The sequence below is a fragment of the Melozone crissalis genome, unplaced genomic scaffold (assembly GCF_028551555.1).
Source record: "Melozone crissalis strain CALT ecotype California unplaced genomic scaffold, PUWL_Pcris_2 ptg000042l_1, whole genome shotgun sequence".
NCBI lineage: Eukaryota > Metazoa > Chordata > Aves > Passeriformes > Passerellidae > Melozone > Melozone crissalis.
In genome coordinates, this window is record NW_026535820.1 from 34908797 (window position 1) to 35140000 (window position 231204).

Here is a 231204-nt window from a genome sequence, read left to right on the forward strand (position 1 = left end):
AGTAAATTTCTTTAGAAGTGATAGGATTTGTTTCCTGGAAGAGGACGAAGAGTAAGCATCAGCTAACCTTGTATTATGTACTATACTACTTAAATGTTGCAGCATTGTGCTGAAAGTATTTGACATCTGTTCAATGGGACCACTTTCTAAATCTTTTTGTAATCCCCAGCATCTGTCCAGGTGTGTGAGACATTTCTAATTTGATGACAGATACTAATTCATCTTTTTTTGGAAAAATAGAATTGAGTAATCAGCAAGCTGAGAAATAACTCAGAAAAAAAAAATTTTGATCGCTGTTGTTGAACTTGCATTGAGGATATCATTTTTATACTTTGGGAGGAAAAACAAAAAGATTGCTATGATTTTGAACACACTTGAGACTTTAAATGCACAACCGAAAAAGTTAACACTGAAATTATCACATTTTGGCATTTTCTTGTACTTCTACTGAATCCAAGTTAGGCACTGCCATGAAAAGGATGCTTTTAGCTAGAAACCTGTGTTGACAGAGCAGGAAGCTGTTTTGTAGGGACTCACTTGTGAGGTATCACATGGTTGATCCATCAGTGGTACAACTTCTCTTGCTGACTTCAAGGCTGCTCAAACAGGGCTGGTGTGTTTAAAGAAAAAAGGTTTTTATTGTAAGAGCCCTTGGATGTGCAGTGTAAATCTATAACAATATATAGTGCTACTGGATAATAATGATCTAAATGCATATTTTCTGTTGTAAATTTCCCTCATGTGGCTCCAATGATATGTGTATATAGACTATTACCTTTGCACTGAACTGACTATACTTCATAAAATGAAGAGCAAAAACAAGTATTGTACTAAAGATGACCATACCTTGTGGCTCCAATTGTGGAAATACTTTTGCAGAACAAAAGGTATAGCTTCAGTGTTATAAATTTGATTTTTATATTTTTTATTAACATGCATGGAAGACTACGGATAATATTTTTTAAAAATGAACTTGGTTTTTGTACATTTTTTCAATGTTTAAAACTATATGATTTAACATTACCTCTGAATGCCAGTGATCAGTAAATTTTTAAAGGAAATACCTCAATTTGAGCATTCTTCTCTTGTTGCTTGTCTGATAGGTTAAAATGGACTATAGAGTGTGATGAAGTGAGCATATGATATAGGTGCTTAAACTGCCATAGAAGGCATGTGATGATTTACTGAAAGGGACCTAAATGATACACTACAAGTGTTGAGTGCAGTTACACAATCATGGCTCATTCTGCCCAACTGGACATTTTCCTCGTGAATGGCTTGTAAATTAAATTTTCAGCGTGAAGCCAAATTAAAAAATGAAACAAAAAATACTTGGTTTCCTCTGGATTTTTTTTTCAATTTTCTTTTTTTAACCACAGGGCTTACAATAAGGGAAAGGATACAAACCATAGTTGTGAGTAAGACTGAGTCTGTATATGTTTAGGCATGCTTTGTGGATGGGTGTTCTCTGTGTCAGTGAGTGTAGGAAAAGAGTGTTTGTTTACCTGACAACTGGGAGGATGAAATGCAGGGATTCAAAGGGGGAGGGAGGGGAGAAAAAAAAAAAAAGAGAAAAAACAATGTCCCTCTGTGACAGCAATATTGTCTCCAGTTCTATTTTGTGTGCTTAAAGAAAAACACTGAAAGATCAAAAAGTATTCAGAAAAGGCACTCCAGAATTCTGGGAGAGTAAGTCTGTCTAAATTAGACTGAATTAGCTCTGGCTACATTTTTTTATTCAGGAAGCAGACAAGAAGGGATCCAACACTCCAGACACCTAAATACCTGAAAAATTGATAATGGAGGGTGGAAAAAAGGCATCCTCTGAGGTCTAGTGAGTGTAAGCTGAACCAGTTATATGAACCGTATCAAGAATAAAAGTGAACCACTGGGGAAGCTCACCAGAGAAATAACAGACATTCAGGATGATCTGAAGATTTCAAGGGAAGACTTGTTAGTGTTTTACTTAATGTTATTCTCTAATTTCAAGTGATGGAGTTGTTGTGGTTAACCTCAGCTGACAACTAAGTACCACGTATCCACTTACTCACTCCTCCTCCACCTCTGGGGAAGAGGAGGAGAACTGGGGAAAAAAAAGGAAAAACCTGGAGATTGAGATGAGAACAGTTTAATAGTTGAAATAAAATAATGAAAAAGGTGACAACAAAGAGAGGGATAGAACCCCAAAGAAACAAGTTATGTACAACATAATGACTTACCAGCCTCTGACCAATGCCCAGCCCCTCACTGAACAGTGATCAGCCCCTCCCAGCAATTCCCCTCAATTTATATACTGGGCATGATGTTCTATGATAAAGAATATCCCTTTGGGCAGTTCTGGGCAGCTGCCCTGGACATGCCCCCTTCCAGCTTATTGTGCAGAGCATGGAATTCATCCCACAAATGGGTTTGCCTTTGCCCGAGGCAGCAGTAACCCAGATTGCTTTCCCCAGCATATTTTTTACATGCCTTACAGGAACTTTATCACCTTCCACATGAAAGTACATAGAAGTTTTGATTGGGCATGGCCAGCCAAAGTAGCAGATCCTCTGGTCTTGATTAACCACATGTCTTTGCTAAGTGTGTATCCCAGTGTTGGAAGATCCCACTTTGTTCTGCCTCTTCCTCACGTTCTTGTGGTGACCTCACTTTGTTCCTTTACTGAACAAGGTGACTTTTGCATCTGTGTTTTCTCCTGCACAGGAGCAGCTGAGAGCAGCATGGGTTGGTTCTCAGGGCCAGGTGCTGTGCCTGTCACTGGGGTCAGAGTAGCTGCAGGGCCTGTTCTCTTGTCATCAAATCCAGAGACTTCTTCTCCCCTTGAGGGTAATGAATAAGGTTGAAGAGGACCCAGCAGGCCTGGGCCAGACCCCAGCACATTGCAATCATCTGTGTCTCTCTGGAGCAGCCAGGGCACCAGCATACTTTTTCCAGATGTTTTACTAGTTTTTCCACCACCTGCACTTGTTCAAGGGTGAAGTTGCAATGCACTGGAGGTTCCCATTGTCCTGGGCACCTGCCCATGCTGGCCCACTGTAGTGGGTTGGCCTGGATAGATTCCAGGCTCCCACCAAAGCCTTTCTCTCACTCCTCTCTGCAACTGGACAGTAACAAAAGGTTCATGAGTTGAGATAAAAATGGGAGCGATCACTCATGGAATACTGTCACAGACAAAACAGGTCAGAATTAGAGATATTAATTAAAATGATGACTATCAAAGAGCAGTATGGTAAGAGGTAAAATAAAACCTTAAAAACACCTTTCCCCCATCCCTCCCTCCCAGCTCTAGCTCCTCCCCCAGTGGTGCAGGGAAACAAGGAATGGGTGGAATGGTCAGTTCATCACCCAACATTGTCCCGCTGCTCAGAGAGAGGAGCCCTTCCTTTGCTCTGCCATGGGGTCCCTCCCATGGGAGACAATTCTCCACAAACTTCTCCAGCATGAATCCATCTCATGAGCAACAATCATCCCAAAACTGCTGCAATGTGGGTCACTCTTGTGCAGGGTGCAGTCCTTCCAGGACAGGCTGCTCCAGCACAGGCTCCTTTCTCCATGGGCCTCCCATAGAGTAACAGCTTCCTCTCAGGCATCCATCTGCTCCAGCATTGGACTTCTCCATGGGCTGCAGGTGGAGATCTGCCTCCCTGTGGATGCAGATCTCCATGGGCTGCAAGGGCACAGCTGCCTCACCATGGGCTGCAGACGAATCTCAGCTCTGGTGCCTGGAGCACCTCCTCCCTTTCCTTCTCCACTGACCTTGGTGTCTGCAAGGCTGATCCTCTCACACGTTCTCACCCCATCACCCCACTATCCTCTGGCTGCAATTACAACTGGCCAAAACCTCCCTTTTGTTGTTATTTCTCTTAAATATGTTATCATTGAGGTGCTGCCATTTCTACTTGGCCCTGCCTTGACCAGCAGCATGTCCAGCTTTGGGACCACCAGGGAGTGGCTCTGCTGGACATGGAGGAAGTTTTTGGCAGCTTCTCACAGAAGCCACCCCTGCAGCCCCCTCCTGCTACCAAAGCTTGGCCATGCAAATCCAATAAACCCCCACACCCTGCCACTTGGGAAGTATCCAATCCCAGGGCAAATGTCTGGGATTTAAGTAGGATCCCTAAATAGCTGTTTGACTTTAGGCCTGACCTGGAACACATGCAGGAGACCTAGCAATAGGAACTAGTTCGAACAACCAATTGAAAGTTTTCAAAAGGTGTCTCCTTCATGGATTGATTGTCCAAGGAGAAAAGGTAAAAGCTATAATTATTAATAGCTGTCCACAGATGGCTCCCAAAGTCCAGAGCTGACAGCAGTGCTGAGTACAAACACCAGGTTAGTTCCACGGCCAGCCATTCCATCATATCATAAGCCAAAGCTGGAAAATTATAACCTTGGCTCTGTCGCCATCGATGATAAACAGCACAACAGGGATTATTTGGAATGGGAAATCCTGCAAATAAGGTAACACATAATGCAACTTTAAGAAAAAGCACACTAACTCTGATAGCAAACAAATCAACATTGTGACCAGCAACTATGAAATTAATATAATGAATACTTGTATTTGTTCTAATGCATTCTAGTCAGATTTATCTTTATTGCTGGGCCCCGTATCAGATGCTAAAAAGAAGTGCTGTAGATTAACCCTGGCCAGTAACTGAGTACCACACAGCCCTTTCTTCTCCCCCAGTAGGATGGGGAGGAGAGTCAGAAAAAGGGAGAACCTGTTGATTGGGATATGTTGTCATCTTATTGCAGGGGTTCCATACTGTTGTCCCTTATCACAAAAGTTTCATACTTCCTTGGTGTTTCTCATGAGCAGCCCCTCAGAGCACTGACTCTTTCTTCTTCACAAAGCACCAACTAACTCCAGTTCCCTTCTCACCCAGCCACCCCACTCTTTTATAGCATCTTCTTCTCATTGGTCACAGCTGTGGCCTGTTAAAGTCAGGCCTGCTCCTAATCTTTGATCATTGGCCCAACTGCAACTCCTTAGGGGTAAGATTACTTTCTACACTTTCTTTATTTTCTTATATTCTATCCCACTACAGAGATAAACTGTTGTTGTTATTGTTGTTATTGTTATAACTGATACAAGTAAAAGAGAAAGAGGAATAAAACCCAAGAAACACAACTGATGCATGATACAGCTGCTTATCATGTGCTGACTGATGCCAGACCCTGTTCCTGAGCAGTGATCAGCCCCTCTCAGGAACCCCCCAGTTTATATACTGGGCATGACATTCTGTGCTATGGAATGTCCCTTTGGAAATTTGGGTCAGCTGTCCAGGCTATGCTCCTTCCCAGCACCTCCTCACTGGCAGACAATGGAATGCTGAAAGTCCTTGACTTTGGGTAAACACTGCTGAGCAACAACCAAATCATCAGTGTGCTACCAACTTATTCTCCTGTTAAACCCAAAACACAGCTCTGTACCGGCTGCTAGGAAGAAAATTAACTCTATCCCAGCTGAAACCAGGACAGGCCTGAATGCCCTTCACCTACCCAGGTGTGTGTTTTCTCCCATCTGTGTTGCAAGGAAACTCCTTGCAGCTGAGCTGCTGGGCAGTTGGCTGTAACTCGTGCTTGTGCCTCTTCTGACCAAGCCTCTCAGCTGAGCGTACTTGAGGTAAGTGCTTGCATCATCACTTTCTCCTGGTTTACCCACACACAAGCAGACAAGGAAGAACCATGAGAAATGCTCCTTTTTCAACCCAAGCACAGGGCTGGGAAGAGCCCTCCCAGCTCCCTTAAGGGATAATGTTTGGCAGCTCAAGCCTAGGAGAGGAGAGTGTGACTGATGGTAATAATGGTGATAATGATAATAATGATGGTTATTGTTAAAAATAGGTTAGAAACTTGTGTAAAATAGTGGATAGATTGTTAAGCATGTACTGTTGGTTTGGTTATTATATTGTAAAAGGGGTTAAAAGGGTAATTATAAGAAATGCAGTACTCAAGGTACCATAACACACCTCAGTAAAGTGCACCACCCACCAAGCAAAACAAACCAGCCAGGACAGAACTGTAATGGGCCAATCAAGGACCTTAAACCTTCATGCAAACAAAGGATCCAAAAAGAAACCAATCCAAAGGGACAAAAAAACAGGATAAAAAGGGGTTTCTGACCCACTGAATCTGTGCTGCTCCATCTGGGACATCGCTACATGGCTGCTCCAGGAGACCCAGTGCTGGCAGTGCAGCATCCTCGATGGGAGCACTGCTGCTGCTCCACCCGTGGGCCCCCGTGCTTTAGGCCTTTCTTTTTTTATAATAAAAGCTGAAATCACTTTACTACCGGGAGCCTGCTCTCGTTTTTATCAGTTACCATAGAGTCACACACAATCCATTCCGATCATCCAACCCATGGCATCAGCTAGACCATGGCACAAAGCGCCAGGTCCTGGCTTTCCTTAAACACTTCACAGGGATCCATCATACAACTCCATCTCGCTTCGCAGCCCATTCCAACATCGAGTCCCCCTTTCTGTGAGGAAACTCCTCCTGAAGTACAACCTAATGTGCAGTTGTCACAGGATTTTATGAAAAATCCTTTCCTTAGGATTTTTTCTCCTGAGAAGCTGAGAGGCCTCAGGAACAAGATGTAAACAACGATTACCTGCCGCTGTGGAATGCAACAGGTGCATCTGTGATTGGTCTCGTGTGGTTGTTTCTAATTAATGGCCAATCACAGTCAGCTGGCTCGGATTCTCTGTCCGAGCCACAAGCCTTTGTTACCATTCTTTCTTTTTCTATTCTTAGCTAGCCTTCTGATGAAATCCTTGCTTCTATTCTTTTAGTATAGTTTTAGTAATATATATATCATAAGATAATAAATCAAGCCCTCTGAAACATGGAGTCAACATTCTCGTCTCTTCCCTCATCCTAAGAGCCCTGCGAACACCGTCACATGCAGTTTAAGACTTTGTCCTCTCATCCTGTTACCTGGGAGAAGAGGCCAGCCCTCACCGGTCCGCAGCCTCCTTTCAGGGAGCTGTAGAGAGCGATAAAGCCCTCCCAAGACCCCATTTCTCAGGATGAACACCCTCTGGGTGCTGCTCCACATGGGATTTGCTCTCCTGACCCTTCACCAGCCCCAGTGCCCCTCTGCGGACTCGCTCCGGCAGCTCCGGCCCCGAGCGCGGCTCCCCCGCTCCCAGCCCGGAGCGCTCCCGGCGCACAGCGCCCCCTAGCGGCTCCCGGTGCCCGCTGCCGGGCGGGGCGGGGCGGGAGGGGATGAGGGGGCGGTGCCTCCCGCGGCAGCCGGAAGTGACGGACGGGCCGCCGGGGCGGGCGGCGCGTGGGGGATGCGCGAGCGGCGGCGGCGGCGGCGGATCCCGAGCGGGGCTGCGGCGGGGGGCGGGGGCGGCCGCCGCCATCGCCATCGGCACTGTCACCATGCTGAGCCGCAGCTCCTTCACCAGCCTGGTGGTGGGCGTGTTCGCCGTGTACGTGGCGCACACCTGCTGGGTCATGTACGGCATCGTCTACACGCGGCCCTGCCCGGCGGCGGCGGCGGCGGGGGACGGCGCGGCCGGGGGATGCGTGTGGCCCTACTTGGCTCGGAGGCCCAAGCTTCAGGTGAGCGGGGCGGGCACGGCCCGAGGCCCTGGGCACACCGCCCGAGGCACCGCCCCTGCCCTCGGTCCCTGCCCTCTGTCCCTGTCGGTGCCCTCTGACCCCGCTTCCCTCCAGTCCCTGCTCCCTTCCGGGCAGCGCTGGGCCTTGCGGAGAGCTCCCTTGGCTGCTGCGCGGGCAGGACTTGGCTTCCTGTGGTTTTATTGATTTCCTATCTCTGCTGTCACACGCGTACTGCTTAGAGCAGCGTTGCGGAAGAAATGCTGGGCCTGTTTTGTCTAGAGAAGTCTTCATTAATTCATATGAATGTGTCAGAGAATGGATGCCAAGGGGATGGTGCCAGGCTGCTAAGTGGTGCCTGGCGACAGGATGAGGAGTAATGTCCGCAAACTAAACCACAAGAACTCCCACTTCAGTGTGAGAAAGAGCTTCATTGTATTGAGGGTTGCAGAGCACCTGTCTGGGGACATTCCAAACCCATCTAAATGTGTTCCTGTGTTACCTGCTCTAGGTCACCCTGCCTTGCCAGGGGCATTGGACAGGGTGATCTCCAGAGGTCCTTTCCAGTCCTGACAGAGACCCTTTCCTTTATTGACAGGATCTCTGGTTCTCTGAAATGGATCCACTTCCTTCAACTTCCAGAACAGGCCATCCCATTAAAATGTATTTAATGGCTTTGTTTTTACCCCCAAAAGGAGCTGAAAGACTTTTTTTGAGTACACAATTTTCTTTCCCTGTGTGTACAACCTTCCTGCAACTGGGAGAATTAGTGAAGCTGAAAGACAGACCCGTACTGTAAACGTAGAGTTGCATGAATTTATTTCCATGCTCTTAATTTCTCTGTGCTGTGTTTTGCTTTCAGTTAAGCGTGTACACTACCACCCGGTCAAGCATTGGTGCGGAGAGTAATATAGATCTTGTGCTGAATGTGGAGGATTTTGATATTGAGTCCAAATTTGAAAGGTAAGGATCTGGACTTGTAGTATCCAAGGTATCAGAGTTCTTTGTTGAATTCTGAAGTGTGCATCCTACCTAGGAGTTACATGGATGGAAGTGTGCATGAAGCCAAGGTGGATTTCACTGTTGGTTAGCTTGGATCTGCATGCTGTTCTCAGCCATGTAGGCAGATGTTTTGTAGAGGTGCGCCTTGCTCATAATAATAAAATTTACTTTCCATTGAGAAAATCTAAAGATAAATGTACCTGGGAGTGCTTGAGACTTGCCTCTAATCACATAGGTAGGACAGGGGCTACATGTTTTGTTTTGTTCTTAATTGTTGTGGCTTCAGACCTGGAACAGGACTTCGACATCAAACCATGTTCTCCTTTCATGTATTTTAGCAACGTGCTCTTCCATAACTATTTCTCTGCTAAAAATCACATAGGAAAAACTTATTTTCTGATAGTCTAGGGATTGGGGATCTTCTGAAGCAATATTGGTGCCAAGACTGTGCCCTCAGAAAAATTTTTTTGTAGAACACTGCACTCTGCATATGCCTCTGAACAATAAAAATGACTGGAACTGTTTGTTTCGTTCTTCAGATTTGCTGTCTCACTTTTGGTTTCTTTGTTTGTTTAAAATAATTGCCCAATTCTTGACTCTCTTATTGTAGTCTCCAAGGTTACTTCACTCTCTTCATTTTCTATGACTAAAGAACTTGTTGGTTAGAGTTTAGGTCATATTGAACTACTTCTCTGACAGACCTTACAGGAATTGTTTTACTGACAGGGTCTGCTAAGCTATTGAAAGTATTCAGAGCAGAATAAGCTGAGCAAGACTACAGGAATAGAGGAGGCATTATGCAAGGGTGCAAGTAGGATGATTTCTTGGCTAGTACAAGGGGAGTGACTTCATAGTTTGGGGCTCCAGTTTAGAGTTCTCTACTTGGCATGCCTTAGCTGAGAAGATATTTTCTTAATGCAAAGTGCATGGCAAAACTTTGTGATTTTGTTTTTAAACTTTGTATCGTGTATACGATCTGTGATGCATGTTCAGCACATAAAGGCTGGTTTTTTACAAGTGCTGTCATCATTTTGGCCCTGTGACCTATCAGTAGAGGAAAGCAACAAAAGAATTTAAGATGCAGTCCTATGTTATCTAGGGCAATAAAGTAGGGAGTGGACAAAAGTTAAATTATCTTAATATAACAGTAAATCTTTGGAAATGCATATATTGTGATAAGTACAAAAAATTACCCCATCCAGCCGTGGAACAGGTTAGCCAGAAGTAATTGTGTCTAGTAATAGCTAAATATTTCAGCATGTGCCATGTCATCTCATAATATATTTATTTTGTATTTTAGGACAGTGAATGTCTCTGTACCAAAGAAAACCCGAAATAATGGCACGTTATATGCATTCATATTTCTTCACCATGCTGGCATTTTGCCTTGGCATGATGGTAAGCAGGTGCATATAGTAAGCCCTCTGACCACGTACATGATCCCCAAACCAGAAGAGATTAATTTGCTCACTGGTGAATCAGCCACACAGGTAGGTGTGTGTCCCATCTATGGAAGAGCATCTGCAAAATAAGGAATTTATTTTATAGACATTTCTGGTGTATCTGCTGTACTTTCATCTTTAAACTAAGGATGATAAAACAGAAAAAAAATCAAAATCCTCTTCTTAATTATCTTGCTAGTGGCAGACCACTCAGCAGAGCAGAGGCAGAGCTCTTTAAAATGCTGGCTAGTTATTTAAACACCATCCTAGTTAACAGTAATTGTTTCAGGGATTCATTGCTTTTGGTGGAAATACTGTATTGCTCTGGAACAGCATGGCGCTGCTTTCTGTAGTGAATTGAATTCATTTGAAATAATATTTTACAACAGCTTTGCTGTTGTAAAATAGCAGCATAAGATATGAGGACAGATAATGTTTGGTTGATCATCCTTTTGACTGTTTTGAAGTAACATCTGATTATTGTATAGTCATGATTTCAAAGTGATTTCTTCTCACTAGTATCCACAATCCTAAGTTATGAAGGTTGATTAGATGAATATTCCTTCTCGATGAACAAGGCTGTGAATAGACACTGAAGTTTGTCAGTAACAGATTGTGGTGGGCCTTTAAAATCCATTCTGTTGTATTTGAGCAAGAGACTTGATCTGGTCAAAATTAAGGTAAATTGTTTTTTAGCAGGCTTCTGGTTTATGATATAGTTAATGACCCCCTGGATTCTGTGAGTTGATTATTACCTTGTTCAAAATTGTGCTGGTTAGCAGTATGCATCTGTATTGTGTTTTTTTTAAGCAAATTGAAGCAGAAAAGCAGCCCAATGCCCTGGATGAACCGGTCTCTCACTGGAGGTCAAGACTCACCTTAAATGTCATGGTGGAAAATTTTGTGTTTGATGGATCATCGCTCCCTGCTGATGTTCACCGCTACATGAAAATGCAAGTCAATGACTTTGTTTTGTCAGACATGTTATTTATAAACTTATGTCACATTTCTTCAAAAACCCTTAACCTTCTGTAGTATTTTGTGTTTAAATGGCACCTAGAGACAAGAGCAGATGCTCTTAATGCATGCATTTGGTAGTGACAAATTGCTGCTAAGATACTATGTACTAGAAAGCCTTATTGCAGACACCTGGTTCCTGGACAGCTCAGAGCTTACAATACTTTTTCTGTGTGAAGTTACTATAGTAAGGCAAAGCAGGACTACAAAGACACAGGTAAAATGCTATAGCAGACCTCAAACCTATTTGTTGTCCTATTGTCCTTCTGGCCTTCAGAGCATTTGTCATCCCATGACCCTTTCCAGTTTTCCTTCATGTGCAAGTTACTTGTACAAACTGGAAGTGCTGAAGTGGTACAGCTGATCTCCTAGGATGCCTGTTTTCCTCCCTTTATGATTCCGTTTATTTTACTATGACAGTGTGTGTTCCTGTGTTATGCCATTTTCCTCAAGAAAATGCTAACACACAGGGCTGGGATTTTGGGCCTCTAGGTGCAGGCAGTAGCTTCTGCTCACAGCTTGCTTCAATCACTTCCAGTATCAAGCATATAAATAATGCTCTGTAGGCTTGTGCTGCTGTATGTTGATGCCTTTCTCTACCAGTACCCTCTTAAATCCAGAACTAGTTGGTTAACCAGCAGACCCCAGGGGATAGCTTTCCAGCCAGAATAGGTAGAACCATAACAAGAAGGGGTTGTTGGACTGGGGTTGATGGATGAGGAAATTTTTTCTGGTTGATTTGCATCAGTGCTGTCTAGTTATGGCATTACACAGGAAAAGAGTTTTGGTATGAAATAACCTGCTGCAATTTCAGTAACAATAGCTTTAATCATAGTTACTACATAGAAATCAAATCACTTCAGTTGAATAACCAAGCACTATTTCTGAGCCTCAATTTAGTACTTTTCTGTGCTACTGTTGCACATGGTGTGTTTAGTATGTCTCTCTTAGCATGCATAGAGACTCTTTTCTTTTGTCAGCAGCTCAAGTTCAACTTTCAGGCTTTGAGAATCTCCATGATGCTACTCCATAGATTTTTACCAAGAACAGCACAGTGTAGATACCTAACTGCCTTTCTAGTGAAGACTTGAAGAATTTGTCTCTGTTAGGGTATTGGGCTAAATAATTTTCCAAGATGCTGACATAGCAACTGCATGTAGGTCATAATTTACTGAATAACTTTACAGTAAGCAATTTGATAGAGGGCTTGAAGGCTAGGAAGTGTTTGTTGGATTCATGCAGGTTGGTCAGGTGGTATAGCAATCCAAATGAGAGCTTCTGTAGATGACAGAGAAGATTTCTGCTCCTTGTACAGTCCCTGCATTAGTGGCTGACCTTCTGATTTGTGCATCAGCCAGCATCACATTCATGGTCCCTTGTGGGCGAGAGCATGAGACTGATGTCCTGCCAGGCACCAGTGAGGGGGGGAGATGGGGGAGGGGTGTCATGGTCACAGTAGTAGGGGGATATTTGAAACAAAGGACACAAATATATGGCAGTAAACTTCAGCATGTTTCTCTTCTGCAGACTTTTAAATATCCCTTGGTCATTCAAAAGCTTCAGCATCATCACAACCAATTTCATTTGTATTTTTATTTGCTTATTCTCTCTTTCTACAGAAGGGTGAAAACAAACAAAATTTTTCAATACCTGTATCTTTCAATGAAAAATTGATTCTGGACTAGTGGCTAATTTCTTGCTGTGTGTTAAAAGAAAATGTGCTTGAAAAGATGGTGGGACATTTCTACATGGGTAGATTTGAAAGTGATGAATGAGTGCTAATTTGAATAAAAGTAGTTTTCTTTTTCGATCACTGCAGTTATAAAATCCATGTTTAAACATCCTAGGGTTCAGTTGGGGAAGACAGTGCATTACCTTCCAATATTATTTATTGATCAGCTAAGCAACAGAGTGAAAGATTTGATGGTGAGTAATAGAATACCTTTAATTACATTTAACAGTTTTAACAGTAATCTTCAACGTTGTTTTAAGATTTTCTCGTAAGTTGTTTGCTGTAATGAAGAAGTATAAATGCACAAAAGGACTCAATGACCATTTAACTTAATGTGACCTAATGTAGTAATTGCAGAAGCTGGATCTGGGTTTTGAGACTTCTCTGGCAGAAGTATCTGTCAGTCACTGTCTTCTATTCCACCAAAGATGTTTGGATTCCATTGCTTCTGCCTTTTGGGTGGATATGGAGGACATCACTGTAGCAGCAGTAGTGGCAGGACCAGTCTCTTCACTAGTTTGACTCCCTAATATGAAGGAGTTGTGTTTGCATCCCAGAGTAGATTCTCATACCTTCTAGGCATATTGACAATATCCACAGCTGATAGTGGAGCTACACTTGAGATAAGTCAGTAGCTATTCTCTTATCTCCTCAAAATTAAGATGTGAGTAAATTTCTTGGTACTGCTGTCTATCATGTTAGACTAACTTGAGCACCTGAAAGTTTGGTGTCACAATATATCCAATGATTTTGTACACTTAAATAAATCAGTACTTTGAAACTTAAGTAAAAGTTGGATGAGATTTCTGGAGATTACTAGTCCAGTGCCTCTTCTTAGAGTAGGATCACATGGAGTGAGTTTTTCAAGACCTTTTCCAGTTGAGGTTTGGTTATATCCAAGGATGGAGAGGCCACAGCCTGTATGGGCAACCTGCTTTAGTATTCAGTCACTCCAGCAGTAAAAAAAAAAAAAAAAAAAATGGCAGTCCCATGTAGCTAAATCATGTTATCTTAGCCATTCTTAGTTAAGCCTTGTAGTTCTTTTCAGTTGCATTGACTGAAATTTGGTACTTGGAGTTACTGAGAACAGCAGTCTTGGGGAATGCCACAAAACTTAAATTAGCACATCTGAATTAAGCATCTTCTAGTTGGAAGCCTTTGTATTTGTAAACTTCCCATAAACCTTTAAAATTGTCTCTCCAATTCATTACTTCAGCTCAGAGAAAGGGTTTTGTTACTTAGTGTTCAAGACAATCTTTACAAATTTGTGTCCCTTCCACCCCAGATTTGTACAGCAAAATAAACTCCTGAGCATTTCTTACAAGTCTTGACAGCAGATTGTTTTGTCCAGTATTTTTTTAGATACGTATTTGTGATTTCTGTATTAGTGGCCATTGTCCTTTGTTTAGAGTTTTATCACAGCTCATCCAGTCCAGTTCAGTACATTCATGTGAACTTTTAACTGGTCAAGTCATGTACCCTGTTTACAAATAAATTCAGCATTCCCATGTTACTAATGACATTCCTGCAGTTGTCATGCATGCCACAGTTTATACTGGTGTAACTCACTGCCTTAGAAAGTCATTAAAGATCCTGGGAAGTGCTGCAAAGATTGTTCCACTAAAACCTGCAAACTTCCCTGTCAGTACTGGCTTATGTGGTGTCTCAGTAGTGTTTGGCCACTGCTCTCAAAGCCCTGCAGAAAGAGTGGTCTTGTAGTAAACATTCTGTGAGAGACTAAGTGGTAAGTGAAGAGCAGGCATGAATAAGGAGAGAAGGTGGTACAGCTTTTGTGGAGCCAGGTTAATATTTGACTGTAAACAGGGACACAGACAGTATCTGTTTTCTATGCCTGACCTTAAATCATGGAGCTGAAGTTGTGTTTTTCCTGCTTGTGCTGGGCTGTGTAGATTGTTAACTGACTCTCATTTTCATCAAGTTGGAGGTCTTCTGTGGTGAGTACTGCAGTCTAGAGATTATGTGTTCCTCACGTTCTTAACGTGCTTGACTACTGTGGGTTTGGGATTCCACAGAGTTTATTAAAGAGATAATTTTAAAATTCATACCACTGAATTTATTTGCAGTGTTTGCACACTGTTTTGTAGTATTGATTAAGAAGAGTGCTAGAAGTAATGATGCTCTGATGCCATACTGCAGAGAGTAGGTGTATTGCAGGGATTTGGTCATTCCTAGCTGTCAAAGGCTTAGCAACCATCACACTCACATTGAGGTTGTGAGGCACCACTTGTGGGTTTTAAGTTGTTTGTTAAGAAAGAATTCATTCTTCTAATCTTACCTTTATTTTAGTTTGCTTTTGTGGTTGGACAATTCCAATCTCTGTCTTCTGTTGCAATCCAATTTCCTCCCTACAGTCCCCCTAATTCCTCCATAGTAATTCTTTGTCTGTGGAGAGTGCCACATTTGCCACATGCTGCTTACTCAGGCATTTACAAAATTTTTGTTTCTTGTCCGTCCTCCACAGATAAAATTTCTTTTCCCTTTCTGCTGTAAATGTTAACACTGTCTTTGATAGACTGAGAAATTGAAATTAGACTCACTGAATTATGGGAATCCTTTGAAAGGAGAAGCAGTGTGGAAGATGTTCATATGGTTGTTGGTAAATGGCTGTAGAATCTTGCCAGTGTTCTCTACAGTCAGCTGTAACCACACTTGATTTTTTTGTTCCATTTAGTTCAGAGATCCCTGACACTGTTCTAGTTTCTCAAGCTTTTCTCTCTGCTGTATTCATAAAACTTTCTCAGCTTCCCTGCTTGTCCTTCATGTGCCTGCATGTTCTGCCCCTGTCTGAAAAGCTTAGAGAGTCTTGGGAGGGTGGTGAAATTGAGATTTGTTTGTACTCACTGGAGGAAAGAGTGAATGGGAGAATGAAAGTAGCCCTCAGTTCTCATGTAAGTGATAGCTGGGGAGCCTAAAACCATGTTCTGTGTCAGAGGAATCAGAAGCCCATTCACCTCAGTTAGGTGTCAGCTAACTAATTACTGTAGAAACAGATGCAGAGTAGAGCAGCAGGTCTGAGATGGGAATTATGATTGGGAGTAATTAGGAGCCTGGAGCAGCAGATCTTGAAATCTTGCAAAGAGTGCCTGCCAATCTGTCATCCTGGGCTGTCTTTGGAAATGTAAAACAGACTGCTTGAACATGTTCTGAGATAGCTGCTGAGTATTCTAACATCTTAGAGGACAAGGGGGTTTTAGCATTTTTTTTAAACCTGTTTGAGAGGTGGGCAAGGATAGCTGTCATGCAGAAGGAGCTGAGGCAATTTAAGACTTTTGTTTTTTCAGCTTAAGTAATATGTAGATGGTACAGTAGGATTAGCAGAGATTTAATTTTTGGTGTGCAGAAGAAAAATTTTTGTGACACTCCAGATCTCAAAGTTATCTTACTTAGCTTTAGCTGTGGTGTTTCCATTAGTCTGAGCTAGTGGTATCATCTTGCTTCCCCACCCTTTCAATTTCTCTCAAAATCAGCCTCAATGAAGTAAATTTCTGACTGTGGCCTTTTAGATACAATTTGCTTGTTGGGTTTTTTGGGGTTTTTGTATAATATTCTAGTTTAGGTAATCTTAGCATGTACATTCAGAGAAGAACTGTCAAAAGACTTATCTTAAGCACATGTTTCCCACTTTATGCTGCCATCTCAGAGGCATTTGTATACAGGAACGGTGAGGTTGCTATAGGAACTGGAACAGAACAAACTGCTAATTTAACATTTCTTGGAAAAAACACAAAGACTTCAAGCATGATATAGAAGTCTGAGATCTTATTCCCTTTTAAAGACAAACTGAGTTCATAAAATTGTGTGATTAAATTATAGTGTGATACAATCACTTTCTTTATTTTAAAAAATATTAATGGAAGTAATTGTTGCCATTTTTCTGCTGTTAAAGATGAAACGTCTTTTTGAAATGCAGGTTATAAATCGTTCAACAACAGAGCTACCTCTTACAGTGTCGTATGACAAAATATCTCTTGGAAAACTCCGATTTTGGATCCACATGCAGGATGCTGTGTACTCCCTCCAGCAATTTGGTATGCTTACCTTTAATGACTTTAGGCTAAGAAACCACACCTAACCCCTTAATTTGTTTCTTTTATGTACTGTACATAGATGATACTTTTTTTTTGATAGCTGGTGAAGATGCTACAAATCTTGTGTTGATTCACCTTAAGTTAAAGATAAAAATATATGTTGACATGTGATAGGGAACAGGAATACAGAGGTGAATTAACCATGTTTAAAATGAATTTTATTTGGATAGTACTCTGTAAAAGCATTGTAGGACATAGTCAAGAAGAGCATTTTCACCATGGGTTATCCCTATCCATGGAACAGAAAAGCTGGATCAGTGGTACATAGGCTTTGATATAAGGTATACACAGCTGCTCACTGTAGCCATATATCTGAAGTGAAATACAGGCAGGCCACACTAAGTAAAATCTAACTGCTTCTCCTTAGTTCAGGCCAATCTATATTAAAGACAGTTATGTCTGCTAAACAATGTCTGCTAAACGTAACTGTCGTGAAAGAGTCAAGTAATTGCTTGCTCAGAGTTTGTGGAGGGCAGTTGTCCACCATCACCTCTTCATAATTTTTTGTGAGCCTCCTCAGAATCAAAATTTTCATATTCCATGCCTTGGTTGTTGTGTGATAGACACAGATATCAAGACCTCTCATCCCGAGTGTACCTCCTGTGCCTGGAAAAAAGGCCTGTGTAAGGTGCTGCTTGTTCCCCCTAAGTATGTCGATAGTGAAACATAAGGTTTGAAATTTTCCTATTGGAGTAATTTCTGGAGCAGTCAGATTAGTAGAAAAACTCCAGAATCACTTGGGAATGGCCATGTACTTGCTGTGATGGCAAAGTAAGTTGATGCTGCACTCAAGGACCATTGCCATAAACGCAAAATTGTGTATTTTCTGAGAACTGTGGACTTCAATCATGTTGCATCTATGGCCATGTTTCTCACTGACTTTCAATGTCCATTACTGTGTAGTCCTTTTCTTATTGTTCAGCTTTTGATGTGAAGCTCACTCTTCCTGTGTATCAATCTAAAATTCAGAGGCCAATTTGTAAAACCTTTTTTTTTTTACTCCCTGCTCAGGCCAAAATGGTTTAATGTGTCTTCCCATTTGTCTGTCAGGTGGTCAGCTTAGGTTGTAAATGTTAAAGGCACATTACAAAACACCTTGTAATTACATAAGTCAAAGGCTTGTAACTGGTGGGGTTTGGGTTTGGGCAAGACAAATTACTTGCCAAAATACAGGTAAATTAGGATTTTACCTATAAAGCTTCCATCACGTTTTGGATTTATGATTCCTTAACAACACTTGTGCAGGTGACATGAGATTCCTTTCACACTGGACTTGAGCATAACAGCAGTGAACTGTCAGGTACTTCTTGCACAATGACTTGTTCTTTTTTGTAGGGTTTTCAGAAAAGGATGCAGATGAAGTAAAAGGAATTTTTGTTGATACTAACTTGTACTTTCTGGCTTTGACATTCTTCGTAGCAGCGTTCCATGTAAGTGGTTTTAGTTTTTAGGCAGTACATAATATGGGGGGAAGAAAAACAGGGGAGGTGTGTCTGACTTTCAGGTGTTCCATTTATTAAGAATTATTCTTGAAAATAGTAATTTCAGTAGAGCAGTGGAAGCATTATCTGGTACAAAAGTCAGCTATCTTTCCAATACAGAATTAATATAAAAACCTTAAATAAGGCAGAAATTTGAGATAATTATACAGAAATTAACAGTCTTGACTGAAATATAAAACATTACCTTCATTATCACTTTTTTTTCATTGTAGTTGAACCAAAGCCCCTAGAATTAATATGCCTGTCAACATTGGTTTAAATTTTGTTGACTTCTCACAAGGTTTATCACTGCAGTAGCATAGCTGGGGCACCTGTATTAGGGTTTGAGTCTCTGACTTCTAATCCCTGCAGAAATTTAGATCAGCTGATATTTTCTGAAATTGCTTCCAGAAATGTTCCTGTAAAGTGTGGAGTGCTCGTGATTATTTTTTTGTTTTTGTTTGTCCCTTTTTTAGCACTGCCTTAAATCTGAACCTTGATTTTAATGAACAACTTATTTTGGACACTGGGAGCATTTTTGTAATCTACAGTTATACTCAGCACAGTTCCCATGCTCTGGGAGAGATAAGAACTTGCCTGGAATGTTACATTTCTTTATACTTACATTGCACACAGTTAACTTGTTTGGAAAGCCTTAGACTTCCATGGCATATTAATTTAACTTTTCAACTCTGATCATCAGATTGCAAGGTGTCTGTAGACTAGGACAAGCTTTTCTGATACTTCTTTCTTTTGAAACCAGAAAAAACCCAAACAACAACCCCCTTCCATAAACAAACAAACCCCAGAAAAACAACTGAAAATTTCCTCATTAAAATCTACTGACCCAAGAATTTCTGGAATCTGTGTTTGATTTTTTTTTAGACACTGAAGGCTTAAAGGTAATACCAAAAACTGTATTGAATGAAAATACTGAAGAAAATATAAAAGCTTCCTACAAATAAATTGAATTCTAAAATGTCCTGGAAGTTTAGGTCAAGTTAGTGACAAAATACAGAGGAAACTTGGCTTGCTGTATTGTAGGATTTTTTTCCTAAGCTTTTCATATTAACCAAATGTAAATTGACTGTCAATCCAATACTGAGCATTTTTAGTTTAATTTGCTATGCTTTTCCCTGTGGTGTGTGGTTCCTCAAGGTCCTTGTTCTTCACCCTCAATGATGAATTACCCTGTATTGGGTCTCTGGCTTGCTTTACAGGACACTAATCTGGGCAGCATTGCAATGGTAGTGTTTGAAATTCATCCTGTCATTTTGCATTGCTTTTAGAGCCTGGGCTTCTGCAACTTTTCTTTTTAGGTTTTATTTGTGAGTCTTAATTTTCATTTCTGAAGCTTCTAAAATGGGGGTTTTTTAATACCATGTTGAATGCATTGTTAGCATTTTCAGTCTCTCATTAGTGTGTGTTTCAAATGAGCAAATGAGTATGTTTCTTCCTATTTGCAGCTTCTCTTTGATTTCCTTGCATTTAAAAATGACATCAGTTTTTGGAAGAAAAAGAGGAGCATGATTGGGATGTCTACAAAAGCAGGTAGGGACTAGAACGCAAAGTGTTGTCTATGTGCTGTCTATTTTATGGTGTGTGTTTTCAGTCTTGCTCTAAGTTAACACTTTGTAGGTTTATAGAGATAGCCAAATGAGATGGTTTGTGTGCAAAAAGATGGCTAACAGGCTACACAGATGGTTCTAACTTTGTTAGTTCTGTGCCCAGGTATGACTTGAGTTTAAGCACTTGTGTCACTACTGAGATTTGACTGTCTTGGAGTTGGGAATTAGATTAATAGTGAGTCAGTTACCATGTTTTCCTTGCTGAAGGAACAGAGAAGTACTTTGAGACAAGAATGAAGAGCAGAAAAAGTTCTGTGGGTGGAGAGAATGTGCTTTCATGAGTAATGCTGTTCTGCAAGTCCCTTGTGTTCCTTGTAGATAACTACAGGTTCCAAAATATTTGTGGGTGGAAAGTGCTGTATTGTAATGCTCTTGCTTGATTTGGGCTTTGATGTAAACAGGAGCAATAGAGGCTCCTGGAGTGGGGGGAGGGGGAGGGCATGGGAGGGTTGACTTGATTTGTTTATAGGAAAGATGAGAGAAACAGAGTGATCTGACATCCTGCCAAGCCTTCCTAGAAACAGATGAATAGCTTTTTTTCCAATCTTGGTCATGAAGCAAAATTGTAAACCTGGAGTCACTTGACCTCTGAGACTATCCCTAATTATATCATATTTATAGATAGATTAAAACATGTAAGGAATATCAATATTGGGGGGGGGGGGGGAAGGGCATTCTAATTTATGATGAACAACATGCTTTATCATGTGGAGAATCCATCTATCATTTTTATGAGTGCATTTGTTTTTTTAAAGCAGTTGTACTGCTGTTGGCATGTGTATGCCAAAATGTTTATAAAAATTCAAAACCATCCATGGAATTTCAGAAGTAAGAGTCAGTTGCCAGATTTGAGTCTCAGTAAAGTCAAATTCAAAAGACTTTAACATTTACAAACAATAAATGAGTCTCAAATACTGACATTATGTTCTCTCACAGCCTTTCAGCTTCCAGGAGACAAGCATCATGAATGTAGCTCCTAATTGTACTCACATATTGCTGAATTGCTTCAGTACAGAAATCTTCATTAAATGTTCCAATTCTCTTTCATCTCCTGTGATATGGATTGCATAAAATGTTCTTGTTCCCTATTTGCCCAGAGATCATTGGCTGTTTCTAGGACTACTAGATATATCAAGATGTACACAGAAGAAATTTATACCTAAATTGTGTAAGACAGAATTGTACCAAATAGACCATCAGTCTTCTGTCACCTCAGCTGTTCATGTAAATATTAATAAGCCTTCCGTTTTCTTGTTTTCTGTCTAGTGCTTTGGCGGTGCTTTAGTACTGTGGTAATATTTCTTTTCCTTTTGGATGAACAAACAAGTTTATTGGTACTGATCCCAGCAGGCATTGGTGCAGTGATTGAGGTGAGTTCTTAAAGCTGTAGCACCAGATACCAGTATTTGCAGCAACATCCATAGTTTACAGTAGAAAAATAATGCTAAACTAGTTACTGGAAAATTCTGCTGTAGCTTGCGTGTCCTTGGCTTTCAGTGACAGAGGAGATGGTGTCCCTTGATCAAATAACTAAACTGGAAGTATCTGTTTTTTCTGGGATGGGCCAGCTGGTATTGCAGAAACCAAACACAGTGATGCTGAGGTTCCACTTATCACCCAATAGCCCTCACTCCTGGCCAAGCAAGTTTAACCATGTCAACAAGCCTGCATGGAAGCACTGTCACAGAGCAGGCTGTGTGCCCACAGACAGTGCCAGGACTGAGGTGACTGGGGAAGGAGGACAAGGAGGAGAGTGCTGCCTGTGTGCATGATTCCAAAAGTCTGCATCTTGTCAGTGGGTTGCAGGTAGCACAGCTGTCTCAAAGTGACAGCAGTCTCAGTGACAGTACATCTCAGAGGAATTTGTCTGCTAGGAAGAGCTTTTTCACAACTTGGATTTAACTCCTGTTTCTCATGCAGTGCTGATAGTGACATTGATTCTGTAAGAAATTATTTTCTCACTTGTACCAAAGATAACAGTAAAGGATTGTCATTACACTATTCCCTTTTTTCTTTTTTGTCTGGAATATATGGTGGGTGAGAAGAGAATATTGGTGTTTCTAAAGTTAAGCAAATTAACCTTGTCCACAAAAATCTTCAGGGAGTGCAGCTCTCCTGGGGACCTGCATTGCCTAAGTTGTCAAATCTGTATAGCAGTGTGGGTACATGAGTAAATTTTCAGGTGAACTGAAACTTTTGGTTTACATTAGGATCAAGCTGTTACAGCTGTACAGTAAGTAACCAAATAATTCAGCAGATTCACTGATTTTTGCTTGTAGTTCACTACTGAAATGTAATGACTATATAAGTGCCAACTTAATCCCTGTTAGGAGTTCTGAGGCACTTTCATCAAAGGCACGTAAAAACTTGCTTGGTAAATGACTACTGGAATTTTCTAAATGCCAGACCTGGGGTTCATCTTGGTGCTAACCCCACTTAGGCACTACCATTCAGATGTCCTGGAATGACTACATTACTTCACTTAAATTACATCATCTGATAAAGAGACTTAATAGTGCAGGCTCACAACGTTGTGCTTGTTTGATTACATGGCATTTGATTTGTGTAGACACAGGCAGTGTGTGCTGCAATCAGGATACTACTGCTTTATGCAATGGGTGATTAAAAGAGGTAATCTGGAATCCTTCATAAGATGTTCCTTTGTATAATAATCTTTTATGTGCATTTTTTGGTTTTGCTAATCACAGCTCTGGAAGGTGAAGAAGGCCTTGAAAATGACGATCAGGTGGCAAGGTTTGAGACCCAAATTTCAGGTATAGTAGACATTGCTCTGTTAATGATTACACTCTTGAGTCATCCATCTGTTTCCAGGTTACCGTCCAACTTGACTTCTAGTGAAATGAAGAATTTTTTTTAATTATAAAATTTTCCTGTGTACATCTCTCTATGAATGGCTTAATCCAATAGCAGGATGAGCATTTGCAAACCTGTTTCTTTCTTTGAGTTCTTTAGAAGAAGTAGCTATTTGTATGTATTTATGGTGCAAGAAACTTCAGAGCTTTTCCGTCAGTTCTGCTTAATCTTTATAGGTGGGCTGTGCTGCTGCCACTGTGTTGGAAAGGCACTCTTAAGTGACATCATGTTTTGAAATAAGAAACTGGCTTTTTCATGAACCTGTAGCATAGCTTTTCCATTGTGGAGCTAACAGAAGATGTGGCATGTTCTGGGGACAGTACACTCTTAGATGATTCTTCTGGGTGAAATGAAGTGCTGAGATTGCAGAACATGCAGTGGCAAAGTGCAGTCTGCACTGAAAGTTTATCTTGCTGTTAGAAGAAACAGTTGACTGATATTCAGTGTTTCTGCACAAGAAGTGCTGGGGTTTTGTGCTGCTTAAAGTCTGTGTCTGGAGTGACTGGTGGCTCTGCTTGTTCCTACGTCAGGGAACTGTGTTGAAGCAGGCAGAATTTCTGGACATGTGGAGGTAATCCATAACAATGATAATCCATGACCTCTTTGTAGTTATGGCTTTTCATAAGTGCTTCCTGTATCTGACAAATTTCTAGCTACTTGACTTTGCTCTTGCCTTGTGAATTCTGCTGTTTCAATGGCATTTCTCTAAGCAAAGAAGTCCTGGAAGTTTGGTATAAAACATGAGGCTAAAAGTTAATCTTTTTGCCTACGCTATATTTAGTAGGCTGCACAGGACTAGGATATGACTGTCCTGTATGGAAGCCTTTAAAAGCTTTGTTACCTGCTTAATGTAGAGAGTTGGAGAGCAAATGCTTTCCCCTATGTTGTGATGTGATTATGATTTTCGTATGTGTTGCAGTTTGGTGCATACAATGACTCTGAAAAGAAAACCGAGGAATATGATGCCCAGGTAAGAGGGAATCCTATGACTTGTGATCTACAAAGTCTGTATATGTCACCTGTTGATTGACTTGTTTTGCTTCTTTATTCTAAAAGTGTATTTTCCACGTCTTCACAGTTGTCAAGTGGATCATCACTGTGTAGATGATCAGGTAGTGAAGATTCATTCTGATAATTTATGAAAGGAAACTATGAAATAGTTCTTTTGGTTGTTGAATCTGGTTGAGGCATTGCTCTGAGAAGCATTACCACTCAAAAATTTGAAAGCTGATATTTGTACTTGTTATTTTTACTGAAAGTTCACATGGTTCCCATTTTTTGAAAGGAATTGAGCATAAGTGACAACATTGGTGTTAAGTAGGAAGCTACTTGTAGAGACTGATCTTTGCACTGTCTCTTGGTGCCAGCGCTCTGAGGTGATTGTTTGTCTGAATTGGGCTTTGGAATTTTCACCACCACCACTAGAAATGGAAGCATAGTAGAAACTATAGCAGGCATTTGGGAATAGGAAAATATTTTCAGGAAAAAATTATGTGGCTGTCTTCTTTTCATGGCTATCTAATGCCATGAAAAAATTGTCCATATAGAATGTGAACTAACAAACTATTTTTCTTATCCATTAGGCTATGAAATACTTGTCATATTTGCTCTATCCACTGTGTATTGGAGGTGCAGGTTACTCCTTGCTGAATGTCAAATACAAAAGGTACTGTAACTCTTAAATGATCTTACAAGGAATTGAAACATTCCTCATTTTTTCTATATGGTTATTGAAATCGATTGTTAGTTTGGTGCATAGGCCAGGAACTAGAAACTTCCTTGTCCTATCTAAAGTTGAAGAATAAAGATGTTTTTTTAACATCCTGTAAGCAACAGGCTGTTGTATTTCACAGGTTACCTGATAATTACTTTAGCACAGAATTCAATAGCTTGCATAGATGTCAATCAGAAGAGGAGGAAAAAAGCTGCCATTCATGTTCAGAGGGCCAGTTGGTGATAGGAGAGATGAAAGGAATTCAGTGGTTGAACCTGTCCAATAGCAAAAAGAATCAAAAACCTTCACAAAATTAGTTGGTTTGAACAAAAGGCTTCTTTGTTCCTAGATATGATAGCTATGATGGCAAGCCGGCAAAAGCATTTTTTAGAAAGGGCTCTTTATTCCTTTAGAGCCATGAACTTCCTGCAGCATAGTAATACTTCAGCAAGAGCTGGACACTCAGTATTTCATGAACAAATTAAACCCTTGTCACCCTGTCACTCAAAATAGCTGGTTGATTTTTTGTTGGAGAGATGCAAGCGTGTAGCAGTGAGACTTTGTTGTAGGAAAATCCTGCAGACACAAGCATGGTGAGGCCAGATAGGCATTTTTTAATAGTCCTTAGGCCCAGATGGGATGGGAGAAAACAAGCAGGAGTAGTTTTTCCTAATGTTATTTTAAGCTGTTGCTGCATACATGAGCTGTAACACTCATACTAGAAACTGGGACAGTTTCTGGGCTCTTAGAAAAGAATATTTTTCAAAAGATTCTTGTCTTAGTAAGCAGCTAACAAATATGCAGCATTTTAAAATTCTGCTTTTCTGACAAAGTTCTTGAATTTGTTTAGTATTTCAAAATACTGTATTTCAGGTATTTTATGAGCTGCAGCTTAAGGAAGTGAAGGCAATTCATATAGAATTCTTGCCATTGTTAAATCAGTAAGGAAATGTGCCAGAAAAAATAATTTTAGCAGTGGATTATCCTTTAATCTTGGAGGCATTTTCTGATTCATTCTTTAAATACTTGTGGATTACTGAAATGCTGCTACAACTGTAATGTTGCCATTAACGTGACAGAAACACAGCAGTGCAAGTTTAATTTTAAATTATGTAACCAGAGTGTGACAGTTATTAGCTGTTCTCAGAATTGCAAGCAGGAGTATGGGATTCTGTCATTGTCTGCAGCCCTACCATTATTTTGTTAGAATTGTGCTCCATTGAACATCTGGGAAGGTTATTAGATGTAAGGAGGGAAAAATCTAGATTCCTTGTGTTTACTTTTTTTTTTAATACCTACTGTTGTGGTTTGCACCGAATGGTACTTGTTAAGGCCTTACTGTGCCATATTAAGTGACTCTTTAATATTTAGAACACAGTGTTATCTTGGCAGGCCTTAATACAGTCAGGTTTCAGTGAACAGTATTACACACACAGTGCACATATCTCATGTCAGTTATCTGATTATCAACATAGATGTCTTGAAATGGTGTGTAAAAGTGTAAAACCAGTTGATAAATCTGTCAAAACTTCTTGTATGGACTGATAAGTATCATTTGCTTAAACTGCATTCTCTGGAGCTCCTCCAGGGAAGGAAGATGTGAGGAATTTAGTTTTTGTGATGGAGAAATTTATAACACAGCTATCTCTTGGAGTAGTCATGTGGTGTACAATGATGTGTAGGATGTGGCTGAAGAGAAATATAACTCTACTCTCTTTATTTGTAGCTGGTACTCCTGGTTGATTAACAGTTTTGTCAATGGTGAGTCCCTTCTGTTCTCTTTTCTATACATATCTTTTTAGATGAAGGCCAGGACTCAAAAGTAGAATATTAACTGCTGTCATTTGGATCAGTGTAATACAGATAAACAACTTATTACTAAATTATCACAGTGAGTGAAAAAGGGAGAAGAATCAACCCAAAGTGAACAAAAGAATTAGATGCATCTTCGTTCTTCAGGGGAAAAAAATGAGTAAAATTACTAGTTATGGAAGTACAGTCATGTGATTAACATCTGTGCATTTGTTTGTTTTCCATATTTCATCTTCAGGAGTGTATGCTTTTGGATTCCTGTTTATGCTGCCCCAACTATTTGTAAACTACAAGGTAAGATTGAAAAGTGATGAAAGTCTACTTTTCTAGTCTCTTCTTCCAGACTTGATTACAATTTGATACTTTTTATTTCTAGATGAAATCTGTTGCACACTTACCATGGAAGGCTTTCACATACAAAGTAAGTAAAGCTCTAATTTAAAGTTATGTGCAGTCATTTTGAAAATTATTTTCTGTAAGAAAAAGCCTAATAATAAATAGCTTAATGATGGCAGTACTTTTTTTTGTTTTAAGAACTAAAGTTGTTTGCAACCGTCCTTAAAATAAAAAACCACACTGATTTTCGTTTTTCATAATGACTTCCATATGATGAGAATACTTGCATCCTAATTTTTATGATAATACTGCTTTTTGTACTGTCACCTGTCTTGCATGAGTGCAGATGTTGCTCCTGCAGATAAATGTATCAATCTGAGTTAAATGCATTATTTTAAGAAGGTGTCAATGCATCACTGACAAGGAATAGTTGCCAAGAAACAGTTAGGAATGCTAAAAGACCTTATTTTGGCAGGTTCCAGGAGCTACCAGAGGCTGAAGTAATGTACACACTGTTCTGTGCCAGGGTGGTAATTGTGAGCTTCTGGGCAGATATGAGGGAGGATTGTTCCATGGGGGAGGAGTGGCTGCACTGTGCTGTCCCCACTGCCTAGACTGCCCTGGTAAGGCAGGGCAGTGCTGCAGCCAAGCTCAGTAGCAGACCTTGGAGGGGAAGGTGAGCTTATTTAAAACCAAAATCAGCTCACTAACCCTTTGATAGCTGCATACACACAAGCAGCCACTCGTGGTTTGTATAGTACTCAGACACCAAGATGATGGACCCAAGTATCCCAGTCAGCTCTCATATGCACAGATATGGATAACAAGGGACACCCACTGCTGAGTTCCCACATCCCCTATGTTCTCCTTCATTTAGCAACTCCATGCTAGTTTTGTTCTTGTACCCCTAAAGAGGTGATAGTGTTTTGACTATCATTTCCCACCAATCCCGGTCATTAGAGGTTTTGTACTGTGCTTTGTTTTGCTGATCTTTGTGTCCTGAGAAACCCTGGCTGGATGTGCGGGGAACATCAAGGCCCTGATGCCATCACCATGTACCCTTTTTAGTTGTGCATCCACTCATAAATGCTTTCATTTTTCCTGTGCTGATATATTACAATTGTCCAGAACATCTGTACTTTAAAAGGAGCAGTATTAAAAACTGCTCAAGAAATGGTGTCCAATTCTTGGGAGATATGGGACAAAAGAACTAAAACATACATACCTAAAGAGACTACAAAGGCTTTTCCATTTCTATGAGCCTATAGCAATTGTCCAGCTTTCTAGTGCCTTCTGTTTTTAAGGAAACAGGGTGTATCTAGGAAAACAGATTGAAATGTAGCTGGTAGCAGAATAGCAACTAAGCAGTGTTTGATGTGGAAATAGAGACAAAAATAACAATAAACACAGGATTTCAGGCAGATACTAGGCAAATCAGTGTGTTTCTTAAGAGGAGGGAGCAAAAGGTATATTACTGAAATAATTTCACACTTTTACTTCACCAAAGAAAATAACTGAGCAGAGACATCAGCAGTTAAATAAACAACAGAGGGAGGTTATTCAAGCAAATAACCTTTAAATCAGTACAACCTTGCCTTTTCTTACAGAGCATTTATAGTTCGTGTTTAGATGCCATAGGCTATCCACAACAAAGGCTTGTGTGTGTGGAGAAAGAAGTCTATTTTTGTTTTCAGTTATGTTTCATTTAGACATTTGCTTGCTCTCTTCTTCACTTCAAGTGGAAAGAAGAGTCTGAGGGTTCACCTGTGACCATTGTTTTAGAGAGCTTTGTTGTCTTTTTTCCTTAATTTGAACTCTGACTTTCCAGTTTCTGTGGGTTTTCTGTTTCATTGTTAATAAAGAGTACCTTCAAGTAAGGTAATCTCAAAAGAAAATTATCCTGTCCAAACACTATCAAATGGACTGCCTTGGTGCATTCACTTGCAGTGCCTTATGAAGACTGCCTGTGTGCCTGAAGGATGGAGCATTTAGCTTTTTCTTCCCATTGTTATTGTAGGATCACTCACTTGGGTGTTGACTTGGAAAGGCTGTCTTTTCCAGCTTGCCAAGGTTTTTATTTTTGTTCCATGACAAACCTTTGCACAGACTTGAGAAATGCCAGCCATAGTCCTCATTCACTTCAGACTGATGGATTTGTTTTGACCTGACAGAAAGAGCTCTCCTGTTGTAACTAATCTCTAACTGGAGAGAGAACTCTCTCCTGTCCAACATTTTCTGCTGGTATTTTCTTCCATCATATAAACATTGGTTCATTTTGTAGAGTGAGTTTTGTGCTTACATCACTTGCACCCTTCTTATGGTATGGATTAGCATACAGCTTGCTGAACTGAAAGGAGCCATGTTACTGACTCAGTTTGTTAACCTAACAGTGAATATTCTTTGCTGGGTTTGTTTCCCAATGTTTTCAGTGAGTTGAAACAGTTTATTGTAACATGAGTACTAGAGCTGGTGCACTGTAAGAGTTGTACACCCTTCCTGTAGCCAAGAGCCAGATCCAGAGGAGTTGCTTTTTGGTTAAATTACTTTTCATTATTGCTGCAGAAATAGAGCCTGTAGTACACCTAGTTGACTGGAATTGGTGTAGAAAATTACCCATCCGTTATTCAAGACATGGTTACTTCCAGGAAAGCACTGAAAATATTTTAAAGTCTTTCCAAGGCTATTAAGTTAATCTTCATAAAAGCAATATATTAACAAATTTTTACACAAATTTCTACAGAAAACGAAAGTGAAGTGACATTTTGTACATCTTGTCATTTGAGTAATGGATGAACCAAAGTCTGAGGGTTTTTCCAGTTCCTTTTGAAGTTTTCTCTGAAATTGAGTATGTGTTTTTTCCCCTCCCATGACAATACTCTCACTTACCTGAAACAGTCCTACTTCCTTTTTGCTTGTAACTTCTGGTCTGTAGTAGACAGTATGTCTTCATTAAAAGAAGGCATTTTAAAGTTTGCATTAATTAGTTTTGCAGCATAACTTGTAAGTGTTGTTATAAAGTCTGTGTTCCCACAGAAAAATATAGGAAGCTTCTAACTTTGTATGACTGATGACTTCCTTTCTTCACAGCCAACTGAAGTACACTTTTCTTTTATTTGTAGGCATTCAACACCTTTATCGATGATATATTTGCTTTTATCATCACTATGCCAACATCTCATAGGCTGGCATGCTTTAGAGATGATGTTGTGTTCCTGGTCTATCTCTACCAAAGATGGTATGACTTCCTTTAATATTTGTTACAGTTTTTACAGTGCAATAGATGGTTGCATTAAGAGGGTTGCTTTTGTTGCTATAAAGAGCTGTAGATTGGGATAGACTTGGAGCAGAAGCTTTACACTATAATAATGTCTAGTATAGTATGGGCTGAATAATGTTAGTTATGTATATGCCTAGTAAAGGGAATGGTGAGCAGGGCACCCTGTAAAGGAGATCTCAATACAAATAAGAGGGACTAAACCATTTTCCCATAACTGACAATAATCCTGGACATGACACAGAGTAGTAAAAAGATTCCTCTTCTCACAGTGCTCAGAATTTTTGTCAGTTACCCCTTTTCCCTCCCCATAACATCCTTCTTTTCGCCGGATTTGGAAGTCGGAAATCCTCCCACCCCCGAAAAAAAAACAAAACAAAAGAAAAACCAAGCAAAACCTACAAAAAAAAACCCCACAAAAACAAAACAGAAAAAAACCCCACAAATCAAATGTGAGACATAAATACCTAAAGTTAGGGAAAGGAGAGAAATTTCTAAGCTTGTATTCACCTTAGCAGTTTTGGGCTTCTAACCCTTGCTGAGGGCCACATCTCCATATGCTCAGTGTCTGAGGCATGTTCTCCAAGGTGCTCTGCAGGGCAGGAGTGAAGGGTGTTGTGTGATGGGGGACTGCCCTGCTCTGCCTTTCTCAGAGCAAAAAGAAAGGTTTGCAAAAACAAGTTATGAGGTTCTCTTGGAAGTTGAGTACCTGCTGAGTTTGACATTCTTTGAGTAACTAAAATCAGGTAGGGAAGAAAGCTATATGCACTACTTATGAAATACTGTTCATAGTGAAGTTACAGAAAGTGTATTTTTGTTTCCAAGAATAAGCATTTTTGTTTAATGTTATTTTTGTAGAAATTAAGTGGTCAGCAGCTTCTGATAGGGGCTGGGCACTGGTTTCAAGCTTGAGAGGTGTCCTGGATTGCTTGAGAAAATACTCCAGCCAAGCTTTAAGGGAGCTAGTACATCTCTTAAGAGGTTCTGTTATGAGACAGCTGGTTGAGTCATATTGTGAAAATGCTGATATGTCTGTACAAATCTTTAAAGATGTTGGGGTTTGCCACAAATGGGAATAGAGAATATGATGACAAAGAAATTAACTTTTAAAATTAAGCATCATAGAACTACTTAATTCCTTCAGATAGGAGGCTGTAATGTAACTAAAAATTTGGGTTTTTTCTGCCAGGCTTTATCCTGTGGATAAGAGCAGAGTAAATGAGTATGGAGAATCTTATGAAGAAAAGTTAAAAAAAAAAAGCTCATAGAGAATAACTAAGAACTGAAGAAAATTCTGACCCCTGGACTCCTCCTCGCTTTGTGTATTACCTGGTCTTAAGGAAGGAAAAACTTATTTAATAAGAGTATTTTTAAAGCTTAAGACAGAGCTACATGGACAATACATCTTCTATATTGCCAAAATCTAGTTTTGATACCCTCCTCTTTCAAGACCCTCTTCATCCTCACAAGGTCTACAGTCTGCCAGATGACATGATATAAACTTCCTGCATTTCAGCTTCTCTTCAGTGAAAACCTAAGCATCCTGACCATTGTAATTAAGATCCAAATCTGTGTTTTTAAGACAACTCATGAACTGAAACTGTGGTGCCTGTGCCACTAGGCTATGAAAACTGAAAAAACAAGACACTGTGCTACAGCAGAATCAAGGATTATTGCCAAACTGAGGGCTGTCAAAAATAAAAGGTATAATATTGGATTATATTCTACTTACAAATCATTCTCATTTGATAATGGAGATAATGGAAATTGTAGAAATTGTGAATTCCTAGCTAAAAAGATGTATTGTTGGAAAAATAGGATAAGGTAAATGGCATTGTTAAACTTCAAATTCTGCCACATTCTTGGCCTGCAATATGGCAGAGGGTTTCAGTTTTCTTAAAGTGAATGAAGGTGTGAAAAAATTGTAACATGATTTCTTTTAATATGTATGTGAGTTTATAGAAATCTTTCTGCATTGTTGACAAACCTGATTTCTTGGCATAGTAGGTATTCATGTAATGCAAATCATTGTTATGTGCTGGGAAGGTCTCTTAATGCTTCTTAAATTCTTCATCATTTGGCACCACAGTGACCTACTAGACCAATTCTGTCATGTTTCAAAGGGAATAATTCCTCAGTCTTTTCCTCTCTCCCTCCCTGCCCCATCCTATTTTTTAGATGAAACACACATCATTCACATAGAATTATTTTGCTCAAGTACGGGTTCAACAAACTACATGATGCAGAGAAAAAAAATAACCTGGTAAAGAACAATTCATACCTTCCAATTTAAAATCTGTATTCCATGGGAATGAAATTCATTAAGAGTGGTATTTTGATCTGTTTCTTTCAAATTTGTAAAAAATAATCAGGTTGAATTATTATACCAAAATACAAACTCCACAGCTATATCAAGAAACCACTTCCAAAAATGGTTAGAAAAATTTTTTAAATCTTCAAAGGTTTTTAAAAGCAAGTTTCTCAGTAACAGTAAAGAAAATACAGAGTGCATTCCTTTCAACAGCAAAAAAAATAAACTTTAAAAAATCCAAAAGGCAGAATTCTCGTTTCGAATTCTAGTTTTGCTTTGGTCAGTAAGTTTACAAATAAACCATAATGATTCTTAAGTTTATTAAATTGCATGCTGTTTGTGCAAGGCTGTTTAACTTCAATTTGTCATGAATTGAAAATATTCATACAGGTCGGCTCCTGTGGTATTTAACTACTTGGTGAAGTGGATTTTATCCAGTTCTGGTACTGCAAAAGTCTGAATGTATAAATATTTGGGTCCAAAAAGATAAAGAAGTTTGCCTGACTATTGTGTTTTGCTACAGACTACAGCGTTTCCTGTACTGAAATCCTCCTTACACACTGTTGGCAATGGAAAGGACTCTTGAAGTGAATATTTATCTCCTGTTAATGTTAAAGTCTCTTTATGCTGTTAATTGTAACTACAGATTATTGACTTTAGCATTAAACACACCTAAGTAAGTCTATGCAAAACTGGGACTGCATTTCCTGTATCTTGTACCTGTTTTGAATTTATTTGGAGTGAGCTCTTTACTGTTAAGCAAACTAATATTTCACATTAAGATAAATGTGTGTGAAAAGTTTTCTTGATGTAAAGAATGCATATAGCACATTCCCTTTTTGTGCCATTTCAAAACAACCAAGTCACTGGTTCTTCTAGAGTAGCTTCTCAAAGTCCAGAATAGTGTATTTGGGTATTTCTGATGTTTCCTGGCTCGTTTTTGTCACAGAAAGATTTCTCTTGCACCTTTACATACTGTGAGTTTGCTGGTCTTCTGTCTTGCATTTCTTGACACTGACCTCATGATATTCTATACAATAGTCATAAAGCATATAAAATTAGAACATATTAAGTCTTTAAGATGAGCAAGACTTTCCTGTTCAAGTTATTGTTTTATGCATTCCATTTCCAAATAAAAGACTTGGCACACAGGACAAAGAGTTACCTTTTGTTACTGAAAAGAAAGGTGGTAAAAAAACTGTACGTAGTAGCTTTGGAGATACGAAATTATATATTAACTAATTATTTATAAACTTTCTAGTTGTGGTAATGACATCAGCTGAAAATGTGGTTCTGTATTTTAACCAGCTCATGCTGGATAATCAGTATTTTAGAATCTGTTTAAGTGTCCAATGTCATGGCGTTCACAGGGGTCTTAGAATGAGGGAAGAGATGAGAACGTTGATTCCATGTTTCAGAAGGCTTGATTTATTATTTTATGATATATATTATATCAAAACTATACTAAAAGAATAGAAGCAAGGATTTCATCAAAAGGCTAGCTAAGAATAGAAAAAGAAATGATAACAAAGGCTTGTGACTGACCGAGACAGTCCGAGCCAGCTGACTGTGATTGGCCGTTAATTAGAAACAACCACATGAGACCAATCACAGATGCACCTGTTGCATTCCACAGCAGCAGATAACCATTGTTTACATTTTGTTCCTGAGGCCTCTCAGCTTCTCAGGAGAAAAAATCCTAAGGAAAGGATTTTTCAGAAAATATCATGGCTACAGTCCAAGAGTAACTTAAAAACTTCCTCTCTTCTAATGGGATTTACTGTTGTAAGCAACTAGGTGACCATCTCACATTCTCATCTTCATTAGGCTTGTAATGGGTTTGAAAATTATAAGATTACTGTGATTTGGGATTGGGGCTGTTTTAGAATTAATTCAGAAAACCATCATATGCTTCTGGAAGCTGCTCTGGCCCAGGATTTAGCACTGCAGTCCTGATTCTCTAAGGACATAAGGACATAAGTGACAAAAGGCAGCTGGCTGGACTCTGTGGGTGCAGATGGCCCGTGGTGCAGTGCCTCCAAGCTCCATTCCTGCACAGCTCTTCACTTCCATACCCTGCTACTTCCTGCTCATCATTTCCTGCTGCTCTTCTCCAGGAGGTGACCTTCCACCATTTGGACTTTTTCTCCAGGAGCCACAGGACAAATGGATTTACAAAACAGCAGCAGCACAGGCAGGTTTTTCTTACCAGTAGAGCTCAAGGAGTCTGCTCTGCTGTGCTTCTGTCCCTCTGGAGCTGCAGCCTCAGCACCAGTCCATGTTCCCTTTAACATGACACTCCAGTAACTCAGCTACAGCACACACAGCTCAGCAACGGAAACACTATGTCACAGAATTCTGTAGTTTGTCTGCAAACACCACACTTTCAAGTTTTTTTCCATCAGAAGATAAATCTCATCTTGAAGAAGTAAAATGTGGCAATTTATTGGTAATACCCTGTATGTTACAGCTTTTCCTTATAATACAATCTAAATGGGGATGAGATGGGATTTCAGGAGGCTGCCCGCTACCAGTACAGCCTCTTACCCCTCTCATAACACTAATTGTGCTTTCCTGATAGTCCCTTGTAAAGCCCTCTGAGTGAATAAATCTAACAGTAGGTATTGAGAAATGGAGCCAGAGAGAGCTCAGCCTTCCCAGGTGCCCAGTGATAGTCTCTGACTGTTCCCCATCTCCCACTAAGAGAAGTTTGGCCCTGTGTGAGGATTGATGCATTTTTCCAGTGGTTACAGAAGGATAGAAAAAAGACATTAAGCTGTTAAAGAGCATCAAAGGAGAGGAATGAGGATGGTGAAGGGACTGTAGGGGAAGCTTTATGGTGAGCAGCTTGAGGTCACTTGGTCTGTTCAGGCTGGAGAAAAGGAGACTGAGGGGAGACTTCATTGCAGTCCAAAACTTCCTTGTGAAGGGGAAGCAAAGGAGAGGGTTCTGATCACTCTTAAGGCCACTGACAAGACTTGAGTAAACAGCATGAAGCTGAGTTTAGATTGGGATTTTATTAGGAAAAAGTGTTTCACCCAAAGGGTGGCTGGGCAAGGGAACAGGCTCCCCAGGGAAGTGGTCACAGCACCAGCCTAACAGAGTTAAAGAAGTGTTTGGACAATGTTCTAGGGCACATAGTGTCAGTCTTAGGAATGGTGCTGGATAGGGCCAGGAGTTGGATTTGATCATCCAGCTGGGTCCCTTCCAACTCAACATATTCTATTTAAGAATTTTCTCTTAGTATAAAGGAAGAACTGTGATGTCTGCTTTTTAAGAATATCTGGAGCTAATCAGTTTGCTTCAGCTATTTCTTTAAGCTATTCTATTTCTTACCACTCCTTTTCATGGGTCCCTAAAAATCCTGGTTTGATTTGGATTTTTTAATTATTCCTTTTAGAACCTCCCCCCCTCCTTCATCAGAAGGAACAAAATAGATTCAAAAGGCACTTTTAACGCTGGGGCATTGTGGCTCACGCCTGCCAATGTTTGGTCAAAAGAGTAGGATAGCTTCTCCTCTGGTGCTTCCAGGTTTCTGTTTAGTGGTACTCTGTCCTTTTAGTCCTTGCCATATGGTACCCATAAAATGTCTTGCATGCTGATTTGAGTCTATGTATGTATTTGGGTATAGTTGCCTCTCAGTTTCTGTCCCCTAAGGTTCTTTTTTTTTTCATCTCCAGCTCCACAATTCATATTAAGAGAGAGCTCTGATGGTTTCTTTTATGATGATTTGTCCTCCTCCTGTTTCTTGCACACCTGCAAAGACTTGTGGACTATCTTTCTCTTATTTTGGACTTTGAAAAGTTGATTCTGAACATTTTTAGCAGGCATTATTTGCCTGTAGCAGTCTCTAGCCCAAGGTTAGTCTGTGTCAAGCAGCCTAAAGCCAGGTAGGTGTTTCATTGGTGTGGTTCATCTGCGTGCTTTGGTCCTGTTAATCACAAGCCAAATGTGACCAGGGAGCAACTGGGAATGAAAAATGCCAGTTTCCCCACTCATGAGATATTAAAGAGGGGATTAGAACAGGTTGCAGGTCAGTGAAGAAAATAAATTTTTTTTTAAAAATTAAAAAAATTAAATAAAATGAGGAAAATAATACCAAAAAAAAAGAAAAATTATGCAAATTTAAGCAATTACACCACCAACCAACTGCTGCCCAGCCTCTCCCTGAGCACCTTCTCCCCTCACCCCCAAATCTCCCCTCAGCTTTTTATGCTGAGCGTGACACCATACAGTATGGAATACCCCTGGGTCAGTTGGGGTCAGCTTTCCCAGCTGTATCATCTCCCAGATTCCTGTGCACCTCCAGCCTCCTCACTGGTGGAGTGTTGAAGGGAGCAGAAAGGGCTCTGACACTCTGTAAACATTGCTCAGCAGTAAAAAAAAAACATCTCTGTATTATCAAGACTCTAGCACAAGTTCAAAACTGTAACTGTAATAGCTCTGTAATAACTAGTGCGAAGATATTTAACTCTACCCCAGCCAAAACCAGCACATGGAAAATTAATTTCCCCTCAAACTCACTAATACTGAAAGGCAGCCTGAAATCTGAGGAAGAGCGAAGTGTGATGAACTTGGGTGTGGCTGGCCGCCAGCCAAGAGTCTGAGATAAGGGTCAAAGAGCTTGGGGAGGAAATACTGGGACTGATGTATGAAAAGCAGCACTGAGCATTTATTAAACAGAATAGAAAAGCTCAGTGTTTGATGGGCACAAAGTATGTCTGATGCAATTAAGACCTGACTTCAAGGAGGCAAATGTGGGAGGAAAAGAAGGGCTAAACATCTGTTTTAAGAAGTAATAGCCAAGTACGGAGAAGCTGAATCAAACAGTAAGTCTGGGGCTAGTGAGTAGAGTGATGCCATTCAGGGACCATCACACAGTGTGAGAAACACACAGTGGCCTGGAAAAAACATTTAAGAGGTGAAGGGACCACTGAAGGAGAGTCCCAATCCAGAGGATTGTAGTGGACAGCCATGGGAAGAGCCAGATCCATATAAGTCTGGTAATTGTGATAATAGCACTAAAAAGGACTTGTTTCCCCACACCACATGCCCTCCTGCACAGGGCAAGCCAGAGAACCAAATCACATCTCCATTTACCAAGACCACTGTAAAGAAAACAAAGACTGCAAGGCAACAGAGAAGAGAGCAAGTCACTATCACAACAGGCTTCATTCCACAGCAGATAGAAGCCATGACATGTGCCAGATGCTCTCAAAAGGGATTACACTGAGCAGCTGGTTAGGCTGAAGGGATGGCCTTGATTAAAGACACATCGCTGTATGATCTGTCTCAAGCAGTAGCCTCAGGTGAGATTGGAACCAAGGCCAGCCACATTGGCTGAAGGTCCCTCATCAGTGATGACTGATGGATGTGATGGCCCAAAAAGGGGTCTTACTGTGATAAACTGTACTGGGTCTGGCAAGGACAGAGTTACCTATCTTCAAAGCAGCCTGTTTGTGCTCTTCTTCAGGCCTGTGACTAACAGACAACATGCCCACATGTAGATATTGCTAAGCAGCGCTTGGAACAGCATCGGGATTTCTTTTTTCCCACTCTGCCCCCAACAGGAGCAGACTGGGGTAGGCAAGAAACGGAGAGTGGATACAGCTGGGACAACTGACCTGAACTGACCAAAAGGATGTCCCCTTTTATCATATAATGTCATCCTCAGCAAATGTAATGTTGACTGCTCCAATGTGCTATAGTTATCCACGTGTCCACTAAATCCATTCTCTACTACAGAGTTAGTCAACTTTCACAGCTGAGCTTTCAGATTTACTGCTAGGTAGTCCCATGATATCCTTCGGGATTCTTGATGTCAGGTTACATATTTTCATAGCCTGTGATACAGAAACTTTCTGTCTTCACATGGGTAATCCCCGAGTTCCTTTAAACTCACTGGTAATTACCATCTAATTATAGAGACTCGCTGATTTATGTATTTTTTCCCTCTTTCTTGAACACCATAATTCACAGTACTTTGACCTTGAGACTGTTCATGCTGTGTGCAAAGATTTGACACAGGAGCCTCCCTGAAATTCCTCAGTATTGCCACAGTTCTCCTAAGTGTTCCTTCTCTATTTTTGCATGATAAACTTCCTGGCAAGCTGTTCCACTTCTCATGTTTCATGTTTCTTTCAAATTTGAGAAGTTATTAATCAAACTAATCTGATATTGTTTGATTTATTTTTCACTTTACTATTTGAACACAGCTTCAGGTTTTTGAAAGATGCCTTACTTCTTCATCTTGTGACATTTCTTCTAAGAGTTTCCTTTAGCTTTCTCAAATGCAGCTTTGAAAATAGAGGCACATTTGCAGAAAGCTTGCCTCTTTAAATGGCCATTACTGAAGCTGGACCCAAACATAACATCTAATTTCCTTTAACTTTGTTGCTTGACCATAAAAACAGTGCTTTATTTTTATCATTCTACTATCATCATCCATTCCCAGGGTAACCCCCTTTCACAGAACTTGGTTTAAAGCAGGGTGTGGATAAGGTTAAGTATGCCTTGAAGCAAATTTTGTTGAGAACTGTGACCCCATTATTTGTCCAGATCAGGGGTCCCAGTAAAACAGTGATATTGTAGTAAGCACAGAACTTTCCACTGAGGGTCACTAAAGTAATTAGGGAATGGGACAGTCTGACATATGAGGAGATTGTGAGGCAGCTGGAGGAAAGGCTCAGTGGGGAGCATATCAAAGGAATTGTTTAGCCCAAGGAGGAAAGGCTCAGTGGGAATCATATCAAAGTGAATAAATACAAGATGGGTCCAAATTCTTCTCAATGGTATCCAATATCAGTATAAGAGGCAGTGGGCACAAATTAAAATAGAAGAAATCTCATTTAAACATGATTTTTTGTTTTTTAAGTGTGATAAAGCACTGGAGCAGGTTGCCCAGTGAGGTTGTAGAGTCTCCATCCTTGAGGGTATTAAAGCCTGATTTGACATGGCACTTGGCAATCTGCTCTAAGTGACCCTGCTTTGAGCAGCAGAGTGGACTAGATACCTCTATAGAGCTCTTTCAGCCTCAGCTATTCTATGTCTCTGTGATCCTATTTTCCTTATTCATCCTGCCCCCTCTCCAAAAAAAACCCCAAAAGCCGAAAAATCAACCGTACTCTTTTTCCATGTTACTTCATTCCCCCTCCTGAATTCTCTCCCCAGCCCAATGGCAGGCACACAGAAAAACATGGGGTACCTGTGAAAAGAAAGAGGAAAGAGCCCCCCTTAACTTGGCTGCAGAAGCCCTCTCCCCCTCCACCACTGCTGTGGTTATTGCCACCAAACAGGCATCAGGAAGAGGCACAGGCTGGGACCTGCCAGCAGCTGCTGGAGATTAATGAATCCCTGTTTCTTCCTTTTCCTCTTACTTTCTTTCTGAACATGCTTCTCACAGGAAATGGTGAACCTTATGTTTGCCACAGGCAACATTCTACTTTAAGGGTGCTGTCACCTTTGGAGCAACAGAGACACGGGGGGAAATACATGTTAAATACATCCTTCAGAGGTCAGACCAAGGGAATCAGCTTTATCACTACCCTAGGTGCAGATGCTGATGGACTCAGACTGTCTGCAAATGTCCTGCCCCTCAGTATGCAGTGGCAGTGCAGTATTTCAGGTACAGCCTCGCTGAGGCGCCATGAAGCCTGGTGCTATTGCTCTGCCTCCCTTGGGAATGCCAGCTGGTGCCTTCTCTGTTAAGGGCTAAAAGAGTCTGGCAAGCCTCAGCTTGTGGGTCACAAGGTGCCAGGGATTTGACTCCTCAGCCATGCTGATGTTAGGAGATGAGCTGCTTTGGTCCCAGGAAGAAATTAATTGTTTTAGTAGGAAAGGAGGCCAGTCCTCCATGAGCAGTGGGATGCTGACCTCACTCCCTAGTCTGGAAAGGCCTCACTAGAGGAAGGGAAGGTACACATTGCTCTGTCTCAGCAGACCCACAACTTCTGCACGTCTGTCCCTGCCACTGGTGAGAATTACTCACTGCATGGCACCACCTCTGCCAGGGACAAGACTGTCCATGACCACGGGGACACTAACATCTCCCTTAACCTAGTGACACACCTGAAAAAATAGCCTTCTCTACAATGGGATCTGTTGGATGATTCCTCTTAAAGATAAGGCACTCTCTAATCTTTGGGAAGGAGAGAACTCTGTTATATTTCTGCAGTATACTCACAGCAACCTAACTATGAAGCCTGGGGAAAAGACAGTCAGTCACCCTCTGTGGTAGAGTGCTAACTCCATGTTGCCCAAACATTTATGCAAAAGTCCTGGGTTTGTTGAATTTATGTGATGTGTCATGCCACATTTTCTTGCAAAGGTTTTTGGAAATTCAAGTAGCATATATCAGCCAGTTGACCGGATAATTCTCATAGCTTTCCAACACTTGACAGAACTCAAGGGCAGGATTCCTTACGGGAGAAATGGGCTGAGCAATTTGTATTTCTCCCAGCACCACCTAATTCTGCTATTGCACAGATATTTCACGTATATTGTCCTTGCCCATGCCAAGGGGTTTGGAACTAGATGACCTTTGAAGTCCCAACTCAAACCATGCTGTAATTCTAGGATTTCTACTCATTCACCCGGATGACACATGGGGCCTAGAGACCTGCACTTCCCCAGGACTCTACTGCAATCTCTTTCACAGTCTGGCATCAAGTATTCTATCCTGAAGCCTTCAGATACCAAGGCAAATTTGGAATAGGAGGTTACACACTACGGCGAGATATTTGGCTTCTTCATTCATGAGTTTGATGAAAAAGTACGAGGTGAACCACTTCGGTATTTGTAGGGTTTAGTGTGTTAGTGTGTTCATCTCCACCATAATCTCTCCTACAGTTGCTCTTATCTCAGATAGATCCTCAATGGAGGGAAAAAAGGGTTCTTCTCAGAGGCGCCTTGCGGCCGTGCCCCGCGGCGGAGCTGGACAGCGGCCTCCGGCCCCGCCCCGGCCGCCCCGGCCCCGCCCGCCGCTGCTCCGGGCCACGCGGGGGGCACCGGTCCGCCGCTCCAGCGCCGCGCTTTAAAAGGATGCTGTGGCCCCTTCCTTTTTCTCCTGCCTCGCCAATGCGTTTATTTATTTATTAATTCATCGCTGAGCAGCCGCTCCGCGATGCCCGGCGGGCGAGCGGCGGGGTCGGAGGGGCGCCGCGGCCGCGCCAGGTAGACCCGTGCCCCCTTTGGCCGCAACATGGCGGGCAGGGAGCCCTTCACGGCCGTGCTGTCCGCGCTGCGCCGCTGCTACGCGGAGGCCTTCCCGCTGGAGACCTTCGTCCGGCGGCTGGGGGACGGCGGCGCCGGGGACGCCCAGGTGCTGCGGGCCGACGACGCGCCCGGTTACCGCAACTTCGTGGGGCAGTGCCTCGTGTGCGTGCCCCGCGGCGCCCGCGCCATCCCGCGGCCCTTCACCTTCCAGCAGGTAGGAAGGGGCCGGGGGCGAGAGCCCTGTCGGGGCTTCCTGGGACGGCTCTTCCCGCGCTCCGTGCGTGCGCGGGGGTGGCGCGGCGACCCTTGGCCCCGGGTGGCTGCCCCGGGCGGGCCTGGCCGGCTCCCACAGCCGTCCGCCCTCCATCCTGGCCCCGGAGCCGGCGGGGAGCGGTGGGAGTCACTCCCTGCCGCTTGTCGGGGTTGGGAGAGCGAGGCCCAGGTGTGGGCGCAGGGCGGGTGGATAGCGCTGCGGTCTGCGTGCCTGCGGCTCCCTGACCCCCTGCCTGCCCATGTGGGTGGGGATGAACGAGCCGAAGATGGCCGGGGAGCGACTGGCGATGAAGAGTGCCCCAGTCTTGAGAGACTAAAGAAGAAGCGGGTAGAACGGGCTGCAAGTCGGTGTTTAAGCGGAGGAAAAGCTTTTCAGAGAGGGAAGACCGCTTTTTTTCTAGCGCCATAGGAACTAAACTGTGCTGTGGTAGGAAGCAGAGTTTGCGAACCCAGGACAACTTGTTAAATGGGTTTTGGAGTTGTGTGCCGAGTCGTTCCGTTGAATTTTCCTTTACATAAAAGGAAATGGAGGCCTCAAGAAAATTAGCGCTAGTTCCCTGGAGGTTGGAGCCTGCGCGAGCACGTATGCGTGCCTGCAAATGTGGATCTGCGAACACGGATTCACTGGAGCCAGTGGAGTCTGAGCTGCTGAGGGACTCAACGGGAATAATGCAGGGCGTATCCTGGGCATACAAGCCAGGATCAAAAGGGCAGATGTTAAAAAGACTTCCTTCAAGTCGTCCGCTTACGTTGCTACATATGAACATCTTGCATTACGCTTGGAAAATCTTAGTTTTTGAGTATGATGCTTGTGAATAATTAATCCTCCTTTGAAAACTGGTGTTTAAGGCTGCGTATCTTTGCATGTGTTTTTATGTAAAGGGTATATTGTGGTTTATGGAGGAGTGAGCGAAAAAAGCTAATTTTCTTTTTTCTTTGTTTCTTCAGTTATCTAGTCAGAGTGAAGTCACTGCGAGAGTCGTTCAGAGACTGTGTGAAAAAAAGAAGAAGAATGTCCTTGCATATGGATACTCCTTACCGGATGAGAACAGTTCTCAATTCCCAGTCATGCCACTTTCCAAGATACACAGCTACCTACCCAATACTGCCACAGAAACTCTTTGCATCAGCGGCTTCTGGGAGACACTGTTGAGCCGCATAGGGGATGATGTGATGATGTATTTATTGGAACACTGTGCAGTCTTTATGCTGGTTCCCCCTAGTAATTGTTACCAAGTTTGTGGGCAACCCATTTATGAACTTATTTCACATAGTGTAGACTCATCCCTGGTATTTGTTAGACAAAGGTTCTCAAAGTATAAACGTACTAGCTTGCTTAAATATATGCGAAAAAGGCTTATGTTTCATAGAAATTATCTTTTAAAGTCATACAGACAAAGATGTGAAGTTAGTGTCTCCAGAATGAGAAATGAAAGAAAGAACAAGAGACGAAGCTTAGTGCCCACTGACCAGTGTTCTGCAAAAGCTGTTTCTAAAGCAAGTAAAGAGATCAGAATGGTTACTGAAGACCAGGAAAAACAGTGTAGCTCCACTTCATGTGTTTCAGCCACAGCTCCATCTCTAAAAAGGAAGATTCATAGAGAGCAATGTGAAATTCCAGCCAAGAGGGCAAAAATAGGGGAGAAAGTGAGAGAGGAAAAGGCTTGTAGTCTTGTTCCTGATGTAAACCAAAGTAGTTCTGAGAGATCTGAAACTGAGTATGTAGCACCACGTTCTGAAAGTGTCATTAAAACCCCCCGCATTTCTGAAAGAAGTAACAGTGCTGTGTCTGGTCCTTCTTTAGTTCACACATCTCGTGGCAGGAGGAAGTTTGTGGCAGGCTCTCTTCTGCAGAGATTTCAGAGTAACAAACCTTTAGAGTCCAACACTGAACTGCAAGCAGAATCCCGTAGGAAAAGAGTAGAGATTCGTATGTATGAATCTCAGTTGGCTTCAGGACAAAGCAAACCTGTGGAGGGTGCTTCAAAATGCAGAGAGCAGGAAAGTCCCCAACCTCATTTATCAAAGAAGTCACCAAATAGACTCCTGAGTTCTGCAGCATACATTGGGAGGAAGTCTCTTCTCTATTCTTGCAGGGGTTTCCAAGAATGTTTTCCTAAATCATTTGTATTGAATCGCTTGCAGGGCTCTGAGGCAGGTGGAAGACGGCTTATAGAAGCTATATTCTTAAACCAAAATCAGGTGGAGCAAAGGCATAACCAAAGTCTGCCAAAGTGCAAGCGGAGAAAGAAGACGTTGCCCAAACGCTACCGGCAGATGAGGGATGCATTTCAGGAACTGCTAAACAACCATGGGAAATGTGCTTACTTAGCTCTCTTGAGAAAAAATTGCCCCGTTTGGATATCTGAAATCAGTATGAAAAATATCAAGCTGTTTTGTCAGGCAGCTTTGCCTGGGGAAGCAGAGGTCCAGAAGCAAGCAGAGCAGTTTGGGAAAGAGCCTGCTAAGTGTGTGACAAGCAGCCAGTGTGAATCTGGTCGCACTGATGTGCCAGACAACTTGAGTGCTCCCCTCTCAGAATCTGTGCGTGGGGAGCTGCCACCAAGTGAGGAGCAAAACCCGCGGGAGGCACGTGATTCAGCCCTCATGGAGCTCCTCAAGCAGCACAGCAGCCACTGGCAGGTGTACATGTTTGTGAGGGATTGCCTGGAGAAGGTCATTCCTAAAGAGCTTTGGGGTTCAAACCACAACAAGTGCCGGTTTCTAAAAAATGTCAAAGTGTTCATTTCCAGGGGGAGGTTTGCTAAGGTTTCGTTGCAGGAGTTGATGTGGAGGATGAGAGTGAATGACTGCATGTGGCTTCGTCTAGGCAAAGGTACTTCTTATATTAAGGAACTAGGTGGTGGGGCTGTCTGATGATTGGTGTTTATGGTTAAGGTGGGAAGGGGAGGATATTGAATCTGGACTCAGAATTGCTGAGTTCATTGGTAATAACCGTAGGTGAGAGAGCAAACCTGGTGGTGTTTGTAACTGGTGGTGGAAGGACACTTGAGCTTGTTGTCCTTTCAAAACTTGTTTGCATTCGTGCTGTTTGTGTTTTAATAGAATGATGTTTTCATAAACATGAATTCAGAACCTGGGCTAAACAAAAACCAAAACTCTTTCTGTCCACTCCTACTATCCAAATTGCAGTAACTCAGAAAATTCGTTGAAGTGTGACCTAAGGAGAGGAATAAACACTATCTGTTTGTTACTGTAGGAGTTCAGAAAGAGTTAAAAGCAAGTCTAGACACTTGCAGTGGCATGGGTTCCTCTGCTATGGGAGTGAAAAAAACCCAGGGTTTTTTACTCCCTCACATCAACCCTGTGAGAAAGATATGAGACCCATTCAGTCCAGGGATTGCCTACTATAGAGTCACAAAATGGTTTGAATTTGAAGTGACTTTAAAGATCTAGTTCCAAGCTCCCTGCCACGCTCAGGAACACCTTCCACTAGACCAGGTTGTTCAGAACCCCATTCAGCTTCTCTTTGAATCTTCCAGGGCTGGAAAACCTGGGCAATCTGTTCCAGTGCTGTTTCACTGCTAGAACCTCTCTGGGGAATCTGTTCCAGTGCCTTACCACCCTCACAGTAAAGGATTTCTTCCTAACATGTAATCTAAACCTGCTTTTTTTCGGTTTAAAACCTTTCCACCATGTCGTATCGTTACATGTCCATGTGAAAAGGGCTGTCATCATCTATCACCTTTTCTAGATCCCTTCTGTAGGATCAAGAGAGTCTTACTGAGCACAGTTTCAGCCTGGCTAATTGGTGGTGCAGAAGTCCCCAGGCTAAGCAGTCTCTAGCTAAAAAGCTCTCATGAGGGCAACAGCTGATTGCTCCAGATTGTGTATGAATCCATTTCTCTTTAATCCTCTTCTCAAATGACAGGTGACTCTTCCTTTCCTTGAGCTTGTTCTTCAGAATCTATCCCAGGACTTAAATCTAGGCTGAAGCCATTGTTCTGGGGTTGATTGCTGTAGGATCTAGATATTTTAATTTTTCTGTGCTTCTGTTCTTCATCTATTGCAATATGGATTGCACTCCCTTAACTGGTATGCTTACAGTGTTTATTCTTACCTGGTATTGTACTTGGATCCTACAGTAATATGAGCTGAAAATGGTATTCTTTTGTTAAAAAGTGCAGTAAGTTTTGAGGCTGTTACAGGTTCTTTCAAGTGTTGGAGGAAGATCAAAAGTCTCATGTTTGAGAACTGATGTCAAAATTAAGGCAGGTTGCACTACATAAGAAACTCTTAATTCTAGGAAAAAGTATTTCTTTATTCAGATACTGTGGTTCAAAAGCACACTTTCCAAAATGCTGAGGAGTTAAATATTTTAAAAGGCTTTATTGTGAAATATTTATGTGATTCATGGTAATTTGGAATATCCGATCTTTGAAAAATTATTTAGACATAATTACAGATATATGTGACCTTAAATTCAGCATTAGTTAGGAGTGCTATAGGTTCATAATTGTCTCATCTAAATGTTGGAAGTACTGATAGACTTCAGGTGATTTGTATTTTTTCCTTGTTTTTCTTTGACTGTGACAGTAAGTTTTATATAGGATGTCTGAAATAAAGCCTAACCCTATAAAACCCTATAATTAGTTAATTTTCATGTAATTGGGAAATCTGAATATCATTCTTATCCCCAAATCACCCCAGTTTACTTTTGTTAATTTTTATAGTGTGCTTATGTTAGTTTCAGTCTTTTGTTTCCTTTTTTTTAAGTTTTATATTGTAGTAGACTTGTTTCTTTTCATTTTACCTCTCCTTTCACAATAATCTTGCCTTTATGCATTAAAGATCTTGCACAATTGATGTTGGGGTAAGAAAGTCTTTGGGCTACAGTGAGATGTATTTGTATCCTCTATGTCAGTTTGTCACTGCAGATTAGTTCCTGTGTTTATCCTTTAAGCTTGGGTCAGTTGCATTATTTAATGCCCTGAAAATTGGGAGTGTCACCCCTGTAATTGTTTGTACTTACCTTTTTTCTTTCTCATGACCTCAAGCTAGGGCAAGAATGTTATCCAAGTTGTTTGTGTGTTCTGTTTCTTTGCTCATGCTAAGAGTTGATAGTTACTATAACTACCTTTGAATTATTTATTGAAGGTGATCACTTTGTTCCTGCCGATGAACATTGTTTCCGTGAAGAACTTTTGGCCAAATTCCTGTACTGGCTGATGGGTACCTATGTTGTTGAGTTGCTCAGATCATTTTTCTATATCACCGAGACCATGTTCCAGAAAAACATGCTCTTCTACTACCGAAAGTTTGTCTGGGGCAAGTTACAGAGCATTGGAATTAGGTAACACTAGAAAACTAATTAACCTTTAATGGATATGGATAGAAATCATGGGTTTTCTTGTGTAAAGGTATATTTCTGCTTTAACTTATTGTCTATTTATCTTCATTTTATTTGCTTCATTTCCCAGAGAAAAATTCAACCTGTGATTGTGGCATGCACAGTTGGTAATTTCAGAAATATTTTGTGTGAGAAAACTAATGCAAATTGAGACTTCTTTATTAGAAATCTTTGCAATACTAAAATCCAGTAGGAAGAGGATTTTATAATAAATTCAGTTTTTATACCTTTTAACAATGAGTAAATCTTAGTGATAGAATTCCAAAGTGACCTTTTAAATGAGAGTTCATTTAAAAAATACTCAATTTCCTTCAGCTACTTTAATTTAGAAAAAGAAAAAACAAGGCTCTGCTGAAATGCTGTAATACTCTATTCATAAAAATCAGAGAGTAGCCTAGTGGGTTTAGGTTTTTTTTTTCCCAAAGTTTAAGGGTTTCAGAAGCTCCAGCTCATTTTTTAGTATGGCTGGGATTCCATGGTGGTTTTTTTTTTGGTCTTAAAAATGCATGCATTTAAGTTACAGCATTATTTAAGACAACATTTTAAACAATTTAAGTGAGAAAATAGGAAAGGCAATTTTAATTAACAGCGTTGTGCACCCATCTCCTTAGTTCACCTCTTTCAGGTTTTCATTATAAATTGCTGGTATCTGAGAGAGCTCTGGAGCTGTGAAAAATTAGCATAATGTCTTGTGTTTTAGTGGCTGTTTTGTAATGGTGAACCTTTTGCTTTTGCTCTGATCTTTTCGTCCACAGTGTTATATGTGTGATTTTTCCCCTCCTGCCCCATCACTCCCTGATTTCAGCATTGATATCTCAGTGCCACTCTTTGCATTTGTGTTTGCACTTAATGGGGTCTCAGTCTTGTTTGCAGTTGTAGCACAGAAAATGCACTTTGAAAGTAGTAGAATGTAATTTTCAGTCCCCCACATTCTGTCATGTCTTCCAACTAACAGCTGTAGTGTTGCAATTAGTGTTTTATGGAGTTTCACTGTACTTAAAGACTATTTTTTGACACAAAACATGATCAAGGACTGACTTTCACATAGTACAGATACAATGAAAAATAACAGAAGTAGTAAATAATGGATTTTTTGTGAGGTTTGTGGTTAAAAGCAAACAACTCGGGATTTAGCTCTTTTGTTTGTGTTCCCAGTTTCCTAGAAAAACTCAATGTGGAAGGTGCTTTGAACTCAAAAGACTTTAATCTAGGGTCTTGTTTCTTCTGATTTCCTCCCCACATATTTCCTTACCATGCAGGAAGCCCCTTCTCACCATTTCCTTGGAAGGTCTCTAAAGTGCAGCTGGAAGCTGGAGAAAAATCCAAGGAAATGCTGCTGCGTGCTTGCCAAAGGCGTGTCCTAAGAACAGGATGTTTGCTTCTGGCTCCAGGAATCATAGTTTATGAGGACTTTACTCTCATTCCAACAGCTGCAGTTAAGCTTCATTGACAGGGCTTTCAGCACTGCTCTTTCATGTGTGATTGTTACATGAGGTCTGCCACGAGTCCGGCTTCCTGCATTCATAGCGGTGGCCAGCTGCCAATTTCACATAGGAGGAAAGAAATTGGAATAGGTCTTTGGAGATACTGGGATACAAGGTGTTTAGGACAGCCTTGGCCATTTTGAGGCTGTTCAGACACTGCCTGCTCTTAACCAGCTAGGCACTGCTGGTGAAGTCGTGCCAAAGGCTGTTGAGCTGCTTCCATCTTCTCAGGAGGAGGATTGTCTGGTGACTTCATTTGCTGCCCTAATGGATGTTCTGTGGTCGTTCTGGTTCTCCTCAGCTGGAGCTGCTCAAATCAGTTGCTCTGAGCTGGTTTGCAGGAAGGCATTGGTAGCCACTGATTCCTGTAGAGTTCTTCTGCATCCTCCTTTGGAGGAAGAGAATGGAACAGGCTGGACTGGGTGGGCCTGGACCTTACATGTGAGCTTACCTTTGCATTGACTGCATTGTCATTAGGGAGTAAATCCTCATCTTGAAGGACTGTCCTTTTGAGTAGATCATCCTGGACAGAATCCCACTCAAGGATATGGAGCAGGGCTCTGAGAGGGGCCCTGGGTCTGTATATTAGCCTTGCTGCATGGTGGAGATCAGCATGTGCTGTCATTGTGAATGGACAGCTTTCTATTAATTTTTGAAGCTATACCAAACTTATGTCCCCAAACGAAAAGCGGGATTTGCCAAGAAAAAACTCTGTATTTTGTGATACAGTTGCTTCAAGTTAAATAGCCTGCAGAATGTAAAGTTTTGTGTTAAAATAATGAGCACAGTGTTGTGGTGAGAACATCTGTTTTTCTAAAGCTCATGCTGTCCCTGCCCTTGCCACACACAGTGGCTGCTGAGGATTAAAACCTGCAGAAATTCTGAATTTTCCCTATCAGATTGAGGTGAGATCTCAAAAGACAACAGGACTATCTAATCAAGTTCCTTCAAGTTTCAGTGCTAACAGCGTTGTGAGTGCCAGTGAGAGCAGCATGCTGCAGTGGCTGCTACATGAGCAAAATCATCAGCACTGCTATAAGTGCCACGAAATAAACAATGAATGTTGCTGCAGGCAAAAAGACATCTCCAGCTGGCCAGAGGGAGTAATGAAGATCTGCCAATATCTGGTCTTTGTCTTCACTTTCAAAGGAAGCCATATTTTTTAATAAGTGGTAGATCCCCTAACTCTGAGGAGTAGAATAGCCATTACAGTTTGTATGTTCTTCCCAGGAGCTGTCTTAGAGTAGTTTTCAGAAAGTTCTGTTCTACTTTGTTAATGCCTTTCAAACCTCTGAAACCATGAGCAATATCCAACTTCCCATTTCTTGCATAAAACATCTTTCAAAATGTTCATATGTATGCCACGAATCTGTGCCTAAATTTTAATGTGTGTTAATAAGGGTTTTTATTTGCATTAAGCAGAAATATATAGTTTCTTTTTGTATTACATTGTCATTAAGATGCTGTGATATTGTTTTGAAATTCAGAATTTCATGTCACTTTCTGTAGAGGTTGATATTTGTATTATCTTAGAAAAATATTTGGCTTTAGTTATCCTAAAGACATTAAATGTTTTAGTTTTCTGCCTTTCCTATCGCTTACACTAAGTGTATATTTGTATTCTAGAAACCATTTTGTCAAAGTCCAGCTACGGCCTCTGTCTTCAGAGGAGATTGAAACTATCCGTCAAAAAAAATTCATTCCTATGGCATCAAAGCTCCGGTTTATTCCAAAACCAAATGGGTTGAGACCCATAGTGAAAGTGAGCGGTGTTGTCAAACCACAAGCACTCAGCAAGGAAAGCAGAGAAAAGAAGGTTTTTATTTACTTCATTGTTTTATATGCATTTGATGTAGGTAACTGATAAATGGAGTAAGGATTTTTGTTACATAAAACTAGGTTTAACATGGTGGACTGTAGCATTCTGATCAAAATGGCTGAATGGGTCTGTGGCAGCCTAGCTTCTCCCTTTCCAGTGCTTAATTACCACAAGCCTCCGGTTCCAGGATCACAAACTTCTGTTTCCAAAGCTGCCTTAAGCAAATGAGCCCAATAGAATAACATGGCTTGTAAAGTAATCCTGGTTTTTTGATATGGGTGAGTCTGGCCTGTTAGGATTTGCCTTAATACTGATGGTGCATGTTGATTTGTGAAGTTGCCTGTGGTGCCAGTGAACAGTGGTGAGCTGGGTGCGTTCCAGAAGAGGGTCAAAGGAAGGGCAAGGAAGCTGGAATGGGCACAGTAGAGAGCTGGGAAGGAAGCTGAGAGTAAATGCAGTGTGGGAACAGACAGAACACAGAGTAATCTCAGTGCACAGAATAATATATTTGACAGGGTAGTTAGCCAGAAGGAATAGTGACAGCCCAGTTTCACTATCTTGCCCAGCTGAATTAATTGCTTTTCCTTAAGGCTGAGTCTCGTTCCCAAGATTGAATGTTCCCCAAATGGGTGTGGTGTCAACAGCTTCTTAGCACTAACTGTTCAGACCATGTGATCCCAAACCAGGTGAAAAGAGCATCAGCTAAAAGCTGTTCTGAGCTGTGGAGTGTTATTTCACATTATATTGCACATTATGGTGTTTACAGAGCTAATCAAACTGCATGGCTTCAGTGCTGCTCTGATGTACTTGACTATCCCCACAACTGAGTTAAGTCTTTGCTCAATTACTTGAATAAAGTACCTTGAGAGGCCCAGCTGATGGTGCAGCTAGAGTTAGCATAAAATCTCAGAGCACAACTTCTCTTTGCTGTTCTTGTTGCTGTCATTATCTCCAGCAGAGAGAATTAATGATATTTAAGAAGTTATTTTCAGATCAGTAGTGGATTTGTTTGCTGGCATTAATCTATTTATGACTGTATCTATTACACTTTGATTTCCAAGAGCCAAGTATAGGAGCAAAAACATTTTCCATAGGATTTAACTGTACCAAAAGAAAAATCTCTGAGACTGTTTTGTCACTTTGAAGTAGTTACTGCAGTGATAGTCAGGCTTTCTGAAAAAAGTTGAACAAAATAATATAGTAAATACATCAATTTAATCTCAAACTTCATTTAAATTTGTAATCTTTGTATTGCAAAGAATTTCATGTGTTTCAGCATAATTTAAGGTGATTCTCTTTGATCTCTCTAGATGAATCACTACAACACTCAACTAAAAAATCTGTTTAGTGTGTTGAATTATGAACGGACAATAAACACCGGTTTTATAGGCTCTTCAGTGTTTGGGAAAGATGATATCTACAAGATATGGAAGCAATTTGTTACAAAGATTCTTGAATCTGGTGGTGAAATTCCTCATTTCTACTGTGTAAAGGTATGTATTTTTAGTTACATATTCAAACTAGCTTTTCAAAGCTACCTTGTGCGGATACTTTTATAGCTATATTAGCTGTAATACGACTGCATAATTACTTTTTTTCTAAATAAAATTTTGTGCATACTTTCCAGACTCTGGTTAGTTTTTCAATGGGGGTGGTTGATTGCTTTTTGTGGGTGGGTGACCCTGCAGTAGAGCTTCCTTTGCTTGGGTGTTTTTCTGTCCATCTTCCTGTCATGCAGGAGCTCCCGCTTCTATGCATGCACTGAATTTTTTGCAGTTACATTTAGCTGGGTATAAAAGTGAGAGACAGATAGCAGCTCAGATAGCCTTTTGAGCCATATGAAAACCAGAAAAAATGTTCTATGTACCTTTGAATAAATTCAGTGTCTCTTAAAAATTTTGTTTCTTCTATCTCACTATCATTAGTTTCTGTTGAAAATGAACACATGACTTCTGGTTGGTGTCTTTCCAAGAAGTTTCCTCTCCCACTTTGAAAAAAATCAGCGCTTGTGGTAGCCCATTTTTTAAAGGAGTTTGTTCTTCATCTTCACACTTCTGTCAGTTCTGTCTAGCAGGCAACATTTTGTGTTTGATTTCAATTCATAGCTTTGAATTGGGGCAATGTATACAGAAATATGTAAATTAGACAGGTTTGTATGTGTTGTAGGGGGGCTGTGTTCTCATCTCTCATATGTCGCTTGTCCTCCTGCCCTGAAATAACTTTCATAATTTCGCTTTGTTGTCAAGTCAAGGACTTGACCCTTTCTAGCCAAAGGGTCAAGTCCTTGACATAATCTGTTTTATAATAATCCTAAGATTGTTGCTTCTACAGAAAGTTTTCTCAGTTTACTCCTGAAACTTCTACAGAAAGTTTCTCCTAGTTTACTAGGACAAGTAAAAGCTGACCTAGATTTCCAATATGAAAAGGAAAGGAAGGGAAGGGTAAAATATGTAGGTTTGTAGCTTTCCAGAAGTCTAAAATGCCATCTCCATGGCCTTATGGTGAGGCAAGTTTCTTAAAATATTGAAACATAAAAATACTAGTTGTTAACTTAAATGATTGGAGGTTAGTGTTAGAATTAAGTTTGCATGTGGTATAATCTTGTGTTAATAGTAAGAATTATGTTAAAACTGAGCATTTGGATATTCCTTTCTAAGGTAGTGCTTAATGAATGGGGAAAGGTCTTTCAGATAAGCAGTGAGTTTTTGTTTTGTCAGGAATTTGGCCTGAATGGTGCAATAATTTTACTCCCATGTGATCTATCCTTCAGCCTTTCTTACATACTACACAATACTTCCTCTATACTACCAGAATCTTTACAGCAATATTGCTGAATATGTAGTGGAAGATATTTCTTGTGTTTCAGGCTGATGTGTCCAGGGCTTATGATAGCATTCCTCACAACAAGCTGGTGGAAGTGATTTCGCGGGTCCTGAGGCCTGAGAAGAGAACCGTGTACTGCATACGGCGCTACGCTGTCATTATGATTACCCCAAGTGGAAGAGCCAAGAGGCTCTATAAGAGACATGTATGACTTCCTGATTTCTTCTCTTTGCTGTTATAAGAATATTTTGGTCCAAGGAAAGTTTTGCCTTCATAGCTTTCTTTAGCCACCCTTTGAAGTGGTTAAGTACTTAAAAAACATTTTTTAATGCTGTCAGATATTTTCCAGGGGTAGAAAAGCTTGTTTTTATTCCATACCTGTTAAAGTTTTTACTCACTCTTAGTAAAAATAAAGATAAATGTGTTGTGGAAATAGAGATTTGTGGGTGAGACATTTCATTTAGAAGAATTGTTGGATTAAAATAATGCAGTAAGGCTCGTTCTTTGATCTTCACTGAACAGTAAAGTCAGTTACTGAATGTTTTATTGCTTTTATCATTTGTTTCTTTACAATTTAAACAATTACACAGGTTTCTACTTTCAAGGACTTTATGCCAGACATGAAGCAGTTTGTGTCCCAGCTTCAGGAGAATGCCTCATTGCGAAATGCAATAGTAGTTGAACAGGTAAGTATTGTGAGGCTTCTTTTCAACTGAAAAAGAAAGCTGCAGAAGAATTAGAGGAAGATTGGGATTTTTACTTGTATGTACATATTATGTGGTGCCATTACATCTCATCTAGTTAACCAGCACCTTCATTCTTTTGTCATCTCTTCTCTGACGTTTGTAACAGGCTCTGAGTGTTCAGCGGGAGGAGTGCACCAGAAATCTGACTAAAAGTCCTTCTCGACTTTTCTCAGATTTTCTCGTTATTTTATCAAACTTTTGTTTTAACCAGTGTTTTCTTTTTCCTTTCCTAATTTCATTGTTTCTTGCAACAGTCCTCAAGTGAGAAATTAACTATTTATAAAAGCAGGTGTCAACGCTTCCTATCTCCAAAACATAGGGAAGTAAGAATGAGTGAAAATAATTATAAGCCAGATAGCTAAGGATGTGACATCTTGACTTGCAAACTGTACAGCTTTTTGTCTGTTGTTTGTTTTAAGATCTTATTTTGTGCCTAATTAAAAATTTAAAAAACTGATTTTAAGGATTACCTGTCAAGGTGGATGAGAATGAACTCTTCTTTGAGGGGAGTTAAGTACAAAGCAAACAAGATCAACTCTTTAAGTTTTTGTTTAAAGAGATTTCTTGCTTTTCGTGAATAAACATATGGTTAAAAATTACATGTATTTTAACTTTACTCCAAGTGATGCTTTGTTGCAAGAAGCAGGCATCCTTCAGTTTTCATTCTTGATACAAGTGTTTGTTCTCAAGACTTCTTTCTGGGTAAGGAGCATGACAAAGACATAGAAGTAGGTGATAGGCTCAGACAGTTTCATCATGCATTTCCTTGCTTGGAATCATGGTGTTCCATAATAACAGCCTGCAAGATTTCCTGAGCATCCAATGAGCAGACAGGTATGTTCTTTCAGGCTAGTAATTCCTCTTCAAATTTTTCTTCTCTAAACCTGGCAGTGGAAAATGACAAGATTGGCAAAAGGTGATTTCTAACATACATGTGAAATGATCTTGTGCATCTGTGGACATAGGAGTAGAATATATGGTGTGGCTGGTGTACAATTCCAGGATCCTACAAAAGTAAGAAAGTCTAATGAGTACCTGGATGAAAATGGAAACTAGCTGGATTGCTGATGTATAAGTACATTTTATCTTTTTCAAACTGATTTAGAGAATTAGACTAGATATTGCATGAGCAGCAGTGTTCTATTTAAAAATATTTTCTGTTTGAAAACAATTTGTGTGTCATTATCTTAAAAGAACAAAGTATCTTGAGAAAAGTGTCATGTCAGGCTGGGTGTCTGTACCACTGGTACATCACATTATCTTTTCAATGCAAGTAACCATGATCTTGCATGGTCTATCAAAGGCTGGGTGCATTTGTCTGCTGTCTGATCTATACAAGTAGTCAGTAATTAGTAATTTAATTTTAATTAAGTCATTGTTAAGGGTATTTAAATTGTTGTAAATGAATTTTTTATCTAAAATTTTTAACAAAATGTTCCATAAATATTGGGTGGACAGCAATGCGTGGAAGTGTTTTTAATACATGAAGAGGTGTGTGTTTTGCAGCAGAATGGGCAAGTGAGTGTGTCAAGACTTTGGGAATCATAAAGATTGTGACATACAGAATTGTCCTACAGGATAGAAAGTGGCCAAAAGAGCAGGGTGTTGTACCTTGTAATAATACAATATATTATGCCAGCACTTTAAAAAGTGAGTTTAGTTGTTATATTTGATTTCTGCTAACACAAAACAAAAAAAAAACCCAACATCCAACAAAAATTAACTTGTTGGATGTGAGCAACTTTTTAGTATGTATATTCAGATCTTGGGTTTCGGGTTTGTCTTTTCATTTACATAGGGGTTTGAGCTGCTACAGTCTACTTTTTTAAAGCTTTCTGTGTATCTTCAAAGTTACAGTGTATTTTTCATTTCAAATCTTGTTTTGTTTTGTCATATTTCTAGAGCTTAACTTTCTATGAGACAAGTTCCAGCCTGTTTAATTTTTTCCTTCAAATGATACATAACAGCATTCTGGAGATAAGGAACAGGTAAAAAAGAGATTGGTTATTCTTGTCTATTTGATTGTTATATTGTTTATATGATTGTTATATTATTATAGTATGCTTTGTTTGTTTGTTTATTTCTTGTTAAGAGGATATGTTTAATTGACTTTGGGGACTTTTGAATAGCTGTTTTTCAAAGATTTTTTAATTTCATGTTGGTGAGAAATTTGTGTATCAGTTTAACCTCCAAAAAAGCATGAAGAGTTTGGAGTCAGCTTTATATTTAGTAAAATTTCTCTTCCCTGCCTGGGTGATGTTAATTATTTACAATGCATTATTCCATAGAATGGGGAATAACCTTCATAACTTATATTATTCAATAGCATATGCAATAACCTTCATTTAAAACTGCAAGGGTAATTCAAAAGGAATATACTTTAAAATAGTGGGATCCATAGTGGTGAGCAAAAGCAAGAGTAACATCCAAGCAATCATGCAAAAGCCTTGTTAGTCATTTCCCTGAAGTGCAATGGTTTTGCTCTTTGACAAGTTGCAATAAAAATAAAAGGTAGTAGCAATAGGAATTTAAATTATTAGCAACTCCAAAGTTAAGAATCACATGTTTCAGAAAGTAGTAATGCAGATTTCTTCTTGTGTTGGTAGAGATACTGTCTTGGTACTTATATTTTGCCTCCAGGTGGCAAATGTGTACCATGTCTAAAAAAAGAAGTACTTACATGATCATTATTTGTAAATTCAGGGTGATTTATGTTAGAGTGAATAGCTTCTAACTCTGGAAAAAATACCTTTGTTTTAGCACACTTATTTTAGAATCTCACAGGATTGAGGGAGAGTGAGAAATGCTCTCAAAGAGTCACATAGAAGCATGTTTATATTTTTTTCTAGCATTGATGCTTACACTCCCTTTGGCAGGATTGTAAGAATGCTCTTGTGGCATACTTTAATAATGACTAACCAACGTGAGTATGCTTCATGGAATTTTAATGGTTTCAGAAAAAGCACACCCTGACAAAACCACCTTCACACTTTCAATTTCTGTCACAACTTGACTGAAAAAATACTGTTTGTCCTGAAATGAACTTAGTCCTTTTAAGCAGCTTGTTCTTGTTTGTCAAAAAACCCCCCATATCTTCAGTAAATAAATAGAAATGTCTCTTTTCCTCATGAAAAAATCACAGTCAACACTAACTTGATGTTTTGAGAAAAATGCTGATTATTGAGCTGATTATCTAAGCAATCTTTTAATACCATTTGATACATTTAACAAAAGTCTGTAAGAAAATAAAATCACTGCCAGGAGTGTTTTCAGATGACTGAAAATACAGGTAGGATCAGTGCTCAAAAGTAGTATGTGGTCTAAATTTATTCTCTTCAGCTTCACCAAGCTGTGGGGTGTAATACTGGGGACATGGACATTATAGTATCTCATTGCTTCAAAGAAGTGTTGTGAAAATAATTCCCTTGGGTTTTGTGAGCCATACCTATTTGGTTGATGCCAGCATAGAAAATTCTTCCAGTGCACTTTGTTTTGTGTACAAGAAGACTTCTCTTGAAGCTGTCACAGTAACATGTAACATAAAGAATTAAAAAACTTCAATGAAGGATGTGTCTGCAGCAGAAGAAGGCATCGTGGTTTGAGATCAGTTATGCAATTTCTTTTTTTAATGGCAGTTGTCTCCTGGAGTTTGTTGATATGAAGGAAATATGTGAATTAGTGAGGTTTTTTTCACTGTTAAAATTAAAACTTCTAGATCTCTATGCAGATTCTTAGAAGAAAGAACAAAAAAAATTAAGGCTAACTGGCAAACATATAGCATATTTCTTATGTTATACTTGGAAGAAATATTTAACAGCTATTGTGGTCTTGTTACATGATTTGACTTTTTTGTTTTCTTTTATTCTTTGGTAGGTACTACTTACAGTGCTGTGGAATTCCACAGGGTTCCATTTTGTCAACCTTACTTTGCAGCTTATTCTATGGAGATATGGAAAACAAATGGCTCTCTGGAATAAAGCAGGATGGGTAGGGATGCTTGGTTCTGTGCTCTGTTACAGTAATTCATAATATGTAGTACATATTGTTGGAAATGTTCTCTGACATTTAGTTTTGAATTTCAAGGATTTCCAGCTTCATTAGGAGTATGCTGCACATCTCTGCAGCTTCAGTGAAACTGTGGTTGTTTTTTGGGGAGAATTTCCCCATTGCAAGACTGAGAAGAAAATGCAGAGAAGCTTTTTTCTATTTTTGGTAGGAGATTTATTCTTAGAAAGGACACTGTAAGGAGTCTTACAAGTTGCTCTTGTACTTCTGAGAAGTTTATGTCTCATTCCTTCCCACATCATCTGTGGTCTTTCCACCTCAGACAAGATGAGATGTTTTTTACATACTTTCTGATACTGATACTCCAGGCTTCTGCCTGAGGGCTTTCCAATCCACTGTCAGTAAATCTTAACATTTTATCAAGGTCAGAGCTTTATAGCAGATTTTTATGGGGTATGTTGGTTCTTGTTTGAAGCCCTGTGTGATTTTTGGTAAATCTTCTCAGTCTTTGTGCCCTGCATGTGCTTGCTCCTTAGGAAGTTGACAGAAAGCTAGTCTGACAAAAACTTTACCAATTTATTAGCTGTAAAATTTTTGAAGTTCCTTTTACCTTTGTATGAACAGATCCCCAACTGAATCCTGGATTAGGGCATATAGTCATGAGCTGGACCCTGAACCTTATGTTCAGACATCTCCCTTCATTGCTGTGAATTCTTCCCCTCCCCCAAAAAATAAAAAAGAACTGTGGGAATATTCCAGATAAGTACATGTGTCTGGTGTCTCTTCTTGGGAGGCTTGCTGGGTGTCAGAATTTTAAACATTTCCCTATAAAAGTAGTACTTCCTAAAGACTTGAGGATGTTCTGATGCGAGTGTGAAAAGCTGTCTGTTGATTTCAAAGGGTTTTTAGAAAGGGGAAATTATGAAACTGATTCAGAAGAATGCACTCTTTAATGTAGCAGCTGTCGTTATGTAGAGCAGATTTTAGAATGTTGTTTAAGTGTCTGTTGAATGATCTTGATGATTTAATTTGTCCTTTAAGTCAGAAGAATGAGGTGATTAATTATTGACGTGGCTGGGCCAAGGTGCAGCTGATCTGGTCATAGTGATGGCAGTACTCTGGCTTTGAAGATGAGACTACATCAACATCTCCAGAGCTACCTCTCTGTGATCTGCTAGGCAGGATTTACCAGAAAAAAATGGGCATGCTTGGGGTCTGAATTCTGTTGGAAAATTTCACCCTTTGCAGTGCTTGGTGGTACTCTGGTTTACAGTCAAGCTATAGCTTCATAAACAAGTTATTACTTGGTAAACAAAGAGAGTTGGAGCCCATCAAGAATCTACTTGTGTACCTGGTCTGGCACCTCTTGTCTTGTCAAGAAAAATACTGCAAATTCTCCCTTAGAAAAGTATAAAGCCCTGTATCCAGGGAAGCCATTGTTAAATAGTTTGTATGTTGTAAATTCCTTCATGTTTCATCTAGCCAGTCTCATTGCTTTTTTTGTTTATTTATTTATTTTCATTCATGTTTAGGAAAGATGCAAAACAGAGAATTTCTTAATGAGCCTCAATTTGGAGTTCATATTGGCCTCTACCATCTTGTGAATTAAAATAGGCAGGCACATCGTTGTTCTGAAATGTATGAGAAAACTCTGAAAAGATTATGTATTAAAAAATCTGAGGTTGGTTTCTTCTTGATTACAGAGTCCTAATACGTCTCATTGATGATTTTTTGCTGCTTACACCACATTTAATGAAGGCAAGAACTTTTCTAAGGTATGCTGTTAGAAACATAGTCTGCAAATTAGTAAGTGTTATTATCTTTTATGTAAATGTTTTTCATCTTTAAGCACATAGGTGTATTTGTTTTATGAGTTAACAATCAAGGGCTATTTTGGAGTCCTTGGTAGTAGCCTGTGCTTGGGAAGAATCCTAAAACTGCATTCTTGGTAGCCAGTTAACAAACTGTTGCAGTTCACATAGTGGGCAATTCCTGCTAAAGTTTAAATTAGGGACCTACCTACCAACCTTGGTGGAGCTTCAAGCAAAAATTAGTATTGCAGCCTAACCAAAGCAGATGACAGTTGTCTTTGAAAACCATTTCCCCTCAATTTTTTAAAGATGCCTTATTTACATTCTCAAAATATTTTTATTGGGAACTCATGCTGCTGTTTTCTGTTTCCCAGGAAAGAATGCAGCTCTGGTCCAATCCAATATTGCTAAGAATTTTAAGGTCATTAACAATCCATGATGAGTATCTGAAGATACCAATAGCATGGTAGTATGCAGTTCACACTGAAGTTTTAAAACAGTAATTCTTTGTTGTGGTTCAGAACTACCTTTTCTTTAAAAATTGAATCCCAGAAGCTCCTGGTTACTGCAGATAGGAGTGTACAGTCAGTCCTAGGGGAGTTCTGCTGATGCCAAAATTAATTTAAAGGATCCACAGGACAGGTCTTGAAGAAAAGCTTAGCATCTGCAGTGTTGTCAGTTGCATCATGCTTTTCAGTAGTCACAAAGATGCAGCTCTGTTGTGAGCTTGAAAGGTAATGGAGCAATCAGTTAAGTACAGTATGAATTGTATGAAATAGTGGTAGTGTGTTTTGAAGACTTCATTTATCCTCATTTCCTTATCAGAACAGAAAGCAATTTCTAGGGATCTGTGGGTTTACAGATAAATCAAACTAACAGTGAGGGCTTCAAGCTATTAATCTCTTATAACATCTTTTCAGCACAATGTCACTTGAGTAGCAGTACAGATATTGTCCTTCTTGCCCTTTGAAGTTGTCTGCATCTTTGTTCTATATCAGCTTCTCTACCAGCTATGTTGATTTTCTGTAGAGAAGTAGCTTTTTCTGTGAGAGATTTTCAGAACTGTTTACAGATCAGATCCTATGAGCTCTCTCCCACAAATGGATTCAAACCAGGTTTTCCTAATGCAGTATTAGATCTGGGGGACTCAGTAAATTAATTTTGAGGAGACAGCATTAAGACTATGACTCTCCAAGAAAAAGAGCCTAGCTCTTCCTCTCTTTAAAGCCTGCACATAAGTACTTTACCTAGTAAGACAAACTGCGTCTTGTCCATGACACTGCTGGTCCAGTATGTAGCAGCTAATCTGGCAGTGAAAACATTCTTAGGGAAAATGTTCCCCTTCAAGACTTTTCATCAGATAAGTGAGGTTCCTGTTATATGGATTCTCCTTCATTTTGTTAACTTCCAAAACCAGGAACTTGTCATCTTTTTCCAGTGATTTTTATTTCAGAGGTTTCTGTGAGTGTGGTTCATACAGCTTGTCTCAAGTGTTGCATGGCTGATGTGCTTAATTTGCATTAATCTGTAAAATTTTTTCTCCATTATACTCAAGTTTGTTTATTTTATATATTTATTTGCCTGTAATGTCTTCTCTTTCTTTATTTCTAGCTGTGTTCCTTAACCTGAAGAGTTGGCTGTGGTTCCCTTCATTCTTTGATTTCTGCCCTTTTGTTCAAGATTTTCTGTCTTGCAGCATGGTGCCAATTTTTGTCTGCTTTGCTGGGGGGGCTTAGCCTAACTGTTGATATCTGTTTTAGGACTCTAGCAACAGGCATTCCTGAGTACGGCCTTTTAATAAACCCAAATAAGACAGTGGTGAATTTTCCTGTTGATGATATCCCAGGATGTTCCAAATTTAAACAGCTGCCAGATTGTCGTTTGATCCCATGGTGTGGTTTGTTATTAGATATAAAAACACTTGAGGTTTACTGCGATTACTCCAGGTAAATAGAGTTGTGCACTCCAGTGGGAGAAGCACAAGGGTGTGTTGGGAATGGTGTAGTTGAATTAATTGCAAAATAGATTGGGATTAATTTGGTATAGACTACAGGGGCTAGCAATCCTTTTAACATCAGAAGTGTTCCCTGTGATACACTTCAGATGGGCAAGAATGTGTGGGATGGGGAACTTTTCTTTAAACTAGCAACCTTGACCATTTAGACAAAACAATCTGAAGTGGCATAGAACTCCAGACAGGATAATAATGTATCCTACTGAAAAGTTCTGTAGACCCTGCGCTACTAGATATTTTCTAAAGAACAAAAAGAAATACTGGTTTAAACTCAAGGATAATGTTGCTCCGTTAGCTTCATTATTGACCATTTTTAGTATAAACAGCCCTTAAGCATTTCAATGGAAAATTAGGAGGAAATTTTCCACCAATAGGGTGGTAAAGTTCCTCCGTAGTCTTCCTAAACAGAAAAGCTTGGTCACTTTAGGAAATGAATTTATATGACATGGTTTCCCATAGCAAAGGACCAAACTCAGCAGCCAAAGAGACTTATTCACTAGCTGAGTTCTTGAAAGAAAAAGTTTATGTTGAAAAGGATACTGATGCTACTGGTCTAGAAGGCACTAATCAGAATCATAAAATCATGGAATTGTTTGTGTTGGAAAAAACCTTTAAGATCAAGTCTAACCATTAACCTGGCGCTGCCAAGCCCACCAGTGTTTGTTTCAAGACTTTGCTTTTGATAAGTGTGACTTAAGTAGCTGGAACATTAGGGTTGTTCCAGTAGCTAAGGTGGCTTCAAGCCTAAGCTCCTACATTGCATGGATCATAGATATAGACAAGATGATTGTCACTGGAGTAATTAATAATGTTCTGGCTAGACAATGTGTTTAAGAAATACATTTTAGTTTGTTTTTAAGGTTATCGATTAAGCTTTTCTTAGCAGGCTGAATTTTTCAGCCCTGAGATATTGAAGTCAGCCCTTAGCTAAATACCCTTAATGCCACAGGGCCTAGTCTCTTTCAACATTTAATTTAATTATGGTCATCTTTTAGCTACTGGTTCATTGATTAGCAGGAAATCTCTGTAACATGGGAAGTTAAATGAAGCTTACTTTACAGAATTTAATTTAGTCTGTTAGCCCATAAAGTTTAACTACTTTTTTTACTTTTTTTTCTAGTTACAGCTGTACTTCTATCAGATCAAGTCTTTCCTTCAATTCAAGTGTAACAGCTGGGAAAAACATGAAATACAAACTGAGTGCAGTCCTCAAACTGAAATGTCATAGTTTATTTCTTGATTTACAGGTGGGAATATGAAAATGGATGTTTGGCAATATAGTGATTAGTGATGAAGAGCATTAAAACTGCTTTGAGTTCTAACATAAAAGTTTATTTTGAGAGGAAATCCATATAATCTGGGAGTGTTGACATCAGATAAAGTGTAGGGTTTCAGAACTAATCCTTCACAACATTGTTAACTTAGTTGCATAAAAGAAATCTTTTAAGTTTAACATAAAATGTTTTTTGTCTAGATCTTCAACAAATTCTATTATGCCACTAAAATATTCTTATAGCTCTGTTTCTGTTCTGTTCTAGATCAACAGCCTTAGAACAGTTCTCATTAACATCTACAAGATATTTTTACTCCAGGCTTACAGGTGAGTGACTGTCTTCTGAAGTGTCAGTATTTCATTACTCTTTCTTGCCACATGGAGGAGCTATGAATCAGAAAACAAGTGTGCTATGAAGGTGTGCAGTGTGTGTGTGTGTATATATATATATATATATATATGTATAATGTGTGCAGTAGTAAATGTCAGTAGTGGGTCAAGTTATTCTTGTTTCAACACTGTTCTTAAGTAATACTGTTAGGTTTAGGATACAGGAATATATTTGATTTGTGTGTTCAAGTGATACTTTGCCAAATGGATTTTCAGTGTCTTGGTTTTGGCAGCTGACCTCAAGATAACCTGTCTGTTTTGATTCAGGAGTATGATAAGAAGCCTTATTAACCATTTTATATTTAGATTAGTTAAATATTAGGCAGTTTATATTTAGAACTTTGTATCTGTTAAAGTCATACAGAACTTTGACCAGTATTACTCCAGGTAAAGAGAGGTTTCATTATACAAAGTTAATTGTAGTTTCTTATTGCTGATAACATTTTAGTTGCTCCTTAGCTGGTAGTATCTTGGCATTTGTGACCGTGGGTTGATCAGTAGAGGAAGTGAATGTTTTAAACAAAGATAAGGGAAAGAAATCAAAACTGATAAGCAAGTTGGAAGAAAATGCTAAATTATGTAAATTGAAAACTTGGAATGATTGGCAGCAGCAAGTAATTGGGTTTTTATTGTTTTAAAACAAAAATGTGCAAGGAGTTCTTCACTGTTCACAGAAATCACATGTTGTTCTTTTGCTATGCTCACACTTGTTATGAAGGGACATTTTGGTTTTGTTCTTAAGTTCATCTTGGTCCACATTCAAGCTGTATTCCTTGTCCAAGAAGTGTAATTGGGTTTGTCTAGTACAGCACTGATGTGTCCAGCTCTTAAACTTTTGGCTTGAGTTGGCTTCCAGATAGTCAAAGGAGTGAGTGTCCTGGTCTGTGAAATAATTTGGAAGTCTATTTTCTTGCATACCTCAACAGAATTTATTGTGGGGTTTTGCTTTGCTGCTGCTTCTCACTCTCTCTCATGTGAGTGCTCTCTGGTGGCACAGTCTGTGATATGGAATTGGTGACAATGGGTAGTTTAGTTTTCCCTGCACATAACACAGTTATGCAATCCTCAGAGGAGAAGTCTGCTGTCAAGGCAGATGGCTTGAAGATCTTTTCAGCATAAAATTTAGAAACAAGCATCATTTATGTGTGACATTCCAGGAATGTGTATATATGGGAGAGGTGTCATGCAGTGACAGTATTGAGCTAAAGACTGTTGTGTGCATTTACATGTTGTATAGTGTCTAAGCTATGTAGTCATCATTTCACTTGAAATTGCAAATGACTTTTTATTAAAGAGGCTGTTTTTGTGAACAGGTTCCATGCCTGTGTTCTCCAGTTTCCATTCAGCCAGCAAGTTAGAAAAAATCCTGATTTCTTCCTAAGGATTATCTCTCAGACTGCATCATGCTGCTATGCTATCCTGAAAACAGTAAATGCAGGTATAGGATGTTAATGGCAATGAAGCAGTGGGTTTGGATTTGTTTGGGGTTTTTTTAGACAAATAGACCGTCTTGAATGTGCAGTCCAATGGTGTAATTTTGGGATAAAAATCAGGAATTAATATTGGGAAATGCATAATAAGAATCACAGTGCATTTTTCTTCTAAAACTCAGTTTTCTGAAGATTGTGTTTCAAGCACTAGTTTCATAGTTTTCTGCTGATGCACAAGACTTCACTGTCTGCACAGGTTTCTAGTAAAAAAATCCTGGGGTGATTTTATAGAAGGAGGAGACCAGATATACTTGTTAATGCTCATCATTTTCAGTTACATTATTTTCCTTTTCTATCTCTAGGGATTGCTAAAGATAACAAAGGTGTATCTGGCATATTCCCTATTCAGGTAGCAGAATGGCTCTGCTACCATGCCTTCACTGTCAAGTTGTTAAATCACGAAGCTGTTTACAAATGTCTGCTTACATCCTTACAAGTCTGTAAGTATTCAGCTGTTTTTACAGTTTTGTCTATGGTTCATTGTAATTAAACTTAGAAACTAAAGAATTTTTAAAGTTTTCTAATCCTAAAATGTTGTTCTCAGATGTACATTAATGATCTTTCTGATTTTATTCAAATTTACTAAAGATTTAAAATGTTTTCCAGCACTGCATTTTCTAGAGCCTTATTCTCACAGGACAGCTGATGCTTGGCACTCAGTAAGCTTGTACATTTCAGAAGGCTTAATAAGACTGTGTTAATCATGTATGTATTGTCAGCAGGTTTAACTAAATGAAATACAAACACTCAAGCTTCTGTTGTAAAAAATGTAGATTAGCTGGCAACTAAAGCTCCTCCCACAATTTAAACTTTTACCCAAAAAACTGCCACCAGAGTCATTTGGAAACAGAAGCACTGGCTCCGCTGCATGTGTATTCTTGCAGAGTTTTATTCTTGCAGAGTTGTGATGTTGGTGTTTCTCTGACACTTCCATTTGGTGAAAGATGCTGTCTGTATCCCTGGGCCCTGAGGAGCTCTTTCCTTTAATAGTTGTTCAGTCTGCCTGCAGGCCAGCTCCAGAAATAATAGAATTTTCAGTTTTAAGATAGTAAAAGTGGACAGCAAGAGGTTTTCCTGAAGCAACCAGTGCTGGTGATGAATTTAGCTGTGGTCATGGCCAGACTCTCGATGCTGTCTCTGTAATTTGCACTCTGAATGAGTCATTGCTTGGGCAGTTTTGTTATACAAGAGCAAGAAATTCCTGGGTCTCATTCCAGAGTAACACCTATTTGATTTGAAAGATATCATAGGCTTCCTTTGATAGCTGCACTGAGGTCCAGTGCCCCAAAAAGAAAGTAGCTCTTTTTAAGGAAGCATTTCCTTCCCATATCAAAGGCTTGCAACAACGCCTGAGTGCAGAGTCTGAGTTTTGGTGGTGCAGTGGGAATGTATCAAGATGATACTTTCACAGGAAACAAACCAATGGTTGGGATCTTGCTAGCCACATTCTTGACAGCTATGGACTTGGTGAGTGGAGCAGAATTCCAACAGCCTTTCCCAGAGGAACTCCTTCTCTGAGTTACACACTGACACCAAAACCAGAGGCCCCGAGTCTGCTGAGAAGCCAGGGCAGGGCTGCTTGCTTCACTTGGAGGGGACAGGGACTGAAGAGCTAAGCAGAGAATGCAGTAGATAGAACCAGTAGGACAGTGCCCTCTCTGGGAGCTGCCTCACTTCTCTAAGATCCATATAGGGCTCATTTGAGTTTTCATCTCTGATGCTGAAAGTTTTGCTTTTGGGATCTTGAACTGGCAGACCACAATCTAAGCCAAAGTTCCTCCATCCTTCTCTGTGCATGCTTTGCTGTGTAATCTGACAGTACTTCCAGGGTGGAGGCACAGCCCCAGGCAGCTTTACCGCTCAGTGGAATTTCACCTTCCATGGCTGTGTGCATCAGTAAGAGCGGTCTCTGCTGTTCACAAAGTCACACCACCACAGATGCCAGGAAAATGGGCTGGGAAGTAGAGATGAAGTTTTCCTAGTTTGAATAGCAATTGTCTCTAGGTTCCTTCTGCTGTACCCCTAGAAGTGCCTAACTTGCCTGACTGCACTACTGACCTGAAACTTGCACGTGGTCAAGGCCTAACTCTGTGAACAGTTTCTTACCCAGGAAGAGAAAGCTGGCCACCTGTCAGTTGGCTTCTCTGGCAGTGAGAATTGCCCTTTAGAAAGGTTATTCCCTTTCTTCCTAAATTCCTGGGGAAGCCTATTAATGTTGTACTTCCTGAGTATTGTGGAGGTGGAGCAGGAAAAGTCCAAAGGTCTGTAGAAAGTCAATGGTGGCGTTCTCTTGAAAAGAGTAATTTTCAGCTATTCTTTCATAAATCTTACCTTCTCTGAGGCAGAATCTGTTCTTCACATCCATAGTGTTAAGACAATACACTTTTCTTATCTACGGAGTCCAGTTTCTTTTGGAAATATCTGAGACTTCAAGTACTCTACTGAGAGATCAAGGCTTCAGAAATCTTTGCTTAACAGCTGCCTGAACAATTAGCGGGCTGTGACTTGTGTCATTACTATGATACTTTTAAGATGGAGTCTTTCACTGTGATTGGTTGACAGATCACTGGGGTCCAAGTAATTCAAATGCTATCTCTCCATTTGCTGATAGCCAGCTTAAAATCTAACCTGTACTTGCATTAGCCCTGTTCCACCAGTGCAACAAGGGTTGATAGAATAATTGGTGGTGCTGTACAAAGACATCTTGTGGTGACAAGTCACATGCATACCCTTGGTGTGAATGGGCATCATTATCTCTGTATCCCCAAGGTCTCTGGTCATAGGTGAAGACTGTTGCTCAGTCCCTGATTGTACATGGTGTTTGCATTTGTGTTTTCTTCTGAATTTGGTACTATACTATGTGTCCCGATCCTTTGGGCATGCACTGAAATCCATTTACAGAGATGTTGATAGTTTTCTATGCAGTTACAAATCAGTTTTGTTTGCCCTGCACCAGACCTAGTCCTGGGCAATGTTATTGTAATCAGAACATCATCTTGTAGAAAAGGTTACTAGAGAGCTAAGCATTATGTAGAGATGTCAGAGCTAATTTTAAACATGGTATTTTAAGTTTTGTCTTCTGGAAATCAGGTAGCGTGTGTGGATGTCAGTAGTTATGACAGGGATGGGACCTGGAAGTTTGCTCAGTATCTCTACATGCTGCAGTAATCTTTAGCACAGAGATAAACAAGGCCAGTGAAAGCCCCTATGTCAACTTAACAGCTGCAATTTCTGTTGTCATTTTGGAGTTTGTATTGGCTGTATAAAACCTATTACCTCTGTAAGATTATGTTGTTGACAGGACTTGATATAAATGTGGTTTTCCCTTGTGTCCCTGCATATGCCTTTCCATTGCTCTCCCTGGGAATCTAAATCAAGCTCATAGGTTTTGGGGAGGAGGTTCTCCCCACTATTTCCAAACCTATTAAATGTCAACATCAGGGGCTTGTCATGAGTTGTCATCATTCTTCAGAGTTAAGTATTTAAAACAGAGTTATTGTTTAACATCCCTCCTGTTATATTACCAGTGGGGAAAGGAGCAAGTCTTTCGTTATCATGATAAGATATAAATACATCATCTGTCTCCTTTTCAGATACAGGGCAAATGTTTATTGAGTACTTCTGGCTTTCTGCATCATTGACAATTTTGCTGACACTGTTTAGTGACAGACTTAAACTGTTGCTAGGATTTTACATGTTCTTCCTAATCTGTAAAAAGTCCTTTTTTGCTGTCTATTGTATTTCCATTGAGGGGACATTCAGTCTTTCACAGTAACTGTGGTTTAACAGAAGGCCTTATTTGGTGGGTAAAGTTGTTGAACAAATGGGCTTATACTTTTCAAAATGTAATGAAATTTTCAAATCTGAAAAAAAAAGTCACAAAAACAGAAAGTAGGAGGAATTTTCTCCTTGATTGTCTTTGTTAATATTTTCACATACAGTTTTGAACCTTTTTGTTAGCCTAATTTAAGTGTGGAAGAGCAGTAGCATATTTTATTATAGCTTTTTTCTCCTCATAATTCAGGTGTTTCAGCTTTTTAGGTGGTTTTAGCTAGTATTGATTTCATTGCTTCATTAGCATTTTCCCTAAACCAGAATGAATAGTTATTTGCAGTTGTAATGAATTGTTTTTGATATTTTGGTAGGTAAGAGGAGGCTAATCAGGAGGATCCCAGAGGATACTGTGGCACTACTGCAGGCAGTGACAGAACCATCTCTTTGTCAAGATTTCAAAACTATCCTGGACTAACTCATTGAGGTTTATTTCATAATTTTCTCAGGTTTGAAAATAAATGCTGTGTCTTTAGGTGACTTCTCTGTAGTTTAGTTTGATAGAGTGGGCCAAAAGCAAGTTCACCCAGAAGTTTTATGTGTCTGTTTCTCAGGTACCCTATGATGACATAAAAAGAGCAGATAGTTTTGTTAATACCTTCCTGTTTGCGTTTTTTTGTTTGTGGGGTGTTTTTTTTGTAAATTCACAGGCTGTTTGAAGTAATTTATGTTCCATGATTCTTATCTTTGTGATGAAGGAATAATTAAACTATGTTTTGTACAAAACTATTAACTTTCTTGTTTCAATGAGTTGTCTTGAAGGGCTGTTTTTTTACTTCTCTGTGTTCCAGCCAATTTTGTAATAAATTGGCTGGTTAATTGCAATAACACATATTTGTTTCCAGGTCCTTTATTTTATAGTAATCTTTAATATGCTGGTTTATGTCACAAAAAGCAGTTACCTGCACAGGGCAAAATGCATTTCATGGCAAGATGTAGAGGCTAGAAATTTTATGCTTTGCAGATCACAAATAATATATGTCAAAATTTCACTGTCCAAGCTGATTGTTTGGTGTATGTTTTATTTATTTTGAATACTTAGTGATATTTTTAATACAGTGTTGTACAGAATGATGCTGGTGCATTTTATATACCTACAAAACAAAAGTTCTTGATTAGATAATATACCAAGTATATTGCTTTTCTGTTTGCATATCTTTGGCTCTCCAAAACCAAATTTTTCACAAGGACATATAGTGGTAGAAAAGGGAGAATGGCTTTAAACTGAGAGTTGGTTTGCATTCAATATAAGGAAGAAATTCTTTACTGTGATGGTGTTGAGTTGCTGAAAGAGGTTACCCAGAGAAGTCACGGTTGCCTCATCCCTGGCAAATCCCCACTACACAGGGACTGGTGGTTGTATTGCAGTATTGCAGTCTGTCCTTTAACATCATAACTCAGTTCAAAATGTACAGTCAGTCATACAGGTTTGGGTTTTTTCTGTCTGCAAAGTGGCACTCTTAAAATACATTTTTAAAAAGCCAAAAAGAGCAATTGTTCCTACTAGAGACGAAGAACAACACTCTTGCTCTCCAGCCAGCAGCTCAAACATTTAAATACCCCCATGCCCCTCAGTGGTCTGAGTGATAGTGGATGAGGGAGCACTATCAGGAACAACATTGCATAAGAGAGGCTTGGCAGTGCAGAAAGCTTTATTTCACGGGATCGTGTGGCAGGAAGAGACAGCAAGATGCACCAACATGAAGAAAGGAGGGAATGTAAACTTCACCAATGGCTTGGATTAGACCATCTTTCTCTGTGAGAATATAAACTTAGGATGTGGTCTCAGCTGAAGGTGTTATTTTATAAAAATGAAAACAGGGTAATGCTTGCAATTCTCCGAGCTGATGTTTAAGCCTTTCCCAACAATTACTGGCTGAGTCATCAGTTTTAAAGAGTAGCTGTTTGTAAACAGATACAACTACAGTGTAGAAATCACAAGAGAAGATTATTTCATTAAAAATGTCCTTCCCCCAAAAAGGCAAGGGAAAGTAAAGTGAAACTGGTATGTGTTTTCATAAGTGGAGAATTTGGAGATTTGAAGAAGAGCCGGCAGTCTGTACTGGAAACTTGAAGTTGCTGCTGTGGCTTATGTTAATTGGAAATAAAATACTATGGAATAGCTTAACCATGGCAGAGGCATACAGTTTTTTGCTCTAAAAATACATGTTTATAATGTTGGGGAGGTAGAAATTTTCCATAAAGCTATTCTGGCACAGAACTGTTCTAGAAGAAAGAGTGTGATCCATTGTGGTGGTAAAATATATTCTACTTAATTGGTAGCAAGGCAGTGCGTTAAACAGCAACTGCTGACAGGAAACGTTTGGGTAGAGTGAATAACTTGAATCTAGAAATATTAAATGAATTACCTTAGGAGCGTTCTGAATCTGTAATGTGGATTTTCAACAATCATTGTACAGCTGGGAAAATTTCAAAATCTTTGAGAGTTGCGGTGAGGGTTAAGGTCTCAGTATTTGAGAAGGTAAGTAGAGGGATTGAGAGCTAAACCACTGAAGGTAACTCCCTCGCTGCAGCATTGCAAACCACTCAGGAAGTTGAGCTTGCTGGAGGCTTTAAATGGAGTGGGGGAGAAATAGGGCTGAACATTGTTTTTAGTGTGTTTACAGAGCTGTAAGGAAGGAATTTGACAGAAGCCCCTCTAGGGGAGATCAGAGTATCTGGGATGCTTCCGTCAAGCAAGTCCTTCTCTCCACTATTGCCTTTTGGGAAGGAAATATGGACTGGGAATCTCAGGTTGAGGTAGGTGTCAAATTTCACAATGTAGGAAACTCCTCTCTGTTCCAGAAGGATTGTGCTTTTCTTTCTGCAGCTGTTTATTGTATTATGATAATTTGGATGTGTCCTCATTTATAGGGCTGTTCCAATGCTCCTTCTGAGGCTTTTTCCTTTAATAGGCAATTTATCTCCTTGCTTTAGGGCTGTGGATTCTGGCTAAGGCTGAACATCACCATAGCTGTGTTTGTGTCTTTTGCTGATTTACCCCCAAAGAACCCAGGTGGTTCTTGCAGCCTAGACAATTCTAGGAAAGTCTTGTCTGTTGGAACATTATGAATTCACAGCAGGGTATTAAAGCAATGAAGATTTGATGGAATATGGAGATAAAAGATTGGGAAAAGAGTGAGTGGAAGGTGTTTGCATACGCGTGCTCCCTCAAGTAACACTGTGGAGCTATTCAGGAGAAAAATGTACCTATAGGATATCATCTTATTGTTCATGAATAAGAAGGGGAACCTGTAGCACTAACTTTTTTGGAAAAGGCTACAGTTTTGGAATTTTGGTAGAGGTAACATCAGAAGTGCCCTGACAACAGAAAAGCAGTGTTCATGCAAGAGTTGCTCAACACATTTTTCTACATGCTTACTTGAGCTAAACAGTAACTTCAGCTTGTGTTTCCCAGCCATCATTTGTAGTTAGTGGAGCTGAAAATTGTCCTCCTCCAGAGTCCTGTCCTGGGTTGAACTGCATGTCTGGTGATCCATAAAGCCTTCCTTCTGCTGAATGGAAGGGACAGCTCAAAAGTCAAGTCTGGATACCGTGACAGTGACTCAAGATGGGTTTATAGATTTGAAAGTCTTTTAGATCTAGTTTAATTATTTTCTCAGCTTCTCTCTACATTAGTTGGATGTGTTTTTGTTTAAGAACAGAACTCTGACTACTTAAACCTGCTGCATATAGTTGCCTGTACGATTTTAATGAACATTTAGTGATGTGTAGTCAGAAACATGAATATAAAACATATGCTTTGGTTAGTTAAAAATTCTTATTTATGTATTTACAGCTTTATAACCTTCGTCCTTCCTCTTCCTTGACTCGGTTACTCAGCCTGAAGGCAATGTCATACTTTATTCTCACTTACTTTCTCCATATTTTTTCAGAGGCTGCGGATTCCTTAGGTATTGTGACTAGAGGAATCCTCATCTCCCAGCACTACAGAGTGGCAAGGATCTGCAGCCAAGTACAGGATATCCTGTTTTTCAGTAAACATTGATTTTGTTGTCATGTCCTGTAAGGTTGCAGCTCACTGAAAGGCTGCTATACATCTGCATTTTTGTTATGCTATTCAGCTATTGTGTTTAGTATGAGAAATAAAAGGGGGAAAAATGAGGATTTTTTTTTACAATATTTTCCACTACAATAAATTTTGGAATCTGCTAAGATATTTGTGCAGAATTAATTGCTCAAATTTACTTAACATTCTTTTATCTGCTGATACTTTATCTTTGCTCCTTGCAATGCTTGAGAATATGAAATAATCACAAAATGACTGCTGTTTAAGTGTGCATAGGGATTTACAAAAATTAGAGTGTATTGGTAAGGAGCAGTCCTTATTCTTAGAGGGGTCCCATTCTCCATCTCCTGGAGCAGCGGGGCAGGGCAGTGAATAAAGCTGTAGGTGCTTGTGTTCCAATTTATGTTGCTGATCCTTGGGAATAGACCAGTGTTTTAAAGGTGAAGAAAGACAGAAGCCAGCAACAATACTTAACAGGCTTTCTAAGTTCAAATTCTGGCTGGAGAGATACATGAAACTGTGAAATTGGTTGAAATTGGAGGAAACACAACAGCGCTGTGATTGCTGCAAGCATATGAACTATGTATCCCAGGTTGGTTGAATGATACTAAATGACAGCTAATAATGTGTAACAAAGGCTGTCTTATTTTTGCTTACAGACAGGTACAATGCATGTTTATTCTTTTGGATGAGAAAAGTTGCTGTTAGCCCCCTGACAGGAGGAGACTTCTGGTGGTACAAGGCTTGGCTCCTTGCTCCTGCGCTTTTGTTTGGCCAGGTGGAAGAGCGCTACCAGAGGTATACACACACAAGGAAGGGCAGCCAGCAGCACACAAATGGCCTGTACCCAACGTGGATAAACTTTCTCCTCTTTCATGGGGAAGCCTTCCTGTGGAGATAAAAAAGCAAGCGAAAGAAATAATTTGTAGGTACACTTAGATTTTGCTATGATTTCTATTTTTATTTTCTTACGCTGTTGTAGTAAGGATAGCAAGTTTTACCCTGTCTACAGTAGCAATCAGTGGCCATGTCCTCTGCAAACCCTTCTTGTGGGTCTGGAGTTATCTGTAAATGTTTTACACTTTCAAAGATGTATAGCTGGAATTGCAACACATTCCTAAGGATGCGGGGATTGCCCAAGGGTTATCAAATCTTCACCCTTTCTTGGTTAAACTATGTTCATTCCTGTTGTACTCAAAGCTTAACTGGTTTCAGCAATTACTGAGTATGTTCTTTGTCAAATAGGAAGTTGTATATCAGAGATTTTGAGGGAATGATGATAGAGCAATTCCTGCAAGTCTGTGGCTATGAGTTTTATTTGGGAAGATGGATACTTGATGGCATTTGGGGGAGACACTGCTGCTGTGTAATCCTCATATAGCTTAGGAACAGAATCAGTCTTCAAACCTCCACACAAGGATGTATTTGAGAGGGGTCAAAGAAGCTGCAGTTGATGTGAGACAGGGACATCCAGATGAAATGTTCTCAGTGTGGACATGTCTTTGTTGCTAAATTAACCAACACTGTACTCAGACCACTGCCTCCCTGTCTGCCTGTCTAAAATACACGCTCCTATATCCACCAGGGCCCCAGCGATACTGGTAGGTCTCACTGAGAAATGCCTTCATCCCTGACATCTGTTATGCAGCTCTAAAGCTCTGCTCAGGCATTTGTTCTACCTCTGAACCCCCTGTGGGTATGGAATGCCTGTGACATGTTCACTTCAACACTTCTGAGCATTACACACATCCATAAGAAATATGGAACATGGGATAAGCAGGACACCTCAAGAGGTGACAGGTTTTAGTATGTGTAACCTCTTTGCACACTTAAACCTCCTCATTCTGGGCACTACATGACTTCAAGCTATTTTCAATGGGTAAGCAGTAGAAAACAATAATATTAAAGGATCTTGTAAAGGAGGAAAATAGATAATTCTTCCTTTAAGTGCTGAAAATATTTGAGCACGTACATATTTAGGGTTCCAGGCTGTGTAGCTTGGTGACTTCTGCATCTGAAGAGTAACAAAGGCCATGAAGACAATTAGCAGGAGCAGAGGGCTAATAAACCTCCATGTGATCTGCCAGAAGAGACTGAGTTTTCTTCCGGTCATCCATTCCACATCTTCACTGAACCTTGTAAAAGAGGGCATGTTTATGATGATGTCAGAGCTAGAGTGGTAACAGTTTCCCTGTTTTATAGCTTCCTGTAAGTTGGAAACACAGAGCACAGCACTGTAAATCTTTTCTATTCCACACCATTCTTTAATAACACACTGCTTGCTTGAGTAAATAATAATATCATCCAAGTAGGTCTTTACTGAGCCATACCAGAGATGGATGACCAATTTACATTGTCAGTTAATTACCTGAGCACCTAGTGTAAGGTTTCTAAGCTTAAATAAATGATGATAATATTGCAGCAGTTCTGTAAACTATTCAGATATTTAACATAAAAAGACAAAATTGCCAAGGGAACAAACAGCATGCTAGGAAAATGTCTCGGTTACCAGCACCAAATCAAATCGTGTCAGGGTCAAGGTTACTGCAGCCTGAGCTACATTTATTTCTTAGAAGAAAAAATTACGTCTCTTTCCAACATACCTTTTAATTTTATAGATGTACACAACTCCAATCACTTCAAAAAAAGCGATGACTAAAAGAGGCACTGAAGCTGCATATCTGTCAAAAATGTCAATCCAGTAACTCCCTGAACCCAGTGTAAAACACAGAGCAATGAGGAAGCTAATTAGACATATTATGCCTGAAGAAAAAAAGATATCTTTGTTACTGGAGTACTGAACTTGGTAGGTTTATTTTTGTTCTTAATTGCTTTGTTCTTTTTCTAATAATTTTTATTCTCTCCCTCTCTGTGGAGTTACAACAAGCTCTTTTCTCCTTAGGGGAGCTAATATCACTTCCCAAACTCAATTTTCCTCTGTGTGTTGGCCAAGGGCACCACTGTTGAAGGAGGAATGCATTCTGTGACTCAGAGCATCCTTCAGTTGTTCATATTTCCTTCCATCAGACAGCCTGGGCTGTGCTGTGAGCCAGTGTTAATTTTTGACTGCTGTGGTGAGTTTCAGGTGCCACCTTGGAAGTGTAAGGACTCCCTGGATTTATGTCCCCTTTTCCTCAAAGAGCCCAGAGCTACAAATGTGTGTGTCCCTTATGTTCCAGCATGTGTCATTTGTGTTTCAGCACACTTCTGTACAGCCAGTTCCCCTTTAGTCAAGATTTAGATTTGAGGTAATTGAGAGAAAAAGTGAGAAGGAAAGGAGGGAATAAAGGTATTGCTGGGCATAGACATTGGCTGCAACTCTGTACCTCTTTCTAATGTGTTGCTAATTGCTTCTAACTCTGAGATGGCCTTTGGTTCAATTCTGTAAAATGTTGGCTCCAGACTTTTTAAAAATGTTTTAAAGTTCACAATTGGAAAATCAGTTTTACAATAATATTTTTAACTCATCAAGTTGGGAATGAATTTGTTTTTACATGAAAAATTTTAAAATTAGGGATACAATTTAGATACCATAGGAAGACTCTACAAAAGGCATAGCAGCAATATTTCCCATAAGAATTTAAAAGGGCACATTGCAGTAATATTAGTCTATTAGTTGCAATTGTCATAGATTTTTCTGGACCAATTTCATAGCAGGATCTCTCAGACTCATTGAGTCTGGTTCTTAAGGAGCAGGTTTTGTTCAATAACTATGGCTGGTTGAAAAGATTCCAATTTTGATGCCAGAACAGGATCACACACCTTCATTCCTCATTTTTCAAGTGGTAATTTTCTACTCTGACATGTTCACAGTAAATGTGAATCTGTAGCAGCATAAACCTGGGTGAAATAGGTGTGAATGACCTCTCTTACAGTGGTAAGTTCAAGTGCAGGTGGTTATGGCAAACTAGCTGATGTCACTGGGTGCCTTAAAGTGATTTGTATCAGTGCCAAAGGCTTAAGGGAGAAGGCAAGGCTCTTCCTGATGACAGTAACAGCTCAGAGTGGACTGGACTCCAGGAATAGCAATTTTACAAGCTTTCTCAGACTGGAACAGCTTAATTTGCAAACTAATTAAAAACCGGCCAAGGCACTATAATATTGTCACCTGACAGCTTCTGCCATAACTGCCACCTCATCTTTCTGCTTATCTTCTGCAAACACAATCCACTGCCCTTACTTACATTGTGACATTCAGCTAAATTAATGCTAAAAATTATTAATTCCTCTGTGATATTAATTAAGCAGTTAATAGTTTGTGCATCTGTAAGAAGTCACCTTCTTTGAACAAAGCAAATACCTTACCAGATAATAGCTCTTTAGGTGCTGATTTAGGTAGAATTTGAAGCTCTAGAAGAGGAGTGAAGACACCCTCAATGTTTCCAAACATGGAAGAAAGGCCCAAGCTGAACAACATGATGAAAAACAGGATGGCCCAGGCTTGGGAGCCTGGCATGAGGATGATAGCTTGAGTGAAAACAATGAAAGCCAAGCCAGTTCCTGAGACGCTCTGCAGCATTCACAAACAGATACAAATACACGTTACAATGTCATTTCTCATGCATAAAGTAATTGTAACACAGTGCTGTCCTTTTCTGGAGTCAAGGTTGCTGGTCACCCTGTGCCCTCTGTGGCAGCCAGCAGTTGAGAAAATGGGCAGTAGGGAGTTTAATTTTAAGTATTCTAAGGATATCTAGGCAATCACAGAGCAGAATTTTAGCTTACACAGAGAGATGGGTTCAGAGTAAAGTAAACTGGAGAGCTGTAATTGTAATAGAAATTGTTTTGCTAATACCATCCTAAATGTGCTTTTAAAAAATCTATGATGTAGTAGCTTCTGGAAAAAAAGAGGTGTAAATAAGAATATGATTATCTCTCTTAACACCAAGAGAATTTGTGAATCATTGGTCACAAAATCCCCTATACTGACCAAGGCAGAAAAGACTAATAGGGAAAAAGCCAATTTCAACCAAATTTCTTTTGGTGTAGTCTCCCAAGGACAAGGATATTGAAATCTAAACATTGTAAAATGCTAATGTTGCTTAATTTGGAAGTAAAATATTTCAAAATGTAAATCAGAAATGGATGCCATCAGAAGAAGTGAGACAAAAGAAGCTGACTTGTACCAGGGCTGGAATGTTGTCCTGGAATTTCTCCATCATGTGAGTAAAATAGCCTACTTTAGCATTACTGTATGTTAGGCCTGTTGTGCATTAGCGCACACTGACTGTGCCAAACAGCATCCCTGGAGCAAGTGCCATGAGGTAGGACAAGAAAACAGACAAGAAACATCTGTGTGTAGTGGTCGGGGAAATGTTACAGGAAGTTTGGAAAATAAGGAGAGGCTCATGATGTACTTTGGTGGTGAACAGTGTACATTGTAATGGATTTTTTGATACTTTCCTAAATACAGATCTAGGAAATTCCCATTCAGCATCCTTTTTCTATAATCTTTTGTCTAGATGTGTTCCCCCATTATGCTTATTTCTGCAAACTGAACAAGGACTGAATCTACTGTCCATGGTAGGCTTCTGGTAGGAGCACACTGGAAGATCAGTTTTGTGGTAATAATGTGTAGTTTTGTTTTCCATAACAGACAGGCATACATTCAGACTATCCTACAGCAGTATTGTTATTTCAAATGTTGAAAGATTGATTTGTTGCATGATTATGTGTAATATATCATTGCAGGTAGAACAGAGTACATGTACTTATAAGAAAAAGGAAGATACCAATCCTGCTACATAACTTTGTTTAAGGATTACCTGTTGTAAGCAGTTATGGTACCTGATCAAGAAATTCTTGAAGATCACAGCTTTTCAGTTTGAGTCCAGCAATTTTTCCTGGATATGATGAATTCAAAAAACTAATCCAGGATGTATAGTTCTGTCGCATGATGCTTTCTTCTGGAAGATCAAATTCATTGATGATATTGATAATGTTCCTGCCAGAGAAGCCAACATATTTAAACTTTAGTTTAAAAGTTTGCAGATGATGTGGCTGGAAATGCTATGCTGTCTATTCAGATGCTACTCCAAAGTCGTGTTTACTTTCTGTGCTGCTATTTACAATATAAAGGAAAATATTAATTGACAGCTTATATATAAAATAGTAGAAAATACTCAGACTATTTAACATTGTCTCAGACAGAAACTCTGAGTATTTTATGCAGATTCAGTCTCTAAAAGATTTTTATCAGGTCTCCAGACCATTTCTACTACTTGTGTTTAATAAGTTAATGAAATAAATTTCTAGTGAAATAGAAAAAGGAGGGGATTTTTACTACTTCTAATGCTATCCTGAGAGTAAGGTGCAAACCTTGATGCAGTACTTGAAATGGGTTGTTTTGCAATTTGTCTTTATTCTTACAAATTATCATCCTTGACTCAGTCCCATAGTACTTTATATTTTTACATTAAACTTCTCCATACAGATGTTCTTCTTTTCTAATGAAAATAAATTTTCTAAATACGTGTCTTTCAAATAACACATTATCACATTATATATTTAGGCACTGAAACCACAGTACAACTTTGGGAACACAGCTTTCTCACCTGTCCAAGCAGTCCCAGTAGGCTGTGGTTGCTTTAAACCCCAAAACAGAAAAGACTGGGATGGAAGCATAGAGGGATGTCATGCTGTTCACAATTGCTACTGTCACAGCATCCTTTTCACAGTCATTTCTAGAGATAGCATTCAAATAAGTTAAATGATTAGGCAGGTTTTCTTATCTGTGATGCAGTTATTTCTGCAAACTTTTTTTTAAAATTTCTTCTCTCCCTCCCTCCCCTTCCCCCTTCTGTTAGAAATTCTAGTGGAGAAAAAAAAATCTAGATTAGAAAGAAAATCTTTCTAATCTAGTTAGAAAATCTGTCTTATAGAATGACAGATACTTCTAAAGATCCATTAGAAAAATTAAGAAAAATATTTTTAAAATTTAAGAAATTGCACAAAATGCAGCAAGAATTCAGCCAGATAATAAAGGTGTGGTTCTACTCACTTTGCTGGATTGTAGCTCGCAAATGCAATAAGCCCTCCAAAAGCCAAAGAGAGAGAGAAGAAAATCTGTGTAGCTGCATCAAGCCACACACTGGGATTTTTCAAAGTGTTCAGCTGAAATAATTGGAAGAAATGCATGTATTAGGCTTAAATTGAAATTTCTTTTTCTCTTGCAGTTCTCATAGTTTACCTGTTCTTTCAATTCCGGAATTTTGAGCTGTGTTGCCATCTAAATACTATGAAAATGGGAATAGGTACTAAACAGGTCAGTAAAACAAGTGTTTTCAAGAGTATCATGGAGGCTATTTAAATGTGTGCAAGAATTGTAGAATCTTTTTTATTGTGCACTTTGTCTATCTGATGATAATGTGGTTCTAAGTGATAAACACTAGGAACACAATAGAGAAAATACATTTTTCCTCAATTAGTCTCTTTTTTTTTTTAATTCACGTACTTAAACTGCAGTTAAAGAATATTGTCTTCCTAAAACTCTATATACAAATACTAAACCTTCACTGTTTTAAGACAAAGTGATTCTGTAGCATCCCACATTTGCTTAAAAACTAATTTAATAGAAGTGACTAAAAGCACAAGCAGGCAAGAAGAGAACAGTTATTAAGAGTAGCATCTGCTGTTCAAAGTGCTGTGAAAACAGCAATAAAGATAGAAGGTCAGCATAGGTAATACAAGAAAAAAGGAGAAACCGACGATGAAATTTGTATTTTTTTGTAAGGGCAGTATGATACAGGAAGGTAAATGGAAAAGCAATGATTGGTGGATTACAGAGAACATTAAGCAGTTTTAAATAGCTTCACTAAGGAGTTTTGATGTTGAAATCGTTATAAAAGAAAGAGGTAGAACATGAGTAATGCACAAAATGTAAATGTGATCCAGGAATATTACTTTCTTGCAGAAACTACAAAGTGGTGTGTTATACCCTACTATGTGAATTGCTTTCTGATCCTTGATCATTATCAAGGACAGGGAATAGAAGAATGTTTTGCTGAGAATGTTTTAAAAGCCAGATAGCTCAAAAGTAATGCTGGGGCTGTAGACTATTTCACTTTGTTTTACAACAGTCTGAGTTAAATCTTCATCCCAGTAATGCAGGACAACTTGTGTGTTTTGTGTCTGTGTGCCTGTGCTTGTGATCCGAGCCCATGACTGGGAACATATGTAGGAGTGAGAGGTAAGTATGCCAAAAGACCCTTCCATAGCATTTTGGATTTCTCTGAAGCTGGCCTGAGCTTGAGGAGCAAGAACAATGGGTCCACCTTGGTGTGGATGGATCCAGGCAATGCCATTACTGCAGGTGCTCTCTCCTCAGGGAGCCCAGTGCTTTGACCACAGTAGAACTGTGTCACCTCTTGTACAACACAACACAGCCAGCAGATTCATGGAACCATTGCTGGCTGAAGTGATTCAGCAAAGGCAAACCCTTCTGGAGGTTTATTTTGAAAGACCACAGTCAAGCCCTCAAAGGCCAGAGTGCTCACTGCAGTGCAGAAACTTGGCACTCACGTGGCTCTGTGGCCTTCACACTTTGATTAAGTGCTGCCAAGTCAGTTGATGCTGACAAATGCGACTCCTAAAAGTCTGACTTTCTCACTGGGAACTTCGGCAAATGAGTCTGGAGGTAGTTTAGACTGGTACTAGGTGCAGTGCATTTATTGACTCCAAAAGATACTGATCAACCCCAAACTTGAAAAGATAATGGGCAGGCATGCGTGCCATGGCAATGTCATTATCTGGTCTTCAGCAAATTGTTGAAAGTTTTATTTTATATTTATATGGCATACAGGTTTTATAAGCATATGTTCAGAAGAAAAAAATGTGCTGATGCCAGAAACGTGGATGAAGATGTACGATAAGTGTTAATGAATAGTCCCCTGTTCATTCCCTGTAAGGAGGAAAGTAAATATAATTGCTCTCTCAAGAGTGGTAACATGTTTGGATTTTTGAATATATGAAGCACAGACAGAAACAGAATTAAAAATTACTGGGGTCCTTGTGATGTGTAATTTTGTGTAATTTTGTTGTAGAAACAGCTATTGGTTTTGTGAATAGCGGATTTGGGGGCCTTTGGGGGCCTGTGCTGCCTTTTTTTTTTTTTCTTTTTCTTTTTTTTTTTCTTTTTTTCTTTTTTTCTTTTTTTTTTTTTTTTTTTCTTTTTTTTGTAAAATAGCTGCTGAGTTCTAGGCACAGGCAATAGTTGCCCAACCAAGTTCTTGGAATTGTTCATTGCCAGAGAACCTCCAAATATTTACAATCTCTGAAGTTCTTTCAAATGTGAAAGAGACTGGAGAAGGAGACATTTGTATTCCTTAGGTGACACGGGTGTCCCCTGAAGCCGAACCATGCAGACTCTTGCTGATGCATGATGGAATCTTGTTTCATTGTTTCTGCTGCCTCTGGTTATTTATTTTGCAAAATCCTTTTCAAAAGTCTGTTCCAGCTCCTATGTGGCTTCATTGTTGTACATTTTCTGCTTTCCCCTCAGGTGTCACTTCAGGATACTTTTTTGTTTTCTTGGCAGCTTCATTTTCCAAGTAACCAAGAATTTTGAGAAGGTGAGTGAATCATCAGACTTCTCTATGTCTGAAAGTGAATGAAAAGAAGTATTCATTATTTATTCTGAAATTTAAGGTGCAAAGTGTGTCAGATGACAAAAGCTGATTATGAATTTTTGCATGAAAATAAAAACACAGCCTCACATAATTAAAATCCATATGCATGCTTTTATTATTTGTGGTACTTATTAACAAGAGCTAAAATACAAACTTGGAAAGTGAATAAACTTTAAAAAATTGTGGTTTAGAAAATAAATTAAGTTCAGTTATGTGGTTTTGATGTTGAAACTGGGTAAGATGGGACTTTTTGTGCTAGGTGTTACTTTCACAGGCTTTCACAAACAACAGTGAGGTGTCACAGTTATGAGATAATGGATGTAGCAGCTGTTACAGAGAAACTACAATTTCTGCTGCTCTGCAGAGTTGGAAAGAAGTTGGAAAATATTGCCTGCAATCAGGGAAGAATGTCAAGAAGGTTAGTTTTATGTATTTTAAAAGCAAGCTGAAACAGACAGTAGGTGATTTACTTCTTTAATTTGCTAAAACTTTTTCTGCAAAACGATGGGAAAAGAGGAAGAAAAAAGCACACATTTGAGAAATATGCTTTACAGTTTTGTAAACTGATGGGGTCTGGGTGGGCCAAGTAAATCTCTGCCTAACAGCCCTCCTGTACAACTCACTTTGAGGCATCCCCTGTGGAGAAGTGTAAAAGAAAAACCAGTGTTTGCTCATGGAGAGGGTGAGAATAGCCTAGCAGCAAAGGCAGTACTGGTACTGCAGTTGTGGGGTAAGGGGATGAAGAGAGAAGGGCAGTGTTGAAGCTGTGTGCTTACTGTGCTTTTGAAGACCTCAAAGTGCCACAACCCTGTGTAGTAATTGGAAGGTTGGTTTAACAAAGCCATCTGTCTTACACTAACTTTCTGTGCAATGGCAACACCGATAGCAGGTATCACTTACCAGCCTGTTCCACCAGCTTTTCCATATTTGTAGGTAAACACATCACTAAAACCATCTTCAGATGATTTTTCAAGGATGTCCCCAGGATCTGCTTCCTCAAACCAGCAAACCATCCAGGCTCTCTGCAGGTGAATTTTCATTCTGACTTCTGTTGCCAGTGTACAAATCCATCCGGCTCTTTTATGATGATCTGCTCCTCCTCAGCACTGCAATACCTCCAGGCTTTGTGAGCACACACAAATCTAGTTTCCTGCATTCAGTTCAGGATCATTGCAAACTAAATTCCAAAAATGCCTGAGCTGTTCCAGAGAAACCTGACAGCCTAGCTGAGACCAACTGATGACAGGCTGAGGCGTGTTTTGTTTGTGTTGTCAAAGCTGCTTTCTTCCCTAAGACATTGCACCAACCTCTTATAATCCTGTCTGGCCCTTCAAAAATGTAAGTGAATATCCTAATCTGTAAAAACCAAGCTTGTCCTTGAGCTCTGGCGGCATTTAGATGGGTGTCTGTGCCACTGGGCTTGTAGAAAGAGGGATAAAACAGTCTCATCTGAGCTTTCTCTTGCTCTTGTCCCTTTCCAGCCTGGCATGTAAAGTATCTCTGAACTTCTTGGCTTATGTTTTCTCTAATATCTGTGTTCTTGTTGTAGGAAAGGAAAGGAAAAATCCAGTGCTCCAGTGTTTGAAGCACTTCTGTGGCTGTGGAGGCAGCAGACGCTCGAGAAGGTGTCTGTGAGTGCTGCTGTTCCTACTCTACACCCACCACTTCAGGGAGCTTTTTAGCCATGAAGGCAGAGTTGTGAGGAGCCTCTAGTGGGTAGCAACCACTTAGTGGGACAGTTTGACTTTGCATTTGGGAATGCTGCCAAGGACAGTGTAGGAAAGGTGCTTCTGAAATGGGCAGCATGTGGAGGGATCTGGAACTCCTGTCCATATGAGAAGTTAAGAAAAATGGGAGAGGGGCTGTTCTCCAGCAATTCTGTCTTTTAGGAAGAGATATGGGGGAAGGGAGAAATACTGTGAAGAAGCAGGGGCAGGGGAAAATTACTTTAAACCTTCCAAAAAACCATCACTTTACAGTGTAAATTCTCAGTTGTTGTCTTTGTGAATTCTTAAAAGATTAAAGCTGTGTAAATTCTGTAGCAGTGGCAGGGAAACTCCATCTTTCTCATGCACTTGTGAAGTACATCAGTTTCACTTACACAGTAAAGACTGAGGCACCCATTACATTCTTAAACTTAATTTCCAGTATTTTCTGATAGGCTTACTACTGAACTGTTAAATTCTTTGCTGCTTATTTTCTTGTGAAAATATATTAAAATAATTAAGTCACTTCATCTCAGAAAAAGAGCTTAGCTGAGCTCTTGGATAGACATCTAAACCAGGAGTTGTTGGAAAATGGTATGAAATCTGAGGAGGAGTAAAAGGAAAATTAATAATAATACTTACATTAGGGGTGAAGAGGTAAATCAGACCTTCGGTGGCTCCTGGTAGAGTGAGTCCTTGAATAAGGAATATAGTCAGGACCAGATATGGAAATATTGCTGTGACATAAATTGCCTAAAGTAAGGAGGTCAGAAGACAGAGAGTTACTGGCAGTAAATTCAGTCAATTCTATTTAAATTATTGCAACATTTAATAATAATAATATTAGATCAGACAGCTACAGATGAATACAGCCATCTTTCAAATAAGCAGGGTGTACTTTTGTAGAATATATTTGTAACAAAATGGCTCTTAAAACTGTGTGCGGGAAGGCTGGTAGGGCAGAAGTGTTTGCAATGGAAAAAGAGAGAAGCATCATTTTAAGCCAGTTGTACTGCTGTTCTCAATTTGTTGGACAGGGAGCATACTGAATGGTGCCAGTGTGGTAAATGGGGTAAATGGGATTTTCCTTGTGGTAAAAACTGAGTGTCTGGAGGGCAGGATTTCAAACTGCAGCATAATCACTTCTCTACCCTTTCCATACCTTCCCTGTGGTTTCAATTCCTCGGATGGTGCAGAGATAGACAATTGCCCAGCAAGCTGCTAAGCACAAAATGAGCCACCACTGGAACGTGCCACTCTCAGCAATATCAGGTGTTATGTTCAAAGTTTTCCTGTACCAGAAATAATTTACTGCAGTGCTTTCATAACATTCTTCATTAAACCCTGAAAAAAAAAAAGTGGCTAGTGTCAGAATAAATTGTGGGCTGCAAAATCTGATACAGAGATGGACTTTCTGCACTTCTGTAATGTGCAGCAAGACAAACTCTCACAGCAGGCTGAGACTGACACTTATGTGAGACCCTTACCAGAACACCACCAGCATTTCACACAGGGGATAGCTTCCTGATTAGAAGCAATTTTGTACTCAGTGCAAGGTCAAATCTAAACTAATTGTAGTGAAAACAATGAATTTTTCTAGCTGTATAGCTACAAACTGGTGGAGCCAAAACAAACTTCAGGCACCTGAGAACACATCTAAGTCCAGGCTCCCCTGGCTGTCATGGCCCTGTGGTGGGGAAAGACCCAGGCATTGACCTCTTTGGTTTGAGTTTCCAGGCCTTCTGTGACCAGGAACTTCAGGCATCTGCATGCAGGGGAGTGGACATTCCCCAGCCAGGCTCTGTGCCTGAAGAAAAGGGAACTGGCAGCGTGGTGTATACCACAACCTTTGATGTCTATTTGTCTTCCTACTCTAGAACAGCCCTAAGGCCTCAAAAAAAAAGTTTAATTCCACTATGTTTTGTCTTTTTTCTTAGCCTTTTACTCAGGTGGTATTTTTTGCCGTGCCCTGGAACTTCTCTCTCATGCTCTGAGAAAAAACAGAAGCTGAAAAATAGTTTTAAAAACCTAAGAGCATTCTTCCTTGTCCTGCTTATGTACACTATCTGTCTTAATCTTAGTAAAGATTTTTGTAATGGATAACAGGACTTGTTCTTTATTTTGTTTCCCATTTTAAAGTCAAGCAAAAGGACTCATGGACTTTCTGGCTTTTCCTGTGAGGATGTTGAATTTGAGCAAGCCAGCATGACTCTTGTACCTTTTTAATAGCAATTCAAACCAGGACTTGTTCACAATTCAGGGCAAAATAAAGTGTGGTTTCTTGATTAGCCCAGAGTCTGATGTTTTTCTAGCAGTGCTCATGGAGGTGTACTTACCTGTTCTGTTTTCATTTAGAGGACAAACACTCCAAGGAAGAGGTTCTTGGAAGGAGTTTATGAAATACCACATCACCCAAGTTAAAACAGTGTTGTAGAATAAGCTCACCAGAATCGACACCATCCATGAACCAACTCCTACAGAAAGCACAAGATCTCACTTCAGAAAAGTTTTGGAAAAAGTTATCAGTCAGTCACTGCACTAGCTGTTTGAAGCTCTCATTTCCTAGTTTTTCAAGATTTTCTTCTCCATCCCCCTGACCTCATCCTGAGATTTTCCAATGAAAGATGGACATTGTGTGTCCTCAGTAGCCAAACACTGGTGCACAATCCCCCAGATCACCAGCCCTGCTCCAGGAATTCTGAGACTCTCTACTTACATAGAAGGTTAGGGTTGAAATCTTTGCTCTAGTATGTAGTCCATTGTTTTCTACAATACTGGACAACTGTAATTGCAGAGAACAAAAGAGACCAAAGTTCTATAGTGTCCTGTAGCTGCATGAGACTCTTGTCCCAAATCATGCACAGGTGCCCTAAATTGGGCACTTTTTTACTCCTGTGATGAGGAGGGGAGAATATCAACACCACTGTTTCTGCTTGCTTGCATTTTTGCAAGGGAGTATGAACATGACTGGTTGTAGGAGATGGGTTTAGCTGGAAGCACCACCTGCAGCTTGGTATTTCTTTCTTGTTGCCCTCTGGCCTTTAGATGACTCCTCTTATGCTCCCCTTTTCCTCCCACACAGCCCCACAGGCAGGGCCATCAGTGCCAAGCCCATTTCAGGCATCTGCTTAAAGCAGGTCATGATCCAGCAGAGCTGGCTGAAGCATGCAGGAGTTTCCCCTTGCCCTGCAGGCGCAAGAGTGTTATCTCAATTACCCAGGAGAGTCAATGCCTTAACCTCCTTCTGGTGGCCATTCTGGATCACTTTTTGCAGCCTAACAGTGGTGGACACAGGGCACCAGATGTGTTTTTTCAGATATTAAATAAGTAGAAAAGAGCTGGCAGTAGAGGACTGCGCACCAGTCTGATGCGCTATGCTGTGTGGATTGTCCCTCATGCCCAGCTGTGTTGATAAAGTTCTTTCAGCAACCCCACCCTCTTGTGGAGGGAAGCCTTCCCATGTGCTTTGGACTCATTAGGAGGTACCAGGATCCTTGATTTCCCATCTTTCTGTCCTTCCTCAAGTCTTCTATTTATGGACAGAGAAGACTGGGTCCTTGAGGGACTGTGAGGGAGCAGCAAGAAGCACTGTGGGCAGGCAGCTCTTGTTGAGCACCAGGGTATGGTTGGAATGGGGCAGTGTTGAGGAGCAGGGCCCATTTCATTATGCCCCCCCAAGAAAAGGTTTTTAGGTTTGCATTTGAGGCTCTTCAAATGATCCTGAAATGTGCCTGGAGTAATGTCTGGTGAGAGCAATACACAATTACAGAATCACAGAAGGGTTTGGGTTGGAAGGGACATTAAAGATTATTTAGTGCCACCCCCATGCCATGGATGGGGACATTTCAACTAGACCAGGTTGCTCAGAACCCCATCCAACATGACCGTGAATGTTTCTAGAGAAACCATCCCTAAATATCTCACCACCCTCATTACAAAATATTCCTTTTTAATCCTAACACTCATTTCTTTTTCTATCCTAAAACACATCAGGCACAGGTCTGTGGGAAGTGAGTGCTGGGTGGGAGCTGTCTGCAGTTCCTTGAGCTGGGACTGAAGGGACGTACCAATGCCTCCAAGGTAAGGAGAGATGGTGTTCCAGGCTCCAATGCTGCCTTTCCTCAGGCTCTGCCCAAGGGCCAGCTCGAGGTGTAGCAGTGGGATTCCTTCAAAGACAAGAGCGATGAAGTATGGGATCAGGAAAGCCCCTGAAAAGACATTTAAGTGTGATTAAGCCACATGATTTTTCTGCATCTCACTGAAATTACTGGTTTATAATTAATCTGCTTTATCAGCCTAACAAAGTCCTTGTAGGATGTGTTGAGAGAGGGATCATTGCTAGGGACACCTACAAGTAACATCTGTTGCTGGTAACTTTGGTAGTGAAGATGGAGGAGGAGGGACTGGGATGCTTAGTGCTGCAGGACACTTCCCTCAGGCATTGCTGCAGCCCATTATAGGTAATCTCACTATTTCATCCATTTCCCTTTCTTTTAAGCATCTTTTGTCCTCCTCATAAAGCACAGGGGTTTGCCTGTCCCCTGTTCCATCTGTTTTTCCTTCAGTGCATTACCTTGTTTCATTTCTAAGGGTTCTCAGGCCTGTGCTCCTCCATCCTGCTCTGGAAAAGCAGGATTATGTGCTGTATACCCCCCAGAGACCATGGTATTTTATTGCATGAAGCTCTGCTCAGACATCAGAGCCTCCAGCTCATGAAAAACTGGAAGCAAGGCTGAAGTTGTTGTCTGAGACATGTGAGCCATGAAACATCATTTCTTCCCAGTTTGTGTCCTTTACATTTGTCTGTTTTCCTCCAAACATCTCCCTTGGGCCAGAAGCAGCGTGTCCTGTTGGTTGCCTGTGGGCAGGGACCAGTCCTACCAACAGCCTGGCTGATTCCTGCTAGACTGTGTGCAATGCCTCTCTTCCCCCACCTTCCCCCACAAAGAACACACATTTGGGTCTCCCTTCTTTTGCACAGATGCTGTTTTCATGAGACAAGAAGTTTCTTCAGTGTGTTTGTACCACCTGCCCAAATGTCCAGTTAAATTTAAATGGTGGAATAGATTGAAGTTTATTGCCATGACCAACAGCCACTGTGACCACAAAGTCTCTTTTCTCCAGGGAGACAAAGACAGAAATTCTGCCTCAGCCACCTCCCCATCCTCCTACAAATGTGAACAGATTCTCTGTTCCTCACAGCTTTGTCAATAAACCTGTGCCTTGTTCTATAATTTCTGATTTGCCTCCAGACCTCATATCTAGGTCTGCTCAGCTCTGCCCTTCCAGCTCAGGAAACTTTCTTTATGCTCTGTCTTCGGCCCTGAGAGAGAGGTGGGGGAATGCACAAGGATTTCTGGTCTCCACCTGGAATGGCGCCTGGGTTCTGCAATCAGTGGCTATTTAGAAAGGCTGGGCAGATAAAATCTAATCTCTTGAGTTAGTGTTGTATTGCAATAACTTTGCTACCTCTTGTTACATGCTGCAATAAATCCCTACAGCACCCAGAGAAGGTGTGTTGTTGGATGGTTTAGCCTTTTATCAAGTTATGCGTAGAAACAAAAATCACAAAGCTCTTCTCAGCAAAGAACTGTTCATAAACTGCCAAACTTGGAAATAAATGTCTCACCTTAAGGTCTCTATTCTTGAAATGCTTTTAACTGGGAAGCAAATTTGAAAAACGAATCTCACAGTTAATTCCCAGTATGTTGAATCCTCAGTTTGAGGTCCCTTCAAGAAGAACCCAGTAACCTCTTGCCATACTTGGTCCTGTGGTCTGTTTCAAACCTGCTGCAGTATCCCTATCCACAGCACATCTGAGGATGCCTGCCCAGCCCTTCTGGCAGTCTCATGCCTTGGACTGTCTCCTGAGAAGAGCAAACTATTGAGGCAAGTGACCAGAGCAGTGCAGTATGGAGTGCTCTACTTCTTCATCCATCTGCCTGGTTCTCCACCAGCTCTGGGAGCAGCTGCAATCCATGCTGCAATCCCTGCTGAGCCCTCGCTAGCAGAGCACTCCATAAGAGACCAGCCTATCTCCCATATCATATCTCCTGGGAAATAACTGGGTAATAATTAGTGCAAATTGTTATCTCTCTCCCCTTTTCTGTTTGCTAGTTGAACCACTGGCAGCAGAGCGTGTTTAGACATTCTGCTGATAAAAGCATGTTTACTTTGTGCTGGCTTGTGTGTGTCTTCAGGCATATTTACAGAATGGCAAAACATCATGTCACATTTGGAAAAAAATACTGGTTTTCCATGAGAATTTTATGAAATAATCTGCTATCTGCAAATATGAAAATATGGCAAAGGAATGGTTTAAAAATAAATAGTTTATGAATCTAATCTTTCTCAAACCTAATTCAAGTAAATGGCTTCTAGTGTAAAGTAAGTTTTTAGTTATTCATTCCTTTGCATTACAATATTTTTAGTCAAAAAGAAAAGAGAAAAAGAACAGTCTGCTGAAGCACTTGAAGCTTACTCTTCCACAATAAAATCCCCCACCTATAGAAAAACATGGAGAAACATTAAGAGTAAGCTATCAGATACAGAATAGTAAGAACCCTCAAGCAATCTATAGTTGAGGGCTCTGATTAATAGATAGAGGACGATGTGCCAGAAGGTAAAAAATAACTACCCATTTTAAAAAATGCCACAAGAAATCTCATCATGAAGAAAGCAAGCAGAAAATCCAAGAAGCAGAGAACCTAAGACACAGCAGGTACCACAAACCAGAGCATTCAAACATAAGCACAGCAAAACCTCAGCAGAACCCATGTGATGTTAAGCCCAAGCACAGCAGAACTCTGTAGATTTCCATGTAGGCTTCCATGGAGGATGGGAAAAGGAAACTATAGCAGAAAAAATCATAAAGCACAAGCAACAAATTATCTTGTATCTGTACATTGTACCTACAAAAAAAAAAAAAGAGTTTAGGTTTTTTTTTTCTTCTGGAAAAGTGACAAAAGAAAATTATATAGCGGTGAAGCATTTTTAAATACTTTAAAAGCCTGGAGAAATGCCCATAAAAATAAAAAGTATTGCCAAAGCATGATTTAGTTGCATCCCTGGGGTGTGACTTAGGAAAATTTTAGTTTACAACATTCCTTCTGTCAGAAAGACCCTGAAGATTCATAAAGCATCGATCCTGCAAGTAGAAACACGTGGTGCTAAAGGAAGGTCAAGGGAAAAAAACCCCAAAACTCTTCAAAACTTGCAAGAGTCAAAAGTTATTTTGGAAGGAATCCTGCACAAGGATATCACAAAGCCATAGAACAATCCCCTGCACATGAGAAGGCACAGAAGGCTACAAAAGCTTTTTCAAATCAGGCTATCAAAAACTGCAACTACTGCACTACTGGTAAGCTGGGGTCATTTACAAGAGAGTCCCAAGTGTTGGGGTGCACCAGTGTGTAACAAGATTGCTGAAGGACCATTGGGGTGGGGACAGCTCCACAGCCACAGCAGTAGGAAAGGAAGGAGCAGGTACACTCAGATCCACAGAGGGTTTTAAAACCTGACCCCTCGATTGCAGTGCACAGGCAAGTCAGGTCAGGACAGCAACTGCCTGACCATATCCAGCAAAATTCACTCGAAGGGCACAACCTTTGTTGTATCACCTGCACGTGACAGTCTGGGGGAAAGCGCACGAGCCTCTAGGCAAGGCAGCCTGGGGAGAGCGGCCAGTGCTCCACGGGACAGAGAGACCAGGAGGCTCCGGAAGGAGTGCAGTCTAAAGCTGGCTCTCAGCAACCAGCAAAGCAGAGTGAAACAACCAAATTGGGGTTATCGCTTGGAAACAGAGACCAGCAGAATGGGCTAGTGGAAATGTAAAGCAGTTTGAAGCTTCAGCTGGGCAACCTCCAAATCTCCATGTACTAAGACCTGCAGAAATTGATGTGCCTCAGTGAGAAGCAGAGAAAAAGATCCAGTAGGTGTGCTTGATATTGGGTTACTAAGACTTCCTAAATGGAGAAATACTGATCAAAAATCAGGAAGGACTGATCCATGATTCAGTCTTTCATCTTGCACAGTGCCTGTGAATCAGCTAGCAGAAGAAAAGCAAGTGACTTCAAATGATGATTCAAAGACACAACAGCATTTGAAGTACCAGAACATGAGTAATACTTTTCCTTCAGATAGAGATTTGGGAGTAGAAAAAATAATTATAATAAAGACTCAAATGACCTGGGAAGTGGCAAAATAGTAGTTTTGAAGGAAATGCATCTGTAGGGTCTGAAAAATTCAGAAAGCACATCTCAATGTGATAAAATGCAGCAAGCATTCGGAGATCCACTTCATTAGTTCTGTTGGTACATAGGAGGAACGGGGATGGGTGCACTGTTCCAAAAGACTAAGAACTTAATGGCAAGATAGCTGAGATAATTTATGCAATTTTATGCAATAGGTGGGAGCTACTTGTTCAGATACAGAGAAAAAGATATTAGCTATTCAAAGGGGATTTTCAGACCTGTCCCATTCTCTCCATGGCAGTTCAGTGGCTAAGCAGTGTGGTATAGTCAACACAGCAAGGAATTTACATCAGATAGGAAAAAAAGCAACTTAATCACACTCAGCCCTCTCTCTAGAAAATAGCACTCCATGACCTCTTTTATGTCTTCTCACATGCCTCAATCCAGATGAAAAATATGAGCTACTCTAAGCATTGTATTTGTGCAGCATACTTATGATGGCACTGATAGAGCCTTGCAGGCCCCATTACACACCTTACTGACTGAAACTTGGCAGACTTGAATTTCCCACAAAAATGACAATATCTCCTTGAGAGACAGTGAAGGAGCCAAGGCCATATCCAGAAAACCAAAGGGGCAGTCAATGGCCATTTCAAATGAAGATGGGTAACACTCACAGAAAACTCTTAAAATAAGCTTGGCTAACTCCCCTGTGAAATGTGAAGGATGCAAGCAGGCAGCTTTCAAATACAAGCATGCACCAACCTGAGATATAAAGGGCAATCAAATATAATAAATTATGAAAGAATTGACTCCACATGTCACACACAGCTTTTCACCAAGGGTTTAGGCAGGATATGGCAATAAACCGGAAAATGAAGTTTGTTACTAGCTGTAATCCAATTTTTCTGTCAGACAGTGAATAGTTCTGCTCTTGCCAACATACTGTGTTTGTTTGGGCTGGTTTTGGGTTTTGCTTTTTTTTTTTCCTCCCCAGTATTTTTCAGTTATACAATTTGTTCCTCCTAGGTTTTGTTTTCTTTTTGAGGACACAGTGAACCAGGCATATCACAGCACGTTGTAGTTCAAATTTGAGCAAAAGGTCAAGTAGGCCACGGGTTAGGAAAGTCTGTAAATGGTTGTCCCAGAAGCAAACAGTTCTCCCTGTGTAGCATGACTGTAGTGTGTAGCAGTGTGGGGTTTAGATGGTGGTTGCTGCTACCTAGAGTAGTGTTTATGTGTATTTCATTTCCTAGAAAATAAATTTTAATTTGTATTTTATATGACAGATATTTTTCAGTAATTTTATAGGCTCAGGCACTATACACATTTTTAGTACCCATGGGTTAAGCAAGCATGTATATATATTATATATATATATATATATATATATATATATAAATATAAATATACACTACCTATAATCCAGAATAAACCACTGCAGTCAGTTCTAGCTAGAACTGAGTTGATTTCATTAAGTATGCTCAGATGGCTCCCTGTGTAAACATATGGATGTATGACTTGTTAGTGTCTCAGTTTTAAGTGACAAACTCTGTACTGGGCTGTTTAGAGAATTCTTTCCAATCCCAGTTGCCTGGGAACGTTTGTGTTTGTCTCTACCAACTGTGGCAAACAACCTTCATACCCATTAGTCATGGAAAGTAAATAGCTAACTTAACTCAGGCAATAAACCCAAATAATCAGTAACGGCAGCAGGTGATAAATGTCAGCAGAACTGATATTATATTAGATCTGAGTTATTGAGTAACACTAATGTGCAATGAATCGGGGCCAGAGGTCTGATGGGAACAGCTGACATGAGACAAACGTACAAGCACTTGTTTTCATCTCTTGTTTTTGAAAAGATGCAGAAACAATGATATCACCTGAAACGGCTGTAAAACTACCCCAGAAGCCATCCAGCCTTCAAGCATGTCTGTGCCATATCCATACCTGGCTTCTCCATGCTTGTGATTATGACTGCATGCAGAAAGCCATGGCACCTCTCAGGGCTCCCAGTTAAACACCGTGCTGCTGGTCTCTCCCATGTGCTCATCTTCACATGCACACACGCAGGATTCATGCTCCAGTACCCCTGAAAATCTGTTGGGCTTTTGCACCTGAGTTGTTTGCTTTCAAAAATGCAAACCCAAGCCATGTCACTGCTTTAAATCAACAGAAGAAAAATGCAGCTACCTTACACACAGATGTAAATGCAAGAGCTCTGTCTTCTCAGTGATCTTCATAACTCACTCAGCTTTTCCAATGCCAGCTTTCTATGCCAAATTATTCACAAACCTCACAGCATTCTGTTACAGAGTCCATCCTGCTATTGAGCTCTTTGAGCCCTTTGTTGAAGGGGCCAATAATGACCAAACACTGGCTGTCCATCCATACATTGACCTTAATTCAGCACTGTCTTGTGCCACTGTTGGTGGTGATGCAAAGTGGCTGTTTGCCATTAGTGAGTCTGGTGGCTCTTTTAAGCTGGTTTCTCACTGGCAGCATTACTACTCAGGAAGCAAAGGAGCAACTCAGCCCTTGCCCCTTCAGCTTTTCCCTGTTTTTACTCTCTTTAAACCTGCTCTACCCCCTGTCTTTTTTGTCCCTGCAAGTTCCTGTGGGAAATAATGGAGTTCTGGAGCTGGATGCACAAGCAAGCAGACTTTCTGAGCACTGCTAAGTCCATTAGACAGGTGACCTCCTTGCAGTCAGACTCATGCTTCTCCTGGGGCAGTGAGGACAGGGATGCAGGGGAGCCCAGAGGGGAGGATGGAGGGGAGAGATCAAACCTCAGGGGCAGCTGAGCTCTGCTGTCTTCTAAAGTGAGGCTGGGATCTGAAACACCACTGGCCACAGCTGGCCACAGGTAAACAACAGTTGGTGCTTCATAGGAAAGTGTGAGAGCCCTTTTATGGGCAGTAGAACAATATTTCATCTTAATCCCAACTTTGTACAAATTTTGTGCAGCGTCTTGCAGCTGGTGGCTCCAGAAGCTGCTCTGTGCAATGAAATGTGTGGAGGAGCTGCATCTTGCTATCATCCTGCCTGGGATTTTCAAACTTTCCACTGAGCACTTTGTGTTAATCATTCACTACATTATAAAAACATCACATTATGTTTGCTTTATTATGTTGTTTGTTAATCCTGAATGCTTTTCCCCTTGCTTTCCAAAATAGAAAGATCACCTGAGATGCTGTAGAGGATTTGACCTACGGCTCCTGCTCCATAAGAATATTTTCCTTGCAGGTCTCATGCCATATCTGCTGTGGGGATGTCTCTCTAAAGACGTTAATCATGTCTCATAAATGCCAGTATCATTAACTGAATTGACAGGTTTTTCCCCCAATAATTTCCATGGACAAATACAGAGAAAGAGTGTGTACTCCTGGCTTTCTGGCCACCCAGTGGTGGTACTTTCCTGCAGGAGTTTCACATTTTTAAAATAAATCATAGAAACCATCTAGTGTCCGGGGAGGAATCTTACCTACTGCTTCTTGTCTTATCTCCATTTTGTGTAACTCCCAGCTGTTGCATTTTCAGCCTTAAAAAGCTCCTTGCCACCAAAATAATTTCCATTTTCTTGTTTATAGGCTATGATAAACATACTCTTTAATTTTCAGTTTAATGACCTAAATAGATTGAATTCTGAAGCTGTTTATGTCACAGAAGTTTTCTAACCCTTGAATAATTGCTGGGACCTTTCTCTATTTTGTCTTTAAAAATTCTGTCTAATTTTTTAAGTTGACTTTAAAAAGTGGACTTTTAGAAAAAGCCAGAGACTCAGAAGTTGTCTTACCATAGGCAGCCATATCTCTGCCTACTTCCAAGTGTTCTGCTTACATGTGCCAAAGTTCTTTCTCTTGATACAACCTGCTATAGCTCATTCATTGAGCTACTTACCACAGTCCCTATCTAAGTGGCTACTTCTGTCTGAAACACCTTCCTTTACAGGCTACATCCATTCTTGGTTCCTTGGTTGATTGAAATAGAAGTAGTTCATCAATACAGACACCTCAGTAAAACAAACTTAGATGTGATAAAATTTTCTTTTACTTGACATTTTCTCCAGGTGTGAATTTTTGGTTTCTCCAATTAATTGAAAGATTCATTAACAATTAATACCGGGCTGAAACAATTTGCTCACTCTTCTTTAGACAGCTTACTGTGGCAGATTTCAAAATCTTCTGTGAAAGGTGAGTTACCAAGCGCTCTTTTCAGATCCATTTATATTTACCAAATTGTCTGCTTCCAAAGCAATTCTTTGTGGAACTGGTGCCCAGACACAGGCTTAGGCAGCTGTCCATGACACCTGGCAGGCTCCTGTTGCTGTTCCATCAGCTGAGCATTTTAAACAGCCTCACAGACAGCAAAAAGCACAATTTAGTTTCGTGCAGGGACAATTCCAGAGGATGACGTAGCTCCAAAGAGCACGGGTGGGGAATGGCTCCCTCACCATCCCAAAGGGAAGTCCAGTGGCCATTTGTCTGGGGGCCAGTTCCCTCAGGCCTCCCAAGGGCTTCTCATTTCTCCTTAAGGTAGCTAGCTGCAGGTTCAGTTTCCTGCTTCCATTGGGACCTCAATAGCAGTATAAAAACTTACTCGTAGATTTGTTCTATCATCAGTCAGGTCAGCATCAATCTGGTCTTCCTAATCAAACGTATAATTTTATAATTAAATATATTTCTATGGAAAAAGCTAATTAACAAGTGCAAGACATTAATGATAATCAGTATTTTTAAAAAAGGGATATAACTGATATAAATTATGTAATTTCCATGCCCATCAGAGGATTAGTATAGCTGCATGAGAACTGCAGTTCAGTATTTTGGCAAAGTCCCGTTCCCCTCTTACCGCCTCCGTGTATCTGACACAAGTATGGAAAGCGCCACACGTTCCCCAGGCCAACGGCAAATCCGATACAGCTCAAAATGTACTGGAACTTATTGTCCCACTTGGGTCTGCCATCTTCTTTGGGGGTTTCAGGTGTTGCTGATAAATCTTGTGGCATTATAATGAAATATCTGTGGCTTCTCAGCCCCTTTCCCTAAAAATGGGAAGATGCTTCAAAACCTGTCTCTCCTACAGGTTTTATGCAGGGTGACAGAAGGATCTTGGAAGGAAGGTGGAGCTTTCTTTTTTTCTGATGCAAAGGGCTGTGTCATTGCCAAGGATGCAGTTTAAAGACAAAACCAGGAATTATTGTTATATAGAGAGTTACCACTCTTGCCTTTTTTGCAGCTGCTTCTATAGTTAGACAGCTTGGGAATATGTTGTTAATGGGTAACTCAGGATCAAACAGGTTTTTATTTTCTGTTCTCCTTATTTTCTGTTCTCTGTCAGAGAAGTGTGACACTGAATATAATTACAAAGAAACCTTTGCAGTGGACTAATTAAAATTGCAAAATACCTGCAAAAATCTGTGAATAAAACATTGGCATTTCCTGTCTTAGTTTATTAATAGAAGTAAATAAATTAAGTCATCTTTTCAAATAAAAAAATTCAATTAGAAAAAAGAAAAAACAAGAAAAATTAGACATTGTGTGTTCAGACATTAGAATTTGGTAATTTGGTCCATTTTCACAATAGTTGCTAGAAGTTAATCACTTCCCACCTGTCAATGAATCCCCAGTGACTATTTTTATTATTCATTAAATAGTTACTGATGAATGCAAGAGCCGAATGCTTTCCTTCAATTGAAAATATGTGAGAATATTTTTCTGTTTTCGTTCAGTCATACCAGGGTTTTGCTGGTGTGCATGCCAAATCAGTTCACACTAAACAGAGCAGCCAGTCAGCTTGCTTGCCTCAGTAAATCAACAAACAGTTTATGCCTGGATTCCCCTCTCCAAATGGGAAGAGTTTCTAAGTGAAGGTGAATTGTTTTTCCCAAAATAAAAGGCGAATTGTTTTCCCCAGAAATTCCCCTGCTCTGCTGCTAAGCACACAAATGGGGTCAGGTTGCAGATCATCCAGCCAGAAGCCAGTTTGAGATCAAGGCTGCATGATTCTCCCTGGGCTGTTACAGCTCATCTGCTTACACCCCTGCAAATATCCAGGCTCACAGATAGAGCAACTCAACTTCCCAGTGTCTTGTCCAGGATTGTCTCAGAGCTTCAGGTTCAGTTTCCTGCTTCCATTGGGACCTCAGTAGCAGTAAAAACTTCTGGAAACACAGGGTGGTTTGGCAGCCCTTGCACAATGTCAATGGCCCCAGGGCACACACCACTATCACTCCTTTCCCTGCTGCTCTTCTGATCAGGAGATGCCTTGGGCTGGGCTTGGGCCCTTCCACCAACACCCCAAATTCCACACCTGGCACCACAGCCAGCCACCTCACACATAGTGTTGCTCGTTCCTGGTTGTTGAGCTGTTTATCAGCAGAAAAATCAGACAAAAAATGTTCTTCCTATTAAAGAATAACATCTTCAAATAGTTTAAAGAGTTACTTACATTAATGTAATTTTTTAAAAAATGAAAATTAAATGTAAATTAATTTAATCATTCAGATTCTGTGGCATGGGTTGCCCAGAGAAGCTGTGGATGCCCTGTCCCTGCACATCCAGGCTGGATAGGCTTGGAGAAACCTGGCCAAGTGGAAAGTGTCCCTGCCCATGGCAGGGGGGTTGGAATTGGATAATCTTCAAGGAATTTTCCAACCCAAACCATTGATTCTATGATTCCATGAAGTACACATGCAATGTGTACTTTACTCTTAATTTTCAATGCAATGCACTTTACTCTCAATTTAGAGGAGATAGACTACCCTAAAGATACATTCTTGAGTAAATATACCCTAAGTGTACCTATTCCTTTTAATAGAGTACATTGATTACAACCAGTATGAGGATCTAAACTGGATCCATTCTGGTTTCAAAAGGTGGGTATAGGAACTGCTGCAATGTTACACAAGTGTATGACTGTCCATGTACACAGACAGTTGGATGGAGAGGATCACCCATCCAGAGGGGACATGGACACTGCTCCAGGCACTCTGCCTGTGTGCTCTAACAGTGCCCCTTTCCTCTCTGGTGGCCACATGAGGAATGCGATCCCTCACTGAGCTCCACTGGGTCACATGGAAGGAAGTTAAAAAATTCAAATAGTTGTCAGGTGTGTGTGTTTGTGTATGCACATGAACCAGAGCCACTTACCTTGATGGCAACAGGGAGCAAGATTTGCACCTTGGTGTGCCTTGGATCTGCCATCAGCACGGATCCCCCAGGCAAGTGGTGCACCCCTTGCTCACAGGTGCCACAGAAGGCAGATTTTGCTCTGTCCTGAGCTGCTGCTGCCCCATTGCAAGATTACCTCTCCTGTCATCAGCAAAAGCAGCACTATCTGCTAGGAACTTGGAAGTTATAGACAATTTATAAAATATATAGAATTCTGAATTAATCAAGTTGTCATTCTCATACTTAGAAATGTTTTTATTAAATATTTAAACTTCTCTATGAAACAAATAATATTAGTGGCTTTGTGCAACACAGTGGTATGTAAAGTAAAAACAATTTAATTTGCAAGAGAGGACAGCATTAAGTTACCCTTCATATTGGCCACCCAACCAGAATGATTACACATGGAAGAGTCACTTCATGCACAGTGCATTCCCAAGCACAGGGGCTAGAAGCCAGTTTCAAACAAGCTGGCTTCAGAACCAGAAAGGGACAAATTATTTGGCCTGGTGCCCCAATCACTTGCAAATGTCACTTTTTTTGCTTCCAGAAGCCAGGCCATCAACTCTTCACAGTTCATTGCCTTGTTATGCAAATGTTTACCTGGAAACAACACATGGTTACCCTTCAATGAAAATAAAATTAACTCCAGATTCATAAAAATATATTTTTTTTACTTTCCTCACTGACAGGGCATCCTTCCACATTTGAAAAAATGAAAGGTTTATGATGTATACTTTAAGTTTCCATTAATGGAAGTCTCAGATGTAGCGATGAGGCCAGCACGATCATTTTTTTTCTGACAGTGGCTCCTGATGGCTTTGTAGATGGCAAAGGTAGGGATGGTCAAACTGGGCACTCCAGCAAGGATTACAATGATAGCATACACCCAGGGGGGATATTCAACCTTCTCTGTTTTGGGGAACTCCTCCTGAAAGAGCAAACAACCAAGTTGTAGAAAGTCATGAGGAGCAAATATCTGGGACCATGCACACATTCAGTAATTCAACAGATCAAAAATGTGATGAGGACATTGGCCAGCCATAATGGCACAACAGTCTGCCAATTCCACAGCAGCTTTCAGCTCAAGGGTTTCCAGCCTCAGCTGTTTTGGGCTTATTTTTACTTCAAAGTGATATAAAGAAAATGGGATGAAAGCAGTAAGAGCCAGGAAGGGAGAGTGGGGGACTGGAAATCTTCCTTGGCACAAAGGAATGTGGGCATGGGGGGCCTGAGAGGCCACCAGGGCCTTTTTGTGGGAAGGCTGAAATCAAAGGGTGAGGGAGGGCCGAAACATTAATAAGAGGGAAGTGAGGTTGCAAAAGAGGAGAAAAGAAAGCAGTCCCATTTCCATATCTTGTGGCAAGTTTGCCAGAAAACTGTTTCAGATGGAAGATGAATATAACTGACAATGACTATTACATTAAAGAAGAATACTTAAAATAATTCTAAATAAATATTTTGGTTTACACACTTACATAGTTAGGGTCCCAAACACTGTAGAGCAGTTCTTGGTTGACTTTCACCACAAAATAAAAGAAAAAGATAACTAACATAATGAGAGGACTGACGAGTCTCCAAGTAACCTGCCAGAAAATGTTGGGCTTGTGTCCAGTCATGAACTCAATATCCTTGTTAAACCTAGGAACAAAAAGCAGGAAGTTCAGACTAAAAAGCTGGCCAGGATAAGAGAATGCGTGCTCAGAAACAGGGAAATCCAAACTACCGCTTACTGTGGTTCCCAGGAATTTGCTAATGTCAGTTTGAGAGCAGAATTTACAAGATCAGGAGTTAGACCTCACTAGTTCAAATTAAGGCACATATCATTGCAAGTTTGGAAAATTATTTTTGGAGATGTATTATCTTGAAGATGTCTGTGAGGATATGTGAAATAGCTTCAACAGAAAAGAGTCAGTGCAGATGGATTTTCGCCAGAACATATTGCAGTATTGCTTCACAATTTTTTGATAAGTATCTCAGAACTGCATAAATTAAAGGGAGTGATACAATATTTAAAAAGAACAAAAGCAAATAAAATAATTTAATAATTAGATTATAATACGATGTTTGTCTAATTTGGATATCTACCAGTTTTCTCAGGCTGAATAATGAAACATTTCTTAACTTTACACATTATTAAAAACACCTACATTGTGTTATTTGGATAATTCATGGAACATGCAGTGGTCAGTGGGGCAAAAATATTTCCACAAGAAGAAACAAGCCCTGCATTGAGAGTGGTAATGTCTGCATCATTCCCGAACCAATTTATGTCTTCTACATATAATGCAACACCTTGTGCACACACCTTAAAAAACAGTTTGGAAGTTTCAGGTTTCTGCTTTTGTCCTTTTGTCTGGATTTCCTGCATGTCCTATGGGAATAAGCCTGAGGGGACTTTTGAGTTGGTCCTTCAACTATGAACAACACACTGAATCCACTAGAATCTCAATTACTATGGAAATTTATTTTATCTTTTCATCCCTAACTTCTGAGATCTGAGTGTCTTAAAAGCCATGGAGCCCCATGTCCTGACTGCAGTGCGTGTTCAGGTGTAGTTACGAGTGTCACGGATAACCACATGTTCTCCTTCAAGCAACAGAGCCATCTTTCTAACAATGACCCTTTCTCAGAAAAAGGTCACAGAAACTCATCTGGAGCAGATAACACCACACTTGGGCAGCCCTGAAAAGCTCTGCTCTCAAAGAGGGCTACAGTGGTGTGTACTGGCCAGGAATATTAAAGTTTGGTATGAGGCTTTTTTCTCAATCAAACACAAACACACACCTTGCCCCCACTTTATGGACTCAACCTATGCTTGTGTCCTGGGAATTATTTTAATTTACTTTATAAGGAGTTCAGAGATTTTAAAGGGAAAGAAAAGTGATCTACATCGCTTTTTCTGGCCTTAACAAATTAAAATAAGCCTTCTTTCTCAAGAGTACACCATCTAATTTACCTAACCTGATTCATGCTTCCTTAAGTAACATAAAAGTATGGGAAAATGGGTCACAAGGGCATTCATCCCACTGCCAGGAGCAGTAGCTGAATCTGGCACAAGTTCAAGTAAAACGTGTGGGTGATTGAATTCCCTGTACTTTATTTCACATTTCTTGTGTTTTTATTACAAACATGAAGATGTTGAAACTTGATTTATTACACCTGTAGAAAGTTGAGAGGATAATTTCTCACTGCTCCAACTGATAAAGTCCTGGATTTATCAGCTAAGAACGTATCTCAGTAGCCTGGATTTGCAAGCTGCTGTAAACTAATGTCTGCAGCCTGCCTGGAGATCCCTGTACTGGAGAGCATCATTTAGCACTCCCTGTAAACACCCCTGGGATATAACTCTGGGTTAAACTTTCAGCTCGGTGCCAGTGTGTGTGTACTTTGCTTCTGCTAATTAAATGTTTAATGCCATTATCCTGAAGAAGAGTTATTATAAATGTCACCATATTTAAAAGGCAAATGATCTATAGTGGCTCTTACGTAACTGTTGCAAATATCTACATTCTGATGCCTACTTTAAAAATAAACTATTTGCTTTCATATTAATGCACTCCATTGATGCTTATATTCTCTTGCAATATCTTAGGGATATCTTTATTTGAACTAGTTGTTAAAGAGCATTATTTATTATAATGTATTAATAAAGTGGAAAGCTTTCACATACAAACACTTGGCAAGCATTATTTCTTTTCACTGAGAACTCTTTAAAAAACCTGAAACATATAAGAACCCTAAATTATAGCTGCATAATTTCATTGATTTCTATAACAGAAATTCTGTGCACAGAGATGCAGTGAGATTGTAGCTATGCAACAATAATCACTTTATGCATTGATATCAAGTAATGGTTAAGCTGTATTTCATACCTGTCTATTCCATAAATGTAGACGACTGAAAACATCTCACAAAATGCAATTATCAGCAGGGGAATAGAGCCAGCATAACCATCAAATAGACTCAGCCAGTAATTACCAGAATTCAGCACAAAAATGAAAGCTATCAAATAACACACCAAACAAACGAGACCTGTGGGGAAAAAAAAAAACCAAAAACAACAGCACACTTAGGTGTGAAAGTGAAAGCAAAATGGGAAAGAAAAGTATTTCCCCAGTAGCTATAAAGCTTAAAGAGTAACTCTTGCAGCCTGAGGGCCACCACTTTATTTTTTAATGGCACTCTGGGGAGGCTGGCTTCTGTTTGGGCAAAACTCTCCTAACATTACACAGGTGGCAGATGTGGCAGACAAAAATGGTGAAGGCTGAGGAGAGAAAAGAGGTCCTCTTCCCCATAGATGATGGGATAATGTTGCTCTGAGAGAAATCCTGCCCGGATGAAGGACTCAGGTCCTTCAGCTTCCCAATGGAGGAGTCAGTGGTCATCAGGAGCAGGCTGATGGGCAGCCCTAAGGGTTAACAGCTGCCTGCAGGCCCAGAAGGAACCTCACACGAGCTGCCCCATTGGGGAACATGGAAAATCTTCAGTAGGCTATCTGGGAGTCTTATACCATTCCAGATCAGAAGGTAGCAGTGAGGTGGGCTGCTTTTTCAGCACACAGGATGCTCTCTGAGCAGGGTGGGGAGGTCACTAGTGTCTAAAAATGCACTTACCAGTAATAAGTTCCTTAGGCACTCTGGGGGATATAATCTTGAGATCTTGTAAAGGCACAAGCACACCTTCCATATTCCCAAACATAGATGACAAACCCAAGCAGAAGAGCATGATGAAGAAGAGGATGGACCACAAAGGTGAGACAGGCATTTTGGTGATTGCTTCAGTGAAGACAATAAAGGCTAGGCCAGTTCCTTCAGCTCCCTGGGGAAGATTTAGGATCATTAACATCACAGAGCACTTAAATTTACATTGGTAGTCACTAGACTTGGCAATTAAATAGTTCTATGCATTCCCACCATATTTAAGGTATCAATATCTGTTACGTTGTTAAACTTACATCATTCAGGAAAGTTTCCAGATCACAGGTTTCAAACTTGAGGGTTGCAAAAGTATCTGGATCAGTCAAGTTGCACAGCTGCTGCATTTGTTCAAAGTTATCTTGGGTTACGTTACCTTCTGGCAAATCGAATGCATTCATCAGAGTAAGAATATTCCTGAAAAAGTGAAATGTAAGGAATTTGAAATTATTAATTTGTAAGCATCATCAGGATTCATTTACATCATCAAACAAGTTATTAAGTTTAAAATATTAAGATCAGATTTGGCATTGGAAAGTCCATCAGAAGTGCATGTGTGATTTTCTTTCTTCCAAGGTGAATATAACACTGTCTCTCATGGCACAGATGATTCGAAATGGATGGGCACTCTAGAAACCCATGCAGGATTTGGGTGCTTGTGTTAGCGTTGCAAACTGAACACCAGTCCCCAGACTGGGTGGTTTATGGGAATGTCTAAGTTGTCTGCAGCTGTGAATCATGCAGTTTCACAGTTGAATGTGGAGGAACTAGACTGGAAACCACAGAGTCTGACTGCCTGGGTAAAATGAGGCACCTCTGATGAGACCTGAGCTTTTGAGCTCTCCAGGAGGAAACCTAAACACAGAGCTAACACAGGAACAAGGAATATTACACTCATACCCTATGTCAGCATGGAGAATAATGAAAAACATAATTATGTAGGAAATAAGGTGACTTAAGCAATTATCACTTTCTATGGGGTTTGTTCCACAAGATTCTGTATTTTTATGAGTAATGAGTGGTTCTGATGCTATGTGAGTCAAGAGCTGCAATTATTCACAAATGATAAATCCACTGTCAGCAGGCTAACAGAGCTGCCTCAGACAAACAAACACCTGCATATTCTGTGGGGTTTTTTTCCCCCCAGTAACTCACTTGTCAAAGCAGTCGTCATATCTTGCTGTGGCTCTGAACCCAATGATGGAGTATATGACAGTGGCAGCATAGATGGATGTGAAACCATTGATCACTGAAACGATCACAGCATCTTTCTCACAGTTGTTGCTGCAATTCAAAGAGAAGAAACAATGGATGTCAATCACATTCCTAAAATAAATTATAAAACTGGCTACCAAGACTAAGAAAAAATAGTCTAGGATGCATAAGTACATTAATGTACCCTCTAAAAGCACACAAGTAGTGCTGTTAGATTTAGTTAATTAAAACTTGGTGCCTTAAGCAATTTAATAGCTATGGGTTTGGTTTCTTTTGGCGTTTTTTTCCCTCTTCAAATAACCTGTTCATAAGGAACAATTGCCTGAGCTGTTTTCATGTTTGATTCTTGTGAAGTAAAGTAAAAAAAAAAAACAGGAGCAAAAGAGCCTCCTCCTTTTCAAGCTTGTCATGGATGTGTGCAGAAACACATTGCCACAGGCTGTGTCTTCACTGCTGGTGTATTGTGCTGCAAGGTGAAAGGTTTGGGCTTGAATCCAAATATCAGACATGAAAAGTGAGCACAAGTTCACTTTTCATAGCACTCGGGTATGGTGAAATTGCAGCAGCCAAGAGCACTTGGGAACAGTTTTGTTTGACTGTTGAACAAAAGATGGTTCAAAATGTTCCCAAGTTTTGGAAGAACAATGTAACGTTATGCTGAAAAGATGGGACAGAAAAACTCTTTGTAGAAATGCCTCTGCTGCAGGCACTTCTTGCTAGTGTGTCTGTGCTAATGCAAAGAATTTGCAGAGCCAGAAACAGACTTTCATCTGAGGGACAAGATAAAATATCAATATTAAATTAGTTAATCATTGTGAGAGAAGGCTGTAAAACTGCAGATAACTCATTTGTCCTAGGCAAGAAAGGGGTATTGAGATAAACTTGATGTTGTCATTAATTTTCTGAGCATGTTCAAGAGGAGAGACAAACTTGTCCAACCAAGATCTATCACACTGTGTCCTTTCCCCATTTACAGCATTGGAAATAGGCATCTCCTGGATGCAGGACATTGAATGGAAATTCCTTGCTGTAGTCTTGTGTCAGTTTTTGCAATGTAACATGAGATTCTCAATGACAGGCTTGAAAAACATTTCTTCCTTTTAGAGAAAGCAAGATGCTCAAGCTCCTTCTCATTGTGAATTACTGAATCCTTGACAGCATTGAAACCTTATTGTATTTTCTGATGTTTTTGTACTCCCAAACCATCCAGGGGCAGACTCAGTGACCCCTGGTCGAGCTGGTGCTGGATTGCAGGTGGCCCAACACCACAGGGTAACACTGTGGAATTTGCATGGAAATGTTCTTACTTATATTCCCTGGGAGTTTGGTGACTTTGTTCAGTTCCCTCCTTAAATCATGGATCATTGAGCATTGAACATGGCCTGAATGGAACTGCCCTGTGTGTTGGAAAACCCAGAGGACACTGCTCCTTTTCTTTGTGTCTTTTGGAAAGGTGGATGCTCCCAGGTCTGACCCCATGGCTGTGAGACATTGACTTGGACCTTAGGCAGGGCTTGACACCTCACATTGAGACTTGCAGACACCAAAAATTTCAGGTCTTTTCAAAAACACCTGAAATCAAGAGTGGTGGCAAGGAACTTCCTCAGAGACTGAAATGCTGCTGTGGGTAATTGAACCCTAACCAAAACTGAAACACAGATCTCTGAATGCACAACCAAACCACATATCCAAAACTTAATTCAGAGATGCTGTCCTGTTTTGAAAAGGAAGTGAGATTTTGGGAGTTTGATGGTCAAACCAATAGGTGCTGAGATTTGGTCACATCTCACAGTAGACACTAGGGAGAATATATTTTCATGGGGGCACTGGCATTGCGCCAGCATCAAACCATGACAGATGTTTATCAAAAATATTACATTTAGTGAATTCCAGACAGTTTTCCTTTCAAGAGTTCTGAAGGGATGGCAGGCACCAAGAGGCATTGGTAGTTGCTGCAATATTTTATGAGAGAATGTAGAATATAGCATTGCATCATAATTTGCAGGCTGAATCAGTCTCTGGGTGATGAGATTTCTCACTCCCTGGCCCAAAGCACACATATAAAGGAACGGAATTTAAATTTCAAGATTAGATATATCTCTTCATCTCAAAGCTAAAGTTTTAAACTGTGTTCTGTGAATTGATTTGAAAGATGTGCTTTACCACCTGCTCTGAGACCAAGGGCATCACCATGCACTGAGCACTCCCAGAGAGGAAATTCCTGCTCATCAGCTGGTGCTGGGCAGCCAGTCCCCTTCTTCCTATCCTGCATCACCACGTCTTTCTCTAGGAAGTCAGCCAGAGCAGGGACCTGAAATCTTGTTTTGGGAGGGCTAGGAGCAGTCAGAGGAGATGCACCTTACATCTCTGAGGGGAGGCTGTCCCAGTCCCAAGCAGCACAACAGCAGGGCAAAATAAAGATGTTTCATTTGAAAGAATGAAATATTCATATAAAATTTGGGTTTTGCCTGGCTACTTACTGAACAGAGTTGTAACTGGAGAATGAAATGAGGCCTCCAAAGGCCAGGGAGAAGGAGTAGAACACCTGAGCTCCTGCATCCAGCCATGTCACTGGGTTCGCCAGCTCACTGACCTGAGGCATCAGACACACAGCTTTAAGCACATCCAACATTGGTATTTAAACTGAGTATGAGAGATTTGAAACAAGAATTAAAACAAGAACATTAACCATGCAAGACTCACTGTTCTTGAAGAATTTCAACAAATAGGTCAATATTTTAGTCAAATTTACTTTTTTTTTATAAAAGAAAACCTATCTGAAGTTTTTATGTAAGTATTTTGAAAATTGATTAAAAAAATGCTTTGCATAGCTGACAGATGCCATGCCTGGTTTCAGAAAAGGTGTTTATTACTAAGCATTAATAATGATCATTCAGAGATCTGCTTATGGAAATGATGCCTGTTTTAATTTTGTTTAAATACTGTTATATTATTAAACCTTTCTCTTAGTTTTTTTTTTTTTTTTTGTTCATACGTTTTGTTCATATGGCAATTAGGTGGGTTCTACTCCCAAATACATGATTTATGCTTTAAATTTAGGCTGGTTCGTAGGTAGAATACAAGAAAATAAATCCAGCCAAATAAATGACAACCCCACTGCTCTGTGATGATCATTCAACTCATTAGAACAGCTCTTGATGGAGGATGGAGAGAGAGAGAGAAAGTATTTGTGTGTATGTATCCTCTTCATCTCCAATGCAGAGGATTCGCCTCACAGAATCAAGGTTTTTTAAGGTGCCTGAGGGATAGTTAGAGAAGCACCAGTGGGGAGGACTAATTTTCAATCAGTTGTTAATCACAGAGAGGACCACAGCATGTTTCACTGAGCAATGGCCCAAGCAGTGGCTTACATTAGGGGTGAAGAGATACACAATTCCGTTGGTTGATCCCTTCAGTGTCAAGCCGCGGATCAGGAAAATGGTGAGCACCACGTACGGGAGAGTTGATGTCACATACACAGCCTGCCCCCCAAAAAAAAGAAGTCAATAAACCATTCAAATGAAACAAAACACTTGATTTTTTTTTTTTTTTAAGTAAAGAAAATAGGGAAATAATCAAGGTTTCCTCAGTAACAATAATGGCAAGTTTCAAGTGAGCCACAATTAGCATACTACAGTAAAAATGTTCAATGAAGTGATATTTGTAGTACACATGGATAATAAACATTTTTTTGCAATAGTGGCCTATTTAAGAGAAATTGTCATTGTTGAAATTCAACTCAGATTATTCAAAAGCAGCATCAAAAATAGTGTACACCCTGAGACCAGACTGATGGAAGGATGGACTCTCAGGACTTTGCTGAATGTTGGTCCCTCTTTTGTAGAGATAATATTTAGGACTTGCACAAACCCAAATAAATCTGTATAGGCATTTTTTGAAGAGAATAGCCATAATAAAAAGAGAGTCCCTTGATCTTGCATTAAAGATTAATATTAGTGTTAAAGTGATAATACCTAAAAATGTGTTACTAGGACCTGTAAGGACAAGGAAGACTCACAAAAAGTTGATCACAAAAATCTCCACATAGATCAAATCAAGCCAGATTCCATTTCATTCACCTTCACTCTTCAAAAAGCAGTCCCAGTGATGACACAAAGTTTTGGACATGCTTTCACTCAAAAACCAGACAGCTTCTACAGCATTATTAATTCTGTATAAATAAGGGATCACAATTGTAGGATTAATATCATGTCATAAAAAGTTGCCCCAAGACAGAGTACCTTTCCTGTGGTTTCAATGCCTCTGATTGTGCACACGTAGAGCACACCCCATGCACATGTTAAACACAGCAACAGCCACCACTGGATGCTGCCAGAATCCTCAATGGAAGTGGAGATGTTCAGTGTTTCTCTGTACCAGAAGTAATCTACAGGAGAGCTCTTGGAACACTCTTCTATATAATCTGTAACCACAAAATGCTTGTCATTCTGTACATCTTTTATTTACTTGGGGAAAAAGAAGCTAAATAATTAATATCAGTGCTTTAAATTGTTCCACTTCATGCCAATGGATTTGTTGTTGGCAAAATTTCAGATTTTTGGAGACTAGTTTCATGGCAAAATAAGATATTTAAAAGACAGCTGTTTAATAGGTATTTTAATACAGCAGCTCTTCTCCTCCCACACCTCCTTCAGCAATATCTTTTCTTCTGTTCTGTGGGGCATTGTTCAAGGTCTTGTCAGCTCAAGTTGAATCCCCAGCTCCCTGCCCTGTGCTGGCCTGTGCAATATTCTGCCCTGGCCTGCCCTTATATGAGGCTTTCCATGCCTGTTGTGGGAGGAGAGGGGCAGAGCACTCTGAACAGCTGCCCACAGACCCAGCAGGAAAACCTGCTTCACACAGTGTCATGCAGGGCTGACTATGGAAAACAAAGCTGCTGTCACCAAGCAGTCTCCAAGCAGATGTAGACTTGTCATACTGAGAGATACAGGTGTTTCAAATGGATTATGCTTTTTTTGTCCTTTTTCAATGTGCTAATGGAGGGCTGTTGAAGGGATGGATGACAGACATTGCTTAAATCTGGAAAATATTAATGTTTATACTAGGTCTGCACTTAGTGAATATTCTGAATATGGGCACATCTGTCAAAATCTACCATGAGGTTTCATAAGAGAAACCAAAATTTGCCTCAAAGATTACATGCTGGACACATTTCATTTAATGTGAATTTGTACAAAACACAAGTATCAAATAGTGCAATGTGCCTCACAGGACTGCCATGCCTTACTGCTGTTTCACAGAAAGGCTCATTTACAGTAACTGATAGAAACAAAAATCTGTGCTGTGCAACAAAATAAAATGTTTTATGAAATATACCTGTTCTGTTGTCGTTGAGAGGACAGTTACTCCATGGCAGGGGTTCTTGGAAGGAGTTGAAGAAATACCACATCACCCAGGCAATAATAGTATTATAGTATAAACCCACCAGGAAAGATACAAACATTGATGCTATGCCTGAAAAAAAAAAAATCAGAAGACTGTGTAAATTGCAACACTCTTGTCTTCAAGATATATCAAAGCACACAGTATCAAACCCAACATTTCCCTTCTCATTTTGGATGGAAAAAATCTGGCACATTTTGGATGTATGTTTATCACTGTGAATTTTTTGCCTAAAGGTTGGACAGGTGAGTCCTACGTAGAGTTACATCCTAAAAGCTCTCTGAGACTGAAGGTGATGCCCACTTTGGAGCCAACTTCATGAGAGGACAAATTCCCTACAGACACCACACAATCCTGCTCACAGCCTTGCCAGCTGATATCCAGGGAGTTTGGGATGCTGGGCACATGTAAAGCTCAGCTGACTTGGGATTTTGATTAAATGAGACTGAAATATCTCCTTCTCCCACAAGGTCCCTGCAAAGTCAGCAGGGGTGGTGTTGTACAGGATGGGTGGCTGCCAGGAGTCACAGTCTGTGACCAGGTACAGAATTCACCCTGGTATCTGTCCTCCTCTGCCTGTTCCCAAGTAATCAACCTCTGGTGACTTCTCTGGTAGACAGTAAATGCTAATCATTAGCTCCTGAGAGCTCCTACGTTCTAAAGACTCTCAAAAAATTCCAGATGCAATGAACAATTATCTTTTGTAACTGATTTACAAATGCAGTGGGTGCCAAAGCAGTCCTGTTTCCTCCCTTTCAAGTGTGTGGTTGAGGTTGGAAGGGATCTCTGGAGGTCACCTGGTCCAACCCCTGCTCCAGCCTGGCCACCCAAAGTTGGTTGCCCAGACCATGTCCAGGCAGGCTTTGAGTATCTCTGAGGCTGGAGACCCCAGAGCCTCCCTGGGCAGCCCATGCCAGTGTCTGCCCACCCTCACCATAGTTCTTGGTGTTCAGAGGCACCTCCTGTGTAAGGAGGCAGCTGTGGAGGTTTTTATGTTGTGTGCACAATGCTGCTTTTACAACATTATCAAATGGACTGTTGTACTCAGAAGTTTGGTACTGTGGTGAAGAAGTGTTTTCTGCAAAATACTGTTTCTGTGGCTTATGGAATGGCAACTCTCAAAAGCAAAAAAGTAAAATTAAGTGGAGCTGATAAAGATAAAGTCTACCAGATAAAGATTCAAGTAATATTTATCCACAGAACAGTTACAGAACAATTTTTGGCACACCTAAATATTCATCCTAATGGTAAAAACCATATTTTCTGTATTAACCATACCCAGTATGGATAATACAGAAAATATCTCTGAGGCCTGAAATTGGTGTCAGATTAGGGAAAGGTTTTAACAGGACCCACAGGACTTGGGAATGTGAACACAAAATTGTCATTGTGCTTTATCGTGATTAGTTTGACCTATCAATGGAGAGTTAGGAAGAGGGGAAAACTAATAGATCCTGAAATCTCTTATGACACACCAAAATAAAACCCAGTAGATTTGTTTTTTAGATCATCAGTTCAGAGACTTGTGCTTTCTCAGGCAGCTTTTTGACTTACCAACCCCTTTCAGGGTAGGGTGGATAGAGCTCCATACACCCACACTGCCTTTCCTCAGCCTTTGACCAATGGCAAACTCAAGATGCAGCAGGGGGATACCCTCCAGGACCAGCAAAATCAGGAAAGGGATCATGAAGGCTCCTGGAATGGATAAGAAAAATAACAATTCCAATCAGTGAAGCAGTAAAACAAAACAAAACCATTAGGCTTGTGAGATATGATAAAGAGACCTGTAAGCAGCCTGTAAGCACTTTTGACATGATAAGCAACCTTAAGCACCTTTGTGGAAACCCTTCCCTGTTTTCTGAGCAATGCTTTTCCTGATTGCCCAAGCAGGGCACTCAGTTACATCTGTAGTTTCAGGCAGCAATTCTTATTCTTCCCAAGTGACGCACATAAACAGAAATTATACACTCTCAAGGTTAAAATTTGAAAAAGCTACCTTTGAATCGCAAGTGAGGGAAAGATAGCTACTGTCCTGGAATGACTTCCCCTGTTTTTTTCCTGCAAAAAATTATGGTTTTATAGCTGTGACTCATGCAAAGTGTATGAAACAGTTGAATGAACTAAGCAAAGTACCCCTAAATATTAGGCAGGAGCCTTGGGCTGTCTGCCTGAAACAACAAGAAGTTCTTGGCATCTGTCCCAACAATGTTTGGGTTTGATTAGAAGACATCTGTAGTGCAGGGTTCAAACCCTGTTAATGATGATAAAGTTGGTTAGTATAGGACAAGTATTCTTAGTTTTTTCCTGAACAAGGTGTACCTTGGATATGGGAGGTATCCCAGAGCAGCACACCGCACTGTAAAAGTACAGAGTCAAATGCCTGAATATTGCTGCACATTAGAATTATTGTTATCTGTCATCACAAAATGGCTTTATCTCCCTAATCTAGAGAGGAGCAATTAATCTGAAAGCAATGAAAAGAATGCAGACCAGAATGTTAAGGGTTCAGGTCTGAGTATTTACTGACTTTTTCCTCATGTGTGCAATGAAAATCAGATAGCAAGTGAAAGAGGAAATCTGAAGACTGAAAACCATTCCAGAAACTGAAATTTACTTCCTGGGGATTCCAAGCTATCAAGAAAGCTGGTGAGCTGTGAGCACAGAGCACACCTTTTTAGATTTTTTCCTTTCTTCTTTTTGTGTCTGTGCCAAGATAGTCATGGGACCCCTTTGCCTGACTGCTCTGTCATAGATGTGTCATACTTAAAGACTTCTTCTGCAGCATCTTAATAAAGGGAACTCCATGAGCACCTGGAGGAAATGCCCTGAGGCTGATAGAACACTCTTGCCGTGTCCACCACAGAAGATGGTTCAACTCTGAGAGTCCTGCAGCAAATCTTACCCACTGTGCTGTCAACAGGGAGAGCTGTGGTGTTGGGACTGTGCTGCTGAATCTCTGAATCTCCCTGCCTTGGAGGGAAAGCCATGTCTGCCCAGACTGCTGGAACTGCGTGAGTGGAGGTGAACTGTGCACTTTAGTGAGAAAAAATGGATCCTAAATCAGAATATCAGCCTGCTTGCTGTCTGCTGAAAGCAAAAGGTTCAGACTACATTTGAATGCTCTCTAAAGCTGCTCAGAAACAGCCTGGTCTTCTCCCCCTTCTGCCAACAGAGATGACAGCTATCAAAAAAGATTTTTCTTTGATAGGTATGATAAGGAGCAATAGGTCATAGCTTGAAAAGACCACAAAGATTGTATACTTCCTTCTTCAATAAGATCTTTGACCAGGGACAAAATTTCTAATCAAGTCCTCAAGTGATCTTACTGTGACCTGACCAAAAAAGGTGATGTGACTCCATTAGGAGCACTCAGCTGAGCTATCTGCCAGCCCATGCTGAGGTTTCAAGGTGTGATCTAAAATCACTGCAAGCTGAGTTTCAAAGGGTGACAAGGACTTATCCTCAGTGCAAATGGGAAGTGTTTGGATTAGGTAGCTGTACAGATCCATCTTCTGGACTTGACTGTTACTGTTGCTCAAGAAGGGCTTTACCAGAGAGAATTGAGAGTGTGGCGTAGCAGAGACCATACGGCATCTGAAAGAGCAGGTAACAAGAAAAGACCCAGATGAGGCATCCACACAAACTCTGCAGGGTCAGGTTTCACACTCTCATGAGGTGTCTTGCTTGAGACAGAGAGAATGCTCTGGAATTTAAAACTGCTGGCATAAACACAGTGATTGTGTGCTTCTCTGATTTTAGCCTCATGAGAGCTCCTGGTCAGAGTGTGACACAAAGGAACCTGTGTCAGGCTGGCATGGGGCTGGAGCCAGGGCACATTTATGGCTGCTGGCACTTCCATGCACTGTAAGTAACTCTGTGAAAGGCCTGAGATTCCGTGTGTGGAGGTTGTCCCACTGAGCCTCCCATCAGGAGGGGGAGGATGGAAAGGAAGCCATCAGGATGTAAGGGGATGGAATGCGACAGCGAGGGAGATCTCATTGCATGCACTGCAACAATCTTGCTTACTATGAAAACGAAAGTAAAACAGTTATGAGAAGTGTTATTCACAGAAAGAGGGTGGAGAATCAGCAGAGAACAAACTATTTGAAGCCAAATTTGCATGCATTGCACATCTAATCAGATGAACAGGGGCCCTTAAGTGCACACCACTGCATGTTCCAGCACAGCTAAGGAAGTCCATAAAGACAAAATGGGACAAGCCTTTAGAAACTGAAAGGACAGACAGTCAGTTCTTAGCAGTGACTGAGTCTGACACAGTTTCAGTGAGTCCCAGACCTTCTGCCAACGTGGGCAACACCTTTGCACTGTCAGCAGTGATGCCAGGCACAGGTGGATGAGGAGTCCATTGCCATTTCTGGCTTAGATGCCTTCCAGGTGACAGTCAGCAAAGCATGGAGAGAGGGCTGCCCCGTTACATCTGACAGCAGTACCTCCTGCAGTCAGTAAATTTTAGAAGTCCATGGAGTGGTGGGAAACAGAGGAAAGAGCCTTATTTTGGAAGAGATCCTAGGTACTCAAAAATTGGAGTAAGCTCTGTATGTTTCACAGGTTTGTGACATGGAAATATAGTCAGAAAGACGTGAGTCAGGAATTGTCTGCTTCAGCACCGACACCATTTGTAACAATATCTCAACTAAGACCACAATGCTAAATTTCAATCTGCAGCTAGGGGAGTTCACTTTCCTCAAAACCAGGGTGGATCACCATAGTTCCCTCCTTCCTGGCATTACAAAAGAGCCACTTCTCTCCAAAGTGAGACAGCAGCAGCCTGAGGCTCCCAGATCCACCCAGAGCTGCTCCCCACTAATGCAAGGCTGTTCCTGCAAGGACTAGATGTTCTCCTGAGAGGGGGATGTAGCTGAGATGGGAGAAGTGAGGAAGAAAATAAATGAGATATTCTCCTTCTTGGAGATGATGTCCACAGAACCCTTTTCCTGAAGAGATAGACTGACACAGACGAAAGAGAGGAACAGTCAGCAAAGTTGGAAGTTTAACAAACATCTCTACAAATAAATAATAATGAGTCCTTCGGTCTTTGACTAACAAAAACTATGTCTCAGTTTTTCTTCTGGCTTTCCTCTGAAATGTTTTCAGTTTGTGAAACAGTTCTCCTGTTAGACTAACAGTTTGTTAGTCTACATTTTTACAGTAGTAACTACGTTTTAATGCAAGCAAGATGAACTGCACTGATTTTAAAAATTGATAATTTTTTAGTAAGAAGGTTTTTTGTGTGTGGCTAAATGACATACTGTGTAGAAGTCTGAGAGTACCATGTCTGTAGAGCTACCTTTGGCAATTGGCTTCAATAAAAATATCTTTTCTGGTGCACTAATCACTTTTCAGTGATTAGTCATTCACCCTGATGTGTGGCATGTGCCACAAAGGACTCAGCATTTTGAATAGCATTTTATGTATTTGAAACTACCAATATTTAGCTGTAGGAATATTGTTATATTTTCAAGAGAAATAAAATTATAGCTCTCTATGATATATAACACTTTTCTCTTTCCTGGGTTCTTTGGTTTCTAGGGTTCAATTCTAGCAGCCAGCTCAGAAATCCATCTCTGCTGCATTTTCTCTTTCTCTCAATTTCTCCTCAAGTTTTCTGAAAGAAGCTATAATGGAAAAACAATTACTTGTCTTGGCAAGCTGCCATATAAAATCATAGAGTCATTATGGTTGGAAAAGACCTCTAAGATCATGGAGCCCAATTACCAACCACAGTGCCCACCACTGCACCCTGTCCCTAGGTGCCACACCCCCACACCTCTAGAACACTTTCAGGTACACATGGGACACAAAAAAATAAACTAATAATAATAAACTAAAATACTTTTCAAGCTGCCACAATTTTACCATCCTAACAAACGAATCAATGATCTGAAATCAGACACCGTATATATGCACACAAACGACTGATATTTTAGACTGAAAACCTTACAACTGAGCTATTAGATTCTCATCCTGTTTCAATACTGTATTTCAAAACAAATAATATTTGGTTTGAACATCTGTAGAGCTGTTTTTCCCTCTCTAATCTAAGAGCTGCTTATGACAAATTTTAAAAAATCATTATTGCTTGCACACAGTTCATCATGATGGGAAGGCAGGCAGGCTTCAAATGGAGATGTTTTACTGTACTAACATATTCTGAGACCTCAGCTGTAGCAACATGTTATTTCATCAACTGCTAAGTGAGGAATTGCTGATGTCATTGCTGTCCCTTCTTTCAGCGTGGCATGCAGAGAGATAAAATAGTTCTGCCTCGTGCAGTGGCAAAGTTTCCATATGCGAGCTGTAGAGTTAGAGACTTTTTAAAAAATCAATGGTTTAAACATTAAATATGCATCCTCTTTTTTATAATGGTCATCAGGGATAAAATGAAAATGTTTAACAGTTGATTAAATGACATGTTGCTCAATAAAGATTAAACAAAAGCTATGAGCAATGTCAGAGACAGCTATCAAATGAAGGGAAATTTCAGTCTCATTAAGCTGGTGAAATCACTGAGGCAAACACCACACCTTTTACATAGTGTGCATATTGAACTCTATTTTGCCTTTGGTAATGATGGATTTGACAACTTTTAAGACATTAAAGGATAAAATGTGCTTTGCTCCACTAAATTTCACTGGAGTAAATTTTCTATTTAAAAAAATATAAACTCATTATCTATGACAACAAAAGTAAGTAAATTATGTAACCACCAGTTTTTTTATGTGTATTTGGGTATCTCAGTGTGACAACACTATCATAGTGCTGTGCTTAGGAAGAAGCAGCTCTTAAATAATTCCAGATTTAAGTTCAACATCTGAAAATAAGCATTACTTGTAAACACAGTGTTCCTAACTACCTTCACTGCGGACAATTTGCAGAGAAAAAAAATCCACCTTTTTTGAAGTCCAAGTACCACACAAGGGTAAATTTTATGCTTTACTGTAGTCTATTTATGTTTCATAAGGGATGCAACATGTACAATCACTGGTTCCCAAAGTAGGTGGACACCCAATCTCATTCAGGAGTGTCCTTGGCTGAAATACTCTCCACACCATTGCTACCAGACCTCACCCATCCAAAATGATCCAAACATTCATACATATAGTCAAAAAGAAAGAAGTTAAGATAGCAAAGCCAATCTTTAGAAATTAGAAAAAAATTTCAGGAGATAGTCTATGTAACCTTGATTCTGCACATATCTAATATCTGATATGTGGTCACACAGGACTTTTTCACACCCACTGCAGATATTTCCTGCACAAAATATAGCTGGTTGGTTTGGTTTGTTTTTTTTTTTAATCTCTTAATTGACAACCATAATCCACCATCATATCCAATTTGAGCTTTAGGACTCTAAAATAGTCACTCCAGGAACAATCCAAGGAGGAACATAATCCCTGTTCCCAGTGGGAGAGCAGGAACAGGGATTCCTGCTGCTCTGTACTCAGGATTCAGTGAAGACACAAAGGATGGGGACAAACACCATCCAGGATTAAGGCACTTGAACTACTGTGGCAGAATGGAGTTTCCTCATGGAGTGAACTCATGTTTGCTTTCTAGTGGATAATTTGGAAAAAGGTGCATAATTGTTACAGTTTTACCCTGCTCTGTTATAGAGGCACATCTGTGCCCCTGATTGGACAACACAAATCTAAAGATGAATGAATCACCTTGGCCACCATGCTGAGGGGCAAAGACTAAGGCAAAGCTTGCCCAAAATGCCCAGTAAATACCATTTCAATGCCCAGTAAATACCATTTCCAACTGGATGTGGGTGAAGCTGGTTAGAGGGTGCACAACTGAGGCTGGGTGTCATACACAGTGACTACCACAAGCATCCTATTCTGGAGTGGTTTTGTGGTGTCAGGGAGTTTCCTTTAGCAATCTGACAGCTGCAATCCCAGATGTTGCAGTGCTGCCTCCACTGGGTGCTTGGTATGCTGCAAACACGGCTGAATGGGAATTAGAGATGCAGGAGCCACAAAACCTCATGAGGCAGAAACTGTCCCAACACCGAAATGTCTTCAGAAATAAAACTTTGAGTTCTTTTTTCACAATACAAATAATCACGTGTTCAAATTCAAAGGCATCCATTCAAAAAGCAGGCAGTCTTTTTTTTTTCTGATTTAAGGGAGAAGTTTGAGAACAGAAATTGTCATGGGAGGAGGACAGTGGTGGCAAGAGCTGGATTTAGACCTACCATGGGAGGCTGAGGTGTACAGCAGAGGAGGAGGAGGAGGGATTGCACAACAGCTCTCCATCCTTATGTGTGATGAAATTAGGGAATCCTTTCTAAAAGGAAGGCATTACTTGTGTTTATTGATATGAATCACAGCATTTGGTGTTGTGCAGAAGAATATTAGAGAAGGTAGCAAGTCTAGCTAGAAGGACACACATCTGTGTATTAGCTTATAATTCCTTTCCTATGTGCTCCCTTTCAAATTCTGCCTAAAATTTGAGTGAGAGGGTCCCAGGGGAAAAAGAACCCAGGGTTAACTGCTGTCAGTGTTCCTGACAGTGTTTCCTGAGAAAGAACAAGTTACAGGACGATGAGAAAGAAAGAGAATTGCTGCCAGAGGACTGACACACACACAAGCAATTCATAAATCTTCACTGACATCAGTGATAAAACCATGATCCATACCAAGTTCTTTGCATTTGCTGGGTGCTTGCTTTGCAGCTGCATTTCACATGACAATGGAAAGAAACACCAAAAAGATAGGAAGTGCCTATAAAGGTACCCTGGAAATCCAGGCATGTCCACTTTCTAAAACGAAGTTTAAAAATCTGAGAAGCCAATGTGTGCCATCAGTTCTGGAGATATACATCCACTTTTTTCAAATTAAAATTGTCAAATATAGAAACACTTCTGATTGTGTGTGTGCTGTAACTTTTTTGCTACAAGACCTGACTCTGCTGCAAATGACCTCCAGTTTGCACTGCAAACTTTAAACATCAGCCCATGCTAGAGAAATCTTAATGATAACAGCATCTCTTCTTGCAACTGTTGTTGTCCCTGAGTCTCTGTGAGCAACTCCCCACAGAGCCCTCAGTTGTCCCTACTCTAACAAGGAAAGCAATTTCTAAATATCTCACCATGCAAATAATATTACTTTGAAATACTGTTCCTTAAGCCAAAAATTTTCATTCAAGACCAAATATTGCAAAGGAACAAATATATTTTACACATATCCCAGAGTGAAAAATGGACAATAACCAGATAGCAGACAAAAAAGTCAGTAAGAAAATGAAAATTTATATTGTTGTATAATATTTAAGCAATGGTTCAGCTCAAAGTTACCTTTCAAAACAAACAGCAAAAGAAAACAAAATTTCTAACATGGCCATTCAGTCCTTACCTAAACCTTAAGGAGTTCCAGTAAATTATGCAGTAAATAATATATGCTTGGATTTCAAATGACTTAATAACACCAGCTAAACAAATATTTTTAATGTTGACTTCATTCAGGCTGTTAATCCTAGAACAAATTATACAAACACTCACTCTACATGGATCAGTCCAAGCCCAATGAAAAACCTATTCTAAACCTATTTTAACAAGATCATTTGGTATCATGGGCAGAATAACAGTCCCAAGTTTATTAATATTTTAAATACAGTATCTATCTATATCTATCTATCTGTCTATCTATCTATGGAAAGCAACATTGGGTTATTTGGTTTAGAATGAGAAGCTAAACTATGTACAGGACAGTGGAAGACTCCCTTGTTCAATCCTGTGTCCTGAAATAAAAACAGACCCTTCCTTTCCTTCCATCAGTAACATGACTTCAGAGTGTGATCACAACCTGTGAAATTACCTTCTCTGCTATACAATCTTCTAGAGAGATCATCCCTGTTCTCACAGCACCTGAACAGTTCTAAACATATTCCACTATTTGCTTGCCAAAAGAGAGATGAAACCTGGTTTATACCCAAATTTAAGTTAGTTAAGGTGTGTTAAAGACCTACCTCCTCCATGGCTCTGACAGAGATAGGGGAACCTCCAGACATTTCCCAAGCCCACACAAAACCCTACACAGGTCAGCATGTATTGTGCTTTGTTGTCCCATTTTGGTCTGGAGTCTGCCTCTTCTTTCTCCAGGACCTCAAGTTCAGCATGGGAGGGTATCCTGTCCTCCAGGCCAGGATTGGGCAGCTTCAGCTTTACCATGTTTTAAATTTCCTGCCTGAAAGTGCTGCCAGTGAGGGATAATGAGAAAGGCAGCTTGTCAGAACCCTGCTCAAAAAGAGAGCATCTATTTGCTGCCTTCAGCTATATATACTGAACCTTTGGCACTGGACTTGTAAGTGCAGGCTTGTGGTAAAAAGAAGCGTCAGCAAATCATTCAATTGACCAAGTCAGCTCTGACACTTATTAATGCTTTATCTGCCAAGGTTTTATGGAACAGTCTGTTCATCCAGTGGAATACATTGATTTCAGCTAATGTAATTCAGGAGATAATTTGGCTATAAACCTTAATCACCTGTAAGGATATGTAACACCCCTTGCCACTCCCCTGTTTAAACTCACTTAAACACAAATGTAGCTCTAGCAAATGAGGAATAGTGGGATTCCACTGGCCTCAGACTAAATATGGAGATTTCATATCATGTTTTACAGGGAAGATAAACTGATTGTGACTCATCATCACGTTCAGTTTCCAATTGTGTATGCCTACAGAATTGTATGTTTCATAATGAATGTTCCTCTGTAACAGATTGTACCCTACTAAACCTTCTGACCAAAAGGATGGAGTATAAAATTAGGGATTATAAAATCTGACCTTTAAAGTCATAAGCATAATCTGCTTACCCCAACACCTCTAATCAGTACAGAACAAGGTCTGAAGAACATGTCTTTTTTATAAACGGGCTTGAAATCAAAGGTCCATTCACCTTTTCAGTGACCCTAGATATAGTGGTCAAAATAAAAAAAAAAACACTAGTTAACAAATATCACAGATACTACTCCTATCCTCTTTATTTCAGCACAATCATAACAACACTGTTCCCTTTGAACCTTGTTGTTTTCAAAAGATAAGTTACTTGTCACTGAAGACTATATGTAAAATCAAACACTGTATATGTAATAAGAAATGTTGCCAGCTGCAGGTTCATTGCAGTGATACAGGGTGGTCAAAGTAAAGAACTAGGAGAAATCTTGTAAGTCCAGCCCCTGGAAAAAGAGATGAACACATGTAGCATCCCTTTGCAATCTTATCATGTTTGTTCAAAGTTGATTCCAGAGGCTGTTCAATATCTTGGGATAGAAAAGCTACAAAACCAAAAATCTTCATCCCTCACGTGGGCAACTGTATACAGTAGCCCATACGGATTTTTCCTGGGTCTTGCAATAGGTATTACTATTTCCCTAATGTGAGCTGAAATATGTCTCAGTCTGCCTTTTTCAGGACCCTGTCAAGTCTGTGGATGTGCTATCTCCTGATTAACCACTGGAGCAGCAACTTTTTTCTCCTTTACTGATTCTGCTAAGGACTTCCTAGCTTGTGGTGGAACTTCCTTTTCTGAGTTGCTGAAAGCCTATGTTCAATTTCACTCTGTTTCTGCTACACCAGCGCATTGAGCTGCACAGCTCTTCCTGAATGATACTACTACAGCATTCCCAATCTTTCTGAGAATGTGTCAGGAACACATTTAATTGCCATGCTACTAATTTTGTCCTTAGTCATTAGTAGAAGAATGGCAAAACTTTGTTCCTAAACTGATCCTTCAGGATCTGCCTTAGCAGCCTCCCCTTAGACCACCTTCTCTTCTTTCAAGCACAGCTTACTACCATAATTAGATTTTTACCTAGTTCTTTGTTCCCAGAGTCATCACAGAATCATAAAGTGATTTGGAAGGGACCTTAAAGGTCATTTAGTTCCAACCACTGGCAGGGGACATTCCACTAGACCAAGCTGCTCAAAGTCCCCACCCAGCTTGTGGATGGGTCATCCACAACTTCTCTGTGCAACCTGTCCCAGTGCCTTGCCACCTTTGTAGTGAAGATTTTCTTCCTATTATCTAATCTAAACCTCCTCTCTTCAATTTTGAATCCATTGCCACTTGTCCTACCACTGCATGCCCTGCCAAAAGTCCCTCTCTGGCTTCTTTGTAGACCCTTCAGGTACTGGAAGGTGCTCTAAGGTCTCCCTGGAGCTGGCTCTTCTCCAAGCTGAATAGCCCCAGCTCTCTCAGCCTGTCTTCATAGAAGAGGTGCTCCAGCTCTCTGATCATCTTTGTGGACACCTCTGGACTTGCTCCAACAGGTCCACATCTTCCTTGTGCAGTGCCCCAGAGCTGGATGCAGGATTCCAGGTGGTGACTTACGAGCACAGAGTACAGAGGAGAGTCACCTCCCTTGGCCTGCTGGTCACGCTTTTTTTGATGCAGAATTTGGTTGATTCATCTCCTGGACTGTAAATGCACATTGTGGGCTCACATCCAGGTTTTTGTCCATCAACATCCCCACAGTCCTTCTCTGCAGGGGTGCTCCCAGTCCATTCATTGTGCTGTTCCAAGCACAAATACAGCCTGTATTAATGCTTGGAACTGCCCCGATCCAGGTGCAGCACCTTTCACTTGGACTAGTTGAACCCCATTATGCTCCCATGTGCCCACTTCTCAAGCTTGTCCAGGTCCCCATGGACGGCATCCCATCCTTCTGTTGCGTCAACTGCAACACTGTGTTCATGCTATATCTCCTATTTAGCTCAATTAATACACCTAGTTGTGGTCACGTGGCAACTGGTCTACTGAAAATTTCTCTCTTCTAAGTTTCATGAGCAAGCAACTTCTATCAGGATCCAAAAAGTCAGTCCTGATTGCCTTACATTGAGAAAATCCTCCTTTCAAAGAATTTTATCTTGCTCTGGTAATGCAAGGTGCCAGTGGTTGTTAGTTATCTATCAGTTGTTAAATATTTGCAGAAGCAAAAACGATGGTCCAGCATCTAGCTCAGAAGTCTTTATCAGTGTAATAGGATGGCTAATGACCTTGGAAGGCACTGTGCCTTTTTCTGAAGGACTGACAGCACCAGCTCCAGGGTGATCCTCAGGTGCTCGGAGGTGTTGTCTATATTGCCACCCTGTGGACTGGAACAGGCAATTGGGGCTGCTCTGCCCTGTCACAGTCACTTATTTATTCAACAGAGCCCTTTCCTGTGCTCTAAGATAATCTCCTCCTTCAAGAGATGCTAGGCTTATGTTTGGCAGGTCCCACAGGTCTATTAGGGCCAATAAATCTCTATGAAATTCATCCTTTCATAATATAGGCAACTACACAAGAAATGTATTGCATATTGCTAATTATAAATGTAGGACAAAATGGATCATACATTTAGATTGGATTACTTGTGTTAAAATATTTCTAATGGCACATTTGGTTTTTTTGTCTCCTACTCTCATATCTTTGATGTACTACTTTTTTAAAAGTTAAAAAGGGCAATAAAAATAGTAAGCCAACTTTTCTGTAAATAACACACGATTTTCCAAAAACCCGATTAAAATGGAAATATTATAAAAATGTTATAAAAATCCTATATTTTGCTGGAACATACATACATAGGCATTTGTGGAAGAATGTGGGCATACTCCTTTTCCTAGATGAATATGTCTTTCATCTCACAAGATGATGATGATGATGATGGTGATGATGATGTTATGAAAGAGTATGAGACAGGGTGGCAATAAAGAAAAGAAATTATAGCAGAAAGTTATTTGGGATATAAATCAAGGCCAAAGGAAGGACGGAGCCACTTGTTTCCTTTTGTAGGGCCAGGTCTGATCATAGTGTGGTACCAGCTGGGCCAAGGGACACCTGACCACAGGTAGCCCTCAGAATGCCATGGCAGCCTGGCTCAGAGGGATGTTCCCAGCTGGGAGAGAAGCTGTCCTTCCTCCCCTGGAGCTGAGGTGCAGCCTGACACACTTTACCTGCTGGGCAGCTGCTCCTGCTGTGACCTCCCTGTGCCAGCACAGGCACCCCTGGGCCAGCACAGCTTCCTCCCAGCCCCTCAGGAAGCTATCCCATATGGAGAAGGACTGAAGGGTGCTTGCAATGAGGTGGGAGGTGGTATCTTCTCCCAGGTAACAAGTGACAGGACCCAGAGGAAATAGACTCAAGTTGTGCCAGAGAGTTTTGGATTAGGTAGTAGGGAACATTGCTTCCTGGAGAGGGTGGCCAGGCTTTGGAACAGGCTGCCCTGGGAAGTGGTGGAATCACCAGCCTTGGAAGCGCTCAAAAGGTGCGTGGATGTGGCACATGGGGACACGGTAAGGTGGCGAACCTGTCTGGGAGAATGATTGGACTCAATGACCATAGAGGCCTTTTCCAACCTCAGTGATTCCATGATTCTGTGATTCCAAGGATGGGTTCTTCTCTTCCATGAGAGAGTGGAGGCAGCAGGCTGAAGGACCTGGCTGAAGTGCTTGTCTGCAGTGCCTGACCCTCGCCTTCCCCACCATGGAAGGAACCACAGCCACCTCCAGGACATGCACGGTGGTGCCAAGGGTGCCAGGAACCCTGCAGGTGCTGGCAGAGCTGAGCCAAGCCAGGCCAGGGCTGGCCAGAACTGTGGCAGCAGCTGGAATAGAGGTGGCAACTGCTCCGTGTACAGTTTCCACCTCTGGAACTTGTAGTATTTCACTGTACTGTAAAGGAGGATTTGAACAGAAAACAAGGGCTCAAGCAGCTTGTCTTCTTTTAGGTGTAAGTCCATCTGCTGACAAGGACAAAATCAGAACAGCTGACAGAAACATCCTGATAAATGTGGATCACCAGAGTTAGCAGCAAAAATAAATTAAGCAAAAGACTGGAATCCAATTCTAAAAACTGAAGTTTGAAGCTTTGGGTCCCAAAAGATTCAGCAGATTCCTTGTGCAACAGATTTCAGGTCAACTTCCTCTGCACAGTTTCATAATAGTGTATTGATTGTTCCTATTTATTTTCACAATAAAACATTTGAGATAATTTAAAAGCCAACTGAAATCTTGTACAGTTATGTAAAGCTGTGTGCAACTATGCTCCTGTGAGGAGCAGGGAGTTGGAACTGATTCTGTGCTCCTTCCAATTCAAGATATTCTATGATTCTATGATTTTTCTGCCCTCCATTACAGGCTGCCTTGGGGCAAGTTTTTTAATCTGGATCCTGTGTAGGGGAGGACAAATAGGAAAAGAAGGACAGGACTATTCTTTTGGAAAAAAAATATTCTTTCATGTAAAGCCACTGATAAAAGCAAAGGCCACTGGCAATACACATTGTTTGCAACTAGGTTTCAGGTTGCAATCAACAGTTTCAGGCATGAAATGCAATATGATCCTTTCATTGTGAGTCTGTCATGCCTGCTATGACATAGGACAAATCTGTAACTCTCCGGGTATTTTCATCGTTGCTTGCAATATACCAGGCTGTTAGGATTAAGTACATTATTTTCTGTCCTTTTTAGTGTTGCAGCAGATACTGGAGTGAAATCTCTTAATTCTATAGCAATATCTTACCAACCCTAATCCCATTTTCTTTCCAGTCAGCTTCTACTTAGTAGTCAAAGCATCATTTGGAGCAATACAATTACTCTTGCTTGTGTAATGAGCCTAAACTGGAAAAGGATGGAAATATAAAGATAGTGGAGAAGGAGAAGGAGAAGGAGAAGGAGAAGGAGAAGGAGAAGGAGAAGGAGAAGGAGAAGAAGGAAGAGAACTTAAATGAAATAGTGTCTGTGACAGCCCATCCTTTAAAATAGGTGGTAAAAACGAAAAATCCTTTTACAAGCTGCCAATGAGTAACATTCTTGACCAGGTGTGCAAAAAAGGGGCCCCAGGCTCAAGAGCAGACTCAAAATCTGCAGCCTAGGGGATGATGATGACCATTTTAGAAAGGGAGATACACAGGCAAGATATTTCAGAGCTGCTTAGTTTTAAGGGTAATAAACAATCATAGGTGGTCATGCAGTTTATCTTGCCAATAAATGATCTGTAAATCTTTAACTGGATCTAAGTTTTATGCTCTGTTGTTCTCAAACTCTACCTGATAAGTAACCAAAAGGCACAGCTCTCACAGCTCCTCAGCTGGCATGATTGGATTTCCTATGTGAGTGCTTGAAAGCTGCTGCCACCAGCCCACAGCAGTTCAAGCAGGAATACCTAAAGACTTTGGAGACTTCCAAAAAACTTTGGAGCCTAAATTTCTTCCCATGAGATTGTAAACTTCTACAGATTGGAGAGAAGTTCCAACTTGTGCCAACAAGTATCACTGCAAGGGAGAAATAAGGCAGCACTGAGCTGTTGTTGGAACTCTGTCCCAGACTACTGGGGACACAGCAGAGGTAGGATGTCACACACAGTGACTTCCACATGCATCCCATTCTGGAGTAGTTTTATGGTGTCAAGAAGTTTCCTTCAGCAATCTAACATGCTGAGAAACTTTCAGTTTATGTTTATTGTGTAAGTGGCAGTGTCCCCAGTCACAGAAAAATAAAAGGGAACAAGCTATGAACAGCATGTCTGGTGTCGTTCATTCAGAACTGAGCTGACAGTGATGCCCATGTGTCCACTTTCTCCTTTCTATTTCCCAGAAAGAGGCACAATCTTTATGTTTGTCTATGCTGGTAGTTTGCCTAATATTTACTTCAGTGTATATACAAATATTTAACTGAAGCAATATCAGCTCCAGCAGCAGTATGCTTTGTTGTTTTGTTCTTCTTTTTGACATCAGGGAGATAGATGTGCTGTCTTTAAAATTTCACTGTATATAGTCAGAAGATCACCAAAATATTGTTTCCATCTTTGGACACATCTCACCTTTGGAATAACTTTGGGGGGAATTACAGGTAAGGAGCACAGGGGTAGAGAAATGCTTTTGTGGACAGCACCAAATTGATCTCATGATCAGAAGGCTGGAATGCTTCTTCTGTGAAGACAGGCTGAGAAACTGGGGTTGTTCAACCTGGAGAAGAAAATATTTGGGGAGACCTTACTCTAGCCTTTCAGTACTTCAAGGGGGCTTATTATGAACAGGAATAAATTTTTAGCATGGCCTCTTGTGATAGGACAAGGGATAATGGTGTTAAACGAAAAGAGAGTTGGTATAGACTAGACATAAGTTAGGATATTTTTACAACAAGGGTTTTGAAACACTGGCATAGGTTGCCCAGAGAGGTGGAAGGTGTTTCATTCCTGGAAATATTCAAGGTCACGTTGGATGAGGCTCTGAGCAACCTGCTCTGTTTGGAGATATCCTTGCTCAATGCAGGTGGGTTGGACTAGATAAGTTTTAAAGGTTGTGCTTCCAACCTAAACCATTCTGTAGTGGTCAGTGTCCCCCTAAATTTCTTAGTCAGTGAAGTGCTATTGCTTGGGATCTGTCACACCTCAAGTGTGTCTGCTCCCGCAGGCAGCAGAATATGTTGACAGTTGTAGATTGCTTCTTGCCATCTTCATTAAACAATGAGCAGCCTTCTTTAATCGAGTTTGTTACGGTTTTCATTTCCAGTACTGCAATATACGATGAGGTACTAATATGTTGCTGAACTACACCCAACCCCCTGTGCCTGCCGCCTTCGCACAGAGATCTGCCGCAGCACCCAGCTCAGTGGAGACAAGTTCATTCCTTTGGCCACCGAACACCTCGGCTTTGCTCACCTTTCTTTTATTACTCCCGGAGGTGTTTGGGCCAGAGAGCTCTGAGGTGCAGCATCAGGAGATGCGCTGCTCCAGCGGAGCCATGGGAACGGGGAATGCGGCTGCTGGCTGGAAGAGCCGTCAGCCACAAGGGGGAAGCAGCATCCAGCGACACGAACACCAACCACAGCAGCCGAGCATTTTGCTCTGACTGCGGTACGTTTAGAGGTGAGGTATGTCACAAATATAAACCTGTCATGAACACAAGAGTGAAGAGGCATTTTTCCAGCAGCTGGACAGCCCGGTGATCTCGGCACAGGGCCGTTGGGGTGCATGACTGTGAACAGCTGACATCGCTGATCTCACAATCCACCAGCTCTCCCCAAACTCTTCCATTCACAGACTCCTTGTTTCCAGAAGCACATTTACTTTCAGTTTACTTTCAGTTTTTGTTGCAGCAATCACTCAGCTGTTTTGCTGTGAAGTGGCCCTTGCCTCATTGCTGGGCTATGCTAAATTTCAGTGAGTTACTTAGCACATCCATCTGCTGTCTCAGATAGGCAGTGACCAGGGAAAGCTCCTGGACCAGGCATTAAATTAATAACCAGTAAATGTGGGCCTTGGCATGCAAACCAGCAAAGCCTTCATATTCAGCTGTATCACAACTGCAACTATAAACTTGCATCCTCTTTTCACAGCAATAATTCAAATATCTTTGATTTCACCACAGTACCTGAACCCTTGACCACTGTTTCTGCCTTGTATGCTCCACAGAGGAACACTCAGTTTTCTCATCCTCACACAGGAGTGCTCAAACCCAAGGTTTATAGAACCAGAGGATGGGGAAGAGTGTGCCAAATACAGATAGACTGAGAATCCTTTATTACAGAACAAGGATTTCCAGTGTCTGAACGCTGTCCTAGAGCAGCTGGATTGCAGTTCATCACAGAGAGCAGGAAAGTGAGGGAAATGAAAAGCAGCTGACATGCAGAATGAGACATCTGAGGGATTCTGGAGCAGGGTAGAATATCCTACACAATATTCTGTTGCTGGAATGTCCCCAGTCTTTCAGAGGGATGGTCACCTTTAACCCCACATCTCTAGTTAATGGTCAGCACTTACCTTTTTAACAGTGTCCTTTCCTAAGAAAAAAACTTTGTAATATATTCTTTTCTCAGCACCAAGACCAAAACTTTTTACATGCCAATTAAAAAAATTTACAATTTGGAAAATCTGAATAAAGTAGTAAATTCCAGTTCTCCCACCTGTTGGATTTCTGTGCTGTTCAGATGGTCTGGGAAAAAGCCCAAAGATGGCTTTGGGCCCCCGGGTTCGAAAGGACGAGAGGAAGCTTCAGATTTGTTCTTGGTCTTGGTGTTTATTAATTGCTTATCTAAAAGATTTTCTCTTGGCCTGACAGAGTTCTGCTCAGCAGTCAGCCATGGGCACACACACTGAAAGCTCCTGGGGCGGTCACCTATCTTTATACCCGGAGTTACGTATACAATATTTATCATTTTTCTCCAATACCCTCTACTCTTATTAACCAGTGTTCTCCTAGTAAGGTCCAATCCCGGAGTGCCAACATCACCACAGAAGATGGAGGCTTAGAGGAAGAAGAAGAAGGAGAAGGGCACGCCTCAATCCCTCCATCTTGCCTCTCTAGACCCCCCTGTACAGGGATCTTAAACCCTGTATCTCACACTCCAATTAACTTGTCTTTTCACCATTCACCCCAGTGAAATCCTCCCGTCCTCATACTGATGTCATCTCCCATGTGGGATCAAAGTCCAGCCACCAGACATTTCTGGCAGCATTCCAGGACTCCCGAGCCCCCCAGGGGGGGTCTTGTTCACCCTGCACCCCAGTTCTGAGAGACTGAGATCCCACACCCACCCACCTTGCCCAAGTTATAAAACAGTGCAGAAATATTTAAAGGTTTTTATTAATTGTTATTGTTTAATAGCTGAGTGACAATTTTATAATAAAAATAAGTTCATTAAATACTTTGAAAACAAATTGTTCTTGCATTCTACATATGTATATGGGCAGTTCTAAACAATTAACCAATTCAGAAGAAATGCTGGGCAAGACAAAACTTACATCAGAATTTTGAGAATAACAACCTACAAAGGGGGAACATTTCAAAAATAAATTGCATTTCCATAAACATGAGTTTTGGAAGAAACTAACAAGACCAGTGATTCTAAATGAGTCATACACTTTTAAAAAGCTTTCTGAAATAAGCCTTCTGTCTTGAGACAATGATCTTTAAAGTGTCCATGAACAATAGTTCAATTAGCTGTACAAATAAATGACACATCTAAAAAAGAGAAAGTGAATACCAAACCTTTACTACATTGCATCCAGTACATTCTGTACTTTCTTTACATTTCCTGTACATTCAAGTGTGCAAGGCTTGAATGTACATATTCATACTGAAAAAACAGTATTTTACCCTTGATTACATTTTCTTTAAACATTTTGAGTGATATGCATAACAAACTATGAAAAAATGAAAAAGCACAAAACCTTTGATCTTTTAAGGCTAACTTACACAAATTCAAGGCATCAATCTCAAATACACTGGCACTGATTCACTGTCTGCTCTCAGTCAGCTGAGCAGCTGAACTGCCTGCAGGAACATGCAAAGTGTGCCACAGCTGGACAGTCACTTTCCACATCCTGAAGGAATTACACATGGGCTGTTATCCAAACTAGTTTGTTCTCCTGGGCAATCAGACTGTGTGCCTGTGTCCAGCTGCAGCAGCTCGGCTCAGGACATCACATGATTAGCAACTCAGTTGTGTTCTCATCTCCCAACCCAAATATGCTTGGCACCCTGACAAACTGTGGCCAAAAACATTCTGGTGTTTGTGATCTCTCTTTTTTCCTCCAAATTTGTCTCCTAAAACTTCATTAAAAGATCAAAATGAAAAAAGGATTAATAAGTCAATACAACAGTAAAATTAGCACTATCAAGGTGAGCAAAACCTCAACTGGAAAATCGAGTAGTTGGGAATCATCTATTCTGCTCAGGAATTTTGTTTCATGTTAGGTATTTCTACTTAGGAACTGGATTAAGTTGTGCATACTGTTTCAAAAGATTTATCTGCTGTCTTCTGTGCTCAGACTAAAATGAAACCAGGAGAAAACCCCCACATCTGCAGGAAGATGGGCATTCACTTAGCTTGATTGCTTCCAAGCCATGGTTCTACATGATTGCCTAGTGCAAACACATTTGTCAAGTCCAGCCCTCAGTAAATAATAAACTGCTAATTAATGAGCTGACAACCTACCAGCACTAATCAAAGTCAAGTAACAGAGAAGAAAAGATGTTATAAACACAAGGGTAAACACTGCCCCTTTGAGGTCTAAGGCTGGATTAGAAAGGGGGAAGAAAAAAGTTCTTACAATTTTAAATACATGGCATGTTTGAAAAAAGGTGGTTCCTACTGCTAAAGGACCCAAAGTATAATCAAAGTTCTAAGAAATTGAAATGCACTGGGTTTTAAAGCTTTGTTTGTTGTTGGATTTTTTTAATCTGGATGTTTATTTTAAAATCTATTATTTCACTGTACTTATAATTTTTTTTTTACCAAATTATTTTATTTTACTAGCTACATTGAAAAGCTCCCTTTCTTAAAAGCTCACAAAGCTTGTGTATCTGTAGGCTTTCATGGCCATGTGTATGTAAAGTGGTGAACCACAAGCACAAAATTCCAGAGCTGCAGAAAAGGGTATGTACTTAGTTCTGGGAGAAGGGAGACAGGTGGAGAGACAGCAGTGGCTACCAGTGCAGGCTGCATTTATGTTCCCATCTGCAAATAACAAACAGGACCTGTCCAAGGAACAGAGCCAGGTGCAAGGAGGTTCTTGCAAGCAACCCAGGAGGCAGCCAGTGCCCTAAGAGGCAGAAGCAGCAGCACAGGGACATCCATAATGGTGGCACATTGTTGGGTTACAACTAAAACCTCGACTGAGGAAAAAAAGAAGTATTCTTAAGGTATATCCAATATATGAAAACAAACTTCCAGTTTATACATTCCCTAGAATTTGATAATGAATCCCAAGTGCCAATAAGACATCAATCTGTTTCTTTATGTGTTATTTGAACCAGCATCTTTTGGATGTTGCATTCATAAAGCACTATTTGTATATGAAGCTGGAAGACAATGCAAGACTGACTAGTCTGAAACAGGATCAATCTATTCCACCCTCAGAATACTTTCACATACACTTACACACTCACATACATATATGTGTATATATATATATATGTATATATTTATAGATATATATATATTTATATATTTGAACACACAGACATGAAAGATTTACGTGTCAAGCAGCTGGCTCCAGCACCATCTCTCCCAAACACCTGCCTCAAAATCAGTCTTGCTTAAACACATTTTTAAAAAATAATAGTAATAAAAAAAGACAGTGTTGAGACACCATGTAAAATGTCAGAGATAAGGAGCACAACATGCTACCACACCTGGGGGAGACAAATGACCATTCTCTGTTGCTGGAGTGTGACCATCAACGAGGCAAATCCCTCTAATCTGAGTTCTGTTTTGCTGCTTCTGACACCTGGGGAGTTGGCATATCTCTGTACTGCAACACACACACTCTCAGGGAGTTCAGGAGCATGCACAGCTCACCAGAGCATCTGTGGTTAGTGAGAGGAAAGGCACAGCACAGCACACGTCCCATGCAAACACAAGTGCAAGGAGGAGAGATGGCAACACAGCAGAAGAATTTAACAGCTTCAGACTACAACTGTGATCCCTACACATGGAATCCCTCTGCTTCCCCTACTTAGCGTTTTCCTAGCATGGCCTTTTCTACTCTCTTGTATTTCTGCAGCTCAACAGCTAGTTCCCAGTATCTCAGATACAGCCACATAAGCTTTCCATTTTGACTTCTGGTTCTGTTCAGCACATTGCCACAGTAGTTATCATGTTTGAAAATATCTTGTAAGCCACTCTCCACATGTAAAGCCACAGCAACAGGATTAGTTGCTGCTTTAACTAGCAGATTTTTCTCTATTTCTAGTCTCTGACTTCTGGGTACTACAAGACTACAGTAGATGTCCTGTCTTTCCTTCAGTCCCTCTTCAAATTCTTTCAGTAAAATATTGGCTCTCTGCTGCCACTCTTCCTCCTTTGCCAGGCAACTCTGGTACAAGGAACCTTCTGCTCCAGAGTGCAAAAAGACTTGTTTTTCTCTCTCCAGCTTCTCCTGCTCCTGCTCTAGGAGCCTCCTCTCTTCCACCAGTTTGCGGCTCTGGGACACGAGCGCTTCCCGGTAGCTCAGGGTCCTGTTGCGTTCCTTCTCCAGCTCCACCTCCAGGTGAGCCACAGCGCGGCGGTTCTCTGTGATTATATCCCGGTATTTGCCCTCCAGGTCTTGTTGTAAAGCTGACTCTTTCCTGTAGTACTCTTCTTTCTCTTTTTCTATTTCTTTCTGACATTCTCTGGTCCAGATCCACCCTATCACACATAAATAATATTTCAGATGCAAGTATAACATGTAACAGTGAGGGGTATGATTAATTAGCTATGCCTGAAATGAAGCTACTAAGTGGTAAAAAGACTTTCTTTCCTGCCCTTCACTTCTATTTACATGTCCCCACAAAATGTATTTCTTTGGTCCCTATTTCACAGTGAGTCACTTTACATGATCATGCTTTCTCTGAAATAAAATACCTCTACTCTTTTATTGTCTACACTGGCACTACTTAGATTAGAGAAGGAAAAAAAAGTAATGGAGAAACAAACTGGAGGTTTTTGATGTGGATACTGCATGGAGAACTTTCTAGCCCAGTAAATAAATACAGCAGCAACATCTGGTGTTGTTACCTCTGGGCTCTCCAGCACATCCTGTGTCCATTTTTCTTGAGAGAGCTTTGTATATTGGATATTAAATATTATTAATCCATATTATTAAATATGGATTCATCTCTGTGTATTGTGAAAAACGCCAATCACCTGTTTTTAAAATTTTAAAAGTTTAATAGCAATAAAATGGCTATAAAAATAGTAATACAATTAGAGTAATAACAATTTGGACAATTTGAATTAGGACAATGTGAGACAATAGAGACAAAGAGTTACGGGCATCTGGGTACCTTTTTCTGGGCATCACAAGCCCGAAAAAGGACTACAGGATCAGGATCCACATTAACAGAGGATTAACCCTTAAAAACAATAGCCTGTTGCAGATTCATACACTTCATACATGATGCATAAATTCTATTAAAATAAAGGATTCTGTCTGGTCATCGTCAACTTCTTCCTCTGAATCCTAACAGCGCCTTCGAGGCGGGAAGAAGTTCGTTTCTTCTGATAAGCGGGCAACAAATTCTTTTCCTCTGAAAGATTTAGGTGTCCTGGGGCTGCCATCTCGCTGCAAGTCCTTTCTTTAAAATAAGTATCCTGCACAGCATAGTTTCTATTTTAACATTTTTTATAACCCAAAACTATATTTAACGCACTACTTAAGAGAATTAATACAGCGTTACTTTCTAACACAACGCATATAATATTCATTTTAATATCTGCGAAAAGCCAATCATAAAATACGCGTTTTTCACAGTGTGAAAAGCGGTCCTTCCCTTAGCGACACCCACAGCGCAGGCTGCGTACGGCGCTATAAACAAGGAGGGGCCGTGCCCAGGCGGGCCATGGCTCCAGGAGCCCCTGGGGCCGGGGTCCCAGCGCTACTCACGGAAGGCGGCCAGGCCCAGCATGGGCACCAGCAGGGCGTAATTCCAGCGGCTGCCGTCACCGCCGGGATCGCGCCGATTGGGCAGGATGTTCCAGTTGGGAGGGTCATTTAAGTTATTCATGAAGGCACCTGCGATGCACAGAGGGAAGACGCGGCCTCAGCAGCGCGCAGAGGGGCCGGGGCCGCTCCCGCCGCCACCGCCTCCTCCCGCTGGGGGACTGGGAATTCTGCCCCAGCCCCTGGAACGGCGGCCCCGACACTTGGGGGCTTGGCCGGGCCATGAGTGGCAGCCCCGGCCGCGACACGGCCTGCCGTTCCCATTCCCACTCCCATTCCCGTCCCGATTCCGCCACGGCGGGACCCCCCACGAAGGAGCCCGGGAGCGCGCGAGCCCCCGGCGCTGCCACTCACCTGTCGGCCCCGCCCCCTCCCGGCCTGGCCCATCAGCCGGGAGAAAAAGGGGGTGGACAACAACAGGGCTGGCCCGAGCTTGGAGGGTTGCCAGACGTCCGTCCCCGCCCCTGCCGGGCACTTTTTATTCCATTAACGGCGAGGGCCAGAGGCATCCGTGAGCGGCATCTGAATTCCGCCGTCTGGAGCTGCCGAGCCTGCTTTCTGTCCTAGAACGACAGCACGGTCTTTCCTTCACCCTTCTGTCCGAATCTCGAGTCAACGAAATGGTCTTTCCCACAACTTCATGATTCTGGCCTGTTTATTACGCAAACTTTCAGGCGCTGTCAGAGAGTCAAAGAGGCTGAATCTTACAATATTGGAGATCACCAGGGAAAAATAACGGCAGTAACACAATTGTAGTTTTCGATTTTTAAAAAACGTTCTTTACCCTCGAAACAGGAGCTGTTTATTAATCTTCCATCACGCAGCTCTTGGGCGGGGTGGGATCGCTCTGCGGGGCTCCCCCTCGCGGCAGTGTTGGTCCGTCCCGCCGAGCCCCGCGCGTGCGCCCTTCACGCCCGCTCCCCCCTCCCCACCCCGAGTCTGCGGTGCGTGATGGCGGCGGCGGCTGCGCGGGGGCTGGCGAAGCGCTGGCTGCGCCCGGCCGCGGCTTCCCGGGCGGTGAGTCCCTGTCCCTACCCTTTTCCCTGTCCTTGCTCCTGTCCATGCCTTTGTCCCTGTCCATGTCCTTGTCGCTGTCCTTGCCGTTGATCCTGCCCTGCTTTCCCGCCGGCGGCGGCCCGGCTCCGCTGTCTCCTCCGTGACCTTGACTCGCCCGGTGATCTTCCCACCCCCGGCAGGTTCAGTGCTATTTTGGAGCGGCACCGACCGCGCTACTCGTGTCCCGGGGGCAGGCAGGTTCCTGGGAGTAGGTGGCTGTGGGCATGGCTGGGCCGCGCCTCCCGGCTCGGGAAGCGAGCGCCGTAGCCTGAGGCCCTGGCGGGGTTTTGAGGGAGGCAGCGGGAATGGGATGTGCTGGGGAAGGGCCTGCGGGCGCCTGGCAGGTGCGGCCCGAGCTCCGGGATGGAAAGCTCGCCGCAGACTTATTCTGTATGAGCAAAAGTGCGCACAGGGAGACCAGGGAAGTGATCGTGCTCCTCCTGTACTCGGCCCTGCTGAGGCCAGACCTCGAGTGCTGTGTTCAGTTCGGGGCTTTCGCTTCACGAAAGACACTGAGGTGCTGGAGCGAGGCCGGAGTAGGGCAGTGAGGCTGGTGAAGGCTCTGAGCGCGAGTCCTGTGAGGAGCAGCTGAGGGAGCCGGGGGTGTTAAGTCTGGAAGATGGGAGGAGGTGTAGGGGGGATTATAGGGTTTATCACTCCTGACAACTGCCTGGGCAGAGGTGACAGGAAGGGAGGAAATGGCCTCAAGCTGCACCAGGAAACGTTCAGGTTGGACATCAGGAAGAATTTTTTCACAGCGAGGGTGACTAGACATTGGAATGGGCTGCCCAGGATGGTGGTGGAGTTACCATTCCTGGAAGTGTTTGAGGAAAGGCTGAATGTGACACTTAGTGCCATGGTCTAGTTTACATGCTGCTGTCTGGTCATTGGTTGGACTCCATGGTCTCAGAGGCCTTTTCCATCCTAATGCATTCTGTGATTCTGGACGTGTGTGGGAAGTATACTTCCCAGTGAGTATACTCACTGTATATCTGAGTTGCTTGAACTGGGCTGGTGATTGTGCCCAGAAAGGGCTGCTGAGGAGTCTGGCAGGTTTGTGTCAGGAAATTAGGTTGTGCATGAAGGCTTGTTGTTCTCCATGGTGAGGTGGGAGTTTTCAGTTTCTTCCCACTGTTCTCATCCTGCATGCCCATAACAAGCTTGGGATTACAAAAGTGGGCTGTAATTATACTTGTGTTACAAAGCAAGTGCAGAAAAGACAACTGCAGAGAGAGGGAAAGCTTTAAAGAGTGTCTCTATATTTTAAGTGGCAGTGAGCTGGCCTTGATTGAACCTTTGGTTCTAAAAAGGCCATGATCTTCCTGATGGCATAAAAAATCAGGATTACTGCAGTCAGTGTTTCCTTCAGACTTAGTGTGGCATCTTTTTCTGCTTTGTGGGTTTTTGTTTGAGCTCAAAGCCTGGTAACTCAGCAGTGTGGAACAGGGAGGGAGCAGCTGCCTGGAGCAGAGTACTGGTGGAGCTCCTTGTGAATAGGTGATAGGAACTGATCTCCTTCCAAGGTGGTTGCAGAAACCAGAGATAGCAAGTGTGATGACGCAGTAGATTTGCTGTTATGCAAGAAGATAACTTTGAGGAAGTTGGTATGAGAAATGATGAAACTAGGTTGAGGAAAATGTACTGGAATTCACTTCAGAGATTCTAGAAGAGGTGGACATTTGGGGAGGGAAGAGCCACTTGTAAGCATATTGTAGAGTGGGGACCATGAATGTAACAGCTGCAGCTATCACTCCAGTGCATTTTAGGTTATATTTCACATAGGGAAGTGCTGATGTCACTGGACAGGTCCCTGATGTGGCTGTGTGTTGCTGCTCTCAGTAATCATACATGCTAGGTTAGGCTTGTTTTTTGAACTGTGTGAAGAAGGAATACCAGATTCCGATACCTTGGAGAGGTGGAGGCTAATTCTTATCAAAGCAAAGACTGCATACTCAGTAGGTTTGGGTGTGGTGTTTGTTGGTTTGGTTTGGTTTTGAGCAAGTCAGGGGGTAGGAAGTGACATCCAGAAGGGTAAAACTTGCATCCTTGTGCTAAGTTTATGTATTAATAAATGGTTCTAAATTGGTCACTAATTTCATAAAGAATAAGAGAAATATCTATGACTTTTGAAGCAACAGTCAGCTGGAAGAGCATTCCCTATAGCCTTTTATAATTTTCAGTACTATGACCACCTGAAATAATTCAAATTCTCAGGATTACTTGACAGGACAATAATTTTCCATTACTTCCCATGGTTCTCACAAAGCTTCATCTTTGCTTAATTATGAAAGAACTGCAAGAATACTTCAGCATTAATTCAGACATATTCTTCTGCTGATGCAGCCTGAGGCAGGTCAGAGGTGCTGGTCACTGTTGCTGGAGTCCGTAATGGATAGTCTGGAACACCCTGTTAACTGAAGGCTATTCTCTCATCAGTCAAACCTTTTTTGATTATATAGCATGATTATAGGAAAGCCAGAACTTCAGTACAGGTAGCTCTAAAATCCATTAATACTCTTGTGTGTGTGCTACCGGTGGTGAGTGCAGATTTGTTACCAATGTGGGGTAGCTGAGAGTGCTGTAGGTCTGTCCTGTGGAAACATTTGTTCCATAACGTTGTCTTGGCTTCTCTCCGTAGTGGCCAGCAGCGTGCCAGGCTCCTGCACGGACCTTGCATTTCACAGTGTATGGGAAGAAAAACGCCTCCACCAAGGTGTCTGACTCGGTACGTCTGTGCTGCTTGTGTTGTGATTCAGTCAAGCACTTAATGCTTGACAGGCATGAGGCTTTGAGGCTTTTACTGCAGTGCTTTGTGAGACTATGGGGCTGAAGTGTGTGGCTCTTTTATTGACAGTTTCCAAGCAAGAGAGTATTTCAGATGTGGCAATTGCTGCAAAAGTCTGTTGACAACATTATACCTATCCTGCTTGTGTTTTTATGAAACTTTTTTGACTTAGCTTGAACTATTTTGATCATAACAAAATGATTTATTTTTCCAGATCTCTACACAATACCCAGTAGTGGACCATGAGTTTGATGCAGTCGTTGTGGGTGCAGGAGGAGCAGGTCTGCGGGCTGCCTTTGGTTTGTCAGAAGCTGGGTTTAACACAGCCTGTGTTACCAAGCTGTTCCCCACCCGCTCCCATACTGTTGCTGCACAGGTGAGAAATGAGGCAGAGCAATGTTTAAAAAATGCCTGCTGTCAGAAAGCTGATTTGGATGTAATCATAAAATGGTTTGGGTTGGAAGGGACCTTAGGTGTTACCCAGTTCCAGTGGCCCTGGCATGGGCAGGGATTCCGCACATTAGATTAGATTGCTCAGGACCCCGTCCAACCTGGCTTTAAACACTTCTAGGAATGGGGCACCTGAACATCTTGTTTCAAGGCCATGCTTCTTTTTGTAAATATCACATATTTAGCTGAAACTTTTTTAGAGGGTAGTATATAATAAAATCACAGGATCAGTAAGTTTGGGAAAGACCTCTAAGATCAAAAAAACTTAACCATGAACTTGTAACTGCCAGACTTCATATTAGGTAGCAGGTACACTTCATTTTGCTTCCAAGCTAATTATGGTGCAACACACATTTTTTTAATCTCACTTGCAGTTGTTCTTAAAACCCTTATTTCCCCTTATGTTTTTATTTCAGTATACTGCCTCTTTTTTCTTCCCCATTTCTAAACATTCTCAAAATGCAGTGCTGCTTCTCTGCCTGAAGTGTAACTGTGATTCACTGCATTACAGCAAAAAGAAGGACAAGCCATTGTGAAACTGAGGAGTTTCACAGCCACATTAAATCTGGCTTGACTATAGTTCTTGTACACAGGAGCATATCTGGTATGTGGTTTTTAATAGAAATGTGGTAAACCTACTAAAGCTGTATTTGAGTAATGCAATTCCAGGAAAATGGGTTTTCATTTTCAGGGAGGCATCAATGCTGCTCTGGGGAACATGGAGGATGATAACTGGAGGTGGCATTTCTATGACACGGTGAAGGGGTCGGACTGGCTGGGTGACCAGGATGCCATACACTACATGACTGAGCAAGCCCCAGCTGCGGTGATAGAGGTGAGACTCATGGGATTTGATGTCAGCTGTAGTTATAAATAACACAGGCTGGCTTCCGAGGAGATCTCCTTAAAATAACTCATTTGTTGTGATGCACAAGAGTTTCTGATGCTTTTATTTGGGTTCAACAGCTGGAAAATTACGGGATGCCCTTTAGCAGAACTGAAGAAGGAAAAATCTATCAGCGTGCATTTGGTGGACAGAGTCTTCAGTTTGGAAAAGGAGGACAGGCCCACAGATGCTGTTGTGTTGCAGACAGGACTGGACATTCACTCTTACATACTCTGTATGGCAGGGTAAGCAGTTGTGAAGTTAACTTGGTTTGGGGTTTTGTGTTTACATTTACTGATTATTTTTTTCCCCTTCTCCCCCCAAAGTTAGAAAAAAGATAAACCTAAACCAAACATGTAACTGGTCACATACAAGTGAGGATTCCAGGGGAATGGCTTATAGCAGTTCTGGGTTATCTTCCTTCCTGAGGCAATATGGAGGGATGAGGACAATAGATGCTAATTAGTGTACAGTACCACCTTTGTGGTCTGGACTAGTTCTGCACTGTTAGTACTTTTGTGCCTGTTGACTAGACCCAAAGAGAATTTATGTAAATTTTTCCCCAAAAGCCCTTTTTTTCCAAAAATTTGACCCAGCAGCATTGGGGAACTCTGAAACAGGTACAAGCCAGCATTTTTTTTTTCACTCATCTTTAAAGTGGGAGGAGGAGGAAACAAGGTGTAAATGAATTAAGGCCTGCTGTGCATTCCTGAGCTTATTCTGCGGCAAATAAGTGACTAGTGTTCCAGCATGTCTGCCTATTAATTCTACAAACCATAATTGAGGGAAGTACTGGCTGTTTGAAAACGTTGGTGAGCTACTTGCAACCAGCAATCCAAGTACCTTGTAGCTACTGTTTTTTATTTACTTGGTAGCCAGCTAATTGCTGTCCTCCAGGCTCTCAGTGTGTGTGCTGCTGCAATACAAATGCTCCGTGCTGCCAAACACTGCTCTGATCCCCGAGGGCATGAAAGAATGCTTGACTCATTGCCTGCTGCTCCTGCTGGTTTATTGGGCTCCTGGGGGTGTTTCTCATTTCTCTGGGAGAGCTTAAGTGCAGCCCTGCTGCTGGCTGATGTGTTGCCAAGTGTAGACTGAAATGACAAGTCCTGCTGCCTAGCTCCTGACTGCTCAGAATTCAGTGCTTTTGCCACTACTTGTGTCTTTTAAAGCTAGAATAGATTAATTAACAAATTCTTTAATAAGTAGTTATGAGGAAACAGTCTTCCATGAGAGTTGGTGGGGATGTTTTTTATCCTGATAGAGCCCATGTGCATTGACAGTTTTGAAGAGAGGTTTCCTCAGTAGAAGTTCTTTTGTAATTTTCCTCCAGTCTCTGCGATACGATACAAGCTACTTTGTTGAGTATTTTGCCTTGGACTTGCTCATGGAGAATGGAGAATGCCGTGGTGTTATTGCCCTCTGCATTGAAGATGGAACCATTCATCGTTTTAGGGCAAAGAACACGGTCATTGCCACTGGGTAATGTAACGTTTGTGGTGAAGGTCCCAAACTGGGGAGTGGTACCAGCTGGAAGTTTGTGTGCTTGGACATGTGTTTGGATTCAGTGTGGAGAAGATGCAATGACAGAACATAATGTATAGGTTCATTCCCCCCACACTTAGAGGAATATAACTGAATTCAGTCATTCCCTCTAAAAGAAGGCACATGCTAATTTTATGACCAAGTATAAATTTGGTATGAGCTCTAACTTTGAATTCTAGAACAATGACATAAAGTACGAATGTGTGAGAGTAATAAATATGATTCAGATGGTCTTTGATTTTAAAACATGCTGTTTAAAACAGACATTTTGGCAATGCTGCCAACATTTCTGTCTGTAGAGTTCTGAATTTCCTGTAGGAAACAGCTTTTGTCAAAATTCCAGAGATCCTATTTCATTAAGATACTGCCACTGTAATTCTAACTGTTTTAGGATAAAATTTTCATATTATGAATGTAACTTAAGATTACTTGGTTGCAAAGTTTGTATATGTTTATTAGAATGCTATTTGCGTTAGTCTTTTGCTTTTTATGGCACTCTCCTGTCTATTTCAATATGAAAAATATTTATAAATGCATCTGTGAAAAACACACTTATAAATTAATTTATAAAAGGTTGCCTGCATAATTTGTCTTTCTGATGTGTTTTTCATGCTCGTGTACTTTGAGGTACATGGAATATGTACATTGCTGTTTCTCCTGAGAGTTTGTTCTGAAATTGGGCTGATTGGCTGGTTTCAATAATGTTGGAGGCTAACCTAGATGTTTGCAGCATAATAATTCATGTTTAATGCCTGGACAACTAATTTTTTAAATCTAAGAATATAAAACCAGGACCATGTGGGCAATCTAAACCATCATTACACGCTATTTTTTATAAAACTGCTAGTGATTGTTCAAATGAAACGGAATGATATGGATTGAGAGAACTTTGTGAAATAATCTTTTTTTGTCCTGACAGAAAAGCTTCTGATATCAGCCTAACCAATCCTGCTTTGGAAATGGTTTTCTTTTTCTTCAACCTTCTGTCACCAGCCATTCTTCAAGTATGGTTGAGCAAAACTGGGCTAAACCAGTTTTTTCTTTTGGTTGAAATAGTACAAGAGATGGTAAAACTTAAGACTTTTCTTATTAACCCTTTTCACTGTTGTGCAAACAGCATAGTTAGTGGTATGTTGTAGTGATGTTTTAATTTTCTTCCTGTTAATTGTTTTTTAACTTCTGTGTTCTGCAGTGGGTATGGCCGCACCTACTTCAGCTGCACATCTGCTCATACCAGTACTGGTGATGGCACTGCCATGGTCACACGAGCTGGGCTCCCTTGCCAGGACTTAGAATTTGTGCAGTTTCACCCTACAGGTACTGAATATGAAATAGTGATTACAATACTATTTTTAATGAGTTGAACAGATTTTCATGTTGTTTTAAAATGTCACAGAATTACACAATATGCTGAGTTGGAAGGGACCCATCAGGTGCATCAAGTCCAACTCCTGGCCCTGCACAGGACACCCCAAGAATCACACCATAAAGTTTTTGAACTTTATCTCCAAACACTTCGTGAACTTTATCTGGCTAGGTGCTGTAACCACTCCCCTGGGGAGTCTGTTCCAGTGTCCAGCTACCCTCTGGGTGAAGAACCTTTTTCTGTTGTTCAACCTAAACCTCCCCTGACACAACTTCAGGCCATTCCCTTGGGTCCTGTCGCTGATCACCACAGAGAAGCCACGAGTGTCTGCCTCTCAGACAGAAAGTTGAGAGGCAGGAAGGAAGTTGCAGACTGCACTGGGGTATCCCTTCAGTCTTCTCCAGGCTGAACAGACCAAGTGACCTCAACTGCTCCTCATTCATCTTCCCCTCAAGGCCCTTTACCATCCTTGCTGCTTTCCTTTGGACACTGTCCAGTAGTTCAATGTCTTATATTGTGGTACCCCCAGCACTCGAGGCGAGGCTGCCCCATTGCAGAGCAGTGTGGGACAATCCCCTCCCTTGCCTGGTGGGTGATGCTGTGCCTGATGCCCTCCAGGCCATGCTTGGCCCTCCTGGCTGCCAGGGCACTGCTGACTCATGGTCAATTTGCCTTTGATCAGAACCCCCAGGTCCCTTTCCATGGCACTGCTTCCCAGCATCTCCTTCCCCAGTCTGTCCATGCATCCAGGGTTGCTCCATCCCAGGTGCAGAATCGAGCAGTTCCCTTGCTGTACTTCATACAGCTGGTGATTGCCCAGCCCTTAATTTCTTGGGATCCCCCTGCGGGGCCTCCCTGCCTCCAAGGGAATCAACAGCTCCTCCAGTTTTGCAGTGTGTGCAAACTTGTTCAGTATCCCTTACAGTCCTGTGTCCAAGTCATTTATGAAGATATTGAAGAGCACAGGCCCTAAGACAAAGCCCTGTGGAACCCCACTAGTGACAGGTCCCCAGCATGATGTCACCTCAAGCATGATGGGCTCAAGTCAGTCTCCACTTTTCTGCAGCATTTGAGAAGTTGCTTGTGACATGTGTTTAGACTTGCCTGCAGCTGTTGTTGAATATAAATTTGAGAGTAACACATATAATGTGGGAAAGGTCTCAGCTGTTCTAATTTAAAGAGCAGTGTTTAATATTTTGAGGTGCTGTCCTTACAATACTAAGTAAGAAGTTTTATGAATTACAAGCTGAAGCTATCTCTTAAACTTATATTTCCATTGTCCTTAATATTTTAAGGGGTTTCATATTAGAAACAAGAGCAATGGGATAGGTGCAAATGTTAGGGAATTATATACTAGCACCTTCAGTGAAGTGAGGTAGTTGAAGTTAAGGTATATGTATAGAATTGTGGTTTTCTGGCACATGATCAGTATCTGAACTATGGATAACAATGATCACAAACTAGATTTGTAGCTAATTAAATGCTTCATTTTAACTCATGATGCAATTTTTGTAAATGGTTTGTATAATTTTACAATGTTATTGTTACATCATAGAGATCCAATGTTCCCTTGGTCTTAAAGTTTTTCTGGTTAAAGAAGCTTCACTGCTTGTATGATAATTCTGTAGCTTTTAAGATAATTGTCAAGTGAAGTGCATGAGTTAGTTTGCATTTTTGTTTTCTCTGATGACCAATGCTGCAGAATAACAGACAGGCCTTCCTTTTCTAATATCCAACCTAATCCCTTTCTTTAAAGGAAAAGGATACCAAGTAAGCTTTTATGTTCCACAGGATTTGAAGCCATCTTGTCTTGTACTGCTTCAGCACAGAAGAGGCAACAAAAATGAGCAAATGGACCTTGAAATAATTAACTTCTGGTTTATTAAAAATCTTAAAATGATTGCTGAAAGTCTGCAAGGTCTTAATAAAATTCTCCTGGTGTATTGATAGGTGCAGATCACTTCCAGTTTTAATTTGAAATACTGGGGGTGTTTCAAATCAACTTGCATGCCTTTTGGAAAGAGTGTTTAAAGGTGTAACAACATTTGAGGGACAGTTCCTAGAGGTATAATTAGGGTGGAATAAAATCTGCACCCCTGATTATTTTGAGAATACCTTGTTTATTCAGTGTTCATCCTGATTGTGAAGCTGTGTGGAGAAACCTCCTTTGATGGTGTTTTTATCCTTGAACAGGTATCTATGGGGCTGGCTGCCTTATCACAGAAGGATGTCGTGGAGAGGGAGGTATTCTGATCAACAGTCAAGGTGAAAGATTCATGGAGAGATATGCACCTGTTGCCAAGGATCTGGCTTCCAGGGATGTAGTGTCTCGTTCCATGACCATAGAAATCCGTGAAGGAAGGTTAGTTAAATGCTCTTCACAAAGCTGCAGAATGGACTCATAGTCATGCTAGACTGTGAAGTGCAATAGTTCATTTGATAAGCACATGGTAATTCTTGAGAGTGAGCTTTAATGACTGTTAAGCTGATCTCTGTGTGTGAGGTAGAAAATCTTTCTTGTTAATTCCTAATGATACTGACAGAGAACAGATGATGTTAAGAGTCTCCTCTTTGAATTCAGTGTGTCTAGAGACACTTGCTCAGACAAGCTTAATGTATATGCTCTTACTACAAACAAAATAATGTGGTGCTGTTCTCTTGGCTGATTACCAAGTTTTACATATTTCTGCAGAGATGTAATAGTTGAAAATCTTAAATAATGTCAATTACTGTGAAAAGAAAGCTGAGGGTTGGAAAATGGCCTCAATTCATCCAAGTGCCACAGTCTTATTAAATATATGAGATATGAATTTTTGTCAGATAACATTTGAAAAAGAACCTGTTTATTTTCACAAAGGAAACAAACTGGATTAGAAATGCTACTAGTGTTTGTAAATTCCTGTATGTATTCCAATGTTGAAGTTTCTTTTTTTGCTAGGGGCTGTGGTCCTGAAAAGGACCATGTGTACTTGCAGTTGCACCACTTGCCCCCGCAGCAGCTGGCCACCCGTCTGCCAGGCATTTCTGAAACAGCCATGATATTCGCTGGAGTCGATGTCACTAAAGAGCCTATCCCTGTCCTGCCTACTGTGCACTACAATATGGGAGGTATTCCCACTAACTACAAGGGACAGGTGAGGAATACACGTCACTTTTGGGCTGTATTTTCATCATCATACTAGGAAATTCCTTTCCAAATAGAAAAGCATTAAGAATGTTTTTTTATAAATGTAAGGATGATTAGTACAATTTTTAATAATAATATAATAATGATGTCAGAGTACTTAAAACACACAATCTTTTTGGTTTTTTAAAATAACTTGATAACCATGTTCCAGTCCATCTAGAGATGGGAGTTCCAAGAAACATCTAAAATGAAATTACTGACAATAATTCTCTGTTAGTTGAACTGAGAATAATAGAATTGAGCATTGATCAAAGTAGGCCTCTGTTGCATTCTGTAGCATGAGTTAATGTGTATTATTCCTCTGTAGTTCATGTAATCTAAACACCGAAGCAGATTCTCCAGCTGACACTAGTTGGAAATCAATGTGGTGGTGTCACCTGAATTCTTCTCTTTGTGTACTTGTTAAATTTCAGTATAAAATTTTGCCTTAGAAGCATATGCAGGTCAGGCTTTATTCCTGTGCATTTCTGACTTGCTGCAGAATTGTGGTGAAACAGAACTATGCACTCTTCAAAAGAATATGTAAGGAAATCTTGGAGTTTAGCCCTGTCTGTATTTGCATACATTTCTCCTTGCCCTTTAGAGCTAAGATAATTCCGTGTTTAGAGGCAGAAGAAACTTTAGGTTGCTGTGTTGCACCCTTCCATGCACGTGGCCCTTGCAGATGAGGAGGTTAGCACTGTGTCTGAGTGTTTTCTGTGGCTGAGTACAGAGTGTGTGCCGTGGCAGGTGATCACACACGTGGATGGACAGGACAAGGTGGTGCCTGGCCTGTACGCCTGCGGGGAGGCGGCCTCTGCGTCCGTCCATGGCGCAAATCGACTCGGAGCAAACTCCCTCCTGGACCTGGTGGTCTTCGGTCGTGCTTGTGCCCTCACTATTGCAAGTACATGCAAGCCTGGTAAGTCTCACTTGGCTAGAGACATTTGCCTTTATGATGTAATTTCTGCCCAACAAAGAGATGTTTCTGCCTGATTCAAATTTAGAGTGATACTCATAGGCTCTTACTTGTTAGAAAAGGAAGAAATTGGTGTTTATGCTTTTGGTAGGCATGTTCTGTTCCAGGCAAATGTTTTGATGTTACTATTTGCTTTGTAATTGATCCTTTGAAAACCAGAATTGGGCCAGTGCTATTGGCAACAGCAGTTATGATTTTTGACAAATTAACACAGACTATTCAATGTGAAGACTATATTTTCTACATACTGTACCATCTTGTACATGAAAATGTAATCTGTCTTACACTTGGCACTTTTGTATAGTGGAATTTGCTGCCACCTTGCTGATTTATTTATAAGAAGGACTGATGTGCAAGTGGTGAGAGAGGGATACTAAAAATTGCAATACCTCATTCACTGGATTCTCATTGCTGAATCTTATATATTTTAAAATAATCTGGTTCAGACACAATTGTTGACCTGAGAAAACAAAGAAGCAAGCCCTCCCTTCCAACCCCCAACAAAATACTGGACATGGCAGTTACATTGCCAGAGCAGCTGGAGTTCACAAATAGTCATCTGTTTTCTTACTGCTTAATGTCCAAACTGCACCAGCTGCTGAGACTGATGATTCCTCATGGAATCAGCCTAGATCTTGTGGTGCCTATTTGGTCTGGCTTTGTGCCGACATTTTTTTGAATCCTTCTGTGGCTCTTTAGAGTTAGAAATTGTAGAAGGGGGTTTATTAATCTGAGTGCAAAGCTACATGTGAGATGAACTGTGCTGGTAAGATGCTGTGTTTGCTTTGTTGCCCAGTAACTTGTGGCTTCTAGTATTATAAAGAGGCAAGATGCAGAGCTCATGTCTAACTGCCAGGCTTATTGACTGCTCCTGGTCCCTTACACATCCAAGAAAAGGTGGGAGGTTTGGGACTGACTAGACAAGGAAAACACAGCAGTAGGTGGTAAGGACCATGGGCTTATTCCATAGTTTAGAAGAATTTTCATGCTGCTTCAGAGGAATGAACAGCAGAATTTTGCCAAACCTATAAAATCTTTAATAATTGTAGGAAAGAATGGGATTCATATTCCACTGAGAACTTTAAATACATGGATACAGGTGATGGGACTTCAGGAAAGTTACACTTAATGTGCACCTCAGAGGAAGAAAACAGATTATGTTTTACTTAAATCTGATTTTTAGTAATTGATAGTGTCTGAAACTGCCAGAAACCAAACCCAGGCCTGACTACCAAACTTACTGAAATTTTCTTATTTAGGAGAGCCAGTTCCCCCCATTAAACCAAATGCTGGTGAAGAGTCAGTTGCTAATCTTGACAAGTTAAGGTTTGCTAATGGAAGCATAAGGACTTCAGAAGTGCGACTGAACATGCAGAGGGTAAGCCTGGGGACGCTCTCAGGGATAGGGTGGGACAAGCTGCAGGCAGCTCTGGGGTTTGGTGACTTGCCAAAGTGCACTTCAGGATTTGCCATGCAGAAGAAAAAGTGGGTGAGAAGATTCTGTGTGCAGCAAAGGTTATATCACTTGTTTATTCCTTCTTCCCTTTATGTCATTCCCTTGTGTAGTTTACCTGCTGTATAATAGAGTGGGGTTTCAGTTGTTTGGGGTGAATGGAAGAATGTGGGGTTTTCAGGCTGCAGACAAGTTTGAGCTCAGAACAGCTCTGTATCAAGCTCTCCTGGAGCTAAGGAAGTTACATGCTTTCATATGCAGCATATCAAACTGATTTTGTTTGACTGTGTTGCAGGCAATGCAAAACCATGCTGCTGTATTTCGTACTGGTTCTGTACTCCAAGAAGGCTGTGAGAAGCTTAGCCAGATTTATGGTGATCTGGCTCATCTAAAGACTTTTGACAGAGGTAATTTGATAGCAAAGAACACACCTTGCCCAGAGTACTCCAGGAAGAATGTTGGTGGCTTTTTTTTTTTTCTGTAAACCTAACGTGTTTCTTGAAGTTTCGGCTGAAGATTTTGACCATTTTGAATCTTTCAAAGTATTTTGTAGAGCCCTTCTTACTAAACATGGTAGTCAGATAAAATACTTGACCTTTGCAGTTGTTTTCTGGTTGAAAAATCTTTGAAAGAAGCAGAGACTGACATTGGATTTACATGTGTAGGGTACAAACTGCCCTCAGAACATGATGTGAACTTATCCAAATACCAGAAAGAATGATGAACTTTGTCAGAATCTTCTGAGAGCTGGAAGTTGCAGAGAGATAGCAAGACTGAGCACTCAGTTTTCATTCCAGCTGAGCAGATGACAATGCAGACAGATACTGCCAACAGATTCTGTTGATCTTAAGAGAACTTGGTTATTTAAGTGCAACTGATGATGCACCTATGGTTCACTCACATGTATTTCTCTTGTTTGTAGACCATCTTCCATAGTGTTTTAATGTTTTACCAGGTATTGTGTGGAACACTGACTTGGTGGAGACCCTGGAGCTGCAGAACCTGATGCTTTGTGCTCTGCAAACCATTTACGGTGCTGAGGCTCGCAAGGAGTCCCGGGGTGCCCATGCCAGAGAGGATTATAAGGTATAAATGTTTTCTGTGGCCTGAATGGAGGATTGAATCTCCTTGTTATGTGCCCTCAGATGGATTATTTTAAAGTTGTAACATCTTCAAATACAGTCTTCAGTGTTAAGATTAATGTAGTATTTGTTTTGGGTCCTATTTGTTCTGCTCTGTCTCTTTTTTGTTATTTATAAAAGGACCAATACATGGAACACTGGGAATGATCTTGAAAAGAGTTGGTCTGTGTGCACATATGAGTGATTAGAGACCTCTAAATCAGGACTATAGTAATAATATCATGGATCCATAGGCAGGATGTAAAGATGCATAAACAGAATAATTGTCCTCTGCAAGGAAAGTTACCTTAGAGCCCTTGTTAAGCTGAGCGTTTCACATTGGACACGGGCAGTGTGAAGAGAAAGCTTGCTGTCTGTTCAGAGACATGCTGGGTTACAGATGTAATTGAAATGCAGCTGATCTCATGGTTGTAGAGTGATTTGCAGATAGAGCTTCTGGTCTGTACTAATCTCATTGTCTCCCTAGGTACGGGTGGATGAGTTTGACTATTCTAAGCCACTCGAAGGCCAAAAGCGGAAGCCAATTGAGGAGCACTGGAGAAAGCACACCCTGTCATACGTGGATATCCCAACTGGGAAGGTACTTTGAGCTTGGTGCTTGAGGATCTTTTTTGTTGTTAACAGCCTTGGAAATTGTGATAATCCTCCACTGTTGATCATTGGGAAGTGACTTGGCTATTTGAGCTGGAATTGTGTTTCCCCTTGTGTCAGACTAGTTCAAAAGTTTTTTTCTTTTAATGGTGACAAAATGTGTTGTTGGGTGTTTAGTGGAGCAACTTTATGGTATGTCAAAGATAGAACTGAATTCTGACCCTATAAAAATCTTAACTGTTGCGGTTTTTTGGATCTCATTCTTTAATCTTGTTGTCCTGAATTTCTTTATTCCCTTTCACTTCAGGTTACCTTGAAGTACAGACCGGTGATCGACAAGACTTTGAATGAGGAAGATTGCCAGACCGTCCCACCAGCCATCCGCTCATACTAGCAGCTTCCATCTCACTTGAAGCCCTCTCCCAGAGGGGCCAGTGTACATAAGCATAGCACAAGCAAACCAAAATAGTGTTGGCACTTAGCACTGAATGGAAAATGCTGACAAAACTTTTCTCCAGCTTGTATTCTGCTGTGGCTTACTGTACGTTTATTAAAAGTGGAATGTAGAACAGCTTATGTTCTTTCACTCATCTGTCAAAAGGGACAGCAAAAACACAAAATGTGTCTAAATAAAGTCATTACAAGTCTTGTATTTGAATATGCTGATCTGTATATAATTACAAAGCTCTCATTGTGAATGTGTAGTTATTTCCATATTTTAAGAGCAAGAAATGTGCTCAGTGAGAGGACAAGAGGCAGTGGGCACAAAATGAAGCACAGGAACTTCCATCTAATTATGGGGCAGATGATTTTTATTTTGAGAGCGGTGGAGCACTGGAACAGGCTGTCCAAAAAGGTTGTGGAATCTCCTTCTCTGGAGATACTAAAAGCCTGCCTGGATGTGATCCTGTGCAACCTGCTGCAGGTGAACCTGCTGGCACAGGGGGATTGGACTAGGTGACTTCCAGAGATGCCTTCTAACCCCAGCTATTCATTGCAGAAGTTTTAGACAAGATGGAGATGCTGAATTTTGTCATGTGGGGACTTAAGCATCTTAGCTGCTGACTTAAAGTAATACTTAAAGAATGATATTATAGTAGTAGTTACAACTTTTTATTCTCATACTGTTTTAGTGACTGAAAAAAGAGACTTTCACTTCCTCTGTTATAGAATAATCTAGATAATAATATCATTACCCAATCTGTATTGTCTCTGGAATTTCTAAAGCCATTTTAGTGGCATGCCCTGTGTATTTCCTAAACTGTCTCTTCTCAAAGGAGCCAAGGGCCAGAAGCTTTGCCTAAAAATTGAAGCTTGCAAGACTCAAATTCAGTGTGCTTTTAGTGCCAGGATGTAACTTGTAAGGCATTAATAGAGCAGCTTCTGGCAGCATTTCTGTGAATAATACAGTTCTTGTAGGACTGAAGGTACCTATGCAGGTTGCAATGGAATGAAGCGTTCTCCATGTTAGGCAAAAAAATTGTTTTCTTAACAGCTGAATGTTGGCTGCTCTTGGAAAAAAAAATGTTGGAAAACCTGAAGTGTTAGAATGTTGCTGCTGGAAAAATGGAACATACCTTCTTTCGCTCTCGAAGGGTTTCTGCACTTTGCACCAGGATGTAGCACGTCGGAACACACTGCCTTCTTGGGCGGGAAGTAAGGAGGGGGCTGCACCTTGACTTAGCATTTTTTATTAAAGGAGTCGTGACTGTCCTTAGGAAGGCGAGAATAAGGTTTTATAATCTTTAAGAGGACTACGGTATACCAGAACTCATACTTCTCTCCCCCCCGCTCCCGGTGCAGAAATCGCTGCTTCAGCGCTTTTCCCGCTGCCCTTCGCCCGGGGCGGGCGGCTTTTCCCGGCTTTTCCCAGGCCGGGCGGACCCGCCCCGGGGCCGCACTCAGCGCCCGCCGCCGCTCCGGGAGCCGCCGATTGGCGCGGCGGAGCCTCCGGGGCCGGGCACGGCGGGCACCGTGACGCTCGTCCGGGGCGGTCCCGCCGCGCCTCCCGCCCCCGCGGTGCTCCCGGCCCCCGCCACCATGCATCGCTCACTCCGCGCCTGCCGCCGCCTCGGCCGCTCCGCCGGCCTCCTCCTGTCCTGCCCGCCGCCCCCGCTGCCTCCCGCCGCCGCCGGCCGCTGGATCCCGGCGCCGCCCCGTGCCGCCATGGTGAGCCCCGCGGGCAGGGGAGCGGGGACCGTGACCTCTAAGTGCCACCGCCGGCCGCCCTCGCTCCGCCCCGCCCCGCGGGCAGCGGGAGCGGGCGGTGACAGCGGGAACCGCGGCCGCCGGCTGCGTCCGGGCTGTAATCCCGCGTGCTGCTCCGTCGGGAGCGCGCCGGCACCGGGAAGACGAGTCCGCCATCCTCTGCCGGGCTTTTGCGGCCATTTCCCGCATCCTTCCTGCGGCCCGGCCCGGCCCGGCTCGGCTCGGCTGGGCAGCCGGGATGTGCAGCGCGCAGCTCTCCCTCTGCCGTGGCGCTGGCCCGGGGCAGATTGAGGCCCTGAGCACGGCCCTGAGCCGCCGGGCAGCAAAGGTGTTGGTGCGGGACCCGCTCCGCAGAGCCGCGCTGTGCGGCGCTGCTTCCACAGGAATTCTTGGCGCTTTCTTGGAGCTGTTGAGGTGCAGATAATAAAAAGCTGTATCCGCACAGGAATGGGAATATTCGTCACTGAAATAGCTTTGGGGCTGCCTGAAAATTGGGGAGTTTTCAGCTGAGAACTACCCGGTGCTTCTAGCGGGCATCATCAGGAGATATTCGTGTATAATCAGTTGATTGTCCGGCTCGGACGCGAGTGGGACTCGATTGTTGCAAGCGGTTCAGCATAGAAACAGAAACACTGTTTGGATACAGAACTTCCAGTCTCAGTTCTAACGCGCTGGATGTTGCATGGAAGCCTTAGTCTCTGGTGTATCTTTGTGAGTTCACTCCTTAAAACGAGTTAATGTAAACTGTGAGAAGAATTTCAGCAGAAGGTGCTGTGTTAAGGATTTTATCGATTCCTTAGTTTACTAAATTTACTAAATGACTAACTTAGTTAATCAGTTTATCTAGAACAGCAGTTTCCAGCCTGCAATATTGATGAAGTTGTAAAAAGTAGCATTTAATAAAACAAGATTTCCAGTGAGTGAAAAAACTTTGTGGTGGTGAAACTTAGCTATATAAGAAAACTGGTGTCAGAGCAGAATATGTAACTCAAACAACTGGCCTGTTGGATAGTTCCCTTTTTCTATTTTGCCATTTGGCGTCGTCTGAGAAAAACATTCATTCATTTGCTGAAAATCTGGTATTTATGAGTCTGGTCTGCAGTCTTAAAAGAATAAGATGTGTTTTGCTCTTTGCGGGTCAGAAATGTGACCAGTCCTGTGTGTGTTGTGAGTTCCTGGAGTTTAAATAACAGCACTGCTTAAAACATCCCTCAGTGGACTTGGAAGTCAAGCAGCTGTTGAATTCTTACAGGAAAAGTTCTGTATGTTTTTAGGTAAAAGAGGAACCATCAAAAAATTTACTAACCAATATTTAAATTAAAAAAACCAGCCACCCAACAAACCCAAGACATCAGTTTTTGATGTTTGTAGAGATTTTCTCAGTAGCAAGAGTTGTTTTAAAACACATTGTGTATGTAGATACAACCAAATAGTCATGCTGTCCTGGTATGTTTATTGTCTTGCCTTTACTTGGAGCTAAATTGCACAAGATGTTGTAAATGGAATTGTCATAGTGGTCCTTCTGTAGCTGAACATTGTAAAAGGTTTGGGTTGTAAAGGGTAAATTTCAGAATTTGTGACTCAAATTATGTTACTAAAGAGAGATGATGCTTAAAAATGGAAATATTGTTCATCTGCTGAAGGGGAGCAGTAAAACATAAATTCCACATGCTGATGGCCTCAAAAGACTGCTTTTGACATGCTAAAATGGATGTTTCTTTGAATTGAAATACTTATATGCAAAAGTTGCTGCATCCATAGATGAGTGTAATTTTCCACAGGAAGCATTACTGCAGGGGTTCTGCTGTTTGAGTGTCTCTGGTGTGTTATGGTGCAATCAGTTCTGATCGGTGCCCTGCAACAAGGCAAAAGTACAGTTCTGTTTGCCTAACTGTAAGCCTTGGACTGTGTTTGGGTTCTAGGGATTTTGGAGGGCTGACCACACCTTCTCAGGCCTTCAAGGGAAAAAAAAAATAGTTTTGTAAATGTGACGAATAGTAATTGTGAGCAGAGCCTTGCTTGTAGCAAGGTTAGAAATTAGGTGAGCACAGGAGTTTGCTTTGGCTACTGGCAGAGTTTTCAAGTCTCCTTTTGGCTTCTCCTGAGACCCAGGGATGATGGAGTGTGCCACTGATGCCCCATTTTACAGCTGGTCCATGGGTCAGGGATGACTTCAGAAACCTCTTTACACACAGGAGCTGGGACCTTCAGCTCATAAAGCTGCTCAAGGAGTTGAATTCTGCCCAAGGAGCAAGGGAATCATGTTTGTTACAGTCACTGCTGCAGGCTGAGGGTAATGCTGCAGCTCAGTTCTTCAGTCTGCATGAAAAACATCACTTTGCTCTTTTGCCCAATAGCACCTGTTACAACAAGAATCAGCAAGTGACATTCTTCTTAAAGCACCTTGCCCTGTTCATTGAAATTTATGAGTGTGGAATTGGCTAGGAAAGCTGGTTTTGTATTTTTTTTAAATAATTATCTCATTGTTGAAAGGTACTTGTACAAGGATGTGCTGATCCTATTTATCTTTGTTTCATCATTGTTGACATTGGAATTATGTAAGTTTGAGGAATCAGTTGTGCAACTGCTAGCTTTTTTGTCTAAAAGGTTACAGTGGTTTAACTTTTTATATTGTTTGAGGGTGAATATTTTGGATTATTAAACCACTGATGATATTGAGAGCTGGGCTTGGAGCTGAATGGCGTCTGCTTATCCAGCTCTGTGGAAGCTTTGCATTGTGTGCTTTTACAAGGTGTCCAAATGTCAAAAGCAGGGATTTTGAAGACAGTCAATGATCCCAACCGATGGAACGTTAATGTGCTCTCATGAAGACCCACAAACATCCCGATTAAACATTTTTGGTAGTGATATACTAAAGAAGCATTTACTGTGTTCTGTTTGTTGGTAGCATGTAAATGAATGCTAAGTGACTCAAGCAGGACAAAGAGGATTAAATAACATAGGAATTACTCTTCCACAGTAAGCTTTCTATTCTTGAGGAGTCAGTGCCTGGGAGAGCATCAGCCAAAACACAAGATGTGGGGAGCAGGATAGCCATGTGAGAGCTAACCCTTGTTGTGCACTGAGCTGCAGTTTCCTCCAGTTCACAGGCACCACCTCCTCCGAAGTACTCTAAGTGAGCAGGGCTGGTGTCTCTGGTATGTGACTGATGGTGCCTGATGGCAGAATGTCTCTATCTGCCTGGGAATGACAGTAGAGAGGCTGGGACACTTCCCTCTCTCTGCTGCAGCTTGCCATGCGTGGTGATGCAAACCTGGGCAGGCAGAAGGTCAGGGCTGCTGGAGAGGTGTTCTGGCCAATACCCAGCTGTGCTTCTGTCCAAGAGCACTGAGGGAGTGTTCTCTAAAGTGTTCACTAAAGAAGGAGCAAGTAAAATGAGCAAAGAAGAGAGAGGAACAGTCTGACTTCAGAAGTGGACTTCTGAGGAAGAGTAAGAACTATGTGAACATAGATGATGCTTTCCCCATTTTCTCACCCACACTCTTTATGTACTCAGCACTGCTAAGGCCACACCTTGAGTCCTGTGTCCAGTTCTGGGCCTCTCAATTCTGGAAGGACATTGAGGTGCTGGAGTGAGTCCAGAGAAGGGCAGTGAAGCTGGTGAAGGGTCTGAGCACAAGTTCTGTGAGGAGCAGCTGAGGGAGCTGGGGGTGTTTAACCTGGAGAAAAGGGATCTTGGGGGAGGCTTATCACTCTGTACAACTCCTGAAAGGAGGCTGTAGCTAGGTGAGGGTTGGCCTCTTCTCCCACAATGACAGGAAGTGGCCTCAGGCTGCACCCCAGGGGAGGTTCATGTTGGACATCAGGAAGAACTTGTTCACTGGAAGGGGGATCAGGCATTGGAACAGGCTGCCCAGGAAGTGGTGGAATCACCATCCCTGGAATTGTTTATGAAATAAGTGAATGTGGCACTTAGTGCTGTGGTTTGGTTGACATGGGGATGTTTGGTCAGAGGTTGGACTTAATGATCTAGGAGGACTTTTCCCACCTTAATGATTCTATAATTTTCACATCAGGGAGTTTCCTGAGTCTGTGGTTTGTCTGTGTAATAACCCAGTTTAGATCTTTCTTCTGAGGGCTCATTTCATCTTCCCTGAAATGTGATGGATTTCTTGCATCCTCAGCATCAGCTGGCAAGGAGTTTTGTCAGTCTGTGACTTGTGTGAAGGGCTGCTCCCTTTCCCTTGCCTTGAACCTGACTCCTACAAGCATGTTAGGGCTCCTGTGTCTTGTATTGGAAGAGACAGTGAGCAGTTAATACTGGTTATACCTCAGTTTTCCTTCAGTCCCCAGGTTATCTTTTTTTCTGAACAAAAAAGTCACTTGTCTAAGAAAGCTGTTCCCTACCTTTTGTCAAATTTATTGCCTTTGAACTGTTTACAGTAATACATATTTTGGGGATGAAAGAACCAAATCTGCACAAAGACCTTGGACTGTCAATGAATCATGGTGGCACAGCAGTGTTTCTCTTTGTATCCTCTGCTTTTCTTGATAGTTCCTGGCATTTGATTTTCTTCTTTCACTGCACTGGAAGACTGACTTGACTTTATTGACAAGAGGTTTGTTTCCCAAAGACTCAACCCTGAGTCATGTCAGTCACCCCTGGTTATGTCAGGAACCCAGCATTGTAAATGTATATTCCCTGCCTACAGGGCTGAGATTGTTTTACTCTATCCATGCTAAAGAAATAAATAAAGACTCCTCCCCCTTCCTGAGGACTCTGAAAGAAGGTAACTTCCTCTCCTGGGAAAGGATTAATACCTTTCTCACAGAAAATTGGGACTTTTTTAACCAAGGTGTGGAAAGAGGAAGAGTAAACTGTTCTCACTTCTTGTCAGTTCCATAATCTTTGTAGAGCTGCGTATGAATGTGATCACATCATCACAAATTATTGGGCTGTTCTACAAAAAGTAATAAATTACTGTCAGCTAAAATGAATTTAGCCATGCCTGTGTTAGATAATAACAGATGCTAGGTGGATACATGACATAGAAATGTTACCATACATAAATATTACATTAAATAACACTTAGATATACTATATCTACTATACCTATAGATGTAGTAGATATATATCACGAGGGGTGATAATATAGAGTACTTGAAAGACTGTTGAAGGGAAGAGAAGGGGAGGAGGAAGAAGGAAAAAGAGAAGGGGAACAGTGAGAGAGTGAGCAAAAAGGAGAAGGAGTGGTTTACTAAGAATAAGGGTATTAAGTTGAAAGCAGAGCGATGAAAGAGAAGGCTTTAATTAAGTGTTGCATTAATCATTATGTTAAACTTACTTTTGCCTATACCTTCTACTCTTTACAATGTCAAAATGAATTTCTTATTTGTGTCCCTTTCACATTTAATCTTCCCATTGAGATCGGTTGAAGTCACAAGTTTAGCTAAAATTATTAGTTCTATAAGTATCATTGTTATGTTAATTGTATTTTACTGTTCACTATTATGTCTCTGGGAGCTCCTTGATGAGTTATTGTAATGCTTCTACAAGTTATCCCATAAGTATTAAGTAATTTAAGTTTAAGAATATCTTAGGGCCCTAGCATAAAGATTATTCCCTGTTTCTAAAAGAAATAAAAAAGGGGGAATTGTGGAGTGTCCCTGCCCCAGGAGGCGAGGATTCTACCCAGACAGACAGCATCGGGCGAGGGGCATGATTTAAAGAAGATTTAAAGAAAATTTAAAGAAGGTTCCGCCCCTCCACCCTGTGGGTCATGCCTCCACAAGCCCGGGAAAAGACACTCCGCCCCATTTTGTCAAATGAGGAATGGCCCCAGAATGTTCTTCTGTTCCTGTGCCCTCATTGGTTTCAATCCCTCTGCAATGTTCCCGCCTTGGCTTTTGCATTGGTTGTCTTCCCCGATCCACCCCTTTGGAGTCTCCTCTCCTCTTACTATTGGACCCCGACCCTAAACTCCACCCATATAAAACCCTTAGCCCTATTCCCTCATTTCTTGTCTTGGGCCCTGGCGTAATGGAGGACCCTGGATTTTGGTAAACCAAGGCACATCCTGTTGCCTTCCTTTCCCTGCTGGCGGTCGGTGGCTGCCTGGGGCCTGAGCCTTGGGGCCCGGGGAGTTGTTGTGCCCCTCACTGCAGCAGGACGTGACAATGGTACATGGTTTGTTTTGTGACTTCTGGTGAGACAGCTGCTCAAACTAGGACTTTCCAGATGTAATTAGGGGCACCTGTGACTAGCTGCATGTCTTGGCTTTGTAGTTTTTTCCATCTTCTTTCTCTTGACTACTTGCTTTCAAATAGAATATACTGATTGCCAGATTTTTTAAAAATTTTTTTTCCCTTTTCTATAGTCTTCTCAAGAGGCTTTCCGGATCGAATATGATACCTTTGGTGAACTGAAGGTCCCAAGTGACAAATACTATGGTGCCCAAACTGTGAGATCTACAATGAACTTCAAGATTGGAGGTGTTTCAGAAAGGATGCCAGTAAGTAATTCAAATCTGTGTTCTCTTCTTCTCTAGAGTATGTTTTGTATGTGAAAGTGAATACCCTCTAAATACCTTCTTCTCGGGCTTTTGCTGGAAGTGTAAACAACTTTGAATTTTAGTTAAAGGTAGAAATTTTATAGCAATATATTATTGTGGTGGAAGTATTTCTTGTTGTGTTTAAATAAATTGAATCTTGAATAATTTCATGGTGTTGCTTTATTTTTTAATAACCAGGATGAATAGAAATCTGTCTTTTCATCTTTACAAAGATGATAAAGCAATTGGAGTAATTTGATGTAGCATTTATCTAGTTTGTTATTGAAGTAGTCTAGTATAGCACAAGTTAATATTAACTTAATTTGTCATGTGTAGCTGTGCATAGGCCATTAATGTGCACATGCTTTGTCATATACTGAATCTCCATGTACTGAAATTTGTCAGTTTTCCTTCAAGAGGCTGTTTTAGAAATGGAACCGGTTCAATTCTAATGCACATGACTTTTGATACACAGAGCATGCCTGGCCTTGCAGAAAGAGCTGTGTCTCCCCTCTGGGCTGTTGGGGTGAATGTTGCTGTTGGTGGGAACATAATCCCAGATGAGCTGATTGCTCTCTGGCTTGGCTGATGGACTGCTGCTGGGTTTAAGATCAGCAGCAGTTTGGTTTAGAACTAGACATGCACTATAAATTGATGACATATCCTTTGGGGGACAGAAATTGTGTGTTTAAACTTACCCTTGTGTCTCAGGTTCAAGTCATAAGGGCTTTTGGCATCTTGAAGAGAGCAGCTGCTGAAGTAAATCAAGACTATGGTCTCGACCCCAAGATTGCTAAAGCCATTGTGCAGGCAGCAAATGAGGTAGGAATGAGATGTTCAAAATGCTGCAACTACCACTGTGCTTGTGTTAAGCTTTTCACAGGAGGGTGGGGGATTGCATTGCTCAGATTTTTAGAGGAAAGCATTTCCTATTAGTAAATCTTGTTCTCCAAAGATCATTTACTTAATATAATATGTTACTATTTTCTTTCTTGCATGTAAAGAAATGATAGGATGTTCCAATGCATGTTGATAAATGCCACCCAAGTGCAGAATTGTGAGTGACAATTATTTGAGGTGTGATAATACCAGGTGTTTCGCTTTGAATAAATCAAATCAAACAGATTTGTTTATCTAGAAGCATTTTTAACAGAGTTTTCTTGTCCTGACTAGCTTAAAAAATATTTCAGTGGTGGCAGAAGCTGTATTCTTTTCCTAACAGCTGTAGCGCCTTAAGTCCTAAGACCCAATAGCTTTGGAGAACTCCAGAATATATCCATGCTCTCCTGGTTTATAGGGTTCCTCTATTTAAAGGGTAATTAGAAGATTAGAAGATTTCCCTAGTTAAAGGGGAATTAGAAGGGTGCATTAGAAGATTTGGTGGATTACGGGTCCTTAGTTTAGATCCATAAACTCTGAAAGTTGTTTATGGCTTTCTTCATTGTATTCTAAAAACACCCTTGCTGTGATACACTTTTCGTCACCTCCAAAATAATTTTCTAACACAACTTCAATAAAAAGAGGAATCAAGTTACTCTTGGAGGTGGGAACGTTGCTCCTGTATAAGATGGGAAATAAAGAAGATCCTTTCTTGAACATGATTCCAGGAGGACTGATGTATCCTGGTAATCTGATTGTCAAGCCTCAGAGTTGTGACAACTCCTTTTTGACAACAGCTCCTTTTTCTGAGGATGATATGTGTGGGGTGATACTTCTGAGCGCAGATTTTGATACTATGACAAACAGTGTTTAGAAAACTCTCTGAATGTGTCTGAAGATTCAACAGGCTCCAAAAAATGTTGATCAAAAACGAGAATGCCTTACAGAAAGGAGGTGTTTGAGACTGAGAGCCATCTGTTTGCTTTATTGATGCAGCATGTAATGTCTGCAGGTGTAAGAGGTCTGGAACTTCCCTGCATGAATTTTCTTTATTGAGACATATTGGAGTCCAGTTACACAGAGAGAAGATGTAACCTAAAGTACCTTTTAAAAATACTTTGTCTATGTCTGTAGAACATGAAATCAAAATCTGTATATCTCTGTATTTCACAATTCAGTCTTCAAGAAGCATAGGAAGTGTTTTTTTCTCTTCTAATATCTGGTATTACGTAAAAACATCTTAATTATTCTAGTGTAAATTTAAAAATATAATGGAGAGCATAATTTTAATTATGGCAATAAAATTTTCAGGTTCTTGTTTTTCTACTGGAACATTTTTTCTGTTTTTTCCATTATAGGTAGCTGAAGGAAAATTAAATGATCACTTCCCTTTGGTGGTGTGGCAGACTGGATCTGGAACTCAAACCAATATGAATGTCAATGAAGTCATCAGCAACAGAGCTATTGAGATAATGGGAGGGACACTGGGAAGCAAAAAGCCAGTGCATCCAAATGATCATGTTAACAAAAGCCAGGTTGTTAGACTTGTTTTATACTGCTTTTAATTTCAAAGGTTTTGTGTCTTTGAATTGTGAATTTTGAGTTTTCTTGTATCCACTGTTTTAGGTTGAAAAAAATGTTTTGTGGACGACTTTGGTAACAATTTTCTGGTTTTTTTCAGTTCAAATGAACTTTAAGATGTTTTTCAGTGACAGTATGAGCTTTTCAGATTAAAAACTTTTAATTCAGTCATGATAGTTAAATTCATACATAATGTATTAGGCAGTGGTGGCCTTGTGAGAACCACTGCTACAGTCTTAAAGATGTTCAATATAGGTCCAGTTTCTAAAAGTTGGATCATGGTAGGCATTTTTATTATGCTTCTCTCTTAAACTTCATCTACTTTGAAGGAAAGGTTCAGCCACTGACTTGGTTGTTTCCCTTCCTGATCCTTTGTGCTTACTCAGTATTCTGTGAACAATGGATTTAACATTATCAAAGCAACATGTGTGTTTTAAAGTCACCTACAACTCCTTTAAAATCATTGTCCATTTGTTAGCCATCTCTCATAACTACTATAGTAATTCCTTCTTTTGTCCCAAGGTTGTTATGAGCAATCTATTAAATTTAACTTTGTGTGGGTGTATTCGTAAAAAGTTGATTTATCAAGAAGAAACTGACCTTGTGGAACACCCCTAAGCTGCTTACTCTTAGTTTAGTTTCTAATAATTTATGAGATAACGAGAATAAAGCCACACATGTACCTCTTACAGCAGCAATGGTGAGAAAAGATTGTAAATTAATATTCTTGTTTTTTTTCTCCACAGAGTTCAAATGACACTTTCCCAACAGCAATGCATATTGCTGCTGCCCAGGAGGTTAATGAGGTCTTGTTACCTGGATTAAAGAAGCTACAGAATGCACTTGAAGGGAAATCCAAAGAGTTTTCCCAAATCATTAAAATAGGGCGCACTCATACGCAAGATGCTGTTCCACTTACGCTTGGGCAGGTAAAAAAAGAATTAAAATTATGGCTTTCTTTGGGAAATTCGAACTTAAGGATGCCTAAATTAAATTGATAGTTTAGGATAAAATATAGGAAAATGGCTGAATCTCAGCCTGAGTATTTTCAGTCTTTACTGGAGTTTGCTGGATAAGCTGTGCTGTAACACATGCATCATAATTTTTATTGATTTTTTTCCCATATGTATTTTATTTCTAACAGTAATAAATTAGAAATTATTTTTAAATGATGTTTCATTACCAGATACACAGCACAGTTTTTCTGTTTCACTGACTTTGCAGGGAACAGGTAGTTGTTGTCTGTAATCTGTAAATTTATATAAGTTGTGTTTTGCCAACACACAAAACTACTAAATATTGCGAGTGAAAAATTTCAATACATAATCTTGTGCGTATAAATGTGTGTATATATATAGAGAGAGAGATAGATATCTATATCCCTATAACATTTCCCATATATAAGATGGCAGATGTTATCATATTGTCAGGAATGGCTTATGTTACAGTAATTTAGTAATTAATTAAACTGAATTGATAGAACACCAGTAGAATTTATGGACTTTTTCCAAGAATGCGCAGGTGGGATTTTTCTTAACTAAAATTAAGTGATCAAAGCCCAAGATCTATTTCTCTATTTGTTCTTTCAGAACATTAATGTAATCTTGGAGATGATTTACTATGGAATCAGATCCTGCTAAGTACACAACTAAGATAAAAAGTGAGAGAAGGATGCATTATGTATAATTATGTATGTTATGTCTTTCTATATTAAGATTGGTTTAATGTATAATTTTTTGGTGCATGGGACCAGTCCTTTAATAGAGGTATACTTACCCTCTTATGCAAACATGCTTAGGTTTAACATTTGGGTGAAGCTCAGTGCCTTCAGGTTTTTAAAGGAATTAGTCAAATCACGTTAAAAATCTAAATAATCCGGATGCTTATTCTTGCTTGTTGCCTTTGTTCCTTAAACCTGTCCTCCTTTCTTTCAAAGGAGTTTAGTGGCTATGTGCAGCAAATCAAGTACGGCGTGGCCAGGATTGAATCCAGCATGCCAAGGGTGTACCAGCTGGCAGCTGGCGGCACGGCAGTCGGCACGGGCTTGAACACAAGGGTTGGCTTTGCTGAGAAGGTTGCTGCTAAAGTGGCTGAACTGACGGGTGAGAAACAATATGTGGGAGTGAGGTATCAGTAAAGCAGTGTGTGTGACATGCAGTCAGATTCAAGCTAAATCTGCCCAGTTTCATACTTCTCATAAGCTTAAACACTATTTATATTTTAATGTGAAGCTTTTGTTAAGGCCATGTGTTATATGCCTTCTACTTCGCACTTTTTGGGCAATTTTTTTTTAAAAAGTGTACGCAGTGCATTGAAAGTGACTGAAGTGATGGTGTTTATGCAAGCAAGGCTCTTTGGATATGGATACAGTTTCAGACTTCTATTATTAGCCCAACTATAATGCTTCTGTCTTGATCTTTGCTCCTCTGGCTCTCTTAATTTACAGCGACTTGGTGCAAAAGAAGGAAAAAAATGCTTCCAAAGCCACTCTGGTTTTTTCATATGAAAAAGTTAACTGTCTGATTTTTTTTTAAATCCTGTCTTAATAGATCTTTAAACTTAATTTACAGTGCACTTGAGTTTTTGATCTCTAAACCAGTTCTTTTGTGTCACAGAGTCAGTTTTCAAAATAGCCCTCCCCAAAAAATGTGTGCATCTGTCATTTACATTTGCTGTAAAATCTGAAGTTGCTTAGTGACAGTATTTTTGTTTTAATGGATTTATTATTCACTGTATTTCAGAGGGTCAAGACTGTCTTGTACCCTGAAAGAGAAGTAACTTGCTGTAAACAACAGCTGCCAGGGGCAGTACAGGGCATGTTTTGGTGGTGGTAGGAAGCTCTCCCATGTCAGTGGGTGTTTTGGATCCTGTATGGGCAAATTGTATGAGTAGTATGGACTCCTGAAGTTCCTTATGCTCTTATAGAGGGTGGCTATTGGCAGAAACAAAAGGAGAAGTTTGGATAGACCTCTCTAACTAACAGAAGGCAGCTGTGCAGTTCACAAGTCCATGCAGTCTGGGTGGGATTTGGTGTTCGTCAGGAAGTGCAAAACACTGGAAGTTACAGGAATCCTGCTGCTCTCCTTTGAACTGGTGCTGAAAGCTCAGATCAGTCGTTCTGGGGGACAGAAATCCAGCCCACAGTCTGTCCTTAGTGATGTCTGTAATTTTTTACAGTCCCATTCTGCTGGGACTGCCCCTTCAGGACAAAGTCCTGAAGGAATGTTTTTCATCGTGGAACCTAGGCTTACATCTCAGGCATTTAATTAACATAAACAGAACTGTTCCTTCCATTGCTGTGCTCCTGTGCTCTTGCTGTTGCCAGGCATCCTCCTAAGTCTGATCCAGCTTTCCCATGTTCTGGCTGGTTTATTGTTCCCTTCCATTGTGACTACTTCTTACTTATCCTAATGCCTTCACTATGCTGCAGAAACATCTATTTTTATAGCTGAAAGCATCACAGCAATTAACAATCTAAAGTGTCTAACTTGATTTAATGCAAGAAATGCCTAAGTTGGGCTAACTTTTGAAATATTATTGCCATCCACAAAGCACTGTGGTGCAGAAGCAGTGCTTAGAATGCAACACACTCTGAAGGGTTGAAATTTGTACCTTTGTTGTAGGTGGATGCTCAAATTTTATACTCTTCTGTCTTTTAATGACTTTCATTATGTCTTTTTGTATTTAATTTACTTTAAGAAATATGTTTATGAAGAAAGCTCTAGTGGAAAGAGATGATCTTACAGGGTTGTTAATTTTTAATTTTTTATTAAGCCAGTTATGTGTTTGATTTTCTGGTTTATGTCTGCAATGAAGTGCTTCACTGGTTTAATGTTTACACCCTCTGTGTCCCTGTAGGTTTGCCTTTTGTCACTGCTCCCAATAAGTTTGAAGCTCTTGCAGCTCACGATGCCCTGGTGGAGCTCAGTGGAGCCATGAACACAGTGGCGTGCAGTCTGATGAAAATTGCCAATGACATTCGCTTCCTGGGCTCGGGGCCACGCTCTGGGCTGGGGGAGCTCATCCTGCCTGAAAATGAGCCAGGGAGCAGCATCATGCCAGGTACAGAGAATACATGCAGAGAAAAATGACCTGTTCCTTTTTTTTTTTTTTTTTTTTTTTGACCACTGTCTTTTAACAGGTGTTTACCAAACACTGTCACAAATGTCAGTCAGTCTGTGATTCTCTCAGGTTTTATCTACTCTATTTTACCAAAACCCCTGTTCATAAAAATGCTTGCACAGTTGTGTGCTGGCAAGTGTATGGGGGAGTGTAGTATCTGTAAGAATATGGCTTTATTAACACAGGCGTACTTCTCAGAGCTTTCTTTTAGAATTGCAAGATCTCTACAATTTTTAGGTAAAGGCTTTTCTGAAATAATCTTTCATCTGTGAATTGTAGCAATACTGTCGTGTAACTTGACTTTGGTCTCTACTTCCTGATATGATTAGTGTTATGCGCTCCTGTTTTCCCTTCTGCAATGATCTGATTGTATGGGAGGATTAGGAAGAAAGGAATAATACTAGTAATCATTTCTTTCATCTCCTAAAAAAGTGTGTCCATATGAATAATGCACATCCAAAACTATTTTAAGTTGTTCTTCCTGTATCATAAACTATAAAAGAAATAGGTCATGAACATATCTGGCTCCAAAAAGGCAGACAATGAATGATTGTGTCTAAAAATTAAATTATAAAACCATAAAACAAACTTGCTTGGAGACCAGTCAAACTTGGTGTGTTTGGTTTGGCAGGGGATTGGTTTTTTTGATTTTTGTGTTTGGGTTTTTTGTTGTTGTTGTTGTTTTTTTTTGTTGTTTTTTTTTCCTGACAGTGTGCTAACTTTATCACAAAGTAATTCTAACACATCACTAATACTTTGCTTGAGCTGAGTAGGATTTGGTAGGGGTCTCCCAGAAATGCCAACTTGCACATGTAAAGACACTGTGGTAATGAACAGCTCTTTAGCTCATGCGCATGTTGAGCTGTTGAGCTCATCCTCAAGCTCTCAGAGTCTTGGGAGACTGCTGAAGCAGCCATAGCTGTTCTACAAATCCTTGCTGAAAATACTGGAGTAGTACATTCAAGTTAATACCATTTGTGGGAATAACCTGATTTTCTGTGGTGTGCAGATAGAGATGAGTAAGACAAGTTACCTTTTACAAAACATTTTCTATTGAATGTGATTCAGTAAAAGTCTGCTGGCCTGGTTGGTTGATTTGTTGGTTTTCCCCCATCCTTCTCCTTTGGTAACCTTTTTCTCTCCCTTTCACAACCAGGAAAAGTGAACCCTACCCAGTGTGAGGCTGTGACCATGGTGGCAGCCCAAGTTATGGGAAATCATGTTGCTGTTACTGTAGGAGGAAGCAATGGACACTTTGAACTGAATGTCTTTAAGCCCATGATGGTAAGTTCATAAAGTTTTACATATCTAGGAGTTTTTAAGTAATTGTACAGTCAGATAATTTACAGACAGAAAAATCCCTCAGTGAACATTGCCAAGGTTGGGGCATCCACAGCATCCCTCAGATACTGTTCCAGTGTCTCACCACCCTCGCAGTAAAGAATTTCTTCCTGATATTGAGCCTAATTTCCCCTCTTTCAGTCTATGTCCACTGCTTCTTGTCCTGTCACTACAGGTCCTGACAAAGAGTCCCTTTCTGCCTTCCCTGTGGGCCCCCTTCAGATACTGGAAGGAAAATAGCCTGTTAAATAGATTGAAATTGCAGGGAGGGCACTGGTTATGAACAAAGGTGTCAGAATGTGCAACTAGCAGTATCTGGATTAAATAATTGGTATTTCTTTCTTTGTCTTGTTAGATTAAAAATGTTTTAAACTCTGCAAGACTTCTAGGAGATGTGTGTGTTTCTTTCACTGACAACTGTGTAGTTGGAATCCAAGCCAATACGGATAGGATCAACAAACTGATGAATGAGTCTCTGATGTTGGTAACAGCACTGAACCCACATATAGGTAGGTTTAAGGCTCAAAAACTTCTCAGAACATACCAAAATATTTTGTGTTAACATTATTTTGTACACTTCTTTTGTATGGTCACAATGCTTGTAAGGTCAAGTCAGGTCAAAAATTAACTTAATTCAGCATTACCAGTTGCTGTTGTAAAAGCTGTGTTCTCCTTGCAGTGGCCATGCCAGGGTATTAGAAAAATAACTGATTAGAGTCAAAAGGAGATTGGGAGAATTGATGTACCTGTTTTCCTAAATTATCATTATTAGAGGTTGAGTGAAAAATTACAATACAAGGCTTTTTAAAATGAGAAGTTCCCAAATATCTTTGATCTAAATTAATGAAGAGTAACAAAATCTACTTTCAGTTCAAGTAAGCAGTAAACATTTGGTGTGCATTTCCTGCACATTGAGTTAAGTAGTAATAGTAATGCCTAGCAAATAATTTTCCAAAGACCGTGTCCCACTTTTCTCACACCTCTGATGAATCATCTGAAATTGCAAATGGATAATTTGTTGGTTTTGTTTTGTAACAGGATATGATAAAGCAGCCAAGATTGCCAAAACAGCGCACAAAGAAGGGACAACGTTAAAAGAAGCTGCTATAAAACTGGGATTCCTTACATCAGAGCAGTTTGATCAGTGGGTGAAGCCTAAAGACATGTTAGGTCCTCAGTAACTTCTGTAAAAAAAAAAGTGTTCTTAATATAAAAAAACAAATAAATATGATATAATATCCATTAGTTGGAAAAATCCTCTGAGATAACTGAGCCCAACCTATGACTGAGCACCAGCGTGTCAGCTAGATGATGGCACTGAGTGCCACATCCTGTCTTCCCTTAAACACCTCCATGGACGGTGACTGAACTGATAATGCCTCAAGAGGCTCACCTGGAACAGAGGCTAGACAGAGTTAAGAAGGAATGAAGTAGGTATTTATTAAAAGGCCTTCAGAGGATACACTTTGGGCTGTGCAAGAGCCTGGCCACGGCTCTGCCCAAGATGGACCCAAGTTGGACACACGAAGGCCAACCAATCATGAGTTTTCACACTTCTATAAGTTTTGGTCCATTTACACATTGGGGTCAGTTGTCCAGTTACACTTTCAGGTTATGACATCCTGTCCTCCCAGATTGCTCTCCTCATCTCTGTTGTTTTTACTTTTTGGGGCTGAAGCTGCAACAGTGTCCTTGGATCTTGCTGGAAAAGGATTGCTTTGTCAACTAAACTGAAGAGAACTCTGAACTTCATATAAAGTGTTACTGAGTTACATACTAAGGCAGTACAGCATCTGAAAAATATGAAAGCTAAAACTTAAGGCATCACTACTTCCCTGGGTGCTCCATTCCCATGTTTAAGCACCCCTTCTGTGAAGAAATCATTGTCTAAACCTCCCCTGGTGCACCTTAAGACTGTGTCCTTTTGTCCTGTCACTTCTTACCTGGGCGAAGAGCCCAAGGCCCACCTGGCTACACCCTCCTTTCAGGTGGTTGCAGAGAGCGATAAATGTCTCTCCTGAGCCTCCTTTTTGCCAGGCTCAACACCCCCAGCTCCCTCCGCAGCTCATGGCGCCTGTGCTCCACAGACCCTTCATCAGCCTTGTTGCCTTTCTGTGGGCTTGCTCCAGCACCTCCATGTCCGTCCTGAATTGAGCACCCCAGAACGGGACATGGTACTCCATGTGTGGCCTCAGCAGGGCCAAGTCCATGGAGACAATCCCTGCCCTTACCCTGCTGGCCCCACTATTCCCGATTCATAGCGCGGTTTCGGTACACTTTGTATGTTTTCCTGCCATTTTTGACAGATCAGCTGAACTGATGATGAACATTATGGGGGTGACCCTACATTGCCAGCAGGCGGTGCAGGCCCAGCAGCTGCCTACGGGATATGTTGAGGGGAGGACAGCGTGCCCGTGATCGGGGCTGCTGCGGCTCCGTGCGGCCCAGGGCCGCTGCCCCCGCCGCCAGCCGGCGGGGCGGGTGGCTCAGGGAGGTTGGCAGCTCAGGGAGGTTGGCAGCTCGGCGGGGCAGGCAGCTCAGGGAGGTTGGCAGCTCAGGGAGGTTGGCAGCTTGGCGGGGCAGGCAGCTCAGGGAGGTTGGCAGCTCGGCGGGGCGGGCAGCTCAGCGGGGCGGGCAGTTCGGCTGCCCTGCCGGCACAGCGCTTCCTGCTTCCCTCGGCTCTTCCTCCGCGGGGCGGAGCCGGCCCTGCGGTTCCGGGTCGGCCGGGAGCGCTGCCGCCGCCGCCGCTGTTACCGAGGCAGGGAGCCACTCGGAGACAGCGCCGCCATGAACCGCTTCTTCGGCAAGGCGAAGCCGAAGGAGCCGCCGCCCAGCCTCACCGACTGCATCGGGAAGGTGAGCGCCCGCCCCGGGGCGGCCGGGCCCGCTGGGCGCTGCGCGGCGCGGCCCGGCCGCCGCCTCGGCAGCGGTGTATCGGTGTGTGTGAGTGTGTGTGGGGACACTGCCCTGCGTGGGCACAGCCTGCGGGTCCGTATGTGGGTATGGATATCACGGAACCACGGAATGGCTTGGGCTGGAAGGGATCTTAACCTAGCTCCAACCCCGGTGCCATGGGCACCTTCCACTGGAGCAGGTCACTCCCGGCCACACCCGGCCTGTCCCTGACCGCTGCCATGTCCGGGGATACACGGGGTGTTGTGGTGAGCGTGTTGGGTGTCCGCACACGTACACAGGGATGTACCTTTGTATGTCCATACACCCATGCCTGCGTTTGTGTCCTGTGCCTGGGAGCGCATCCCATAAATGTGTAAATCCCATAAATGAGCGCTTACTGTGTACACAGCGAGTGAGCCTGTGGAAGGCACGGCTCTCCTTACATCCTTATAGTTCTCAGCATTTCCATCTGAGCACTTCTCCGGTTGCACTAGCTGACTCCTGCCGTGACAAGTTGTAGCAAGGCAGGGGCAAGGAGATCAGTCTCCCTGTCTAATACAGAAGAGTGTTCTGTCCCTTTGGGGGTAGAAGGGTCGCTGTGGGGTCGATGCCAAAGGTGTGTGCAGATGGACAGATGAGCAGGCTCAGACCAAGTAAGAAATGCTCAGGAAACACGTGGCAAAGCACTTCACAACTGTTGTTGTGTTGCCCTGCCTGCTGAGAGGGTTAAGAAAGCGTGTTAAGATTTATGGTAATTTCATAGTCTTTTTTTGACTTTAAAGTTGATGAAGAAAACTGTAGCATGGTTTTGCAGCTCCTTTTGTTGTAAGCTAATTTTAAGAAATGAAGAGAGGAAACGGAATTTCTTGTGTATTTCTGTCAGTAAACAAAGGTCAGTAAATGTTGTGTGACTAAGCTTTGTCATTGGAACCTGACAACGAACAGTTTCCATTGAAAAATCACAGTTTTCCTCTCAGAAGATTTGTTTTGCTGCCCAGTGGAGAGACTAAATGAAACACCTACTCGGAGAGACTCTCTAAATGAAATACCTAATATTTGTCAGTGCTACCTACACATCAGTATCTTGTGTATGCCACTGGCTGGTATGGGGAAAGAGAAGTGCTCATAATGTTTGTCCTGGTAGTTTATCTTTCTGACAAAAATCTGTATTGCTTTTTAGCAGTATTAAGCCCAGACAACTCTAAATATATTTCGTTAGAACAGTGAATAAAGCATCTGATTGAAAATCAGGATGAATTTTCCCATTGTTGCCAGTAAACAACAGTAAATTTGGTAGATCACTTGAACTCCAAAATCCATCTGAGGTACTAAGTGCTTAAATTTGCTATTTTGGCAATATAAGTGGAAGAGCAGGAAGCCTTGGTTCCCTCACAACAACTGAGACTTATCAGTCTGTTAGATTTTTCATGCTACTTTTGCCAGTTCCAAGTTAATGTCCGTTTTCTAATGGGCAGGTAAATCAAAAGAAAATTTACATAGGTCAGCAGTCTGTCTTCTGCTAAGAGCTTATTCAATCCTAGAGGAGTTTTGGGATATAAAAGTGTAATTTAAACAGATGTTTTGATTGGCAACACCAGGGATTTTTTTTCCCAAAAATCTTGCTGAACGCAGTTTTGATCCTCTTCTAGTTGTTTGTAATTGCACTGTCTGAAAGTTTGACTGTGCAACACAGCAGATAACCTGAAAAGAAGAATTTTGGATTTATTTTATCCATGTGATGACTTTGGCAACTAATGATGAGTTACAGGGTGGTTACTAGTAAGGATGGGGAGAAATGCTTTCTTTTAGTAATTTGAAGTTTATGAATTGACTCTTTGTGCCAAGGTATATGTAGTAATCTGTCTGATTTGTGAAAGCCTTTTCACAATAGTGGAATTTCTAGGATAGGTCCTGCTGAAACTACAGACATGATTAGATTATTTTAAATTACATGTGAATTATTATTCAAGAGAGCTGTATGAGATATGAAAAAAATTTTATTATTTCTTTACAATGTTAAATCCAACATTTTGGAGGCTCAACTACTGTTACTTCTGGGGTGTTTTCTGTCTTAGACACATTTTGCTCTACCTTTTGAAAGAGCCAAATTGCTTTGTAAGATCTCTTAACCATGTTAGTTCAGTGGTAATTAGCTATTAAAAAACAGTTTGGAAATTTATTAGGTGAGCAGTGATTAATGCAACATTTGTTAAAAACATAGACAACTCTTAGGCAGTAATCATGCCTGTGTTTTAGATGTTCTTTCCTGTGTAGAAAAGTTTAGTTAGCTAAAATTCATTGCATTTAAAGGCATGGTTTTTATGCTTGCTGGCAGAGCACAGTGAGATGACTCAAGGCTGTCACAAGGCCTGTAGGACGAAGGATGCACCAGGAAGTCAAGCATTAATAGTGTTTTTAAATTTTCTTCTTTGAAAAAATACTCTAAACTTATGATGTTTATTTCAGAGTAGGAAATAGGAAACATAGGAACAAAAGGCTAATAGTTGTGAGAACAGTGTAAACACTCAAATTCCCTTTCTTTTGTGTCAGTTGGGGCCCTTCTGCAGCAATGAAATGTTCCTCAGTGTGCCTTATTTGTGAGTAATAGACAGATTCTCTTCAGGTCCTAATGCACAGTCTTGTTTTTTGGATAAATTGGATCCATTCTCTGCTCTTCTGTCCAGTCGCATTTTTAAGAGCTGAGGTCCCATGTCATGTGTGTGTGACATTTTTACATAATTAGTCAATGTGGGAGGTTCTGTCTCTGTTTCCTGCTAATACTGCTTGAAAGAATCGTTATATAAATAAACCAAATACTTTTTTTCCCCTGTGGAGGCTGATCTGAAAGATGCAGTTACCTAATAAAGATCTTGAGGAGGTGCCATGCTTTAAATTTACAGGAGTCCTAACATTGCAAATTTTTCTCTTTCTTGCTATTAGTAAAATATTTGGATAATAGAAAGCTTAATACAAATTTTTCAAAGCCAGCTGTGCCCAGGCACTTTAATGTCTTGTGTGGAACGTTCATATCAGATGTTCCATCCAGGATGCCTCTGGCAAATGCATGTTCCTGTCATAGAGCAGGGTGTTAAAAGGGTCACTGAAATCAAAATCCACATAATTGTACATGCTTAGCCACACCATTAACAAGGCAGAATTGTAAATTTGCACTGATCTGTCTTATGCTATAATTGGAATGCCATTATGATCTAATCCCTAGGGAGGCTTCGTGGAATGAAAAGTTAATAAGCTTTATTTTGTTGCTTCCAGAGAAATGCTAGGGTAGTCAGTTCATTTTAAAAAGGCTTTTTATGAATTCGTGTATACTGTTAGAACTATCTGTGCTCATGCTTGGTTAAGTAATTGTTATATTTAACCCTCTTGTGGTGAAGGGTTACAATATATCCCAAATGAGAGCTCTGTGGAGTCCCAGGAGGGTACAGCTAGAAGTTTTCCATTCCACTTTAGTCCCTGGCACTGCATATGACCAGAAGTTCTGGAATGAAGAACTTCCTTGCGTGGCTTTGCAAGGGAGCATCTCAGAGTGATGAGAACATGTTACACAATGGCAGAGCTTCCTGCAGCCTCAGAGTTGTTTCTTGTGCTCCTTGTAGAAGTTTTTTCACTTGACTCTGGCTCTGGATTCTCGCAAAATCTAAGTTGTTTAAAAAACCAATAAGTGAATAAACAATTCAGTTAGAAACACAACAAAGCAGAGGCTGTTCTTTTTTTGTTCCATACCTGAATAAAACCTCAATGAATGTTGTTTTCTTTGTTTTGCCCCTCATGTATGAAAGGTGGATAGCAGAGCTGAGTCAATTGACAAGAAGATTGCTAGGCTCGATGCAGAACTAGTGAAGTATAAGGATCAAATGAAGAAAATGAGAGAGGGACCTGCAAAGGTAAGAATCTTCTGTGGAATTTGAACATGCTCACGTGAGGATGTGACTCACACTTCTTGTCATGTGATTCAGCCAGTTCATCAGGTTCTTAAAACTCCATCTTGCCCTACGGATGAGAGATAAGATCCTGCAGGATTATTTTTATTAGACATACGTCTTTGAACAGTGTTTTATTGGTTTTTATTTGTTCCAGGGTGTAATGTAATTCCTCTGTGAGAAGTAACTTGTTTCCCTTCCTGCTCATTACCTGAATTAAGTCTGGCAGAGACGCTGTTTTGTTTCTCATCCAAAATAAAAAGCTCCACACTATGCCTAAAGGGATCAAGGCAACCTGTTTTTTAAGGGGATAAACTTATAATATAAAATGTACTTGAAAATAAACATATATGATATAAACAGCATTGTTCAAGTACCTGTTGCAGTATTATGTTATGCTGACCATTAAAATGTGTTAATGAAAGATAGTTCTGATGGACTAAGTTTGATGTTTTATTCTCCTTATTGAAAACATATATCAGAAGCTATAAACTGAAAGTATTTTCTATGAGAAGCTTTGTGTACTCTCCTGTTTTGTTAATCATTAGTGCAGGCCAAATGCTGAATGTAACTATTGTTAAACTCTTGGCACTAGTAACTGAGGAATCTTTTGGAAAACTTAAATCCAATGCATTAGGTTTAAACAGCATAATCGAGTGTAAAGTCAGATATTTTATCTAATGTAACACTATTGTGTCTTTCAGAATACAGTAAAGCAGAAAGCATTAAGAGTGTTAAAGCAGAAGCGAATGTAAGTTGAAATCTTTCTCAGTTTGTGGTTAATAAAAGGTTCTTTTCTTTAGGGGGCGGTGGCACACTTTTATTTCTCATTCCAGTACTCTCCTGAGCACTCTTTAAAGCAAAATGCTGAAGAGCCCTTTCAGAAGTATCTCCTTACATATTTTGCAACAGCATATTTATGATTGATATTCCAGTATATAAATTTGGATTGGTACAAGATGACCTGAATCTGCTCATTATTACAAATATGTTTGGCTCCTAAACTTTCTGAGAGATTGCCTTATTTTATAGTATTAATTGATTACTGTAAATTTTGTATGTTATGACCTTGCTCTGGTTTACTGAAAATCTACCTGTTCTCTATGGGCACCTTTGAGGACTTGAGCAGATGTAGTGCAGGTAATTGTGTCTATGCAGAAACCCCCAAATGGACAGGAGAGATGATCCTGTGTCTGATCTTGTCTAGTGTACTGTCTTGAAAGAGTCAAGATCCAAAGGAAAGAATATCAGAACACGGCAAGTGTTCAGGAATGTTTCACTGGAGTATCTCAGAGTCTATGAACTGCAAATCTTAGAAGCTGTCTGACCTAAAGCTCCCATCATCTTGTATTTCATGTCCCTCAGATGAATTGTACCTTTATGGACTCACTCAATTACTTTTTAAGTGTGACTTGATGCACTGTGATACATGGCAACAATTAAGTATTAGTAAACTTTTACAATCCAAAATATCATATGGCAAGGAATGTGGTACTTGAGGTAGATGTTGTGAAGAGGACTGCTTGATTCTGGCTTGATTCTGTTAAAAAACCCTAAGGTATTTTTCCCTGGTTTTTGACTATGCTGCCTGCTAATCTTCCTTGGTGGGCCCCTCATAATAGGCTGTTGTCATATTCCTCAGTCATTTCTTTCTGACCTTGTGGAACAGAAATAGACGCACTCATTAGTTGTCCAGAAGGTTTTGCATGTGGATCCTCCTTTTCTTTCAGATCTCCTGCTTTGCATGTTAGAAGGACTCATGGTTCATTTTTATGCTTTCATTATTTTGCTTAACTTGACATAGTTTACATTCTTGATTTGATACAAGTTTAGCTTTGAGAAAGATGATTTCTTAATTTTTAAAGTCTCTCTTTTCTTTGTGGTTAGTCTTAAAGGTTTCCTTTAAGGTACCCTATCCTCCTCCTCCTCCCTGCCCTGAAAAACTCCAGTGTGGAGTCACTGTGGTTTGGATAATCTGCCAGCCCTTCCATTCTCTTTACAGCATTAGTGAGCATGGCATGCATGACTGCCTTATGGTGATTAAACTTCTGCTGTATCCTCACCTTCTTTGTCAGCCCAGGCAAATATGGTGTTGCTGTCCGTTAAAACTTAGTTCAGGAATAGCTTTGTTGGCTTCAAGTGCACAGAAATGCATAATGGCCAGATTTTTATGAAGCTGTTTATTCTGCACTTGTGTATAATAAGTGAAAAAAAGAAACTGAACATATCTGTTCTATCTTTAGACTACTGCTGCTGGTTTTTCAACTCTTCATAAATTAAGAATGTTTGTGGTAATAAATAGTGTAGTCTTTTAAAGCCATTATTTGCCTTTTTTTTAAACAGGTATGAACAACAGAGGGATAATCTGTCACAGCAGTCTTTTAATATGGAACAAGCTAATTACACAATTCAGGCACTGAAGGATACAAAGACAACGGTACCAGTTTGTTTATCTCACACTTGTTTAATTTGTTCAATCTGTGCTACATCAGATACAAGTATGATGTTTGACTTTTCTAGGTGGATGCAATGAAACTGGGGGTGAAAGAAATGAAGAAAGCTTACAAGCAAGTCAAGATTGATCAAATTGAGGTGAGTTTTTATAGTTAAATAAATAACAAAAAATAAAGTACTGAAATAATAGTGAATGGACTATGAATTTCAAGGCAAGATGACTTTTTGTTTACATGAGTTTGTCTGCCTTTTTTATGGGACCACCATCATAATTCCTTCCTGATTTTTCTGGTACTGCACAATGAGTGGTTTTCCTTATTGTCATGATTATTGTTTCCTTGCTGAGCTGATCTTTAATCTCTCCTTTCCTTGCACTTCAGCATAAATATTAGTGGATACTTCCTGCTATGGCTTTTTTGTCCTTTTTTGTTTCCTTATGCTAGTAACATGCAGATTAGTCCTTTACCTGCCACTCCCCCCCATTCATCATAGTGCCTGATGAAAAAGAACAAAACCTAAAAAAAAGCCACACAAAAAACCACCAAAAAAGCAAAAAACCCAGCCCAGACAACAGCAAAAAACAACAAAGCAAACAAAAAACCAATCCACTAACTAAACATATAATTTCAAGTATGCTGCACTTAAGCTCTTACCCAATGCCAGTGCTGAACTCCTTTAAGTTCTCTTTCCTATTCTGTCTTATTTATAAATGGCCTGTATTGTAAACCTTTAGGCAAGTATTGTTTCCTTACCTGTACTCAAGTACAGTGGCAGTAAAATTGCTAATGTATCTTCTAAATTCTGCTGTGGCACAACTCAGGTTAGTGCTTATTTTCCAGATGGTAGATTTGTCTAAATTTCATACCTTTTCTGCTTTTCAAGTACTCCTGTCCTGAATGTATGTGCTTTGACTTGTATTAATACTGCTTCAAAAAAAATGGTTTATTGAAAAAGAATTAAAACAACGGAGTGCTTTGTATGTTGGAATTACTGAATTGAATTTGAGTAAATATGGACCAATTTAAAATTATTCTTGCTTCAGGACATACAAGATCAATTGGAAGATATGATGGAAGAAGCCAATGAAGTCCAGGAGGCACTGAGTCGTAGCTATGGAACACCAGAGATTGATGAAGATGATTTGGAAGCAGGTTAGGAAGGGAAAAGATGATTTTTTTATATTACTGGATGTAAAAATCATAGTACTGTCATACAGTGATTTTTTTATTTCCTTAGTCAAATACTTTAAATGTGTTTTAGAAAGCTTTGATAGCTTTTTTTAAACTGCATTAAATCTGCATTTCCTTTAAGAGAAGTAATGAGAGCATAGACAAACATGAGATTCCAATGGAATGCTACAAGGCAGGGAAGAAGGTTCTCTCAAGTGTGTGTGTGTGTGTATTTCTGATGACTGATGTGAGGTGCATCTGAATATAAGCATTCAGTAAGAATCCTGAGTTTCTGTAAGAGCAGCTTTTCTCTTGCAAAAGGAACTTCTTGTGTAATATTTCAGCCAACACAATTCAATTTCAGAACTGGATGCGTTAGGTGATGAGCTTTTAGCTGATGAAGACAATTCCTACTTAGACGAAGCCGCATCCGCTCCAGCAATCCCAGAGGTCACTCCTACAGACACAAAAAACAAAGTGAGTCCTTTGCTCTTCAACAGCAAAATACATTTTTGTTTGGTTTGGGTTAATCACATTTGTGTTGGTTGCTTGATATTTAGGATCCTTAATATTTTGAACAAAAAAGTGTGCTTAATGTTATATATGCTATTTATGTATTATATGTATGGATGCGAAATACAGAGAATTTGAGAATAAAGTGTACAGTGTACTGAATGCTCTTAACTATGTTTAAAATCACTAGAATGACATTTTATCGTTCCTATCAAACACTGTTGGACTGCCAGTGGAATTTAAGTGTACCATTACAGCTCCAGTCTTAAAACCATAAGAAAAGCTTCTGTATGTTTGCTTTTGGAGCTTTAGTAGAGCTTTGTGGTGAAGGAGAACTGATGCTCTTGTTTTGATTCCAGCTGTCACACAGTGGCAATTGCAGATAGAGACACTTTCTAGAAGTAGTAAGGAAGCTTATAGAAGCTTTCTCAGCTTTATAGAAGTAGTAAGGAAGCAAAATGTTCTGGTTGTTGGAGAGTTGTTAACCCATCACGTCTTTTTCTTTCCTACAGGATGGCGTATTGGTGGATGAATTTGGGTTGCCAAAGATCCCTGCAACATAAATGTTTCAAAAGCACAATGGATACAATGGAACTATACTTTTCAAATTGTATTAAGAATCTTTTTTATTTTAAAATTCTGGAGAACTTGTCTTTCCAGTGTAACTTTAATATCACTACATCCTAGAATGCAATATGAGTGGCTGGTGGTGTTCTTTCTTTGGAGAAAGTTGTTTTACTACTGAATTCTGTTCATGGAAAATTCATCCCAGTTCCCTTCAGTGGAAGCAGTCAGTCTGATAGGTTTTGATTTCTGTATCTTATGGACAAAGTAAAACGTGAAGACTAGTGGTGGCTGTCGATAGCTGAGGCTTATTCTGACTTTGTATTATGCTTCTCTTTCTTGAAACTAAGACTATACGTTGCTGCTTGCTCTGTAAAATAGCTCCCTTATTGCTACTACGCCTGTTTGATAAAAGAACTGAAATCAATTTTTAAAACTACTGCAGTCCTGAGACTTTTATGCGATTGTACTTGTAACCTTCTTGAAAACTGCTCGGGTTATCATTATCATGTATTCCATGGAGACATAAAATCACGTAGATTAGCAGCTCCCTTTGTGTGGCGTTTTTGGCGATGAATCCGGTCCGGAGCGCGGGGCAGGTTATCGGCGTCACGTGCACGGGCTCTCCAGAGGCGGGGCCTGGCTGGGGACGGGGAAGGGCCGGTCCCGTTCTCGCCTCGGCCGTGTCCGTGTCCCTGTCCCTGCTGCCGCTGCCGGGAGCGGCGGGGCGGTGCGGCCGGGATAGCGGCATTCCCGTGCTCCTGCTGCGGAAGTGACGCGCTCCGGGCGCGCCCCGGCAGCGCCGCCGACGGTTCCTGCGGCGGGGCGAGATGGCGGCGCCCGGGGCCCCGGTGACCGTCACCGTTACTTACAGTAAGCGCCCGGGGCAGGGGCAGCGGGCGGGGGCGCGGCTCCGGCCGCGGGGCCGCTCCCGGCCCTTCCCCGTCCCTCTGCCCGCCATTCCCGGTCCGGCCCGGAGCGGCACCGGGCACTGCGGGCGGGCGGGCCCGGCTGCACCGGCGGTGGGGGCGGGCGGGGGCGGCCTCGGCGGGGCGCGGCCCGGGCCCGCTCAGCCCGGGGTCCGTCCGGGCTGTGCCGTGAGGCTTCGCTCCTTCTGGGCAGGCCTGCCAGGGTCTGCTCCAGCCGGAGCGCGGGCGTAGGTGGGCTGCGAGGGTGGTGGGGGGAACAGGTGGCACGGCGGCCCTCGCACAGGTCGGATCTTGGGGGAACTGCAGCGTCTCTCCTAAAAGGAACAGGTGAGGGAGCCGGGCCTGTTCAGCCTCGAGGAGAGATGGCAGAGGGGACCTCATTGATGTGAATGAATATCTGAAGGGGGGATGCCGAGAAGATGGAGTCAGGCTCTTCTCGGTGGTGCTCGGCAATAGCACAAGAGGCAATGGGCAGAAACTGATGCACACGAAGTTCCACCTGAATATGAGGAAGAACTTCTTTATTGTGGGAGTGACTGTGCCGTGGTACAACTAGCCCAGAAAGGTTGTGCAGTCTCCCTCACTGGAGGTATTCAAGAACTCTCTGGATACGATCCTGTGCCATGTGCTCGAGGATGACCTTGCTTGGCAGGGAAGTCGGGCCAGATGACCCACTGTGGGTTATCCCTTCAAGCTGATCCATACTATGATTCTGCTGTTTGGGTAATCTTCATTTAGATGAAATATATTGCTGAAGTCAGCACAGCATGTTAAAAGCAGGTGCTACCCAAAAGTCTTCTGGTTTGTTGAAGAGGCTTGGATGTTGGCACCTGGTGAGCTGCGAGGCTGCAGCAGAGAGTGGTTTCTTTGGTAGGACAGGTGGGTGCTGACCTGATGGAATGGGTCACTCAAAGGCCAGCAGAGGTGGCTTTCTTCCCCCCCTCGAAAAGAAAAACCAGAGGAGGGAGAAGAAGGTGGAGGGGAAGATGTGTCTATAAACAAATATAAAACCTTACTGTAAAGGAGTGAGAATAGCTTGGACTCTGCAGTTCTTACAAATAAGATGGGAAACACCATGGCTAAATTTTGAAGTAGATCTAAGTAGGAGGAATGAAGAAGATAGTAACATATTAAATCAGCAAGATGTTCTGCTGAGTTTTCTTAGCAAAACTTAGTAATTTTTTATTGTATTTAAAAAAATTGAATAATAAATTCTGCCTTTGTTTCTTTTGCGCTATGTTGGTAATGTTGTTTCCATCTCTAAAGCTTATTGCTTATTTCTGATTGCTCATTTGAGTTTTCAAATTGTGTTTCAAATTGTTTTGTTAAAATGTTTCCTTTATCACCTGGTAGTTTTAATTAAGAGTCTTTGGTGAAGAATTTTGTGGAATAATTTGTTTGAGTCATCATGATTCATGTGCTCACTGGTGCCTTCAGAGAGTTCCATTTGATGTGAGAGGCTTTCATTTTGCAATGTCTGCAGTTTAATGATTTGACATATTTATATTTCTAACGTCTTGCTGTTTGGCAACAGTCTGAGAATGTTTTTGTCTTTCCAGTTGTTTTCTCACCTGATAATGACTTAGTCATTAACAGACAGCAAATAGAAGCCTTTGTTCAGCTTGGGCTTCATCTTTGTGATTTACACCTGCAGCTGTCAGATGTGAGGCTTGACACTTTGCACAGAACATTTTTAGTAAAGTTTTGTGTGCATGAGTGAAAGTGGGAAAGATGGAAATTAGGGCTGAGAAACAGAACTGACGGTAGTCCCACATGTGTGACTTGAAAGTCTGCAAGTGTGGTGGGCAGACATCAGATGCTCACCAAAGCCACTCTGTCACTGCCCTCCTCAGCTGGGCAGGGGACAGAAAAGACAACAGAAGGCTCGTGGCTTGAGAGAAGGGCAGGGAGAGAGCACTCACCAGGTCATGGGCAGAACAGACTTGGGGATGTGTAGTTTAACAACATTCAAATCAGAGTAGAACAATGAGCACTAAAAGAAAAAAAATGACTTTTTCCCCGGGCTTAACTTTCCTCCTGAATTCTCTGATTCCTCCTGCCTGAGCAGTGCAGAGGAATGGGGCTCTGGTCAGTTCATCACACTTTGTCTCTGCTGCTCCTTCCTCCCCAGAGTAGGGCTCCTCACACTTTTCCCCTGCTACAGCATGGGTTTCTCTTATGGATTGCAGTGCTTCAGGAACAGACTGCTCCAATGTGCATCCCCCACAGGGTGACAAGTCCTGCTAGCAAACCTGCTCCAGCATGGGCTCCTTTCTCCATGGCTCTGCAGGTCCCCAGCACAGGCTTCCCACAGGATCACAGCCTCCTTCAGGCATCCACCTGCTCTGCTGTGGTATCCTCCATGGGTTGCAGGGGCACAGCTGCTTCACTGTAGTCTTCACTGTGGGCTGCAGGGGAATCTCAGCTCTGGCACCTGGAGCAACCCATGAGTTGTTTCTTATGGTGATTTCACTCTGCTGTGAATTTACAGTAAAATTTGTTTACAGTCTGTACAAAGTGGTGCTCATAATTTGTAATTAAACTGGTTCTATTGTTACACAAGCTTCATCTGTTTTTTCCCTCAGTTAGTGTTTTTTTTTTTCTTTTTTTCTTTCAATTGCTCATGGGCAGAGCCCTTATACAAAGCAGCTGTATATATCAAAATGACCTTTTGAAATGTATTGAGGTTGTGGGGTTTTTTTTCCCAAAACAAACTGCTAAGAAGGACTGTTTATGGAAAGTGCTTGGGTGAGAGGGGCATAATGTGATTTTAAGCTTAAAATTGTCTTGGAATAACAAATTTTGTTGAAGCTTTAAAATATTTGAGGGTATAGTGTCACTTGTCATGTGACTGTGGGAGCCTGGATCATTTTAAAATAAATTTTTCTAGCACTCTCCTTTGTAAAAGATGCATGCATTTTAAATTAGTGATGTGAGTATGGTTTTTCTTCTGTTGTATGTGTCTCTTCCTGCAGAGTAAAAAATGTCTGTTTTGATTTCCCTTGCAGCCAGAGGTGGTTGATTCCTATGGGTGCTTTCAGATTGACAGACTTGATGTGTGTGGGAGCAGAGGGTGGTAGAAAGGGTCTGTTGCAAAGCAGAGATTAATAGGCATACTCCTTTCTTCCCCTAAGAACTACCTCCTGTTTGCATGCAAGTTAATCTTTGGGAGTCTGAATAGGAAGTGGAAGGTGACAGATAAGCTGGAACTTCTAGAAGTGGTTATGTCTGCTTATCAGTAGTATATGGGGAGAAGCAGTTTTTGTACTCTGAGAATTCTCTCTGCTTGGTGGTGGAGATGAAACAGGGTAGGCAATGATTGCTTGTTTCTCACGTTTAAGAAGAAGGAAGCAAAGGAAGTGATAAGTGTCTCAGACATCAAAGACTCAAGTAGGAAATGGGATATATCAGGGTAGTGTGGGCTTTCATGCTTTAGCTTGTGAGATATCTGGACACCATCTGTACTCTTAAAAAGAGATAGGGAATAATATTTAGCAGGAGCTAAATTACACCAGTAAAACACACCCCATTGAACTCTATAGGTTATTCCAATGTAAACCAAAATTTTCAGCTGAGGTCAGTCACTTTGAGAGGAGTGTGGTAGAATAATTTGATTGAAAATTATGATTCTACATGAGAGCCTGTCCTTTGAGAACTTTCTGCATTAATGGTAATAAGTATTAGAGATGGATTCTCTCTGGAATACTTTCTAGGTTACAGTAAGTGTTACTGTTACTCTGCTTTTCTACTAGGCAATGAAAAGCACAGTATTCAAGTTGCTTCCCAACGAGAAGGTGGTGAACCTACACTACAAGACATGGCTGTACTTATTGAACAAGTCACTGGGGTTCCAGTTCCTTTTCAGAAACTGATATACAAAGGTAACTTCTAAATCTGCCATGTTTCTTATAGATGATGAGCTTTCATTAGGTGTCCATGTTTTGAATGTCTTAAAAAAAATTCTTATGCCACCAGCTGTACTTAAACTGTTTTTTCCTCCCTTGTTCTTTGTTTAGGAAAGTCTCTGAAAGAATTGGAACAACCATTATCAGCACTTGGTGTTAAAAATGGTTGCAAAGTCATGTTGATTGGGAAAAGGGTAAGCAGGCTTTTGGACCTTTTTTCCCCTTAAGCTATCATCATTTTTGTCACTAAGTCAGCTGCTGGACACAGAAACAAGCTGGAGCATTAACTTAATTTTGTATACCTATCCACAAAATTCAGTTCAGTCTCATGTTACACTGCAAACAACTGCAGTTTGTACTTTTCTGAAATGACATTATTGACTGCCTTCTGCTTTACATTATTGACAGGACTCTGCCTAATCTGTGGTCAGTGCCTATGAGCTTTCTGTGCACTGATGACATTTTCTGCTTATCTTTTTTTTCTGGTTTAAAAAAAACTTTCCCAACTGTAGCTACTGAGCCTTGATCCTCTAGGTTATTTCTTGTGACATGATTTGTAACTGGTTTTGCAAATTGAGGATGAGGTAATAATCTTATGATGTAAATATTGCCTATACTTTAGAAATGATAAGTTGACAAAAAGAAACAAAAAATTGCACTTCTCCTTTTTCCTTCAAATTAATCTCATTAATTGTGTTTATATACATTGCTGATTGAAATATATTTGTAATTAAGCTTTGGAAGAAGTTGATTTGGTAGTTATTTAAGTATGGAAAGAATAGCCACAGTGTAGTGTGTATTCTAAATCCTCAGAAACCTTTATGTCTGTATCAGCACTGCTGGTTTTTAGCTGCATTGTATCTTTATTTGTTCCTTAGTTGTGAATGTTGTACTTTTGAATACACAGAATAGTCCAGAAGAAGAGGCTGAATTAAAGAAGTTAAAAGATTTGGAGAAGTCAGTGGAGCAAATAGCTAATAAGTTAGAGGAAGTTAATAAAGAGTTCACAAGTATCCAGAAGGTATGCCAGTTTTGTATCACTTTATATCTTTGCAAAGCAGTTTTGTAGGTATTTCTATGTAAAAAAACCCAAACAAAACAGTTGGGAGGTTTTGAGTAGTCAGTAATAGCTGCCCCTCCTAAATGTCCAAGAGTCAGTAATAATTCTAGTGAATTCCAAATGCCATTTATGAGTTTGCAAAATAGAGACACGGCAATGTTTGGGAAAAAGTACATATTATTTCATATGGGATAACTTACATATATCTGGAATAAGAAGGTCTATTAGATGTTTATCATTTTAGTAAACCTAACAGATCTTACATTTACTGTGTCAAGAATTGATAAAATACAGAAGAATACAGATTAAGATTGGAGTCCCTATCATGCTTGAAAATACAGAAATAGTAAAATATGTTTTCTGCTCTTGTGGATTGACAGTTTTTCTTAGATGAGTATTGTGTAGGGTATAGAATAATTTTGTTTTTTCTTCTTCAGGGATTTTTAGCAAAGGATCTCCAAGCAGAAGCACTAAAACAGCTGGACAAGAGGATAAAAGGAACTGCAGAGCAGTTCATGAAGACCCTTGAACAGATTGATGCCATTGTAAGTAACTAACCACAGAAGAGGGTCAAATCCCAACAGAAATTTATTTGATATTTTAATGTACTAAGAAATTTATTTTTGGCTATCCAAATGCTTCACAGTCATTAGTGGATCATAACCTTACATTACATTTCCAGAGTACAATATACATCTTCCTGTGTCATGTAGTAGCTCAGAGCTAGATGAGAATAAGGTACAGAGATAAACAGAAAATTGCCCCAGCCGGTGTATTTCCTTACTTGGTTTCTCTGTCTGCTGCTTGTTCTCTGTAAGCCTCATTATATAATTATGTTGCATATCAAGATCATAATAGTCTGCTCTGAAGGAAAAATGCTGCTTTTCTGTGGTAGTGGTGTCTTTGGATCTCCTCCTTGGTACAGTGACTTTCTATTAGATTTTTTTTCAGAAATATGCCATGCAAATACCTATAACTGGTGAAACAAATGTAATTTAACTTGATGGACTCTTTGTAAAAGTTCAGCAGTGGACTAAATCAGAGTAATAATTTGAACTGGCCATCAAATGCTATGTAATATGGATGTGTTCCTGGGAATGGTGGGAAGCTTACTAACTAATTTCCTGCTTTTGTATTGTGAGCCTATGATGATAATATAGTCTTTGCTGCTTGTTATAGCCAACAGTTCTAAATACTTTTTTAAAAATTGCTGTATTCTAAGTATTTTGAAGTCTTCAAATTTGTTTCCTTTTGTGCCTCACATAAAGAAGAATATTATGCTGACAGTTACTGAATGCTGTTAGACATAGACTTCATATAACTGATTTCCTGCTTGAAGTGGCAGATTTACTACATGTTGTCATGAAAATATCAGTAAGGTGACAACAACTGAACTGTCTCAATTGGATGAAATTAAAGCTTATTTCTGACCCCTTCAAGTTTTGATACCAAATCCTATTCAGAAAAAAACTCAGTACTTGTATGTAGGGTGCAGCTCTGGAACCCAGCAGGCAGCCTTGTAAAACTGTTTCACTGCTTTCTGAATAATCCAAACTCAGTTTCCCAAGTTTACTTTTACTTCTGTTACCATTTTGTGTGGTTTAAACAGAAAGCATGCTGTGCTGTATCTTCTTATCCAAAATACTCTAAAGAGTACTGGACAAGGGATTTTAGGTCTAGTGCAATGTTTTAGAAGACTTATAGTCAGTGACTTGGTGTTTAGATTTGGGAAATAATGGAGTCCCTGTACTTTGTTTCTTGAGAATGTGGAGCAGCCAGAGCTAAGACTAATTACAAGTAATTTCTTCCAAAATCTATAGTAATTTTTTGTTACTTTATTGAATAAGAGCATCTGACATTTTACATTGAAAAGTTGGGTTGTTTTTTGGGGTTTTTTTTAAGAAGTAAAGGTTTGGATTGCCAGTGATTGCAGTTACATTGCACATATTTATTTCTTTCAATATACAAAGCTGGCTGTGAGACTTGTCATGAAAACTGGACTAATGTGCAATCTTGCAGATGAAATACATGTAGGTGGGTGGAATCTTTACATAAAATGTGGGAGTTCAGAGTGCTGGTATCACACCAGGTCAAGTGAACAGGGCACCAACTTACTGAGGCAGCCCTCAGCTGCACTGTGGTTGTGCACTGTATGGAGGCAGCAATACAGACTGGTAGTGAGGGAGGTGTATGAGCAGTAAATGACTTCCACTGGAATAGAAAATGGCAAATAGAAATGCAAAGTGGTATTTTATCTTATTGTAAAATTGGTTTATACAAGTAATTAGCATTCTTTCCAGCAGCCAAGTAAAAAGCTAGTTGTGACACATCTGTTAAATGCTACTGAACATGTAGAGGTGCTGTTGATTGAGTCAACAGCATGTTAAAAAATTCAGAGGGGGAAAATGTGACTGACTGAGAAGAATGGATGATGCATTGTAGAAGTCAAACATACCAGCAAGCTCGCACTATAAATATTCCAGCTTTTTTCTTTGGCAGAATTGTCACAACTCATTAAGGTGTCTCAGCTGCTGTGTGTTATTTGGATCACTCACATATGCAAAATGAGATTTGGTTGCTTACAGAGAGATAAGGGTGAGGAAACCTGCATATTGTTTTCTTTCTGTTCTAGGAATATTACTCTTACTGGTAGCAGACAAGCTCATTAATTAGAGGAGCTGAGTTTGGAACTAAATACTTTTACTAGACACCATGCATTCAACAATTGTGAATTTAAAAGATGGGATTTAGAAGGGGGAGAAGTAACTTTATAATCATACAGTAGGGGGGTGTGAGAAAAAAAATACAATGTTGTCACTGCCAGAGGTGTGAAAGAAACATCCTGAAGGGATGCTTTTGGGTAGAGCATCTGTAGCTTAAGCATTGTAACATAAATGTGTTTAAATAACTATTGCTTTCATGGCATCTTACAAAATTTTAATTTGTCTGACACAGTCAGACATTGCCATAAGCCACAGATCTTAGAAGCTTTCTTCAGGAAGAAGGCAGTTGAGTCTTGTTCAATACTCGAAAATTTGTTTGTGTGCATTCACAGATGTGCTATTTATTTCATCAGTTAAAACAACTGGTCCAGGAATAGAAGTCAAAGTACATTACTTATTACAAATCTCAGTGAGAAGAATACAGGTAATGCTTTACTTGGTCATCTGCACCAGTTTTTTAAATATCTGAAAGGCTTTTTCAAGAAAAAACAAAGTTTTTCTGAGATCAGTAGGAAAATTTGAATCCACAGTCATGACAGTATGTACCTGTGAACCAGCTCTGTTTTAATGAATGTTTTCACCAATATTGCAGTGTGAGCACTCACTTTGTCCTCAAGATGGTCTCCTATTAAATGGCAGATTTTTTAATCTAGAAAGACAATATTGCAGAGAACAGATTGTTCTAAGAATTGAAAAAAACTTTCTCTTCTGAAATACCAGTCACTGATTTTGTTAACATAAATTCACAACAAATCTGTCAAATTGCATCTATCAGTATTGAAGACATTGATAGCACTACTGACTCATAGTTGTGCTCTGGTGGCCCATCCTCCTTTCCTGAAGATTATTTAAAAGTATAGTTCCTCTGTAAAATTTACTTAAATTAACAAGCTGTTCTGATGAAATTTAACTGTGTGTCCTTGTCTCTGCTATACTTGTCATTGGATAAATCCATATGAAATTAACATTTCAGGGATTAAAAGAAAGAAGTATTCTGAAAAAACCCCACCACTCTTCCTGTAACAAATATTTTCCAGACATCTGGGAAGTTTTTCCACTTACAATAAGATAAGATCCTATTACTAAACTTTTCGAATTTATCTGAATCAATAAAAATGTGATAAGCATTTCTTACTATAATACTTTAATCTCTTAGCATGAATTGTAAACATGAAATCAGATCTTCAGAGAAAGGTATTTCTAAAGCTCAAGGAGCATTGTCACGTGAAAGGGGAGGTTTTCTCCAGCCCTTTCAGTCTGATTTGTGTGTCAGTGCCCCAGGTTACCTGAGACCTTGTGCCTCACCAGTCTGTCAGTGCCTGTTACCCTTTCCTGAGCAGCCCACTTGATGTGAGGGTGGTTCAGCTGACCTGCTTGGGGTCACACGCAAACAGAGAGCCCCCTCCTGGACTTCCACACCTTTAGTTGGTCTGTTGGTGCCCCAGGCAAGATTCAGGGACAAATTCAGGACACAACAGCATAACAGGGACCCCCTCCTGGGTATCCACAGTCACATATGTTACCTGCTGCCAGTGACTCTAAGTGCCCTTGAAGGACTCATTTTACCAGTTTATGGAATACAATAGTTTATTAATAAACTAATACCAGTTTATTAATACAATAGAAAACTCTTGACAGGATTGCTGGTGGTAGTATCTGGCTGCAAAAATGTACTTAAAACAATATACTAACCAGCTCTAATCCCCAATAATGGAGTCTTCCCTCTATTTATGCCATTTTTAACTTACTCTTACACTATTTTAACGTTCAGGTGGAGCTAGAGTGACTCTAGTCATGCATCATGTTCAGTGGGGGGTGGTTGCACTTTGGAGGTGGGTAATGTCAGTATTACATCTGAGGTGACCTTTGAGGCTGGAGCCATACATCAGTCTTGCATCCAAGGTAAACTTTGGAATGGAGGTGGGCATCTGTGATTTTGCCACAGTTGCTGGTTCAACAGCAGGAAATCTTTTTCCTTCCTTGACTGACAGCTGTTACATTGCTTATCAGCTACAAGGTATCACCATGTTCCCCCTCTTGTCCCAAAATCCTTTCTTTCCCCAAAATCCTTTTGGACAGACCCTGGCCATGGTGTCTCCAGTCCACCCTCTCTTTGGGCCCCCTTACTGTGTATTATTTGTGGGAAGTCAGGCATGCTGTCCATATTCCATCCAGGGAGCAGCAACTGCATTTTCTCCCTTTAATTTTCCATACTTTCCACCCTGCTCCATCCTCCACTTCATCCCCCCTTAGCCTCTGTGCTGACTACAGTTTTTTGTTACTTTCCTACCCAGTTTCAGTAATGGAAACTAGCTTGTAGTAGCTTTCTACTCCAGCCATCATGCTGTTAGGGCTCAAGAGGGAAACACCAGTGGAATACCTCTGAGGAGATAAGGAGTGTTCCTGCAGGGAGGTGACACAGCCCACAGCTCAGCTGAAGTGCCTCACACCACTGCACACAGCATGGGCAGCAAACAGGGAGAGTAGAATCCATTTGTCTGAACAATAAAAGAAAAGAGCCCTTTTTTTGTTTTGTTTGTTTGTATTTTGATTTTTACACAAGTTTAGGTATCTAAACCTCCCAGCTGTGCTCACATTTTGGCTGAAATGAAACAGATTAGGTTTGGGAAACCTATGTTCTTGGTCTGGAGTTAGGGTGGAAAATTAAAGGTAAACTAGTGAGAAACTCCCAAGATTTTTATGCATTTTCACCAGTGAGAACACAGTGTTTTCAAGAATGTTCACATAAACTTCATATAATGATAATCATCTGTACAGGTGTTTTACCTGTTAAGAAAAAAATCATAAAGCTGAGCACCATTCCTCAGTAACACCCCAGTTTCACATATCTGGAAAAGGACAAAGCATGTAGCACTTGCCAGGATGACATACATGAATGTAATGGGTGGCAGGAGTACAGACAATGATGCAGTTTGAATTCAGTGAAAAGCTGACATTGTGTAACACTTCACATCTGTTGCCTTCCCTGAATACATTGCAGGGATGATCAGATGTACAGCTCAGCCTGGCAAAGACTGCATTACTAATGATACATTCCAGTGATGGCAAGTGATTTAGTGAATGTATTTGTAGGAAATTTGTTCATGTTATAATCTCTGAAAAAGCTCTGAAGAACTGTTAACATACACCACAGCAGAAAAAGCAGTGTGTGTAGTCTGTTGCTGTATATTCCCTAAAGACACATGGTAGGTTTGCTGTCTCTGTTCTTTGCAGTCAGCATGCTGCATCCCTGGCTTTTTGATAACTTTTTCTTATATATTCTTTGCTGTGTAATCATCCTTTCTGAGCGGGCATGGAATTTGCAGGATACCCATTCAGAGGATTCTTTGATAATTCCAGTTCTTGCTGTAAGTCTAATATGTGCATTTCAGCATTAACCTGCATCAACTTGTTTGCTTATTTTACTGCAGAATCTGCCAGAGAATTTCAGTGACTGCAAACTGAAAAAGAAGGGGTTAGTGAAGAGGGTCCAGGTGAGTTTTCTTTCTTTTTTTTCTTCCATAAATGCTGGGCACTTGTACACCAAAAGTTTGTAAAAATGAGCTGTTTAGATTTTTTCAGTGTTTGTTCTTACATCGGTATTTTGTATGACTTCCCTTTGAGTAAAATAGCACACAAAATACAGATTTTCATAGGTCATGCTGTTTTCAGATAATCTTTGTTATTTACATCAATAGTTTGTCTTGTGGCTGCCTGATGATGTGAAGTAATCCTGATAACTTGTAAAGACAATGGGATTGATCATTCCGCCTTTTTTGAATCTTGATGAATCGGAGTAAGACTGAGAGCACAAGGATGCAGCTAACTGTAACTCCTGCTGACCTACTCCTGACCTTGCCAGAGGTGTTCTTTGGAAAATTTAGCTTATACTGCAATGCACCAAGTTTCTTTAGAGAGTAGATCTTTAAGATTTGTACAGCAGAGTAGCTGTGCTGGGGATGGAGGGTTTAATGGCTTTGCTATGGTATGATGCTCATAAATTGTTTTCTTAGAGACCTTGAATTGAAGGTTTGTGAGTAAATACTGGAATTCAGCTCTCTCCACTCAAACTTACATAGATGAATGGTAATGCTACTTGTATTACTGTTTTATTTCTGTTGTGCTAACTTCAGTGCCAGGTTGAGCTCCAAAATTGTTTGTGGAAGTACCTTACATTCTTATATAGAGTTGAATGATTTTGTCTTTTACTGTAACCTCATTAAATACTTCCCATTGATGTTTCACAAGTTTTCTAGAACACCCATCTGTTTTAGAGGAAGGCCCACCAAGAAATATTTTATAGGAGAAATGGTTTTAGTTACAGCTTCAGGGACAAAGCACTTTGTACTCAGTTATTGAGATAAGTTTGGGTAATGCAAATGGGAATGAAGGTGGTTGCTGGTGTGGTTATGTTACGTGGGGGTTCTGAACACACTCTTGATTCCATGTGCCTAACCAAGGCAGCAAAACCTGTAATAGAGTGGTGGCTGTCAACTTTGTGGAAGCTACTGGATCTCCACTCTTGGGTGAAGTTACAGCAGAAGTAAGTGGGGCTTTGTTTAAGAACTGCTGTTAAAGCATAAAAAGGGTTCTGTTGAGCAGAGATCAGAATTATTTATGTGCTTTTATATGCACAGCATAATGCAGCTGTGGGTTATGAACCCTTTGAGGACTCCAGAAGAATCCTCAGGGGTTTCAGACCAGAGCTGTCAACAACAGTTTGTTTTTCCAGAGCAAGAACAAGAAAACAGTGGCAAGTTGTGCTTATTATTTTTAAGTATCCATGAAAGCAAGGGGGAGCTAATAACTGCCCTCTACTGATGGCAGTCACACATCTTCCAGGGTGGGAAGATAAATATGAAAGAGTAGCAGCCCTCAACTGCAGTTTGCTACCACTTTCACTTTTTCATCACTCAAGTTCTTACAGATGTGACTTGATGACAGCTCAAGGGATTGGTTGGAAACAGATGATTCAAAGCAGTGTGATGGTTGAGGAACATTCACATGGCACAGCAGTTTGCTGCTCTAGAAGGAAAGTGCTTTCTTACTGTCAATTTAATAACATGAAATGTCTGGTTTGACTGTCAGAGTCTGGTGCAGACGTAGCAAAAACAAAGGCGAGACATGAAGAGCTAATGGGAGAATCTTTCTCAGGAAGTGCACTGTGCTTGCATACCTTGGGGCTGACCTAAAACAGTTTACTGACTTAAAGTGTTGTCATGTTGTGCTCTGTACAGGCTGAGCAAAGTGACCAGGGGCTGCTGGCTGCCAGTTGCTCTCTTGTGAGAACTCGTGGGCAGGTTCTAAGAAAGCGTAAGGTTCTGTGGACTCCTTTTTTTGGAATGGAGCCTTCTGTCTTTTGAGGAACACCAGCTACTGATGAAGATAAAGGTTCAATGATGCCTTGTAGTCTTAAGAAGTAGAAAAGATCTTGGTTTAATGAAAGCTTGTTTTAAATTTGACTGAGCAGGTTTGTGCCAGCCTTGGCCTCGGAAGGATGTGTTAGAGAGGAGCTTAGAAGTCATGTTCCAAACTGAATGAAGCACTAAGTTGTCTGAACCTTTGTGTGTCCTATTGTTGTTCATGAACTTTGGATGAAGTGAAAATTCCTCAGCATCATGACTGGTGATGGTGGGCAGCCATGCTGTTATCCTTATTAGCCTTATCCAATGTCACATTTCTGGTGGATTCTGGGTAAATCCAGGTGTGCATAAGCTATTACCAAAACAACTGGAAAGTGGTTGTTGAGTTGACATCTTCAAATTCACTATAGAAACTGCACTTTCAGCTCTTCAGAAACACCTCCCTGTGCCAATTTGTATCCAATAACATCTGTTTGTTTTTTATTCTCAGGTTTTTCTTGCCCAGTGTGATACCATTGAAGGGAACATTGGCCAAGAAATGGACAAGCTGCAGTCAAAGAATTTGGCACTGGCAGAATGAGGCGTCGCCTTACATAATTAGGAAACATAATTGCTCTATGAGCAAGAAGAAAAGTTTGCTCTTTGTTTTGGAGCACATATCCAGCTTCCTTTTTTTTCTCCCTCAAAGCCCAGTCTGTTAGACTGGCACCAGTCAATCATTTCTTGCTGGTTGTCTTGTTTGCCGCTTGGTTAGAACTATTATTTTGAAAAGAAATCCTTCCTGAAGAATGGCTGAGCTAATCTTTGTGAATTGTGTATCTTATGGACAATAAGATAGTTTAGTTAACTAAGTTATGAAGTTTTCAGTGGTGGGCAGTTTTGTCTGATATATCTTTGAATTTATTTACAGCTCAAATCAAAGAAGGTCTATAATCGTACAAGTGCCATAAGTTGCAGTTGTAGGACTACAGCTAGATTGAAAAAGGCAAACTGAGACAACGTCTGGGAAAGCTGAACATTCTAGTAGACAGTTCAGAGCAATAAAAAACCCCTACACATTTGTATCTACTTAATGTTTGTATGCATTTATAAATATAAGAAAGCTTGACTATAAGGGAGTCGTACCTATTTTAGCCTTAAATTGTCATAATAAATGGAATGTACTGTAACATGTATGGTACTTAATTTTGAGTGGTGCTTTAAGTTGTTACTGAGCTCCTTGATACAGATGTATGTTTTTTACACAGATTTCTGATGTACTGTGGTTTTTATAGATTATTTGTATTTTTATTATTTGTGTTCTGTCTTGAGTTGAGAAATGAAATGAGATTACTCATGCTGCTCAAATACCAAGGGTTCAGTTCAAGCAAGGTATAACTGAGGAGCTATTTTGAAAGGTTTTTTAATACTTTTTTCTGAATTTACTGAATTCATGATGCTATATTTAATGGGAAAATGCAGTGATTATTCCAGTCTGTTAAGGCAATCAGTGAATTTTTATAACATGTTGCAAAGAGACACAGGTTTATTTTAGCAATGCCATCTGTGTGAGGGTTATGGCTGAGTCTTGCAGTCACACATGTACCGTGCTTAACCTTCTCTGCTAGGTGAGAAGTCAGCTTTTGCAGGAGACACAAATTTGAGTGGGTGCAGCCAACTTTGCAGTGGTTGCTCAGAGGTTCTGAGCAGACTGTGGAGCATGTCAGCCTGTAGGTAACATAAATGTACAGGAGCTGCTTTTTCACTGATGCTCCTCATTGGGAGGTCAGCCAGATACACAGCAGCCAGCAAAGCAGGGGCTGGGAAGGAGCCTCTTTCTGTGCAAGAAATAAACTCTTTATCCCAAATGAGTCAGACTGAGAATGTTTAGAATTGGCCCTTAGGTAGTGAGGCATTATCCATATGTTTTAAGGTTAGCTGTCCTTTCAAGATAAAAATAGGAGATGTATGTAAAAAGATCTTAACTTCTGATAAGTTATAAAGCTTAAATAATACCTGAAGTGTTATTATTATAGTATTGTCTTTGATGTTCGTAATTGGAGGAACATTTTTTTAGTGAAAAATGCCATTGAAAGGGAATGAAGTGATAGCTGTGCATTACAAAGGGTCACTTATATTCTAAAAATGCTGGTTGACCATACCAAGATTTGAGTTGCCATGTTTTTTGCTGTTAACCAGTTACTCCAAGCTTCTGTTTTTTCCTTACTAAATTCTCTTATCAGCATCTGTGGAAGATTTCATAGTCTAAACTCCTAGGAACCTTATCTGTCATGTTAGGATTTGGTATGGTAGGACTGTGGAAGATTTTTCCCTAGGCTGACTAGTCTGTCATGCTGCATTTTCCCAGCACTTCAGGGTTAAGAGGAGGAAGCATCAGTTGCAGTCATTTTTGTGAGGCCCTGCCTATCCTGTGGCTGCTTCTGGACCAGATTCAGCTGACTCAAACCACCAGCAACACTTGCCTAATTCAGGGAATGCAAAATCAACCACTTTCCTATGATGGAAAGGATCCTCACCCTCCCAAATGTGGGCTCTAATGTGTTGAGCTTTCACAGGTGCACGTACAATAAGCAAGAATGTCCTTGTGCCCATGGAGAGAGCTGAGAGCTGTGGTCATGGCCAGGACTGTGTCCATTTCTGCTGTTCCTATGTAGATTTCTCTCTTGGGTGAGAACATTTACAGGCAGACATTGTCTTCCCAACAGTCTTTCCCAGAAATTGCTGCTTCCTTGGATGTGCTTGTGTGAGTACATCCTCAGCCTGTCTCAGAGCAAGGTGGATTAACTTCAGCATGTTCCAGAGCAGATCTTTTGATGGTTGGTACTCTGAGGCAGAGAGGGTTATGGTGAACCTCTCCCACCAGCACATCTGTATTCAGCAGAGGGTGGGTGTCCTGAGCCACATTTACCTTGCAGTGCTAAGCGGTTTGGTCTCCAGGACAGAAGTATGCGTATGAAGACCAACTTCTGCAGTATAAATTGTTTTGTCTTCCAAATATAAAAATGAGCTGATTTGTTTTGGAGAACAGATGGTTGTATTTAGAATTATCCAAGACATTCTAGAGTGAATTGACTTTTATACTTAGTTTTGGAGAGCAGAGTTGAAAACATTTTTTTGTCAGAATAGCCTTAAATTCAGTAAAAGCCAGCGTCTGTGCTTTTCAAAAGTGCAGCAGACTGCAATTGTGGGAGGAAGGGGAAGGAAGATGTGATTTTAAATATTCTTCAGAGTTTGTAAGTATAAATAATCAAGCTTAAGCGATAGTCTCACTGATTCTGTAGTTCAGGTGTACTGTGATACCTGTTTCGCTACTGAATCGTTTCCTCAGCCCAACAATCTGCCATGATCGTGTCAAAACAGAAGTTACTCCCTTTTGCCTTAGTTGCACTTATCCCATCGTCTTCCTCCAGCTGCTGTGTTGCTCTGGCTGTGTTTACAGACCTTGGATTTGCCATCCTGGCAAAATGTACCATAGGATTTGTCTTTTATCAAAATGGAAATTGAATTGCACATGCCCGTGGCCCCTTTTCTCTCCCAGATCCCGTGGGGGCTTGTGTGAGAAGAACCAAACCTGACTCAGGGAAATGTGGAGTCTGGAGCCATGGGATGAGTTGCTCTCTGGAAACAGCACAAAATTATAGTGGCAACCTCCATGACCAAGTCCTCTGGAAGGTAATGTCACTGTAAGCCTGGAGCAACACTTTTTGACTTCTAATGGACACTCATGGTTTGGAGTGGAGCACTTGACACCGTGGAAGTTGGCACTAGATTTTTTTTTTTTCCTTTTTTTGGTTAACTCACGTTATTGTACTGTGATAAATGAAAAGATAAAAATAAAATATGGAAAGTTCTCTGCTGTCCTTGGTGATGTTGTAGTCACTAAATTCTGTATTTGGGCTGTATTTTAGTGGAGAAGGCACACAGGGCTCTGGCTGGTGCTGCCGTGTGTGCTATGCAGGACAGTGAGCGGGGCCTCCTGGAGTGTGGGATTCACATTCTCTGAACAGAGAGAGACAATTCTCTCTCTCTCAGGGTTTTTCCTGAAGAAACAGAGAAAAGAATGATCAAACCAATTCTTACCTCATTTGCTGCTTCTGTGTTTGTGTGCAAGTGGAATGTATTCTGGAGATTGTTTACCCGAGGTGACCAATTGGATCCATGTGTGTGGGTCAGGACTCTCGAGCAGAGTAGTAGTAGAAGAAAGTAGTAGTTAGAAGTAGTAGTTAGAAGTAAGTTAGAAGAAGTAAGTATGATATAGTAAAGTATGTATCTCTTTAGTATAGTATAGTATAGTATAGTATAGTAATTAATTAGCCTTCAGAATCCATGGAGTCAGATGCATCTTTCTTCCCTGCATTGGGTGATCTTCATAAAAACTATACTGGAGGGTGCCTGATTTGGGGCCTTCAGTGTTCCCAGAATTGGCAATGGCACCGAATTTTTAAAAAGTTGGGTTGGTTTTTTTTTTTTGTTGGTTTTTTTTTTTGGTTGGTTTTTTTTTTTTTTTTTTTAAATAACATGAAGTACTTAACACGGTTGTGTTGCACACCGTGCACTGGAACAGGTTGTCCAGGGAGGCTGTGGAGTTTTCCTCATTGAAGATATTAAAGAGCCATCTGGACACAGTCCTGTGCCAGGCAGGTTGGACCAGATGACCCACTGTGATGCCTTCCAACCCGACCACCCCGTGATTCTGTTTTTTCTGGATCTGGACGTATGGGATGCAATGTTTATTATTTTTTACTTATCTGGGTGGTTTGGCGTGAGGGGTGGGGTACGTTTCAGGCAGCTTATTCAGAGCCGTGTCCCACAGCTGGACTGCTGTGTCCGTGGAGCTCTGTTGGTGCTCTAAAGGCTTAAATAAAGAACATCCACTAAAGAACATCCACTATGTTCTTTAGTAACACACGAAAGAACATCCCGAGAAAGGACACGGATCCCTTCCCGCCCCTCCCTTCCCGGCGCTCCCGGTAGCGTCACGGGGCGCGCCGGCCCCGCCCTTGCGCCGGGGGAAGATGGCGGCGGCCGGGGCGGGCGCGGGGCGGAAGCAGGTGCGGCAGGAGGAGCTGCGGCGCCTCATGAGGGAGAAGCAGCGCCAGAACGCCGGCAAGAAGCGCATCGACTCGCCCTTCGCCAAATATCCTGCGCACCCTAGAGCTCGGCTGGGAGGGATGGGTGGCGGGAGGGGGTCCGCGCCCCGCTCGGTGCTTCCCTTAACGCGGCCGGCACGTACAACAGCCTGGGGCACCTGAGCTGCTCCCTGTGCAACGCGCCCGTGAAGAGCGAGCTGCTGTGGCAGACCCACGTCCTGGGCAAGCAGCACCGGGAGGTGAGGGCGCTGCGGAGGGTCTCGGCCGGGCTTTGCGGTTGGGAAGCGCCGGGACAGCGCTTGGGAGGGGGAGGCGCTGGGGAGAGGCCGCGCCGCCGGAACGGGGTCTGCGGTTCGGTGCTCCGGGCTCGGTGCGGCAGCGGGAGCGGCGGGGAGCCCGCCGGGATGAGGGGGGGAACCAGCCTGGCTGTTCCGTCTGGCCTCTGTTCTCTTAAAGCCCGGGCGGGGGTAGTAAAGGCAGCCCCTAGAAAGGGGGTCCCGTGTCCTTCAGGGTTCCGCTCCTCCGGTGAAGCAGTTCCCACCGTAGCGACAGCATTGGGCTGTCACTTGTTTGCAGCTCGGACTTGGACCCATCCCCTCCGCCTCCCCGGGCTTGCTCGGGGATCTGTGAGCTGTCCAGTGACAGCTTATGCGGGGTTAAGAAAATGCACTTTTTTTTTTTCCTCTTTGTAATTCAGTAGTAAAGATAAAGAACTTGTGAAGCAAGTCAGGGAGTTTGTAACTTGGATGCGGTCCAATTTTTTTTTAATCCTTTTAAGTTCTGCTGCTACTTCTTAGCAAAAACTGAAAGACTGTGTTTAATTTTACAAGTACTCAGGAAAAGACCAAAGGAACTGAGGGGGTTCATTGCCTGCATTCAGATGAGATGACTGTGGCAAAGCAGAGTGACATCTTTCATGATGTTAAAATGTCATGTTTTTATTTAAAAACACTTAATATTCCAGGACTTTAGAATAAATCCAGCTTTCCTACTCTTTTCTCCAGTGCATTACTGCTGTCAGTGTCACTGCTCTGTCTTTTCTACTGGTACAGCCTCCCTTGTGTGAATGTCTGTTCCTCTTCCTCCATGTCACATCATTCCAGAGGCTGACAGAAACACTGGTCTTTGTTTTGGTACCTGGGGTGTCTATTTCAGTGATACTGTTCTAAAAAGGTATCAGCTCACTTTGATGACTGTTGTAAAAGCTCATTCTGTATTTTAAGCTGCAATCCAGAAGTTACTGCTAGTAACGTGCCCCAAATTTTTATTTCTTTACAGAGAGTTGCAGAATTAAAAGGCACAAAGCAGACGGCCACTGGCTCAGCTGCTGGCACATCCTCTCATCCTGTCAAGAGAAAAACAGTTGAGACAGAAAATACAGACCTAAAGAGAGTAAAAGGTAATGAGAGGGAAATGCTTGCCAGAATCCGTCCATTTTACATCTTGATGGTTTTTGGTTTGTTTTGTTCTTGTGGAAATGAGCATGAATACACCAGACTGTTGAGTAAATGAACAGTTAATGAATACACCAGACTGTTCAGTTAATGTCAGCCCATTGCTGCTGAAAAGGGAAAAAGTTTGCTTACTCTTTCTCTGTGAGTTCTGTGTCAGGAGAAAACAGCACTTTTGGAAGTTTACCTGGTTTTCTCCTGTGTTACTGGGTTAAATTAGGTCATGGAACTGTGGGCTTGGCCCAGATAGATCGAGAAGCAGTGTAAATTAAGCAGTAGGAGCACTTGCCCAGAAGTGGTGTTACTCCTTTTCAGTGGAATCAAGTCACTGGGTTTCCTCAAACCATGCACCAAAGTTCTTGCCAAAGGAAAGACAGTTAATTTGTTCCCTTGGTGCTACCAGACATGTAAATATATATGTTAAATATGTATGCATTTGGGGACTTGGTGCTGTCATAGAAGCCTTAGGGATGTTTCTTTTAAAAGCATGGATTTTAAGAAGTTCTCTTGGCTGTTGTACAGGTACAGATGAAAAGCCACACACGTCTTCATCAGGGTAAGTAGATCTTGTTATTACCTAGGAATTTTTTCTAACAATGGCTGCATTCTTATCCAGCTCTTTCTTGTCTCTGCTTTCTGTACAAGGGCAAAGGTTCAGAGAGTCAGCAGATCCCTGCTTCTGCCTGTTCCCTAGCACAGTTGTATAGTCCTGAACGTGGCAGCATCTTCCTGTGTGGAGATAATTTTATCAACTCTTAAGATGCCCTGAGAAAACAGGAATTATTTTACTGTCACTGACAGACTTTAAAGGATTGACACGTGGTGCTATTACACAGCTTGAACATAACCAGATTGTAGCATGTATTCTAATAATGCTGACATCCTAAAGAAGAGGCGTCAGTCTGAAATTAAGACAAATTTTCAATGTATAATTCAATGACATTTATTAACAAAAACTACTAACAAGTGACAGATCTTCATTAGGATGGTTTTTGTCACCTAGAATTCATGTAGGTGCATATGCAGCAGTTGAACTTGTACAAATATAGGGCTGTATTTGACTTCAGGGGGTTGGGTTAAGCATCTCAACTGCTCCTAAAAGTTTCTGATGGTATTCAGACATCTTTGCAGGGTGGGCAGATGTCAGGTGACACTTGTGGGTCTCCTCTGCACTTCACAGGATAAATTACTGCCTTTCATAGGTACCACTTGCTGTTTCCTTGAAGGAATTTGAGTTTGTGTGCAAAATTAACACTTGAGAGGTTTGTCCATTTTTGAACTCGTTGATATAATTAGTTTAAAATATAAGGTGAAAAATGTTTGGCTTGCAGGCTGCAGCTACTCCAGCAAATCTGTGTTTTCTCATTGCTGAGCCTGTGTCGCTGTTCTAAATTGCAGTCCTGGACAGCACTAGGTACCCAAAATAAGTAGCAAATTACTTAGTAGGTGGAAAAAGAATTACTTTAACCACTATTCCAATTTGTTACGGGTTATTTTTAATAATGTGAATATGCAAATGGAAAAATGGATCTAAAATATATTTTTAGAATTAACCTGGGCATTTCTGGGGAACTTTAAATGAGAGCCCCAGGCGTGTGCTGCCTTCAGACAGTGGCTGTGTTGGCACCTGTGCCATTCAGGGCGTTGCTCAGGCTCTCACACAGGGCCTGGGCTGGAGTTGCTGCTGTGACGTTTCTGACAGTTGTGTTGTGGGCTCTTTACCAGGCTGCCAGCAGATTTTTTTGATGAAGCACAGCCAGACAGTGCCAGTGTACAGCTTTCCAAGGGCCCAGGTCCCAGTTTGTTGTCAGGGAATTACGATGACGACGATGATGAAGAAGAGGAGGAGCAAGAACAAGCAAGCAAATCTTCTGTTGTGCGTAAAACTGAAATTCCACCTCCAACTCAAGAAGTCATAGCTAATTCTCTGCCTGCAGGTAATGCTGACTGAAATAGTAATCAGTAATTCTTAGTAATTAATAGTAATTCTCTGTAAGGAGAAGCTGTGATGTAACTGATGATGAAAGGTTTTTATTTTTCTAATTATTGCATTAGGTGATGGTGAGGGTGTGTAATACTGGAAGTAGAGATAAACTAGCAAAGAATCTCGTGTTATTGTGTGGTGATTGCTCATTGATTTTATGTTCTAGTTGTTTGAGGCTGCCAAGGGAAGTAACATCTGTCTGTTCTTCCCTTGATTCAGTAAGGTACCAACTGAAATTCCTGTGTAGTAGGAATTTTAGAAAATGCCTGAACAGCTGTTCTTTTTGTCATAGACTTCTGTTCTTTCCTATAGACTTTTTTGACACCAAAACTCCAGCTGCTCCTATAGTTTCCCATTCAGGATCCATACAGAAAGCAGAGATACATGAGAAGGTAATTGAAAGGTAAGAAGTCAAATCAAATATTGATAGTCTTAGCAATTGTAAGCAAACATTTGTCTTCCAGGAAATAGAGACTGTGATCCCTTAGAACTTATTGTTATGTTGCATTCAGAATAGTTTGTATATATGTGAGCCTCAGGCATTATTTCAGACAGGTATCTTGCACCCTAGGGACAGGAGAAGAGAGGGAGCAATGTCATACAGAGTCTGTTTGACATCTCTTGCAAATTTTAACACAGGGTACTGTGGGAGCTTCATGCAACCACTGCTTTCCTGTTTAAAGGAAAGTGCTTGTTGTGTGGTAATGGTTCAGCTCACCTGAGCACTCCTTCAGACTGTGCTGTAGTCTTTCAGAAGTAGCAGCTGTGCTGTTACAGTGTTTGGGTGTTCAGCACACTGGAAAGAACAGTTTAAGAAGCATAAGCTACAGTTCTTGTTTTAACAGTGAGATTTAAACCTTTCTGTGCAGTTCCTTCAAAGCAAGGAAGGATCAAGCTGAACGAGGAGGTTTTGATGGCTGTAGATAAAAAAAACTAATGACTAAAAAAACCTGCTGTGTTTCTGCATACTTACACAAAGGATTATGAATTTCATTTTTGACTATTTTTAACTCTGCAATGAAGCAGATTGTAAAGTGTTAACTTGGGCTAATAGTAATCAAATGTTTCAGAAAAGAAAACACTGCTGAAGCTTTGCCAGAAGGTTTCTTTGATGATCCTGAAGTGGATGCAAAAGTAAGTGATCTCCTTGTTTTATGCTACTGGATTTATTTCTGCCAGTTGTAATGATTTGCTGAGTAGTAAGGATGCTTTTCCAGGTAATCAGTCATACTGGAATGTAACAAAATGATTGAACTATTTAGATTAGAATAAACTATTTCAGTTGGAAGTGACCTATAATAATAATCTAGTCCAACTGCCTGAAAACTTCAGGGCTGAACAGAAGCTAAAACTCGTTCCTAAGGGCTCTGTCCAAATGCCTTTTAAGCACTGACAGGCTTGGGGCATTGGCCACCTCTCCAGGAAGGCTGTTCCAGTGTTTGCCCACCCTCTGGGTAAGAAATGCTTCTTCCTACTCCCCAGTCTGACCCTCCCCTGGTGCAGCTTTAAATGTTCATTCTGTGTGAATGAGAAAACATGAAAAGGGATGGAGGTGGGCAGGAAGAGCTTGTTAAAGCCATCTCTTGGAAAATATTTTTGATTATGGTTCCTCTGTGACTCTTAAAGAAATGTCATTTGTTGGTTGGAATACTGAACTGACATTTGGACAATGTACCTTTATTTCTGTGAGTCATCCCAGGAAAAGCAGTTGACTTAATTTGTACATTCAGTTTTGCTTTGGAATTGGGGATATAATAGTTCTTGAATGTCCTTTGTGAGATCCTGCTGAAAAGTGTTGAGTCACTGTGAGACTGATGGGGTGCATCCTGTTGGAGTGAAAGCAGCTCCATGTGGCACACTCTGTCATCTCTAGTGCTGGTTACACCACAAGAGTGAACCTGGTCTTCAGCCCTCTTGTCTTTTACCACCTGGGGGTTTTATGATGCTCAGAAAAGAAATGTGGCTATTCACCTTCAAATTCTCAAACTTTCTCAAAAACCCCCCTCAACAAAAAATCTTGAAATCCAAAACATTCATACTTCCTTCAGCTTGCCTGGTGCCAAACGATGACCAAAATAAAACACTGGTATTTGAAATACAAACCTTTTTTTGTTTCATTTTGTCAAATTTGCCACAGATTTGATGGCTTTCTTGCTTTCTTTTGAAATACAGTGCTGTAGGCCTAAGTCTTTTTTATTTTCTTTGAGTACATTTTCTTGTTCACACAGTGGAAGGCTGCTGGTGTGTTTAAATGGCATTGTGAGGCCAAGCCATGACATCTAATTTGGAGACCTTCCGAATAATGCTCCTTCATCTTCATTTAGTCCCACTGGCCCAGCTAACAAGCTTAGGTGTTTTATTTGCTCTGGCAAGACTCTTTTGGCACTACTCATGCCCAGGTGTTGCTATATGTGAATAGTTTTGAATAATGATATTTTGAATATTGAAATATGTAGCTGAAAAAGCCATCCTTTGGCTGTTTTTTTGCGGGTTTTTTTGTTTTGTTTGTGTTTTTGTCTAATTGAAGTAGTAAATTTTTCAAATACTTAGTTTCATCGTAAGTAGGGAATGCAGGAAGGCCTAGCAGGAAAGGAGAATCTGCTTTTATCTGTGAGGACACTGGTTAGTGACCTTTGTTCTGGTTATTGCCTCCACTGATAAATTTACAAGTGATTACTTGTTCCATTGAATTGCTTGGAGAGGCTCTTCCTTTAATGAGCCCTTTCTGAGTGTAACTAATACTCAGAGGGAGGAAAATGTTTGTGACATCACTTATGTTGAGGTGGCTACAGTGGTTCTGTGTTGGAATCATACACAAAATAATTATTTTAAGAATTAACTGGGTGTTGGAAAGGGAGATTGTGGGTGTGAAAAATGCTTGTTATTTGCATCAGGTACTTGTAGAGCATATAAATTCTGGGTTAGATAAATATTTCAAGAAAAATAATAACTTTAGTGTTTAAATTTATTGTAAGAAATACAAATAATTATGAATTACAAAAGACAACCACAATGCATAATAACACAGTACATACACATATGATAGAAATAATAACAGAACAGAAAAATGAAATGATGACTATTACTTCCCAGTATGAGTTTGCTTGGAAGCTTCTAATTTATTCTATAAACTTAATTCATACTACTTGATTTTGTATAATCACTCAGGAACAAAACACACCAAACTGTTGTCTTTACTAAGGTGATGACTGACATGTCACCAAAAGAGCAGAATGAATAAAGGGAAAATAAAACTAATGCAAAAAGATGGTGTCATGACTTATTATGTTCAAACTGCTTAGTTCTCCTAGCTATATAATTTCTACCCAGTCCTGAGTCAGGCATAATCTGTCCTCTAAAATACATTATATGCCACATCTTCCAGTCCTGAATGGTGTAGGTTTCAATTACACAGGTAGACTACCTTGTTTATTTATTTGCATTAAAAGCACAATCTGGCTTTGATTACCTTGGCTGTAGATCTTAAACACATTCTTACCACGACTGTTTTTTCAGACTTCATCTCTAAATGCCATCTACCACAAAATAAAAAGCTTTGCATGTCATTAAAATTGGTTTGTAGCTGTATGGTTTCTTCTGTTAGCCAACAAAATTAGACTAGATTTGAAATAGTCAGGCTATTTAACACCAGCAGACTAGTGACTGAAAGGTTTGATATTTTATGTTGTGCCAAAGGCAAACAATTCACTGCTTTTTGGCTTGAAATGGCTACTGTATGCAATTGTACAGGCAGCTTACAGAAGAATTCAATAGTTATCACCTGACACAGTGAAATGGCAGACCATCAAACTCACTTCTGTTACTCCAGACATTCCACACCAGCCACTTTTAATCAATATTTATTCTTTAAAGCTGCAGTCATGGATGTTGATTAATCCAGGAGCAGAGTCAGATTTTTCTTCCAAAACCACTGTGCAGCTGCACTCTCTCACTCATATCCATTACTTAAACTGAAATACATCAACCAGACTTCTCTGATAACACAGCATAATTTTTCATATTTCTCCTGTTTTTTTTTTACAGTGCCCCAAAGAGTCATTAGACTTAAATTGTTAATTTATAAATTTTCATGTTCTTTAGGTGAGAAAAGTTGATGCTCCAAAGGATCAGATGGACAAAGAATGGGATGAATTTCAAAAGGCAATGCGACAGGTCAACACAGTAAGTAATGGAATCTATATTTATTGATTCTAAATACTATACACAATAAGGAAAACAACAGTTTCATGCAGCTCTGCAGAATGGCTGACATCTGCATTTGTCAGCTGGTTGTTTCAATGCAGTGTGTGGTTAAATGCACTTTATAAATGAGCAAAGGGTTCTTTGTATTTTCCACTTAAATGAAATTAAGATGAGAACTTTTAATGAAGATCCAGTCATATGTATCTAGTTACATTTGTTACACTGTATTTTATTTAAATACTGTTTAGCTAGCATATACCTCAGATCAGTGTCCTGTATTCAAACAGGACACAACTGTGGGCTCTTCTTTAGCTCTATATTCATACTGTTAAAAACACTACCCATTTGTCTGTCTTTTTAGAAAAGTATCTATAAAGTGTAGGTAACCTGGATTTCATGTTTAATTTAAATGCACTGGAAAGGAACTCCAAAATCTGGGAAGGTGACAAAAGAGTTTTGAGACACGGAAATTGGCCAGTTTTTCTGTACTTCAATTTTTTACTGTTTACCATTGCATGGAAAGTCTTCCTGCAGCAAGTGTTTATCTGCCCTTCTGTACAATTTAAAGATTACCTGTGTTCTCAGTCTTCCCCTAGAATATTTGCTATCCTTTTAATTATTTTATTTGTAAATAGTTACTCATATGTCAACTGCTGAGAAGGTGGTGCAGAAAAATGTTTCATTGCTCATTTTAAAGCAGTCAGCACTATAAACAGAGCAAATGTTCATACAAAAGCAGTGGTGGATACATTTTGCTAGCATAAGCCATTCAGATAATTCTTCAGCTTAGGAGGAATCTTCTCAGTTATGCGTGGACCATTGATTGCATAGCATCTCCCAGACATTCAGATTTGAGAAAGTATATGCTGAAAAAAATAACAGGTTAGAAACACTTCGGGATCCAGTGGGAATATTTAAACAGTATGTTCAATAAGTGGTGTGTATTTAAGTCCCAAGCACTGGGATAGAGCTCTTGTTTCAGCCTCAGACTGTGGGTATGTGTCGTTTGCTTATGCTCAGTTTCAAATCATAGAGTATTAAAAATTTCTAAAGAGTAACCCCAAAGCAGCCAAAATTCTTTTGATTTTAAGAAAAAGCATTTCCACGTCAAATTAAACCAGACCATTTTTTTTCTGTATTTGCCCTTTTAAAGATGGGAATATACATAGAGGAGATTGACACTAACTTCAGGTGGAGGGGAGCAGGGGAGGACACAGACATTGTAAAGGAGTGGAAGTGGAATTCAGGATGAAGGTGAATTTTCTCAGTGCTTTTCTGGTTTAGATTTCAGAAGCAATAGTGGCAGAAGATGATGAGGAGGGACGACTAGATCGCCAGATTGGAGAAATTGATGAGCAGATGTAAGTAGATCAATTTTTCCTCAAATTCTCTGTCCTCTAGCAGTAATGGATTGCTCTTTGACTGGAGTGATAAAAACGCTTCTAATCTGCGATACTACCTTTCATTAATCATCTGAGTATTTGAAGGACAGACTCTCTCAAATTGCAGAATGATACCTAATAAAGACATGGATTTTGACACAAAGTTTTGTAACTTTCTCCAAAGAGAGAATGCACTGGAATCACTGAAGGTACACAAGGCAAATTCTTGGAACAAACTGTCCCTCTTCCCCTGTCAGGTGGCTTAATGTCTTAATTTGTATTTCCCTGGGAGTTTTGATTGATGTAGAATATATGTGAACATTTTAAAGGAACATTTCCTGTACTGAAAATGTCCTGTGCTGTGGAAAACCCTCTTTAATTCTAGTAGAAGTTTAAGGTTTTGTGGAGTGATGCACTTCATTACATGAAGCAGTTTGTTTGTATTTGTTTAGCTGAAATGGGGAGTGTGGTGGTTGGATGGGCATTGGTTTAAACTCAAGCAACCTGAAATACAGCTCAGTGGAACAGTTTGTTACCATTTTCCTGTAGCTCAACACACTGATATTAACAGTGATAATGGCAATGGTAGCAACTCATAAAGAAAGGCACTAGAAATTTCACTTCAACCCTCTGGGCAGATTTACATGCTGCACATAATCAGTGTATGGTAACAACAGCATTAGGTTCAAACTGAACTTTGCTATTACAGGAATGCCTTTTAACAATGTTAGTGTAATTCTGAAGAGGGCTTGAGCTAAATTGCCTCTCTTTAAGGACTTATTTTTCTCACTAACTAAGGCTGTTGTAAGTACATAGAAACAAATGCAGAAATTTGTAGAATACTTCAAGTTTTAACTGTAATTATTTTTCCCCAAAATAAAAGTTCCAAACACATTTTTAAAGACGTTTTGTAACGTTTGACTTCTGAGTGTATTCAAATGCAGGCCATTTCAAATTAAGTTGAAAATGGAATAAGTTCCTTGGCCTTCAAATCTTCAGCTGTGTAAGAATCATATTGGTAATATGCCAGGGGAGACAGGATCCAGGCAGTAACTCCTCCATGTTGACCCTTCCGAGCAAATAAGAATGAAAGGGGCAAAGGAGAATTTAAATCAGGCTGGTACTACTTGGCATTTTCAAAAAAAATCCTATTTGAAGTGGCTAGAATGGTTATAAAACACAATTCAAGGACAGAACTTTTAAAGTGAATAGTAACCTGAAACTTTTGGATTGTGTTTACTTAAAATGTTCTGTTACAGCAGAGAGGAAGCAGATAAAGAATCTGAACACTTTGTACTGCTTTTTTTATTTTCAGAGATGCCACCACTAGATTGTCAAAATTGATAACTGATGTCACATCTTTCCCTCTTGAAAACCATAAATGGAGCAAAGAATGGCGTTCCTTTTTGTGTGGAAGTGGATATTGGTTCTGTGCTTTTTGAAAAATGGTCTGTGACTGTATTGCAGTTGTTAAGTATTTGGATCAGGTCTCACTGCTAGAGAATTGACCAAGCCTCTCCTCAGTCTGTTTTCACTTGGAGAATACTGAGAAGGTGCACTAGCATCTTGAAAGCTTATTTCTTTTTCACTGTTGGGAAGCTGTAAAGCTTCTTTATCCAAAGTTATAGAAGCAAAATCCGGCACTGGAGGTGATGCCATTACTTGGAAAGGCCCCAGATGTTAACAGTGTTTCACTTTCCTACAGTGAGTGCTACCGCCGTGTGGAGCTTTTGCGGAACCGCCAGGACGAGATAAAGGAGAAGTTAAAGGAAGCCATGAGATTAAAAGCAGCACAAGAGAAAGAGGAGGAGGATGTTGGGAGTGAAGATGAAGAAGAACTGCAGGATTTGCTGTCACAAGACTGGAGGGTGAAAGGGGCTTTGTTGTAGCATTTTTGCAATGTGGTTGACACTCTTTTTATCTGTGGTCTTGGTTCCATTGTTAGAAGGGAGATTCTTTTGTTAAATATTTATTTAAAGAGGATCGTAAGCTAAAGAACCAAGCTTATTAAAAAAATTTTTGTAGATCTACAGTAGTGTATTACTTGTTGTAAAAACTGTATATTGCAAATGTTTTACAATACTGGATGCACCTTTCCTATTAAAATGACTGGTTTCCTACCAGAAGTATTTTAGTGGGATTAATTAATCTATAAAGAATCTCTAGGATTTTGGAAGCATTAGCTCAGTTTGGTAATTTTGAGAGTTGGCTTATTGTCTATAGAAGTACATAGTCTACAGATTTTTCCCAGATTGAGGGTTTAGGGAAAGGGAAATACTATTCATTTATGTTTTCTTAAAATTTGTAGGTGGCCTTCTGTCCATTGCCCCAGCTCCCAATAAAATATGTACTTTTTTTTAGGGTCTGTTACAGTTTCTCTGTGTATATAAGGACTAAGCTCAGAAAGGCTGAGCTACAGCTTCTCCACAGTGTATAGCCTGTAATGTGCCATAGCATTGCTGGATATTTTTCTTTATGGTCTCCTGTTTTGCTTAGTGCAGCCATCATGTAGCATATGTCACACTTCTTGAACCAGAGGGATGAGAAGGCAGTGGTTACATATCTGCATCACTTAATGAAAGGGTGACAAAATGCCTGAGAGGAAGGTACTGCACTGGAAACTGAGGAGGTAAAATAATAATTGCAAATACTGGAAATTTTCTTAAAATGCTATTTTAGGCACAGAAAGCATCTAAAATTGATTCTGTTCTGATAAACACAGATTAGGTAAAATCAAGAACCAACAAACTTGACGAGACTGGGACATGGAATGCAGAACTACCTTTGGTAAGTGTCTTTTTTTAATTTTGTGAATCTTCAAATACTTCAGATTTACTGATGACTTTTTGAAAATAAGAGGGACGTGTGGCTTGATTGATATCAAAAAGTAAAGTTGTTAAGAACAGGTTAACCTTTCTTTAAAATACTCTAGATTTAAAACTAGTGAGATTTTAAAGGGAAAAAACAAGCTTTGCTCTTATGAAAGCATTCCAGTTCCTTGCCTCAGAGATTATTATCAACCAAGCAATAAAGATTAGAACAAAACTTAGATGTTTGATTTGCCTGTTTTGGGGGAAATATCTGATATGGCAGAAGCCCTATCCTTATAGTGAGATGCTTTTTTATCACTCCCAATTTTTGTGATCCTTAGGTTCAGCTCTTTCTATTTATAAAGCTGTCAAAATTCAGGCAATGCTCCCTAGTGTTTTATTGCATCCACACTTTCCTGCTCGCATGTGCTGGCTTACAACTGTTAGAAAGAGGAATTGTGAGTAGCTGTTGCTGCTGAAATGTTTGATGTGACACTGAAGTCTTACATGAATTAGGACTGTCACTGAGATAGCAACATTCAGAGAGTACTGAAATACAGAATGAGTGTTCAGAGAATATTGAAATAAATAATGAATCTTTGGACAAGTTGGAGAAAACTCTGTTGGACCAAAACTGAAATAAAATGTCTTTGTATACATGAAACATTGGAACATCAATGTCTAAGGTGCCTGTCATGCTGCACTGAAAGATCTCTAGATCCATTTATCCCTGTAAAGAGAACTTGCAGCTGAGAGGGTGGTGCAGTATTAACAGGACAGTCTTTTTCAAAACAAACCAAAGCACAGTCCCTCAATTTCTCTCTGAGAAAAGCTAAGCTAAGTTCCTGATTGTTCTTTTGTTCTTTGCTTTTCATTGACCCCACTCACCGAAGCACACAAGCTTGTTAACACTTAAACTTCAGAACCACTCTGCATTTGGCTTAATTTCAGAGAAACAGATGTAATGAATGTCAGGTTACACTGAACATCATGGACATGCATGTTTTGACAGTATAAAAATGCTAATCTCTGAGTCTGTAAATTACACTTCCTTTTTGCACATTTTTCCGTAATTTTACTTTCGTCTTGCACAGAAATCTGTGAATCATGGTTTCAGTTGTGGATGAGTAGGAAGTTAACTGAGCATTAAAACAGTTCATCTGTTTTAGTCCAGTTGCCTTCATCTTTAGAGGTATCTTGGGGTAAGAAGCTAAAGGCAGTGAGTTTAGTTACAGTGCAGGATCTTGAACATTCAAATCCAAACCAGTGCACCCCATTGTTATTAGGAGAAGATGGCAGGAATAAACACCAGATCACTCATCATTCTAATTTGTTCTCCTTGCATAACTTGCTGAAAGGGAAACATGGACCAGCCAGGGGGCGTGTGCATTGCTGGGGAAGTGACAGCATCCATCCCTCTTGGTTGTGTTTTGTTTAGGAGTTGGTGCTCCTTTCCTTGGAGGAATCTCACAGATCTCCAAACAGTTTTATTTGAGTTTTTTTACACCTTACTGCATACAACACTACCTTTCTTCAGCATTTGAAACAAAGCTTTTAGAGAGCTTTGTGAAGATAATGGGAGTGTCTTTGTCCCTTGTGACCACTGACTGTGCATGTGCTGTCATGTCAAGAGGGCAAGAAATCATCCTGCTTTTTAGCAATGAAAGTAGCATGGCTATAAGAGAGAAGTATCCTAACCTCATTTAGTAGTCAGGCTAATTTATTAAGGGAAATAATCTCCTATATCTTAGAAAAACATTGGGATAATTTATTTGTAATCTTAAACATGTCTTCAGTTTTAGAAAACAATTTTATGTACTTCTGATGAACTTTTCAGATAGCTTATTAACCAGAGGAAATGCCTGTTTTTAAAAATGTGTACTTAATTTCTTTCTCACTTCTTAACTTCGTTAAATTCTGTTTCTTAACTATAAAGATGAAAGTAATCCTAATAACTAGCTCTGTCAATAACCACTATTAAAAATGAAATTTTAATTGGAATTAGGAAGACTATTTTAATTCTCAGATCTTCAGGACTTGCAGAAAACTTAGATATCTGAGTTAGGGAGGAAGACATTTGTAATCCTTATTTACTCATACAATAATGGAAACTTGTCCAAACTTAGGAATTGTGGAATTTCATGCCACCAAAAAGTAGTTGAGATTGCCCAGCTCAGTGGTTTTGGAGCTGGTAAGTGACTTCCAGGGGCAGAATGTGTGTGTCTGCATGTTTGAAATGGAGTTCCAGGGAGCAGCTCACCATTGCTACAGCTGCTGCTGGTAGTGAGCTCTCCCCTGGCAAGGCAGGCAGTGCCCAGTGGTGATTGCTGTGCTAACTTCTCTCCTGCCCTGAAGAAATAAGCTGCTGCTGGCATGGCTTAAATGTGGAACAAGGTCTGTATTTGGTACAGAGGAGCCCAAAAGTGACCATGCAAAACCAACAAACCCAAATAACAGCAAACCAGTGTTCTCATTTGCTAACATGATTGTTTTTCCTCCACTACAGCATTTTAATTTTAAAATTTGCTTCAAATTGCAAATACTGTTTGAAAAGAACATTGATGTCAGCTTTGGCCAGGCCCCCTGCCAATAAATTCAATTTGAAGAGAGACAAATTTTGCTTATTATATTCCACTATAATTATCCTCTGCATTTTATCATCTTAAAAACACTGAGCTAGAAATGAGAAAAGCCATATTACTAAAATATTTTCAGCACTTAAAAATACTTCTTTTCTAATAATCCATAAAGGTTGCTCTAGATCAGACATTCAGCCTGCATGAATCATGTAGCAGGTGTCATTAGAAACCACACTGTGAGTATGTACTGGTACAGAAATTCCCTTTTGTTAGGTACCATCAAATGACACTGACTCTTTAATTTCAGTTACTGTCCTAAGACACATGCCAGTCTGTAGGGGGACAGGACACACGCTCTGATGCAGAAACTGATTTAATCAACCTGGATTCCTGGAACCAAGGAATTAAGTACACTAGTGCCAAGAAGGGCAGTGTGTACTTACACCCCTAGAAAGCGTGGCTTGGGCCAAGAGATGGAAATTTCAGGTGTGAAGCAGTTTTTCAGGGTCTGCCTTCATTTGATCTTCTGTTCATCAGTTCATTAGAATTATCCTGGCCCGATAGCTGGGAAAACAAATGTGAGCAGTTCCTTTGTGTAGACATCTAAACCAGGTCTTTCTTCCAAAAATACAGTGGAGCCACTAATACCTTGCACCACTGGTGGCTGCAGAAGTTAGAGGGGATAGGAGAGATCTCTGTTCAAATCCCTCCTTTGGATGCTGTCCTTCAATAAACACACCCTTTGTGTCACCCAGTTGAGCAGCCTGACAATGACAGTGCTCCCTGCAGAAGCTGTGCCACTGTTGAGCCCCTGGAGCAGTGAGCACTGTGACTTTTAGATAATCATGACACTCACTCCAGAAGGGGAAGGTCCTGTCCCAAGAATACAAACAGTGCTGAAACACATTCAGCTGGTGTTAAGGCTGTGGAAGAAACTGGATTTCAGACTCTTGTGAAACCTGACAAACAGCACCTTGCCTGTGCAGCCCTCTGAGGCTGAGGCACTTCCCAGGTGCCTCTGTTCATGGCACCACTGAGACTCTGCTGCTGCCTCGGAGCTTGACTGGCCCAAATGTGAACCTTGGGGCCCACAGATGCCCTCTGGCTATGCCTGAGAACAGAAACCACTTGCTGTATTAGCAGAAGACTAACTTTGTTTATTTTCCTTCTGGTTTCAGCTAGCATTCATGCTGTCAGTGTTTTTTCACTTGAGAAACACAACAGAGCTGCTTGAATTCATTTGAGATGTTTCCAGAACCTAATTCCAGTTTGATGACGCAAAAGCCGAATTTGTGCTGCCTTTCATCTGGAAACTCACATTTGTGTGGGCAGTGACCTTTTCACAGCGAATACATGCTTCCTCTTATCTACCTTTGGGCATGAGTGGTTTACTTTTCTATTTCTACTTTTCTTACTATTATTCATTACCCTTCCCCCCCCCCCCCCTTTTTTCTTTACCATCTTGTCTTTTGTTTGTTTTGTATATTAAAGATATTAGGAGCTTTTTCTTGCCATTCAGAAATATTTTCCAACTAAACTAATGAAATTAAAACAAGCTTAGATTTTGTCACATTTCTGCCTGTATTTTTGCAAAAACCTTCTCAGAATACTTCCTTCTTAGTATATATGTTTTTATTTTACCTCTCCTCATTCCTCACACAAACGTGCCCCTGCACTAGTTTGTTTAAATCTTTCACTTCTGCAAGCCACATGTGAATTATTCATGTGAAAGATACTACACACCCCAGAGCTGCTGCTGCCCTTTGCCTGGCAGCTTTACTGGGAGAGCAAAGCTTTGACCTACTTAGTGTTGAGCTGCAATAATATATATATATTTTCATTTACAGTAGCCAGGCTAGCCATAGAAATAGCTTTTGCTGTTAAAGAAATGAAGACTTATGGAGGTCTCTGCTGTGAAAGCAGCTTCAGCTCTCCTTTAAAGAATGAGAAGTTAAATACATTTCAAGCAATAAAAATGTATTTTAAGTAATAATAACAGAGAACTTTATCAAATTAGTATTACAGCCTATATTGTCAACATTGGGTAAGGCTTCCTGGGTGCTGGGGTGCAGTGAGCTGTTCTGTAAGGGTGCCCCTTGGCACCCTTCATCATCAGGGGGTGTTGTGTGGCTGCATCTGTATTGAGGAAGCTGTTGATTTCTACAGGTCTCCCAGTCTGCATGCACGTCCTGGTCGTGCCCCGGTTCCAGGCACTGGAGAGCTCTCTGTACCCTGGAGACCATGGAGGATAATCGTTGTGTAAGCTCAGAGGGGCAGGGAGGGGAAGCAAGACCCCAGGCTCAATCCCTGAAAGCAGGTAGGGACCTTTAACAGAGTAGGGAGATGGAGGCTGTACAGTCCTGTGTCATTAGGGATGCTGCCAGAAAAGCTGCTTTCTCATGAGGCCAGAGCAGCACCTGTGACAGCACTGCCAGTGCTCTAAGAGCAGAGGTGGCCAGAGCGCAGCCAGGGGGGCTGTAAGGCAGCGACAGCTCGGGGCCAGCCCCTTCCTTTTGCTTGTGTGTGAAGAGAGAACGCAGGGCTGTGACTGCAGTGCTTCAGCAGATCCAAAGGAGGGTTTGAACAGCTGGAGCAGAGTGTCAGGGCAGCAGGAGACAGCTCCTGGGCCTGCTCAGCTCTCCATTCCCCGTCCTACTGCACATTGCCGTGCTCCTCCAGGGCCTGGGCTGGCTCCTGGCAGGGTGGAAGGTGCAGGCTGGAAGCCTCTGGGCAGTGCTGCTGGGAATATAAACCTATTACAAAGGGCCTCAGTAATACAGTACTCAGCATCCAAGTTCATTCTTTCATTCTTGTTTTCTTTTCCCCAGTTTCTGATCTATAGCTCAGTCTGGGAAAAGACCAGAGATACAAATCAGTGGCTGCTTGTAACATGAAGCCAAATTTGTCTTTTCTATGCAGTGTGAGAAGTTCTCAATGAGCAGCTTTGTTAAAAACCAAATCAAGTTTTGTAGAAATACTGCTGACTCTACTAATTGCACAATCTGGCTCCCTCTAGTCCTGAAGAGACTCATCATGCCTGACAATGGGCTAACATCCTTACTAAGGCTGCCAGTCTTGCACAGATGTTACACTGTTTCCCAATGAGCACTGGGACCTTAAGCGTGATGATATGAAACCTTTAATCATTAATTGAAAACAAGCAATTTGTCTGTGATCTCAGTTTGACAATCCATAAAATAGTGCTTCTTCAATGACAAGTTAGCAACTCGGTTACAAAGAACAAAGTTTAAACAACACAACAGTTGTATGCACAAAGCTACCACGTCTTTTTTTTTTGTTTGTTTTTTAATCAGGAAAAAAATTTATTTATAAAAACGTCTCATTTAACTTACTGTCGAGTCTCTAGCTGAATAATACAGTGGTTTAGAACACTAACGGCCCATGCTTTTATACAGATTAGCCAAAGCATGAACATCAATGAAAATCAACCCCCGAAAATAACTTGTCTCTGCTTTATGTTATGAGCCACAATAGTGTTAAAACTGGAACAGTAATGAAAGCAACACAAGAGTTAGGAAGCACAGTTGCTTAAAGAGTAAAGGAAGTGTTTTCTTTTGATGTCTCAGAATAATAAGAAAATTAGAAATGGCAGAAACTCCTCTGTAGATTAGTCCATAGAAAGCATTGTCTCATGGGGCTTTGGAAAAGTCCTGTCTGGTGGCTAATGCACTAGGGCATGATGAGATACATTACAGAGCCCCCAGGCCAGTAACTTCTGAAGACAGCCTAAAATGTAGGAACAAAAACGAGGAAAAGAAAAGGAAAAAAAAAGGCAAAAAAAAAAGAAAAAAAAAGAAAAAAAATCTTCTCACTATTAAAAAAATACCACTCGAGTACAACCAGCATAGAACAGCATTTCAGTGCAGGCAATTTTTCTCACACAAAGATTGGTGGAATTTTTTTTTCCTTAAATGTCAATTATTGAAACAGTTACAATAATCCAGAACAATTTTACAGCAGTTTTCTAGAGCTTTTAAATAGCTGTGGTACCTTGACATTATTCCCAGTTTTTCCTTCATTATATGAAACCAGGAAAAAAAGAAAAAAAAAAAAAAGAAAGGAAGCCACAAACGAACAAAAAAACCACAAAACCAAAAAAAAACCCAACAAAACCAACAAAAAACCCCATTTGGATAAGTGCAAATTGTAACAATGGCAGTTCTACAAATGGTTACAGTGACAAAACTTAGTGCAAAGGTGCTAAGGTGAAGAAAAGCCCACAGAATACAGAAATGACACAAAATACTGAGATAGTACTTAGCCCTATACAATAACACACTTTGAAATACCATGTTTTAAAAAGTATTGCATTTGCATTGTGTTTTTAGTTTATATTAAAATGCACTGAATACAGTTCAATTGTTAAAGCTTTGTGTCCAAGGAGTGCAGAGTGGATGAACATGGCGGATTAATGGGATTCTGGTTTTGGAAGTGGTGAGGAAAACAATATTGCATTACTGAGTTATGCAACAGAAATTAAAAAGAAGGTGGATGGACAAACATAAAATGCAGTTAAGAACTAGTTCCAACAGCTGGCAACCAGCCACTCCATTCCCCAGCTCTCTTGGCTTTGGCTGCCATTACCTGTCTCGTTTTAGTTAATCTGAGCATCCTGAAGTGCTTGGTAAAGGGATGGGATCTGTCCAGGCAGTAGCCTTTGAATGACCTCTAAAATGCTGCATGTTTTTCATGATTACCATACAACCTGACTGCATGATTAGTGGGGAGTTAAACAGGGATGTATTTTGTAGAGAAATCTAATGAAAAATGGTCATTTTGGCTGAATAAAGCATACATGAGAGGAAATATGAGATAGTGATGGCATCTGGCTTGTACTTGCTCAGAAATACAGGAATAAGAACTGTGTCAGTGTATGTTAAACATCTGATTGCAAAAGGAGGAGCTTCCTCTCTCTCTCTCCCCCTCCCTCCCTAAAGCAGAGTTCTTAAAATTGCGTTTTTCCAAAGTGGAGAAAAATGGTGGCACCCTTTAAAAGAATCATGTGGAAAGGCACAGGTACCTGGTATTTTTTCCTTACTGATTTACAGTCATTTTAATTTAGCAGTTTTTCTCAGACCAGAAAGCTTCATGTGTTGTATGCACAAGTACCTGAAGTTGGTACCTCCTAACTGCCATCTCCTGCTTGTAGGAGGATTTTGGGATGGGGAATGGGGGTCTCCAGGCCTTTTGGGAGCAGCAGAATGACTGAGGGGGCCAGCAGCACTTCACAGGGCATTGCAGGGGCTCTGAAAAGTGCTGGATTTGCACGTGCTGGCAATAGAAAAAATGCATCACAGATGCCAGTTTGCCATGAGGAATTGTTCTGCAGTTGGAGTGATCCCTGCACATGGATCTAGGTGTATTTTTATGCCGGGCAGCGTTGCCGGAGCAGGACCCGGCTGTCACCGTTTTGCCTCATTTACGTTTTTTCCCTTCTCTTCACTGTATCTCCCTTGCTGGGCTGGGGGCAGCCCTGCCTTGCCGTGGGGCTGCTGAGGGCCAGCCCTGGGACAGTATCCGGGGAGAAGGAGCCCGGGCTGGCACCTGCTGGCTGTTGGAACTAGTTGGAAGGTGGTGCCTGGTGTTAGGTGTTATGGAGAGCGGAAGACGACTTGAGTCGGCAACAGTTAACACTAGCAATCGAACAGAAAATAAAAGATGCCGTATTGTTTCCTTGATAACTAGGATCTACCACAGACTCTTGGCAGAGCTGGCAAAGCTTGCATTGTGTCTCATCCCTTCAATATGGAGCAAACTTCTGGCGGTCAGATTTCTTAACCCCGCTCGTCGAAGGAATTTTGGCAGTGTAAGCGGACAAACTCCCCGTGGCCCCCGCGGCGGCCGCGGCATTTAGTGCCAGGAGTGGGACAGTTTTCATGCCAAGCAGACTGGAGACAGGAACGGCATAGTGGGTGGTTGGCAGAGTTGGTAGGGGAGGGGGGGTACTGACGGAGGCGGCGGAGGCGGCCGCCAGCACGGCCATGGAGGTGGGGGTGGAGGTAGGGGTGGCAGACTGAGAGAGGTTCATGTTGAGGTCAACAGGGGTCGTGACGGAAGCGGTCTGGGTGCTGACTTTAGCCATCTCTAAGCTGCAAACGAAGAGAGGAAGAGGAACAAACAGGTTGGGAGGGTTCAGCCAGGGCGGTGGGGCCGGGAGAAGGAGGAGGAGGAGGAGGAGGAAGGGAAGGAGGGAGGGAAGGACAGCAACCACGAAAGGGCAGGATTCAGGATTAGATCGGTGGACGAGGGGGACAGACGAGTGGGAGGGAGAAAGGGGAGAGAGAGAAAAAAAGGGAAAATGAGGGTCAAAGGAGGAACATGTTATGTGTTAAAGAAGAGAAATAACAAAAGGGTTTTCCATGATTTGATGGGAAAACATTACTGAGACTAAAGTTCTTTCAGAACAGAAAAAAAGAAAAAGGAATAGGGTATGGGGGTGTTGATAGTTCATTTTACATATGAAAAAAAGAAATCTAAGGAATGCAGGTAATGGTAAAAAGATGGAAAAATGAAACTTAAAAGAAAACTTAAAATAACTATGAAGTTTACTCCCCAGCACTGGTATGGTGAATTTTGCTTTTCAAAATTAGGGTATTTTTGAAGGGGGACGCGGGGGGTTTTGGTAATTTTTTTCAATTTGTCAGTTTTGTGACACAAATAGTACACTTAATCATTTTGCTAGGATGAGAGGAGACTGAGCAACAATTTGCTGCTTCCATTTAAGGCATAAAGTTTTGGTTGTTTTGATTTTTTGTTTTTTAAGTGAGTTAGTTTTTTATTTCATTCACTGTGAGGTCAATGTGCATTTTTCATATAAAACAAACCAGATTAGCCAGTGTGTTCACTTCACTTTATACTTTCTCCAGACTTTTTTTTTTAATACCACAACAAAATATTTATGCAATCTAATCATAAGTAAATTAGTAAAAAGGAACACTGAAGAACACCCCGGCTTGCACAGCAGTGGTATCCTTCCTGAGCCTGCACAGTGGTTACAGTGAACATGACAAAGCTTTCCAGCTGACACACAAGGTACCACATGGATACAACAGACACATCCCCAGACAGACCCCACCAGCACCAGGAACTTCCAGACTGACCTGACCTCCAAGCCCAGGGCAGTGATGGGCTCTTGGGAGGGTGTAGGAATCAAACCACCCTCACTTTAATCTAACTCCACCCATCAGCAGGCGAGGTGAGTTTGGCCCATATACTTTTGCTTTTCTGTACATTTTCAGACATTAAAATACAATAATTCCAAGGACACACTGTTGTCTTCGTATGCCAAAATGTTTGCCTAGATAAATCCTCCCTTTGCCCATTTGCCTGTTGCAGCTTGTGCACTGGCTTTTGGGTTGGCAAATGACACAAATACTAATTTCAGGATGCTTTTTGCAGGGGACCAGCTGGCAGCTGTGGCAGCCTAGCATAGAAATAGGACTATGGGCTAGAAAATCTTTGCTAGCTGTGATTGCATGTGTATTCCTAGTCAGTTTGGCGTTGTCTTTTTGGCAATTACTAACTTGTCAGGCTCCTGGGCTTTCTCCTGAGGTGAGCTGAGGAGCTGTAGCAGCTCCTTGCTTCCAGAGTGAAGTGCCAGCAAGCTGCTGGCTGGCCATGCAGAGGACTTGGTGCTTTCTTCCCACACCCCATCAGGCTCAGGAAGGCTTCCCAGCACAGGGTTTGTGCTGGTCCCTGTTGGGAGCTGGGTAAGCAGGCTCGGAGAGCAGCTTACATGGAAGGAAACATGGTCACCCCACACAGGGCTTGGAAAGGCTTCTCTTTTTCTCACCTTAAAAACAGTTTTGAGGGTAACAGCCCCATGGCCATCCACTGCCAGAGAAAGGCAATGGCCAGCATGCTGCCTGCCTCATGCAAGGATGCAAGGATCTACAGGATACACAGGCAATGGGGTCACTGGACTAGAGCTTCCCAAAGCACTGCTGCTGATGGTGAGTCTGAAGGACACCTGAAGTGGGTCTGAGATAGGGAGAGGAGTGTGGAGGAGAGAGGGAGATGTTTGAGCACCGAGCTCCTCTCTCCTCCACAAAGAAAAGAGGGCTCTTGGAGCAGAAACACCTCAGCAGCTTTTGCTGGGAAGCTGGAAGGAGCACATCTGTGAGGAGCTGGGAGGGAAGGAGGGAGAGTGTATGAAATTCAGACTCCTTTGAGGGAGGTGAAGTTTTGATTTTCCTACCCTGAAGACTTTATCTGTCCCCATGGATGAGAAACTCAGCTTTTCTAAGCAGAGAGAAGTGCACGCTTGTGCTGCTTGCCATCTACTCACACAGAGGGGCTTATGTCAATCAGAGACTCCAACTCCACTGTACATCCTCAACTTGGGGGTGTAGGAACTACATGTGATACCTTAGTATGTTTTGAAAAACTCAGTTTATACAGTTGGATTTTTTTAGTAATACTCAGTATTATTCTGGGATGGAGGTCCATAGAAAGGTAGTGCAGGACTGTGTTTCAGTGACTCCAAATTTGTCTACTGTGCATTTTATAAAACCAAAAAAATCCTTACTGATATGGGGGGGGGGGGGCGGGGCGGTGTTAGAGTCTAAGCTTTTTCCTGCACTAGCAGGGAGAACAGATCCCACAGGCCAAAAAGCTGGTGTTGGTAGCAGCCATTCCAACTCCCTGTCTCTGGCTTAATCTCATAGGTATTACTGTAGCAGTAATTTGCCCTCTTTCCCATCTATTACTTGTGACAACTCACAAGGTGGGAGTTCATCAGGTTAGCTATCATCTCTCCCATACCAGCGGCAATTTCCCAAACCAACTGTGGATGCAACAACGTTGCATATGAAAGGGGATGAGGGGGGTGAGGCGGCCTTCATGGAGAATTTCACAGTGACAATTTTACACTGTCCCTCTGCAGGCCTGCACCTTCTAAATATATACACTGAAGGCCACATCCTGCATTACCTGAAACTGGTGAAGAGAAGAGAGCAGGTGTGGCTTTGGCAGTCCTGTTGGGTCTGTGAATGAACTTCTCTTAAAAAAAATACCTTCAGGAAACTGCCCTTCAACAAGGAGCAAGTGCTGCTGGCTAAATTCATTTATAATCCAAAGCCAGATAGTACACAGAAAAACTAAACTGCAGTTCAATCTTAATAAAAGCAAGAAGATGGAATTGGGTAATGAAAATCTTGTTACTACAGTGGAGACCAGTTAAAGAGACAGAAGGCTTTACAGAAAAAAAGACATTTCAACTGCAAACAAGCTAAGACACGCTCTATTCATACAGAGGCCAGCGCTCGGGTAAGCAATACAGAATCAAACCAATACTTTATAAGATTTAAATCTCTGTCTTGATAAGATTTCAATATATTTATATATCTATAATTTAGAATATACTATGTACATATCCAACACCAGATTGCAATAAAAGTCTTAAAGCAAGCTGATAAATTATTCTATAGACAGCAACTTTGGTTGGAGGATAGCTCCATAGATAGATACACACAATATGTTTCAGGAATACTGTGGATAGATAATTTTGGTTTTTTACATCTTATGTTGCTGAAAGACATGGGTTTATGCAGAAATACTGGCCCTGGAAACTAATTCCCACAAACAATAGATCTTGCAGGGGAGAAAAGATCTACCTTATGCTGAATGCTTATATAGCTGTTATTTCTTGTAATTATTATTTTCACATAGCAGACCACGCTTTGGGCAGTCTGGGTGCTGTATTCATCTCTTCCCAAAGCTGTTTTATGCCACTGTCTTTAAAAGAGACAGGATCACCTGTGGCAGGTTTAGGAGGTGGCTCCCAGCACACAGAGGCAGCAGCAGCAGCAGCAGCAGCCTGGCTCTGCACCTCTGTCCTGCCCCAGCCCCTAAACCTCACTAGAGCAAAGCTCCCGCCTGCCTCTCAGCTGCTCAGCCCTCCTCCAGTGCGACTGAACTCACACTGCTGCTGTGGTGGCACCCGGCTGGACAGCAATGTCTCATGTGAAAGGACAGGTCTGGAACAGTGTCACTTTTTAAAATGAAAAAGCCACCTTAATTGCCTATGTTACCTTACAGCTTAATTTAGTACACATTACTTTAGGAGTCTTCATTTACAAATGAAGTCACTTCATCTAAATACAGTTCCAACACATGGTACATAGTAATATATGATGGTTTATTGTAGATGATGGTAACATATGACTTCTATCTAGAAATTTAACAGGAGCAGAATACTTTGTTTCTGGTTTCACCGGGTATAGATAGAGATCCGTGGTATGTGACTGCTGAGGAGTTTTCTTCTTTACGAAAGTATGTTAAAGACCTCATATAGATCCCATTCCACCACAAGAACCATTAAACAGTGATCAACAGAAGTGTGAGAGTTCACAGATTTTTCTAAAATGAGTCAAACAGTTTTGTTCACTAGAGTTTCTGTCTCTGGTGAGCAGCTCACTGCAACTCCATTAATAAGTACATTATTTTATTTGCATGCTTTAGCTGTCTTCAAGATCCTAAATTGTTATCTTCCGAGATCCAGATGCATGCCATATGGTGTTTGTGCAACTAAAAATGAAGGGGTCTATTCTCGTCTCGATGTGTGGGGAATCCCTGAACACCAAGAGAAGAACATATCCTTAAGGGTTAAAGGAGGGAACACATTTTTATTTGATTACAGGGCTTACGGAAGTGACTTATATTTGCTACAAAGAATATAAATCAAAAGAGCTGTAGGTTGTTGTTTTAAGATTCTGGAAATGGTTTATCTTAGTTTTCACAGTGCCACCCCTACATGAATCTTTTCCTAGGAAGCTGCTTTCAGGCTAAATTGTGAAAAGCAGTGTATTTGTCTGCTGTAACACAGAGCTGCACAAACATCCCATTCCTCCACTCCAGCCATTGCAGTGGTGCTCTACAAAACTGGGATGGAGAGGAGGCTGGACCACAGGAAGCCACAGACCTGCTGTGACTGCAACTCCCACATAAATCACGTGCTTTGTACTACCTTAACAGCAAACATAGTTAAACACAAAGCTTGATTCATATCACAGTAATTTTGTGGGGGGGGGGGAAATAAAATAAAATAAAAAAAAGCCATAAAATACATAGCTATTCCCCTCCCCCACCATATGTTACTTCAGTCCAGCATTTACAAGGAGATCTATGAGACAGCACTATATCCATTGCACTTTCTTCTCTACATAATTGCAAATAAAAGTGGGATCAATTTTAATATTTTTCTAAATAATCATATAAAAACTGTTAAGAGACCTAAGCCATCACCATGGCTTAGGTAAACAGCGAGTGCTTTCATTAATTCTGGGACCAGGAAGTGGAGAAGCAGATAGTCTCACCCTGTCTCATTAGGGAACGCTTCTTACAGATTTGTGGTGCTGTTTCTGAAGAAGTAAATCCTGTGCCTCTTCAGCAACCTAATGTCAGTTTATCAACTCTGAATGGCAATTTCCACTTGGTAAATTAAATCTATTGTGCAATCTGTTTCACTATATTTACCATTCAGGATAGTAAAATGGGTCTGTGAAAAGTGTTTTTCCTCTAAACAATTTATGATTTTCATTTAATTTAATTTATCCACTGATATTTTAGGTGGATGATAATATGAGTATTCAGATTTTGCAGCTTTTTCATTCAACATGTAGCTGGAATTGCACCGGATTAAGCTCCTTTTCATGTAAGCCAACAGCAAACCCAGGTTCTAATGATACAGGCTTTACAAACCATTAGGAACTGAGTAATACTATGCAAAATGGACACTGCAAAGCAACTTTCTGGATCTACCCAGGACAGACATTTGCTGGAGAGCAGACAGAGCAATCTCGCAGAAGCATGATCACTTACAAAGCCAACTTACCTTGCATTAATGAGGTACTGTGCTAAGCTGATGTTTGCAGGGGATCCTGTGATTGTAACTTGTCGTTCTGCGGAGCCTTCTGTGGCATTAGCAATCTTGATCTGCGCTCCTGACATCTGCCTGATTTCATTTATCTTACTGCCTTGTCTGCCAATAATGCAGCCTATTAACTGGAGCGGGACAAAGACTGAGATTAGTGCCACAGACACAAGCAAAAATCACTTAACTGCAATCTGTAGTATTGCTAAAAAAATGGTTAGGAGCAGCTCAGTAGCTAAACAAAAAGATTCTTGCTCTGCTGTTTGGAAGGAATCTCTAGTGCAGTCTATGGTCTCTATGGTCATATGCCTCTAGATCCAGTTTTGCTGCTACATGGTTAAGTCAGCATCTTTGGTGTTTCAAGACTATTTCACTGTCTCCATGGTAGAAAATGGCAGCATGCTGTGATGCTGAGAAAACCAAACCACTTGCCAGTGGCAGCAGCAAGCCAAGAGCAGCAGCTGGAAGCCAGGCTGACCATCCAGAGCTGCTGTGTGTGGCTCTGCACCTTTCCAGAGCACTGACAGCCCTACATCTCCCTGGATACACGTGGCTCTTGCTTGGACAGGTAGTGTGCATTAAAGTCAGTGGGATTTACAGCTGACTGCAGGCAGAAGCAGGCATAGGAAGATACTGAAATTTATCTGCCTTCCTTTAGAGAAACTTACCAAAACTCTTGTTTTGTGAACAGAACTGAGCCTGAGCTCTGTGTGTGTGTGCATATGTGTCCCAGGGTGTTTCTGCTCCAGCATGGGGAGCCCCTAGGAGCAAGTGGGCACGGAGCCAGCAGCTGATGCTGAGATGTTTTGGTTTCTGTAAGGGTGAGGAGGGGAGTTTTGTTCTGTGTTAAGGAAGGATGGGCCCCGAGAAGCTCAGCCCTGGCCAGAGTGAGTAGAAAATGGAAACTTTGATCTGCCGGTGTGTTGATGCTGGGATAATGTTGCCAGTTTTGCAGAAGGATATGCCAGGATACAGAGACTGCCACTCTCCCTGCTGCTTCAGGCCCTGATGTGTTGAATACCCTTTGTGGTACTGAAGCCCTTGGAGTAACTGGCCAGAAAGAGATTCACAGTTGTTCACATGTTTTATCAAGAGAAGAAAAACCTCCCAATGCAATCCTTGCTTCACACTCAGGGACAAACAGAAAGCCAAAGTGGATACCCAGGTGGCTGAAACAAAGACCAAGTTTTGACAAGCACAAGAGGAGCAACCACGAGAGGGGAAAAATGGGGTGGCAGGAAATGCACACAGGATTTCCCATCCTGCTACAACAGGAGGGACTTGCTGAGCTCCCTGTCCTCATCCCAAGGAATCTCTCTGAGTGTGTGACTACATGCCAGTGCAGAGGAGTGGTGTGTGCTTCACCAGGAAGCCTCTGGCCTGTCTGTGTGCACACCAGTGTGCCTGCACTGGCTGTCTGTGGGCAGCACAGGGACCCCTAAGCCTCTGCTTCTGATGCCTCAGTCTCACTGGCCTCCGTGGTCTGCAGGGAGTGAAGCTGGGGCAGGAGAGGAGAGCAGCAGAGCAGGCACCTGCTGGGGTCACTCAGCAAGCTGCCACTTGTACATGCTGGGGGTCCTCAGTGATGCTCAGACTGTCACCCAGGTGGGTCAGTGCAAAGAATGTGCCATTCTCCTAGCTGAGTTTGAGTTGAGTAGTGAGGATTCAGTCCACACTGGTCAAGGACACTGGTGATGCTGGTGTCTGGAAGAGAGGTTTGATAACCTTTGGCCTGAAGCTCTCCAAAGTCACTCTTCATTGTTGTGACAACAGGATGTTTGGACACCCTCTGCAAGCTGTGACATGGTCTGCAGCTCGTGCAGAACACACAACTCCATCTCATCTGCCATGTGAGAAGGGTAGCAGTGCTGGGGGCTTGGGCTCTCTCTGGGGTGCCTTTCTCATTACATGTTATTACACTGAAATTTGAGCAGTATCTGAGTATTCAAGAGCTGATGTGTTCTAGAAGAAGTTCAAGGGACATTTAGTTATGGGCATTTTGTTTTATATAAAGAGACGTGCCTGAGATGCCTTGCTCTGAGATGGAATTGTCAAACTGCATCCAACCAAACACCTCTGGTGCCTTTGGGAGAGGAACCAAACCTACCGCAGACTATACCAAGCCTACTACACACTGTAGTCTAATACTGGACGAACAAATAAATGTAATCAGCAGTGGCACAGGGTCCTGTTGGAGGCCTGTCACTTGTGGTGTCCCCCGAGTTCAGTACTGGAGCCAGTGTTAATGTGTTAATAAACGACTCAGAGGAAGGGGCAGAGGCCTGCTCAGCAAGGTCCCTGATGACACAGAGCTGGGAGGATTGGGCAATACCCCAGGGGGCTGGGCAGCCCTTCAGAGGGACCTCAACAGGGTGGAGATGGGCAGAGAGGAACTGTCTGAAATTTAACAAATGTGGGGGCTGACCTGCTGGAAAGCAGCTCTGTGGTGAAGGACCTGGGGGTCTTGGTGGACAACAAGCTGTCCATGACCCAGCAGTGTACTCTTGGGGCCAAGAAGGACAATGAGATCCTGGGGAGCATTAGGAATAAAAAACACTGCCCAGATCAAGGGAAGTCATCCTGCCCCTCTACTCAGCCCTGGCGAGGCCAAGTCTGGAGTGCTGTGTCCAGTTCTGGGCTACTCTGGACAAGAGAGACACAGAGTTCCTGGAGCAGGTCCAGTGCAGGGCCACAAAGATGAGTAAAAGACTGAAGCACCTCTCTTATGAGGAAAGGCTGAGGGAACTCAGCCTGTTCAGCCTCAAGAAGAGAACTGAGAGCAGACCTCATGAATATAAGAATCTGAAGGGAGGGTGCCAAGAGGGTGGATCCAGGCTTTTCTTGGTGGTGCCAAACAATACGACAAGAGGCAATCAATGGGCAAAAACTGATGCACAGGAAGTTCCACCTGGATGTGAGGAAGAACTTTTTCACTGTGTGGGTGACCAAGAACTGGGGCAGGTTGTCCAGAGAGGTTGTGGAGTCTCCCTCACTGAAGATGTTCATGAACCATCTGGACACAATCCTGTGCCATGTGCTCTAAGATGACCCTGCTGGAGCAGGGAGGTTGGGCCAGATGGCCCTGTGGTCCCTGCAACCTGACCCACTCTGAAATTCACCCACTCTGGGAATACTTGTATTTTAAATATCTATAATAGACACATATGTACATACACACACACACGTATGTACATGTACATGCATCGATATTTTGACTCCCTCAAGACTTGGGTGGAAGAGCTCACGTAGATGTGCATCAAGCCCAGTAGTCTGTCTCTGACTGTGGCAGTAACCCATCCTTACAAGAAAAAAAAAAGGTAAAACCAGTGTGAGGTATAAAATAAAATTTCTGCTGGTATTTCAAATCCCCTCCTAAGGCTTACAGACCACCTGATCAGTAGCTGCTATCTCTGCCTTTATGCACAGTCCATTTGCCTGACAACTTCTTTTTGAACCTGTGTCTCCTTTTGCTGTCCAAGGACCATGGCAGTGACCTCCAGAGCTTGCTGATGTGTTAAGTATCAGCATTTGTGTTTACACCTGAAAGTTTCAGCTGGTGTACCCTCCTTCTTGATCTGTGAGCATCAAGTAAAAATGGTTCCCTTTCCACTTTCTCTACACCACCTCTGTCTGTCTTCCCCAAACTCAACACACCTCATTTCTGCTTGTGCCAAAAAAAACTTCAAACAAACCAACCCTAAAGCATGCATTCTGCTTTTTGCCTTTTTCTAGCTTTACTCTGTTCTTTGATATAAAGTTCTGCTGCCACGAATGGGAACAGAACTGAGTCAGGAGTCTGGACTCTTAAAGGGTGGGATTTGAAGGTCTCCTATAATTTGTCTCACCTCCAAATTACTGATGCTGATGGTTTCTCCCAATATGCTATGGCATCTGTGGTTCAGCTACCTCTCTTCCATCATTTTATTTTCCCCATAATGCTAAATATAAATGCTTTACATATATATATATAAAAAAATAAATAAACAAATTTTCCTGTAATGCTAAAGCACTGACAGAGTCTAATGAAAGAGTTCAATGCTGCAGAGCATTCACTGCCACAGGAAATGACATGAAGATTTTAAACACTGGTGAAAAAGAATCAGTTTCCTTTCTTATAATGCAGTGCTTGTAAAAAGGGCCAAGAATTAGCCTCTGTAACTTGGTATCTGCTGTCAGGAGCAGAGGGCTTGACCACAGGTACTCAGGGATCCCCCCGGTTCCCTGCTGCCAACACAGCCAGTCCATTTGCTTTGGCAAAGCCTCTGCATTAGCTAAGCAAGCAGGTGCTCATCAGGAATGAGACTCTTCAATCTCTTTTCAGAAAGATACAGGCTGAAACTCTTAGTTTCAGGTTTAGGTTGGTCTGTTTTCTGTTTTTTAACTAGAAGGTCTGGGGCAGAGTACTCTATAGGGGGAAATATCTCCTGAGGCAGATTATAGTTCTTTACAAACTTGCAGCAGGGCTGGAAAAAGATGCCTAAATACTCTGTATCGCTTAAGAACAATACAATAATAATATTAAGAAATTTCTTTGCCACAACAATGCAAAATCTGGACCATAATAATTGCACAGACTTTGCAATAAGCCATATAGAAAACTGAGAAAATGTGGGCTGCTCTGAGAACATTTTGCACATGTGGGTCCTGCTCATTGGCAGGGAAGTATTGGAGGTACCACAGGGAAATAAAGGCAATTCTTCAAGTCTGCCATATCCATCTTGGATGGATTGACACTTCTGTTTCTATGGCATAGTGATCAGATTTACAGCTGCCCTAAAATGTTCTTGGTGCTTTCTGTGGGGTAAGTTGCTTTCCTGTTGCTTGTCCCTGCCTCTCCCATATATATGCAAAATGTGCCTAATTTTTATGAGATGGATTTTTAAATTATTATTGGTCTAGTATTTACTCCCAATGGATGTTTTGGGGTACTGACTTATGAAATCTTAAGACATCTATTATCTACACCCAAGGGTGTCATCTCTTCTTTCTTTTAAGGACTTGTTTATGCCACTTTATTCTGGGATTTAGGTGAAACACACTTATGCTGTATAACTTGGGCAGTAGTGGAAGGACAGACAAGATCCCAGCAAGGAAAGAAATGCAATCAAATGCCCCTGTAAGAGGCTTTGATGATCAAAATGAGATACTATAAAGACCAAGGTGACTTCTGAGATGGACTGGGAGAAGTGTCCTCTTTGTTCTCTTTTTGGAGTTACACAGAAGTTATGAAAAAACCTAGAAAAGCAAATCTTCTGAATTCATTATTTGGAGGGGAAGCCTCAGCTTTTAGCATGTGAAAAATAACTTTCTGTAAACTTTTTTTGTTCTCCAGCATCTCTTTGTTATTGAGCAACAGGTTTATTGCAATTGCCAGCATATTGCATGAAGAAAGCAGCATGATGTTTTTACAGAAATTATTAATAACAGAAAAATAAATTTCTGTCACTGCCCAAATGCCAGAGGGAATGAGGAAAATTTATTTTAATATGAAGTGATTGTAAAAGGGTATTTGTATCTATTTGCTGTGCACTAGGCTAAACTCCCATCTCTTCATTGTCTTTATATCTGATTTTGCTCAATTGTGTTCTTACTGAGGTATGCTTACCATTATCTTGGTCTTTAAAAATATATAAAAGTATATAAAATATATAAAAATATATAAAAGTGTATAGCACATGTAGCTATACACTGATTTCTCTGGTAGCAGCAGAGCATGTGGGTATTTGCAGGTCTCATGGTGTTCTCATGTGTGCTGGACTTTTACACAGACAAGCACAATGATAATAAAGATGTGGAACTCGTGCAGCACAGGGGATCCCTGGAGCTGGAGCAGGCAGGGGACAAACCCCAGGCAGCTTCAGGGCTGCACTGCAGCTCTGTGCCAGGGCCTACAGCTTCCTTCACCTTCAGCCAGAAAAACAATCCCTGTGCCATGCTGACAGCCTGTCCATCAAAACTGGCACCAAGAGATGCTTATTGGGAAAGCAAAGTCGAATTGCCCACGCAGGCTTTGTGCACAGCTGCTGCTGCCTCTCCCACCCTGACCTCCCTCCACACACAGCATCTGACTGATGGTGCCTGTGCCTTCCCACCCTGCTCATTTCTCTCTGTCTCCCTCATATCCTCATTTCTCTTTGAATCATTAAGGCTGTACATCACCTCTAACATCACGGAGCCCAGTGATTAACCCAGCACCATCATTTCATCCCTAAACCAAGTCCTCAAGTGCCACATCCACAATGTCCATTTGAACACTTTCAGATGGTCTTTTGAACACTTCCAGGGATGGTGATTCCACCACTTCCCTGAGCTGCCCGTTCCAATGTCTGACCATCCTTCCAGTGAAGACATTTCTCCTAATATCCAGTCTAAACCTCCTCTGGTACAGCATCCTAAGACCACTTCCTCTTTTCCTATCATCCACTTGGGAGAAGAGAACAACCTCCACCCACCTACAGTCTCCTTTCAAGTAGTTACAGAGAACAATCAGGTCCCTTCTGAGCCTCCTCTCTTCAGGCTGAACAACCCCAGCTCCATCAGCAGCTCCTCATGGGACTTGTGCTCAGACCCTTCACGAGTTTCATTGCCCTTCTCTGGACTTGCTCCAGCACCTCAATTTCTGAACCGTGTCTTTCCTGAACTGTGGAGTCTAAAACTGAACACAGCATTTGAGATGTGCCTTCACCAGAGCCAAGCACAGGGGGACATTCACTGCCCTGGTCCTGCTGGTCACACCACTGCTGACAAAAAGAAAAACATTTTTGGCATTGGGCTGCCTGGAGAGCAGCCCTAGTGCAGCTGTGATGGGGCACAGTATGCATGGCCACACTGGGAGACCCCAGGGAAGGCACCTGTGAAATTCCCAAGCAGCTCCTGCTACCTGACAGGACAAGAGCCAGTTCTCCCCTCTGCTC

The 231204-nt window shown here is 41.1% G+C and overlaps 11 protein-coding genes across 28 annotated transcripts in view; 7 read left to right on the forward strand and 4 right to left on the reverse strand.

The window, feature by feature from the left end:
* The first annotated feature begins 7353 nt into the window (after nt 1-7353).
* On the forward strand, nt 7354-33508 carry CLPTM1L (CLPTM1 like). Its single transcript, XM_054284939.1, has 17 exons — nt 7354-7581; nt 8441-8541; nt 9881-10070; nt 10833-10975; nt 12887-12965; nt 16703-16820; nt 18216-18310; nt 19828-19912; nt 21256-21359; nt 22698-22763; nt 23783-23833; nt 24447-24529; nt 26304-26338; nt 26628-26683; nt 26766-26810; nt 29845-29960; nt 31189-33508. Exons 1-17 carry the CDS (start codon nt 7399-7401, stop codon nt 31265-31267), a joined length of 1629 nt encoding a protein of 542 aa, XP_054140914.1. The 5' UTR covers nt 7354-7398; the 3' UTR covers nt 31268-33508.
* Nucleotides 33509-41509: 8001 nt separating this feature from the next.
* On the forward strand, nt 41510-69386 carry TERT (telomerase reverse transcriptase). The gene is made up of 16 exons (XM_054284694.1): nt 41510-41737; nt 42745-44632; nt 46915-47110; nt 50278-50467; nt 51781-51963; nt 53337-53498; nt 53884-53979; nt 55942-56027; nt 57913-58026; nt 59748-59819; nt 61616-61801; nt 62990-63116; nt 63408-63469; nt 64846-64970; nt 65325-65462; nt 69168-69386. Exons 1-16 carry the CDS (start codon nt 41510-41512, stop codon nt 69269-69271), a joined length of 3957 nt encoding a protein of 1318 aa, XP_054140669.1. The 3' UTR covers nt 69272-69386.
* Nucleotides 69387-73559: 4173 nt separating this feature from the next.
* LOC128942763 (sodium-dependent neutral amino acid transporter B(0)AT3-like) lies at nt 73560-97418 on the reverse strand. The gene is made up of 12 exons (XM_054285445.1): nt 97262-97418; nt 88283-88423; nt 86552-86689; nt 85378-85559; nt 84858-84968; nt 79884-79996; nt 79438-79566; nt 78671-78827; nt 77189-77393; nt 75487-75646; nt 74856-75018; nt 73560-73772 (listed from the first exon to the last, which is right to left on the reverse strand). Exons 1-12 carry the CDS (start codon nt 97416-97418, stop codon nt 73560-73562), a joined length of 1869 nt encoding a protein of 622 aa, XP_054141420.1.
* Nucleotides 97419-100306: 2888 nt separating this feature from the next.
* Nucleotides 100307-121089, reverse strand: LOC128942506 (sodium-dependent neutral amino acid transporter B(0)AT1-like). The gene is made up of 12 exons (XM_054285026.1): nt 120888-121089; nt 112452-112592; nt 110832-110969; nt 109736-109917; nt 108866-108976; nt 107975-108087; nt 105435-105563; nt 104540-104696; nt 104199-104403; nt 103458-103617; nt 101061-101223; nt 100307-100513 (listed from the first exon to the last, which is right to left on the reverse strand). The coding sequence occupies exons 1-12, from the start codon at nt 121087-121089 to the stop codon at nt 100307-100309; spliced, it is 1908 nt and encodes a 635-aa protein (XP_054141001.1).
* A 12245-nt stretch (nt 121090-133334) lies between these two features.
* CCDC127 (coiled-coil domain containing 127) lies at nt 133335-136170 on the reverse strand. Its single transcript, XM_054284789.1, has 3 exons — nt 135678-136170; nt 135267-135395; nt 133335-134029 (listed from the first exon to the last, which is right to left on the reverse strand). The coding sequence occupies exons 2-3, from the start codon at nt 135385-135387 to the stop codon at nt 133356-133358; spliced, it is 795 nt and encodes a 264-aa protein (XP_054140764.1). The 5' UTR covers nt 135388-135395; nt 135678-136170; the 3' UTR covers nt 133335-133355.
* A 104-nt stretch (nt 136171-136274) lies between these two features.
* SDHA (succinate dehydrogenase complex flavoprotein subunit A) lies at nt 136275-151400 on the forward strand. Its single transcript, XM_054285203.1, has 15 exons — nt 136275-136340; nt 139018-139104; nt 139379-139540; nt 140306-140449; nt 140581-140745; nt 141834-141982; nt 143238-143362; nt 145605-145773; nt 146350-146545; nt 147328-147499; nt 148816-148934; nt 149305-149416; nt 149965-150095; nt 150618-150731; nt 151050-151400. The coding sequence occupies exons 1-15, from the start codon at nt 136275-136277 to the stop codon at nt 151134-151136; spliced, it is 1998 nt and encodes a 665-aa protein (XP_054141178.1). The 3' UTR covers nt 151137-151400.
* Nucleotides 151401-152782: 1382 nt separating this feature from the next.
* FH (fumarate hydratase) lies at nt 152783-168608 on the forward strand. 3 transcript variants are annotated; one of them, XM_054284803.1, is made up of 10 exons: nt 152783-152911; nt 159289-159423; nt 160174-160284; nt 161700-161876; nt 162669-162851; nt 163859-164024; nt 165781-165984; nt 167201-167328; nt 167741-167894; nt 168424-168608. In XM_054284803.1, the coding sequence occupies exons 1-10, from the start codon at nt 152783-152785 to the stop codon at nt 168564-168566; spliced, it is 1530 nt and encodes a 509-aa protein (XP_054140778.1). In that variant the 3' UTR covers nt 168567-168608. The 3 variants fall into 3 exon arrangements, with proteins under 3 accessions (XP_054140778.1, XP_054140780.1, XP_054140779.1); XM_054284804.1 differs by lacking the exon at nt 152783-152911 and adding an exon at nt 153548-153661 and having other exon boundaries at nt 168424-168607; XM_054284805.1 differs by lacking the exons at nt 152783-152911; nt 162669-162851 and adding an exon at nt 153546-153661.
* A 1479-nt stretch (nt 168609-170087) lies between these two features.
* CHMP5 (charged multivesicular body protein 5) lies at nt 170088-179464 on the forward strand. Its single transcript, XM_054284876.1, has 8 exons — nt 170088-170241; nt 174078-174182; nt 174923-174969; nt 176562-176655; nt 176739-176810; nt 177715-177823; nt 178206-178318; nt 178867-179464. The coding sequence occupies exons 1-8, from the start codon at nt 170173-170175 to the stop codon at nt 178915-178917; spliced, it is 660 nt and encodes a 219-aa protein (XP_054140851.1). The 5' UTR covers nt 170088-170172; the 3' UTR covers nt 178918-179464.
* Nucleotides 179465-179688: 224 nt separating this feature from the next.
* On the forward strand, nt 179689-194144 carry BAG1 (BAG cochaperone 1). The gene is made up of 7 exons (XM_054285205.1): nt 179689-179791; nt 183600-183728; nt 183864-183946; nt 184660-184773; nt 185250-185357; nt 190967-191029; nt 193389-194144. Exons 1-7 carry the CDS (start codon nt 179749-179751, stop codon nt 193476-193478), a joined length of 630 nt encoding a protein of 209 aa, XP_054141180.1. The 5' UTR covers nt 179689-179748; the 3' UTR covers nt 193479-194144.
* A 3769-nt stretch (nt 194145-197913) lies between these two features.
* Nucleotides 197914-210191, forward strand: ZNF830 (zinc finger protein 830). Of its 2 annotated transcripts, XR_008483635.1 has the most exons (11): nt 197914-198035; nt 198128-198227; nt 199267-199387; nt 199962-199995; nt 201165-201376; nt 201736-201826; nt 202494-202557; nt 205525-205605; nt 206911-206987; nt 208714-209637; nt 209731-210191. XR_008483635.1 is itself a non-coding variant. In XM_054285366.1 (10 exons), the coding sequence occupies exons 1-10, from the start codon at nt 197914-197916 to the stop codon at nt 208895-208897; spliced, it is 1086 nt and encodes a 361-aa protein (XP_054141341.1). In that variant the 3' UTR covers nt 208898-210191. The 2 variants fall into 2 exon arrangements, 1 of the variants encoding a protein (XP_054141341.1); XM_054285366.1 differs by having other exon boundaries at nt 208714-210191.
* Nucleotides 205611-231204, reverse strand: part of LOC128942722 (poly(rC)-binding protein 3-like) — a 495488-nt gene continuing 469894 nt past the window's right edge. For 9 of the 15 annotated variants that reach the window (XM_054285355.1, XM_054285359.1, XM_054285351.1 and 6 more), the window contains 2 exons: nt 224252-224421; nt 217357-218507 (listed from right to left, as the gene is read on the reverse strand). In XM_054285355.1, the coding sequence (XP_054141330.1) occupies nt 218159-218507; nt 224252-224421 (519 nt within the window). In that variant the 3' untranslated portion in view covers nt 217357-218158. Of the gene's footprint in view, nt 206493-215520; nt 216145-217356; nt 218508-220984; nt 222991-224251; nt 224422-231204 lie in introns of those variants that run through there. The other 6 variants (XM_054285363.1, XM_054285362.1, XM_054285365.1 and 3 more) reach the window with 4 other exon arrangements.

Coding starts and splice junctions, on each gene's coding strand:
- CLPTM1L (XM_054284939.1), top strand. CDS start 7,399: ATGCTGAGCCGCAGCTCCTTCACCAGCCTGGTGGTGGGCGTGTTCGCC. Junction 19,913..21,255: donor TGGGATGTCTACAAAAGCAG/GTAGGGACTAGA, acceptor TTTTCTGTCTAG/TGCTTTGGCGGTGCTTTAGT. Junction 26,811..29,844: donor GGAAGGCTTTCACATACAAA/GTAAGTAAAGCT, acceptor TTTTATTTGTAG/GCATTCAACACCTTTATCGA.
- TERT (XM_054284694.1), top strand. CDS start 41,510: ATGGCGGGCAGGGAGCCCTTCACGGCCGTGCTGTCCGCGCTGCGCCGC. Junction 51,964..53,336: donor CTCATTTCTACTGTGTAAAG/GTATGTATTTTT, acceptor CTTGTGTTTCAG/GCTGATGTGTCCAGGGCTTA. Junction 58,027..59,747: donor TCTGGAATAAAGCAGGATGG/GTAGGGATGCTT, acceptor TCTTGATTACAG/AGTCCTAATACGTCTCATTG.
- LOC128942763 (XM_054285445.1), bottom strand. CDS start 97,418: ATGCCACAAGATTTATCAGCAACACCTGAAACCCCCAAAGAAGATGGC. Junction 84,969..85,377: donor GAATTGAAACCACAGGGAAG/GTATGGAAAGGG, acceptor TCCTTACTTTAG/GCAATTTATGTCACAGCAAT. Junction 78,828..79,437: donor TACTGGGACTGCTTGGACAG/GTGAGAAAGCTG, acceptor CTTCTCTGGCAG/GAACATTATCAATATCATCA.
- LOC128942506 (XM_054285026.1), bottom strand. CDS start 121,089: ATGGTAAAGCTGAAGCTGCCCAATCCTGGCCTGGAGGACAGGATACCC. Junction 109,918..110,831: donor TCTCAACGACAACAGAACAG/GTATATTTCATA, acceptor TTGTGGTTACAG/ATTATATAGAAGAGTGTTCC. Junction 108,977..109,735: donor GCATTGAAACCACAGGAAAG/GTACTCTGTCTT, acceptor TTTGGGGGGCAG/GCTGTGTATGTGACATCAAC.
- CCDC127 (XM_054284789.1), bottom strand. CDS start 135,387: ATGAATAACTTAAATGACCCTCCCAACTGGAACATCCTGCCCAATCGG. Junction 134,030..135,266: donor GCTGGGCCTGGCCGCCTTCC/GTGAGTAGCGCT, acceptor TATGTGTGATAG/GGTGGATCTGGACCAGAGAA.
- SDHA (XM_054285203.1), top strand. CDS start 136,275: ATGGCGGCGGCGGCTGCGCGGGGGCTGGCGAAGCGCTGGCTGCGCCCG. Junction 139,541..140,305: donor CCCATACTGTTGCTGCACAG/GTGAGAAATGAG, acceptor TTTCATTTTCAG/GGAGGCATCAATGCTGCTCT. Junction 150,732..151,049: donor TGGATATCCCAACTGGGAAG/GTACTTTGAGCT, acceptor CTTTCACTTCAG/GTTACCTTGAAGTACAGACC.
- FH (XM_054284803.1), top strand. CDS start 152,783: ATGCATCGCTCACTCCGCGCCTGCCGCCGCCTCGGCCGCTCCGCCGGC. Junction 159,424..160,173: donor GTGTTTCAGAAAGGATGCCA/GTAAGTAATTCA, acceptor CTTGTGTCTCAG/GTTCAAGTCATAAGGGCTTT. Junction 167,895..168,423: donor AGCACTGAACCCACATATAG/GTAGGTTTAAGG, acceptor GTTTTGTAACAG/GATATGATAAAGCAGCCAAG.
- CHMP5 (XM_054284876.1), top strand. CDS start 170,173: ATGAACCGCTTCTTCGGCAAGGCGAAGCCGAAGGAGCCGCCGCCCAGC. Junction 170,242..174,077: donor TCACCGACTGCATCGGGAAG/GTGAGCGCCCGC, acceptor CATGTATGAAAG/GTGGATAGCAGAGCTGAGTC. Junction 176,811..177,714: donor TCAAGATTGATCAAATTGAG/GTGAGTTTTTAT, acceptor TTCTTGCTTCAG/GACATACAAGATCAATTGGA.
- BAG1 (XM_054285205.1), top strand. CDS start 179,749: ATGGCGGCGCCCGGGGCCCCGGTGACCGTCACCGTTACTTACA. Junction 183,947..184,659: donor TCATGTTGATTGGGAAAAGG/GTAAGCAGGCTT, acceptor TTGAATACACAG/AATAGTCCAGAAGAAGAGGC. Junction 185,358..190,966: donor TTGAACAGATTGATGCCATT/GTAAGTAACTAA, acceptor ATTTTACTGCAG/AATCTGCCAGAGAATTTCAG.
- ZNF830 (XM_054285366.1), top strand. CDS start 197,914: ATGGCGGCGGCCGGGGCGGGCGCGGGGCGGAAGCAGGTGCGGCAGGAG. Junction 198,036..198,127: donor ATCGACTCGCCCTTCGCCAA/ATATCCTGCGCA, acceptor CGCGGCCGGCAC/GTACAACAGCCTGGGGCACC. Junction 201,827..202,493: donor CATGAGAAGGTAATTGAAAG/GTAAGAAGTCAA, acceptor CAAATGTTTCAG/AAAAGAAAACACTGCTGAAG.